The sequence below is a fragment of the Cyclopterus lumpus genome, chromosome 16, assembly GCF_009769545.1.
Source record: "Cyclopterus lumpus isolate fCycLum1 chromosome 16, fCycLum1.pri, whole genome shotgun sequence".
NCBI lineage: Eukaryota > Metazoa > Chordata > Actinopteri > Perciformes > Cyclopteridae > Cyclopterus > Cyclopterus lumpus.
The window spans coordinates 15,117,072-15,405,429 of NC_046981.1; the positions used below are offsets into that span (position 1 = coordinate 15,117,072).

At 41.8% G+C, this 288,358-nt stretch overlaps 11 protein-coding genes across 21 annotated transcripts in view; 2 read left to right on the forward strand and 9 right to left on the reverse strand.

Annotated features, from left to right (window-relative positions):
• Positions 1–81,459: 81,459 nt before the first annotated feature.
• Positions 81,460–97,223, reverse strand: rragca (Ras-related GTP binding Ca). 4 transcript variants are annotated; one of them, XM_034554067.1, is made up of 9 exons: positions 96,809–97,223; positions 93,235–93,438; positions 91,892–92,091; positions 89,398–89,512; positions 86,476–86,618; positions 86,078–86,226; positions 82,878–83,628; positions 81,905–82,006; positions 81,460–81,780 (listed from the first exon to the last, which is right to left on the reverse strand). In XM_034554067.1, exons 1-7 carry the CDS (start codon positions 96,989–96,991, stop codon positions 83,474–83,476), a joined length of 1,149 nt encoding a protein of 382 aa, XP_034409958.1. In that variant the 5' UTR covers positions 96,992–97,223; the 3' UTR covers positions 81,460–81,780; positions 81,905–82,006; positions 82,878–83,473. The 4 variants fall into 4 exon arrangements, with proteins under 4 accessions (XP_034409958.1, XP_034409960.1, XP_034409959.1 ...); XM_034554069.1 differs by having other exon boundaries at positions 81,460–82,006; positions 83,255–83,628; XM_034554068.1 differs by having other exon boundaries at positions 81,460–82,006; positions 83,230–83,628.
• Positions 97,224–97,831: 608 nt separating this feature from the next.
• Positions 97,832–99,812, forward strand: LOC117745290 (c-Myc-binding protein-like). Its single transcript, XM_034553519.1, has 5 exons — positions 97,832–98,006; positions 98,486–98,558; positions 98,985–99,033; positions 99,205–99,334; positions 99,423–99,812. Exons 1-5 carry the CDS (start codon positions 97,992–97,994, stop codon positions 99,462–99,464), a joined length of 309 nt encoding a protein of 102 aa, XP_034409410.1. The 5' UTR covers positions 97,832–97,991; the 3' UTR covers positions 99,465–99,812.
• Positions 99,813–100,747: 935 nt separating this feature from the next.
• Positions 100,748–102,216, reverse strand: cx55.5 (connexin 55.5). The gene is given in 2 exon segments (XM_034553606.1): positions 100,748–101,157; positions 101,160–102,216. Coding segments are annotated over 2 exon segments (1,467 nt in total).
• A 2,535-nt stretch (positions 102,217–104,751) lies between these two features.
• rhbdl2 (rhomboid, veinlet-like 2 (Drosophila)) lies at positions 104,752–111,633 on the reverse strand. Its single transcript, XM_034553601.1, is given in 10 exon segments — positions 104,752–105,785; positions 105,788–105,838; positions 105,841–105,859; positions 106,429–106,490; positions 106,575–106,635; positions 106,836–106,936; positions 107,095–107,207; positions 108,069–108,217; positions 109,956–110,199; positions 111,197–111,633. Coding segments are annotated over 9 exon segments (891 nt in total). The 5' UTR covers positions 110,187–110,199; positions 111,197–111,633; the 3' UTR covers positions 104,752–105,681.
• A 2,304-nt stretch (positions 111,634–113,937) lies between these two features.
• Positions 113,938–123,775, reverse strand: akirin1 (akirin 1). Its single transcript, XM_034553637.1, has 5 exons — positions 123,405–123,775; positions 117,255–117,401; positions 115,482–115,610; positions 114,617–114,688; positions 113,938–114,480 (listed from the first exon to the last, which is right to left on the reverse strand). The coding sequence occupies exons 1-5, from the start codon at positions 123,607–123,609 to the stop codon at positions 114,470–114,472; spliced, it is 564 nt and encodes a 187-aa protein (XP_034409528.1). The 5' UTR covers positions 123,610–123,775; the 3' UTR covers positions 113,938–114,469.
• A 915-nt stretch (positions 123,776–124,690) lies between these two features.
• cnr2 (cannabinoid receptor 2) lies at positions 124,691–129,822 on the reverse strand. 2 transcript variants are annotated; one of them, XM_034554406.1, is made up of 4 exons: positions 129,760–129,822; positions 127,918–127,952; positions 127,621–127,715; positions 124,691–127,374 (listed from the first exon to the last, which is right to left on the reverse strand). In XM_034554406.1, exons 2-4 carry the CDS (start codon positions 127,926–127,928, stop codon positions 126,284–126,286), a joined length of 1,197 nt encoding a protein of 398 aa, XP_034410297.1. In that variant the 5' UTR covers positions 127,929–127,952; positions 129,760–129,822; the 3' UTR covers positions 124,691–126,283. The 2 variants fall into 2 exon arrangements, with proteins under 2 accessions (XP_034410297.1, XP_034410298.1); XM_034554407.1 differs by having other exon boundaries at positions 127,621–127,701; positions 129,760–129,820.
• A 7,240-nt stretch (positions 129,823–137,062) lies between these two features.
• On the forward strand, positions 137,063–140,972 carry pnrc2 (proline-rich nuclear receptor coactivator 2). 4 transcript variants are annotated; one of them, XM_034554414.1, is made up of 4 exons: positions 137,063–137,284; positions 137,625–137,666; positions 137,754–137,966; positions 138,183–140,972. In XM_034554414.1, the coding sequence occupies exon 4, from the start codon at positions 138,206–138,208 to the stop codon at positions 138,674–138,676; it is 471 nt and encodes a 156-aa protein (XP_034410305.1). In that variant the 5' UTR covers positions 137,063–137,284; positions 137,625–137,666; positions 137,754–137,966; positions 138,183–138,205; the 3' UTR covers positions 138,677–140,972. The 4 variants fall into 4 exon arrangements, with proteins under 4 accessions (XP_034410305.1, XP_034410306.1, XP_034410304.1 ...); XM_034554415.1 differs by having other exon boundaries at positions 137,628–137,666; XM_034554413.1 differs by lacking the exon at positions 137,625–137,666 and having other exon boundaries at positions 137,064–137,280.
• Positions 140,973–141,041: 69 nt separating this feature from the next.
• Positions 141,042–146,317, reverse strand: srsf10a (serine and arginine rich splicing factor 10a). Of its 2 annotated transcripts, none has more exons than XR_004611271.1 (9): positions 146,027–146,317; positions 145,737–145,909; positions 145,561–145,650; positions 144,906–145,438; positions 143,128–143,422; positions 142,787–142,893; positions 142,486–142,654; positions 141,997–142,047; positions 141,042–141,885 (listed from the first exon to the last, which is right to left on the reverse strand). XR_004611271.1 is itself a non-coding variant. In XM_034554411.1 (9 exons), the coding sequence occupies exons 4-9, from the start codon at positions 144,968–144,970 to the stop codon at positions 141,615–141,617; spliced, it is 765 nt and encodes a 254-aa protein (XP_034410302.1). In that variant the 5' UTR covers positions 144,971–145,438; positions 145,561–145,650; positions 145,737–145,909; positions 146,027–146,170; the 3' UTR covers positions 141,042–141,614. The 2 variants fall into 2 exon arrangements, 1 of the variants encoding a protein (XP_034410302.1); XM_034554411.1 differs by lacking the exon at positions 143,128–143,422 and adding an exon at positions 143,636–143,740 and having other exon boundaries at positions 142,787–142,890; positions 146,027–146,170.
• An 862-nt stretch (positions 146,318–147,179) lies between these two features.
• myom3 (myomesin 3) lies at positions 147,180–195,158 on the reverse strand. Its single transcript, XM_034554410.1, has 36 exons — positions 195,052–195,158; positions 190,573–190,677; positions 185,437–185,590; positions 184,476–184,624; positions 183,200–183,292; positions 182,631–182,719; positions 180,225–180,269; positions 178,167–178,307; positions 177,923–178,084; positions 175,591–175,732; positions 173,204–173,403; positions 171,487–171,540; positions 169,368–169,495; positions 166,262–166,445; positions 165,309–165,483; positions 165,004–165,125; positions 163,736–163,923; positions 160,303–160,429; positions 158,228–158,409; positions 157,853–157,967; positions 157,094–157,250; positions 156,492–156,598; positions 156,078–156,122; positions 155,697–155,833; positions 153,187–153,331; positions 151,631–151,690; positions 151,004–151,071; positions 150,529–150,639; positions 150,131–150,218; positions 149,855–149,893; positions 149,536–149,641; positions 148,204–148,367; positions 148,047–148,083; positions 147,853–147,875; positions 147,693–147,748; positions 147,180–147,560 (listed from the first exon to the last, which is right to left on the reverse strand). The coding sequence occupies exons 1-36, from the start codon at positions 195,156–195,158 to the stop codon at positions 147,282–147,284; spliced, it is 4,284 nt and encodes a 1,427-aa protein (XP_034410301.1). The 3' UTR covers positions 147,180–147,281.
• Positions 195,159–205,674: 10,516 nt separating this feature from the next.
• On the reverse strand, positions 205,675–213,210 carry ifnlr1 (interferon lambda receptor 1). 2 transcript variants are annotated; one of them, XM_034554457.1, is made up of 8 exons: positions 213,151–213,207; positions 212,884–213,002; positions 211,442–211,568; positions 210,023–210,192; positions 209,750–209,934; positions 209,210–209,351; positions 207,822–207,952; positions 205,675–207,438 (listed from the first exon to the last, which is right to left on the reverse strand). In XM_034554457.1, the coding sequence occupies exons 2-8, from the start codon at positions 212,930–212,932 to the stop codon at positions 206,437–206,439; spliced, it is 1,806 nt and encodes a 601-aa protein (XP_034410348.1). In that variant the 5' UTR covers positions 212,933–213,002; positions 213,151–213,207; the 3' UTR covers positions 205,675–206,436. The 2 variants fall into 2 exon arrangements, with proteins under 2 accessions (XP_034410348.1, XP_034410347.1); XM_034554456.1 differs by having other exon boundaries at positions 212,884–213,210.
• A 51,505-nt stretch (positions 213,211–264,715) lies between these two features.
• LOC117745312 (mannosyl-oligosaccharide 1,2-alpha-mannosidase IA) overlaps positions 264,716–288,358 on the reverse strand; it is a 166,546-nt gene continuing 142,903 nt past the window's right edge. Inside the window, exons 5-12 of one of the 2 annotated variants that reach the window (XM_034553549.1) lie at positions 285,487–285,581; positions 278,727–278,850; positions 278,518–278,611; positions 276,812–276,927; positions 274,471–274,690; positions 270,194–270,366; positions 267,199–267,314; positions 264,716–265,622 (exon numbers count right to left, since the gene is read on the reverse strand). In XM_034553549.1, the coding sequence (XP_034409440.1) occupies positions 265,481–265,622; positions 267,199–267,314; positions 270,194–270,366; positions 274,471–274,690; positions 276,812–276,927; positions 278,518–278,611; positions 278,727–278,850; positions 285,487–285,581 (1,080 nt within the window). In that variant the 3' untranslated portion in view covers positions 264,716–265,480. Of the gene's footprint in view, positions 265,623–267,198; positions 267,315–270,193; positions 270,367–274,470; positions 274,691–276,811; positions 276,928–278,517; positions 278,612–278,726; positions 278,854–285,486; positions 285,582–288,358 lie in introns of both variants that reach the window. The other variant, XM_034553548.1, reaches the window with a different exon arrangement.

The window sequence follows — 288,358 nt, forward strand, 5'->3', positions numbered from 1 at the left end:
GGTTCCATTTTTTTCTCCCCCTGCCCTTCCCTCCCTCCCTCAGCCCCTCCCCGCGCTCATTCTTTGCCCCTAGATTCTGATAAGCCTTGACAATGACACTGGCATCCCAAGGACATACAAACAGCTCACTGTCACTCGGTTTCTCTCTTTGTGTGCCGTGTCCACAAAATAACGCCCGAGCTAACTGCCGTACCAGTGCAATTCTCGAAAATTGACATGACAGATATTTAATTGAAATTAAATCTAATACTTAGATATCAAAAATAACGTGTGGTAAATCGTGAGGAATTGTAGCTGATCGCGCACTCACAAGCAAAGATAAAGACTCATTTTATTTTACAGTTTCAGCAATGGTATGACATCATCGATAGTGAATCCGCTGTTCGGTCTCACTTGTATTTCCCACCGACTCTCCTCATTTGTTCTTACTTGCTTCCTCTCCTCCCTCCTTATTTCGCCCCCCAGACTATTCCCTTTCTCTGCCTATTTGGCCTGACTTTTAGCACAAGGCCACACATGGAGCACTGGTGGGCTTCTTTTTTTTTTGAGGACCAAGACAAAATCCACTCCCAGATGCAGTTTGCAGATGCATGTTTGTTTTCCAATGAATAGCTGAGAAAACTCGGTGGCCTTTTGCCCAGCGTATGCACCAGCCCCCTTCCCCCCCTGCTGCTACGACCACGATACTTCCCAGCAGGTCCATCATTTCCACTCTGTCTTTCGCCCTCTTCCTCTTTTTGTATTTCTGACTGGCTCTTTGAACCGAGCATGGGGCCCGGTGCCATTGTAAGGCATGCCTTCTTCCTTCCCAAGTTTTGTCTGTATGTTCCTCAGCCCCATTGAGGGCTCCCCGGCCCTTTTCCAATGTGCAGCTCCTTTGTAGCCTTCAGAAAGGCCTTCATCTCGTACTTGTTTTCGTCAAGCTTGCCCCCCCCACCCCCCCCCCACCCCCCCACCCCTTACCCCACCGCCACCCCTTCCTTTTCACCTCTTCCTCCTCCTCCCTCCCTCCCTTCAGAAAAAAAGACAGGAAGAGAATGCAGATGTCAGACCCACCTGAGCTCATTGCTCATTCTGTTTCTCTTTTCCCACTCCCACGCGGTCTCTCTTACTTGCTCATTCTTTTTTTCCTTCTATAGACCCCCATGGCTGAAGCAGTTGCTACATCATACACCAAACACATTGACATCCTGAACCTCACAGTGGATGCTGTCCATCACAATAGAAGCATGCTTGTTTGTTGTCTCTCTCTCTCTCTCTGCTGCCTTGCTGTCTAAACCTGTACTTGTCTATGATGCTACAGCACGGAGGCAGGTAAACGGTCTTTGTCTTCAGTCTGAGCCTTCAAGTCTTTGTAAGAGCGGAGAATATAGATTCGCCTTTTGCGGATGAACTAATATTATCTGATCTGTCAGATCCACAGGAGCGTGCAGCCACTCGTGGATCATGAAATATTTCTTCACAGTTTTCTCTCTGTATGCTTAGAAAATATCCGACACTAAAGACTCAACCTCAGTCAGCGCCTGTCGACAGGCATCTACAAAAGGAGAGAGGATTCCCACAGCAGAGTCGTTACTGGAGGGCAAGCAAAACAGAAACAACCCTCTCTGCCAGGTCGATTCCCTGTTGGATTGGCACAGCCGTGCAACCACCGGGCATCCTCAAAGGCCATCAGAGTGTGGGTGTACTGCGGGACATATCCGCTGCCTGGCACCACCCACAATCCTTGGCATCTTCCGGAGAAGAGTATGGGACCGTAACTGCTCCGCCCCGGGGATCAGGGCAAGAGGGCACGCTGCCTGGTGCAGACACATGATGGGCGTCTGGCTCCTGTCACGGTGCCCACTGCCTGTGCAGGGCACGGGAGGGAAAGGGGGGCAGGTGGGGAGTAGGCCTGGCACAGGGCACCGGCAACTGGTAAAGTTGGCACAAGGGGACAGATAGCATTCTTTCACATGCCATTGTGGCATTCAGACAGGACGATGTGTTTGTTTTTTTGGCAAGAGACCGGGGTCCTGCTTCTGTTGACGTTTCAGGCGGTCCCCGGTTCCCCAAACAGCAAATGAGCCTGGAATTTAGTAGGCAGTCATTCAGCAAAGTGTTGCCATGACTTCTAATGGAGGGCAGGACAGAAGGGTCAACAAGACTTTTGTATAACAGAGCTTTAATTGAAGGGCAAAGTCAACAGAATTTCACTGCTAATTGCCATCTCTGTACCGCTATCCACCCCTACCCCCACCACCCCACCCCCTCCACCCAAAAAAAACTGCCAGTAGATAGGAGTCGTGTTTCTTAGTGAGAAAACAGGATTAATCAGAGCAGCGTGGGAAGTCTCCAAAAAATGTCATAAGGCACTTTTGAAGACCACATACACATTCAGCACACTTCTAAATGCACTATGAATTGTCCTCTTATAAATCATCACGCTGACAACACCAGAATTATTTGTATCATGTTCTTGTTGATAGGACTGATCATTTCACTACCCTCTGAATCATTCCATGTTCGTGCCATCTTTCACCACAACACCTGAGCTATCCCATGAGGCATTGCTGCTGCTGCTATAAAAGGTAAGCATTGTGCTGTCTGGGGTGTAAAATAAATAAAGGAAGTGGACAGCAAGATGAGGTGGGGGTTGCAGAATGCCAAAGATGGGTGTGAGGGGAGAGGAAGGAGGGTGTTTACTATCGAGAGAGGAGAAGAAGAGAAAGAAAGATTGTGTACAGTTGTGCGTGTGTGCGTGCGTGTGTGCGTGCGTGTGTGCGTGCGTGCATGCGTGCGTGTGTGTGTGTCAGAAAGGAAAGAAAGAGCGTGAGAGTGAGAGTGAGAATGAGAGGGAGAGCGAGAGAGAGAGAGAGAAAAAGCAAAAGAGGGAGTGTGTGTGTGTGTGGGGGTGTGTGTGTGTGTGTGTGTGTGTGTGTGCGTGTGTGTGTGCACTGGTACAGAGATGGATCACCAGCGCTTGTATCTTCTCCGCGGCCATGCCTAGCAGCACGTCAGCGGCAGCCTCCATTTACATTAGGGAGATTTAAGCTGTCTCAGGCAATGGTGACAAGTCAAGGTGTTTCACTTTAATTACACTGGGCAAGGTCACCCTCTAGCTGGCTCACCCTCACACGGGAGGGAGAGGAGGAGGACGACTACGAGGAGGTGATGGGGGGAGTTGGGTGAGCTCACGCCTGTATTTACATTCTCATTTTCAGCCCCCCCTTCTTACCCCGCCATCCTTTAATACACCACCACTGACACACCACGTAAAGTACGCACCATATGATCACACACACACACACACACAGGAGGCACACGTTAAAAATAAGGTGGCCGTGGATTTAAAGGGAGAAATATTCTCCTGATAATATAAATCAAGGCGCAGACACGCGCACTGTACACAAACAATATATTTGTCGACACTCACAAACAGAATACAAGCATACACAAAGACACACACATTCCCCGGCAAAGTCTGTTTGTTCTGAATAATCCCTAGTGACAAAATAAACGCCAGGGTGTGTGCGGTTATAGTCCTAATGGCCCATACGCCGTTGAGGTGACATAGTGTATTACACGCCCGTAATATGACACCTATTGCCTACTGTGCTTTTAGCCAGGTCTCTCTGCCGCTTTGCTCCTTACCTCTCCACTCTAGCTTGTCTGTCCCGGGGCCATGGTGTTGTACAGTGGAACTGACGGGTCGGGAGTTCAGAGAGGGCCTTTATGGCAGAGTTAACCATGTCCTGAGAGGCCCACCGAGAGGCTGGCTATGAAAGAGGAAGGAAGAGCAATCACAGTCAAGCAGGGCAAAGATGAGGAGGCCCTGATATTTAGACTTTTGTTTTCCTGTACTTTTCTTTGGTACTTCTGGTATAATTCATTAAATATCTATTATATGTAGTCCACTCCTCCTCCCCTCCCCCTCCCCCCCCCCTCATCCAAATATGTGTCTCCTTTGTAGCTTTCTGTAAGATGACATAAAGAAGAAGTGATTTCACATCCTCACTCCAGAAGACTCGCATATTGCCTGTGTGTTTTTTTTCTCCTTGGTGATAAGTAAATAAATATATTAATGAGAATCAGATATAGTTTGTATTCGTCAGGACCCTTATCAGTACTCTTATGCACGAATAGGTGGTACAAGTACTGAGTAATGAGTGCCACAGAGTACAAAAATCTATACTGATTTGTAATCTTTTCTGTTAAAAGTTGAGCATGCTTTCTCTGATTTAAAAAAACTCTTATTACGAGGAACACCGGAATAGATTTGTGCGACTTAACGGACTGGTATTGAAGATTTTTATGAATTAACAAAAGAAGAAATTGATATGTTGAATGGATTTTTTAATACAATTACAATATCTATTCTAGAAAACACTCTATAAGCCTCTGTAAGTCCACACATGCTCCTAACGCTCTACTCATTTGCGTGTATTTTCCACAGAGATTTGGTGTCAGGCTGCCAGTTAAAAGCAGCCTTACCTTTCTTATCAGCATCACAGCTTTACCCGTGAAAACTGCAGTCATTTAGAAAAAAAATAGAAGAGGTAGGAAGGTGGGAGGGAATGAGAGAAAGGAGAAGAAAAAAAAGAAGAGAGAGGGGAGGGAGAGGGTGAGAAAAAGAAGGAAGTGCCTTCGGGGGAAGTTATTAAAGAAGGTGCAAGCTGGCTGGCTTGGCAGCCGTTCAAAGGGGGTGGATCCCCCTTGCCTCTACACCCAAATGGCAGTTGCTGGCACCACCGCTAAACACACAATGCCTTGTGGCAAAACTGTGTCTTTCATTGACAGATGAGTGGGGCAAGGAAAGGAAAAAGGGAGGAGGGACCACAAAATGCTGCTATTCGCTCTCTTTAAAAAAAAAGACTTAACCTGTAAGAGGTGTTAGCCCTCTAACCGATAGTGAAAGGCAGAGCTGCACTCACACACGCACACACACACATACACACGCATGCACACGCACACACACACACGCATGCACACGCACACACATACACACACACACGCATGCACACGCACACACACACACGCGCGCACACGTGCACGCACACACGCACGCATGCACACGCATACACACGCGCGCACACACACACGCACACACACACACACGCACACACACACACACACACACGCACACAAAGAGAATGGGTTTGTACATTCATCATTACAGCTGGCTAGGGCTAGTAATAAAAAAATATTTGAAAGTATAATAAAAATATAAAAGATGCAGCATCTTTACAAAAATGTGGTTGTTTTAAATTGCACTGTTGACGATCAAATTTAAATGCAACATTCAATTTACTGAGCACATTTTTACAAAATAAAAATAAAGAAAACATGCATGCTTTGTTTTTCCTCTGCTTCTTCCAGTAGCTTTGACAGTTCCTGGCAGGCACAAGGTTAACATATTTTATTGGATACAGGCCCTTGAGCTTCAGTCAATACTGCCGGTCAATGGTTCTTATTAATAAATGTATTTCAAAGGATATATTTTATTCACTTGAATGTGAAACGTGCTGTTGAAGTGTGCGACTAAGCCAGGCAAAGTTATTAATACATGAGCATACTGTACATGAGGGACATGGGGCTTTGGTTCTGGTAAATACTTGCAACTAGAGAAATGTAAAATGTATTAGGTTGAGGGTTGATCATCTACTTTATCAGAATACAGAAAGCCAAAGAGGTACAAATGTAACTTCAACAAGCCACATGGACACACACACACACACACACACACACACACACACACCTACACAACATTACATGTCCGTAGTTTCACTGTCGCTTTCACATGACCACAAACAAACAAGTATGTAGAACACATGTGTGAACAACCGCACACACCATCAGGGCAACCTATAGATAGATTTATGCATACATACAGTATATAATCAGAAGCCTATGTGGAAGCCCTGACCCTGCAGGTCTAAAGCAAGGACAGGGAGATGCATCTAAAAAGTCTAAACTCTGAAAGGCATTAATAATAACCTGTCCAAGCATCAAGCACAGCAAGGCACAAGACGGTCAGATGGTTCAACTGTCGGCTATCTCAGACTCATTGTTGTCATCAGGGTTTCTGCCAGTGACCTCCTAAGTTGACTCCCAGCTGGGCTTAGGCATCAAGATGTTTTTTATTATTATTTTAAATATGTTTTTTTCTTTTTTAAACAAACATGTGTTATACAAGTAGCTAAACTCCTTTAAGGAATAACGTGTGTATAGGTTGGGGGTGTAACTTTAGCAAGTGTGCAGCTGAGAGAGACAGAAAGAAAGAAAGACAGAAAGAGAGAGCGATAGAGAGTGTGAGAGAGAGCGAGAGCAAGAGAGAGATAGAGAGAGCAAGAGAGAGAGAGCAAGAGCAAGAGAGAGCGAGAGCGTGTGTGAGACTAAGAACATGAGCAGTTAAGGCTATTTATCAGTATATAAATGCTACAACTCCTCAAGACACAAGCCAAGGTCCCGTGTTGCTTACCACCTCCTGATTAAAGGGAAGTTAGTGCCAACGTCTGCCCAGGCACACTTAAGGTGGGCCAGCTATTCTCATTTCTACATACACAAGCATACAGAACCAAGATGACTAGTACAAACCGCTTTCAGTCTTGCTGTAACAGAAGCGAGGAATAACACAGCTGTCCAAGCAAGAACTCTGCTAAATAAAGCATCAGGAGAGGTCACTGCTGCTACCATTACCCAACTCTTCTTCAGGGCCTGCAGATGACCACAGAGTGTCAGAAGAAGTGAACGCGCTTTCTGTCCAAGCTCATCCACAAGGGTCGATTTGTATCTGCATATTTGACATTCCTTAGTAGCGCTTTGGTTCCACATGGGGCACGAAGGCCTCCTGGGTGTGAGTCCCCTGTATGTTGTATGTATGCGTTTATTGTTTACTTTTCAATTTGGACTATATGTCATCCAATGACGTTTTTGTGTCCCAGCGAGGTGAAAAGACAAACACTCCACTGGAGAGTACACAATACCCATTTTGATAATGCAATACAACATGACACGACACCATCTGTTGTCCTGCAGGAAATTCTGTTTGTAAGGCAGCACAGTAAACATCATAGATATCATGCAGAAAAGCATGCATGACAGCAGGCCACATACAACAGACTCTTCACAATATTGCGCCATCTACTAATATTGAACGTGAAGAGGCCACAGAAGAGTATATATATATATATATATTGATGCATGCATCGTCTTAGTCCTAATTTGGGGAAACTGAACGAGGCCGCACAATGGCACACAGATTCTGCATATTCTCTCCCTGTCTGTGTGAAACAGAGACAGTTGTCAAGCCGCGGCCAACTCAGTCACACTGCCACTGAGCTCCAGACAATGACCTGAATATAATGACAGATGACACATCGGGTGTGTGGATGCAGCACAGGACGGAACCCAAACTCCATCTGTTACTCTCGCCATAGAAGAGCAAGATGCACTTTTTTTTTTCTTTCTCTTTTTTTTCAAAGAGAAACACGCCACACGCAGCACTTTTCCTTTCAATTAATAAACAATTATCTGTAGATTGTAACGTTGTGACTTGAATGGCGGACTCCTATGTTGGTTAAAAAACCATATTTCACATGAGAATCCTTCAAAGCCCTCACAAACCAATGAGGTGAACACTAAAATGCACTAAATCAAACATTGCGGTTGAACGAGACATGAGCTGCATGCACACGGCAAAGAAACACAGTGGAGGATTAACTATTAGTTCATGAATTGATGAGTTGATCGACAGAAAATCTACATATGTGTTTCCGGTTCATTCAAATTGAATATTTGCCAGTTGTCCAAATTGAATACTTTATTCTGACGACGTAACCTTTGGTTGCGGGGAAACTGAGTTGAGCATTTTACGCTTCCATCTGTCACATTATAAACTTAAAGATTCATCAATTATTACCAAAAAGGTATCTGCAGATGTATCGATAATGAAGATCACCATTCGTTGTGGCATGAACATCCATGTACTGGATGTGGAGCCCATACCTTCTTAATCCAGTCTGGATGTGACTTTCTAAAAAGGGTTTCCAAGAAGAGATCGAGAGTAAACGAATGTGTGCACATTCTTGAATTTGTGTAGGTCCTACCCTGAAAGACCTGTCATGAGTGAGGGATTTTAGCCAAATCGGCCAAGATGGGAAGCTTTTCACAGCAAGCACAGCTGCCAGTGCAGGAGGTTGGGAGGGAGGTTAACAGTGGCAGCTTTAAAAGTATTTTCTACAACACAAGCCCAATTAAAGGTCCTTTTTACACATAGCACTCTGCTAATAACATAATGGCAAGTAGAATGTCATTGAGTGGTGTAATGTACCTAAATCCTTCACTAGCATTTTTAATGCTTTCATAATTGGAGCCCACTTTGGAACATAGTGGCACACGGGAGGCAGTGGTGGGAAGGCAAAAAGAAATGATTTGTAAAGATGTCCGCGCTGGAAATAATAACTAGCCTCGGTGCTAATGTAGGGCTCTTTGCAAAAGGGGAGAAAAAAACAGGTTGCTAATTGAGTTTGCCTGAAAAAAAAGGCATTTAAAACTCATTCATTTTACAGACCTTTTTGAGGCACATTGTTTTTAGAAAGCGAAAGGGGAACACTCGCAGTGTTTCACATCCATTTGGAGGTTAATGGTCAAGTTTCTGGCTTTTAAATGTGGTAAAAACTACACTGAAAGGATTTACTTTAATTAATTGCAAAGTGTGATTTTTTTTTTTCTCTCCAAATACTCATGAACTCTTGCCATTCCAAACTTACCTATGCAAGATAAATACCAGTTGTGGTCTTGTTTGCTCGCAATTGAGAGTAATATGTTGAGTTTGCCAAAACATTTTTACCTGTATTTAAAGTTATTTTGGAATAATCAGCTCAATGAGTTCTGAAACATTGTCAATATAACTTTCTATTTCGACTTTTGCAACAGAAACATCTGACTTTGTCCTTCTAATTTCTTTCTCTTCTTTGTTTCCTCAAAGAAAGAAAAAAGGTCATTTGGATTGGACTGCCTCCGATTTGTGAGTCCATCCTGAGACTATACATTAGCTTCCACCCCAATGACCCCTAGCCCTGTCTAAACAGAGCCCTTAATGACTCATGGTTGGTGCGCACACTGCTTGGTTGTAGGGCTCCGCAGGCTGTGGCCGGGGCGAGGAGAGGACACTAGGCACCAGGATTGAGTGGACTCCACACAGACATTAGGGCCCTTGCTTCTGGGTTGTATTGCATCAATGTCAATGGGCAAAAACATGTCCTCCATCTTCAAAACCCCACCCTGAGGGAGGAGAAAAGCACCTGCGGACCCATTATCTATCAAAAGATAATGGCCAGAGTCAAATCAGTCTTTCTCTGAAAGCACTCAGCTGTTGCGCCACGGCAGGATGTGGCAAGTCGTACAAATTAGCCGAGACACCGTTGCTCGTAGATAAGCTATTGTCCTCAAACAGCATTACATCCCTTTGAGCCTTCCCTGCTTTTTCCACCGGGGAAAAAAATGGGAGGTCTCCCACAAAAATATCCCCTCTATAAAATGAAACGAGGAGACGGGAGCTTGGGGGTGAGGGAGCAGGGAAATAATTTACAGTAGCGTGATGAAGTGTCTGTTTCTCCTGGCAACAAACAACTTAACATGTGCCTTAAGAGAAAGAGTTGTCCTATAATCGTAAAAGCTTTTTTGATCATTGAACCCGCACGCCAATCAATCAGCAGAGGAAGCAGGCGCGCACACACACACACATACACACACACATACATGCGGAACAACACAGCACATGTGCAAGTATGTTGCACACAAAAGGTTAATTGCTCAGAGAGGAACCGGGGAAGGTCGAAAAATAAGTGGAGAAGATGTATAGTAGGCACATTGGCAGCAAGGTTTCACAGTGACCAGGGCTCTATGTACAGCAATGTATCCTTATCTGTTACTTCAGTGAGACTACAAGTATTTTGAGGTATAAGTTCTCATGTAACCCACCTTATTTGGAAAATAAAGTATAAATACACTGCTATATTCACTGAAAACCAGTATTTGAGTAGATCCTGCCACAGAACACTACTCGTCTCCAGGGTCCACGGGTGATTTGTGCTCACTCAAAGTAGCGGAGTGACACTTTCATTAAATACACATAGGAGAGGTTGTCGCAGGAGTTTTGACAGATGAGCCTGATGGCCCTGAGAATGGCACAGAAACCTCACCAGCTGGTAGTGGACCCGGCGCCAACTGCCCACCGAGGCTGGCAGCTTGCTTTAACATGCCAGTCGAGACCTGTGCGGGCTGAGCTCATGACCAGTATAACGCCAGAGGACATCAGCTGCCAAACCTTCACAGTCGGCTCTCAGATGGAGCAACTGAGGCGTCAAATCTAATGAGAAGGAACCAGAAAGTCATTCAATGGACAGTTTTACGAGTACTAATATAAATGAGCGGTAAAGCAATTTGGCCGTTTGTACCTTCTTTTTTCTACTTTGTTTTTTAAAGATGAAAATGAATCCAAAAAAAAGATTGCCCTGTAGATGTTGAAAATGTCGTAAATACAAATCAATTCCCTCCAGCTCGAGTCAAAATGAATAGAATCACATCTCAGTTCATCAACAATGAGGAAATAGCACTTTGAGTGACTTCCAGTCCTTTCCGAAGTGGATTGAAAGTTCACAGACTCGTTCTCCACTCTGCTGTTTTATGAAAAACATTTAACTATTGATGCTAGAAATCCCTGTTGAGAGTAAATTCCATACAACTCTTGTAACACCAACTGCCTGTTGCGTCATGATGTGTCAAAACATATAGTGGGAGCTGAAAGATATCCCGTATGATGCACGTTTGCTTGGTGGAGTTGATGAGTGCAGCCTCTCTGCTGCAGTTTTGTGACATCAATCAATCATCACTCAGTAAACTTGATGTATATAACTTATCTTAAACATGCATATGTGTTATGCATTGGAGATAATTATGAAAGTTCAGCACTCATAGACAGAAAATGGAAAACAGTTGAATTGATAACATTTTCACTTCAGGACATTTTTGAAGAAGCGAGGTAAGTATTTCAAAAACAGAGAGGACATCACTTGAGGCCGCTTTGTTATTTGAGGCCAACCTACGAAAGGGCCTAATCACCAGAATATTAGTTTTAATACACTGAACGTGTTTGGTGGAGTGGTACTACGCCTGAAAGGTCGTTTTTTCGTTTCTTTCGTCGGCATAAATCAGCATGCTAAGAGAAAGGGGGCTAATTATCAAGTAAGATTATAGTCGGATTAAAACTGGATAATAGTTTCAATTAAGAGAGCAACATCATTTTATGACTTTAGATTTCTAAAACAGAAAGATGACATTATAAGGAGCTGCAGACATCCTGCAAACAGAGACTAACGCTGACACACGCTGGCAGAGATTCCAACTGAACTCCAGCTACACATGGAAAAGACAGACAGATCAAGAATATCGAGGGGGGGGGTGCAGGAGAGAAAAGCAGAGAGAGAGACATAGAGAAAGAGAAAGAGAGATCCAGAGACTTGTCAGTCATGGCAATGAACAGTGACAAGCTAACTCTGTGGATAATGTTTCTGTCACTGAGCGCTCTAATCACAGTGTTCTTAGTCAAAACCAATCCCCTCGTATCTGTACACTTGAAAAGTGTCGGGATGTTTGTAGCAAACAGCTGAGAGAAGCGTACAAAGAGAGGGTGTCAAGGCACGCAGACCCACTCACATCTCCACCATTGTCACCCGCTGTGAGTAGCACACGGGGTAGAAAACGCCGGGGAAGAAGAGCGGAGAGGCGGATAAGAGGTAGAGAGTGTACGCCAAAGAGAATGGAGGACAAGAAACGAGAAAGATTTAGATTCAGTTTTAAAACACGCCCGGCCAGGTAGTGCCTGTCAGAACACATTGCCATCGTCTAATTGGGTCATTTTTGATACCCCCATCCCTCCACCCCCCCCCAAACACACACACACACACACACACACCCCTACCGCACGGTACCAGCGTATTGATGGGGAGGTGTCAGGGTGCCAAGAGCCTGCGAGGCCTCGCTGGCACCGAATCAAAGCAGGCACACACGCTGCCCGCAGACAATCTGGCAAGCCCGAGCACACACAGGCGCAAGAACATCCAAAAACATGGCCCCACAGCTCCCGCCTGTACCACCGGGGCGTAATTGGTACATGGGCATTCCGGCGCGTTTTCAAAGGAGGGAACTTAATCCACATGTGTACTATGAAATTGGCTATTTTGTACCCAGCCTCCCCCCCCTGTCTCTCTCTTCCTCTTTTTCTTGCCCTCCCCCAGTTTGCAACTCTACCAGCGATTTAGCACTCGGAATACGTCTTGTTTCTCTCACATCCACTCTGTCAACTATCAGCTGCCACTCTATCTCTCTCTCTCTCTCTCTCTCTCTCGCACTCTCTGTCTCTCGGAAATCGCCCCGGGTTTGACCACGACGTCTCAGGCTGTGAAGGCGGACAAGGATGCCTAATCTTTACTCGGTGCTCAGCTTGACAAGATTTCTCTCGTTGGAGTTTGTTCGCGGTTGTGTTCGCGCCTGTGTGTGTGTATGTGTGTGTGTGTGTGTGTGTGTGTGTGTGTGTGTGTGCGTGTGTGCGTGCGTGGTTGGTATGTTTGTCTGTACTGTGAGCATGCAGGTCTGGAGAGCCGAAAACAAATTTGATTTGTTCGTCATGTGCTTGCACATAAAGCTGGAGTTTGGCTTTCGAGGGCGTGAGTTGTGGATTGATGCTTACAGTTGGATGTGGGTGAGCCAAAACGAGCACATCCCACTCCTCTGCTTAGACGAAGAATCTCTAAATCTAAATACTCCCAAACAGTGCCATCCTCTCCTGTCTTGTGTCTGTACATTCCAACGTTGAAGAACACTGTCGCATCTCCTCTTCCTTTGTGTGGTGGAGTGTGCCTTCCAGCCAGCCTGGCACTGACTGGCACATGGAGTAAACCGACTCCAGCTGCTTTCTGACCGAGGGGAACTTGTTTAATTAACCACGCTCTGGTTCCAATGAAAGGGTTGGTTTCGCCCCCAGCTGTTGACCAGTCTGTGGCACCCCGGAGGCCCTGATGGGGACTGGCATATCACCCCTGGTCCGGTCCGATCCATGTTTCCCAGACAAAGATGGACTCTGCCTGTCATGCCAGGATGTATCACGTCTGAGCCCTCCTTCATAAATTAAACATGAGATCTGGAGGAGTTCTTTTAAAAAAGGAAAAAGACCCAGAGGATGTTTCTCTGCTCAGATTCACCCACGCTGCTTTTCTTTCCTTTTTTTTCTCCTCTCTATGACTCGGACTCACTCAGACATGGAAAAAAGGAAGAATGGGGAGAGGGTATAAACAGGTGCAGAGGTGAATTAGAAAACAGTGCCCTCAAAGACTTTCTCAAGTGTGTGTTTGTGAGTACTTGTGTGTGGGCAACCCATGGTGGCCTGAAAGAGCTCTTCAAAGAGCCTTCTGAGGTCGTCTGGCCGATTCCATGTGCTTTTGGGGACTCACTCATATGTACGAAATGAACTCAGCTTTTGAGCATGACTCATCCTGTTTTAAGACTATATCTTTGGTGCAGGTGGAGTGGTACATATAAAGTTTCACCTTGAAAATAATGTGGGTCTTTTCTTTTTATTTATTTATTTATTGCATATGGTAAAAACTGTCCAATAAATATCAGCATTCACTGTTATTATGTTTGGACTAAAAGTTGAACTCACAATTTTAAAGTATAATTGAACAACATTTTTTAAGTAGATCATTTCAACTGCTACTTTGCTATTGTATTTTCAATCACAGAACACTGCAACATTTTGCACGCTCAAGATTGACCCTCGGGGGTAAATATATGCAGACGCATGTAAACGCCACTTCAACAACACCGTCTCAATATCGTAACCATAATATAACTCCAGCCCCACCTTCCAGTCTGACTACAGCCATGAATCAGGGGACAGGGCGCCACCAAAGCCATCAGGCACTGGCGTTCGTGTTCGCCTGTGTTTATCCTACAAGTGTTGCGCAATCTTGGTCTGATTCAATTAGGAAGCCAACACTGACATAGTATGTTGGGTCGACATGAGATGGACCAAAAGGCCTAAAAAACTCACATAAAGAAATGTCTAACTAATTTCAAATTAAAGGCTGTGTTGTTATTCCGCCAGTCCTGTACATGTTATAATTTGTGAAATTAAATATCTAATTGTAGACTGTGATATTTTCTAATGATTTTTCCTCATTATTTCCACTTAGTTCCGTGACTCCTAAAGTGCTGAATCTCAAGAGTGCTAATTGTTCTGTCAGTGTGTTTCCACTCTCATCCTAAATAAATCAGGCTTTGCAAGACAGGTCGAATGCCAAAGTGACATTCGGAGAGATAACATCACCACCCAGTCACTGTGGAAGTCTCTCTAAATCTAGAGAGACTCCTAATTTCACCAGTGTCTGGATGACAAGTCGTGCCCTCGCCAAGCACAATTGTCACCTTTACACCTTTACAAGTTGTCATGTGTCTTGTGTCCTGGATGCCATGATAATGCACACTGGAAGGGTGTCATGTCATCCCCTCAACAAATCATGTGTGAACACAGCAAACAGGCAAAGCCTATTAACACCCAAGAGCAGATGGAAGCAATTGGTCTCTGTTTATATATATATATATATATATATATATATATATATATATATATATATATATATATATACATCTATCATTTTAATTTTTCATTGTTCTTACATCCGCACAACTCCCACAAGAGCTCTGTGATTTAAAAGATCTTTGAATCAAAGCTGGATTAGCTTTTTCTGCTCCACTCTATTGCCCAACTCATGCAGCCTCCAACCCTCACCCCCTATCCACCTCCCCGTGTCATTTTTTTTCCCTGTGAGTCCAAGGCAGAGTCCACGGGAGCCCCATTTGCTGTGACATATGGCGAACAAGGCAGGCACTGGGAGCGAGCGGCCCTGTCTGGAGCTGTGACTTAGTATCGTCCCTCAGTGCCTCTGGCAGCACAGGGACAGAGGGATGAAGGGGATGGTGGGAGAGAGAGAGGAGGTAGAGAGACAGAGGAAGGGTGGGAGTCGGGCAGAGAGGAAGGGGAGAGGGGGATTCGTGCAGGAGTTTTCGCCCTGGAGACACACTGGCAGTCCTAAGATTAGAGGGGTAATCAATCTCAGCGTGGAGCCGGCCAATCCCACCGCCCCACGGCCTGGCAACCTGGCCTCCTCAGGTGGGGGCAGGGCTGCGGGGAGTAAAGGAACACTGACAGGAGGGATGGGAGAGGAGAGAGAGAGAGAGAGAGAGATGAGGGGAAAGAATATGCTTTATTAAGAGTCATTTGTCCTTTAACAAGCCTTGGTGCTGGACAGGTGATGAAGCATAGCACCACAAACACATATGATTACTGTCATCGTTGTTTACTGGCTTAGCTGCCTCTGTCACCTCACCAGGGAAACCTTGTTTTGGGTGATCCTTACATACACACACACACACACACACACACACACATCGTGGACATAGTTAGACTGTGCTGGATCCACAGTCAGCTTCAGTCCAATTCTAGTAAAAACAAACAAACACTGAAGCCGTTTTTAGAAAAAAATATAAAGTTTAAAATAAGATACAAACTTTTGAAGACTATCCACTTAAACATCATCGAATTTTTTTCTATAGGCACATTTTAGAAAAAGAAATGCAATGAGAAGTCGCAACTTGTCACGCGTTAACGACAGTCGCCACAGTCGCCGTCATCATGTCAGCTATGTTATTTCATGCTAAAGAAAGAGGGGGAAGCACAGCGACACGCTGTCAAGAGAGCACCATGAGTGTTTTCAGGGGGGCAATCGGTGTCGGTTGGCTTTAACACCAAAGACCCGTTAAAGCACTAACAGAAGTATCACGCAAAGGAATATGATTAGGTTTAACAAACAACAAAGGCCAAGAACAAAAGTGTGCTTGTTTTTAGTTACCTTAAAAAAATCGCGTAACTTTTTGTGGTGGACGACCAATCACATTTTCATGGTTTAAAATTGAGGCCAAAACAAAAACTGAAATGTGTAAAACACGTGTGACACCAGAGAATATATACTCAAGCACTGGTCCTAAACACACTAATCAGTTTCCAATTAAGAAAATTATTTTAAAAAATAAAAAATGAAAAAGAGTGTGGTTGAACAAAAATATGTCCTATTATTGGCTCATGTATTGTCACATATTCGCCGTTTTTAAGTAAATGATTAAATGGCACAGCAAAATAAAAAAATGAAATGTATACATATTCATACAGAAACAGCATTGAGTTATAAAATAAATATTTCATTATAGTATTTAATGTGTGATCAAGGAGAGGGGTTTTAGCATGCATAGGTCCGTATAGCTTCTGATAAGTCACACTGTGGACTAGCTTGAATTACTTACAGTCACCTACTAATTACCATCAATGTCTCCGCTCTTCCATTACTGTCCTCAATACATCCTGAAAATATGAAATGAACTAGAGAAAGAGATGAAATATAACGCAGTAATGAAAAGAATGCTAAAGCTGAAAAAATAGAAGAGATTATAAAATAAAAGGAAGGAAACATCCTCACGAGGTCTTTTACAGATAAATGAAATACTTAGACCCAACTCCCCAGTGGCCTATACCATTTTATTTTATTTCTAGAGAAATAATTAGACTTTTTTTCTCTTGCAAAGTGTCTGTTTTTTGTCTTTAATCTTTAATCAGTGCCTGAGCAGCTTTGTGCTAAGATGTGTTATTCAGAGTTGCATTGCATTGTGAGGATGCAAGCGTCATGTATCAACCAGTGTAAAGGCCTCACCACTGTAAACCTCTTTATCAAACTAATGCAATATATATATGTATATATATAAATCTGTAGATCTGTAGATATATAATTATTTATTTATTTATTTCTGTAACAAAGCAGGTAGTACTGAAGTTGGAAAGCTTCTTTTAATTGGGCCAAGAGGTCTGAACTGAGTCCCATCTGTGGTGTCGTAGGGACTTAATTATAAGAAAACATGGCTACCTATCGATACCCCACAAAACCGCAGTGAGGAAGAGGGTTAAGAATAATCTGGACGCCCCGCGGGTCATCGCACACTGTAAACAACATGGATTTAACCAAAAACAAGACAGAGAAGAAACCGAACATAACAAGTTGTATGAAATCAATATGAGCCAAAGCAAGAATCAAAGCTGGTATGAGGGAAATCAAGCTAAATTGGACTTTTTGTTGTGCTTGGTTAAATATAGTGCAGCTGAAGATGAACCTCGGGAGACAACGGCAATAACAGAGTAATACTTAAGTCGAGATTGTGGGTCCATATCTAGACAAACGTCAATTCAGGTCCTTATGACCCTACAGTGGACGAAGGCACATATTTGAGGCACACTCTCATGAGCCCAAAAAGCCATTCTAAAGTGAAGATGGCCGTGAGTGCTAAGAAACTCAATGTCTAAGTGCATTGTTTGTCGGCAGTCCACAACATCGAGGGCTAGCTGCTTGGCCCATCTGTGATCTGCACTTCGAGGCACTTGCATTAATTGAGCTCATAATTGAATAGTTGTCTTCATTAGTTCCAGTCCTCTGCTCGCGAGTCTCGGATTATTGGGGAAATGTTTGTGCTAACATCTTCTCGGAAAGCTTATATAAATATATAGGAGGAGATTCTCGTCACCGTTGAGTCTTTATGTTACTGATGAGAAACAACTGTCGGTCATAGCTGACCGGTGACACAATATGTGTTCCCGTAGTAACCGTGGCTTTCAGAGACACCGGCAAGATACAAAAACAGCCACGAGGAAGCGGCTCGCTAAATGGAAACAATCGACGAAAGTCATTAATACTCTTGTGGAGATTCAGGCTGTAGCACAAAAGCTTTACCTGCAGGGAGGCTCTCCCAGCAGACGCAATGGATCTCATCATCAAATCTAAAAAATTATTCAAAAGACTTCAAGTTAATACTTCACATGTGTGATAAGAATTTGACATGTTATGCTCATACAGCTTAGAGAGACATGAACAATTATCCAAATACCTTGGAGGCACGGGCCAAGTTCTTGAGAGAAAATTCCATCCCGTTTGATTGAGAAGGGGGAAAAAAACAGGTACACAAATAAACAGCATGCATAGAGACAGGCCAGACATCAGCACTGTGATGTGCTTGGGGTCGTGCAGCATGGTAGAGAAGATAAAGGGAAATTAAAGGAAAGGTCCCTGACCCTCTCCGATAGCTCTAAATGCCTTGCAATTTTCCACGGGAGACGAAAATCCTCCTCCACAAATGAAGGGCTGCCTATGACCTCTTCCAAGAGCGCAGGAAGTTTAACAGAGGTTGACAAAAAAAAAGAAGAAAAAAAGGAAAGACTCAAAGAGAGGCAAAATGGTAATTTGACTTGCAAACAGACATTTCTAACCCCTTTAAGGTGCGTTTTAATAAATCTTCAGCAATTTGCATCTCCCAGCCAATTATGATGGCATGCGTCAGATTGTGGCAACATCTATAGAAAGTGTGACACTGTCAAACAGGCAAACAAACTGAAGCCTAAAAAGCTGGCGTCACACCAAGCATCCCCGGCTCTCACGCAAAGACTTAAGGACAGTTGTTCCCTCATTAGAGCATCATTTGGCAATAATTATCTTTAAGTGCTCTCAAACATCTTGGAGAGGTGAAACAAACTGTGCAGAGCTCCAAGAGAAAGCATGACGGGTGGCTACAAAGAGCTACAAAAGTGCTCGTCAGACAAGCACAGCATTGGCTGTCGGAGCAAGTCAACATCGCCATGGCGCCGGCACTGAATGACATATTAAACAAATTTAATCAAATTCAATTTAGGTGCAATTTCGGTAAGAGTGGGGCTGGTGATCAAGCCACACTTTAAATACCTTGCACACTCTGCCACAGACACCTCACATATGTCTTACCTTGGAGCACAGACACCTTTCTCCTCTCACCAAAACAGATTCGCCCATTTCCTGGTACCTAACAGCTTCACAAATAGGAAGTGACTCCGCCACCCTGGTGCAAACAATGCCCAAAAGTATCAAACATGTATTTTATATGAATATTCAACAAGGGAGCATAAGAACCTGAATTCCTCATTTTCACCTTTCTTTCTTTCCACCATTGCAGCTTTTTTCTTTAACTGCATAATTAATGTGTGAACAGCAACGTGTGAATTTGTTTGTGTGGCAAAATAAAGAATGGTGGGAATTTATAAAAAGAACACAGCTCCATTGCTTTGGAAGAACATTAGGGTAATCAGAGAAGTAGGAGGTGGATTTGTAAGCCATTATAGCTCAGATTACAGGCTAGGTATGTCTATATGTAATTATATATCATTTATTCATTTATAATTGTCGAAAACCACAAACATGCTGCTTCCTTCTCCAATCGATGGTTTAGTAGCTGTGATTTTGTCCAATAATTGCCACTATTTTATAGTTTGTAAGTATATATATATATATATATATATTTCTTTCTTCGAAAACAATACCTTTACTTTTTATATTTTTGGGGGAAATAAAGATAAAAGCTGAATGTGTAGTAAATGCCCCGTCCCTTATTTTGTCAGGCTCTGCACGTATAGTGTGACGTAGGCTCGGCAAGACACACACACACGCACACACACACACACACACACTGTGTCCACCCACCAACATTATCTCCTCTGCTTGTTAATGGGGACAGCTCACACAAACGCCCTAGCAGAAGTGAAAAATCTCCAGCCCCTTGCTCAGATTTGTTCCCCTGACATCAATCGTTGATCCTGTAATTTTTTGCCACCTTTCGGGGGTTTTGCCCCAGTTGTTGATGTGCTTTTAAAATGTATTTGTGCCATTTGCCTTCGAGTATACAATTGGGTATACACACATAAAAACAGAAGAGGAAAACGGGTGGTAGTGAGGGGTTTTGCAAGCTAAAGGGATTTTTTTTTTCTTCCAAAGGTACCCCGAGGAATAGATTTACTGGCCTAGAATCTGTCAAGATGTGATACATTCAGAAGTTTTGGAGAGATGAATCTAGACAAATTAATGCATTTGTGATTTCTCCCTATATGTATGTGTGTGTGTCTGTAGGAGGGAAGGAGAGAACGAGAGGGAGTTATGCTGAAGGTAAGTCAGTGGGCTGGCAGGTAAGTAGGAGACAGAGCGGAGTAATCAGGCTGCCCACAGCCCAGTGGCACAGAAATCACATGCACACACACACAGACACAAACACACACACACACGCACACATGCAAGCACACACACACATGCACGCACACACACGGCTCCAATCGTTCATTTTCCTAATGATCCGCAGAGCAGCAGGAGGCAGGAAGCCATGTTGACTGGGAGACCTCTGCTTTAACCCAAACTCAGAGCAGCATCGCTAATGATACTGTGTCAGTCGTACTCTGTGGAGTGTTTGTCAGTTTGTAAACTTTTGTTATTTGAAACATTAAACATCAAATTACTTTTAGCTTAGAGTCAGACATCGAACATTCAGATGTCTTTTCATTTGGAAATAAAACTTCAAACGTAACATGTTGAGTGTGCACTAATCTACCATACCACCAATTAAAAGTCTGTTAACCTTGGCCAACAAGAGCTCCCAGTATGTCTAACACCACTCATCCCCCGTGTCCCTCACTCCCGCTCTCTCGCTTCTCTCACGTCATTTCTGCTGACCACAAATTCTCTGTAAATATTTCTGGATGGGTAAAAAAAAATGTTCACCAACGTGTTTAAGCAAATATCAGGACGGCCGTGGAGGCGAGGTGGCCCTGGGTGGCCATTAGGATGCAGCAAGCAGCGTTTCCATGCAGACACCATCTCCACATGGAAAGGTCACCTCCCTCCCTTCGCGGGTAAATACGCAGACGTATACAAATGCGGTTGCGTGCTGAAATGGCTCACCTTAAGAAGGCATTAGGCTCTCTTCCACTGAACTTTACATCCCTCTCTTCCATTATCTTAACCAATGGCATTTCAACCTCTTCCAAAGTAGTTGAATGCTCCCAAACTACGCAAATCCATTAAAGTCTGCATCTTCAAAAGACAAGAGTGGAGTACAAAATGCAAAATGGTTCATGTTACTATGATTTTGTGAATGCCAATGTTGTATGTTTTCCTTTATAATAAGTAGACAATCTTACTTTGATAAAAAAACTAAAAAACATTTGAAAACATCAAATGTCTATTGAAGTACACAGTGTCTGCTAAGCTGTCTGTTGTCATCATTATGAAACAGCAGAGCAATAGGGAGTGACGCTGATTGAACAACAGTTCATCCTGTTCGACTTGAGCTGTGACTCAGTGCTGCTCCGTGCGCTTTTCCCCCCGTTGGAATCCGGTGTGCTGTAGGTTCACTATGAGGCCCTTAGCACCCAACCTGCCTACTGGGCCCTGCAAGCCTAACTGCTGTCAAGTTGCATCGAGCCAGGAGTCTAACCCATACTGTCAGTGCCCCGCGTCCACTACCGACACACCTGAGCTGGGGCACGCCTTCTACTCCAGCCGCAGGCACAGCGGGCCTCGAGTCAGCACTCAGTGTTGTAGTGGAGGAGGGTTAGGTCATACTAAAGGAAGCTTTGTTTTAGAAATGATGGGTTGATGACGAATGTTGAAGTCATAGAATGTTCTCCTCCGATTCTTATGTATTTTTGTCCTTTATCAAATGCTAGATCCTGACATTAGTTCACTTCTTCAGTTACGTCTACTTATATTTATTCTATTCATACAATGTTCATGGGACTGTAACTGGACTTTTGTTCAGACTTGTAATAATTATTTTTAAACTGATTTCTATTTATTTTTTACCTTGCATTTCTTATTCCTGTGTGTTTGTCTTCTACTTTCCTCCATTGTCTCCCTTGTTTCCCCCTTTTGTTGCGGGTCTTTTCATTTTTCTCTTTTGTTGTCTCATCCTCGCCATCTCTTCCCGTCCCAGGAGACGGCCATCTTTCCCCTGGCACCAGATCCCAGTGGACGCACAGGAGCCCCGCCGACGCCGCGCTAGCAGCTCTGCAGTTAGCTCCTCGTGCTGTTAGGCTCGTTTCTGCGGTGCGCTCTCCCAAAGGGAATTCCCACCAGAGACAATGGGCAGCTTACCAGGGTAAACAACAGCCTCCTCCTTGCCAGTCTGCCACAAAGGCACATACAGCAAAAGGGGAAGAAGAAGTGCAAATATAGTACAATACTGCTTGGTAGCAGAAAAACCAACCACAATGCACGGCGCCAAGTCAGACGCATCCTTTCTCAGTGCTTTAGACATTTAGAATCAATGGCAACACAATCACACTCACAATATGTAATTGTGGCTCCAGCTGCCTCTTTGATTTAGTCAAACAATTGCTTTAGTTTGCGGGGTAAATCCATAAGAACTAATTTTCAGTATCGCCAATGGGAAGAAAAAAAAAAGTCTCATCAAGAAAATGCAATGAATCAGGGTGCAGTTGGAACCCAAGTGCGGTGAAAAAACGTGAGTCTGTCTGATGTCACGATTATGTCAATGCGTTTGTGAGAGAGGCTGATGTGAAAGGATGGTTTTGTCTTGAAATTCATATCCACTTACTGCCAGGGCAGGGCTGTGTACCTCTCCAAGTAATGGGTGTTTACAATATAAAAGAAGAGGAAAAATAGCCACTTTTCTTTGCTCAGACATGAAATCCTCTTATGAAATTAGGCTGATAAAAGGGCCTTGTGACGTCGGACATTTTTCCAACCTTGCCTGTGAGCATTATTAATGGCATCCTTGTGGCATGTCATCTTTCTGCATCTACAACTCCAGCTCCTTACAACAACAAGCAGAGGGCCGGGCCTGCTCGGCGCTTTGTGGAGTCACCATGCAGCCCTGTCAAGTTCCCCGAAGCAGGTATAACCTGGGAAGAGCCACAAAACACACTTTGCTGTGCGCGTAATGGCCAAGGGTTAATTTTGGTTGGTTCCTGGTTTGCCTTCAGAGGGGGAAGAGGGGAAGAAAGTGAAGCGGCGTTGAAACAAATAGCAGCGTCGGGAGAGACGTGTGGCCTTCGCTTAAACAGAGCCATAAATCAGCAGACTGACATGGAGAGAGGGCGGGAGAGAGAGAGAGAGAGAGAGACAGAGCAAAACCAAAAGTGAGACGACAACAGCATAACATTACCAATGTTTAGCCCCAACAACCTACAGGATAAACTCTTCTTATGACCTGTGTACTTCTTTTGTACTGTATAAATGTTCTCTCTTTTCTTCTATGTTCTTAAGACGCATGTCTCAATTTATAGTTCCCACTCTAGTGAGGTTGTGTGCGATTGTTAGCCTTCATTCATGAGGCCATGTTCACCCGTACCCTTTACCTTTATGTATTTTCAAACATATAGCTGCAGCATTGTGTTTTAGATGCTCAAACACAATATAATATAGAAACCACCTTGTACACGTGTTCCTATATTATATTGATATTTTTCATACTATTGCATTACCGCTTAAGTGTGAATGTGTCTGAACGCACAAATGTGTGTGTGTGCGTTCTGTGAAGTTCAGCATCAGCCTACACACAGGCGAGGATTAACAAGCCTCTTTGGTGTTCCAAAGTGGAATGGGGTGAAAATGCATGCGGATTACATATAGCGAGCATCATCTTGCAGTTATGCTTTTAATGACGTCCTGTGTGTTTAAACCTGCACGCGTGAAAGGGCCCACATTGCGTAAGGCTCCAGCTTGCCAGGCCACGAGGCTTGCCAAAAAACGCTAATACATTCAGAGTTTTTCCGTAAACCCAGGTAGGGGCACAATCTCAGAGATATCTTATGCACGGCCGTGTGTGTTCAAGCTGCGACCCACCCTGTGTCACTCATTTTGTCCTGACTTGTGAGGGATTACCGCAGTGTGGGCTTGTGCTGAGGTGGCGAAATAGAAAAAAGGGATAAGGAGAGGAGAGGAAGCTATACCAGGCTGAATCTGTCTCTGCTTTACATACAGGCCGAGTCGCAGTTCTGTCGGACCCTGCTGAGGGAGACATTAATGTATGTTATCCATTGACATCGGAGTGTATAGAGAGATGAGAATGGAGAGATGCAGCACAGGTTTTATAGAAATTACATAGTAGATCTGCTTTTGGTAAAGCTGGATAAATCAAATAGGGTAACCAAGGGTTTTCCAACTGCATGCTTTGAAAGAGAGCTTGATAGTGCCTTTTGCAGCCACAGAGTCACAGGGAAAAAAAAGGAGATTTGGCGCATTTGTGTGATATACTGTAGCAAAGCATGCAATTGCCCCCTGGATTTCCACAGTTTAGGCGCAAAGTATGTGCAAATTATTTCATTCACCTGACACCAAAGAACAGCGGTCGCCTGGCACTTTCAGAGAAAATTAAATTAAGCGCCCAGAAAATGTTCGTGAAAAAACTTGGAGGGATATTGAATGGATTTATGGCTTTAAATCTGATGGAGCTTGATACTAATGCGGTATAAATCCTCGCCTTTCATTATAGTATTATATGAAATGCATTGGAATGGAGCGATGGATCCTATTTGACATTCCGTTACCAGAGCAGTTGCTTCACACTTAAGCCCTTTAAAGCTAATACATAAATGTAACATTACATATAGCCACAGCTCTCAAAAGCAGTTTTTTCTTCTTCTTCTTCCTCTTCCGACTGAATCAGCAAACACGTGAGATGATTCTCCAAAATGGTTTAATTACTCAAACAGATTGAGGAGCGTAATGATGTTTTGCCTCTCCAATGGCAACAATGCTGCTAATCGGCTCAGCTATTATTCTTTTTTACAATATGTAAATGTCACACACTGTAATCGACTGGGCTCACGGAACGATTTGGAGGCAAGAACTGTGCGGGGAACGTTTTTACAGAATTTTCATTTTGACATCAAGACCAAAGAAAGGATGTTACATGTTGTCTGTTTTTCATTTAAAGAACTTCAGTTTTTGGAAGGATCCGGTGAGACTCTCTTTCTTTCTTACTTGTAGCAGACTTATCCACACACACACACACAGACACACAGACACAAACTGACCTACATGGTCTAAATTATGTACCCAAAAAAATAAAAAATATTGATTATAAACCTCCCTCGAGAAGTTTTTTTGGCTGGCTTTCAACAGACAAATAAGACGTCACTCAAAGACGAACACAAAGATGTATCCTTTTTCTTCAGCGCAGGTCATCATTGAAGCATCCGATTCCTATCTAGTCCACAGTGGGCCACTGAAGGAGGTCTGGGCCCTTGCTGGTCTGCTTGTACTGCAGGTGGTGGGTGTCGAGATGGGGTCCATTTGGTCCAGTGTCATTTGGTGTGGGGGGACGGCGCAGATGCATTGTGCCCTATGGCGTGGCTGTGGCAGCAGCACGTATGGGCCCCATTGTGCTGCGATTATGTAGGACGAGCACGCCGCCTGCTAATCCGCCTGTGGGAGGGTGCATGCCTGTGAATTATTGCACTTTGGGAGAGAGAAAAAAGACGGGAGATGAGGAGCACAGGAAGAAGAAGAAGAAGAAGAGGAGGAAGAGGAGGAGGAGCGAGAGACAGAGAGAGAGAAGCCCCCTTGGCTGTGATTATGAAATGGTCTGTCACAGATTAAGGCTACAGGGATGCAGGCAAAGATGAGCCAGAGCCTCCCACAGAGACTCTGGCTAGTCAGGCTGCTTCATTGAGCTTACCTGAGGTGATACACGCCTCGCATCCACCGATGGATGTGCGGCGTGCACACATACGCACACGCATGCTGGGGAAAGAGAGGGAGGGAGGGAAGGATAGGAGAAAATGAGAGGGAGGGAGCGATTGAGAACGAGAGGAGAAAGCGTGAAAACAAACATGCTCCAAATAGGCTTGCAATTGAAAGAGAAGGGAAGAAAGAGGAAGAGAGGGAGAGAGAGCTGTGCCCAAGGAAAAACACAAGAAAATAAAAGGGAAACGGGAGAGGGAGCTTGAGAAGCCTGCCAGCCACAAAAGCCAGTGACTAAAATAAGACCTGCGTGGCTATTGTCTGTTTCCAGGAGGGCTTTGGTGATAAAAAAATGTTTTAAAAGCCCACGCTATTTGTCTTTCTCTTGCATTGCCCTCCTCGAGAGCATAGATACCTGGAGATGTTTGTTTTTTTTAAACTAGAGATAGAGGAGAGAGTATGTCAGGAGTGAGTTCACAGTGAAGGACTGGGTGTCTTTTGCAGGTTTGTATAATTATACCGGGAGTCTTTAACCTAAGTATCTATTATCTTCACGCCTGGCAGCTTGAGAGGTGTGCAGCGTTGTGAAAAGGGTAAGAAATACTCAACTCTTCACTGATTGATTGACAACTACAGCTCGCGCAGTTCCGTCCAATCACACGCTCCACTGTCAGGTTGATTCTTCCCCACCCGGCTTCGAGAGGGGAAAAAAAGCCGCTACCAGAGTTTGTTACGGCAGAAACATCCACGTTTGATTGGCAGGCCGGCCCTCTTTCAGGACAGACGGAGCCAATCAGCCTAATTAGACCAATGGTATTTCCAGGTTTTGTATCTACAAGGCTGGGATTTGTGAGTTATAGGATTTAAGTTTCAGCCTTTTGTTTCAGGATTCACTGGGGCTTGCAAGTCTCCTTCAATGAAAGTCAGACAGGAAGTAGATATGGGAGCATGACAAGCATCGGTAGGAGTTTCATACAGGTGGAAGCAGCTGTTTTTTTTTTCTTCCTCCAGGTGTGGTGGTAAGTCATCAATGTGTTGGGAAGAATGAAAAGAAGAGAAAACTTATCCCAGGTCCACGTTGCCCTGAATAAATAATGTGTGTGGTTTGATACTGAAGGCGTCAGTATGGTTCACATGAAGCGCTTGTCAGATCATCGAACAGCCTCTCAAACGTTTTCCCTTCTCATCTTTCAGACATCGGAAATGTGGTGGGCTTCGTCCGACAATTTATGGATTTTTTCAGAAATCCGACAAGCACAACCATTTCACACAGTGATTGGCCGAATGTGTGATCCACATTTGCACAATAATCACATCTCATACCTTCCTAGGAATGCGTTTCCATCCACCGGTGTTTATGCAACTTATCAGCGTGCACATAAGAATCTAGAAAGTCTAGATATCACAAAAAGGGTTTCACGTGTGTCTAAGGGAGAAAGCTGTAATAAATCAATAAAAGTAATAAAAGCAAAATGTGACAAAGGAATGGAACCTGAGGAGAGAGTTAAGTTCCTCACATTAATACATTAAACAAACATCAGTATCATCAGACATCGTCATCTGGTTGGGGCTTCTTCTTCTGCAGTAGCTTAACACCACCAGCTGATCATTTTAATGTGTCCAACTCCTTATATTTGCATCACAGTAGTGGATGAAAACTTACATTTATTTGCATTTCTTTTGCAGATTTGAGGCCATTCAGATTTAATGCAATCACACTTTGCATGTAAGACTTTGTCCCATCCCACTCTGCCTGTGCTAGCAGGTCATGTGCCCATTCACGATAAAGTACTGTGAATAAAAGCATCATCAATTTACTAAAATGGCCAAAACATAAATACAGGAGTACTGTATGTTTTGACCGGGTAACCTTGGAAAGTAAAAAGCCACTGTTAACATTTCTATAATAACATGGTCTCTTATGGGGATGTAGGAGAAGCAAAACATGAATTTGCATATTCAGAGTGTTTTATTAGTACTCCCAAAGAGTCTGCTGCTTACCGTCTTTGTATAGAGACTCAAGGACACAGGGCAGTACTTTAAGCAGAATAACAACCATGTGACCCTATTGTGACCATACTGCTGCATACATGCTACTCCTTACCCAACGGACCACATTAGATGAGCGAGGATAACCCTTTAAAAGTGGTGAGTTATTACAACATCTCAGCCTGACACGCCTGTGACAACCCGAGCTGATGCCAGATAATTGCCCTCATGCTCGCCACTTAATGAACATAATTACCACATTCTTCGGTGTTCACCCCGTGATTAATTGTTACAACATTTCTTTGTTGAGTTCCCGACAAATTACCCCCACGTACCACCATTGCCATTTTCACATCAGGCAATCATAAAGTACGCAAGCAGGCACTCATAAAGGCAGCCCAGAGCCACTTGAGAGCCATGTTGGGATTATTGAAGGAGGCAGAGGAAGTTAAGGACTCACCAATCAGTCAGTTATAATCATTGGGGAAAGGTTTTTGAAGCCGTCATTCCTCCAGGAGAGGAGAAGAGGGGATCTCATGAGAGCTGTAGGGAGCTGCGTGCGCACACACACACACACACACACACACACACACACACACACACACACACACACTCATTGCTTTACTCAGTCGGACACACAAATATATGAAAGGGAGGATCTGAATAACTACAAATGACTCAGAAATCATTGGCGCGCATGAAAAAAAATCACTTTGAGCTCCGTGACACCTGTGAACTTAAACGAAAACATGTCCATACACGTCAAACGGAACGGAAGTTCTAATCCGAGTCTTGAGCTCGTGTTTGGGGGCAATTAGCTCGGGCATATTTCACAGACGACCTAATTGAGAAGCTGTCACCAAGTTAAGCAAGGCTCGTCCTAAGAGGGTTTGCTTAATAAGCCATGGCCTAATGCAATAAGGTGCCTATTCCCAATCAGCCATGACAAAGTCTAATTTATGCTAGGCCAAATGAGCAAGAGGAGCGGGGGTCAAGGGGGGGGCCGAGTAATGATCGTGACCGCTTGAAAGTGTGATTTAAAAAGAGGTTTGGAGAGACGAGAGCTGTCCCAGCCGAAACACAGCCCTTTGCGCGGTGTGAGTAAGATGAAGTGCGCGTTCAGCGCGGCCTCCTGCTGAGAGGAGCGTGCGCCGTGTTTTTTGGGGCCATGCGCCTCCCTCCGTTCACTTGTCCTCGTGAATGTACACACACAAACACAGTTTCACGTTCAGACACACACAGACACATGTATACAGTACACGCAACCCGCAGCGCTCCTGCGTGATTGATTCGGCGAAGTGTCAGATCGCTCACTGTGACAAATCGCTGGCTGACAGCCCAACACACACACAAAAAAGCCCACACCCTAACACCTAACCTGTGAGGGGGACTGGGGCACAGGGAGGGGGCTGACCTAGCAGCAGGCCTCCACAGCTGTCTCCATCAGACCTCCCTTTTCTCTCTTTCTCTTTCACTAGCCTCTTTCTCCCTCCATCCCATTCCCCTTTTCTTTATCCCCCCCTCCCTGCTCGGCCTTCTCACTTTTACCTTTTTACATCCCTTCCTACTTCTGTATCCTCATCAGTATCTCTGTAAGGTATTCTGTCCCTCCCTCTATCTCTCTCTCTCCCTCTCCTTCTCGGGGAGTGATAGATTCCCTCTCAGTTCATTTATCCTGGAAGCGGAGGAGACGGCAGTGTGATGTGATCCATCTCGCCGGCGATGGAGGGAGCGCGGCGTCCCTGATCACAGGCCCTATCAATCTCACTCATAGGGGCCGGATCAGCGCTGCTGTCAGACAGCAGACACACATGGCCCGTTTGCCTGCCTAGGACTTCCTACTGTACCTAGCGCACTAGCACTCACTGGGGATGTGACTGTAGCTGAGATAGGGAGACCCACAGAGGGGATGCTGTGGTTTCAGAGCTCCAGAGAGGGAGATATACGTTAGTTCTGCTCAGATGCTGCTGGCAGGACTTGAACAGGAGTGAAATGAGTTGAAGCCATGATTGGAAAGATACCATGTGTTTCTAGCAATGCTGTGACAGCGGTTTGTACTGAATATGTCAAATGTTATAGTTGTGTTAAAAAAAAGACATGTTTTTTGTAGTCAGTTAACTGCTGTAATAATTACTCAATTTGTCACAATTGTTATATATTCATAATCATCACGCAAAATTGCCAAACGTGCTTGTTTCATCTTCTCAGATATAAAAAAGTGCTACTGTTCAAAATTTTTGGCCGTTTAACGAAATATATATTGCAACAGAAAGTTTGAATTCCTGTACCCGGTCCGCAGGTTCATTATCTCCGGCAGCCGTGAGCCTGTGGAGAGGTTATGTGTTCTGTCTTGTGTGCGTCCATGCTTCTCTGACTGAGTGAGTGTCCACGGCTAATCTTGCATGCTGTTGCGGCAAACTGTACAATATTTTGGGTCACCAGTTATGGATGCATGCTGGAGGACCACTCATGGTTGCAGTGACTTACACTTTGTCAAAACACCCTTTATTGTTTGATATACTGCCACTGACTGCTTACTCCTCGCCCACCACTCTTAACCACACCCGCCTGTAGGGGCTACCGGTGATAACACAGTTGAGTCCATCTACACTTCTAGGTTCATGTCTATAGCATCCACACAACTTCGGCATTTTACAACCCCTAAAATAAGAGAAACTTGAAAATGCTGCTGACCTTGTTGTTTATGCAAGCAGCTGTTTTACATTTTACAATGCTACTCCTGGAAGCAAGCTCTTGTTGGAGCGATTTGTGAGCAGCATGTCCAGCGGCGTCATCAGCCCTACGATGCAGACATTTGAATGCACAGTTTCAGGCACAGGGCCATGAATATAAAAAGGAGGATGTAATCAATGCTTATTTTGTTTTGCAAAACCATTGTGAAGTTCAGAAAGAAACCGTAAAAGAACAAAGCTTAAGCGCTGCTCTCCTGTACAAGAGGGGCTTTTAAGCCACCCGGCAAAGCAATGAGTGTGATAACAGACTGTTTGATTACGTTTTACAGCACTAGTTAAGTCATGTGACTCATTAAGTCACAAAATACAGCGGTGGTCGTTGGAGACACACCTGTCGGAGATCTGCACTCTACTGGGTTTAAATAAAACAGTTTCAGACCTTCATCAGGTATAAAACTCACAATATGAAACAACAACATCGACACACTCGAGCCGCTACATCAGCCAATGAGAAGATGAGTCAAATCACAAACACCAAATCAATTTATTTGAAAACCCCTAAAATGAGTCGAATAATGAATCATAAGATCTAAAGAATACAATAGAAAAATAGAAAAAACTGGATGGGTAATGAAATTAAAAAAAAATATACAACATTTTCAATCACAATATATCTCAATAGCGATATATATTAGATTACATTTCATTTAGCTGACGCTTTTATCCAAAGCGACTTACAATAAGTGCATTAAACCATGAGTCCAAACTCAGAACAACAAGAATCGAGAAAGTACAATGTCTTCAATAAAGTTAAACTACAAAGTGCTATCAGTAAGAGACATTTAAGTGCTACTAAAGTGCTACTACGGCGCTACCTTCCATATTCAAGGTATAGTCGAAAAAGATGTGTTTTTAGTTTGTAGAGACTTCCTACTGTCCTGATGTCAATGGGGAGCTTGTTCCACCAATGAGGAGCCAGCACAGCAAACAGTCGTGACTTTGTTGAGTGTTTAGATCGAAGTGACGGAGCTACAAGCCGATTGGCAGAAGCCGAGCGAAGTGAACGGGCTGGGGTGTACGGTTTGACCATGTCCTGGGTGTGAGGTTAGACCATGTCCTGGGTGTGAGGTTAGACCATGTCCTGGGTGTGAGGTTTGACCATGTCCTGGGTGTGAGGTTAGACCATGTCCTGGATGTGAGGTTAGACCATGTCCTGGATGTGAGGTTAGACCATGTCCTGGGTGTGAGGTTAAACCATGTCCTGGATGTAGACTGGACCCGATCTGTTCGCAGCACGGTACACAAGTACCAATGTTTTGAAGCGGATGCTGCAGCCACCGGTAACCAGTGAAGGTCGCGGAGGAGCGGAGTAGTGTAGGTAAACTTCGGGAGGTTGAAGACCAGTCGAGCTTCTGCATTCTGGATGAGCTGTAGAGGTCGAATGACATTAGCAGGTAGACCTGCCAGGAGGGAGTTACAGTAGTCTAGCCATGAGATGACCAGAGCCTGGACCAGAACCTGGACCAGAACCTGGACCAGAGCCTGGACGAGAACCTGTGCCGCCTTCTGAGTCAGAAGGGGTTGTATTCTCCTGATGTTGTACAGCATGTACCTACAGGAGCGTGTTGTTGCGGTAATGTTGGCAGTCAGGGAGAGTTGACTGTCGAGTGTCACACCGAGGTTCCTGGCAGTCGGAGTCGGAGCCAGCACTGAGTTGTTGAAGTTAATAGTCAGGTCGTGGGTGGGAGAGCCCAAACAGTTCAGTCTTGTCTGGGTTAATTTTCAGGTGGTGTGCGGACACCACGGGCTACCTGTGTTTGAGATTGGGGAAACGAGAATATCAGTTGGGTGTCATCAGCGTAGCTGTGGTAGGAGAAGCCATGCAAGCGAATTACAGAGCCGAGAGAGTTGGTGTACAGAGAGAAGAGAAGAGGACCAAGGACTGAACCCTGAGGGACCCCAGTAGTCAGAGGACAAGGCTCAGACACAGATCCTCTCCAGGTTACCCGGTAAGTGCGGTTGGTGAGGTAGGATGAGAAGAGTGAGAGCGCGGTGCCTGAGATACCCAGGTCCTGGAGGGAGGACAAGAGGATCTGGTGGTTCACTGTGTCAAAGGCAGCGGAAAGGTCTAGAAGGATGAGGACAGAGGAGAGAGAGGCTGCTCTAGCAGTGTGAAGCTGCTCAGAGACAGCAAGGAGGGCAGTCTCTGTTGAGTGGCCTGTCTTAAATCCAGACTGGTGGGGGTCAAGAAGGTTGTTGCTATGGAGATAGGAGAAGACTTGATTAAAGATAGCTCGCTCTAGAGTTTTGGAAAGGAAGAGGAGGAGAGAGACAGGTCTGTAGTTGTTGACTTCAGATGGGTCGAGAGTGGGTTTCTTCAGGAGAGGGTTAACTCTTGCCTCCTTCAGAGAGTTAGGGAAACAGCCGGTTGAGAGGGAGGTGTTAATAAGATGGGTGAGAAAGGGAAGGTCGGGAGCAATAGACTGGAGAATGTGAGACGGGATGGGGTCAAGATATAGCATGTTTTCTTTGTAATTTAATAAAGAAATAGTTTATATGAAATAACAATGGTTGATGATAATTAAAATACTTTTTCAAAAAGTAATTTACTAATGAAAATAATCAGCTTTTTAAAATGCAGAGTGAACCATTCACCCACCATGCAAGTCATATCGCAAGGGAACTGCAAACATTTTGAGTTTTGGCGAATATTGGCAATATGAGGATTCGTATTTGAGCGGCAGCATTTCAATCCATGTCTGACCATATTTCCCGACACACTTGCCATATGCTGTATCAAAACGCATCAAACTCTACTTGACACTCAAGTACACAAAATCACCATCGGCCTGACACAAACCCCCCTTTACACACACTCCCCTTTACATACTCTGACACCCCTCAAAAAACACTTCCCTGCTGACGTGTAACACTCTCATGCACTCATCCACGGACACTTCATAACCTGACATGCATCACCCTGACACGCACACACATGCACGCATCCACACACATCAAAAGCAGTGGGCTGTAAAGCGCTGTCCCTATCCACCCCAGACAGCGTCGACCAATCAAATTAGGCCAGATCAAAACATGCCATTCAAAGCCAGGGCTGGGGTGGGGGGCGTTCAGGGGAGCTCAGCCGACGCTCTGACCTTGGGAGCAATTAGCATGACCAGAGAGGGAGAGAGAGAGAGAGAGAGGGGGGGGGCTGAGCAGAATAAAGAAGGAGGTAATGCAAAGCACCCCCACCTTACTAGATCTGCAAATAGGGGATGGAGCCCTCTGAGGGCCCACTCAGCACAAGGCCCTGGTCTTAGCAACCTCCTCCTCCTTCTCCTCCTTCGCAGTCTCTTCAACCGAGCTCCCTTAACTCCCCCGCCGCCTCCCGGAGTTCCCCAGTGCGAGCCTTGGGCCCAGGTCTCCCCCTGAGGAAGCCGAGGCCTCATCTCTGTGTCTTCTTCAGACTTGCTCTCATTAGACTCTGCGTGTCAGATTTGATTTTGTAGGTCATTAGGTAAGGTCGCTGTGTGTTTGAGGTACGACACTGTGCGGTGGATTTTTACATATTGCAGAGTTCCGTCACTCCCTTTCAAACAGGGGTTGAATAAGATCAATAATGTCATTGAACAACCTCGGCAAACACGTATGCACACACCTTCTCCACAACAGCTTGCAGTGAATCAGTATGTTCAATCACAGTATCAATGTTCTATATTTGATAATATAAAGTGCAGTGATCTCCCCCCCCATCACTCACTTACAACTCCTCCGTTTCAAAGGCAGCAGAATTTAAATGCAAACATTCGTCGTCTGTAACCATGTATTCCACTAGCGTAGGAGAGGCGCTCGTGACACTAACCCGATCCCTACAACACCCCCCATCTACCTGGGAATCTAATTTCAATTGACTGCCAGACAGAGGAGGTTTGAGGTTAGAACCATACAGTAGAAAGGCTGGGCAGAGCTGCCTAACTGAGGTGCGCAGGTTCAAATTGTTTTCTATAAGCCACCTCTACAGGGGATTTGTGTTTATCCCTGGCCATTGATTTGTTGCTGGGGTTCATTGGGTAGGAGGGAGAGAAGGGTAACGAAGGCAGACCAAAGAGGGGAATCCAAGAGAGACCGAAAAAGGGTCTATCGTCCTTCCCTTGGAGCTCCGCGGAGAGGGGAGTTGAGGGAGGGTGAGAAGGACACTTGGTTGGAGATGCCGTGTTCATTTTTTTTTTATAGATTTCTCAGCACAATTTTTTTATTATATTGTATGTGGTAGGTTTTAGCACATATTACATCTAAAACTAGTATGTGATTCCTTTAAATTAATTTAAAAACAGAACATTAAGCACTGAAGTCATTTATTAAGTAAAAACACCACATTTTTGTTGATATGATCTTCTCTGATTTTACAATTTGCTGCTATTCTCTGTTTTATTGTTATTGAAAAAAATATATATAAAATATATTTCCTTCTCCTACTTTTGTGGTACACAAAAGTAGCAATTTGAAGTCTCTTAAACGACGTATGGCAATTTATTCTCTAATTAGTCAATTAATCATAAAATGTCTAACACGACAATCAATAATGAAAACGGTAATTAATCGCAGCCCTGATTGGGTCGACAGTGTACGTTCTGTGTTTATGTTCAGGTGCAGTCTGTTTCAGAGCTGCATGTTTGAGAGTTAAGCTCAGTTTCATTTCAAGTTCAAGAAGTTGATGGACAAGACTTCCAATGACATGACGCACTAGCTCATATTCAGCCAGTCCTCTCTGCCATAAGAACATTACTGTCTTGTTTTTAATTTATTTTTTCGGGCTTCTCTTGCTCTGGCTGATCTGTCTTTCACCTACGAACCTCCCACACAGGTTTAAACCGGTCTGGCTTTTTACACAATATGCATACACATGTACACATGCAAATGTCATTCTTTCATCACGTTATGCTAAACACTTTGGCATCAATCCGACATTGTGGTATTATTTTCTTCTTTTCTTTTCGGTCTATTGTAGTTTCGTCTTTCTGTTACAATAGGACATTCCTGATAGGGGGGGATTCCACTTCCTCGCATTGTTCTACCAAGCTCTTGTCATTCCGCGTCTATTGTTCTCGTCTTATAATGTCGCCCCATGACTCGTCTGTTTGAGATTCACTTAGTGGCTTAATTACCGCTGAGCGTCGTTAATGCAAACGATAGACAAATGGAAAACAAATACAATCAACACACTGTCTTATTAACCAGGTTGTCTGATCCTCCCCAACAACTCTCGTGCGAGACAATACCGTGTCTCCATGTGTGTTCTGTACACCACAATGTGCCGATGGAGACACTGTGAAGCAAATGTAAATACGGGTTTGCATACGCACACAATACAACATTGGTTTGTAATTGGAAAAAGGTGAGGGGGTATGGAGACGACGACGCAAATAACTATTGGGTCCATTACTTAGTTTGAACAAAGTAAACAGAAGAGCAGCCAAATGCAAAATCAAGGCGCTTCATATAATACTGTATCTTTGTATTGGTGTTTACGTTAATACAAAATAATAACCAAACTTTATCGATACAGTTCCTTAGGTACAATATTAGAATGTTAGCTAATCAAGAAAGAAAATAAATAGACGAAAGGTCAAATAAAATGCATTAAACGTAGTGCACAGAAATGAGATGACAGATGACCACGGTCTGATTAACTTTGTCGATACTGAAAGGAAAAGGTACAAGTTCACATTTACATTTATTTTGATGACACAATTAGTCTCAATATTAATCTGCCAGTTATTTCATGTATTAATGTATCCAATATTTGGTCTATGAAATGGTTAAAAAAAGAGTAAAATCAAAATGCACTTCACGATTTCCTATAAAGCCAAAGTTGACATTCAAATTGCTTGTTTTGTCTAACCAAACAACCGCAGGCATTTAGTTTATTATCTAACATAGTTAGATAGTTAGATAGTGTATCATCTAACACTCTAAAATCCAACATATATACACATTTGATACACAAGTGAGTTTGTTGAAATTGTAGCTTGAAACAGGACCAAGACTATTAGTTGATTATCAGAATAGTTCTGTCCGACTAAGAAATTAAATGATTGCTTTCTCTCTAACTTCAACTACACTAAATTCCATATATTGCACAAAACGCATAAGTTCATTTGAGCTTAATATCAAATCTAAAATAAGTTCCTTAGCAAAAAAGCAACTGTAGCATCACCACAGATGAAGTCTACATAGCAACGTTTGTACTTCAAAACCCCGACTGCTTACAAGTTACAGTGGTGAACCATCTATGGATGTGTTTTGGTGTATGCTTGATCACTCATGCATGCTGTGGATTTCATCAAGGAGTGTGTATTCATTGGTGTTTGTTCAGTTTGGGGAGCACGCCTCAGCTTGACAGTCATCTTGAGGGGCATGCTTGCTATACCCATAAACAAGACGGGTCCAAATTAGCCACTCGGAAAGCCTGTGGCCTTGAGTGGTGCTGTCCTACCCCCCAGCTACATTATTGAGCAATGCTAATGATCCAGGCTCTACTCATTTACTCCCTCCTCAACACCATTTCGCTGGCTCTCGCATCAGATTTAGCCTGGCTGACTTTGCAGCGAGCTTCATCATTTTAGATTTCAACCCTTCCCTTCTCCGGAAAAAATAAAAACATATACCTAGTGGGAGCGGGACTCTCACTCTGACTCTTGCAGACTGACTCTCTCTCTCTCAAGGTTTTGGTAAGCAATGCTGCTCCTCCAGATTTTAATAAGCAGTGGATCAGGGGGGTGGGGGGGTTGTGTACATGCATGGCTGTTTGTATGTGTGCCAGTTTGAACTGTGAGCCGGTAACGAGACATACGCCCCCTCTACCACCACCACAACCACCACAACCACCAACACAACCGCCGCCGCTCCACTGTTTACTCTTGCAAATCCTGAACGAGGCCGCGGTGCTCCGAAGAGAGCTTTGCCCCTGTTAATTGGTCATTAAAAGTAGTGGTTTGTGGGCCTCACTAAATCTTTAAACAGGCCATGAAATAATAAAAGGGGAGGTTTGTCACCGCTGTTAGCTCCCCAGAGCAGGCAGCGAGGGAGAGGGGAAAGAGAAAGAGGAGCAGGACTCGGCTTTTGATCATTATCTGTGGAATTAACATGACTGATAATAATTGCTCTGTTCATTTCGGGCCTTGTAAATACATCGTGGATGTGAGCTGCACACCGGCACATGAAAGGAGGTTGTCATTGATGTGTGAGGGGGTAGAAAAGAGGTGGGCTAGAGGGGAAGATTGTGGCAGTAATCATGATTAGTGTGAAAAATACAAAGTCTTGTCAGACACAGGTTGATACAACGATAGCTTGTTGTTCCTCGTACTGAACCTGCAGTGCCGCACATGTTTGACAATGTTGGATGTGTGCAGTTGCATTGTTGTGCTCCGCTCTGTGAGAGGAAATGCTACTGAGGACGCTGAGGAACCAGCGATGAGCATCGCACACCGACTGACTAATGATATCAAAGCTTTAAAAGATGACTCCACCAGGATGGAGACAACAGGTGTCGAAGAAAACACACACACACACACAGACCATATTGTGTATTGTACCCTCCTAAGCCCTGTGAGAGGAATGATTCTGTTATACTTGCATGGCTTCTCATATATTGATTTGGACCAGGAGGAGGCCCCTCCCGTAGGGGCCCCATTCCTCGTCTCCATACCCGGGTCCTATTGTGCCTGCGTGTGCATGTGTGCAAAATACCAGCAGTTGGTGTGTCAACATAGGCATTGTGTGTGTGTGTGTGTGTGTGTGTGTGTGTGTGTGTGTGTGTGTGTGTGTGTGTGTGTGTGTGTGTGTGTGTGTGTGCGTGAGAGAGGGAGAGAAAGAGTTAAATAAAGAGATGATCCAGGGGTGTGGATCTCCCTAACACCTATAGGAGTAACAACCTATCCCCTCGCACACACAAAAAACATGTGCACATACATGAACACGTGCACACGTAAACGTACCTCATTGTTGGGGTATCGGTTCAAGACTTCAATAATCATGCAGTGGACTGTGAAGGGACAGCCATGACCCAGACTGCCCATGGCGTGGCGTTCATGTGTGTCTGTGTGCAAGCACGAGGAAGGATCCATACAATCCTGCGAGCTCACACCAACTAAAACACACAAACATCGTCTCTCACACACACACACACACACACACACACACACACACAGATAAAAAGAGCCTGATCGCTGACCTATATGACCTTTCCCTCCTCGCTACCCTCCTTCTGTCTGTGAGTTGGTCTGTGTGTGTGTGTGTGTGTGTGTGTGTGTGTGTGTGTGTGTGTGTGTGTGTGTGTGTGTGTCCTATACAGACCGTTTTCCTCCCCTAACCCCACACCCCCAGTCCCTCCCCTCTCCTCACTCTTCCACCCAAACCTCCCATTGTTTCCTCTCCTCCTCTCCATTGTCTCAGCTGAGAATGGAGGGATGAGCAGCCGGTGAAGAAGGATGCTGATTCAGAGAACTGTCGACAGAAAGGTTCATCATACAGGCTGAAGCACAATAAAAAAATAAAAATAAATGGTTTGCTGATGTGTTCTTTTGCAAACACTAAAATTGAGACTAAGACTTAAGATTCATCTGGGAGAACTATTTGCTCTTTTTTTCCTTCTCCTTTTTAATTGAAAACAAATTTAACTTTATTTAATCAGAAATTAGCATAACTATGTTGCCATTTTATTTAACGCACAGAGACCTTGAGTCATTTTCGTGTTTTTACCTCAAGTTTTACATTGACAAGTGACAAAACCGCTCAGTGTATTTTCTGCCCAATCATACAAATTGTCCTCCTGTTTTCATCGTAGCAACTACAATACTGTGTTTTCTGAATGTCATCCATCATGCTTAACCTTCCTTTTATTGCAGAACATTGGAAATGCATCTCACTTAAAAGGTAACAAAGCTTAAATGTGTCTTATTGCTACTTTGACTGCTGTATTTCAAGAGAAATGAACATGTGCAGGTAAAACCTGATTCTACACAGAAGATACATTTGACCTATGAAGTAATATTGGGGAAATGGGCCTGTAAATGCACATGGCAGCTAACTGGGTTTTGCCTGCCATCTTCAGGCGGTTGTGAGTATTACCCTACCAACACAGGATTTACAAGCCCTAAAGCTAAACATGGTGATTGTTCCTTCATGAAAATTAGATATCCCCAGCCCTAATCTCTTCTAATTTCATTCAAGGATTTGTAGAAGCCATAACCCTAAGACTTACATTACACGTAATCATTAACTGTAGCATCTGTTTACGTAAATGCTCATCATCAGTTCCAATTCTTACGGATTTATGCACATTGTAATCATTTGCCTCAAAAGCATGAATGGTTTATGCGTGTGAAATGAACAGCAGGAGAGTCACCATATGAATATATGGCAAGCCGAAGGCAAAATAATCATTGTGGTTTAAACCACCAGAGATATTCACAGAAATAATGTCTCAATTCCCAGGTACCATTCCAACCAAGGCAGCCAAGTTTACTTTTTGAACGACTCTGGACATATTTTTTATGTACAAATCTATCCGGAGCATAAGGTACAGTGAGGAGATGTGTGCTTCAAATCATGCTCCAACCCCTCTGGGAGTTGTGGTATTAAATAAGACCTACCTTTGGAGCATTAGTGGAATTCAATATGTGCAATGTAATTATTCTGCTCAATAAGCCACTGGAGGAGGATATTCCATTTACTACATGCTCTAAAGCAGGTAGATTCAGATGCTGTTTTATGTTCACACAATATAGGCAAACATGCTACTGGTTAAAATGGGAGAAAATATCAAACATACATAAACGGGTTTCATGTTAGTTTACAATTAAGATGGAGAGACCATTTATGAATCTTAGAGCTGTTGGTGAAGAGGGAGGATATGATAAGTGGGAAATCAACTTATGGTTAAAATCATCTATCAAACAAAACTGAAAAGTATGTGCTGGTTCCAACAGATCTGCTGCTTTCCTCTGTTTATTAACATTGTAAATATGGGGCTGGGAAATAATGCAATTTGATGATGTATCGTCTCAATGGAAACATATTGTGAGAAAATCAAATATCAAGATATCGTGACACATAATTGCTTTTTCTACTTTGATTTAGCATATACTAATGTGAATTTCTCAGAAATGGCTAATTACAAAATCATCTGTATACATGACATCTATTCATCTGTCCATCCGGGGAGAGGGATCCTCCTCTGTTGCTCTCCTGAAGGTTTCTTCCCTTTTTTCCCTGTCAAAGGTTATTTTTGGGAGTTTTTCCTGATCCGATGTGAGGTCAAAGGTCAGGGATGTCGTATGTGTACAGATTGTAAAGCCCTCTGAGGCAAATTTGTAATTTGTGATATTGGGCTATACAAAATAAACTGAATTGAATTGAATTGAATGTGGTAGTTTCATATAGAATATGTATTTATTGGATAACGAAAAAACATGCTATATTGTGATACATATTATTATCAAGCTATAAAATGACCTATATCGAGACACAAGCCCTGATTATAAGAATATTGTGAGTTTTTGACTGTTTTTCGGCCAAAACATGCAAAATTAAGACTTCACCTTGGGCTCCATGAAATTGAGTTGGGCACTATTAAGCAACATTTGATAGACTAAACCATTCATTGAATGATGAAAAAGAAAAACTGCAGACTAATCAATAATGAAAAGTCATACAGGGTAGTTTATCAGGCTAGTAATATTAGCAACATCACCATCACACAGAGAAAAGAACATGTGTCGAAGCATATCTAAGTCATTTTAATACAACATAAAGGCTATGCCAGTGAATGACAATGCAAACAAGCACTACAGTGCTGAAGCCTGTCTGCAGTATTCAAAACATAAAGAGCGCAAGTTTGAAAAGAGAAAGAGGGGGAGGGGAGGGGGGGGGGTATGCGTTTCATGCTGTCCCAGTTGCCTAAAGTGATTCTCTCAATAATGTATTAGAGCACTTGTTTATTATTTACTGTTTACACTGCTCAACTCATGCTGCTTTTGTGGAGTGACATTCTCACAGAGAGTCTGCGCAGAGCAGGCGAAACAAGACGCGGCGCAGACAGACGAGCAGGCGGGCGGGCAGCCAACCAAGCCGGGCAGCCACGCGCTCCACGCCACGCTCAGTTGATGCAAAGGCACTGGACTGAGAAATAAAAGACATCTCGGTTCATAGGAGCCGTTGTACACGCATCCTAAGGTTGTCAAAGAGAAAAAACACAAACACACGCACACGCACGCACACACACATACACACGCGCACAGAGGGGGTTGGAAAAGGGTGGGAGTGGGTGGGTTACTGATATTAATATTTATGTAGACACCTAACTGGCCACCACCCCACTCATCTGTTTCTTCATTTTCATTTCATTTTATTTCAAAGTGGTCCTTTGTGTGAATTAAAAGATGGCTAGAGCAAGGGCGTGTATATGCTGCATGATAGCAGGTGCACACTGTGTGAAAGTGTTGTGTTCTGCTTGTCATGAGACATACAAGTGTTAGCCTCAGACGAAAGAAAAAATGACAGAAAACTGCTTTTCTAAGGTAATCCTATATAAAAAAGTAAGAAAATCCCCTACCTCTACTAAATGATTGAGAATTATTTAAATTCTTCTTAATGCAGGAGGGCTTTATAGCTGAAAGTAACAGGATTTAAAGGCCAAAACTGAGATCCATTGTTAAAAATAATGTTCACCACACCACCAAAATAAACAATAAAAAACCTAATTGAAACCTGCTTTCACTCCATTAAAAAGTTATTGATGTTTTCAGATCCTTCTTAAGGTCTGTTTAAATCAGTAATAATTTCAAATTTAGCAGTAAAACATGGCAACATTCACTATTGTGATCTGTTAAAAAAAAAAAAAAACATTCACATTCTGCAATTTTACTTGTGAAAATGCCTTTAATTAAAGGATCTAAAAATGATCCAGGAGGTATACTAATAATACTATAGGAAAGAAAGAAGAAACATGTTTCAATGATGACCTGCCTCTTGGATTAAATGTGTATCTTGATGTTAAATATAAAATAGAAATGATCCTCTAATTATCCGCTCATACACGCGCAGCAGACTTAGCAGCACATGGGATGTGTTTACTGGAGGAAGAAGCACACCGATATGAGTCTGGTAATTACAAATAAAAAAAGTCTATCTCTGGTCATAGCGGGCGATAATTACATCCTCTTGTGTAGGCATTAAAGTAAATCAGTTCCCAGGCCAATTTCTTAGAAAAATGTAGAGGTAGACTCTGGTGCACACACACATGCATACACAACAAACACTTACTGTACCCCAAAAACAAAAACAACCACAAACACACACACACAGACACACACACACACACACACACACACACACACACACACACACACACACACACATGCAGCAGTTTCAAAGTCATAAAACGAGGGGACTTCAAATGCAGCTATTTGTTTGGGGCCTGTTGTCGTGGGAATAGGCAGTGCGACTGTGCTGGTTCATTAGAATTCCTTTCAAGTTGTCGAGTGCGGCCTCCCTATGTTCCTCTCCCCATATTCCCTGACCCCGACGCATCTCCGTGGGGCTGAGGTAGGGCGGGGCACAGCAGGGAGGGGAGGGGGAGGTAGGGTTGGGAAGTAAAGCACAGTACATCACACTGCAAACACACACACTTATGAATGTGCACGTTCAGTGGGCCGCCACACTGCAGACACACACGGGAAAGAGTGCTTGAACTGGATGTGAAGTCACCAGAACTCACACAAAGAGAAGGAGCGAGAAAAAAACACACACACTTGCTGCTGCTGCTGCTGCTGCTGGTGCAGCAGACACACTATTTCTGAATGCAGATAAACAAATACACACACATACCCAGAGCTCTCCTCCCTAACGGTGTCACCTCGCTGCATCACCCTCTCAGGGATGCATGGGGGAGGTTCGCCTCAGCAGGCGCAGCTCAACACTCGGTCACAGGAGAGACTGCGATGTTGTGTTTTTGCCACCGGAGATGGTGCCAGGGAAATTGTTTGTGTAACGCACCTGGATCTTTTCTGGCACACTAATAATTGCTCCCCTCATCTGCTGCAAGAGCAGCTAAATGTTGCCTCGAAAGTCTTCAAAACGAAGATGAATTTAGAAGTGTCTCCGTTAAAGGATGATTGAAAGTGAGTGAGTGGCATTCGGGATAACGAGCAACTAAACCTCCTGACATCCAGGCATTATAAAGATGCTCTTGAAAAAAAATTAGAAATGCATGAGAAAAATGTGTCAATAGCTGATTTTAACATCACATTAATGACCGATCTAAAGACGTTAACACTTATTTATTTATTAAAAAAAACTAAATATATTGCCAGATACATTCATTTAATATTAAAAAAATTAAACTAAGAATTTCCTAATAATAATAATATTTATTTTTGAGACATACAGACTTGGATATAACAATTGTTATAGTCTGTACACTTTTTCTGTAATGGAATTGTATAGTGTTCTTTATGATCCTAAACCATTACTGGACTATTTTGTGGTAAACTATGATAATGATCAGAAAGCTTTAACAATGATCAACAAGCAGAAAGCACAAACATGATTGAAGACAATGAACAGCAGTATCTTTAAAACTGCTGGTTTTAAATTCTCCAGCAAGATGAGTCAGCGTTTCTGTTGAAATATTTAATGAAGCATTATGAATTTCAACTGCAAAGTAGCCGATGTTGATTCATTTCAGCGTTGTCGAGAGTGAAAATGGCGTGCGGTCTGGTCTGTATGAGGGTTTCTTTCTTTCTTTTTTTCTCTGAGTTGGAGTGAGGTCACTTTGGCAGGCTGGGCTCCCGGACGAGACCCCAGCGGGCGCCAGACTGCAGGGAGAGCGACGCGGAGCTGCTGCCCGTCACAGCCCACTGGTCGCCTGACGGGCCCAAAGGCCTGCCAGACTGACACCACCCCCGGCCGGCAGGAGGCAGAGAGGGGGCTGGGGGAGGGGGCCAGGCAAGGGGTGTACGGAGGTGGAGGTTGGCATGGGGGACAATCAGTATCCAATGCATTTGTCTATTTCATATAGGGTCGAGGTGGAGAGGACACCGAGTGGAGGCACGGTCAACGGTGTGGCACTGTGCCCGCTGATGGTGTATGAGGTTGTTTCAGGGTGTACAGAGAGAGGAGGGGGGGCACTCAATAGACGGCAATTACTCAGCATATAATAGACAGATAGATAGCAGTTCACACAATACGCAGTTGAGTGAGAGAGGAGAAAGAAAAAAGTATTTTCTGCGAGAGAAAAGGAAGAATGAGATAGGGGAGAGAAGAAAAGAAGAAGAAGAACAAAAGATAAAAGAGAGTGAGACTAGTTGTGTGTGTCCCAGCATGTGTCTGAGGCTGGCGTGGAGGAGGCAGGAGGGTAACACTCACAGAGTCTCTCAGGCGTGTCCGCAGCATGAGCCTAGTACCTCTACTACATTCAAGAACACACACACACACACACACACCTGCTGTCTCTAACACACCTGCGCACACACACACGCACAGCGGCTGTACATGCTTGCAGTTCATCGCACCAAGACACTCAAACTTTTACCCCGGCAATTATAAAGTTCATGCAAAGTCACGCTGGGCATGTACATGTTCCCTCAGTTGTTCCAGTAGGACAGAGACATCCCTCTAAATGCTTTTCTCCTACTCGTTGTTTTCCTCCCCTCCAACATCTCCCCTTCGCTCTGTATTAATAAGATGTCTTCTTTCACAGAGGAGAGAAAGCACAAAGACAGCTCTATTGTCTGCGTGTATCTCTGTGATATTTTCCGAAGCCGTCCTGTGCTTATGTAAACATGACAGTTTTTACATTCAGAGAAGTGCTTATGCTCAGACACTGAGCCAAGTTTGCGGCGCTCACTGCTTTTAAGATACAGTAGCTCTCGTACTGTGGGATAGGGTATCACACACAGCCAAGCGCAACATATACTGTATATTTATATGAAATGTGTAAATGCATGAGTCGAACACTTACCTTGAAGATATTCAAATTAAAAACACACTTTTCACGTACACCCTTGGAAGTACACATTATAAACACACACACACACTGAGAGCCAGCAGACATCATCCTCGCACATGGAATAAAGCAGTAACTGATGAGGGGAGCAAATTGAATCTTGTCAAAGAAGGCTTTGCTTTCTACGGTGGCGTGTACGCTGTAACTTTGCAATTAAACAGTAAATGGATCAATGTTTGTATATGTTTGTGTGTGCATGTGCGTGTTTGGGGGCCCTCGGGGGCCCGTCCTAATGAGCGATCTGTGTGCATTTCTAACAAGAGCTCGGTGCAGCGCCCACGGCACTGTCATCCTGGGCCGCAGCTGACCTTGCTCTGCTGCTAGGCTGTGTCGTTTGCTATATTTATGGCACCACCACCATCTTGCTGTGTGTGTGTGAGTGTGTGCGTGTGTGTTTGTGTGTGTGTGTGTGTGTGTGTGTGGGTGTGTGTACATTCACCAGTGTGTGCATTCCAGGAGGGCGGGAGTGCAGGGGGGCTCAGTCAGGAAGCAAATACTGTGTATATCAGCATAATGAATCAAGTGAGAGAGAGAGAGAGAGAGAGAGAGAGAGAGAGAGAGAGAGAGAGGGAGGGTGGAAGGGATGAAGAAAGCCATTTTCCCTCTGCTGTTTTCTCCCCTCTCTGCAACCAGCCCCTGTGGTGTCTATCCCATCTATTCTGCATTTGCCTCCCCCCTGCACCCCGCCCCCTTGTATTTCTTTGCTTGGCCTGATCAGAAAGCTGCTCCCTCCTTCAGCACCACATTGAGACCCTGCAAGTTGGACTGAGCACAACACTCAAGATGCCCTCTGCTTTAACAGCGCCTCCGTCCCCTGCTCCATACAGTATCAACGCTCCCAACGAGAACGGGAGCGTGGAGCGTTTGCACAATGCACACAGTCCGATGAGTCACGTCGAGCCACACTGGGCATTCTTGTACGCAGCTATACGAGTTTGGCACCAACCAAGCCGGCTGAATCGCCAATAGACTAATAAGATGTGCATGGAATCAACTGGATCCCCTGTTCGTTTCTGGGCAGGGGAGACAAGCTGGTGCACACTCACATACACAAAACACACACACACACGCACGGCCTCAATATGCAAAGCTCCCCTGTGCTGGGTTAAGGGATAGGGGCGTGCTGCTGTGAATACTCATCTGAGCCTGGCAGAGGGAGAGAGCTGTGTCTATCCCCCCATAACCTCGGGGCGAGGGGCAGGGGAGGGCGCTCCATTTGCGCGGGACACACAGACACAATTTGAAAACACACACGTCCGAAAACACACTTTCACACACAGAGACACAAACAGACCAGTCAGACACATACATGCTCATACGCCAATACACCCACACACACACACACACATAACATAACCCATGCGTGCACACATTCACATATGCGGGCGATAAGCGAAGGAGCACTACGGGGAGGGGGCGCCGTGACCAAAAGTAAAGTTTTAATTCGGTCCTCGGGGACACTGCTTACTCATCCAACTCCCCCAAGGACCGACTTCCTCTGAAATCTATTCAAATCACATCTCTCCTCCGTCTTTTATTGCATTTCTCATATCCCCCCATCACAAAGTGACAAATCACCACACACTTCACAGAGCCAACATCACTTTCTCTGCATTTTGGGGGACAGATAGATTTGGGGGATTTTTACTTTTAAAGTGATTAGAGAGACTCACTTCCTACCGGTTTTCCCATTATTATGTTCCATGAGGATTACTGTACATGAGTTGTCATGTTAGGAGTCCAGGATACCTCCACCTGACAAAAACATGCAGCTGAAAATACCTGGAATCGTTTTGAGGAGGAGGGATTATTTATCCGACAACATTGTAACTGAGCCTCCACCAGTACTACACACACAGATGGGCATCATTTTTAAGTCTCACCACCCCTGTCGAAGAAGCTCACACACTTCCTGTCTCCCTCTCAAATACACACCAAGCACTGATTCCGTCGCACACTCCCTCCCAAACATAAAAACACAGAAGACACTCTACTACTCAAGTCCCACACTTCCTGCCACTGTTTTCTCCTCCATTCTTAATAAAGCAGGTGATGAGAGCGTTGAGGTCTAATTAGTTTATGCAGACGTATGAAGCTGGTGGGACTGGCAGCATTGTTATTATTTCCCTACCAGCCCACATCCGACACACACACACACACACACACACACACACACACCAACAACAACCGTGACACTTACAACGTCGCCTGCCGCATCTCCAACCACGCTCATCGAAGATGGTTAAGGGGGGTGAAATGGTGGAGCGGGTTAGGCTGGATGAGAAAGGGGGTGTCAGAATGAGGAGAGCCGGTGTGCGAGCGTGAGAAGAGAGGGAGAGAAGCGCCACTTGATATATTCGTAATGTTCCTTAATATTTTCATTTTGATGTAATTTGTGGCCCCGGTTTTTTAAATATCCGCTCTGTAATAATGTTTAATTTCAAGGGTCAGTCTGCCAAGGAGTATATTAAAGCTGATAAAACTCATTTTCCACAGGCCCAATATCGCGCCCAGATCAGGTTAGGAGGCCAGCCTCCCTGAATATTTCATCTTTTATCATGCCGATAATGGGAAGATGACAGAGGCGCATTATTACAATGAGAGAATTGCTCATTTTCCTGACGGGGAGGGCTGCCTGGCTGCTTGGCGGCCTGCTTCCCTGACTGCCTGCATGAATGACTGGCTGGGGCTGCCGAAAGCCGAGGGCTCCACAGAGTGTTTGTCGCAATAAAATAAATTCTTCCCTGGGAGAGGAGAGGAGAGGTGACGAGTGGCGAGGAGGAGAGGAGGCGCAGGGAGGGGATGGAGGTAGAGAGAATGAGAGAGAGGTAGGAAAGAAAGTGAGAGAGAGAAAAGCAACTTTCTTCAACCACCTCACTTATTTGATTGCGATGAATAATAAATGTGTGGGCTTGCAGTTGGGGGGTGAGCGATGGAGCTACCCCGCACTGTGTGTGTGCGTGTGTGTGTGTGGTGATGTGGTGATGTGGCAGGGTAGGGGGCTAGGTGATAATCACAGATTTGAAGAGGGTCCCCATTCCGAATTAACCCATTTAATTGAGCCATTAGGAAAGAACAAAGCCGGGGCTATGTGGCGAGACGGGGGTACAGCGTGGGGGGGTTCCAGCCCATCATCAGCCTTGGGAATGTAACCTGCCCCGCACGCAAATGACTAACTGGACCATCTCTGGAGGCAGAGCAGCTTAATAAATGGACCCAATCAAGGCTGTTCTGGGGACCACCTGTGTCCCGTACAGGTCAGAACCATTAGACCCACATTAGAGGGCCATGATAGACGCAGGCGCCACTCCAGCCACCCCAATAATGAGGATAATAAGAGTCCCATAATGGCATATTTATGGGCTGGCTTGGAAAAGAAGAGACTGGCTGCAGAGTTTGGGGTTTATTCAGAATGGCAGGAAAGGAACGGGGAGGACTCTGAGTCAGAGACAGGTGACTGTGTGAGACGGTATTGCTTAAAGCAATGTACAATATCATAGGCTGCTATTTCAATTACCAACATGACTTAATCCTACCTATAAAAAAAGCCTGTAATAAAAGAAGCAGCAAACGAGTAAACCAGGAGTGATCAGAATAAAATTAGTCACAAGAGACCTAGTTATGATACATTTCCATTTCCACTGGCTGCGCTGTGTAAAAAGATCTGTCACACACCAGGTGGGCCCAACTTGGCATTTAATATGTTAATCTGTAATCTTCCTCTTCATTCAACTATTTTCCTACGGGCACCGCATAGAAGAAATGTTCTCCCTTTCTGTATTTCTCTCATTTTGACACTCAATGCTGGGAACTACGGATGGGAATGATAAACCAATTAGTCATTTAAACATCCTGGTTGACCTCAAAAACACTTTTACAGTCTTTGTTTTAAAAAGCACTTATGAAATGAGTTATGTCTCCAACTTAGCAAAGTTGTCTCTGTGTGTGTGTGTGTGTGTGTGTGTGTGTGTGTGTGTGCGTGTGTGTGTGTGTGCGTGTGTGTGTGTGCGTGTGTGTGTGCGTGTGTGTGCGTGTGTGTGTGTGTGTGTGTGCCTGTGCATGTGCGTGTGCGCGTGCGAGCCTGTTCCCAACGAAAACAATGAAACAAAGTAACCCTCTTGGTTGGCACGGCATGACTCAACTCTTAAGGAGCTTTGTAATTAAACCTTTACGCTTTTTGCAAGCAAAACAGTTAGTTACATGAAAGAGTGAGAACATAATATATATATTTTGAATTTCCCTGACTGATAATCTCCTGATTATCAGCAACATATTGAGTCTCTCTCTCTCTCTCTCTCTCTCTCTCTCTCTCTAGCACACACTGTGAGTGACGTTGATCCTCGCCCTCAGTCCAAAAGTCAAAATGTATTGAAAAAGAAATCATAGATGTAACCATTTCCAAAACTCAGTAAGTTTTTATTGCACAAAGGATTCTGCCTGGATCCATATTTGTTGGCATTTAGACTGTCAAAAACAACGTTTGGTCGCTGTGGTCAAACCAAGTGTCTCCCGCTTGCCGCAGCCCGAGTCAACAGGGCTGTCTAGCAATCTAATGGCACCATAAATTACATTCATAGAACCACAATAACACAAAATCCTATTTTTTTAGGGTGAAAGGGGACGGCAAACTGGTTGTTATTAAGGATTGAAAATTCACTCGTGCTGATTAACGAGGCTCAGCAGGCGAACACGCCGCTCCACTAAACATCTCTAAGTAGGGAGCAGATTCCAGAGAATTTCTTCTTTTTTTTAATAACATCTTAGTTCTAACAGTGAGTTAAAATCGCCTAAATATCAGCGAAGGAAAAAACAACCGTCGATCACCCCTTCAATCGGCAATATACTCTCCGATCGCCATTTGGCACAGGCCTATACTCCCAAGTGCTTTTGCAGTTCATATATTTACGGCTTGCAAAGAGCCACAAGCTCGGGCTCAGGTGTGCTTCCATTAGCGTCGTTAGGTATCATCATCATCTCCATTATTGGGAGGGACAGCGCTACTTGGTCGCTGTTCTGTTCCGAAAAGATCCGCCACCATCACTGGGTGCGTGTCATCCTCCGGCAGCACGCGTGTCTTTCCATTGACTTTATATGCATTTGCGCCGTTCGAGTGGAAATGCATATGGTGTGTGAGGGAGTGTTCAAATGATGAGCCTGTCTGCTGTTCTTACAGGAGACTGCTACTGGAGATTTAGGTTTGTTCTGCCTCTTTTCCTCACAGTGTTAAAAAGGGCACTGGCAGGTGTGGGAAAGGTGGCATGCACTTCAGAGCAATGAATTATGTATTATGTTGAATTGAAGTTAGTGGACTCGGTATGATGATGACGTCCTGGCAAATGAATGGTTTATCGCTGCTACACAGCACAGAGTTCAAAGGGGGAACGGCTGGGGGGGGGGCAGCTCTACCATTTGGCAACAACAGTTTGGACAAAATAATCTCTTTACAAGTTTAACAGCTTGTCAGTGATGTCAAACCAGTGTCTTAGCTCTTAGTAGAAAAGCCTTCAAAGAATGGGCAACCTATCCCGAGCCCCACCCATCCATCCTTTGCCACCCTCCCAAAAAGGTGCCAGACACTTTGGTGCCTCCCTGTGGAGAGGAAGTGGAAGCGGTGAGTACCCCAAAGGGCAACGGAGGTCACCGCTGACCAGCGTGACTGCCAATGACCCCAGGGAAGGGTGGGATGAAGTCAATGTGTCTGGACCCCCTCCCCAATCATAATTCTTTTTTAATAAAAATAAAAATCTGTTACCGTGTCGGGAGGGGTGAGTGGGAGGTGGCGGGGGTTAGGGGGAGTGGGTGATGGTGATGGTGGGTACCAGACTGGGGCACCTCGGGGGACTTTTGGGGAGGAAGAGCCATGCACCATGTCTCCTGCTACCAACCGTAGTTCCCTCATTTGATTGTGAAGCCATGAATAATGCATAGCGGATGGGACTGAAGGAGGGGGAAGGATGGAGGGGTGGATAGGGGGGGCTTCAACCTTAAAGGGGCCCTGCCACAGTGGGAGTCATTACCGATGAACAACCACACTGATGAGCCACGGAGAGAGAGAGAGAGAGAGAGTAAAGAGAGGAAGAGGGAGAGAGATGTGAAATGAGTAGAGGAGAAAAACAAACAAGATATAAAAAAAGAAAGAAGGACGCCCATGAAACCAGGCTTCTCAAACATTTCAAGCATGCCGCTTATTGAGTGTTTTTCCCTCCTCTGTTTTCATCACTCTGTAGATGTTTTGTTGTTGTTTTCATCTGTTCATTCATCTATTCATAATTCAGGAAATACTCAACATCTTTTTCCCCCCGTTTGTTTGTATTTGTTGCCTAGCTTCTTTGTAATAAGTTCTATGTAGAGTAAATGTACAGTAAAAACTTTAAATACTGTGGCGCCAACTGCAGTCTAATGCAAAGCGCCCACTGGGCAACAGAGATATTGATGATTGGTTAAAAAGCTTTAAGAAGTGATCAATTCTTTGATCAAGAATACATCTGGGAAACCTATCCATGTGGGTGTTTACAGTTTTGAGAAAATGGGTGACCTTTTCAAGAAATGTGTCTTAGCAATGGACTCACACTGTAGCTCCGTACCCCACCGGCGTGTGTAGGTGTGTGTGTGTGTGTGTGTGTGTGTGTGTGTGTGTGTGTGTGTGTGTGTGTGTGTGTGTAAACTGTTCCAATGTTGAGACAGACGTTACAACTTATGTGACAGAAAGAAGAAATGGGAATAATAGAGCCAGAAATAATCAATTAAGATATGAATTGATTGACTAAGATACCAATTATACAGTATGGTTTGTCAACAGTGAGGGCATATTTTAGTGTTTAGTGTATGTTACTCACATCGACAAAAAAATGAATCAGTTACAACTATTGATAAGCAATCATCAATTGATTGATCATCAAAGTCTAAAATCTAAGATCCAGCTTCTCAAATGTCAGACTTTTTGCTTTTGTCCATTTTGTATCATTGTAAATTCTCTGAAAACTTGTGCATGCTAATTGAAAAGTAATGAATACATTTGTTTGTATGCATGTATTGGTAATGAACATAATTGTTAGTTGCAGCCCTATAATATTTCTGAACATAATTAATAATTTGAACTAAATACACGTTTGCACACACATACCACACCGGCTCACACCAAAACAAAAAACAAAGAGGCTCATACTTGCAAATCCATAGAAACACAATTTATTTCCGCATATGCAAGCTGGTGGGTGGGAGAGGGAAATGAGCAGAGCCATCCAGTATTGCTGCTGCTAGCAATGTGTGTGTGTGTGTGCGTGTGTGTGTGTGTGTGCGCGCGTGTGTGTGTGTGTGTGCGTGTGTGTGTGTGTGTGTGTGCATGTGTGTGTGTGTGTGTGTGTGTGTGTGTGTGTGTGCTTGAGAGCCATTCCTGCGGCAGCAGCTAAGGCGCTGTAGCAGGACTAGGTGTTATCACTCATTCTGATTCCGTATTACAGCATGACGGATGGGCCCCCGCGGGCCGGTGAGCGTCGCCGCGCGCTTATTACCGCAGCTCTTAAGTGGGAGTTGATTTAGCTTAAATAGGTTGTTTCATAAGGAGAAGACACCAGCGCTGTCACCACTGCTCTGCTCCCCGCTACAGCAAACTGCCACTCTAATTGAATAATGCCTCCTCTACATACCTATTAGGGTGCTTAGGTACATAGTGTGCCCCAATAATTGCTTATACAACCTGGCTAATTTGGCCTTCACCCCCTGCACACATGCAAACTCTCACACACAACCCTCCTGATATTCATGTTGCTAATATAATCCCCAGTATGTGTGTGCTCTATGTGGGTGCAGTATTGTACACTATTGAATGGTTGAACGTCGTCACTTTTGCTCCAGCGTATTAGCAAAAACAAAACAAATAGGCCTATATTTGAGTCATAATTTCCGGATTTGATACCGCATATCTAATTCGATATTCCTTCAACCTGAATTCAATCTGGGTGCCGAAAAGCTATAAAAGTGCAAATAGACCGACACTATAAAGGATTAGTGTTTCATTACCATATCACATGGAAATATTTGAGCATGCATGTTCCAATAATACAAGTGCCATGGTGTTTTCGCGTGGAGGTGGTTACGATGGGAGGAGGTTGGGATAAAGGCATTACGATTGACGAAACGTTGATCCGTTTCCCTGTCTCTGTTGGCTTTAAGAGATTATTGCTGATGCAACAGTGCGGTGGCATGTGAATTGTGCGCCACTGTGGAGTGGAACCTGTGCCAACTCTCTGGAAGTGAACAAGGGGCCCTGGATTCTTGCCAGCAACAACATCCTCCCGGGGAAGCCGAAGTTGGCCGTCAATCATGTGCCGTCAAATGGAAACGCACCAATTTCTCACTAGCCCACCACTTCACTCGGTTTGTCAGACAGACGCACGGATATTCATACACATGCAAACACACAGACACAGAGAGGCACTAAAAGTGAAGGAAAAAACTAAAGGGGGGAGTACTTTCAGGGGGAAGTTTGATCAGCTCCCAGAATGTCTAGATTAAAGCTCCTGAGCAGCCGCACTAAATCTGACTGTGAATTCAAGACCTCATGAACAGCATGGGAATTTCACCAGCTCAGCCTCAGGTCAGAAATGATCGGGTTAGAATATCGTTTTGCTCACTGGACAGAATTCTAAATATATGGAGTTGGTATCTGCTAAACATGCTGTAAAAGCACTTAAAAAAAACATATTCTGTGAGTCCCAGTGATCTGATTCAAATGAACTTAAATTCAGAGTTAAGTCTGCATTGTATCTATACACCAGGTATATTTGTATCACTTTCTGGTTCTATTGGTCATGTTTCAGACCAAATGTATTCTATTCTCATGTGTCTTTGTCCAGCAAAAAGGACTTTAATTCCAACTGCAGAGTGACTAACTACTCTGCTAGAAGTAGCAAAGGCCAAACATAAATCAACAAGTATGGCAAAAGGAACTTTTCTGTTCTTTGTCTCATATGGACCGATGATGAGCCAGCCTGACATAATTGGAAGAAATAAAACATCTCTCATCTCATAATTTCCAGCATAAAAGCAACTGTGTCATTGCCCTTTTCTTGCAATCGTTAGACCCATTAAGATGTTATTCTGTAAAAATGGATTTAGTCTGAGCTAGCTTTATTTCTATACTTTGAATGCCCAACTGCACATTCCTGTTGCAATAGTTTGTATTTTGTTGGGTCTTAAGGCCCAAATGCACCTTATCTATGCACCAAATAATAAAGAAACATAAAATGACAAAAGTACTGAATGTCAACCAAAAATGTGTTGCCCGAATTTGAGAATAGACTGAAGTTAAGGTAAGGTTACCGATAATTAAAATAGATGGGAATAATTACAAATCCAGATTCAAAATGAGGCTTATATGCTAGTGACAACAAGCATGCACACAACCCACCCCCCCCCCCCCCCACACACACACACACATGAAAACGTTATAAAAAACAAAACACACAAATGTCATCAAAAAGATGCAGAAAAGCTGGTTCAGGCGTTTGTTACTTCCAGACTAGATTACTGCAACTCCTTATTATCAGGCTGCCCTAATAAGTCTCTTAAATCCCTCCAGTTGATCCAGAATGCTGCAGCTCGTGTACTCACAAAAACTAAGAAAAGAGATCACATGACTCCTGTACATCTCTCCATTGCACCTTATTAACTCTGCTTCCTCCCCGGAGTCGTTGTGACTTCACGTCTCATAGGGTCCATTGGACCTGGAGGTGTCTGATGCCTGGTGAGGCGCCCCCCCCCGCCCCCCTCTCTACCTCCTTCTGTTTCATGGATTGGAGTTCCATTCATACATTGTCATATTCATGTAATGTGTTTATGTAACTTTGTAAATGCTGTTCATTCTGTACACATGACATCTATTGCTTCTGTCCATCCGGGGAGAGGGATCCTCCTCTGTTTCTCTCCTGAAGGTTTCTTCCCTTTTTTCCCTGTCAAAGGTTATTTTTGGGGAGTTTTTCCTGATCTGATGTGAGGTCAAAGGTCAGGGATGTCGTATGTGTACAGATTGTAAAGCCCTCTGAGGCAAATTTGTAATTTGTGATATTGGGCTATACAAAATAAACTGAATTGAATTGAAAAAAAAAAATCACACAAACACACTCCCATGTGTACAGATTCACTCTCACACATACAAACATTTACAGAGTATACATTTGTAGAACCTATGTGCACACATGCCCACACATGCACAGCCCTGTGGGTGCTTTGGTGTGCCACGCCGCTCTCTTTCCCATGCGTGCTTGCTGTGCCCTCTGGTTGGCGGTGATTGATGACGGCCATGGCGAGGCAGATCATTTGGGTGGCCCCCTCTACACAGGACGTAAATCAAATCAGCTTCGCTAATGATTCTCAGACGCTCATCTGGCAGCCGCGGCCAGAACCCTATCGGGTCTTGCACGGAGGGACAAAAGAAACATCAATAAGTCCCGGAATGATTTTATTTGACCGTCCGTTTCAGGGATTGATGTCCATTTTCTTAAAGATTCCTAAGTGAAAGACAGCCACCTCTGTCTGGGAAAAAAGAAATCAAGATCTCATCATCTGTGCTGCATCGCAAGTGGGAAATTGATGCATGTGAAGCTGTATGGATATGCATCTATTTAGAAGTGATGCAAGGTGGTGTAATGTAGCTGAATAGGTAAAAGATTGCTTCACTGGAATATCCAAGATCAGCTCTGCCAGTTAGAGAATCTATAAAAAAAAACTACAAAACAATCAAACAGGTAGCGGTGGTGAAGAGAACCGAAACTCCAGAATTGAAATCCACCCACCAGACGTGTCTGTGGGTCCAATCCTGTTGCCGGCGGCGATGTGATGGATAACCCTGGCAGGTGAGACGACCTCATCCCTCAGGCCTCCGGGGGTGACCCATTACAACTTTTCATTAAAACGTCTGTCCGATGTACAGCCTTGATTTGTCCATAATTTATGACGCCATTACAAGCTAATTAGTGCCAGGATCCCTCTGCCCTGCTCGGCATGCCAGGCCCTTGGCAGTTAGGGGAGGGCACACACACTGCTGGCTTTGGCTGAACAAGTACTAGCAAAGGCTACTCTTACCAGTCTGGGCTTCATTTCCCTTTTAAACTGTGGTTGTAAAGGTCGGTAAATACAGGAGACTGACAGTCAGAAACATTATACAAGTCGCAGTAGAAGTGGTGTTAAGCTGTGATTGTTTGGTACCTTTATTACCTACCTTTTAAACCATTATTTGTGCAAAAATGTTTTTCCAGTATAAAAAAACAAATATGTAACACGGCCACAATTTCTGTTGATAAGTTTGGAGTGTCATTCTAAATAAAGTAATAACTAATTACTGCTGCATGTGTGCATTTGCTCTACGTTTGGAACTCAAAAGCTTGTGTCAGCTCGTTGCAGGTTGAATCACTGTTAATCAGGGATTGTGAGAGCAACAACGTATGTGTGATTAATAACCTTCCTTTAAAAATAAATATTTAAAGCTAGATTCCTTTATCTTTACAGTTATCTGACCCCATCAGAGGCCTTGTAATTCTTAATGTGCACCATCTGCATACAGAACAAATGTTTAACAGTAGCCTAGCAGAGCAGAGAGTGACTGTCCTCGGCAGCTTGTCTATAAGATTGGAGGGGAGGGGGGTCTCATCAAAGCCAGTGCACCCATGCATGAAAGTCAATCCACTGCTTGTGTGTGTTTTATTTATTCATTAGTGACACGCGGCTTGAAAAGGAAGAAGAAAAAAAGACAAGAAAGTTCCATTCAAATAGGCATGGCATCCCTGGAGCGGCATTGTAAGAAAGAGAGAAACAAGGGGGGGGCGTGCATGCGTGCGTGCGTGCGTGCGTGCGTGCGTGCGTGCGTGCGTGCGTGCGTGCGTGCGTGGAAAACAGGGTGCTGGATGAAAGAGAGATGGGGGAAGAGTGGGATGACTTCTTTTAATTTGGGGAACCCCTCGGGGGAAATCGAGCCTGTGAACACACAATTACGACAGTCGTCAGTGAAGCGCGCACGTGAGGAAGTCGGGCGTCGAGCGTAAAAAGAAAAATAACAGGATGGAGAAGGAGGATATGATATGAAGCATTATTATCTCCATGTGCTTCATTTCGGAAATGATGATTGTAACTAATACACAGATAATCTATTACAAATAACTGTTTTGGGGGAAGGGCAAGACCATCATCATTGGCCAATTATCATCTGATTATGGGTGTTAAGTGGCCTCATATTAGGGTCAGCGCCCCTCATTTCAAGGGAGAGATTAATTGTTAACCTCTGTAATAGCGATACACAGAAACTGTTTAACACACCCCAGGGGTTTCTCTCACACCTCGCACACACAAACTGTGTCAGCGCATTGGCCAGAAGTTCAAATGGTTTGAAAAAAAAGATGAAAAAAAAAGAAAGAAACGCTGCAGAGTTTCAGTTTGATAATACATTTAATTCATCCAACAGATCAGATGCAATAATGTGTGATCGGAAGTGTCATATATTCCATCAAGCCAGCTGTGATATGTAGATGAAATCATATTTAGTTGTGTATGGCCCCTTACAGCTCGGCCACCACGTAATACTTTTGGCCAGTGATATTCTGTGACATGATCGCACTGGCCAACAGTCAATTCCTCTGAGAAAGCCTCTCTTTTGGTACAGAAGTGCCACTGTAGGTGTAATGGTTAGTCAGTCAACAAAAATGTTACAATAATAATCCTTCCAGAAGTTTGATAATTGTTTCATAGTTATTTATGAAGCAGACATGTGGAACAGTCTCTGGGCACAGCTTCTCCAATGTGAGTTTTTTCTGTTTTTCTCTGTTTTATACATTATAAATGTAATATCTATACGTTTTAGTGTTGGTGGGGAAAAAAAGACATTTGAAGAATACATTTTTGGAGGAAACTTCGATTTTATAAATGATACATTGACATGAAAAAATAATAATCAATGGATTCATTTATAATAAAATTAATCAGTGGTCAGCCAAGATGTCATTCTTGGTATTTATTTCTTCATGAAACTGAACCACCTCTTACTATATTTTCCTCTCTAAAATGACTCTAAAATTGCAATAAAAACTTTTCATGAAAAGAAAATGTACTCTCACAAACATTTGACATCTACCTGGGATTTAAATGCTCATCAAATTCTACTGATGTGCGCTGCATTGACACAATGTAAGAATGGAGTTAGTGTAGGGCTAATTTATTGATACTGTAACTAAATGGCCACCAAAGAGGAAAATACATTAATTCCCCCTCAACAAAAAAAGTTGCATTCAGCCTTTAATCTGACAAAATTTAGAGAGACATATTGTCGATAACAAAAGCAGATCAAATCAACTCCTTGGATTGGGAATTCAATATTGCTGAACACATGACTAAGGTAAAATTCTGATTGGACTAAACCAGAATGTTATTAAACCAATCACATCTTTGACTCATGGCGAGTCCAATAAACTTGCATGAAGTCTGAGATTTGAAGTCTGAGATTTGAAGTCTGAGATTTGGCCGCGTCTTTAAAAGTAGATTCCCTTTCAAAACGTTGTCAGCGACGAAAATGGAAAATCCTCCGAGGACGTAATGCGCGGCTCACTTCCCCTCGACAGTCCACATGAAGAGACAACAGACTTAGTGAAGTGTGTTTTTCAATAACCTTTTCTTTTGAGTCAGGTAAAACCAAATCCATTTAGCTTGTAGATAACAGTCAATCTTATATGAATGGCTCTCCTAAGTCAACCTGGGGTATATCATTTTGCGATATCGCTTTTTGCAAATAACTTTCCATTCCTTTCTGGCCTATATTAAGTTTTTCAGGAAATTCTCTTTGTGGTATATTGCATCTGGCTGAGTGGCCTTTATTGTGCTGGCTCTCAGGTGGGCTGTTATATGGGAAGGCCGGACCCTGGGGTCCTGTGTCGCCTCTGGCTTATATTGCGACAGACACCAAAGTGACGATGCCCCCCAATAGCCTGACTCCCTCACTCAGCGAATCCTCTAAGTGAGTTACCTGTCTAGGAGGGTGGCTCAGATAGAATGAAACACTCACTTGTCACTTTTATTAACCCTCTTATTTCCCCTTTTCAGCCCCAACACTCTCCCCCCTCAACCCCACAACCTCCCACTAGCGCTCTATCCCTCTCTTCCCACCTGACAAAATCCCCATCTTTCTTTTCTTTTCGCCCCTACATTAACCCGCAATTCTCCCTATCACACGCCCTGAAGCCAAAATCATCTCCGTTTTGCATAATGCTCCATTTAAAGTGATCGCGGTGACATGAGCAGGAGGACACTCGGAGTGAGATGGAGAGAATGGGGAAGCGATGAAGCTTTGTCCTCTCTTTCTAACTCACTCTCTACCCCTCTGCCTTCGCAGCAGGCTGTGACCCCTGGTGGCAGTTATTATCCACAAGGTCGCAGTCGGTCCCTTGTCCCATGAGCAGGACACAACCCCTTCCTAATGTAGCCTCCCTGGCCTGCTCCTGAGAAGCCATATACTCACTACAGCACCCCTGCTCTTCAGCGCACACACACACACACACACACACACCTACACACACACACACACACCTACACACACACACACACACACACACACACACAAACACCGCAAACTTGTTCTCATCGAGTGTGCTTCCTGCAGGCAGGAGAAGATGTGATGTAAGGTTGTGGGTCTCTTATGTTGTCAATGTAACACTGACTCATGACATTATACTTTAAAAAAAATGTTTTACCACTGTTGGGTTGTCAACATGGAATATAATTAATCAATTGATTAAATGTATTATTCAAGTAGCCTTATTTATCGAGTAAAAAGGCCAAAACATTTTGAAGAATTTGCTGCTTATTAAAAAGTTTTCTATGAATGAAAAAGGAATATTTTTTGAGTTGTTATTGTTATTTGGACAAAACCAGCTAAATTAAGACGTAAAATCTGGGAATTTATGATGGTCATTCATCACTATTTTGAAAATAAAAGATGAATCAGTTAAACTAAAAGATTTACAGATGAATTGATCATGAAAATAATCATTAGCTTGTTCGAATTATATGCTAAGATTCTATGACATTCAATTAGATAACATATTAAAAATAATGTACACAGCTCTTGAGGCTGCTTTGGCTCACATACTAATACATACTTAAATCTACTTAAGTACTTAATAATAATACATTTAAAGTATTTGTAGGACAGGTATCTCATAAAAAAGAGTTGTTTCAACATGGGGGATGTACAACAATTCTGAGAGGCCACATGATGATTAGCGGAATAAGAAAAAAAGAAATACATACTTCAATACTGCAATATTTGTTTTTTTCTGAAGTACGGGATGGTGTGTCTTTATGGCATCACATTTTAAGGGGAAGTCACTCTTCGGTTAAACTGCTGTTGGTAGCACCTGCACATACTGTCAGCACATGACTGTCCATTTTGACTTGATCTAATTGTGCTGAATTGATCATGAATATGATTCAATATGTAAGTTTCTCTGAATGAGAACATCTGACAGATGTCATAAATGTGGATGTAAATATTAGCAAGATAATGAATGGACAAGCTTTTCATCAGGCTGCAGCATTTTGTAAATCTAAAAGAAAGAAATCCCTGTTGACCCAAAAATCAACTCATCCTAGCTGTCAACATCCATTTGTTGATTAATATATCAGATATTACCAAAAAATAGAGCCAGCAACCCCAAACAGAGACTTTTAGAAGATTTCAGACAGAAAACAATGACAGAAACAAGCTCTGTCGACATCTCCATCTATCTTTCCTCATGTGACACATTCTTAAATATTCCAATCGAGAAGTGGGCAACCTCATGAATTCAAATGGGCGATGCCCGGAATGCCAATGGTTTCAGTCTTCCCTGCTGCTACCAATTTATATTTTCCATATGGGTCCTTAAACGGCGAATGGAAGTCAGTCTGTGCCCTCCTATCCCTGCTTGCCTCCCCCCTGGGGACAAAGGCGGTCAAAAGTCAAGGAAATTCTGATTCCTCAGCACAGCACACCAAGGGCACCTAAACACAAACCAAACAAGCTCCCACAATGCCTCACTGTTGGCAAACTTGGGTTCCCTCCCTCAGAGATCTGCTAGTATTCTAAATGGTAATTATCACACACATACACACACACACACACACACACACACACACACACACTTGCAGGCGTGCATCCACACTACCTGGACTGTACAGATGAAATGCAAAAGACAAAGAGGAGAAAGGGAGGAGTTCAGGCAGAGACAGAAGACAAAATGAGGTGTAGTAAGAAGAAGAAAAATGGAGGAAGTGTAGCAATTTAAACCAGAAAAAAAGAGAAAACATAGAGGAAAAAGTATATGTAAATGTGGAGTCAGAGAGTTCAGGAGGAGAGAGGAGGTATAATGTGCTGAGCTGACCTGGGGGCCGCAAGGCTGAGTGTCCAGGGGCCAGTGGGGGACGGTGGCCAGATCTCAGTGGTTATCATTATGTTGAGGGGGAGGTGCTCTCTGTCCTTCTCTCCATCCCTCCCCCTCCTTTATCTCAGACTCCATTTCTCTCCCAGGGCAAAGGTGAGGTGGCCTGGGGAGCGGCGGAAGGTGAAGGGTAACGCGGGGCGAGTGCGGGGTCAGCGGCTGTCGTTAGCGCTGCAGCTTGACCTGCTCACCTACAACTTCAAGTTTTACTCCCCACGTTTCTTCTGGGTTGTGTTTTTTTGTGTTTTTTACTCCTTCAAACGCTTCTTTTTTTTTGGTCACCCTCTGTCTCGTTCTCTCACCGCTGCCAGACCAAGCTGGGATAGATGAAACGTCCCCGTCTGAATCTTAATACATCAAATGTTTCATTGAGGGAACTCGCTGGGTGAAGTTTGACAAAAAGTCTCAAATAGAATATAAAACACAGAAGTGTTCTTTTCTAAGCAATTCTGACAAAGGAAGAGTATGCATTTAATCAAATTAATTTGGAGGGGCAATGTTATGCATGTTTATTTATGCATCCATGTCTACCATAAAGAGAATAAATAGGCCTGTACAAATGAGGTATAGTTTTATCTGTGGACATAATATATAATGTGTTCTTGCTGCAGGAGTTCAGTATCACTGCTGAAATGATTAAAGATAAAACTGTCATTTCGGTGCCATTTTATTACATCTCATCGAGGTTTGTAGTACTAAATGATCCAAGAGATTTTATAATGGTTTAAAATAATTTGAAAAAGGGGCAGAAGAGACTGGATAAAGAGTTCAAGTGGGAGATGAGAAGGTAGAAGGACCCTTACACCTTAGATGTAGGAGATCAAAAACAGACGACTAAAACACATGGCACTTTCCACAGATTAGAAATCATCTCAGTTTACAAAAGCCTCGCTCCACACAAAGGTGTTCTTTTCACAGAGACGAGGCCGTGGGCGCAAAGGAGAGCCCCCGGCCTTTTCATTGTCAAGCTCTTTCTTTTCTTTTCTTTGCCGCCAACAACACCGCCCTCTTTATCAGTGCAATTACAGCACAAACAGACTCATCATTGGCCCAACTGTCCTCCCCTATCGCCTCCATTTCCACAAGCAACCTAATTAGTCCTAAAGAGAGAAAAGCCGATGAGCGGAGGAGAGGAGAGAGGCAGCGAGAGAAAAGACCAGCTATCATGTCCATTTGTGTGGGTTCGGAACAGCAATTGTATGTGTTTGTGTGCGTCTGTGTACGGGTGTGTTTTTCCCTTTCTTTTTGTTTGTGGTTGTTGTCCTCACTCTTTCTATCTCCTTTTTTTTCCAGAGAAAGAAAGCCTTCAAAGGAGCGATTGTGCAGAGCGGCTGAAGTGGTCTGTTGGTAAGCGGACAGCAGAGCAACACAACAAACATGGCTGGCACTAATCAGGGCCCCGGCTAATGTAAACAATGTCATTTTTTGCCCTTAATGAGCCAATTTTCCGCAGATACGAGAGGGCTAACAATTGGGGCAGCGCCTTTGATGTGATTCATCTGAAGGTTTGTTTGTGATCGCTTGGCACTTTTTGTTGGAAGCCCTGCGCCCAGCTGCTTTCATCTACCCCTGAAAAGGGAGAGCAACGGCTCACTTGGGTACAGAGGGAGGGGGCAAATAAAAATAATAATTTTCTTTTCTTTCCTTTTTTTTTAAAAGACAACCACCCTCCCACTTTTATTATAAACTAGTCCTAATCAGCTGACCGGCCCCCTCCTTCTTGTCTCCCTCCCCTTTAGCCTCTCTCACACACACACACACACACACACACACTCCTGTGAACATGGATACATATACAAGAGCGAAGGAGCATCGTTCATGTGTGATGAAAAAAAGCCGGGTGTCTATAGCGATCAAATAGCGAACTCATTAAAAGGCGCCCCGGTGTGCGCGCGGTGGACACTGACAGGGCCTTCATTAACATGGTGCTGACAAAAGGTGAGGCAGACCAAAGAGGCAGCCGGCGGGCCAGGTGTGTGTGCCGCGGCGCCTTTCAAGATGGCACCATAGCCAGAGGCGGGTGGGCGGCCTGGCAAGCACACTAGATCAAATGGCATACTGACCAAGAACAAGCTCTGATGAGAGGGAGAGAAATAAAGAGAGACAAACGGAGATAAAGAGTTTTTCAGTGTTTACTAAATCCTTCCCATCTGCAGTATGTTCAAGCCAAGATAATCTGGCCAACCTGCCAAGCAATTCATGAAGCAGATCAGAGCGCACATCTTTTCATGAAGTTCCTGGACAGGGAAAACGTGTCTTGCTCTGATGATCATAATAAAGTGAACTCTTCAAAGTTCAGTACAAGGCCACAATAACACACAAATAACAACAAACTAAACAGGAAAGAGGAAAGAGGGATATTGATGTAATGAAGGTAGTCAAAGGTAGTGACCAAAGGCAATACATCGCCCATGTCGAGGCCTGTTCCAATCAATCACCGGAACTGAAGTGAAGTCAACTCCAGGCTAGTCAGTCAGCCAGGCCCCTATTGCATCCACATATATACATACAAACACACACACACACACACACACTTCTGCCTGCCTTTCTGGCCATGAGTCAGGGGCCCTCTGGGGCCAAGCGCGCGCACACACACACACACACACACACGTTGCACCTGCTGGGCCCTGCAGTTACCAGCTGTCAAATCCACGTGCTCTGTGCCGTCTGTTTAATGTGTGTGTGTGTGTGTGTGTGTGTGTGTGTGTGTGTGTGTGTGTGTGTGTGTGTGTGTGTGTGTAAAGGGTTGCAGCAAAGTTACACGCCTCAGCTGGGTCGTGGACAGAGAGGAAGAAAGTGATGAGGGACCTTCAAGGACATTTACCTGCATTCAACAAATGTTCTAACAAAAGTGAACTACAAACCGTCTCATGTTTTTAAATAACAATTAATTAGACTAGACATTTTTCTAAAAAATCAGTGAGTCCTTAAATCGAGTCAGAGCTGTGGAGATAAATATGTTTTTTACACCATCTGAGACTAACATAAAAGGAAAGTTCCCAACGATCAGGGTTAAATAGCATTAAAATGCCCCTTTACCCAAAATCAGCCCTTCACATACTGATCAATCATTCAGTCGCATCATTAATTTATCAATTTGATCGTTATAATATGGTCAACAATACTGAATTGTTAAAGTTATTCACCAAGTATGTTAAACACTCGCTGGTTCTACTTCTCAAATGCGAAGATTTCTCTGACTTTGAAATCATTTGAATTAAGGTGATGTAGATTTTTTTACCATTTCCAGGCATTTTAGAGACAAAATACTTTGATAATTGATGAATTAGTTAGTTGAAGCCCTGCATCAGGGCAAGAAAAATTGCCCCAGCTGTGAAAGTGCAAATTAAAAAGTGGTGCACCCAGTAACGGTGGCTGGAGAAAGAACCATAAATCACTAAAATGGATAGATTTGGTGGAAAAATACGCATTACAGTGTTTACCTCTAGGGCATGACCTTAATCCTAAACTCTCTCCCCACCTCTGTAAGGGACAGAGAGATAGGAAACCCAGCTCAGGCAACAATGAATAACATGTCTGTTTTTGGGGGGGGGGGGGGAATCAATAATGTGTTGTGATGTGAAACTGATTCCCCACTGGATTTCGCTGTGCTCTGTGCAAGCCTATTCTGTGTGGCCCTGAGGTAAATAGTGTACTTTGTTACAGTGTGTAGCAGTAAGCCTTGGAGACCTGTGCAGCGATTAAGCCGTATTGGAGCACATTAGCCCAGGCCATGTCATGGCAGGCTGAAACAAGCCTGCCATGGAGGGGAAAAGGATGAAGACACCAGAGGGAAAGGAGAGGAAAAATGGGATCAGAAGACAATGAAAGGAAAACAGAAAGAAAGAAAATATGACAGAGAGAAAAAAAAAGTCAGGACGTTTGTGTGACTGCATCGTCATACACGACTCCTCCACAGATGGATTCTCGTGTCCGGAGTAAGACAAGACGTGTTGCAAAACTGAGACACATCACGGTGTCACTGCTGACGGCAAAGAGAAAGACAGCGGGGATGGAGAGCAGGAGCGACGGAAGGGTGGAGCTATGGATAAAGAGAGGAAAACAGAGACAGGACAGGGGTGGAGAGAGTGACAAATTCCCATCTGATGGCTATTTACAGGCTATTCCCCCTCACCGGGGAAACCCAACTTTCTCATTTCCTCCTCTGTATTTATTCTTCTCCTTTCCTCTGTGGTGAATTTGTCACTTTTGCATAATGGTGCTCCACACCGGCGTGGACTGCTGTGAGGCGCAGGCTGGAAGTGAGATGGCGAGATGAGGCAGCCCAAGGTATGATGGAGAAAGTAGGGGCGGTAATGGAAGAGAGGACAGAGGAGTTGACGGCTGCGATTCCTTCCTCAAATCGCTGAGGAGGGGGGAACAAAATGAAAAATCTCTGACCATCTTCCTAAACCCCCCCACCCCCTCTCTTGTTCTGTCCCCCTTTGCCCTCCTCACCCACCTCTCCCCTCCATCCTTCCCTCTTGTACGCCACCCCCTCCTCTCTTTCACTCTCTCCTCTCTCCCCTCTGCCCAACCCTTCAACCCCCCCTCCTTGTCTCTCCAGGAGGCAGTTGTCAATCAAGCGCATCTCCCACAATCCCTCTGGAGCTCATTGTGCCCGCGGTCGCTGGCGGAGGCAGGCGTTGTGAGGCGGCAGTGAGCCGCAGATGGAGGGAGCGCTGTCAATCATTGTCACTAATTATTAATTTCTGTCACTCAGGCCCCCGTGGCAGCCACATAGCGGGAGCCTCTCACTTGCTGTCTCTCCCTCCTTTTCCTCCTCCATCCTCATCCTCCTCCTCCTCTCCGCTCATTCAGCGAGTCGGTCTGCATCCCCGTCCCTCCCGTGTTCAGCCCCTTTCTACCTCCCTAGTCCCTCGTTAAAGCCTCTGCTTCTCCTTCGCATTTGCCACTTTCTTTTCGGGTCGCCTGTTGTTTCCATTTCAACTTTCTCCCTCTCTCACCCTGCTGTCCGCTCTCTCTCCACTCCCCCTCTGCTCTTTCTCTCTCCCTCTCTCTCTCCCTCCCTCTCCCTCCCTCTCTCCCAGGGTGAGTTGATTTGGTATGCCACCCCGGCCACAAAAAGTTCAACCTTTCATTATGTGGTGCACGTGCACTAAGAACTGCCCCCTCTCCCCTCACCAGGTCAGTCCCCTTGACTCTCTGCTCCTTTTTAATTGTATTCAACCTCCCCCCCCCCCCCCCCCCCCCCCCCCCCCACACACACACACACACACACACACACACACACATGCCCCTCCCTCTCCCAATACACCATGTCAACCTCCTCTAATTCCTCAAGAAACCACCCAAAAAATAAAAAAGATCTGCATGTCTTTTTTTCTATCTTTCTTTCTTTCTCTTTAAAGCTCTTTAAAGACTCAGCGGGTTTTTGCTGAGGTTCTTGATTTAATTTGGTGAACTTGGTGTTGTCAATTTGCACACAGGAGCTTCCGCCTGTGATGTCACTGTGATGGCGGCTAATGAGGGAGGCCTGACCCGCATGTAGTGCGACTAAGAACGGGGCCAGACCACTCTGCTAAGGGTTCTGATCCACCCTCACCTCATTACCAAAGGTGGTGGGCTGGGAGGAAAAAAAGAGAGAGAGAGAGAGAGAGAGATTGAGAGTTGGTGATTAGGAGTTAGGGTGCAAACACACACACATTCAAATATATTCAAGTAAACACCGCTTGCACACAGGCCCACATCTAAATATTGCCATGCGATGTACGCTAACATAAATGCATGCACTGACTCACACTGTGCTATACACACACCGTGACATCACACGCACTCCGGTGCATTCAACCGAAACGCGCACCCCCTTTCACCGTACTGTATTTATAGAATAAATAAAGAGATTAATCATATTATATGCCCACACAAACATTTTCAGTCACACACATGCGTAAACGTAAACACAGAAATAAAGTGCCTCTCCACCTCTTATCACATACCTGCTGATTAACACACACACACACACACAATAGGAAATATGCATTAAATAACACAAGCACACTCTGCAGTCACAGTTACACTCTACAAGCACACACACACACACACACACACACACACACATTCGCTCCCTTACCCCCATCTCACAAGCAGACACACATATGAATGATATCCGGTGTACCCGCTCTCGATAACACCCACTATATACATCTTCTCTGCTGCCTCCTCCAGGATTACGGTTCACGAGTCGCGACAGACCTGTGCTGCTCTAATGAGGGGCCGAGGAAGAGGCCAGCTGGACACCACTGATCCTTTACCTCCCTTCTCCCTCTATCACTCCATCTATACCTCTATCCATCCACACACACACACACACACACACAATCCCTCTGCTCCCCAAAACCCCCTGTCCTGCTCTATACAGCCATTAGCACCCCTCTACCCCTAACCTTCTGTCTCGGTGCACCCACCACCTCCTCCCACCTCCCTGTCTGCCTCTTTCCTTCAGTCTCCTGTCTTTCATGTCGCTCTCTTTTCCTCGGCACCTGTCACTTTTCCTTTCACATTTCCCTGTCTTCCCGTCTCTTGTTTGTTTTTTTCACTCTCTTTCTCCATCTCCTCTTTCTCATCTCCTCTTACCTGTCACTGTCTTTCTCATCCCATCTGATTGTCTCTTTACTCCCTTCATCTATCCATGTCCCTCTCTCTCTCTCTTTCTCCCCCCTCTCTCTGTCACCATCCTCCTTTCTCTCCCTTCCTCAATGCGTGTGTGTTTGTGTTGTATGTGTGTGTATTGTATGTGTGTGTGTGTGTGTGTGTGTGTCAGCATTCAGCACCTCAGTGGAGACAGGGTTTATTGGGGTAATGCATTTATCACTGCTGCAAGCCAGGGCCTCACCTCCTTCTTTGAGCCAGTGAGTAATGAAAATAGGATCAGTTCTGACAACACTCTGCAACACACACAAAGACTCACACAAATGCACTCCTGCGCACACAAAACACAAAACGTACCAATGCAACCCAAACCCCCCAAAATAGCCAGACCCAAGTGATTGTTATGCGAGCACACACACACACACACACACACACACACACACACAGTACCTCTTTCACATGACATGGCTTTCTTCTAATGAGATGGCCTTTTGTTTTTTTCTATTATTTAATATGATTTATTATTTTTCTTTGATAAATTGAAGTTAAAACCGTTGCGTTGTAGTGAATTAGTTTAGTTTGTGCAGCTAATTAACCGTGTTTAATTACACCGAAATGAGATGCACACAAGCTGGAAACTGAAAGAGAAATAGTTATGATGTAAATTCCAATACAGAGTCCATTTAATACGTAGTTATAAGATGAGTTGCATTATCTTTTCTCACTACCAAGAAGTGTTTTGTTGTTTACTTCATTATCTCTTTGGAGGAAAGAACAAAACATTATAATATGAAAGCTGATACCTATGGAATTTTTCCAATCGAGGTTAAAAGATGCTTAACATTTAAACATATTTAAAGTGATCTCATCATCAACTAAGAACCAAATCAATGTGAGTTGAGAAATGTAATCAAATCTGACTTTTCTCAAAAAACAACATGGACATCAATAAGCTGCAACTTGTGTCTTAATAAAATAACTATAGACTTGTCTATCCACATACTGTATTTGATTGCATTGCAGAACATACATACATAATCTGCATATATGCAGGCTTAGAAAACAAAAGATTCTAATTCATAAAATCATTGTAAAAATGTGTACAAAATATGACTTCTCAAACTGGGAAACATGATTTAAAGAAATATCGATGCTTATGTGCTTTTAATTGTGCTATGCCTCAAATTAATGAATTTTTGATTTGTTGTGTTGTTGTTGTTATTGGACTGCTTATGTTGCAAAATAAGCATTACTTAGTGACCTCAACCCAAATCCGGATGCCCAATTGGCCTCAATAGCCACCGAGCAACAATATTACACACCTTGTTTTTGTTCTGACTAAATTAAAAAATAGAAAATTCCAGTGGGATTGAAAGGCAACATGTCCAACTATTTCAGCCATGGTTTTCTCAGGAGAAAGAAAACAGGTAAGGATCAAGTGTTAATGGCCAGGGGTGCCTGTCTTATCCCATTTGGTCTGGCAGTGTCGGGAAAGTGGGGGAGGTCTTCACCAGTTTAAAACGATACCATCACCACAGGTATTCCAGCTAGGCTCTGATTGGCCTTGACAGAACAAAACATCGCCGCAGCAAACGACTCAAGCACCTCCCACTACATCAGACTCAAGAGGACAAGGTCAGAGCAGCAGCAACATAAAGTTTAATCTGAGAAAACAAACTTCTCTTCAAAGTGCACACTTAAACGGAGTGTATCGTATCCGAGGAGAGCGTCGCTAACACACCAAGTGGTGCGTGGAGAGCCCAAGTCAAAAGACTGCTGACTAATGTGCCGAAATGGCTGGAAATACTCTGTGGTATTGCAGATGGCAGAGGTATTTGTTATTCATATGGCCCTCAAGGTGCATCCACAAGGCTTGCGTGAAAGTGTGTGTCTGCATGTGCATATGTGGATGTCTGTGTGTGCGTACGCTTTTCCGTGCGTGCGTGTGTGTGTGTCTTGTGCTTCATCCACAGTGCTGAGGATGCCATTAATGCGTGCTGCTGATCGCCCTCCCACATTTAAATAACAATAGTGCAGTCAGAGAAAGCATCGGTGTGAATCCAACCCGCAAAACACCCGGGAGCTGCAGTCCCCACTCCTGCTGTGTGTGTGTATGTGTGTGTGTGTGTGTGTGTGTGTGTGTGTGTGTGCGTGTGTGCGTGTGTGTGTGTGTGATTTCGGTGCACTTGAGCTCAAACATCCACATGAGTCTGAGAAAAGTTAGAGAGACAGGAAGGAGAGCAAGGACAACAACAAGAGAGGAAAGCAGGCTGCAGCAGTGTCTAAAATACACATAGACGTGTTGTGCAGAGCTCTCTTGAAGAGAAACTGCAGGTCCATGGAGCTGCACCATTAGCATGCACTAGTGGCCCTGGATCCCTCAGTGGTTGAGCTACATGTCCTTTAAATTAGATATGGCACTGGGCCAGAGATGGACAGAATACTGACTGTCAGGTTTCAGTCTCATTTTTTTACCTCAGAAGTAATAGACATTTCAAGCATTCCTCTTATTGTTGCTTCATTAAAGTCATTACAGCGGCACTATTACAGGCACAGCAAGTGACAGCAGAGCTTTCGCTCAGCACTTCTGTCATTATAAAATCATTTGGGCAGCACATCGTGAGCATCACCGAGCCAACACCAGCGTACACACAGTGGGTTCCCACAAATGCAATATCACAGACGATGTGATCAAGGAACGGGAACCTCACATTGCTTTCAATCTAGGGACCCACAGTTATTTTAGTCCTCACTAAACACTTCAAGCAAGCAGCCCCGTTTATAATTTCAGCACAATAAACAAATCCATGCATGCATTTATCTTTTTTTCCCAATACCCGCTCATCCTGTGCAGAAGTGGCGAGACACTATTCCAGCTCACATTGGGCAATACAGCTCTCCAGTCTATAAACAACCATTCAGAATTACACCTACTGGAAACCTAGAGCTTACCCTGAACCTAACCCACACTTCTTTGGATTGTGGGAAGAAACCAGACCACCAATGCAGACACAGGGAGAACAAATATTACTACAATTTCAATATATTCATAAAAGCACAGACCTAAAAATAACCCAATATCCAAGTAGCTGGTGCACATCCACAAGCACCTTTTCCACAGCGGACAAAGTCTGAATAGCACATGTTTTCTGATGACATTAACAATGGCGTCATTCTATTGAAGTGTCCCAGTGAGCCCAGAGAGACACCACTAGGACCCTGAAACCAAAGCAGCTAAAGGCGTTACTTACAAAGGTGACGTGGCACAAACACAGCATCCTCCTACACATTGATACGCAATGAAATTGATACAACACCAACACAACAAATATTGCACAATAAATAAAGTCTAAGTAAACCTTTTTGAAGGTACTCACCAAAATGCATCATGTCGCCTCTTAAAAGTGCTATTGGTGGGTTTTCTGTAGACCTGAGTGATGGATAACTTTGGCATCAGATAATAATAAAAAGTCTCCCTTGTAACTAAGTTCTTCAGCTAGTTAGCAAGTCGTAACTTTAACTCTGACTTTATCCACTCCACAAAATGTATTTCTTATCTCATTAGCGCAAACATTAGCGCACAAAACAATAGAACCGTTCGCGCAGGCGCTGTACTGTCCTCCCCGGGAGTTAACTGTCCAAAACAAAAGTTTAATAAAGTGTCTCGGGCAACAGTTGAAAATACATGTGACGCTCCGCAGCAACAGTCTCGGAGCGTTTCTGCCATAATGTTAAGTGAAAAGGAGAAGAAGAAAAGAAATAAACACACGTCAAAACCGGTGGGCTGAGGACCCATTCAAGTGTAACGGTTACATTAAATAATGTGACGGTGACAGATCGTGTCCAAGATGGCGCAGGATTTGCTTGTGTTGTAGTGCAACACCTGGTGGCTCGAAGATAGTTGAGGTTTTCTCATCATCTTTTCTGTCCATATTCCAAGCCACATGGGTATCCACTGTAGGCCTATTGGTCTGTAAACTGTAAAGCATTTTAATTAATATTAAAAACGGCACTACTACTAGTTAAGTTAGCATTCAACAAGACAACCAACTAGTCTTAACCACTGACACTGTCAAAACATAATGTAGGCAGAGATTCATTTATTGTGAGTGTTTTGTTCATTCAGTGCAGAATTAAGCTATCGGATTGTCAACAATTATGTTTTCTAATATATACTAGTTTACAACTGTAAAAGTCGAACACCTTCATTTTGCATTTTATGTGTGTGACCCTAAAGTGTATCCTACCTCATTATTGCATTTACATAACATCTCAATCAGGAACCTCGTTCTTATTATGAACAGCAATTGCACCTGAGCCCCAGATGTTATGATGTAGGCCTACTTTTATTTTTAAGGACGTACCTATGCATCCAGTATTGAACACAATGTGTATCCTCAAATCTAAAATGCTCCGACACTCAACTCTCTCTCCTTTGACTTTAACTGCTTTCTCTCTTAATAATCAGAGAAACCCTTCTGCAATAGCATCTCTCCATTCACTTTGTCATCTTCTTCGATCCATCTAACACCTTTCTGGACCGCAAGCACACGCACACACACACACACACACACACACACACTCACACACACACACGCACACACACGCACACACTCAAACAGGTATCACAGCTGCAGGATTCAGTGTCTTTCTCCTCACCTCTCTGTCACACAAAAAATGTTGGCTGTCACAGAACACCTACTCGCTGGCATTACGCACACAGAAATAAACAAGCTAACATACTATATGCATTCATGAGCATATGCACACACACTGACTGATCCCATTCAGATCTGATCAAGAAGAAATCACTGGGAAATAAAAGATACAAAGATAAAGCACTTAAATTCTCAGATGTCCCTTTGAAGGCTGTCAGCAAATAAATTAATACTTATAAACATCTCTCCACATGCATCTTCTTTTATTCCTCCACAAATTGATGCCCAACCATCACAAGACAAGAAGAGGAGCGAAGTAAAGAGAGGAGGGAAGCAAAGTATAAGTGGGATGCCGCGGGTGGAGAGAGTTGTGAGAGACTTTTGGGAAGACGGAAAAAAGACGGAGACAAAAAGAGTGAGAGGCTGAGTCTAATAAGAACCAAGAGACGGCGTGCTGATGTCTTGTGGTGCCATTTGAATACAGGGCAGCAGCAGCTGGAGTCTGTGTCGAACAGCTCTGCACTTCACACAGCATCAGCATCAGGAGAGCATAGTGCTGGTAGTACTCTGCTGGAGTCTTACGCTGCTTCACACACTCCCACAGACCAGCCTGTGTGTGTGTGTGTGTGTGTGCGTGTGTGCGTGGATGTGGGAATGACTTGGAGCTCCATGGTTCTCATTACTCAGCCACTGTAATGTGCTCGGCTTTCTAACTTACCATACTGGGGCTGGTGTTCCCACTGTTGGCTTACAGAAAAGGAGAGGGCCGGCCTCACCTCTGTTCTGAATGCATTAGCACACATCACATTTTCAATCTGGACCTCAGCACAGGTTCCCTGCTAGTCTCCTGAATAGTAACAGGGTGTATGTGTGTGTGTGTGTGTGTGTGGCAGAGTTTTAAAATGCCCATACTCCTGTTCGGTGCTGATAAGTTGTGTTATGGGAAACTGCCGGGGCGGACAGCATGGGTCATTAGCATGACTGCAAGATTGAGAGGGAGAGAAGAAGGAGGCACCGAAGGAAGGAAAGAAGGAATGGAGGGTGAAGAGAAAGAGAGAAATTACAGCCAAGTTTCCAAAGTTTTCGAGGGAAACAAGAAAGTGTGCAGGCGTAAGTGCAAAGATCCTCCGACCTTTCACGTCCACACTTGACGAGATCCTCTTCAGCCTAACTGAGTTCTCTGTCACCTCCAGGTGATTCCCTGAGGTGCATCAAGGTAAACTAACAAGGTACTTTACTTGAGTATTTCATCCCCTTCCTGCTGCTTTATACTTCTACTCCACTACATTTCTATTGTTATTGTGTTTCACAGTCAAAGTTGGTTGCTTTAAACCATGACCACGACCTGACCTTAACAAAGTGCTTATTGGAACCCAAACCATTTACCGTGCTTTGAGTTGAACTGGAGTATAAATGTATCCAATATTCTCCGACAAAATCAAAGACTGCAAAAACGTAAAAATAATTTTAAAAAAAGAATACATATTTGTGTTGCAAAACTTTTTTCACCCCTCTGATTTATCTTGTGACCCTTTAAAGGGACCTGCGCCCTAGTTTGGGAACCACTTGATTTAATTACTACAACTATGAACATATATATTTATATAAAGTAGTTCAAACTAGCACCACTTTATCCAACTACAACAATAAATGGTGACATGCTCATTAATGTATTATTTAATAACAGTAGTATACAGTATTTAATATCAGTCACAGTGGTCACTTTTCTGTATTAATGATACTTTGACTTTTTATATTTTGTTTTTCTACTGTTGCTTAAAGGATCTGAGTATTATACACAGATGTCCAGTGGTATCCCACCTAATTGTATCCATTTTATTGAGTGTATTACATCTGAAACACAAATCTTTTCTTTTATGGTTCAGGGACCTGGGGATCCTTGTCTCTAATGTTCTGTTGCATTACAATTGCCCTCAGTCTCTAAGCATCAGTCCACTCCATCATCTTTAAGTCCACTTGTGACAAAAATTCTCAGAGGCCTTTTAGATAGCCATTACAACACTATTCTCCTGCCTGGCGCCGTTCAACACCACGGCGCCTGTTTATTGTTTTAATAGCAGCACCTTCAGTATTCTTTGTGCTGTAGTTGCTCCCTTTAGGAACAACAAATCAAGAAAAATAAAACTTGGATGGCTAAAGGACATGCCTAGGCTGTAAAGAGAAGACATAAAAAAGCCAAACACCAATAGAAAGGCCAATAAAGTCTGCGTGACCTACAGTGTTGTGAAGGACTTATTGCGGAAATATCATAAACTGGTTACGGAGAGGTTCACTTCTCAAATTTCATTCTGAAGAACCGTCTCCTTTTCAGTGTTATTGACTCAGTTGTTGACCCCTCTTCTACTCATGAAATTAAAGAATCCTTTGAAAAGAGTGTGAAGATGTTATATGTTCTTTATGTTATTTGACCAAAGAAGTACTACAGATCTGACAGGGACATACACTGCAGACCGGTGAGGAGCCACAGGAAACACCTTGAATAAATGAGTAAAGAACCAACTCATCAATAGCTTCCATACTGGATGTGATGGGTCACTGAATGGTTTGATGAGAATGGAAATGATGTGAATCTGCTGTGGCCTTCGAAGTCACCAGATCTCAACCCAACCCCTCAGCGCTCAACTCCTCAAAACACCAAATGAGGGTATGTCTTTTAGAAGAAGGGTGTTCATCTTTCCAGCAGAGCGAGGGGTGGAGTCGGGGGAACCTTCAGTTTCCTCGTCGTCCCCTTGCCTCGAATCATCATTAGTTTTCCCTCCAGTTTTAAAAATGTTCTTTTCTCAATCTTTTCTTTTGCTGGTGTTGACAGCAAGTTACAGGCCTGCCTCCAAACTGGCTTAGAGTAAATAAGGAAAGTTTTATTTAAATGTGCACATATCCAATTAACGCCATTGGACTGTCCTCTGTGATAGGCAACCTCTCTGTGGAAGTGAGGATTTTGACTAGTCTTTTTTTTTGGTCAATCTTTAAAATGCTTATTGAAGCACTTTAAGTGTGTGTTTTTGTAAAAGTAAAGCTCATTAGGCTTGATCTAAGAAAAAAAAAGCAGAATTCTTCACCGCCACTAAGAAAAAGATTTGAACAAATATAGTTGTGTCATGTGGGGTGCCATCAGAAGTAGTACAGTGACCTGTTTCGAGCGCCATAAAAACTAATACTTTACACTCCAACCTCTCACGCGAATGTGTCACCACGACGTCACAACTGTCTGGTTTGTTCTCGAACACTAATGAGCAAGAGAGAGAGAGAGAGAGAGAGAGAGAGAGTACCCTGATTAGTCTGGCAGCATCAGTGTCAGACACTCAGCGGGGCATCCACAGCACACTGTGTGTGTCTTGTGTGTGTGTGCGTGTGTGTGTGTGTGTGTGTGTGTGTGTGTGTGTGTGTCTGTGTGTGTGTGTGTGTGTGTGTGTGTGTGTGTGTGTGTGTGTGTGTGTTATTTGTATACTCAAGCATTTGTACGACTGCCAGTCTATGCCCTCTCCTTTATTCTTTTATTTTAATTTCACCCCCCTCGCCATTCCTCTCTTTCTCACTTTCTTTCGTCTTTTCTCTCTCTCTCTCTCTCTCTCTGGTTCTCTAAGCTCCAAAAAGTCTGATCCCTGCATTCGCTCAGTCTGGCAAATGACTGCAGGGGCTGACGATCCACTGTCAGCACGCGCCGCCACAGTCAATAACGCTGTCCCATGTCACCGCACTACACTGGCTAAAGCTCACATTTCTTATCCCTCCCAAAAACTGCTGCTTAGCAGCCCTTCTCTGCCTTTGCCAATCCTGCTAAACGCATCGCCATATCCCCCCTCACACCCCACACCCCCCGCCTCCCCCTCCTACAGAAACCCCACCCTGACACGTGTGTGCTTCTCCAAATGACCAGAACATCCTTGAACGCTGCATATCTTAAGGTCAAAAGAAGCGCCCGTGTGAAATTTGCTACCAAATGCCTTTCACGACGCCTCCGAATTCCGAGCAAGTGATGGGTGACTGATCTGGCTGTCTGACTGTAACGAGACAGGGTCATGTAGGCTGGACTCAAATACACACCCCAATTGCATGCACGCGCGTATACACGCATGCATGCACGGGGCGCAGAGGAGCTCAGACAAGTGTTACAGAGGAATTGTAGTCTCCACTATAATCCACTTCTCCTCTATCGTGTTCCATTAACCTCACAGTGTGCACACACGTTCCCTCTCTTAGCCCACACAGGCCCACCATACACACACACACACACACACACATACATGCACGATCGTGCACGTCTGTCAGTGTCAGGGGCCTATGCCGTCCAGCTCCATTGTATCTGCATGAGGCTGAGATAATGGCATCTGTCGCTGCTCCTTTTGTCAGCCCCGGCCCGGCCCCTGCTCACTGCTGGTCCCCATTAGCTGGCTGCTGGCCCGCTGGCCTCTCCGCTCCACGCTCTGCTGCCTGACCGAGAAAATGCAGGAGACGCCTGTCCCTTCCTCTAACTCCTACTTTCGTTATCCTTCCACCTCCCCTGTCCCTCTCCAGCTCCTCCCTCTGCTGCAGATTAAGAGTAGTCAGGTAGTTTGGTCAACGGGAAAGGTGGGAATTAAAAGGAGGTTTGGGTTTGCAACAGAAGCATCACACTGTAGTTTCTGTTGTTTTATTTGTTTGTTCGTGTTTCAGCTGAATGGGAACATGCAGAAGGATTATTTGATATCCCTTGAAAGCCACTGCTTTTAAACTCTGCCGTTTTACAACACAGGTATTAAACGTTGCAAATGAATCAACAGACTTTAGAGCTGCAACCAGTTACCTTCACTGTCGATAACCTGACAATGAATCGATTGATCATTTGGCCTGGAACAAAGGAATGCGTGGCATTTATGATTGAAAATATGACTTCAATGATTCATCGGTATAGTTGACGGTTACTTTTCCGTCAACCAACTAATCCCATCAACTCGAACAGACTTTAATCAATTAACTAAATATGTTAAAATAAGCCATTTTTAACAGGAGATGGGTAGTAAATTGAAATGTGTCGCGGAAATTCCCCTTATTCCCCATGGAAATAGAAGAATATATCAAAATAACTCGGAAACTCAAAGAGGTGTGGCACATAATGTGCCATTATCTACGTTCCTATACTTTTAAAAAAAACTGCCATAACGTAACCGTTGTTGTGACTATGATTTAAGTTTTACAACCCATATCTTTACCGTTGGGCATATTGTGGACAAGTTACTTTTGTAAATATCACAGCCACAGACTTATAATCAAAGTACGTTATCGTTGCATTATGTCCTTTCATTAATAACTGGAACCTCAAAACTGTCTCATTTTGTCCAGAAGTGGGAGAAGAACATTAAATACATGTACTTGCCAGAGACACGCTGCTGAGAGCCACGTGCATGCCACATAATTACACTCTCTGAAGCTGCGTTACCTTACAATATAACAAATGAAGCCTGTATTACATCCGTCACCTATCAGAGACGTCTCACTTAGTCTCATCATTTTTCCCCTCGTCTCTCATAAGCACGGCTAATAAAATGTAAAGATGGGAGATAGCACGCGGCTGACTGAGTTTTTTTTATTAAGAACGTAATGGCAATATCATTGTTGTAATGATACTAAGACATCCAAGACGAAGGGCGGGCCGGCGAGCGGAAGTGAGCGTGACATCACAGGCAAAAGTATGTTCTGCTGGCTTTATTTCATTATTGGTTAAGCTTCCGTATTAGGGACAGGGGGCGAAGCAGCGTTGCTTTGATAAAGCAAAGCAATTTCAGCAGCTGCTACGCTGCCAAATTACAGTTGTACATCATGCAGCTCTCTCTCTCTCTCTCTCTCTCTCTCCCTCTCTCTCTCCCCCCCCCCCCCCTCTCTCTCTCCCTCTCTCCCTCTCTCTCTCCCCCCCCTCTTTCTCTCTCTCTCTCCCCCCTCTCTCTCTCTCTCTCTTTCTCCCCCCCTCTCTCTCTCTCTCTCCCCCCTCTCTCTCTCTCTCTCTTTCTCCCCCCCTCTCTCTCTCTCTTTCTCCCCCCCCCTCTTTCTCTCTCTCTCTCTCTCTCCCTCCTCTGCTTCCTCAACTTCTCCAGCTCTCTCTCCCCCCCTCTCTCTTACTCTCTCTCTCTTTCTCCCCCCCCCCCTCTTTCTCTCTCTCTCTCTCTCTCTCCCTCCTCTGCTTCCTCAACTTCTCCAGCTCTCTCTCTCCCCCTCTCTCTTACTCTCTCTCCCCCCCCCCCCTCTCTCTCTCTCTCCCTCCTCTGCTTCCTCAACTTCTCCAGCTCTCTCTCCCCCCCCCCCCCCCTCTCTCTCTCTCTCCCTCCTCTGCTTCCTCAACTTCTCCAGCTCTCTCATCCCCCCCCCCCCCCCCCCCCCCCCCCCCCCCCCCCTCTCTCTCTCTCCCTCCTCTGCTTCCTCAACTTCTCCAGCTCTCTCTAGCTGTATGTGATGCTGATCTCCATGTTGCCCGCACTGTGGAGCAGAAAGGCCGAGGGAAGAGTGAGGGACCAGCCGGCGAACCAGCAGACAACAGCCCCATCTAGAGAGGGGATTACGTCACTCTGTTGTTCAGCGGATATCAGAGGATCCAGGTGCTCATGTATAGTTTGTGTTGGGTTATGATTTCTCCAGATTTCTTCATTAAAATGTGACTCAACTCATGTTGCAAGTTTTATTTGATGTTATTGTTATTTAAGTCACGTTCAATTCGCTGAGGGTCGTTGATGAGATTGCCGTGGCCACGCTGAACACACAGATGCTCTGGATATACCGGCTTCCACCGAATGACATATTTGATCCAGCATTAGTTTGTCTAGATTATGGACTATGAAGACACTTTGCACACTTTGCTGATACTCGTGCAATAACAGTTTTGTTAAGCCGGTAGCGCTCAAAACAAAGTGTAAATCCTGATTTACTTTTTATTGCAACTTCAGGGACGTTTTCGTCTCAATACACTTAATAGTTAGTATTTATGTTGCTGTATATTATTTGGCACTTTTTATGCTTCATTTGTATATCGTATAATCTACTGCTCCTGCAAACAAATACTACAGTATATATATATATATATATATATATATATATATATATATATATATATATATATATATGTTTGTATCTGTTATTTTACTTTCCCCGAGTGTAAACCACATCAACATTAAAAGAACAATTAAGATTTGAGTAGAGTAAGTCCATTAAAGGCCCAGTGCATCGGTCTATCCATCCTGTCCAAATGAGTCCAAATGACCTTCAAAACATCATAAACACGACCTCTCCCCTGCCCCGAACACGGAGGGATTCACAGATCAACAAACCATCAGGCTGACAGGTCTAACCTATCTGCCATTAGGCCGTCAAGATATCACACTTTGCTTTAATTCACCATCTTTCAGAGTGTCACACTTTATATTCCTTGGCATGGGAAGTCTACATGCGGATGCATAATTTATCTCAAATTAGCGCCTATTTGAGTAAGCATCAAAGCAAGGCGGCTAAGGTTGGAGGAGAGCTTAAGGAACCGCAGGGAAACCCATGGCCGGGATTAATGCGGGACATTTTTATAAGAAATTACTGGCTTAATGAAGTGGATAAAAAAGCTGTCAGTGTTTTATTGCATTTAAATTGTGTGGAAGTGGTGTTTAGCTGTCTCGCCTACTCCCCACATAATGGCTCGTGACAGTAGCTGTGAGGCTTATTTAACTTAACTGGTGAATAACTTGCATGCTGAAGCTATTCAGAACCAGAAAGGAGATGTGTTTTGCCCCTCCTCCCTTCTCACTCATAATTCCATGAGAACATCAGCCAACTCAAGAAAACAGACAATTAGATATTGTATTTACTTTTTTGAGCATTTCAGCTAAAGTTTTTATTTTGTTTTCAAGGTCTTTCAGACTTTTAACATATAGGAAATATCCAGGAAACACAACCTTTCTTCTCAACAAACTGGATGCGAGCTGCAGCCGATGTTACATCAATACTGAATAATCCAATTTACTCCCTTGCTATGATCATACTGCTCCCTATGGTTATAGAAGCTGCTGACATGAATAGTCGTACTTTAACGTGTAACGCACCATACAGACATGGTGCGTGCTCACTGTAAAGGATGAAAACAGTTACTGGGCTTGGAGAGGAGACCAAAACATAGAACAAGTCACTAGAGTAATCCTACAGCGCCATCTTGTGTTTGCTTGTAGGTCTGCACTAGATTCAGGGCCGTGAAGGAGCATTCGTTTGTTTCACCTAGTCATTGAAAAACAAATGATTTTGATTTTGGGACATTTTAAGAAATGCACCCAGGTAGCGGTTAGACAATATGTATCCTACAATAACAAACAGTAACAAAACCAAAATTTAAATTTTCATTTATTTAACATAGTATAGCATCACAATACATGAAAATCAATCATCCATCACAGTTCTGATGTGCAAGTGTTTATTTTCTGCTCAATGATAATGACCGTGTTGAGAACATCGAGTCGGTTTCAAGGAGCAAAGTCACAGAGTTACAAAAATATCTTTGCTGAGTAAAATCCCAAAACGCCTTCAAATCTGGAACGCCAACGTTTAGCGTTTTACTCAGCAAACTTATAAAGAAAACTCGTCATTGCGGCTTGGCGAGTCGGGTTCCTGTTCTTTAGAAGCAGCCAGAGTTCCCACATCTCACCACTGAAATAAAACACAGGCATGAACATATTGCATCTCATTGTAATGGCAAAAGTAAAAGAAATTTGGTCTTCTTCCCTCCTTGTAAATATGCATTTAATTGTCTTGGTTAGCTTCACTTTCTCACCTTTGAATGCAATGAGCAGTGTAAAGGTTGACAACACGTCCACGGATGCATGCTTGGAATGGGTACATTTTGTTCTTGAGGATCCGGCTGAACAGCGCCAAACTAAATACACAACATGGGTTAATCATTATGGGCAGGACTGAAACTGTAGGTGGGGAAAACATGCACGTTCAAACCGGTTCATATGATCATCATCATCCCAAAATGTCTCAGACGGACGATGTGGAGTACGAACCCCTGCACCAGTCCTGCATCTCAACCGAATACTTGTCTTTCACATATGGCAACAAATAAGGCTTTCATCATGACAAGTTCTCATCGTTTCACTGTTGACTGAGCCATTCAATCATTTTGGCAGTGCTTTTGCAAAGACAAGTTTCCAAATTTCCTACTAAACTTATTAAATTTTTTCTTACAAACTATCACAAAACTTAATCAAAAGTTTAATTTTAATAGTGAAGTTACTTTCACTGATTGAAAAGGGGTTTAATTACGCTGAGCTTCGGTTATTGAGAAGGACATTAACTCTTTCTGTAAAGGTCCTAGTCTGGGGGAACACACACACACACACACACACACACACACACACACACACACACACACACACACACACACACACACACACACACACACACACACACACACACACACACACACACACACACACACACACACACACACACACACACACACACACACACACACACACACACACACACACACACACCACACACACACACACACACACACACACACACACACACACACACACACACACACACACACACACACACACACACACACACACACACACACACACACACACACACACACACACACACACACACACACCACACACACACACACACACACACACACACACACACTCACACACACTCACACACTCACACACTCACACACTCACACACTCACACACTCACACACTCACACACTCACACACTCTTCACGCTACCTGAATGGTGTGTGAGTGGTGCTGAGAGAACACTTGCACTGCAGACAAGCTTCATCTACATAAGGCCATTTCTGAACATGTTGGGGACGAGCAGTTCACATCCACCATCATTTGTTTTTTACAGTCAGCACAGAAGTGGTCGGGTTGGGTTCATCATGAGACAGATTCCTGCAAACTGACATCACCGTTTGTCCGTGAGCAAGAGGCGACAACACGGGTTTGTTTTCCCTCCTCACATTGTTCGTGGAGAGGGAGGAGCAGCTTATTATCACGGCCTTTGACCGCGTTAGGAAAGAGAGATACTGAACCTTTTCCTGTCCAGGTGCAGTTTTGCGCTCTTTGACTTCCTTACCGCCAACATGGTGCCGTGTATTCACCTAAAAACGAATGCTTGAATTTCCCTTTCCATCTTAGCCGGATCCCACTGCGCTCCAGTGCCGTCTCACAGTACTTTGGGTGCTGGGGGGGCAAAGGGATTGAGATTGGCGTGAGCCCCAGTTTAGTAGTCTCTCCTCTACAGGCTCTCTGGCCAGTCTCCATCTTTCCTTCCAGTCTTTTTTTTCTTTTTTTTTTCTTTTTTAATGTAGCATCAGTGTTTAGACAGTGTTGCGCGGCGTGCCGTTCAGGGCGACGGCCTTAGTGCAGGGTGAGCCCACCACCTGGGAGCCAGATGGACGCTGGGTGGAAACGCCCACCTCAAATACTTCATGAATGGCCTTCCGGAAACAGTGGAAATTGTAGTCTATTAATCCTAAAGAGGCAACAAAGAGGCACAGATTGTGTTAGGACATGTACGAGTCTTGCATTGTTACAAAAAAAAAAAGTGCATTATTATTTGGTGTATTTTCACTGTCAATATGGTGTCATGTTTGGCTATTATTATTATTATTATTATTATTATGCATCCAACATCAACAGATTCCCCATAAACTACATTTTCCTTTACAATATTCCCCAATTATTTTAAAAAGTGTAACATAACCCAATGTATTACCTATCCAAAACATTTTTAACATTAACATTTTAAAGCCGATGATTTTACTCCATGTGGAGACTGAAAGATGCCGATTTAACTTTAGGGTCACATTTGAGATGTTGAGCTATAGTTTGTGGTCAGGGCCCTATTCCTCGTACGTGGTTCAACTAAGTTGATTAAATGTCCTATTAGCCAGCTTAAATTAACCCGATGATTGACATCAGGCTATCCCGGTTTCTCAAAGGCTGCTCCGCGCTCAAATAATCTGGTTAATTCGATCCAGACGTCAGTACTCAGGATAGTTGCGCGTGTCCGTCCGACTTCAAAAAGGGGGAAGCGTCGATCACCAAATCCATGATTTTCTAACAGCACAAAGGCAAATAAACTCAAAGGAAGAGCCTCCCTTTTCTCCGCTGAGGAGCAGGAGATGATCATGAACGTATTTGAGGAATTCCAGACCATAATCATGGAACATCTAACACCGCCACCGCTGTGAGGGCTAGACAAGAAGCATGGCAACATATCAGACAAGTTAAATGCGTAAGGCTGCGTTTACATGAATATTCACAACGCTTTACTCGTGTGAGTTTACTCGCCCGACTATTTGTGGTTTATTCATTCGCGCTGGGGAGGGGGCGTGGCTTATCTCTGTGGGTTTACTCCGTGGAAACTGTTATAATTTCAGCCATCCACCATGGGCTCACACAGCTCGGTAACTTTCACCGACTACGTCTGAATAACTGGATGAAAATCTGCTTCATTTGCATCCATTCTCGTCTGTGCATTGACTTGCATGGAATCTACTCGCAACGCTTTTGGTGTGAACGCAGCATAAGTGTTGGGAAAATGTATTGACTAATTTTAAGTCCCTCATCACCCCAATCAATACAATTATATTTCTTTAAATATGCCTGCTGGTAGTCGACTTAATGGCATGCATCATCCAATGAGCTCTAAAAGAATGATCTCAACTCTAGTAGATAAAAACAAGCCCAGAGTGTGTGTGTGTGTGTGTGTATATATATAATATATATATATATATATATATATATATATATATATACACATACATACACACACGTGGAGATGACCATATAGAACTAGGAATTTGAATATGTGTGTGCAAATCTGAATATTGTTGCCTACAGCAGGCAATTGCAAGGTCCATGACCCCTATTGTCAAAGACATGATTGTTGTCATAACAATCTACTCATTAATGCTGTGAAAGCCTTTTCGATTGACAAAATCTGCCTTGTTTGGGCGATTTGATGGCTCGAGAAGGTCTGTAAATAAATGATTCCTTGTGGGCAGAATAGATAGTGCTCGTATAGGAAGTCATCATGGCGTGATAAGAACTCTCTCCCTATGAAATATTAATCCAACTAATATCACTCATTCATCAATGGGATCTCTGAGGAAGGGAGCTGCAAGCTTATCCAGCTAACTTAAGTTAGCCTGCGCTGGAGCAGGTTCAAGTTGTTGGATGTGTTGATATGGTGATTTTGCCAAACTTGCTTCGTGGAACCGAAAAGCCTGACTTTTGTAATCTTATCCTGAAAATTATCTCAGTTAGCCAGGTACGAGGAATGTAGCCCTGGTCTTTCAATTCAATTCAGTTTATTTTGTATAGCCCAATATCACAAATTACAAATTTGCCTCAAGAGTATTGTCTTGCATTGTAACAAAAACACCTTAAAACAAGTCATAAAGAAAAACACAACAAACAACCAAAAACTGAGCATCTCCTCGAACACAACACTCAGTCAAATAAAAACAGAACTTAAATGCAGTATCGTTTACAAAGTCAAACAGGAGCTCCGGCCTTTTAACAGATTAAGATCAGTTTCCTTTGTGGCTTTTGAAGAAGCTTCAAAATAAACTTGACAATCTCATCAGGATCTCGCAGCAGGAACATCTAATAAAATAAACCAAGGGATAAAATTCTGGATATCTCAGCCACTGCTGCATTTATTATTGCACTATTCTTTTGAAAGTCCCCGAACTTGGGTGCATTATTAAACTGCTGCATTTTCCCTTTAATGTATTTGCAACACTTTCTACTGTTTAGGCTTCCTTGTTTAGACTTCATACCCTCTGTAAACAATACAAACTCACTGCAATGCTTGCATAACGTGGAAGAAAATATGAACGCGCTACACTCAAAAGCCACATCACAATTAGCCTAATTAAGCCAAATGAGCTGCAGGGGGATCAGAGGTTTACCTTTGCGCTCAAAGCTTTCCTCCCGCAAGATGCAGACAAGCGCCAGGAACTTGGTGACCTCTTTCAGGTACAGCACAGTTGTGTTGTTGAGCTTAATGATGGCCATGGACTCCTTGTCGTAGGCACTGCCGCTGCCGTCCTCCCTCAGACTGTTGTGGCAAAACACAAAAACTTAAATACAATGCTTGTTTGTGGATGTGGATTAAGAAGCCAAATAAACACATAAATTAAAGTTCTGCTTCAGACAAAGTATCCACAGGTTGTGAACTCTATATCCTACAACATTAAGAAAAGCATGTTCTTTTAGCATTTAATATGTAAATCAATACAGAGTTAATTCAAACTAATCTTTCGATACTCTCTCCCCCCCCCCCCCCCCAAGTCTAAATCACACTCACCCGTAGATGCAGGAGACGTCGATGACCACGTCAATCATATCACAGCACAGTTCATAGGACTGCATGTCGACAGGAGAGCTGTCTGTGGCGATGTAGATCTTACTGACCACATCAAACAGAAAGGCCTTCTCTATCCCAGAATTCTGTCATTGGCAAAGACGACAGAGAGGAAGAGAAAAAGAATGATGAAGAGACAAAAAGATGGCATTAGGAAAATTATTATACAGTTCAGACATTGAACATTTCATATTTAGACAGAAGGGGAAGGCGATATGATGACAAAATGCTTTGAGAGATTATTCATTTGGCAAACTGTCAACATATTTTTACAAGGGCAACCAACTAACACGTTTTTCTTTAATCATTTTGTATTAAAATGTGAGACACTTGGTCGAGTCAACAATTCAAAAAACAAATGAATAATTAATATAATGATAGAAACAAAAATCTTTGCCGCTTATTATTCTGACATGTCTTATTGATAAAGCACTATATATATATCTTTATTCTGTTTATACTGTGGTAGGTACATTTAATATTTCTGGATGTACAGTCTTTAGGTTAAGATATGTTTATTGATTTTGCATCAACGAGATGAAGTAGCATCATTTGGTATCTTATTTTCTCAATTAGACCGTGCTGGTTCATATTTGACCTATAAAAGCTTTTCTAAAATTAAATTAACACACACATATTGAAATGTAATACACTAGTACAATAATTTAAATTCCAGATACCATGATAGTGAATGCTATTTATATAACCCACTCTTATAGGACAAACAAAAAAAAAACAAAAAAAGGTGGTACAAAAGTTAGCTTCATTTTTATTCAGTTAACTCCACAAAGTTTTAAAATACAGAGTTTTACGCCATGTTTTAAATGTAACTTTAATCATTCAGTGATGACAGGATGTGTGCTAACAGATGTCATATACACAACCAAAATCCAATGTTACAAAGCTGAATCTTGCAAGCAAAGGCAGGATTCAATTAAATGCTCTTTGAAGTATTTTTTATGAAATGTAACTTTAAAAAATAAATATTAAAAAAGGGAGTTGGAGCTTTTTCCTTCACAAGGAGATATTTTTTTGACTCAAAGAATCTGAAATGCTGGATACCAGAACAGTTTGAACATTTTGTAATCATCACCCCTTGATATGCTGCTATAGGCTTATAGGCTGCTGGGGGACGTTTTAGGATACACTGAGCACCTATCTCCTCTTCTCTCTCTACTTATGGATAGGGTTGCAAAGGGGCGGAAAGTTTCCGGTAAATTTCCGGAAAGTTTCCACGGGAATTTTGCCTCGGGAATTTTGGGAATTTTGAAAAAAAAAAAGTTGCTTTGCAAAAGCATATGCATAAATGTAGTTGAGAACAAGACTATCCACGCCTAGTTCAGTTGGACCCTGAATGCAGCTGGTTGGGAACATTGTCGGGAAACATAAACGTAAACAGAAAACGTTCTGTTGTTTTTGAACGTCTTTGTCATCAGTGTCCTGAACGTTTCAGGCCCTTTGCCTGGCAAGTGTGAGAGCACCGAGTTGAGTTGAGGCCAAGAGCGGTATTGCAGACAGATAGAGATTTCAATAATAGCTGCAACATATTGAAAAAAATAACTGAAGTAGTTCATTTTTTGGAGCTTAGTTCAAAATGTTGAATTATGAACTGAACTAGTTCATGTAGAAAGTGAACTTTCCCAACACTGTTTGTCATATAGCATATTGATTACTTGGTAAACTGAAGCCATGTTCATTTTAATACCAAGTGTATTTGTATACAGTAGACTAACTTTTTACAGCAGTGAGGAGGACGTTGATGAGGTCCAGGAAGAAAGCATTTAGACCTGAAAGGATTCAGGGAAAAACACTTTAAAAAAAAATTGTGTTGGGGGATGGTGATCATAGGGAATACACCTTTTTTATTCAACGTTCATGTTTTTGTTGTTCGATGAAAGAATAAAGTTCTACTCACAAAATGTCAAAAATGTCATTTTTAAAAGTTGTATTATAAATGTTTGCATGCATGTCTGCTTATGACAACGTACATACAGTTAAATTACCCCAAAATGTCCAGTTTATTCCCGTTAATTCCCATATATTCCCGTTTATTACCGTTAATTCCCGTGGAAAGTTTCCAACTTTGAATATTCCCAGAATTTTGCAACCCTGCTTATGGATGAATTTACATCTCTCCATTGCACCTTATTAACTCTGCTTCCTCCCCGGAGTCGTGACTTCACGTCTCATAGGGTCCATTGGACCTGGAGGTGTCTGATGAGCCGGCCTCCCGCGTTGGCCCTGCTGATGCGCCGCCCCCCCCTCCTCTCTACCTCCTTCTGTTTCATGGATTGGAGTTCCATTCATACATTGTCATATTCATGTAATGTGTTTATGTAACTCTGTATCGCTGTTCATTCTGTACACATGACATATATTGCATCTATCCATCCGGGGAGAGGGATCCTCCTCTGTTGCTCTCCTGAAGGTTTCTTCTCTTTTTTCCCTGTGAAAGGTTATTTTTGGGGAGTTTTTCCTGATCTGATGTGAGGTCAAAGGTCAGGGATGTCGTATGTGTACAGATTGTAAAGCCCTCTGAGGCAAATTTGTAATTTGTGATATTGGGCTATATAATATAAACTGAATTGAATCATGCGAGGCAGGGCTCCTTGTTTGGCGTAATTGACAGCAATAATATTCAAAATGTATCATTGAGAATGTGTGCAGAAAACGTGTGCAGCATCCACAGACCAGCGTCGCAATCAACCACTATAAAGGGCATTGCAGGAACCGCTCACCAAAAAGTGGCATCAGGGCTGGCAGTGACTCACATAATGCAGGCTGTCACACATTAATCATGGTGGCCAATGACAAAGTCACAAGAAGCTTGATTTACAAAGCCTTGGCTGCTCCAAGTTTACTTACCGAAATGAAGATGTTGAGGAGGTTCTCCAGAGTGGGGAGCTGCGGGATGAGCTTCTGCACCACTTTGCTGAAGGCCTCAAAGATGGAGTGGTCATAAATACTCGTCAAGTAAAAGCTGAAAGACAAAAAGAAAAAAAAAAGGAAGTGAATGAGCAGTTTCTAGTAGGCTACACGCCTCACTTCCTTAGAACACACATGATGATGGCAGGTAAAAATACAGATAGTCACAACGAGATCACGTGACCCTGGAGTGTAGAAAAGAGCTGTAAAGCAGATTGAGACATAAAAACACAGGAACAAAAAAAAAAAAAAAAGTCTTTATACACCAAACTGGACACACATGACTTGAGTTTTGTTACTGAGATATAAAAATAAAGGAGGCGCATTACAGGGAAGAAGCACCAGAGAGCCACAAAGCAGAGCCATAAAAATAATAAAAAGGCCCTCTCAGCGTCGCCATATATCCAGGACCGCTCCGGCTGTCGAACCAGAATAAACAACAATGTCACCTCGCATAAAACACAGTGCAGCGTGTGCCAGCACAGACGTCAACAGTAAAGCTGCTGCAGAGATGACCGCAAACAGCCAGGGCGGCCTGCAATTAATGAGGACATTTGTTTTGTTTGTTTGGGCCTGCAAAAAAAAATCTATTGATTAATCTAACATACTATTAATCGATGAATCATTTTGTCTTTGAAATGTGAAAGAAAGAAAACAACGTGTCGATTGTTGAATCTACAGTTCTACATTTCAGCTCAACCTTAAATATGTCAGACGTTGGGAGCTCTGGTTTCTGAAGCATGGACCATTGTTTCTTCATTAGGAGGTCAGAGAGGAATCTCACAGCTGAAAGTTTGTAGGACATCAGCTGCTGTGCATCAACACTACTGAGATCACAGAACCAACCAATAAGCTCCTCCCCTGAACTACTGTGTCACAAACAAATTACTTTTCACAGTGTCACATAATGTTAGAACCATCCGGATTAAAAACCCTCTAGGATTAAATTACAAGTCATACGTCTGCAATAACACAGATGTTGTACTACAAGTGCAACATCTGAATCTGGGAGTGCAGCCCTGTTTTTACTTTCAAACTTAACACAAGTGTAATGCAGCGGGAGGTATGACTGACTGGTTGTTAACACCTACATGTGTTGTGGAAGCACAACGTTGTTTTAACACAAAGAATTGCTCCAGACAGATAATGAATTAATACGTTGAATACAGCAGCTCTAGTTACAAATAACCTAACATGAGCTACATTAGAGAGATAACTCCTAAAAAATTAGGATAAATTGTTTTAAAAGAAGTTAGACTATTGTAACGTGCAAATAAAACATCCAACACAAATTCCCCACCGTCTTAACAACACGTGGGGAATGAAGAATTAAGAAATAAGTATGAAAAACCCTGCGTGCCTTCACACATGTTCTCATTTGGCTGGCATGGAAATGCTTTTGAGGGGATTTGATGTTTCTGATTATTGGCAGTACCAACCTGTTACGGCTCATTTCAAAGCTGCAACAACGTTTTTTATCAAATTTGGGTAAATCCACTCTGCAGAACAAAGTCTAAATTAAAACATTTAATACAATGTGTGATTTGTTTTGATTTGTGGGTAATAATTAGGTATCAAAGGTTGATTGTTGATTACATTTTGTGACAGTGGCCTCTGATTTTGGTGAGGCGGATATATTCTGATGAACTGAAGGATTGAAAGTTCCTTAATGACTTAGAAAAAAAAGCTGTTATTTCTTAAGATAAATAACCCATTAAAACCCCTCTGGATTATCCGACAAATGAATTGTCACAAAGATAAGAGACAATTCTTCTTAGCTGATGAAAACTTGAAATTTTGGAGAGATGTTTGGTGTTCATAGGACAACGACACTGTTCATGCATTCAATCATTCATCACTTTGACCGTGTTTATTAGATCTACCTCTTTGTTGCAGGGAGTTCGTACATGTGTTTTTAAGGCACTATTTTAAAATGAATAGTAATACGCAGGTCGGACAACCCGATGCCAAATGTGCTAATGTGTATTTTCATATTGGATTAAGCCATTGTGTGTTATAGGTGTGCTATCCAACTTAATTTAAATATAATGTTATCATAGTCGTATATTGATGGACTCTGGTGTTACTAGGAGAAAGACACAGGGCCTATTTGCATGAATTTTATAGCCATGCATCAATGAGAACTGATAGCAAAAACTAAAACTAAACATGCACAGCTAACAAGTGCGACAGTGTGTGTGTGTGTGTGTGTGTGTGTGTGTGTGTGTGTCCTCAGCAAACCCTCCCTGGCTTTTGATAAGAGTGATGTGTGCACCGCCCGCCAGCGTCATCTTACAACGATATGAACCATAAAGCACAATATTTCACCATAAATGTAAATGACTGTACCAACATGTGATTGCATAGAGAGCAGGGATAAATTAGGTATTTGTCAGCCTTGTACAGGCGTAGAAGTAAAATACATTTTTTTTACCTGAGATGCAGCTTTTCTAAGCTGGCGTCTGCCAGATCATCGTTGGCTCTCTGATGGATGTCTCTCTGGGTTTCGATCTTGTGATCGTCGGAGAGGCCGTCCACTTTGTGGATAAACACCTCAAAGTTGATCTCTGGATTGACTCGGTAGGCCCGAGACACAGTGAGGTGAAGCCTGCCCAAGGCCTCCACATAATCATCCTAAGAGGACGAAAGCAACGTATTATACACATATTCAATCTGCACATCTTTTCAGAAAGATAATCATGAAACTGGGTACAAAACAATACAAACATGGATCACAATTATCTTCTATGGCTACATTAATGCACACAATCACCGTAAAATGAATCACCGTTATTTCGGCTATACCGTCAGATGAGTTCAAGCATTTGACAACACCACAATTAAAGCTTCTTTAAACGTTTAGATACCTCAACATTTACAATGAAATATCGCAGAATTGCAAGCAACCATCTTTTGCTTGGGATAAACCTTGAAAATGGCTATTTAAAATATGTTAGGGCAGTGATACAATACCTAATTGCAATTACAGCTAATTCCATTCAGTCAATACGAAGAGGAAAATCAACACACAGCATACCACAAGTCCTTCCTTCCTGTGCTGTCAGGCTGCACAACCAGCTGAGCTCACAGTAGACCACAACACACTTCATTCACTCCAACCTGTGCAATATTAATATCAATACACTGTGGAAATAGCCATATTTATTCTGCCTGTGTGTATATATTATTGTATATATTATTCAATTACCGTACTGGTTTTATTGACCGTTAACTCCCTATTGTTATATTTGATCTTACCATGTCTTGTGCGCACTTTACCCCTTTGCTGCTGTAATCCTTTACATTTCCCCACTGTGGATCTAATAAAGGATTATCTTATCTTATCACACACACACACAGTCTAGAAAAGCATTACAGGGACGACACCTGTAGGTGTACACTGATCAGCTTTGGACCAGGTTTGAGGAAATGTACTGCTGCATTATATTCAAGAAAAAAACAAGTTTCCTCAGATATCATTGTGTGACCAACTGCTGAAACTAATTGAACCTGATGCACCTACTCGAGTACAAACAAACCCTGCAATTATATAATCCGTGGCTGACATCGCAGCTGAGATTACTTCTTGAAAGCACTTAGAGCACTGGCATAAAAGACATGGTGCGTAATTGTCTCTTATCCCGGCTATTCTGGCTGTCTGTCAGAGTTTATTCTCGAGGGCTTCAACTTCAACTTACAGCACAAAAAAAGTTTCCAGACGGTAAAACACCCCGTTTATAACCATGGAACAGTCACAGCTTTTTTTCTGTTCCTCACCTGAGCATCGATGACAAATATCAAAGCGCCGGTTCCTCTGAAGATCATCTCGTAGTCGAAGGTGGGGTCGAAGAAGTCAACCTGACCCGGGAAGTCCCAAATCTGGAAATTGACAAAGGAGCTGCTGGAGATGTCGTCCTTGTAGATCTTGTTGGTGCTCTCCAGGAACAAAGTCTCATTGGGAGACATTTTGTGGAACACAACCTGAAATCAGAAGTGTTAATGTTTAAGTACAATAAATGCAGACGATTTGTGTGGAATTTTTAAATAACTTTAAAGTTTTATTTTCTGAATTTGACAGAGATGTGTTCCAAAATGTGGTCGTCATCTACGTAAAGACAACAACAATCCCTGGTGCTCTTGGATGGATGGTTCTGTAATAATAATAATAATAATAATAATAATAATAATAATAATAAACACACACACACACACGTTCCCTTTACTAGTTACAGAGAAAGTGATGTGTTGTAAATTATTGTCCAGCGATATGGATATATCTTGCAAAACTGCCTCAAAATAATGTTTCATGAGAGCGAATACCCTGGCAGGATTGTATTTTGGCTGATGCGATAATTTAAGCAATAAGACATCATCCGGAATTCACATGAAGAGCAAGGGGAAAGAGGGCACAACATTGCAGATAGGGCTGCAACTAACGATTTTAATAAATCGATTAATCTGTCGATTATTTGTTCGATTAATCGATGAATTGGATAAAAAAACTAAAAAGCATTAATTTCCAACCCTTTATTCAACAGAACTGTGACAGAAAATGCACAGGTAACAGGTACCGTAGATTCAGGACTATAGAGCGCACCTATCTATAGGCCGCACCTGCTAATTTTTAAAAGAAAAAAGAAATTGTACATAAATAAGACGCACTTGTCTAAACCGCAGGAAAAGGGGGCGTGGCTTGTCTCCGTAAAAACTGTTATTTCCGCCGTTCACCACGGAATAAATAACCACTAGTTCTGCTTTATACTTGTTGAGGACATCCCATAAACGTCGGAACATCTAACCCCCTGGTGTTTGGGTTCATAACATCACCCGTAGGCTCACAGCTCGGGGAGTTTCACCGACTCCGTCTCGATAACTTCTGCTTCCAGCGCTGCAGCATGCAGGCGGGCAGGAAGGGGGCGTGGCTTGTCTCTGTAGAACCATTAGTTCTCGCACAACGTTACACGTCTCTCCGATGGTCTTTGCTCTACCTGCTTTTTTTTTTGTTGCTCCGCTCCACTCCCAACTCAACTTTTTTTTTTTTTTTATACTCAAACACCTCCGCGTCTTATTGGGTGGCGTAATAATCGCGCGACACAACAAATCAATAATGCAATTCGTTGCCAATTATTTTAATAATCGATTTTATCGATTCGTTGTTGCAGCCCTAATTGCAGACTCACTCTGATGCAACACATTTTCAGCTGCCTGTTCTCAAGCAGCTGCAGCTACATGAAGTTAATGTCTGTTCAGGCTCTTGCTTTACTGAATCCTGTGCTTATAGTTAGGGCTGAATCAGGTTTGCCCTGGTCCAGCCCCTTGATATGCTGCTATAGGCTTATAGGCTGCTGGGGGATGTTTTAGGATACACTGAGCACCTCTCTCCTCTTCTCTCTCTCCTTATGGATGAATTTACATCTCTCCATTGCACATTATTAACTCTGCTTCCTCCCCGGAGTCGTTGTGACTTCACGTCTCATAGGGTCCATTGGACCTGGAGGTGTCTGATGCTGGTGAGCCGGCCTCCCGCGTTGGCCCTGCTGATGCCCCGCCCCCTCCTCTCTACCTCCTTCTGTTTCATGGATTGGAGTTCCATTCATACATTGTCATATTCATGTAATGTGTTTATGTAACTTTGTAATGCTGTTCATTCTGTACACATGACATATATTGCTTCTGTCCATCCGGGGAGAGGGATCCTCCTCTGTTGCTCTCCTGAAGGTTTCTTCCCTTTTTTCCCTGTCAAAGGTTATTTTTGGGGAGTTTTTCCTGATCCGATGTGAGGTCCTGGGACAGGGGTGTCCTATGTGTACAGATTGTGGATCATTTGTAATATTGGGCTATACAAAATAAACTGAAATTAATTGTTAGTAGGGTAGAAGAGAAGTTGCTCTCTACCACTGCCATTTTGAGTCAGTGTGTGGGCCACTGAGGTCAAAGAAGCAGCAAAAAGCCAAATCACATGTTTTTCAGCCTAGACTGGAGGCTTACAGGAGAACATTAATCCAAGACTTGACGGAGTGTGGATTATAGCAAACAGTGCAACTGTTCACTTCGGTACGGAAATCTGCCAATCTTTACGTTCATTCCTTCAGGCGATGTCTGCGGGACAGGATCCCGGCAAGTCACGCTATATCAGGCCTGATTCTACTTCCCCCATTTTAACATAAATAATCAAATGTGCATCTCATCAATTATTCAACCGCAGTGCCCATCTGAAAGAGTAGACTTGAAGAAGTCGAGACAGCCAACCTTGCCGTAGGATGTACAACACAAAGGAAAAGGCTTTCAAATCAAGGAGGGATTACCCACTGGGTAACAACTCCGCGAGGTTGTGATCATTTGATTAATTACACCTTTGTTCTGGAAGTTATTCCACTAAAGTACAATATTGACTAAGGCATGTCTTGTCGAGGGACAGTGTCAAAATCTCACTTTAAAAGCATTTGTGCTTTAGGTTATATTGTGCTTGCATAAACTTGATTAAGTTCTAGTCATAGTGAATCTCTAACAAACAAACACAATTGAAATATGATTCCAGTATATAACTATATACTGTATATAAAGATTTCAATGATGTTGGTTTATTGTAGAGGTGTGGACAATCTCACCTGAAACATAGATCATGGCTGCTCATGTCATAACAAAATATGGAGGCCATTAGTTTAAGAATGAGATATCGGGGAAAGAGATGTTGATAGCTGGGTGAGGATCAGGGTGACTTTCCACCACAGCTAAAGAGAGTACTGGTTGCTCTGGACTTGTGATGCCCTCATGGGTGCATATTGCACATGGGGCAGTTTGGTGTTGGGAGCTTAAGGACCCTGTAACTTATTAATCCAGCTTTAAATTAAAAACATTAGTGGGAAGAAAGACAATCTGAAAGACCATGTTGGCCTGGAGGTAGTTCTCCTGGTGCACTGATTTAAAACCAAGTGTAAGGACTTGCAGACCGGTAGGAGTGGTCAGGTTGCAGTCATGTGAGGAGCTACACGTCAGTCCTCGCCCAGCGCCTCACAGCTAGGTGGGACTGAGATACATTTGTCAAAATGTTCGACAAGTTGTTAAGCAAACAGTCACGTGCCTTCATGTCCATGTGTCAGTGAAGATGCACGCGGGCGTCACCTGTCCACCTGGTTAATAATCCACTGCTGTGGCTACACTCGCGTCAGCTAACTTAACACTGGAGGCTGCGGGTTCAGGTCTTTTAATGCCAGGTTATTCCCCTCTCGTGAAGCCAGACGTGCTGAACTGGCTCGTTAGATATTCTGGCTCACGTGCCGTTTACTTGTGTGAAGCAGCAGCAGGGGGCAGCTAACAATGGGTAACAGTTAACACGTCTCCCCCTCCCTACCTTCTGGATGGACGATTTTCCACTTCTCCTCAAACCCATGAGCAGGATTCTGGGTTTGCTGTCGGACGGCGCCGGGCTGTCCTCGATGTCGGCCTCCTCTTCGCCGTAACCAAAATCTTTGGGGAAGGAGTCCGCCACCCCGTAGCTGTCTGCCAGCTGTTCCACCTCGTACTGAATCGACATTTTGACCTAACGACGGTCTCGTCCCCCCCTCTTTTCCTCTCACTCCCCCACCCCCCCCCCCACCCCGTTTTACTTGTCGGTCGCCAACGCCCGTGTTTGTTTCAGGACGGTCGGTAAGCGCCACAAACGGTCGCCACACAATGAATATAGTTTGTCAATAAAGCTCAGGATACTTGGAAACACCGAGTGTGATCCCACACATTTCGGATTTCCTCTCCAGTGAAAAAAAAAAAACTAGCCCCTTTGTTGCCACCCCTTAATTCTGATTGGTTGTCTGAATTCATATGCAAAAAGATTGGTCGGCAGCTCCTGTCACTCTGCTGAGGTTGGTCGCTGTCACCTGACTCGTACTCAGACCTGTTTTGTGACCTATCACCCGAATAATACGCAAATGCACACTCTTAACAAAAACGAAGACATTTAAGTCTTCGTTTTTACTTCACTTTAAATTTTTACTTCACTTTAAATTTCATTTGTGGTAAAATAAGTGAGCATTTCAAGAAGGTTGTTAAACAATGAGCCGACTAGAAAGTGGGCGCTGGTGTTCTGCAATATGACCAGCGGATGGCGGCAGAAATCAACTAAAGTGAAGACTTTCAATGTCTTTCTACAATGTCGGAATTAATAGTGGCCATAATATGTTAAATAATCGAGTATCCGTTGTAGCCTATTTGTAACACAACAAACAAAACAAAAACAGTAGTGCATTCCTGTGCCTTTCTTTTATTTGCATCATAAGTAATGTAAACAGCAGCAACAAAACAAATGTTGCCAACTGCCAATGACGGTTTTTGCTCTCGCCAATCAATACGTCGGATACAAACTTTTTTACGAGGGACTCCTGAAGGCAGCATCTACAGCAGACCGGTTGCATAAACGAAACTTAATTCTGCTGCCCCCGAGAGTTTTCCTGCGTTTCACAATTAAGGTTAGCGGCGATAAGTGGGACCCCAAAAACAGTAACTATAAGAAGAAAGCCAGCTTTAAAGACGACATCATTATGGCACATTATAGAGTAAGTGTGTTTACTGTTGTCGCTTTGTCTTTACACTTAGTGAACAGCTTCTTGTCTAACGTTACTAACGTTAGCGGCCAGCTAGCTAAACTAACATGGGCTCGCTCGGCATCAAGGTGCTCATTAGGGAGTCCATGCCCCACCTGTGACGACTCGTGTTGTGGCCTTGGGGTCGTAAATGTTTGTTGGTGCGCCTTTAGTCAAGATAATATTTTTTTTAAACACTGAAAACTACTTTTTTTTTGTCATAACATGTTCTCCTGCCGGTCACAGTTTGACCATTTTATGTCTGACGTTAGTCACGTTTACTGTTAACTTTGAAAATTACTAACAAGCAGGACATTCAAGCAAATTAAGTCATTTAAACATATTAAACCTTTTTTTTTAAATCTACTTTTCTTTGGTAAATTCTAGTTAACTAGACCTGACAGTTAACCGTTTTGATGGTAATAAAATGAATGACCTTTCTCTTCCTTCAGACTCCAGACCCCAAACGGGAACACTTTAGGAGATACTTGGAGAAAGCTGGTGTTGTTGACAGTCTGACCAGTGGTATGGCACTTCTTCTCCATCAGGTCTAGAGCTCTGTGAGCATGGCCACTGTTCACAAACTTCACGTTTGTAATGAGAAGCAAATGAGGCAACCCAGGAGAGTTCAAGACAATGTTACAACTGAAACAGCTATATTTATACAAATGGTTGACACAGATCTTCATCTGGCTGGACTGTACTGAAAATACTAATGAATATCAAAATATCAACACCAAATTATCATAAAATGGCAGTTTTTTGGTCTGAGTAAAAAGGGTTAAGTATTGTTTGAAAAAAAGATTGAAATATCAGTTTCAACACCGTAGCAGTGTTGCAGGGCTGATAACAAAACACTACCTTTTTTGTAATACTCACTTGACCTCATTTTACATTTGATATCCAGCCCTATTTATGCAATTGTATTTAACTCTCTTTGTTTTTGTTCAGTTTTAGTGTCTTTGTATGAACAACCTGACAAGCCCAGCAATGCTCTGGAGTATCCTTCTACACACACAAGCTGAACCATTTGGTTGCAGAAATTTCCTCTCGGGCTCATAGTTGGTCGTGAGTTGAGCCTCGGGACTGAATGAATTCCCGCACCGACAACTCCGAACCAAGATATAGAGAAATGTTCAGAAGTAGATTCTTTAACAAACTCCTTTTCCAGATTTGTGAAGCAGCATCTAAATTCTGGGGGTCAGGCTATAACAGACACAGAGGCTCTACAGCAAGAGGTGATCGACTTGAGGCAGAGGTGTGCACAGCTGGCAGACGAAAACAAAGACCTCAAATCAAGGGTGCGTTTTGGCTGCTTCTCATCGTAAGTTATGTGTAATTTTAGGCAACACACCTAACATGGATGCGCTTTCTCCTCCGTCTCTCCAGCTGCAGCGTTATGAACCTGAAGATGGAGCCACAGCTGACTAGACCACAGCAGCACTTTGGCTTAATCAATGTAGATTTTGTTAATTTTGCTTTCGCTTTCATGACACAACAACACTAATAGGTGAAGGCAGATCATTTTTAGGTGCCTGTTTTTGTAAATCTTCTTTTCTACTGTTTCTTAGAATTTTACTTATCCTGTACATGTATGTATATAAGTTTGTTCCTTGTTTGTTTAATCTTTAGCTTAGCTTTACGGAGAAATTGCCCTTTTTTATATGGCTGAAAAAGTCAGATCTTAAAGAAATACTTTACCCTAAATAAAGTATTCCTTTAAGACATTCCTTTTTTTGAGTGGTCTATGGAAAAAAATAATAAATGCTATTTTTTCTTTTACTTTCATAGTTATTAAACAAACGTGCTTTGTTCAGAGCATCGTGACAGTGTGACAAAGACACACTCGTACTTAATTTACAAGGAGCTGGTTACCAGTAAGATATAGCACTTCTCGTAATGTTATCATTGTTGTATCGCTGATTAAACTAATTTCAAAAAACAATATCAGTTGGGCCTTTTATTAGTGAATTTCGGATAAATCTTCTCAGGAAACAAACAAGTTTAGAAATGAGAGTGATAATATTATGGAGACAAATGAAGACATTGGAGATGAGAGATCATCTGGTTTTCTACCAGGTTTAATCAGATTGAATAATTCAGTCAACACTATCAACAGTAATCCAATAGCTTTCTTGTAATTGAGGTCAATGCTGCTAATGTTATCTGCTTATTGATATGCTTGGGGAAACTTGACTAGTGAAGACTACACCCTGCTAGTGCCCTAAAACACAGAGATGAAATTGAACTACAAACTTCAGACTAAACCATCTTGCAATGTTTATATGTCACACTTCAATGAAAAAGACCATTTCTGACATATATTCCATCTATATTTGACAGTGCAGGCCTGATCTTGTATTGGACCACTAAGATGGTCAGTTGTCATGCTAATTGGGTAGCGGTGCATGCAGTCAGTCACAATAGAATACAGGTTTGTTCCAAAAAGAGTTGAAACATATATAAAACATACTATACAAGGTCCTCTGTTGTTTATTAATGTAAGATGTCACCCAAAGCATTTATAGATGTCAGTTCCATTACTCCAATGGGGTATTAAAGCAAGCCATATTAATTAGACTGACAGAAAAACAGAAATAGGAGCAAACTCTCACCAGATTGGAGGCAGTTTAGTGTAAAATCCTTAATGTAGATCTGGCGGTCCAGTCAATACACTTGTGACACGGATTGCTGTCGGGAAACGGTTTGAAAGTTTAGATTTGCAGGTCTGCTGCTCGTCTGCTGCTTGCATTACTGGCCATTGATGTTTTGCAGTTGAAGGAAGGGGGTCTGGGGTTGTGCCCGGACCCTGAGCTGGAGTCGTCCAGTGACTCCGGGGTGGACGGCCGGCTCTGATGTTTCCCATCTGACTTTGTCTGAGCGGAGGGACGTCCACGGCTGGCGTTTGCACCCCCACATGAATCCGTATCGGAGCTTTTACTCTCCAACACTGTGGAGCACTTAATGGCGACTTGAGCCCTGCACGGCCTCTTCGATGCACTCACTGGCAGCGTCGCGGAGGTGTCCACTGCCTTCTGTGTGCATTTCGGAGAGTCTGGACTCCCTCTTCCAGTGCCACCATCCTCTTTACTGTCTAGGGGGGGGGGTGCAACAAATGACTCGGGGAGTCGCAGCATGGGAAGCAGGGTTTGTTGGTAGTCAAGGTGCAGTTGCAATGCGGGGGGCTTTGAGCTGAACATCTGGAATCAGACATATTTTGCTGAGTTGTCAGCTTGCTCTGAAGAGGTAGAAAAGTTGAAGGTTTGATAAGGTTTGGGTACATCGCTGTGCCCTGCAACCTCTCCAGCAGGAGGTTGTAGCCACTTGGTGCAGAGGCCATTGTAGCCCTTCGGGGTGCACTGGTGCATGTTTGCACGATGGATTCTTTTTTGCACTTGTTGGCATAGTAGTTGTCAAGTTCATCCCTCTCGTCCCTCAAGTGAGGGTAGAAGTCCAATATGCCCTTTTTGATCTTCTTGTAACCCAGGTGCGTGATCTCCAAGATGTTCAGGAAGAGGGATATTGCTGCGATGCATTGCATGAACACCATGAAGACACTTTTCTCTGTCGGCCTGGAAACGTAGCAGTCCACAGCGTTGGGACAAGGGTCTCGCTCACACTTGAAGAGGGGGTAGAGGTGAAAGCCGTAAAGGAGGTACTGGCCTGTCATGAAGGCCACTTCTACAATCGAGCGAGTGAAGACGTGAGCCACGTAGGTACGCAGCAGAGAGCCCCTCAGAGGAGCTTTGTTCAGCTTCCCCTGGTCGAGCTGTTTCATTTCCCGTTCCATCCTCTTCCTGGCTTCTGCCAACTCCACATCGACCAGCTCCAGCTCCTTCCGCAGCAGAGCCTTCTTCTTCTGCCGGGCCTTCTCCAGCGCCCGCAGCCTGTAGAGGGCGTGGCCCATGTAAACCAGCGAGGGGGAAGACACAAAGATGACCTGCAGCACCCAGTAGCGGATGAGGGAGATGGGGAAAGCGTGGTCGTAGCAGACATTTCTGCATCCGGGCTGCTCAGTGTTGCATATGAAGTCGGCCTGCTCATCGTTCCACACGTCCTCAGCCGCCACGCCGAGGACCAGCATACGGAAGATGAACAGGATGGTGAGCCAGATCTTGCCGACCATCGTGGAATGGATGTGCACCTCCTCCAAAATCCCCCCGAGGAAGTTCCAGTCCCCCATCTTCACTATGCCATTGTGACTGATAGAAAGTTAGTGACAGAGAGAGATGAAATAAGTGCAGGAGAAAATCTGCTGAAACCGTTTAAAATTGTCGTAAAAAGTTAATAGTACAATGGAACAGTACAGTCAACCTTTGAGAAAATAAGTTTTTTAAGATAGACAGCAAAGGCATGTTGGCAAAAGAAGCAATCTTTTCAGATTAACACAATATGAAAGAACATTTGTATTAAAAGAGCAAAAGACCAAACAAATGAAAAACTAGTTAAAATATTCATTTAAAATTCCCAGCAACAAAGGAAGTATCAAGAAATTACAATACCTTTTAATTGTAAAAAATGAAACATTAGCTTGGAGAAGCTTGTGAAGCAAAAATTGCACAATGTCACATATTTGTAAAATATTTTTAAAAAATCTATGTAAAGTAGACGTGTTCATCCAGCATCCCCTGCATCATATCAGCCAGGGTGGAGTTCTGTGCACTCGCCGTTTCTGTTTACCTTGCAGCGGCGTGGACAGACTGCCGGTGGTGACTTAAATCTCCTCGGGTCATGCAGCCGTGACGCGGTCACCACAAAGTTTGAACTTGTTACCACCCTCCACACGAGTCCCTGTACATCATGCAAAGTGCCCCCCCCCCCCCCCCCCCCCCCCCCCCCCCCCCCCCCCCCCCCCCCCCCCCCCCCCCCCCAGTGTTGCTCGAAACAAAGAGGGAACAACTGAGCGGTTGCTGGAAGGTTGCCAACACTACTCTGACCAGAGAAAGTCAATAACGACAGCTTCACCCATGCATTTAAATCATGGCCTCACAATGATGAGTAATGATGTTGACCTCAATATTTGCAGATCAGGGATGGGGTTTTCTTTGTCTTTTTTTCCCCTTTCCAACAGAAATACGGCATGCATTCAACAGCAGAGATCATAACTCACTGAACATGTTATTTTGGTTCACATGACTTGTATATTAGGTGTGGGCGTAAATAACCAACCTGTCAAGACTGTGTTGTTGGAGTTGTATTTGCAAACAAAGAAGAAGAACAGTCCCTCTGTTTGGGATCCCCCACATTATCAATACCAGTCACTTATTTAACCAGGCCTTGTACAATCAATAGTTTTCTACTATAGCAAAGTAATCAATGTGTCTGATTTCATACCCTGCTCTGGATTTAAATATGTTCTCATGCACTTGACACCTTATTTTTATCCCCATTTACAAGAAATCTATCACAATGGATTAGTGTGCTTGCCAACCGCAGCACACGCCGTCCAATTCTAAATACCTTTAAATGCCTCTGTGTGATTAAATATGCTTATTATCTGAGGTCAGTCTTGATATCACAGCTTCTCAGCCCCACGACATGAAATGTTTGTTGAACGTTTCCCTTCTGACCTAAACCTCTCACTCTGGCCAGCAGATCAGGATCGATTCAAACCAGTCTGGTACAAAACACATTAAGGGTGCAGGAGGGTCATACTGGATATCGTATTGGGAAAATCCAAATGTTATTTCCCCTTTTTCAATCAGAAAAATGTACTTCAACCCCAGGCTGTGGATACAGTGATCTATATACATTATATATATATATATATCCATCCATCCATCCATTTTCAATACCGCTTATCCTCATTAGGGTCGCGGGGGCGCTGGAGCCTATCCCAGCTGACATAGGGCGAAGGCAGGGGGACACCCTGGACAGGCCGCCAGTCCATCGATATATATTATATATATACACTAAATGTTTATACATATATGTGTATATATACACATATAGTATACACAGTATATACACATATTTATTTATTAGGTATTATATACTATATACATTAGGTGTAGTATATATCATAGTATATATGTCTTAAATAATGCTCATAAACCAATATGATTTATAAGATTGTCACTTTACCTTAAACTAAGTGACAAGATGTTCACACGTTGACGACATCGCATCTGTTGTCTTTAGGACGGGTGGGCCTGACCAAACCCAATTAAGAAACTCTTAAAAGAAAGATCAACTCTTTAATGTGAAGCGCCACATTTTCAATAAGAAATGCAAAAACACTTCAGCCATGATAGCTTAGCAGCAAACATTTCATTAGGATCCGAGAGCTTGAAATCCTGATGTGGGCAGCAGTGTTGTCCAGTGACAACAGATGTTTCGATTGCTGCACTATGGGACAACATACACTTTCCCACTGTTTCGGGGTCAAGGCAAACAAGCACATGATAATATATATATATATAATAGATATTGATGCACTAAGTTATATTGATGAGCTGTGTTTGGAAACTATAGAACTCTCCACATAGTGTAGAAAGCAGTCACCGACATTCAGGTACAATCACAACATGTAAGGGAGACTCTGCAGCATCAAACAGCCGGCTGCTGTGCACACGTTACCTGCTTATTGCCAATGAATTGGACAACCAAGGGAAATGTAGTCTTCAATGTTAATTATGTATATATTCATCAGATGAAATCAGTCATCAGTTGCTGCCAAAGATTCAATTTGACAAAACTTGTTTTATTTTTTTAAGACATTAAGCTGTGGAAATGTAAAACCTAGTTTGGTCTTTGGTCCTAGTTTACCTGTGATTTTACATAAGGTACATTTTCCAACATGAGCTCTATTTCTGAATTACAAACTGCACCCGATGCCCTTCTCACACCAGTAGTAGACCAGTAATATTAGAGTTTTCATTTTTAAACTTATGAAACAGAAAAAATGTACCAAGACTGAACAAAGAATGTTTCCCTAAAGTGAAGTTGGGGTATCGCCCGACATCAACCACTGTGTTATTCCAATAAAGTAGACTGCAGTAAAACAAGACAAAGTGTTGTACTTCCAAGGTTTAAAAACAATCAGCATGACGGGAAAATAAATCAACAGGTTTACAAAATGAGGTCACGTCATGTCAACAGGAAGTGGCTGAAACAATAACGTGGCATTAAGCCACGGCTCGAGACTTCCTGAGAAACACATTTCATGAAGACTGAAAGTCCAAAAGAGAGAATCCTTGATGATTCAACAGAAAATATACAACAGAAAATTGTAATTCAGTTAACAGTTTGAGAAAAAAAAAAGATTCTATGAAAGAAAAATGACATGAAATCGGGACCATTGTGTTCTTTAATTCCCTGATGAAGGTCAAAGAGGTCTAGAAACTCACATACATTAAAACATGAATAACATTAAAATGCTCATTTAATTCAGATTTAAATGACTCGCTAATTTAAGGCACGTTTTGCGCCACATCGTCTAAAGATAGAAAATATGCCTTCTGCAATGTTACACATGAACAGCAGGAGGCACCCTTCTCCTTGAACTCACAAATTCAGCTCCAAAATAAGACAATCGGATAGTAAATAAAAAATACCCTGTGCACTTTGACAAAAGTCACTGAAAAGCAACTTTTCACTGAACCCTTCAGTAGATCAGTAAAATACAGCTTAACATTTAAAAATGGTCCTATGATGCCGGGCTCAGGAAGATGTTGAAGACCACAGCAAAGACCACAAACAACACGTATACACCTATACACAGCCAGAAACGTGGGTCTTTCATTAGCCTCTATTGTAGGCACTGAAGAAGACGTAGCCGCTGGTCATCCCGGCTGCGATCCCTCAAAATGAGCCACAAAAGACACCTAGATGGGGAGATGATGAAGTGAGCTTTCAGTTATCCTGGAGGAATTACCCAAATGAAATAGAACACAGACCGCCGGCTCCCGTCATCCGACCTCAAACCCAAAATACTTGCAGAACCATTAACCAGATTAACAGCCAAAAGAAAGCAAAAAGACACAAAGGAAAAGGAAGGGAGATAACAACATGGAGGAGGTAACAAGGAATCAGCTTTTTAGAGTCTGCTAATCAGTTAGAAAGACAAACAAGCCTCATCCAACAGGAAGAAGATACTTAAGCAGTGTAGTTGCTGAAACTATGGAGTCAAAGGACAAGAGTCACCATTTATCAACGTGGCTTACTGGGTCTGAAGCAGTTTGTATGAAAAGCGTCTTAGTCTTTGTTCATTAGTTCGTGCCAACAGAGAGGCATTTATCTGGAAGAATAATCAAGTCCCAGCAAGAGCTACTAATGCCGCCTGTGGCCACAAGCAAGATACATCCATCACCACACACTGACAGCTTGGGGGAGGTTAGCCGGTTTGAAAAGGGCACGCTCGAGTCCTCCACTGTACAGGGGCAGGAAAACATACCTTCAAACCAGCCTCGTCTGAGATAAATCTTCTGTAGAAGGCAAATCCAAAATCGGTGCCAACTAGCGAAAGAAACCAGTATTCAATATTATGAAAGTGTGATCACTGCAGTTAGACAACATATCAAAACACGCAGGAGAACATACCAAATATCACTATTGCGAGGATACGAAATACTCCGAGAAGAGGAATCATCTCTCGGAAATTCTGTGAAATGAATCAGACATTTGAGTGAGCTACTACTGTACACTGTGCACATTATGCTATCAGCCAACCTTTTGTCAATGAAATCTGTCATCTGGTCTTTTCTTTGAAAATGTTTAGGTTCAAAATATACATGAAATGATCAAATTATCTTAATATGTCATTTGTAACATTGGGCTGTAACGTAAACACTTTGAACTCACCACCACTGCGTTCATAAAATAGCCTCCTATGAGGGCATAAACACCCCCAGAAGCTCCCACCAAAGCACTGAAAGGATCAAAGATGGAGCTGGCCAACGAGCCTGCGGGGAAACGGAGAGTATCAGTGTTAGACGCCAGGCTGCATTCAAACGCAGAGGAAGTCCAGCTCGCTCAAGCTGCTTGTGCAACGACAGAGCCACATCTGAACAAATAAATGTATACTAAATTAATACAAAAAAACAGGTGATTTTCTTTTTACCTGCCAGGACGCCTGCCATATAAACCATTCCCACTTCAAATCCTTTGTGGACCAGTTCCAGCGGGATGCCCAGCAGCAGCTGCATCAACAGGTTTCCCACGATGTGCTCGATACTAGAGGCAGGCGAAGAAGAGAAGGATGTACTTCATCGTGGACACAATATCAGAAACACCTGTAGCCCAGCGGTAAAGTTGACATTAAAAACAATGTTGGGCTTTTAGAGGGTAAGACTGGTGTTTTTCTATAGCTTTGATATTGATAACAAATCCCACAGGTCCCAAAAACAAATCCCAAACGTATAAGAACAGTTGGGCACTGCAGGTTTTAACAGATGTAACTCACAGGGCAAATATCTGGGAATCAGATCCCATTTGGTGCATTTGTGTATTTCTAGCAGCAGGATGGCGTGTGTGGGTTGTGCTCGTGTTCATTGTAAGAAAGGAACGTGTCATCTTGTGCAACAGTGCGGCTCATTGTCGTGTTTTTAATAGTTTTGGGACAACAAAGAGGGTCCACAGCACAGATGAATTGCTCATGATTTGGGGTTTTCCTGTCGTCTTGCTTCTTATGTGCACATGATTGTTTTTTCAGACTGTGCGCTTGCTACATCACTCGGCTCTGGCCGTGTTTTGACAGATGTGCCAGCAACTCGGCCTCCATGAAAAGCTAATAGCACTCTGCTCCTCGCCTTTGTAACTGTGAATATGAGGTAATGTGGGAACAGGTGTCAAAATCATGACGACATATACCAAACACAGGAACGCTGTAATAAGTAAAGAGGTGTCACTCAAACACGACATCCGAATTGAATCAACACCTGACAGCATAGCAAAAAGAAAAACTCTGCAGAGATTATGAGCTTCGTGGCCATGATACTGTAAAGTGTCTGTGGGTTGTTTTTTTGTCCATACCCCAATGTGACTCAAGCGTTCATGGTGTAATTAAGGTATCTGAAAAGGCCTGGCCCTGCTTACCCGGCGTGGACAAACATGTAGGAGATAAAGCGCCATGCTTCCTCCCTCTCTCCAGGCTTGTATGTTAGGGGGCTTTTCCAGATGCCTTCATCCAGGGTCACCCACTGTTTCTGAGGCTTCCACACAGCGTAGTAGATGAACACTGCCAGCTGACGAAGAGCAGAAAGTGTACGCACAAGTTAGTCTGAAAGAACAAGATGCTTTCCAATCAAGTCAAACTTTACAGTTGGCAGCAGCAGTAAGATGGGGGACAAAGCTAAATCCCAAACAGCTGAGAAAATAAGGAGGGGAAGGAGGATCAAGAATTACAGATGTTGAAGTGTGTTTAACCGACCGCAGAAGATCCCCCAGTGGGATCGTGCATAGCAGCTCATACGTCTGAATCTGCCAGCATCGGTGGGAATAAAAAGCGATGGCATGCTGAAAAAGAACGCTGCAGCTCAGTCGATCCCCTCTGGGTAAATAAAGTGCCTCCGCCTTCCCCCCCCAAAAGAAAGTTTTCAGACATTCAAAAGCAGTGACATTGGACATCTGTGAGCGGAGAATGAGCTGTTCATCCTCAAGTATGAATAGGCAAGTGTTCAAAAAACACTCATTGATAAGAAACAGAGTGATGCAAAAGCCAAACAGACTTTACCAGCAGTTTTGTTCCAGGATTTTAAATGATTTATGTGTATGGTTTATCCACTAGTAGTAATAATGTAAAGTCAATATACAAATCAATTCAATTAAAAATATTAAATTTGTGTTTTCAAAAAACATAAAAACACACAAACATTTGTATCATGTGCACAAAGACTATTTAAAAATTAGACAAAATATAGGTGACTATTTACTTCAAGTTCCATTACTCAACATTAATAAGCACAATATAGAAACTTAATAAATAGTTTATAAACACACAATGTAGTTGTAAGCAGCTAGAAGGAAGTGTTAATCATCAAAAGTTGTCAAAAATGTAGTTTTACTATTGTCATTCATTATCTGTTTTATTTGTTGCTAACAAATACAATAATAAACACATATCTGCTTACAACTACTACCATGTATTATTCTTAGTTACTGCTAAATACTCCCCCCCCCCCCACATGCTATTTTAACAAATCACCCACTGATCCTCCACATTCCACACTTTATTTACCTGAATCTAAAAAGTCAAAAAGACACAGTGTGCGTTCTGTGTGCACTCAGGAATCCCACCAGTGAGGATCAGCTGCAGCAGGTCTTACCTAAAGCTACGGCTCCATGCCCCACAATGCCTACGGCCTGCTAGTGTGCACTTTATGAATCAGGACATTCAGAAGAAGAAAATGAACGCTCATCAATATATGGATATTTTGATATGAGACTAAATATTGTCTTCTATTTTGGATATCGTAATATGGCATAAGTGTCAACTTTTCCTGGTTTTAAGGGTTGCATTACAGTAACACATTATGTAATTTTCTGAACTTACCAGACAGTTCTCTCTGTTCTATTATTAGCTTATTATTATTATTAGATCCTCATCACTGGTGATCGTTCATCAGAAATCTCATTATGTAAATATTTCGTGAAAGCACCAGTGATCAACAATATTGTCACACTATCGATATTGAGATATTTGGTCAAAACTAGAGAGATATTTGATTATCTCCATAGCGCCCGGCCACTCATTGCTGTTTTTCTAAATGCCACACTTCAAAAACAATATCCCAGCTGGGCTTCTACGACTTCACCTCCATATCTGCTCCACGACATACAATCACAGCCAATCTATACAATTAACGCCCCGGCAGCATATAACACAAATGTAGGCTGCGTGTGGAATTAGATCACAGAATCCATACTGATGGTCCCAGTGCTCATGTGATACGTGTGTGGTGAACATCCAGGGCACACAGCTACCTCTGCAATACTGATGAGGATGATGAAGATGGGGGGCGGGCAGCAGTTGGCCCGTTCAAGGTACTTGCTCCGGGAGTCTTCTGGAAGCATCCATTTGGAGACAGACCGCTGGAACTTCTCGCAACATCCCATCTGTCTGTCACCATCGGGCCAGTCGGCTGCACTCCCGAGCCGCCGCCCGTCTCGGTCCACCGGGAGCGGCTCCTGCTGCTCGAGGTCGATGGCCTCCATCCCTGCTCCAGCCCTACACAGAAGATGAAACAGTACGGCATCCTCCAAATTAACCACATAGATGAGTCAACACCTCTCTTGTACAGCTTCAACAAAAACATTAGAACCTTCATGAAGGTAGGACATACGGCAAGGCCAGTTTTAGCTTGGGGTACTTGATAAACCAGCTAATAAATTATTGAGATGTAAAATGACATTTACTGTGATAGAGGATTTTATCCATATTGCCCACCCTTATTAGTACTTGAAGTCAAGAAAAGTAAATCATTATAAATTAATACAAATCTATATTTCCAGTACTTCTGTCCTACGAATAGACATAACTGATCACTACAGCTGCAACTAACAAGTATTTTAAATAGGATTAATCATTCTATGTATAAAGAAAACCCAGAAAATAATGAAAAATGCCATTCAGAATTCCCAGTGTTGTCTTCATGAGTCTTGTTTTGTCCAAAACCCAATGCAAAAAAGAAAAGCAAAACAGAAAAATATTTTATTTTATTATGAAAATAATAAAACTATGACATGTTCTGCTGTCTGACTGGTTGAGTAATTGACTAATTGTTGCAACTCCACTGACAAAGTAAAATACAACTACACATCTGTACTTTCAGACCCCAGTCACAGAAATGTACTAAAAGGTGTACATGATCTTTAAAATGCTCACTAAATGTCACTATCAAATAGATGCATTTCAAGTGTAAGGAAATGGTATTACTTCCTAATTTAAGACCTGATTATTTAAATACTATTAATATTCGTGTGAAATCGGACTAGACAGAAGCAGATAGATACAGTAGCAGTACACTGACGGTGGCCTGTAATAGTCAGTCCGCCAATTAGCGTTTCCTGTTTACAGGGCGTTGCTGGTGATAATAGTGATGTTGTGGGTGACACCAAAACGAATCCTGACAACTGAATGTAAAGTGTAGTCACACTTTAGCCACATGTTACGTTTCCTGTCATTTGGTTTGAATGAATTAGACTTAACGTTGGCCTTTACTCACCGACAATGTCAACAGGAAGAGTGCAGATGGCTCCAAGCGGTCCCGAACGAAAAAATATAGATTCGACCAAACTAATTAAAAAAAACTAAATGTTCGTTGAAGAGTGAATAAGTTGACATGCATTACTAGAGTTTAAACAATAGCGTGTTCAACACCGTTCCTCCATGATAGCAGCGGAGTCACTTCTCCGTCAGCCCGTCCGTCTCACTGAAGAAGAAGCAAAGCCACTTGGAGATAATTATAGACCTTTCTTTGCTTCTTCCTGCAAGAAGCTTCCGTCCTCATTGCAGACGATCCTTGATACGTGATGCCTTTGTTTCAGCTCCACTCCAGGTGAGTTCACGGAAACACGGCGAAGTCTGCAACCCGCGCGCGATCAGCAACCTACCTGTTTCCCCGTGCCACACCTGGGATCGGTGACGTCACAGATACGTTATCCAGATCAGCTCTCCTCCCCCACCTCTCCACTCACACAGCCCGGCGCGCGCGCACACACACACACGCACACGGAGCCCGGCACACACGCACACACACACAATGCGACCATCTTTGATCCACGCTGTCATATATTCAAATAGTATGCAGCCTGATTAAGTGAAGTGTGTAGCCTGATTCAGTGAAGTGTGCAGCCTGATTAAGTGAAGTGTGTAGCCTGATTCAGTGAAGTGTGTAGCGTGATTCAGTGAAGTGTGCAGCCTGATTCAGTGAAGTGTGCAGCCTGATTCAGTGAAGTGTGCAGCCTGATTCAGTGAAGTGTGCAGCCTGATTAAGTGAAGTGTGTAGCCTGATTCAGTGAAGTGTGCAGCCTGATTCAGTGAAGTGTGTAGCCTGATTAAGTGAAGTGTGTAGCCTGATTCAGTGAAGTGTGTAGCCTGATTAAGTGAAGTGTGTAGCCTGATTCAGTGAAGTGTGTAGCCTGATTCAGTGAAGTTTGTAGCCTGATTAAGTGAAGTGTGTAGCCTGATTCAGTGAAGTTTGTAGCCTGATTCAGTGAAGTGTGTAGCCTGATTCAGTGAAGTTTGTAGCCTGATTAAGTGAAGTGTGTAGCCTGATTCAGTGAAGTTTGTAGCCTGATTAAGTGAAGTGTGTAGCCTGATTCAGTGAAGTTTGTAGCCTGATTAAGTGAAGTGTGCAGCCTGATTAAGTGAAGTGTGTAGCCTGATTCAGTGAAGTGTGTAGCCTGATTCAGTGAAGTGTGTAGCCTGATTCAGTGAAGTGTGTAGCCTGACTGATTCAGTGGTGTGTAGCCTGATTAAGTGAAGTGTGTAGCCTGATTAAGTGAAGTGTGTAGCCTGATTCAGTGAAGTGTGTAGCCTGATTAAGTGAAGTGTGTAGCCTGATTCAGTGAAGTGTGTAGCCTGATTCAGTGAAGTGTGTAGCCTGACTGATTCAGTGGTGTGTAGCCTGATTAAGTGAAGTGTGTAGCCTGATTAAGTGAAGTGTGTAGCCTGATTCAGTGAAGTGTGTAGCCTGATTCAGTGAAGTGTGTAGCCTGATTAAGTGAAGTGTGTAGCCTGATTCAGTGAAGTGTGTAGCCTGACTGATTCAGTGGTGTGTAGCCTGATTAAGTGAAGTGTGTAGCCTGATTAAGTGAAGTGTGTAGCCTGATTCAGTGAAGTGTGTAGCCTGATTCAGTGAAGTGTGTAGCCTGATTCAGTGAAGTGTGTAGCCTGATTAAGTGAAGTGTGTAGCCTGATTCAGTGAAGTGTGTAGCCTGATTAAGTGAAGTGTGTAGCCTGATTCAGTGAAGTGTGTAGCCTGATTCAGTGAAGTGTGTAGCCTGATTCAGTGAAGTGTGTAGCCTGATTAAGTGAAGTGTGTAGCCTGATTCAGTGAAGTGTGTAGCCTGATTCAGTGAAGTGTGTAGCCTGATTAAGTGAAGTGTGTAGCCTGATTCAGTGAAGTGTGTAGCCTGACTGATTCAGTGGTGTGTAGCCTGATTAAGTGAAGTGTGTAGCCTGATTAAGTGAAGTGTGTAGCCTGACTGATTCAGTGGTGTGTAGCCTGATTAAGTGAAGTGTGTAGCCTGATTAAGTGAAGTTTATTTTATAATGTTGCTTTGCCTTGAATGAACCACAAGGTGGAAGTAGAGTCCACAATGAAGAACAAAGGAAGCGTTTTAAATGTCTCAACTGGAGATTTCTAGTAATAAATGCTGCTTTTTATATGCAGACTCCCATTTATTAATCATGTTATTGTAATTTCTTAAATACATAAATTTAAATTAAAAAAACAAAACGCAGATATAACTCGCAATCGTGGCTGAGAATCCCTTTGAGAAAACATTTAGTCTTTTCTTTTGATCCTTACATGTCCAGAACAGCTACTATATGGACCTCATGGTTAACAATTGTTCTCGTCCAATTACTTGACTTACTCTAATTATTATTTTGTGGACAATAAAATACAATAATTATTATTATTTTTGTTTTTTAAAGTCCAGTCTTCCAAACAAAAAATAATCACATTTACAATGATTTAAACAGAGAGAAAAAATAAACCAAGTTTGGCACAAAGTGGATCACAAAAGCACCGGCTTCAGCTCTCGGGGAGATCGTCTTGATTAAATGTAATTGTTCAGCCAACGTGGAAGAGAAGACTTTTAAGTGCTCGGGGAAAATGGAAACATTGTTGATTGAAAATAATCAACAATTCAACTGGGCAATCTTCATCTGCTGAGAAGAACTACCCATATCACTAAAGATACATCCTGGCTTCAAGAAAACGTCCTAGACAACAGATTTTAATCACAGAACTTTTATTTTTTTCAAAAGGGAGAAAAATCCACATTCTCAGGTAATGAGTTGTGAGGGAGAGGGGGGGGGGGCAAGAAAAGGGGGGGGCACTGTGAGAAGCAGGAGCCATTAAATACAGCTGCTGGAAGATTATACAGAATTATCACAAGAGCCAAAAAGCTTTTTTCTACAGCGCCGGCAAAAGATTTGACACAGATCTGCTTTAGTCAGGATTTCGAGAAAGCGCATATGAACAATTTTTAAAAAAAGAGGGGCAAAAAAGGGCTTCATACATAGTTTATCTTTCATATTCTTCGAACTTTTGGCCAGCAGTAATAGTTTTAAAGTAAGAAACCAACATGTGGATTAAAATGAGGATAAACAAATGGCACCCAAACAGTTTAAGATGGGGGAGGGGGAGATTGGATAGGGAAATAAAATGAAAATCAACTGGGGAGGCAGAGAGGAGTGGGGCGGGGGAGGGCAGTAGAAGAGCAGCCGTCCAGTGAGAGGAAGCTGGGATCTCATCACGGTGAGTTCAAGAGACATCTGAAACGCATAAAATGATCGATACTCGAGTCAGAGACGATAAATCAGGTAAACTTTTTTTTTAACTCAGAACACACATTAATACAAAGAAATGTATATTTTGACAGTGAAGAAATTGGTGGTTTAGGAAACTTACAACTAGCAGGCCGGGCTCCGTATCTTCGCATTATCTGGTCTTGTGTGAATTTCACAAAAGATTCATATTGTTCTGGAAAAAGAAGAAGATTAAAACAGTGAGGAGTGCTATCGATACAAACAACATCTTTGCCTAAAACTGAACAGGAAAACGGCTAGATCTCTTCTTCTGTGGCTGGGGTCGAATAGTCAAATAATTACCTCCTAATGTCTATTCCTCAGTATTTTTCCAAGGAAAGATGGGAAGGAGAAGTCATGAGGAGTTAGGAAAAGACAACCGCGGTGTTTAGAGAATCAGACTCCTTTTACTAAACTACGTAGTTATGAGGCGACGGCAGGCGCATGTTAGTGACATCGGTCTGCAGCAGTAAAACTACAATGTTCAGGAGATGGACTACAAAAAAGGACATCTTAGATACTTCGTCCATGTTCTTATAGTGTTGTGCAGACGACATGAAGAACCCGGGTCAAAGTATTACTTCATTAACAACATAAGCAACCTGGTTCAAATACTTTATTAACGACAAGGTTGGAATATAAAAGAAAGGAGAATAAAAGTGAAACCAAGGGATTGTGCAACGCTACTAAATACGATCTCCCACTAACAGTGTCTCATATCACTCTTTGTTGTTATGGTTTATAGGCATATTATAAGAATATGCAGAAAATAGTTTATGAAATACCTTATTTACATGATCTGCGGCCATGATCATTTGTTCTTGTGAACGGCCGAATGACACGTCACTTTAGATTTTGCCGCCAGAAAGAATTGTGGGGCCGCACGCACGCACATGAAAAGGGAGATCTGCTTTTTCATATACGTTTTGTATTCAGCATTAACAAAAGCAACGTTTTATACATTTTACCTGCGAGTTTTGTGTTAAGAATCTGTTCGTACTCCTCCCGGATCTTCTCCTCGTGGTCTTTAAGCAGCCGCTCACACAGGTAGCTCACCTGCTTCAGTGTAAACGAGGGCTGGTCCTTCCTTGAGGCGCCTGAGAAACACAAGATCAGATCGGCTATGAAAGGGCTGATCCACTCGCATCGATGGCGCAGCGATAAGTCACTCAGACAGAAATGTCCTCTCTCCAGAAATAGGTGCTTGGCCAGGTGCACATTTACAGCTTGCGCTCCGTCGTCCCTCTCCTCTGCCAGCCAACAGGGTCATGCAGCACTAACGTGGGCCCTCCCTCTCTGTCTCCCGCCCTGTCTCTCTCTCTCTCTCTCTCTCTCTCTCCCCAATGTCTCTTTCACGGTGCAACTGGAGCCAGCTTTAGCTCGGTGATCCTTTACCCAGTGGTCTTTGAGGTCCGCTGTAAGCCGTTTAGACTAGAATGTTTGTAAATCACGGGAGAGTATGGCAGAGCGAGGATGAAGGTTTAATGGCCGTCTCGGAGACAGAAAGAGGCCGGGTTAGTAACAGTGCAGTCAGTGTGATCTATGAGACCATCCTGCAGAGTGATGAGGAGCCACGCTGGAGCCTGAAGACCTGGGGCGTGGATTACATCTCGCACCCAAACTGCCAAAATTGTGCTCAACTGCAACGCGACTGCTGCAGCACAAATTAGTTTTCCGAAGAGGAGGAAAAAGCAAAGGCACCATGTTCGTCCATATAAATGATCAACCATTAGACTTTTTGACGGGCACAAGCGCAAACAAAAGATGGGCTGAAACAAACTGAAGCCATCACAATCTACACGCATTTCAGATGCCAGTGGAGCCACTAATTTATACAAGTTGTTTTTTTCAGTACATAACTAAAGTAGAGCATAAAATTATGCCTGTATGGACAAATTGAAAAAAGAAAGAAATTGATTTGGACATTTACCCATAAGACATCTGGATTTATTAATGTGTTCACAAAGAAAAGATTGTATCATATCTTTGAGTTTTGAGCTCACAGTAAGTTAGTCCATGACACTATCATTTATCAGTAGAAGCATGAAAGTACAATTTACTTGTAGTTCCATCTGAAACACGTCCCAAAAAATACAACAGTATTCTCAGAGAACGAAAGCAGACTTGTGAGGAATTTAAACAGGATATGACTGAACTCAGATGAGAGACATCTCCATTTCAGGAGAGGGCTGGATTTGGCACAAACAACTATACATCTTTCACAAACTCACATCTGGAATCACAATTCCTCTGCCCTTGTGATTGTTTTGATGAGCAGCAGTAGCCTGCCTTTAGACTCGAGTTGGTCATGCAGGTCCAGCCAAGGGTCTTTTGGCAGGCCTTGCAGAACGAATGACCTTATCATTCTTAACTGTTACAAAGATTAGGCTAAAAAAGGTTGCCAGTCTGTTTTTTGATGGTTTTCTGCTGTCACTTCAAGGACTTGCTAACCAGAACAAAACAAAAGCAGACATGTTATTTAAATCCCCTGTGTAGCAAAAGTACAATACCCTCCTACAGCTCTCAGCAAAGCTAAAATTATCTAAACAGTGACTAAAATGTTACGGTACTCAAAAGCATAAAGAGAGGAGTTTCTATAATTGGACTGTTAGACCGAGATAACTGCTCTCACAAAAACACACATGTTAAAGCATGTTAGTTTGAATTGGGGAAAACATCCATACAAATGGTCTTTGGAGTAGTGTGTGTGTGTGTCCACGGTCAACCCTAAATTCTCCTACCTGGTGGGGAGCTGGGAGCGTTGATGGAGGAACTGGGGCTGGGGGAATCACTAGAGCTACAGGCCTCAGTCTGGTTGAAGGCCCCTTCCAGCTGCCGCCGCCTCTGGATCCGGCTGTACTCCTGACGGAGGTTCTGGAAGATCTGCTCTGTAGGGAGCAAACAGAAACAAGGACACAGCCTGTTTAAACCAGGACAGAGGACGCCCAAAAATGAAGGTTGCACATATTATTTTCAACCCTTTGGCAGTTATGAGTGGTGCTCCCAATGGGCTTCCAAAGCAAATGCAATCCAGACTCTCTCACTTTGTTGCTTGGATGTCAGCACAAGTCTCATGACTGAAACATTTTCCTTTTGTGATGAAATGACCATAAACTGTGTATAATGTGACATTTAAGTCTCTATTTTGAACGTGAAACGGAATTAGGAATCTATCCAGTAGTAGCAGTTGTCCCATTTGTTTTGGTTATAGTGATTCATTACAGGAATTAATCATATTTTCATTAGTTTGGTCTTTGACACATGTTCTTTTCAATACTGTGCCCACCACAACCACATTCAAACAACATTGAATGTATTCCAGCATTAATAAGGACCATTACAGGACGGCGTAATCATCCACAGGGCTCTTAAGATGAACTAAAGCCATGTTCACTTCCTCTAGCACCCAACATGGGTTCCAAAAAACAACCAACAAGTAGAGGTGTTGACAGGCTGACATTAGTGACATACCCACTACAGCTGTGACAAACAAACAAACACAGCCGACTTAAAAGACACACTTTCTGATCTTGTGACTATAACTTTCACTTCTCTTCCAAAAATTATTTATGACGTCGGCATCACCACAGCTGGTGAGAAGGCTTCAACACAAATCAGCGTTAGTTACTAAGCTGTAACAAAGTAAAAACCTCTCATTCTATTTAGTGGTTATATAGATGCTTGAGGTTTTGGTGGATGGACAAAATAAACGGATTAGTGTGAAAACATCTCGGTGACTGCGATGCAAACAATATAAAACAGGACATTCATTACGCGTCTCACTATAATCATGGTAATCAGCACTTCTCGCGTTTCAGGCCAGCTGTGTACTGTTTAAGCGGTAGGCCTGATAAATCCATATGAAAATCACCAAATTCAGTTTTCCTGAACAAGTAAATAAGTACTCAAGATCATCTGCAATTACAAGTAGTATGTACAGAAAACTTAAAATATCATATCCTTTATTTTTCTGACTGAATCTGAAGTTCTACAATGTACAGAAACCACAACAATGGTTTTGATAGAGCATTGTGCATTTAGGGACGTAATTAAAGATGGTTTCTTTCCAAACTGCCTGCATTGTCACAATCATTTAATCTACGGAGAGTAAGCAAACTGGAAAGTGGCACCTGAGCCCACATCTAAAAGCACAACATGACAGCATAGAGGCTCTCTGAAAATTGTTTTTGCACACTGCAACAACCACTTGTATTATTTGTTACGCTGCCATATTGCCTGTGATGACACACTAATCTCCATTTCACTCCAAGTGTACTGCTGGCTGACTGCTGTTGCCTTAATGGAAACTCCAAATTCCGAGATTTGTGTTGACTCTTGTGACAGTCTGCAATTCAGTTTGTTACATTGACAGAATCAAACCATATAAATATCAAGCATACATGTCAACAAAAGTGTAAATCTGGTTGTTTCTTGCATTACTCAAATTTGAAAATAACACAAAAGGTTAATTGTTAACAGAAATTAGTTATTAGCCTAACTTAATTTATAGTTAAACATGTATCACAGGTATAGACATTAATAAAATAAAAGGTAAAACCGGTATTGTAGGTACACATGCAGAAATATGCGATGTGTCAAAAAAGTAGCTCCCCTCCCCCTTATCTCAAATATATGCTCCTTGGGATAAAACCTACGCTGCAGCTGCTGTTACAGCTTAACACAGCCAGCACACACACATCTAATTATAAGCTTAACGTTATGGGAAAAATGAGATAAACACCATGGCCTCAAATGGAGCCGATAACCAAATGTTTAGGCAGGACTTTATCTCACTCAATTCATACGGGAAGTGAAGTCTCTATACATGTTGAGCCTCTATCTGGAGAACCCTGCCTCATTTATCTTGGGTGGGGAGGGCTAGAGGCCATGTTGCCACTTCAGCCTGCTCATCAGTCAGCTTGTTTGGTTGGGGAGGAAAGCCACGTCATGTGTAGCCATGCACTTTTGAACTGGTGCCTTTGCGGATACCCTCTCTGCTGTATGTGGCCTCCGAAACCTTCCAAAATTAACAATACAGGACCCTAATCTGACAGGCTGTTTATTTAAATATCACAGGACTTTTTATTTGTAATAAAGCCAAGTACCCAACCCATGGAGCTGTAACAATGACTTAACCAATTAGTAGACAGAAAATGGATTTGTCATTTTGATAATCAATTTAAATGCATCCCATTTCTTGAGGACAAATGTCAAATATTCATAGTTTCACAAGTGAGGATTTGACATTAATCCCGAATGCATCGGTCCAATTAAATAACACTACTCCTTGGTCTATTAGCCTAACAAGTGAAAACCCTCTCCTGCTGCCTGTCACTTCCAGCTCTGCCAACTACTAGTAGCTCAATTGTGGGCATTGCTTGGCAACAATGACCCTGCCACAACCAGGCCAAGCAATCAATCACAGAGACTTCCGGGAGCCAGGGGACACAGTGAAGAAAGCCTCGGCTAAAAGGCTTAGGCACAGGCCAAACAGTGAATACGACATGAGATCGGCGAGATAGATTGGATGTGGTGGTGGGGAGGAAACAAAGCTGACTCATTTCATTTCACCCTCCACTGTGAAAGAATTGTGGGGGGAGGTAGGTTTCGAATGTCCCCACTGCCAGGAAGTAGCTTGTGATGTATAATGGGTCAGTTGAAGTTGCCCCCTTCTGCAGTAAAGAATTTAGGAGACCAAAAAAAGACAGACATGGGAAAAATCGCAAAACAATGAATTGTTTTTAAAGGAATAAATCTCACATTACATTGTAAAAGGATAGCAAGCCCGATGTGCAGTAGATCGCTTCCCTACCACTTCTAGTGTAGTGGCTGCGTGGACAAGTCTGGACAGATCAGCGAGGACACAACTAATTGCCAGTACTCGGGCATCCGCACAGAGCCGACATGCACACCCTCTGATCACACTGACCAGAGCGTACTCACAAGGTATAACTTCGTAGTAGTCAAATACTAAATACATCAACGCATTTGGAACACAAAGCAAAACACTAAAGTATGACTTTTTAACGGTTAAAAAAAAAAAAAACATCTTCCGAACAAAGAGCTGACCAGACGGCCATCTTTAGCCCAAGATATACGAGCAGTCTGACCAAGGTTTCAGGCCTGAACTATGACCCACCCGCTCTTCTACCCAAACTGTAGCCGGGTAGTACCAGTCCAGCCTTTAAGATTACAACGAGTCTCAGGAAAACACCAGCCCCATCTGTCATCTGGGGGAAATTGTAATCAAAGCACCAGACTAGACTAGTAGCATAAGAATGAGACCGAGGAGAACGGAGTGAGTGATCATATCTACATTATGAAACGATTATCTAAAGATACATTGACAGGGTTTGGATCCCGGCACACACAGCCTTGCTCACCACAAACCTGAATAGCTGGAAAGAGCCGGGTGGGAGGGATGACAGCTGACCTTTCGCTAAATACAAAACTGCTTTCACTTGGCAAACCGCAGCAGAAAGGGCATGCTTGCGACACCCGTCCCATAAGGGGACTTCTTCTGGGTGAAGGTGAGTGTAATACCTGGTATCTGGAGCTTATGTCTGCAGCAGACAAATCTACATTACTTCACCCTTGCAGCTGCAGTTCAGCTTGACAGACCAAATCTGAAAGAACTGGAATACACAAGAAGCCTGTTGAATAAGGTTCACGCTAAATAAGCAACGGCAGAAGAGTCAACCTGGAAAAAAACAGATAAGATTCATTTTCTGTACGAACATAAACATAACTACACTAGCAAGGCAACCATAATAAGCAAGTCGGACTGTATAAATGATGTGAGCAATAACAGGGGCATGCAAATGGGTCTTCACCTCCAGGCATCTGCAAATGTAAGGAACTGCCCTCTCCCTTCTCAGAAACAAAACACCTCTTAATCACTAGAAATATTTTGCTTACCAGAATGACGATTACACAGTACACCAGAAGCCGAAACCCATCCCTTTCACAGGAAGCCAGCTGTGAAGCCATCTCCATCATCACCTACATATCTGTGTGTGTGTGTATGTGTGTGTCAATGCCCTCAGCAAACCCTCCCTGGCTTTTGCTAAGAGTGATGTGTGCACCGCCCGCCAGCGTCATCTTACAACGATATGCACCATAAAGCACAATTTTTCTTACAGTGCAAAAAAAACAGGAACAACAGAGACCACAATCTGGCCTTTGTCTTAATGTGCAGAATGTGCACAAACACACAAGTTTGTGTGCCCTTGTTGGATTATTGTTACAATTTAAAAAATCATCAATAATAGCTCACATTTCACTTTGGGGGGAACAAGTTAATATTCACCTCCCCTACGAGGTAAATCGTCCATGAAGAACGTCAACTGAAACCTAGGTCAAGATGCACAGAAATATAGAGGAATAACGTAACAATCGACCAGCCTTAGTTATTTATGTTACGTCAATCTATGACATTTTAAAAAAGAAATCAGGCGATGTAACCCCCAGTTAACAGGTTTAACAGAGGTTAAGTGTCTCAACACAAAGCCACCGAGTAAACATGAATCACTGAACACCATCAAAGAAAACTTATTCTCCATGCAGTGCCATGCCAATAAAAACTGGTTATGAGGAATGTATTTGTGCATTTTAGATCTGTTCACTTTGAATACTTAGTGACAAGATGGAAGGCAGTTGCACTTCCTCGCATCAGGGGGGATAAATAGCTCCCTAAGTAACCCTGCGCTTTATAATATGATGGGCTATGGGAAATAGATTTCTAACCACTGGGGAGCACATGACGACAATCTACGAGTTAACAGCATGGCTTAGCACAGGTAGTATAGCAGTCTCCATCTTGTAATCCTCTCTCATTTCACAGCAATGAAGTGATAAAATAAATTCAATGACGTCAAGCTTTTTTTTTTTGTAATTAACATTCAAAAAGCGTAAGGATTAGGCCTCACTTATCGTGCTGCCCAATCTGAGTGCCTGGCACATGCAATAAGCCTCCCTGGATCGCAGTGCAGACATCTAAGTAATTATCTTGTGTCTACTAGTGTGCCCCACGCCCGTCCAATGCTCACAGTGGAGCTCTTCAAGTCAAAAGGGAGAGTTGATGACAGACATAAAAGGAAATGAACAATGTCCTGCAGGCCTTAGGAGGAATAGAAATGGCTGTGGTGCATAATGGTAACCCCCAACTCAAGACAAGTGTGGCAATGAAGCCAAGGAACATTACCCAGGCAGCTCCTAATTAACAGCCTGCCATGATGTGCCTGCTGCTGTGATGCCATTTGTCTTGTCAGGAGAGCCAAAAGGCTCGACTGTCACCCATGTGTTAAAGTACAGGCATGGTCTTTTGTTTCAACCGCTTTCCAGTTTTCAAATACATGTTTAATTTAATATAATCACCGGATTTATTCCACATAGTCCATAATATAGCTACAGATTGTACAGGCAAGTCTTAATAAGGGGGTAGTCATACAGCTATAATTCAATGTGTTCCTTTCTAGAATGTGTTACGATATTTGATTCAACGTTAGCTATGCAAATAACTTTGAGGGTAATATGTTCAATGGCAACTCTTAGCCACTGTAAGCTAATTCAGCAAACTATGCAACAGTACAATGAGCTGGCAATGTGCCACCGACGAATGCCGACAGAGGCCCCGCTCTACTTCTGTGAATCCACTGATTGATTATGCTTCGTAACACATTATCCGTGTCGGTAACTTGGCGACGACGTCCCCGTTCTTCCCGACGTTAGCCTCGCTAAGCTAACGTTTAGCGTTAGCCTCCAACCCCCATTCAGATGAACTGACGTTAGCTCGCTATCCCTTCTAGTCCACTCCACCCAAACCCCCTCCCCCATGACACCCACCCTGAAACGCAGGGGGAAAACCCGTAAAATCCGCTTAAATTTCCTACCTGGAGTGAGCCTGTGTTCGCCTCCCATGGCCGGAGGAGACATCGAGTGCGTTGGGCTGTCGACCGGAGGACGGAGGTTGCATCTTTGCGGGGACGGAGTGCCAGGAGTCCCCGGTAGTGGATTGCACCTTCTCCGCTTGGGAGACTGGGGACTGAGGAGGGCCTCAAACTCCATCGACCGCTTTAATGTTGCCCCGCAAGCCATGTTAGCTAAAGAAAACTGTGAAAAGTAAGTTGGAGAAAAAACGACCCGCAAAAATGGGAGTTTGTCGCTCGTGGTTTGTACGTTAAACGTTGCTCGAATTTCTTGAGCCTTTCTTCCTCTCCACAACAACGGATTTTCTTCTCTGAGTAGTAAGCCAACTGCCGACCCTGCCTGCTGAATTTTTAAAACGTCACAATGGCAGACCGTACCATTGAGGAATAAAGGGGCGTTCTCCAATATTTACAAAAGATTTTATTGTACATTTTACTGATTTGAATTGTCATTCTTACCCAAACGTATTTTGTTCAATTGTCCTAGTAATACATATTTGAATCAATTATAATTTGTTTAATTTGTAGCTGTCTTTATGCTACGGTTTCTTGCTGCTCAACCCTATTGCTGTTGTAGATAGCTTTAGTTTCCGTTGAACTCAAATTGAAGGTTCACGAGACGTCTGGTGGTGGAGGTCAGGTAAATCAAGTAGATTAAAAATTAACTCCAGACTGATTTTTGCTCTTTAATCTCCTTCATATTCATTTATTTATTTGCTGTCCCGAAGTAACCAGCTTCACATTGTATTTTCAATTTTTTTTATTTGCAAACTTAACACAGTGGCTGCATGGCGATAATGACTTAGAATAGAGTCTCTAATACAGCAAAAGTTATCGTTCTGTGACCAATAATATGAACTGTGTTTGTATGTACAAAGCATGTGTATAGTTTGTGGGATATAGATTACTTTCTGTTCTAATCTCGCTTTTTTTAATACATTGTTCCATGTCACACCTATTGTGTATAACATGCATCAAGACAGTTACACACTCACCAGTGTCTTGTTTTGAGTAGCAATGTCCAGAACTGAGTCACCCATCAATTTATAAATTATGCTGTCTCCACCACTGGGTGTGCATCTTAATGTGACAGTTTGTTTTATGTGCAATAAGCTTCCCTTTTACAGGAGTATCTTTACTTTTTAAATGCATAATCAATTATTGTAAGTTAATTCAAACTAAACAAAGTCTTATGCAGTCATTATTGTTATCACATAACCTATGCAAAAAAACTAAACATGCAGCCAGGATAATGTGATGCAGTATTTATTTAAGCTTTAATTATGTTAAATGGAAATGTTAGGAAAAAATCAGCAATATCATTTAAAGTAGCATTTTAGCATCTCTTTGTAAAAGCTGTAAACGACAATGAGCAATCATATTCTTCATTTTTATACAAAGGACAAATGTATATCCTACTGTTATCTTTAGTTATGTCTTGTTATTAGGGTTTACAAAATTAATATCCACACATTGCAAAATTCTTGATCATGTTGGAGACTGTATTTTTAAATTCTCTTGAATTGTATACTGAAAGGTGTTGTAATTGGTCTATAACTTCATTCATACTGTGTACATGGGGTAGGCCTATACACAATAATACAAATGTGGCGTATAACACATCTTATCACGCATCTCTAAAACTGTTTTTACAAAAGACATTACTTTTATGAAGAGCTTTGTAGATCCAATGATGAACTAGAAACTGTATGTATATGACCTGTGATCATCCACTCTGTGAACAGTGTGTATAAAAATGCTGTGTACTCATTTTGTTCCCACTTCTCCCACCTCTGGATGTTCTGGCTTGGCAGACTCCCAGTATTCAGCTTGTCACCTCTGGCAGCAAATACCCACCCAGGAGATTGATACAAAGACAGTCACTTATAAATCATTGCAAACATAAGGCTGCTGACTTGTTGCCACTTGACAATGATTAAGGATGACAGATGATTACGATTTATGTATCAAAATAGAGTATGGTCGAGTATCATCTTTTATCATTTGATATAGTGGTTGAAACACGTGTTCGGTGTAGTATGTGCACCTGTGAGTTTAAGTGTAATGTCATACAGTATGTGCTTTGCTGCAGCTGTTGTCACAATTGCAAAGAGTGTTCTAGGGTTTGTGCTCGTTCTCCTCCTGGCATGTGCTCCATTTACCCCGGCACACTGCTTGGATTCACATGTGCGGACATTGTGTGAAATCCTCCTGTGCATGGGGCTTTTGTGGAATCCTGGCATTCATGTGCAGATGGGAGAGGCGACCCACAGCGTCCTCTGTCCCTGCACGCTCAGGGACAAATACTCAACAAAAAAAACAAGCATACCAACAATAAATCCACCTTCCTACCACGTGGTGAACCCAACAGTTAAGTCAGCACTTCAGTTCACAGGACACAGTATGTCAAAGGAGTTAGAGCAATAAAGCACTGACATTGGAGATGAAGGAGTCAAAGGTTAGCTGGCCACATGACATCATCTCACTCCAGTCCAACATACAATAAACCTTTTGTCTGACCTGAACCAATGCCCAGAGATGATACGCTTTATTTCCATCTATGGTTTTAACTGTATTTGGAAAGGTTAATGGTTTCTCCGTACGAGCTGTCTTTCTTCCCAGTGTACCTCATAACTGCAAGTAAAAGACATTATGTAGCATGTTTCAGAAATTATTTGGATCACTTAAAGGCCTACTAACAATATAAAAATATAAAAATGATCACTAATAATTTGTTGGGAATGAATCCAGCTCATATTTGATTCTTTATCTACAGTGATAATCTTCTGCGATGTCAAACACGTCTATTCTATCTATCTGTACAACCACTCCTCAGTTTTAACTCATTTTCTAATGTTCGGCTGTGGATTGTTCATCATCTCTGGGACTGAGTTAGGTTGTGTAGTCCTGGTGCTGGGCGTCTCATCCTCAGAGATGGCAGTACAGTTGTTTTCTTCTGTGGAGGGCAATCCTGGGGTTAAAGCCTCTCTACATTTTCTACATTTTCGAATCTCACACAGCCTTTGAAGCAACTGCAGTAGAGCGACTCTTAGCTCTCGACAGCGCAGCGCATATAGCAGTGGGTTGACTGCAGAGTTGACCAGGCAGAGGGTGCTGCAAAAGGCGAACGCTCTCTGTTGGGCGGGAGTCAGGAGCACAGAGACATCAGCTAACATGAAGGAGAGTGCAGGAAGCCAGCAGCCCACCATTATGAGTAGGATCAGGCCAAAGGTACGTGCTAGCCGAATATCCATCCTCATGTGGGCATGGCCTGTCCCTGCTCCTCCCTGAAGGCTGGTCATAGAGGACTCATGGCGGTGGGCCTTCCACAGGATGAGAGCATAAGCACACAGAATGAGAGCCAGAAGCACTAGTGTGAAGCTGGTCCAGCAAGCCAGATAGCCCCGGCTGACGTAGGGAAACAGGTGTGAGCAGCGTGGTTCAAACTGTGTGGGACACCTCCAGCCAATCAGCGGCAAGAAGGAGATGAAAATGGTGGCACTCCAGAGGATCAGCAGACTCAGCACGGCTCGCCGGCGAGTCAGCAGCACCTTATAGCTGGAGGCCTGCTGGATGCAAAGGTAGCGGTCCAGAGCGGTCAGCAGCAGACTCCCCACCGAGCAAGTAAAGGCCATGGTGACACCACCTAATTTGAAGAGGTAGGCTGTGGGGCCGTCACAACGGCGAAAGAGATGAAAGTCCAGGAAGCTGGTGGTGAAGAAGCAGCTGGCGAAGACATCCGCCAAAGCAAGGCTGGCAATGAACAGATACGAAGGCCGCTGTCGCAGGGAGGCTGTTGAGGCGATCACTCCCAACACAAGAGCGTTTTCCAGCAGTGTGATAGGACCTGCCAGGAAACAGATGGAGCCGATGGCTGTCTCCTCGGCCTTGGTGAGAACCATGTAGAATTCCAGTTTCTCACAAGAACTGTTAACTGTGAGAAAATCACAGGTTTATAGCAGGACAGATTTTATCGGGCAAGTGTACTGAAACTACAACAATTATGAACACACCCTTAAAGCACTCTGAGATTCTTTTTGAATGAAAAGTGCTTTATAAATAAATTGCATTACTATTATTATTATTAAAGTACATTTGCCTGAAAACCAACATTATTTGAATGAATTTCAGATTCTAAAGAAGCAAGGCAATGCATTTTATTTTTATTGAGGCTACATACATATCGGTGATGAGGCGTTCTCTTTGGCTTCTGTGGGTCCTAAAGAAGTTGGGGCCTCCCATTGATCCATTTCAACTGTTACTGGAGGGCCAAGACTATTGAAGTTAGAAAATATACGAAAAATATAAAATAAATGGCAGTACATATTTTTTAAGTAAAAAGACAACATTTTTCCCTTTTTTCCATATTATCTTAACTTCTAAAGAACATACAAGACCAAACACACAAAGCAAGTTCCACACATCTACAGGAAAAAAATATTAAAGATACATGTGTATTATTTGATTGATAACACACCTTATTTTCATGAAGTGACTGAAGCAGGCAACTTTCTGTGGAGAAACAAATAAAGTATGAAAATATGATGTATTTTTCTCTTTTTGTCTCTCTTGGTGCTTAAAGGGAACATTAACATCAGTGAGTCAAGACAGAAAGTCACTTAGAGGTCAGGGTAAAAAGACAATTACCATTACAGTATCTGCTGATTCTCATATTAAAAAGATAATTGTAAGGAGCCAGGGTTTAAATCGCAAACCATAAATCAATGAACAAGTTTTGTTTAAAAATCCCCAAAAAGCAAAAAAGGTTTCACCTTTGTCTATAATATGTAGAAGTGTTTATTACAACCAGTGTGCTCATAGTGTGTTAAGCAACTTGTTTTAAGAGCTTGTGTGCACATAACATTCAAACCTGTCCCTGTCTTTTTTTTTGGCTCACATAATCTTATTATAATTTCGAGAAAGAAAGACATCTCTACGGATGACATCAAAACCAGGCAGCTCACACCAAAACAATCTACGTAGATTGATAAATAGCACTACAAGTAAAATAAATATATCTATTTGGGATTTTTTTTTTATTTTAAATTTCCCTTTAAGTGATTTTTTTAATGAACTGAGCTAGAGCAGATGATTAATATAATATTTTTTTTCGACAATCACTTTGGCATGGATTTCACTGAGTGCATTTCGTTATCTAAAGACAAACATAATAGCAAACACATGTTTCTGGCCTATTATCTCTATCTAACAGGATGAAGACTGCCCCCTTTTGGAATTAAAGGGGATTGTATTGTAACAAAAAAGTGAATCAGTGGGTGAAGGTCAAAGCAGAGATGAATAATCTCCTGTTAAGTGCATCACCTGTGTGCAATCAATAGATTAAACATGTGGGAAGCCGATGTGAGAGGATTTGATAAAAGTAAATAATGCTGTGATAAACAGAGAGTGGCCACCTAATTGCACCATAACCCTGTGAGGCTTAAATTATAGAGGATCCATTTTATAGGCCAAAACATGCCCCCCCCCCCCCATGAATGGAAATGACTAAGCTTGAAGAAAAGGCTGGGAAACAGTGAGTAAATAACACAAAAAGAAACATTCAAATTGCTAAAGGAAAGTAGTTTTATATGATGCAGTATAAAACTAAAGTGAACATGTTTAACCCAATCAGGCCTTCAAGCCATCGTTTTCCCTTTAGTCTATTTCCAGTGAACATTACATTGATTTCACCACAAATGTAAGACCGCCTTCTAAAAGCATAACAAATATATAAGAGCAGAAGTGGTGGAAGTAAATGACTTTGCAGGAAGGCCCTTATTGACTTGAGGGACAATATTTCACAATTCCACTGTGGGCCATATGGGTGAAAGCACTTGTGGATATTACACCACCTCAGTCTCTTTTCTCCGTTGTGTTGAATCTTGATTGAGTGTTTTGACTACATGTTTGCCTCTTCAAGAAAACAGCAATAGTCATGTTCAGGAAACTTCATTCCTAATTGAAGAAAACATGCAGGCGTCCATTTTAATCGCATCACTGTCGACATGCACACTGAAATAATGTGGCAATAACCCCTTGAGTCACTGTTGCACCGTGCCACATTGTTTCAAAATATAACAAGCCCTTCTGGCACAAGCAGATAAATGAAATAACAGCAGAAAAAAAGAGAATCTATGTAAAATAAAAGTAGCAGATCTGCTGACATGTAATGAATACCGGACCATAAAAAACAAACAAAATCAATTTCATTTCACAGAGATTTATATTATCACAACGCCAGTTTAAATGCATTCTAGGAAATTAAGACATAATACTTAAAGTCGCTGGATTTTAAACCTGTAATAAAATAAGAGCTCACCTTGTGTGGCGTTTTCTGCCCTATTTTAGGTGATCTGAATTAGGTTCCTCAGCAGCATGATCGCACAGACCTACAAACCTGAATGGTGGCAAAGTGCATGACTGAGGGGAGAAGATAAGGAGGAAGGCTGTGATGACATGAGGGGAGGGAGGGAGGGAGAGAGAGAGAGAGAGAGAGAACCAGATGGAATGAGATGAAAGAGCCCAAATGATGAATTAGCTGCAGTCTGTGATGAAACTGAGAATGGGAGTAAAGTCCAATTGTGTATGTATATACAGTATATATATATATATATATATGTTTGATTAGAAGTATTAGAAAAGTCTAGGTTAAAGGGACAAGATCAAACATTCATACAGTAATAGAGACCCACTGTTATCACACACTTCTAGAGTGATGTCTTTGCAGCAGACAGGGTCATGATGGACCCATGGGAGAAGAGCACTTAAGCAGGTGTGAAAGACATGCCGTTAATAAAAAAGAAAAGAAAACACCTCATACCCCCTTTATGAAAAAAAATGAATAAAGTGACCTCAACAATATTTTTGTGGCTGTGAATCCATTACCTTGAGTTTAGATTATTGTAGCAAACTATACTGTTCATTACCAAGGATATGTTGAATTATTTCCATGCCGCAACTATTTTTACTTCCATCTCTTTTGCTCTTACTTTCCACTCATCTTCATTAGAGTATACATCACATGCTTCATCACATGATGGTTTATGATATTTCTATATTTCTTGAAGGATTACAACCTTAATTGGCTGCATTCTTTGGACCAAAAGCACAAAGAAGATAATAATAATAATAATAATAATAATAATAATAATAATAATAATAATAATAAAAAGGAGATTTAATTGATGTCTGCTTTGTTAATTTAATTAAATGTGTGCATTAGAAAGGTCAATGTAATACAGTTGTTTTGTTCGTGGTGACACACACATTTGACTGCTTCAGTTGGTGGATTATTGTTTACATCCAATCCGAAGTGAGTGCTGAGGTGTGAAAACACAGCCTTCATTGCAAATTTGCGAGGATTTAGATTGTTCTTTCCCATTACATTACTGACTAATGCCCAGGGAAGTCCGTGTGGGTCAGGGTGCAATACCACGTGCAGTACAGCAGGGGGCAATGCTAAGCAGTCATCAACTAGTGGACATAATGAAACTTTGCTCAGTTTTTAATCTTTATCATTCTACATAGATACATAATTCAAACTAAACCAGCACTTTACCAATTAATGCTGTTTAATTTGGTGTACACCCCTCTGGTGAAAATAAAGTACATTGGTAGCTCAATAACAATTCAATCAGATCACAAACCTGAGGCATTCTGAAATGAATTGGCATCCTATATTAGAAAAGTATGCTAAATTAAACAGAAAATGGCACTCACAAAAGACTAGACAAGAAAATAGGTCAGAAAGAGAGATGTTTTTGATGTCACGTTTATAAATAGACAGCATTCAAGTAAATTATGGTTAATAATAAGGCGGTGATATCTGGTGCACTGTGTCCTCTCCTCCACTGAACTGATCAATGCAGCCGGCCAGAAGGCAGGAAATGTGATTAGGAGCAGACAGCACAGCTTCAATAAGATTTCTTCTCAGTCACTGTCCGGCCAGGTGCAGCTCAAGAGCACAGACCACAGGATAGAAGAAAGCCTGAAATGTTTAATTATCAGTTGGATTACATCATCCTGTTTTACAACTTCCTTTTTACAAACCTTGGACACAAACATCAGGACTCACTTTGCTATTTCAGTTTGATTTAGGTTTAATCCAATAATCCAATTTATTCTCCTCATTTCCAGATTGCCTGACCTTCAGACAGCTTGCTGATGTGAACAAATGAGCAGATCCAACTAAAATCAAATTACTTCACGGTAAATGCTTTAATAACACTGAATTACTTTATTTGGTTCTTGGAATGATATAATGCAATTGTAAAATGCTTGTATTTGGAAATTAAAAGGGGGATTGAAAACTGAAAAAGTAAGTAGATACATCGAAAATTAAAAGACTTAATAACTATAACACTTCTCAAAGTTGACATTTTAAACATTTACCATACCATTTAAAATACTTCCTCTATATTCCTTTTCCTTTTGGCCTTTCCCATTTGCCATTAACAATACTCATGTAAACTGAAACATACTCAGGGTTGTAGGATTAAAAAAAGAAATCTGAGGACAATTCAATTCAATTCAATTCAGTTTATTTTGTATAGCCCCAAATCACAAATTACAAATTTGCCTCAGAGGGCTGTATACGATATCCCTGTCCCAGGACCTCACATCGGATCAGGAAAAACTCCCCAAAAAACTGAAAAAAAACTTTCATGGGGAGCAACAGAGGAGGATCCCTCTCCCCGGATGGACAGAAGCAATAGATGTCATGTGTACAGATGAACAGCGTTACAGATTTACAGCACATTCAATGAGTATGACAGAAATGTAGGAATAATGATTTCCATAATCCATGAACCAGAAGGAGGAAGAGGGGGTGGGGGCATCAGCAGGGCCATGGCAGGAGAGGCCGGCCCATCAGGCAGGAGGCATCGCGAAAGACTCTGGACCAATAAGGCCAGTCCCTTGAGGCAGGAGGCACAAAGAAGGAGGCAGGGCCATTGGGAGAGTAGCCCCGCATTTAGTGAGCGCTCTCTAGTGGGGAAATATGGTACCAGCTTTTAAATGTGATTCTTGATTTTACAGGGAGCCAGTGCAGAACAACTAATACAGGAGTAATGTGATCTATTTTCTTAGTTTTTGTGAGTAGACAAGCTGCAGCATTCTGGATCAACTGGAGGGACTTTGATTTTTGAAATGTTACGTAGATGAAAAAATGCAGTCCTTGAGATTTGCTTAACGTGGGAGTTAAAGGACAAGTCCTGATCAAAGATAACGCTGAGATTCTTTACAGCGGTGTTGGATGCCAGGACAATGCCATCTACAGAAACCACATCACCAGATAATTGATCTCTGAGGTGTTCAGGGCCCAGTAAAATAACTTCAGTTTTGTCTGAGTTTAACATCAGGAAGTTGCAGATCATCCATGTTTTATGTCTTTAAGACATGCTTGAATTTTAGCGAGCTGGTTGGTCTCCTCTGGCTTGATCGATAGATATAATTGAGTATCGTCTGCATAAAAATTAAAGTTTATGGAGTGTTTTCTGATAATGTTGCCAAAAGGAAGCATATCTAAGGTAAATAAAATTGGTCCTAGAACAGAACCTTGTGGAACTCCGTGATTAACGTTGGTGGTCATCAAGGCTTCATCGTTTACAAATTCAAATTGAGATCGATCTGATAAATAGGATTTAAAACAACTTAGTGCAGTACCTGAAATGTTCAAATAAACTATTATGATGTAGAAAGTCACACAACTGATTTGAGATTGACTTTGACTTTCTCAAGGATCTTAGAGGTGAAGGGAAGGTTAGAGATCGGTCTGTAGTCGGCCGACACCTCAAATCAAGAGAGGGTTTCTTAAGAAGAGGTTTAATTACAGCTACTTTGAAGGAATGTGGTACATGGCCTGTTAGCAAAGACACATTAACAATATCCAGCAGAGAGGTGCCAATTAAAGGCAACACGTCTTTAAGCAGCCTCGTTGGGATGGGGTCTAAGAGACAGGTAGACAGTTTAGAAGTAGAAACCATTGAGGACAATTGGTCTAGGTTAATGGGAGAAAAGCTATCCAAATATACACCAGGGCATACAGCCGTTTCCAAGGCCACTCATCTTGAGGACAGATCGGCAGTGGTTGAGGGCAAGAGATCATCAATCTTGCCTCTAATAGTTAAAATCTTTTCATTGAAGAAGTTCATGAAGTCGGGCTGCACAGTGGTGTAGTGGCTAGCACTGTCGCCTCACAGCAAGAGGGCCGGGGGTTCAATTCCCAGTCGGAGCGGTCCTTCTGTGTGGAGTTTGCATGTTCTCCCCGTGGCAGTGTGGGTTCTCTCCGGGCTCTCCGGCTTCCTCCCACAGTCCAAAGACATGCTGCAGGTTAATTGATCTCTAAATGTCCCATAGGTGTGAATGTGAGAGTGAATGGTTGTATGTCCCTACATGTGCCCTCGATGGACTGGCGGCCTGTCCAGGGTGTCCCCTGCCTTCGCCCTATGTCAGCTGGGATAGGCTGGGATAGGAGGATAAGCGGTATTGAAAATGGATGGATGGATGGAAGTTCATGAAGTCATTACTACTGAGGTCTATAGGAATACACAGCTCCACAGAGCTGTGACTCTCTGTCAGCCTGGCTACAGTGCTAAAGAGAACCCTGGGGTTGTTCTTATTTTTCTCTATTACTGATTAGTAAGAGGCTGCTCTGGCATTACGGAGAGCCTTTTTATATGTTTTAAGACTATCTCGCCAAACTAAGCGTGATTCTTCCAGATTGGTGGAACGCCATGTGCTTTCGAGCTTTCGTGATGTTTGCTTTCGTGAAGTTTGCTTTAGGTCGCGGGTCTGAGGGTTCTACCAGGGAGCAAACCTCCTTTGCCTCACTGTCTTTTTCTTCAGAGGGTCTATCGAGTCTAGTGTCATTCTCAGTGAGCCTGTAGCACTATCAACAATATGATCAATCTGGGACGGACTAAAGTTAGCACATTCATTCATTCATTTAAAAAGTCAAATCTCAATGAGACAACATTACATTGTACTTTCAATAAAATGTCTCATGAGGAAATTGCAGGAAATGTCACCTTATTTTTACTCAACACAAATGTTTAAATGCGTTGTCATAGTGAAATTTAATGTAAATACATTTTAAAAAATACTGTAATCATAAATAAAATACCAACCATGTACGATTTGAACTGTGGAATATGAATTCCTCCCAGGTTCAGAAAATAAAGTCAAATCCCCAGAAAAAATACAGACTTGACCTCAGTGGTATCTACAACCCATGTGTTGATATACAATAAGAAACAGCAACTAATATGTTCCACTGGTCCTGTGTTTGACCCACCCTTCCTTCACAGAACAATTGTGGAAACAAGTGTGTTGGGTTGTTTAAAAATGGCAGTGAGCAATGCCAGAAGACATTTAGATTTAAAATACATCTGAAGGATATCTCAGCACCTAAAAAAAATCTAAATGTTAAGAGAGGATCCAACAAACGTACCAATGTGATGCCAAACAAGATTCTCCATAGCTGGAAAGCCTGCTTGAAAGAGGGTGGAACGGAAAATAAACACATTATAGAAACCTCACAATACTCTCAATTGTAGTGTGTATGTGTATTTTGTCTTTTAATCATTGTTTTTTTGCCATGTGGTCATATCCATAGGAAATACAGTATAGGTGGGTATGTTGCTAAATCTCTGTTTTGTAGAGACAGAGATGTAAGTACATGTTGTGTCTGTCCCTTGACTCAACTGTACGTAGATGTTCAATAATTGTGACGGTTCTTTTGAATGAGTGCATTCATGCTCCTTTGTGTCTCTGAGCCTTCACTGAACTCGACTGGAAAAATACATTAAAAAAGAAAAGAAAAGAGATTTCACTTATGTGCTGCTAACATTAAAAAAGATCTTGGATGTGGGAAACACTTATTGCTGATTGATGTGAAACTGGTTCTGCTTCTGTTTTTACACGTAACTTTGTGTGGGTGGTTTCACACCTCATTTCCGGCTCTTCAGATTCATGTGAGACCATTTATGCCCAATAACTACTGTAAATGGCCTATGAAACAGAGATAATGAGACTCTGTCTATGCTGTGTGAGAAGTAAACAACAACTGTTGTACACCCTTGTTGCTTTGAATATATCTGTCCCAGGATGGCCTACTGTACATTCACTATGTCTATGACATGTTCACGCGACCAGGGGCGTTTGTATAAAGCCTTTACAACCAGTTAAAAGTGGAGAAATGTTCACCTCCTATGATGACGACCTACAGAAGACTCCCCATGACCTACTTTCCTTCGTTGACTATTGATGGGAACAGCCCACTTACAAAGGTTGCTTTACTTTGGGGAGTGTCCTTCGATGGCCTGCAGCCGTATGCACCGGCTGACGTCAAATGTGTTGCACAACTGTTTTGACGCTTCAGACAAGGTAGAGGGGGGAGCAATTTTAACTGTGGATTTAATGAATTTATAACGGCAGTTGTTTGGTATTCTTCAAACTTGGACCTGCAGACTCTCATAAAACCAGCTGTGAGGGCATTGCCTCACCCACGACGACCATTGTCCTTGTAAAGGCTAAGAGAAGTGTAATGACTGCATTTTAAGTTAGTGTTATAAGTATATATACAACTATATATATCAAGGATACTAACAGGGAACTCCAGGCCAAATTATAAGCTTTATACAATTATTTTAAACCAATAACTGTGTATACAGCCTTGTATGCTCTGAAATGTTCTCGCTTGCTACACTAATCTTTTTTTAGCAACCTCACACACATCTGTAGGATACTGGAGTCTACTCATTGTTACCATTTGAGGTGTCTTGGCTCACATGTGGCTCGATTTACAACATGATGAGTGTGAAGTTTATTTGATGCTCATTTCATGGGTAGTGTAGTTTAACTCTGAGTTGGGCCTTTGTGAAGCTCACACTGGATTATGGCACAAAAGTTGGAACAACATAAAGTAGGCCTACATTGTTTATTCGCCCGTACCAATATCTTAACATGGATAGGGACCAAAACAGGGACATCTCACATGTCCTTTTCATATATGTTCTCGCTGTAATTGGACATTGATAAGAAGGCTAATTGATCCGTTTCAATAAAATGGTCAAGGTTTTGTCTCAACCAGAAGACTGAGAGGTGGGGGATGGGCAGCTCCCAGACAAGAGCTGTTGTGTAGGCTATCATTACAGCCTGTTGCAGCTGTTTCACAGCACACCAGTTAACCCACGCAAACAAGAACTGTGGAACAACAAATCCGTTTTCACACAGCAGAAAAAAGTTTGTATAATATATCTAAACTCTGGACGTTTTTGCCTTGTTATTTGAACGAGGGATTGCCATTACATAATACGAACAATAATATATGTGTATAATGCGACCCCAAACCTTTATTATTACGTTGTATGTAACCAGATTTCTTTTACGTAAGATAGTGTGACACGGTGCTTTTAAAGCGTTGGTTTCGTTGTTATTTTCCTCACTTCTCTCAGGAAATACCCGAGGTCCAACAAAGGAAGCGAGAGGAGTGTTGGGAATTGACGTCACCGGTCTGGCAACAGGCGTGAATGCGTCTGGCTGTCTCTCCGGCGATTGGCTGCTCGGTTCCAACTCGGCACGCGATTGGTCGGATCCGGGTTAGAGACAGCTACATATCTCCGCTGTGGATTCCATTTTGTTGCCATTCAGACGGAGTCGTGAGAGAGTGAAACGGCGTCGTACGGCCACTGTTCAACAACAAATAAGCTTCGAAGGCGACGGGGACTTTGTAGGAACTATAGCTCGCTGTGCTTCCTCACATAGTCCGCCGAGGGACCGCAAAAGGCTTATCGCATATTTTCTTGGGACGAAGGGCTCTTCAACAACCAAGCCTGAGGAAGTAGGTAAGAGAAGCAGAGTCGTCGCCATATTGAGCTTCACCGTTCCTTTGTTTTGGTTCGCGTCTAAAACAGTGTGGCAGAGACTGTAAACGCCGTCATTTAACCAACCTGCCGTCGCCGTTATTAATATAAATCCACGCCCATCGAGATAATCGTGATTTAAAAATAAAAATAAATATTTTTTGTAACCTAGGAATTCCACACAAAGCGACTTGGCAGGAACAAAGCGACAAACAAGTGTGACAACACTGTCGCAGTTCGCTTCTGTAGCCCTCTCCAACACGTACATGTGTGTACTCCTGTAATGTAGGGTCGCTGTCGTTTAACCTATTTATTTTATCAGCAGTCGCTGCGATGACGCACTCTGAAAATACACGTCCCACTGGTAAATAACACAAAACGACAGAAGAGCGAGCGTTAAAGTAAAACACACCGTTTAACTGACATTTCCTTCTTCCCCCTCCCGAAAAAGGTCTTTTTGGAGTATCGTGTGCCGAGGTGAATTGATGTTCAGCTCGGCTCTACGGGAAAACAACGCTCATTGGCACATGACAACTTCAGACCTTGCTGGACACAGAAGTACAGCGAGAAGTAGACAGATAACTACTTCGAGGACCTGGGGCCCGATTGCTGGTGAACGATTGAAGAGAGATCTCTGGTGCACCAACTTTCTGACAACAAAGAGGTGAGCTGGGGTTGTTTTTGCTCCGGGCTGTGGGGGAGGGGCGTCGCAGGCCGCCTGGCGTCTCTGCACGTAACCCTTGTTTTCATTGAGACGTTGCAAGTTTGCGCCTGCTGTGTGGACGGATTAGGCATTACCCTGCTCAATAAGAACGAGCGGATCATGATTACGGTTTCCAAGCACAGTAACCATTTATATATATATATATTCATCACACAGGTGACACATAGTGCAGAAGCAGTATGGGAGGTGGAGAGAGATACAACATTCCAGTGTCCCACCCTGAGCGCCCTTTGCCCAAGAAGAACCACCAGCTGGGCCGGGCCAAGCAGAGGAGCCGTGACCAGAACGGAGCAGCAGCATCGGCAGGGGGGGCGGGCGGCCTTCACCACCACAGCCACCGCCGGAGCGACAAGGTCGCCACCTACCACAGGTTTCCAGAGGCGCGGCAGGCCGTGTCTGCAGAAAAGAACCCTTCTGTCCGCTTTGCCACCAACTATGATCAGAACTGGGAGGGTGTGGTGTCTCACCTCAACACTCTCCTTGCCACGCAGGGGAGTCCGAGCTACGCAGGGCCCAAGTTCAGCGAGCCACCCTTGCCCAGTGTGTTGCCCAAGCCCCCGAGCCACTGGGTGTCCTTCCCAATGGGCGCCTGTGACAACCGGGAGATGATGGCCTTCCAGCTCAAGAGTCTCCTCAAGGTGCAGGCCTGAGAGGGGGTACCCACACATCGAAAAGCCCCATGTACGAACTGGGACTCTCTTGAGGGCACCCACCCACCAGGAACACCTCAGTGCTGTAATACTTTTAGCTGTTTTTAAGATTGACCTCTGTGTTCGGAGGCATTTCCAGCAACTTTTTTGCTGCGAAATGTGAATTCAACACAATATTAAGCTTATGTTTCTAGATATTACAGCCTTGGAGCCTTGCTGGTCGGTAACGCCTTTTTTAGTGGTCAGTTTCTGTGACTAATGACAAACTGGATATCCCTTCTACTTCTTTGTTTTGTTCTTTTTAATGTTGGCTATCGAAGCAGATTGAGTGTTCTGTTTCCCCCGCAAACAACGGTTATAGTATCGGTCAGGTAAATTCCCACCACTTTTACGGTCCATTTCTGTGGACAGGCATGCTTTTTCAGTTGCATAAGTTTTATGATGAGCCTTTAGGGTCACTTCTAAAGCGTCAGGTGCTAAAGCAAACTCGCATTTGTAGCAACTTTTTTTGTGTCTAGGGCCAACTTTCTTTTCTTGTGTACAACAATCCTTGTTTGTGATGGAAAGGACACTCAAACTGCAATTCTGCAGGGAAAAAAGCTTTCTTACTGGATACGCTGTACAGTACAGTTCAAAAGTATAACCTCAAACTGAAGGGTAATAAGAGACCATGGCACACCGGCCTTGGACTGTCAACTCCTGTACCTTTTTTTATTGCGCTGTGCGCACATGCACTATAGGAGTTGAGCTCGTCTGAGGCCGATCACTCTATCATAGCATTATTTTGTACAAGTCCTTTTATTGTGGTTGAAAGATATAAGAAGTGCTGTGTAACCAAAGCAATGTTTTTGCTGTATGTTCTTTTCGTTTTTTGGACATTCTCTACGTGGTCGGCATTGTTGTCGTTGCCACTTAACCCATACGAGCCTGTGTGGAAAATGAGTCACTTCTAACTTCATCTGTCTCAATAAGCACTGTTATTGCTCCTCAGTCTCTGCCTTTTCAGGACAGCGCTGCAGCTTAACAACGTGGAAGAGGGCCAGGCTTAGTAGTGAGGGCTGTTGAGTTTCACTTTCTAAGTCATGTGACATGGTCCTGTTAAACTGTATGCATTCCTAAGCAAGGTAGTGCGGAGGAGGAGGGTTTCTGAAGTGGTGGCCCCAAAGTACTCAACATGAAGCGAGGTTGGTGTTTGTTTACAAAATAGGTTTTCGTAGTTGACCATCCCATAATCGACAGACACTTTCTGCCTCTGTGTTTATCCTCTTGCACTGCAATCTGACAAGTTTTTAATAAGTTACAGGCCAGGATGCTATTGAAATGATGGAGGCGTAATTGACTATCTCCCTATGGATTCTCTATTTTTATTTTAGTTTGACTCATTTCTCTAGAGACTTTTTTTGCTTTCCCCTTGCAGAATTGGAGCTGTTTATTGCCAGCCTAAAGATGACAAAACAAAGTATGAGAGCTTGTGTTAGAGCCATGTAAATAATGAAATGTATAAAGTACTTGTAGCATATGTACATTTGCAGGCCGAGTTTGAGGCCTGTCTGACAAAAGTATTTTTAGTAATAACACTGAATGTATAAGACATGCTAAGGACGTGTCTTGACTTCAATGTCTTGACTTCAATACTGAAGAATATTTTTGTTAAAAGCTGCAAATAGCATTTCTCAGTACCCCTACACTGTTATCTTTCCAGAGATATTGCACATATTTTTTATTGTTTTGTATTATGCAGTGTAGGGTGAAAGATGCTTAGTGCGAATTAAGTAAAACTGCAAAACACCAATTGGATCCTAGAGGAGACTTGCCTATGTATGAATTAGTTCTGAATGTTCTTACATTATGTAAGTGATGTTTTTTAATCTCGAGTTGACCTGTTTGTGCCTAAGTTGAAATCCATGCTGAAACTGATTATGTTCATTTGGTGGTAACGCCACAAGTTGACTAATGTTTTTCATCAGAACCATCTTCAATTGTCCACTGTTCTTCCGCCAGCTGACAATTGAACTTGGCCTAATGCTGTTAAGTTCTTACTATTGGTTGTTCATGTAAAAAAAAAAAAAAAAATTTGCCCATGAGTTGTGCATGGCAGTCTCCTTACTCTAAATTTGAAATGTGTAATGAATTGGCTGTTAATTTGTCCCCCTGAAAAAAGTCACCGCCTATGGAAAGAAAATGCCCCACTTTGTATCAATTGGTTTTTAAAAAAAAAGCAAATGTTTAAAGAATGCACTCTGTGAAACAATTGACATTTTACAAAAAGAAATAAATCCCTTTCCCTTCCCCCCTACTTTTCTGTATGCTTGAGTATCTTCAACACTTGTTTTTATTATCTATTATAAGTCTTAGTCACAGAATATTTGTTTTTTAAATCTTTATTTTCGATGCATACCAAGTACAACTAGAACAGTACTAAGGAACACTTGAACTATTCAACTGTTTCACTCACTGAACAAGTACATGAAAAATGACTGCAGTTCACCATATTGTCACATAGCATACTGGACAACAGCAACTAACTGCATTCAATACATCAGCCAATACTAATTAGAGCTACTGCAGTTTAAAGTTTAACTGCTGTATAAATAGCTCGGGCAGCGTAGTTGGTAAATACTGATAAGTCTGGGCCTGAAGTAAAATGCAATGTTTATTCATGTTTAGTTCATACAGCCAAAATGATGGGCATATTAAACAACGAAAATATGGGGAAGTACAAAAATATTATTGGCAATGCCAAACTAACACGTTTTCTCCTTTAGCAACCAACATTAGGGGTCCAAAAAAAAAATCAACCCTTTTCACTAAAAAAATATCAGCTTGTCTCCCCCTTTGGCAACATACTCCATCATGTGAAGATTAACAAATGCTAACGGCCTAATACTCTAGTAATAACTGAACAGAGACAGATTAACGGGGCCTGGGGGGAGCAGAGTCAGTGGCCTCCAGACTTGCGTCCAGCCCAGGACCTGGAGCGAGAACGTGAGCGGGACATGGATCTAGAGTAGGAGCGGGATGGAGATCGTCCCACAGGCTGTTTCTGGGAACTGGCAGTGTGGTGGTAGTCCTCACCCGGGGTGTGGGACCTGGACTGGCTCTTTTTACCTTTGGGCATAGGTCTGGAGGGTGGAGGGGAGCGGGATGCAGAGTGGCTACGTGAGCCTGGTTGACGTGTCCTGTGGTGCTCACGAGGAGGACCTCTGTACCTGGTGGGATGAACATCACTTATCAATGACTGTGGACCTGACTGGATTGTAAAGTTGCAGTACAATGGCCCTTGCTTATTTTACAAACTACTAGATGAGAAATTAGACTACTTGTCATTTTCATGGCTTCTGCTCCGTCTGTGTCGACTGTAGGACCGAGATCTGGAGAGAGAACAAAACAAACCGTTTTTTCAGGGTGTAACTGATTCTATAAAAGACTGGGTGCAGCCCCAAGGTATCAGAACATTGAATTACTGTAATTAGGCTGTGCAGCTTACTGCTTTTTTACTGACCCAACAGGTTTATACCACCTCCAGGTAAGCTAAATTAGTCAGGATAAATATTGAACTTTTAAATCATTTAGCATAAAGCTTTCAGATTTTATATCTGTAAATTTTTTTCAGATCTTTCTGGAATTTTGACGCCAACCTTTGATGCTACAGTAAAGTATTGAGGTTTGATAGCCGGCTCTAATTACGACACCTTTTAGGACAGGGCTGTCGCTCTGACGAAGTAGGTCATAAAGTGAAAAACATTTAAACTATTGGAAATGATTAAAGTTACTGGGAGTGCAATAAAGCAGAAGTTGCCAGAACTCACTCTCTTGGGCTTTCAGACCTCCGTGGACGGCGCTCATGGGAGGGGCTCCGTGACCTGCGGCGCTCATGGCTGCGGCTCCTGGACCGTCTTCGCCGGCTATCCCGATCATCGTCGTGGCGGGAGGAACTGCGAGGGGAATGGCGCTCTTTGGTCTTCATCTGGTTTGGAGCTTTGAGGAAAAAAATAAAAATACACCAGAACATTTGTTGCTTATAAACTCAGTAGGTCCCATACAATGTGGAATGAGGTGTTACACAAGTTAAATGTATGCTTCTGGGATAGAAATGAAAATATGTCATACTCTTTCTGTCCCCCTGGGCAAACTGGATCTCAATCTGACGGCCACAGACCCATTTATGGTCCAGGTTGTGAAGAGCGTCCTCTGCATCCCGGACATCTTCAAACGTGCTGTATTGTTAAGGCCTTTTATTTCGATATTTGGAAAGTTGGGACAGAAGACTGCACACATGTACATAAAAAAAAAAAAAAAAAAGGAGGCTACAACACAGGGTGACAGCTCCAGTCTATTAAACACAGCTTCTGGACTTAGATCAAACATAAAACTGAATCATTGGCCCCATTTGTGATCTCAAATTGTGAAGACAAGAAAAATATTAATGGTGATCAGATTCGGTAGGATACAAAACATTTGGCTTGTTACCTTTAACCTTCAGCTTGATCTTTATTGTCTTGGCAGAAGAACTTGAGGTTTCCTGCTTGTCTTTGCCCAATAAACACTTTGCTTTTCCTTCCTTTGGTAGACAAATGGAAGCCTGGGCGCTTTCTTTTTTCCTCTTTGTATCTTCGTGCTTTTGCTCTTTATTTTCCAAATTCCACTATTGCTTGTCGCCTGGGTGTCTCTTGTGCTTGAATCTACTCTACAACCGCCTTTCAACTTTCTTTGGTGCGGGATCTCCAGAACTGTATCTTTACCATTCTAAGGCAACAACAGAAGAAATATTGGTTAGAAATAAGTGTAAATCAATTATTAGAAACAAATAATTCTCAGAAAATTCAATTACATTAAAAAAAACACACATTGCCATTGATATCAGTGGTCCCTGAATCAACAGCAACCAAACAGTCAGATATAATGCTTTACAATCCCTCTGTTAAAACACAATTTCCAAAATAAAAGAATAAAGGATATTGAATGTAAGCAAATCCTCTTCCCCGGCGTGTATAGAAGTCAAGTGGAATGTAGACGTCTACTATAGGCCCATAACGACCAAACTCACGTCGAATATCCTCTGGCCTAAAGTGTCATGACATAAGCACATTTATTCTGCTGGCTGTCATATGAACTTAGCTGGAGCTCAGTGTGCAAGATATACACAGGAGCTGGTGCCAGCACCGCATATGACAAAAGTTATTTGTAGACAAATCAAATTACTCTCCCACTTCAAAAAGGAAGTTCTGTATGAAAAAATAAAAACAGTCAGTCAAAGTCACACATCCACTATAAAAGCTAGAAATTGCATGAATTGTTCATTAACAAAAAAAGGTGGCAAAGTCACAGGGGTCAGAACATGACCACAGCATGTCAGACTTTATTACAGTAACATCTCAAAATGACTGATAATTTAACAGAAATACATATGAGGGGGGGGGGCAGTGTTTACATTTATTAAACTTTCCAGTCCAAGGGAAATTATGTACATCATTTGATGGGAACTAAAACAACTTTGCAAAGCAAGGTCTGTATTCCCCACGTATTCTGTTCTTGAACTTGGCAAGTTAACATGATTCTCAGGGACAAATATCTCAACACCAAATGGAACATGATGATCAAACTATCTGCATGGCTAGATACCTTTTAGAGTTAGTGAGAAAGTGTAATAGTTTAATCAAGCATTTCGCTTTCTCTTCATTTCGTTCCCCACATTTAAACTGGACTGTAACGTGAGCTCCACGTATTATTCGTGTCTGCAGGTCTATTTTCTGCGAACGTTACTTAATGTAACGTCACAATAAAGTCTCGCTGCTCCGTACGTTTGAAGAGAGGGTTTGCCGCTTGTGGACAAAAAAATAAATAAGACGAAAATAGTGAAAACCGAGCTCTACAACGCTCGCGTTACGTGAACGTATTCCACACGAAACACCACCGACTGGCATCGTAGTCGCGCTAGATTAGCTAGCTAGGTTAGTTAAATTACTCATTTATGTCCATAAAATAAAAAGCGACTGGCTTGTTCGGGCAGTGCGCGACGTTAGCTGCGACGACACACTCAGTTTCATTATATTATCTGATTTAAGCACTTCTGTTAGCAATACTCGGTTAAAATAAAACCACCACACCTTTTTTGTGTCCATCCCTAATTTGGGCTCACTCTTTCCGTTGACGCGAGTTGGCCATTTTGGCTATGTTTGCTACCTAACTAGCATTATGTTAGCTTGAAGGGATTAAAACGAGAACATACCTGGAGTCGTCGGCGATGTTTCTAACGAAGAGAGACGTGTTAGGCGGCCTCAGGTACCTCGCCATTTTTTTAACGGCCCGTTGCTATGATTCTGTGGCCGGGAATTTGTTTACTACGGCAATTTCTTTTCCACAAGCCCTGATGCTTTTAACGCGACGGCGACTGCGTGGTCTAAGTGTTCCCTTTGAGTGCGCATGCGCACAGATGTACAGCCACGAAGGCACATGCATACATGCACGCACGCACGCACACGCACGCACACACACACACACACGCATACATGCACGCACGCACACACAAACACACACACTTAACCTAACTTATCCAATGATTCTATTGTTTTATTTTTGATTATTCCATAAAAATATACATTTTCTAAATAAGGATTTTGGAAGTAGGCAAAAAGAGTCAACTTATGCAAAAAACACTTATGAAGGAAGTTTTTTTAATTTAAATATAAATTTGTTTCTTCACTGACAAGTTTACATCTTTTTGCTCCTCCTGATGAGAGTTGTTGAGCCCATGGTCAAAGTCTGAAAGGGGACAAAGGAAAAGGAAACACACGTTTAATGTGTGGCCAGGAGACACATAATACATGTTAGTTTACGATACATCAAGGTGAAATAGAATGAGTGAGTTCTTGTAAGGTACGCACCTCTACCATCTCTCCTCCCTTGATCTCTTGGATGTGGCAGAATTTGCCGGTGTTGCAGACCAGTTTGCCACCCTCCAGATTGACAATGCACTGCAAGTAAGATGAGGAGACCGTTCATATCGTATACAGAAACTGTGGTGTGACATAAAAATGAGCGGTAAACTCAAAATACAAACCTTGAGCTTCTTGCCGTCCATGGTGGTGATATCAGCCTCTTTCCCAATGGTAAAGGTGTTGGTCACAGTCTGTCCAGGTGTCTTGGAGGTGACAATAAAGTCATTACCTTTCTGTTTGATCTCAGTAATGGGCTTGATGTCCTTGGCCATCTTGATAACCTCCTCTGGGAGTTCTGGCAAGCAAAGCGTATGTGTTTTTGTTAATTCCTGCTCAGTGCAATTGACACTCATTCTTCAGCTTCCAAACATAATAGATGTTTTTAGTTTCTGAAACTGGTTTGTTTTCTCACCCATGGCCTTGAGGAACTCCTCGTAGTTCTCCTGGGAGTAGACCTGCCATGTTCCGTTGAAGTCCATGTTCTCAAGAAGATCTGGGTTCTCCTTCACCAAGGCGGGCTGGAGGCTGAGACAGCTGTGTGAAGCTCAACACAATGTGGAGGATGTGACTGTTGTGCTGCACCTTCTTATACTGGAAAGCAAGTGTCTAATGAGTAACAAACCCCTCTGGAGTAATCACTGCTGTTTGAACAACCTGGAGTTCACGTACTCCTGTCCACCAAAGAGGAATTTAGATGGTCATTGTTGCCCTGTGTGATCAAAAGTCTCACTGATAAGAAATATGGACAGACGTTTTGTTTTGTATTTCAGAATTAAAATCACAATTATTGACATGATCTTCATTAACATGTGTTCACAGAGCCCCCGAGCGGAGTTTGAGCATGGGAACCTGCAGGATCAAAACAAGAACATTATTTATTTAATACACTATTAGACATGCTGACATGTATTTTATTTTGCTGAACATTAATAGATGCATGTCTGCAACTTTTCCTCATCGTGTCGTTTGACCTTTAACATGAGTCTACCTGACTGAGGACCAGCAGGTCAATGACACTACGGACTGTTTGCTTTTAACAAAACTTGATCTCTGCTTGCAAAATCTCATAGAAAGAAAGCTGCAGACCACATTTGCTTTAATACAATATCAGGTATTTTACTGATTAAGAATCTGAAGAGGAAATGTAGTATCTGTTAGTGCGCTTGAAAATAAATAAATAAATAAAAGATAATCACTTGAAATTGCTTTATTCACAACACAGAGACACAAACACCTGATTTACCAACCGCTCCACCGACCAGGAGGTATTTTTTATTGTGACAGATTTTTAGTGAACCCTTAAAACAAGACACTTACATAATAACGGTTAAAGAATAAAATGTAATGTGACAGGAGCACAAGTAGAGAGGAGTCAAAGTCGGCCAACTGGCTCTCACAGCAAGCTAATGTGAGCCAACATCTAGTTGCTTATAATTTAATAGATGATTAATGGTGCATGATTAATGGTGCATTGTACTGCTTTTGAATTCAACTTGTTATTTGAGGGATTGGAGCAATTTCCTCTAAATAAATCAGCTAAATACTTTTGATAAACACAACGTTGCTATATCTCCATCGATGTCAATGTCCTAACACAAGAACAAACCAGCATCATCCAACATCCATTGATCCATCCACCTTCAATTTCATCTTTCTCTTAATTCACCTCAGGCATAAAAACCCATCTCCACAGCGTGTGTTGGAGGCTTCTCCCCGTGCTTGTAGACGCTCACGGTCACATCCACAGTTTCAGAGCCATACTTGTTACGCACAAAGATGCAGTATTTTCCGGAATCTGCCACGTTGACATCGTTGATGGTGATGGTGCTGCACTTGGGCTCCTTAGTGATGGCAAACTGGTTCTGGTTAGCAATCTCCTTGTCGTTCCGGAGCCACGTGATCTCTGGGGCTGGTTCGCCGTCGATGAAGCACGTCAGGCACAAAGACTGGAGAGAGGACGAGGAGCAGTCAAGAAAATATGACGTGCAAAAATGACACTGTTAGGCCTCCAAACGCACAAAATGATGACGGTAATACCGCTTTGTAGCACAATTGAGCATGAAATGACAATGCCGTACCTTGCCTTCCATGATGGCTACCACATCCGGAAGGCCCTTTGTCACTTTGGCCCGATCTGAAACAAAACAAGTGGCAATAAGTCTCTGCTGACATGCACTGTGGACTCTTAACTTTTGTTGCAAAACATATCTCTGTATTCACACATAACCTGTGACTCACTTTTCTCATCAATGGCCGCTTGCCTGAGGGACAAAACACAAAGAGTCAAATCAATATGACATCGCACAGCACCAGGCAACGGTATTCTGTGCTGAGATGGTCTCTCCAACCGCTTGGTGTTTCCTGTTAGTGCCACTGCAAGCCGTGCTGGACGCACCATCTCACCATGTAGCATCATGTCGTGCAGCACTTACTTCAACCTCTGGTGCTCCAGCAAGGCATCGGCAAACACTGTAGAACATAAAAACAATCAAGATCTTCGTTTATCTGATCGGCTATAAAAAAATAATTTTTCTTGATCTGACATTGTCTTTTAGATCCTTTCAAGCAAACTTGTCATTTCCAACCCACCTTGTCCAGACAGGTCCAGATACCGCTTGTGTGTCTCTTTGCCGTCGAACATCTCCAAAGTGTATTTGCCTTTATCATTCTCTGTTGGGTTACAGATTTCAATCCAGACTTTCTCCATATTGCTGCCAGGCTTCGTCCTGGCCTCCTGGCCAATCTTCTTCTCCCTGCACGGAAGGAAGCAAATACATTCCTCTGTACGTAAGCTTTACATAATCGAGACTTACAGATTCTTATCAAAACATGTCATGGACATCCTGCTTTCTTAGCACATCTTATCACATGTCAGAGGAAAGTAATCAGGGATGAACGTTTATAAACTCAGAAAGAGTGAAAACAAAAACAGTTGTATTTACATGTTTCAATTCAGACTGGAGTCATATACAAAACTCATTTTATTGAAGACTAAAAGAACGTGTCAGTCTGATTAACACTGATTGTTTTCTTTTGTGTCCCTAAAGTCCCCAGCAGGTGGTGCTAGAAGCCTTACTATGGAAACCGATTTCACCCTGAGTCATAATCCTTATGTCATAATTTATAATTTATTTTAAATAATTTAAAATGTATCAAATTTAATGTCAACGAATCTTTCAATTAGATAAAAGGCACAAGCACGACGGACCAGCTGAAAGACACAGTTTGACAGTCAGTCCAGTGAACAGCTTTCTCTCTTTCTTAATTATTTTATGGATTGTTAATCATTTTATTCATCTATACTAACTGAAACTGATATATTTGGCCTGTTCGAAGCGTTTTGGCCTAGCCTCACAGAATGATTTGTATTGATCGTTTATAACAGATAATAAGATGGATGAACCAGTGTCAAGATGTGCCTGGCGCTGCCACATGACAAGATTTAAATCCTGAACTCTTTAAGCGGTCAGTAGTTGAACTTTGATACGCATTTTAGAGGCTGAACTTTAGTAAATGAGCCCTAGACGTTGCCACCATCAAGATAAATGTCACAGCACATTAATATGCCTTTGAACATTAATGGGATTTGTGCGTGTGCATGTGCAGCAGCAGTCAAGCAAGTATGTGTGTCTATATGGTCTGCCACTGTGGTTGTGATGATTACCTCCAGTAATAGTCCACTTTGGTGGCTAGTAAACAACGTGAGCGCACTGCGAGATGGTTCTGAAGACAAAATGAACTTCAAACTACTTTCCATTTGCTTTTCTGTGCAGGTGTTTCTGCACACGATGATTTTCAACATTTCTATTCAGGTCTCTGAAAGAACTTAAGGTGTGTCTGGACTACTTCCTCATTGCTAGGCTGGGAGGAGACACACACTAAAGGTGTTAGGTCAGAGAGGAGCTCTGCGTGCGGACTCACTTAAAGTGCCAGCTGGTCTTCAAGTGGCTGATGTAGTATTTGAGTGAGCAGTAGAGCCTGAAACCCACAGCAGTGCTCTGGATCTCCAGTGGGCTGGCAGACAATGCTGCAGAGGTGGGCAGAGAGACGGCAGAGCTCCTGGTTATTTAATGCCACAGTTTGCATACATTTCACCACATCCATATTTAGAAATGACACACAGGACAAATAATTAACATGGCTTTCAGATGTATCATCCTCATCCCAAACACAGCAAATCTGCTGTACATTTTATTAGCACATTTCACAAAGGTAGCGCTTCCAACCATGAATAACTCACCACACTGTTTACTCAGCTGCTGGAGAAGCTTGCCATACTCTGTAAATGAAAAGAACAATGTCTTTTATATTGCTTTTGGAGCACGATAAATACTAAACGCAAGATTAGTGTGAGATAGCTGAATACTGAGGACACATAATGAGATATGGAGGGGGGAAAACAGATATTAATCGCCTCACTTTCATTGTGGATGGAAAGTTGAAATGCACACAGGAACAAACGGGGACTGCTGTTTGTGAACACTTGCTCGCTGGTGACAACGTCACACCGTCTCACCGTCATCCAGCAACTCTAATGTGCTGACGTCCTCTCCTCTCCCATCTGACACTACCGCTCTGAATGAACCGGCCTCTTTCTTGGTAACCTGAGGAGAAAAAAAACATCCACTGCATTAAAATTAAACTTATTCATAGCTCCTCTGATGAAATATTGATGACTCTGGAGAACAACCAAACACTTTAATTCATCTTTTAACATGAACCTTATATACACTCCAAGGTGAACCTGGGAACACTTAAATACATTACAAAATAAGAGAAATCCTATAATGCTGGTCTTGTTTTGTTTCACTACACAGCTGCACATTTCTAAATGCTGGTTCACATTTGCCGGAGCTCTTAACCCCCCTCCCCACCTCTAGGAGTCTGAAAATAGAGCAGAATCACTTTGGATACCTGCGGGATGGTGAGTGTGCTGACCCCTGATGCCTGGTCGTAGACAACTCGGGTCACCGCCACGCCTTCTTTAAACCACTTGAGTGACGTGTCCTTGTTTGTATTTGTCACCTGTGTGTGGAGAAATAAAAGTCCACAAAAAGGGATTTGTAATAATCTTTATCACTGTAAAGGTTTGTCATTTTGGGGAATACGCTTCTTTGCCGTCTTGCAAAAAGTAAATGAGAAGATTGACATGATGCAAAAAGGACGATGGAAGTCACCCAAAATGTCAAAATACTCTTTTGACAAGTGATATTAAAAGTAGGACATTGTTGTTGGGAACTGAGCAACATACAAAGTATGCAAATGTAACAATATAAATAAGTAATAATGAAAGATGAAATATTTCCGGGCTTTTAATAACGTTAGGTTAATTCTCTTATTGCCATTAGCAAATCTATTTTCTAAAAAAAAGAAAGAAAAAAAAGAGTACCTTGCACTTTATAATCAGTTCACATTCCTCATTTACACTCCACAGCAAATATTCCTGGAAGTACGGTCCTTGGGAACAGAGAGAACAGAACATGGTTATCCCACTAGAAACACCAGACAAACATTTATTCAGAGCAACCACTGAAATACAATTGCATCATTATATGGCAAATTATGGCAATTACTGACAGTGACAGCTGCCTGAAATCAGAGTGGTGCGATAATTCATAACAGCATGCAGTTAATAAAACACGGCCCGCTTTAATAGCTATTTTGCATCGTGCATTTCTGCACATAGACAACATGTGCGATGTGGACTCTGAGAGTCACGGGTACTTTGAACAGCAGACAGTTTGGAAGGCAGTCTGTTTGCACAAGCGGGCACTGGGGCATTGGCCTCCCGACACAAAAGAGTTGTACAGCTGCTCCTTATCACATCGCAGAGCTCGGGATTAAAACACAGAGTTCAGTAGCACGGGAGGCTTCCTTTCTTTCTGGATGCAACTCTTTAATCTCAAGAGGGTCGGACACGACAAAGCAGCTATGTCACTACACAGAAACTATTGCAACCATGAGATGTAACGGTATTTACTATAAAGTATGTTAGTGATGTTGGGAGACTTCTCACCAGATTTCCTCCGATGGTCACGCCGTTTTTTATCAGCCAGGGCCAGCGTCTGATGAAACTCTGACCGAGACACAAACCATATCATGAGTATGACACAGTAGAATCACAGAGGTCATGTGGGCAGAAGGGATGACGACCTGTTGCTGCAAAAGGTTTTCTACTTCCAACTTCATTTTCAACTATTCAGCCAATCGTCGGAGGTGAGGAAGCTGACTTTTGAGTGAAAGTTACCAAAAATAGATAGTTGAAATAAATCTGAATAAAAACAGATACAAAATAATACATACAAATAATGAATTGAGAACAGGTCGTTGGTTTACAACATTTATTTCACTAATGTAACCTCATGCAGCATTTAAGTGTATGATAACTTTTTTTGTTTTAATCATAACTGAATCCCTTTGTATTCATATTTACGATGAATCTGTTCCTTGGGGCTCCTGGTGGTCAAGTGATTAAGATGCATCAAATGTAATTGGAACACTACGAGTCCTAAATTAGGCTAATCCCTTTCTGTTTTTACTGATCTTCACTAAAAAAATACTTCATCATTAAAACAACTGACACACACAAGAGTTATTGCATTTGCCTTCTGCAATAAGACACCAACCAGCTTAGTTCACGGTAATCACAACAACTATTTTCACAAAGATTGATTTTTGATTTATATAAAACAATTATATAAAAAAATATACTGATAAACACTGAATTTTCCTTATTTTACTAAAATAATTGAGCCCTAGATGTCTCTCCCAGGGCCGTAACTTGAATAAAAAAGAATATACACCAAAACGCCTTGATTATTGTGTTTTTTTAAATATTTAATTTGATTATTTAAGAGGAATTATTTAAGACCTAAACGATTAAAACGCTTCGCTACTCTGCCAGGAATAAAAATGTGGTGGGGGAAATTCTGAATGATTTATTCCTATGTCCTAAAGCAGAAGCTTTCAAAGGGCCTCCCCAGCGGGGCTCCAAACAGTTTTTAGAGGAGGCTCAGTGAATAAAAGTGGAAAAATATTACATTAGTTATCAAAAGAAGATCACATAGAATATATTAAATGTGTGGGATTTGGTGAAATATATAGTTCAGAGATACAGTACATTTGGGGAATTTTACAGTTTGCCTGTCAGAAACAAATATGAGTTTTTGATGTATTTGGTGGAGTATGACGTTATGTCAAACAGCAATATGAGGTTATCTTGACTCCGTTATTAAGTGTCTATGGGATCCAATAACATACTTATGATCCCAAAGGTTAATTGAGCAAAACTAAGGGGAGCCAAAGGCTGCAATTCCTAAAATGGCCACTTGAGGATGGCTCCAAACGCAGGCGATCCCCATAGATCACCATGTTAAAATGCCCAACTTAACAGCAGAAAGAAACAACAGCCTGCTACAAAAAAGTGTTTGGTCTCTATTGTCTTTATCACTTTCAGGAAGTTATGTCTGTTCTGTTATAATGTCATTTGTGCTTATTTTTCATCATGATGTGTACAGAAAAAACAACAACAACCAATATGACAGCTTAGTGACACCGGAGTAAAAGACTCACTCTGATCCACAAAGACCAAAGTGAATTGGTTCTTGGCGCGGCCGTCCTTCAGCTGAGCTGTGTACGAGCCCTCGTCCTCCTGAGAGAGCTGGTCAAACAGTATCTCCACCTGACCTTTGGCCTTGTCGAAGTTGATCTTACGGTGCTGCAGGAGAGCAAACACGCATTGTGTGCACATCAGGTCACGTGCAGACAGATGATCCCGGATGGCAGGTGGACACGCCACTTGGACGGGTAGTCATGCAGAGAGAATACATGTGAATCAATGAAAAGGGAGTGAAACGAAAAAAATGCCCGGCGTAGATGAAGTATTACTCTTTTCAAACACGCGCTCTCACACTCTCACTCACTCTCTCTCACTCTCACACACTCACACACACACTCACACACTCACACACTCACACACTCACACACTCACACACTCACACACTCACACACACACACACACACACACACACACACACACACACTCACACACTCACACACTCACACACTCACACACTCACACACTCACACACTCACACACACACACACACACACACACACACACACACACACACACACACACTCACACACTCACACACTCTCACACACACACGCACACACACACACACACACACACACAAACAAACAAAACAAACACCCTCGTTTTCATGACTTATATGTTCATCGAGATAAGTGTCTGCCCTGCATGTTGATGGGCCTCAGTGGTGGAAGGGATTTGTGATGTATGGCAGCCTGAGGGCCCTAATCAGCCAAATGATTTTTGAATTCGCAAACCTCAGCTGTGATCAATTAGAAATAATGGGTAATCAGTACCGTTCAGATGGAGCTCAAATAATGGAATAAATGAAAATGCAACAGAAGGGATGAACGCAAGCTGCTGAATACGAAGCAGTCGCCCGACTCGCACAAACAGTCACACAAAAAGCGCAATAATTACACTGTGCTGTATTTGCTTTCCCCTCTGTGGACACGTCAGTACAAGGTTCAATAACCTCAACATGGCACATGTGAGTGGCGAGGAGGTTTGTTCAATTTCAGTTATTGTTCCTTGATGATTGCAGTTTAGGTTATATGATCTCATTCCAATTGAACTTTAAAGTGAAATCGCTCCGTTGCTATTGTTCACATTCGTCCTTGCTGTAGCAGTCCATTATCTTGTCAATAACAAAGTGAGAATGTTTATGATTTTTGTTGTAAATAGCGATGGCTTTCACTGAGTCGTTTTATGAAAGTAAATTAATCTGGAGGACATTTCTGAGTTATGTGATGAGGGATTGTTGAAAATGGATATGGATTATAGAATTTGCTCACACTTCTCCCTCAAAATTATTGGCATAAATTATTGTTTGGTGAGTAGGGTTGCAAAATTCCGGGAATATTCCACGAGAATTAACAGGAATAAACTGGGAATGTTGGGGTAATTTAACTGTATGTACCTTGTCATAAGCAGACATGCATGCAAACATGTATAATACAACTTTGAAAAATGACATTTTTTAACTTTATTCTTTCATCGAACAACAAAAACATGAACGTTGAATAAAAAAGGTGTATTCCCTATGATCACCATCCCCCAACCCACTTTTTTTTTTTTTTTGTGTTTTTCCCTGAATCTAAATGTTTTCTTCCTGGACCTCATCAACGTCCTCCTCACGGCTGTAAAGTTAGTCTACTGTATACAAATAAACTTGGTATTAAAATGAACATGAACAAGTAATCAACATGCTAGGTAATGACAAACAGTGTTGGGAAAGTTCACTTTCTACATGAACTAGTTCAGTTCATAGTTCACACATTTTAAAATGAACTAGTTCAGTTCATAATTCAAAATGTTGAACTAAGTTCACAGATCCAAAAAATGAACTAGTTCAGTTATTTTTTTCAATATGTTGCAGCTATAATTGAAATCTCTATCTGTCTGCAATACCGCTCTTGGCCTCTACTCAACTCGGCGCTCTCACACTTGCCAGACAAAGGGCTGAAACGTTCAGACACTGATGACAAAGACGTTCAAAAACAACAGAACGTTTTCTGTTTACGTTTATGTTTCTGTCAGACAATGTTCCCAACCAGCTGCATTCAGGGTCCAGCTGAGCTAGGCGTGCATAGTCTTGTTCTCAACTACACTTAAGTCCCCTGTTATATGCTTTTGCAAAAAAACTTAGGCACATTTTTCTTTTTTCAAAATTCCCGAGCCAAAATTCCCGTGGAAACTTTCCGGAAACTTACCGGAAACTTTCCGCCCCTTTGCAACCCTATTGGTGAGTCCAGATGGGCTCCACATATTTCTCCTTGAACCTGGCAACTATGGATTTGTCAACTTGATGAGCAGCAGGCTGACAAGTAAAGCACTCGGCCATGTGCTCATCAAAGTAGAGTAACAACTAGTAACCTTTCCAGAATATAAACACATGCCGGCTGAATCATGTTATCACATCTCTGCCACCCTGAATAGGATCAGCGGTTAGAGGTAATGGATGGATGCATATCACAGCCCTTCTTACCGGCGCGCTGGTGATTTCTCGGTCATTGAAGACGAGACGGAGCTCAGCGTCGTCACTCAGACTCTCAGTCTGAAGCCAAAGACGTACGTTGCCTTGCTCAGAAACCTCCACCTGCCAGTCCGACTTCAGGGCTATCACTGCAAAAAAACAACAAAATAAACAGAGCATTCGGGCCTTCAAGCTGAAGGAGTTTAGATGATCATTTAATCAACGTCGAGAACGTAATGTGTGCGTTTTGCTTTGTCTTTTCAACATGAATGTACTGTATTTTCAAGTCAAAATAACAGTGCATCAATACCAAAAAAATCATGTAGGCTTATCACATTTTATGGGGAGAATAACCTTTTTCAAAGTATGATTTATATTGTCTTTTGTACATACGTGGATTTCTGACTTGCCAGCTGAGTTCTTTGAGTCGTTCAAGGTCTGCAAAGAAGCCAAACGGTAGCTGAAGGTTAATTCAACTTTGAACAGGACTAACAATTCTTAGCCCGTAGCCCTATTGTCAAAGAACAACGGGTCCCATGGCTCTGTTTTCAAGCTGAAAGCTGATTGAGAACATATGCTCAGTTGGACCGTTGACCTTGTGGAATAGGTCTTGAGGTGCATAATTATTTGCTTGAGAGAAAGCGTGACAACCCTTCAAATTAAAAGTCCTGCTATTCGTGCTGCCGTCAGCTCAATAAACACAGGAGGCGACCGATGTGGAATTAATCGTTCTTGTCGTTGTGCCTGAGGTGAAGTTTTGAACTGTACAAGACAAGTTTCTTAACCTTCTGCTCTCTCTCAGCTTACCTTCAGCTGTGAAGTCGTAGCTGGACGACTGGTTTGAGTTGTCGCTCATCTCAACTGTGTAGAGACCCAGATCCTCCTCAGAGGGGTCTGTGAAGGTGAGCACCGACCTGAAGTTGAAAAAACAAACAGATCAGCACCTTCTTGTTTATCTGTCCACCCTGCAGCACCCGCGGGTGATGGTGATGATGATGGAGCTGCTTAGTGCCGTCAGCCGTCGTTAACTGTGTGCTCTCTGTCCCGATAGTGTCTTCCCGATGTCTTTCAGCTCGCTATTGTTTTACATGATATCAACGAGGGGAACAGTGGGCAGACAGACTTCCCCTTAAGCTAAGAGAAGAGATAATTAAAGGAGACTGACCTTTAATGGTAATCCCAGTGAGAAAAGCTTTAAAACTATTTGCTTTACACAGCAAATGTAATTGGCCTGGACCAAACCTAATCCCTCTCTCTCTGTATTTAAATCCTGTTATATTATTATATTATCTATCCAAAGTCGCAGGTTAAACAGCATTCCTCACAAATTGAATAAGCCAGTCTAAATATCACCTCTCGTTCCAGCAGACTGCCGCAGACTGCTTGGATATAAACAAGCGCAGACGTACCCGTCCTTCTTGGCGTCTGCCCGGGCCCTGCTGGCATCGATGGGCTCTGTGTAGTTCTTGTTCCACAGACACTTGCTCTCGTCGTCAGTGTCATCAGCCTCGTAGCCCAGAAAGATGAAACCATCGTCGTCCACTCCAATCTCGACATTTTTGGCATCTGAAGGTGAACGAGTCGGTTAGTACGGCGGCGGCGTGCTGCAGACACTATCAGCAAATTTAGAGCTGGCAAAAATTATACTTTGATTTATCCTCTACACATGGTGCACATGCTGTATATTTCATTGTTCTTCAGAAATAAAAAATGAGCACATTTGTATGAAAATACAAAAAAATATTTTTTTTATTTCTAATTTGCATTTTTCACCACTTAATTTCTTTCCCTGCAAGTGCTTGAAAGTCAAATAATAAATAATATAGTGCGTTCCAATGGGTTAAAACATTTACTGCCAGATTAAAGAGAACCGATGTTGGCATGAAAAGATGCATTTAAAGGAATAATTCAAAACTTTGGGAAATCTGCTTTCTTGCAGAGAGCAAGATGAAACAATCGATATCTCTCTCAAGTCTCTCAAACCAAATGCACGTGAACTAATCCTTTGAAAGGCATTTGACATGTTTTATCCGTACATCCATGAAGGTCCCTGAAAGTGTGTGGAGGATTTCCCTATTATCATATCTTAGATCCAGAAACCTCCAACAAGACTTAAAAATATATATATATATATCAAAATTTAAATGACTGGAATCGTGCTGGCTGACCTGTTTGGGACTCGACTGTCACTGGCTCACTGGACAGGGAGGCACAGCCCACTCCAGCCTCATTGACAGCCAACACACGGAGACGGTAGGTCTGACCCGCCTGAAGATCAGACACCTGGATGTCATAAAAAAACACATGAAATATTTGCAGCTCATTGTCATAATGTATCATGACTATTTAAACATTTGGAGCCACAGAAACACAGGAGGAATGAAATGTGGTGTTGGATTTTGGGAGTAAAAATAATGATCATATACTCTCGTACTCGATACAATACAGCAATAGTTCACCCCATCAGATAATGGATGAATCCCAAAGATAAATTGATGTTATCTTTAACTGTAGCTCGTAAACATTCTTACAGCTCCAGTCACCTTGTGATGTGTGTCATAGATCGGCTTTTCATTCAAAGCAGTCCAGTCGTCTGATTGGTCCCCCTGGCTGATTTCCAGGAAATAGCCAGTGACAGGGCTCCATCCCTCGTACAGCGGAGCCGCCCACAGCAGCACCAGGGAGCCGTCCCTCACCTCCCTGAACTGCACGTCATAGGGACAACCTGAGGGAGAGGAGACATGCTGTATATCAGAGCCCATGCTTCGGTACAGGGGAGCTTCAAGTGCAACAAAAGGAAAACAGTGTGGCCAAAAAACTGGAATAAAATAAAAATAAATACAAATTAAATAAAAAAACAAGGAAATATATTGCCTCGGTGGCCGTATAAAATGCAACCAAACAGGACTTTCTGGAAAGTCAGAACAAAACAAATCAGAAACTACAGTAAAGTCAAAAGTCAAAACGAGTACAGTGACTTTACTTAATCTATCCCCACTGACTCCATGCCGCACTTGGTAGTTCATTTGCTTAATGATTTCACTTTTAAATTATTAACGGCACAGAGGAAAGCCCATTTGCCAAGATGAATGCCCTGTGCTTTAAAAGTGGCATGTGTGAGAGAGCCTGCCTCCATTTTCAATATTAATGTCACAAGAAGCTTATCGGAGCGGGGCCATAACTGCTGAACCACCACATAGTGACTTTGAGTGTGTGTGTGTGTGCACATACAGTTTGTGTGTTTGTAATATTAATGCAATGGGTGTGCTTTTACCTTTTAAAATCCTATCTATGCCCCACCAACATTTTATTGATGAAAATCTAAAGATTGTTTTCTGTCCACAGTCCAAATACGAGAAGAGAGAAGTTGATATTTCCATCAGAGCCTCCTTCAGACTTTCTTATTTCATGGACTTTTTTTGCTGGTGGATGGTTTTTCATGTTCATATATTTTAATTACGGTTAATATTCGACAGTAAAGACACATGAATACAACATCTATCAAAACGAAGCCCAGAAACAACAGTTTCTTGTTTGCAAAGGTGCAAATTCATATTTTATATTAAGGAAACTATTTTAATTATTGTTACTGCATCAACAATACAGCGGAGGAGAAAATTACTTATCACTGTCTTTCAGGCGCTAGATCGATTTAAATGTAACTATAAATTAAAAAAAGACATCTATACTATTCATAAAAAGTAACAAAAAGTATAAATATCTGTCTTTGTTCGCCACTTTTTCAGAGCAGCTGATGGGGGAGTCAGAGTCTTGCTCAAAGGCACTGAAGCAGCGCAGACATGCAACACTGAAGGACAAGTCGTACATATGCAGCACATCATTTCCAATTTCTACCTCCACATTAATAGCGTAATATGCAAATAGACCATTTAAAAAAAATCGATTTTGTTGTGAGAAGACTGTTTGCACTTTTTAATGGTTTGATTAAATGAAAAGAACATGTTGGCGAGTGGTAATGGGTCCTCCAGTTGATGGATGGTCTTTGTATCTATCTAATCTCCCTTCCCCAGCCCGGGTCAATACACTTTCAGTTTTGTGAACTAACAGCCTTTAGAAGAAACTGCAGGTCAGGATGTTAATGGCTGAGGCTCAAATTCTGAAAGCTGTGAAATAATTGGATAATTTAAAAAAACAGATTAATTTCATACATCTCACATTCATCTTTTTTTTTGACTTGTAGAAGCAAGAGTTGGAAGCTAATCCTGCACAAACATGCAATCTACACAAGTGTGATGTGGAAAACTGAAACCTTCAGTGCATCTACACTGAGAATGGAGCCGTCAGAGGAGAACATCTTGAGTTCAAGTTTTATAAAGGCAAAATTTTGCATGTTCAGAGATTCTAGATTTCTCAATGAGGCACGGTTAAATGTCGTTTTCTAACATGGACATTTGGAAAAGATACACAAATTATTCAAAGAAGACTATTTTATGTGTCTTACAACATGTTAGGAGAAGATATTTAAATAATCCGACAAGCATTAAGATATTGTGCAGGAAGGTTTTCACTTGTCACCTGTCACACACTCTTCTCAGTCCTCTCTGGAGTTACACTCTGTGTATGGACCGATCTGAAGGAGGTGACATTTTGTCCTCACCTGGCTCTGGCATGGTCCACTTCTCACACAGGAAAGCTTCACTGGCCTCAGAGGGCTTCCCCACGCCGGCCATGTTGGCAGCAAACACACGGAATTGGTATAAGTTTCCACTCGTCAGGTTGCAAACCTGTGGATTCACATCAGGCACAGAACAACTGACTCACTTTGAGAATGTTGGTAGTATCCTTCAGCCAAGGTTACTTTTTATTACGTTAAAATGGGACAAATGGTTTGAAAAAACACACACATATGTTACATCTCTCAGCTCAAATAAGCCAAAGATCTTTAGTTGATTGCTGGTTTTCTTTCTCTGACTTCTGAAGTTAGAAGATTTAAAAGTATTCAGAAGGAAAAGAAAAAAAGAAACTGAAATATTCTGGCGCACTTATATTTTCACATGAAGTGTCTATTTCATTTTTATGTTTTTAAGTTTGTTAACTCAAAAGCCTTGAAGAGAAGACACAATTAACTATCTATCGGATTTCTCGGGTACAATACAGTGCTTGTTTTATCAGAGATTTGTAGATTATAAATTGGTTACATTGTTTGTTTTTTGTGGCATTGTTTAAAAATATATGTGTCCATAAAACCTTCATTCCAACATATATACAAAATTGTCTCACACTTTTTTTCTCGAGGAAAACACGGATCAGTCGGCACGTCACACAGGACCAAAGGTCCCCGGTTGTACAGTTACACCCCTCCAGACTCAAGCAGGCATTTTACAAGGTATTAGCTCTGCTGCTGCCACCGTGTTTTTTTGCAGCGCCCCCGGTGCACTCTGGCTTTGGGAAGAGAAGGGATTCAGCCTCATTGATCAGCTTATTGATCTTCCTATTCACAGCCACTTAGACTGTAAGGCCCTTATCGCCACCGTGAATGGTTGTGAACTGTGCTAATAATCAATGCTGCTAATTGACACAACCAGAGGAAGCACAGTAATGGCAATCGCTATCTAACCCCCCCCCCCCCCCCCCCCCCACACCTATATATACCAGTCCCTTCATTATCTGTAGATCCTTCTCTAACCACATTTAGATAGAACGACAACCTCCTTATCAGATTGATATACAGTTCACCCTGAGGAATGCAGAGGTGAACAAGTTGTCTGCCAAAATAAGTGGAGGAGAGTAGAGCTTTCATCCACTAGATGGCGAACAGGCTCCACTTGAGTCCTTTGGCATATATATTTCTGTCATCTTCCAGTGGGAAACATCAGCAGGTTCGGCCGTTGGGAGACTGAAACCATGAGCTGTGCTTCATCATGACAAACTCACTCACAATACAGCAAACCTGATATTTTATTATATGTATATTTAGCGATTGGAAGTAACTCGGTACATTTACCGTAGTACTGTTCTGCAATTTTGACTTTACTTGCATATGTCCATTCAATGCTTCTCCTTCTTCTTTTTTTTTTTACAAAAAAAATAAAAAAGGATTTTATTCTATATATTTATTATAAAACATGTGATAAGCTTAGAAACTGTGACGGTGGTTCCCAGCATATTTGGCTTGTAATTGGGTCCTCGTCATGTTTCAGGTGTCTATGAGTTGTTAGCAGTTCCAAAGATTTCCATTCTATTTCTCTTAATAACTTAAATTATGACTTGGTTACCTTGTTGTGAGCAGTTATAACGTGCTTACAACAAGGTCATGATTTCTGGAAAGTTGTTGTTTGCCATAACGTCCCATTGTATATTGGAGAGAAGGCAGACGTTCCTATGGCGATACCTCCAAAACAACCAAAACAATGTAGATTGATAAATAGTGAAAAATATGTATTTTAGGTTAACTGTCCTAGTTCATTCTGCTGATAATACTTCTGTATTTTCCCGAGGAGGTTTTTAAATGAAGGACTTTCACTTGCAATTAGGTATTTTTACAGTGTTTTGTTGGTATTTGACTTAAGTAAGTAATCGGTGTACGGATGGTTTGTGGAATTTAAATCCAAGGAGAGAAAAATAAAATATTTTATTTGGTGACATCCTGAAGTCATTTACATTTTATGCACACCTTCAACCTGAAATAGAATCAACATCCAAATTATGATCTAAATTGCAACTGGGAGGTCAGCAGCCGGATTTAAAAATAATAACATAAAACAGCTAAAGTGTGAAGTGGAGACGGCACATTGCTCATTTGCCCCAAAAGTGGGAGCTGCATGTTCTCACCAGAGGGTTCCTTCTTCGGGTTCTCCAATCCTCAAGACTCTGCACTTCACAACATGTGCGGCTAATCTTCCCATACAGTCATTTTCTTTCTAATTGGCTTTGTCTTTGTTTTCCCCAGGAGCTAAAAACAACCACTCACATACAACACATTTGAACAATGTCTAATTACGGAGCACCTGTAATCTCCCCAAGACAGGTTAAAGATTGAACTTTTCTCCAGGTCTCCATGGACACTGCTTGTTGCCTGGTGACACAGCCAATGTGGATGAGGGAGCTTTAGCCAGTATTTCCATTACTTTGATGCCACTGCTAAATGGAGAGGTAACTTGTATTTGTATAATTATAATAAAAGGAAGCCCTTATCATAAGTGACAAGAGATATCTTTCTTGATTGGGAGGATGATTGTTTCTCCTTCATCAAATGCTGATAAAGTAATTATTTGTTGTTGTACTCTGTCGTGCATTACGGACACTGCAAGTTCACATGTGCATTATGTAAAACAGCTTTCGAGATTGCTTCATGCATATGATGTGAAAGGAGCAAAAGTATACACTCAGAAACAAGAGTCTCCAGGCTCTGAGAGACAGTACTTAGCACGCTGTGACCTACATGTGAAAGTTACATACATGCTCACAATGACAGTGATAACATGTTAATGCTTAGCAGGTATAATCCTTTTAATGTTCACAATCATAATTTAGCGTGTTAGCATGGTAAATTGCTATTTAGAACAAAAAATGTACAGCTGAGGATGATGGAAATGTCATTAGCTTTGCAAGTATTTGGTCATAAACCAAATGATATACTGTGAAACCCCATTTTATTCATTCTCTATTTGAATTCATCTTTATCTAATATAGCAAGGATACTCCCATTGCGTTTTTTAATCTCTTCTACAAGGGAGGCCAAGATGGCAGCAAAAAAACACACAAAATAGCAGACAACAGACAATAGCAGATAACAAAATGTCTCTGTAGCTCCTTCTGCTACTAATTATGTTTGGCGTCAGTAAAGAACATAGATAAGAGGCAGTGGAATATGGCCTGATACAGAAATGTGTAACAATGTCTCATGGTCGTTTAGGGAGGACAAAGATATTTTAAAAAAGCCCAAGAAATGTGGTGCTACAGGATCATCAAAATCAGTATAGGATCACTGCTCTGGGCACCACGAATGTTTGTCCAAAAGTTCATCCATCCAACAATTGTTGAGATTCAGTCTGGAGCAGCGAGTGTACTGACTGACTGATACTACTGACCTTGAACTGCCTCTCTTTGGCAGGCTCGACGTTGACCTCCCTCCACGTTTCCATGCTCTTGTCCATCTGGTCCAGGTAGTATCCACGCACAGGGTCTCCCCCGTGACAGACGGGGGCCCTCCAGCCCAACACCATCTCCGAACCAGTGCACAGCAGCAGGGCGATGGCAGAGGGAGCAGAGGGAACGGCTGGATCGAGCAGAGGGGATTAAAACAGAAGCAAACGTTATATGTGACAGGGGGGAGAACCTCAGAAGGCACCTATTCTTGTTAAATGGACCGAGAAATGCTAATAACTCCCAGGCCAACTACAAATTCATAACCAAACGCTCATATTGAGCATTTCTGTATGAGAAGGAAATAAATATTCATCTCATACTCTGTTTGATAAAAATGTATTCCTCCCAAAGATTTGGACTACAGCCATTTATCCTCAGGTAATGGCTGAGTGGCAGAGTAGATGTGAGGATATTCTGGTGAGTGAGTGGCAAGCAAAATAAGTCATCGCTGCACTTTACTGCGGGCTGCAGAGAGCACTATCTGAGACTGCCACACAGGAAGTACGAAGCTCTTCAACAGGTATACGTCTCCACACAGCTGCAGTACAAACCGACCACAATTACAGCGAGCATGGCATGTTGTTGGAGCACAATCTCAGTGGGCTATGATGACATTAAAGAGTGTTGTTTGACATTACATGCTGTATGAGTTGAATAAAAGATTGGAAAGAATACATCTTAACTCAAAAGCTACAATGAAAAAGGTAAATGCAAAAAGAGTTATATAACACGCACACATTTCCAACTTTGGAGACAAAACATGCATGCAAAGCTCCTGAGGCTATGAAAGAAAACTACAAAGCATGAATAAGTCTGGAAGCGCTTGTGAAATTGCTTTAAGAAGGAGTCAATAATCTGATAGTTTAAAAGTAGGCCAAGGCATTTAGTGTGCAAAAGTACAATAATTTGATATCACATGCAAAGAAAAGATGTGTTTTGGTCTAAAATCTAACCTTTCAATTACACAGGAAATGTCTCTACGGTGAAATAAAACACGTATCTACTTGTTGTGTTAGTGTTGGGTAGCTCTAAGAATAACACATATGCACAAAACCTTTAACAAAAATATATTTAAATAAATTTTAATCTTACCTGTTGTAAAAAAAAAACTATGCAAGAGTTGCTCGATAAGTAAACAAGTTGGTAAAGACTTAAAATATCCCTGAGTTGTGTCTTGAAGGACATGTTGTGACCTCGCCAGTGCACTTACAAATGGCCGCTTTGACGAGAATGGGGCGAGACTCATCCGAGTAGCTGCTGTTTCCTGCTCGGCTCACCGACTTCACCCTGAACACATATTCCGTTCGGTTCTTGAGGCCATGAACTGTAAATCTGAGAAGATGAGACACGTTCAGAGGTGGCGAATAAACCACATCATCTTTAGCTCCATGTAATCACCTTGTTGCATCCAGACCGGTTTATTTAGGTTCAAACTATTCTTTATTCTTCTCTTCAGGCAGAAACATGAGGACAAAACATTCAGAGACAATGTCTCAACTTTTCTGTCCCTGCTACCTGGTTTTGGGAACAGGCTTGTTGTTGACAGTCTTCCAGTCTTGTTTGCCACTCTCGCTGCAGTACACGTAGTAACCCAGGACGTCGTCCTTGGCTTCGGGCTCCTGCCACTGGAGCAGCACCGAGGTGTCCGTGTCTCTGATGGCCAGGACGGAGTGAGGTGGAGCTGGCACCTCTGATGGGTATCACAAACTTAAATCATCAAATGGAAGTTCAACAAAAGAAAATTCAATCAACTCTCCTTTTGATTTTCACATAGAAAGTGTTCTCCAGAGATGCACAGATATTGGAGAGTTATTATCTCAAGTTCTACACTTAAGTACAACTTTGAGGTACTTGAACTTAAGTATTTCTATTTTACTTTATGGTATTACACCATTTTTTTTTTAGGGATAAATATTGCTCCTAACTATCACCTACTTTTCAGATTATTATATAGAATATGATCAACAAACCAAATATGATACATTCTTAGAGATAAAAACCTGCCATCAGTATACAGAATAGTTCAAATGAGCACCAACATTAGATTGCTGCTCATATATTAATTATTACATCATTATGATTTAGTATAATGTAACACTCTAAAAGGGGGCAATGCTGTATCATGAGTCAATTTACTTTCAGCAAATTTCAATTTGTATTTTTCACACTGAGTGCAATATTACTACTTCTTTTAACTTCAGTATGGAATCTGAGTACTTCTTCCAGCTTCCATTGAGTTGCAGGCTATGAAACATACCGTATCACTAAACAAATCACGATTATTATTATTATTATTATTATCAAACCCGAGGTAAACTGCAAATTGTGATCCTGACGCAAGTGTGCAGCTACACAAGCGGGCAGATGAGTTACGATGATCTATGTTCGCATAACTACAAAATCCAATTGACCGTCACAACCGGCAGAGCAATTGATGCTTACAGTATCGTACGTAGCACATTTCTCACCTTGTGGCTTCGCCAAGGAGATCGGGGCACTCGGCTCAGAGGGGTCACTGACTCCGTACTTATTGATGGAGCGCACTCGGAAGCAGTACTGCTTGCCCTTGGCCAGGTCAAACACTGGGAACCTGGGAGAGTTTACCTCCATGTCCAGACTGGCCAGCTCCCAGCTGCTCTTCCCTGCCAGGGACTGATCCCCCCACAAAACAAAGACAACTTGAAAGCACCATCTACATCTATCTCAAGGACATGTTAATTATTCAGTCTCTTTCAGACATGCTGGAGGATTCAACCTGCTAGGACTGGCAAAAAAAATGTATAATCTTTACTGTGTGGTTGCAAAGATCTGGATTCAGAGCATTAATATATCTGCAAACAACTATTTGCGAAGTAAAGATATAGTGGAGTAATATCTACCTGAGCATAGATTGTCCCTCTGTGTGTGTTGTTATCTGAGCCTCTCATTGCTTTTTTGACATAGCGGGACGGGCCACAAGTGCTTTTAGTGCATGTTTGTGCTTGTGAGCATGCTAACTTTAGCATGCTAACTTTAGCTCACAGCCATCGCTCTATACTGCTCTCATACAGACGTAACAGCTGTTAACGTCTCAGTGGAAGCGTAGCGCCCACCCTTCGGTTCTCCTTCAGATAAACACTGTTAGCTCCGTCTGCAATGTTGTCCTAGTTTGCACTGTTAGAGCTGTTCGCACCATTCGGGGGTTCAGCCGACGCCATGTTTGAGAGCCATTGGAAATGTTTGCCCCTTTAACTGGTGATTATTGCAGACAAGAGCAACAATAAATAAAGATCAGCTGGTGTGATTGGCAGAGGTGTGGATTTTAAGTTTCAGAAAGGCAAACGAAAGTGCAGATGATCTTAAACAAATCCCAAGATGAAGCCAAAAAGACAGATGGACATGCAGATAAACTACTGGCTTATATTGACATCTTTCTTAATCTTTATCAATTAATCGTTTCAGCTAATGATGCTAAATGACATTAACCTTCTCTAGTCTGAGTTTACTTTTCTGTTATCCTCCTCAGAGTTACCATTATTTCCTTCTCTAGCTCCATGTTTGAAGAAGAAATACTAACAAAAGGGTACATTAAGGAGATCAGGGATTATAAAGTGCTTGCTCAAGGGCGAATGGGATATTTGAATGTTCACCTCATTACATAAGCAGAAGTGAAGCAGCAGACTTTAGTAATTTCAGCGGCCTTTGACAGATTTGACAGTTTTATTACCACGGCAACTTACAAAAGTCCAATAAAAAAAAATCTATTTCCTGTGTCAGTTTTCCAATTATTGGAGCTATGGAAGCTGTTGGGTGTGTGGGTTGATATTGGAGAGCTGAAGCCCTTTATTGTTATAATGAACAGGTCGGTGCCTTTGAGAAAAGGTTTGTTATTTTGGCGTCCTTTTGAACACTGAATTTAAAAAAATCTCACTATTTAAGCTGTTTCTTTTATAGGCATATAATCACGATTTATTTGAATTTATTTGAAACCAAACCTTTAGATCACAGATCCAGGTAGTTTTTAAATCACCAGTTAGAATATATGCAAGCAAGAACATTAAACCAATGGCAAAGTGCAAGGCACAAAAGAGGAACATCGAGGTCTGCTCGCTTTTAATGAGTCCACAAATTCCCACTTAAACTGGCACAGTAGTAGAAGTGTGTATGTTTCTTGTGTCTCTTTAATTAGTGCTACGGTCAGGAGCCTGCTGTTAATTTGGCTCACACTCCAGCAACGGACTGCCTAAACCCAGCAAGACAATGGAGGAACTGATGATGCAAGAAAATGTATCCTTGTGCTCAGCGGATGAATCTTACTATTTACAAAGGGGGTTAGAGTTTGAATATATTCATACTTCTTGTGTGGATCTTGTGTGTACGAGATAGCATGTCTGTATCTGCTCGCTTGAAAACCGCTTTGTAGGTGTGTTTGTGCTTTTTCTTGTTTTCTATTCCCTGAAATGTTACACATTGTACCTTTTAAGGGGCTCCTGATGGCAAATAGCCAGCAAACTGGTGCCTATTTGGTTTCATCCAGCATATATGGAGCAACACATTCATTCATTTAAAGTCATGTGTCTGGGAACCTGGACAAAGTAAATCCAATATTTAATCTACTTTTAGCTCTGTTTTACTCTCCACTAACGCATTTCACATTTTACAGGTTAAATGCTCCATAATGTTCAGCAGCTAGTCGCTCACTGTGACTGTCTTTGGTTTGGTATTTGGCAGGTAGGTGACAGCTGTCTGCTGTTGCTGCTGGAAAAGATGATGATGATGAGCAGTGAGACTACATTTATATAAAGTTGTGGTAAAACCAGAACAATGAGCTGAAAGATGCTAAAAACAACATCCATATGATTTTGGTGAAAGGTATGTTGGTTTGTTACTACAAAACCACAAAACACCAAACCATCTGACCTATTTCTGATTTTAATTTACTGCCCCCTAAACAACAAATCATGTATATGTTGCATAACCTCTGCCCAGTTATATTACGTTCTCAGACTGATTTCGCACCTTCAAGGCCGCTATTGGTCTGTTTATTTAAATATGCTATGAAGATGAACTTTCTGAGACCCAAAACGTGAGAGGGATAACCAAGTAGTCCGCCTTTACTTTGCAGTAATGCAGTTGTTATTATAACTGTCGCTGAAGGTTCTTCTCAATCATTCAGCTCGTGTGATGGTGGGATGTCTTGCAGTCAAAAATTACTTAAAATAAAGATATTTAAATATATAAATATATAAGTTCTCCTTGACAACACAGCTCAAAGATAGCAGCCTACTCTCTAAATGTCAGATGTCTTTGCTTCCTGGAATTTACCAGCTTTCAAAACCCTCAATGCTCTCCCAAACTTCATAAAACAATAATATTACAATCAACTTATGTCAGAAAAAAAAGAATGACCTAATTGCAGCCAGTTTTCTGCAAGTTGTCCTTTAGGAAGACCGAGATTAGGTGAAAGGTAAAGGGACAATTATAGAGTAACTGTAATATGAACATTTGTGTGTGCGTGCGTGTGTGTGTGCGTGTGTGTGCATGTGTGTGTGTGTACGTGCGTGTACGTGCGTGTCTGTGTGTGTGTAGACAGACCCGCTCCACGTAGAAGGTGAGTGGCTCACTGCCTCTGGGTTCAGGCTCGGTCCAGCTCAGCACCACGTAGGTTTCGCTCACCTCGCAGGCGTGGACATTGGTGGGAGGGAAAGGAGCTTTGACCCGACCTGCAGAGCAGAGGAGGAGGAAGAGGAGGAGGAAGATGAGGAGGTGGACAAGGAAAAGTTAGAACAAGGTCAGTGAGAATGTGGAGTCCAAAAAGTGCTGGCTGTTTTTTTATATCAAAATATTAGCATCAGGAAATGTAATGCTTTCTCTGTTGGATTTGGCAGGCACACGATGGGTGGAATTTACTTTACTGCCCCAAATTTCAGCTCCATTCCTAAAATATATGCATATAAAATACAGTCAAATGGCTTGAGTCAGCACACTTTCAAAAACTCTCCAAAAGATTCAAGGACGATGGAAGCGTTCTGATTTAGTCTTTTGTGCCCCTCTGTCTCTTTATAAGTCTTTGTTTGTATCCCTTGAAGAGTTACAGAGCTGCAGTCTGGATCAGAGAGGAACTTCAGAGCAAAGAGAGTGCAATGAAATGAAAGATCTGATCTGGTAGAAGAAGGGGTAGAAGTAGCAAGCCTGTGTGTGTGCGTGTGTCGGGGTGTGTGTGTGTGTGTGTGTGTGTGTGTGTGTGTGTGCAGCCTGTAATATTTTCCTCTGTAGTAGCTCTGTAGTCAGCACATTGAATTTGAAATGAAACCACGACTATGAGGTGAAAGTGCTGATGTGTCATTTTGGGCTTGAGGTGGATGTTCACATCCATGTTGGGTGGACAGTGTAGCTCTTTTAATGTTTGCACACAGCGTGACAATGATCCTAAACATGCAGCACATTAAATATAAAGAGATATTTAGGGCCGAATAGGGGAAACTGGTTCACGACAGGTGCCTTTAAACCCGGAGTGTAACCTGAAATAACACCAAATAATTGTAAAAACCAATCAATATTGGAATATTGTTTTAAAATAATGTTTCTTTTTGACTCCTTAAAGTTGTATTTCAAATTTTACACACTATTTTATTCAAAGGAATAGTACAAAGCTGGAGCTAGAACACGATTAGCTTAGCTTTGCATGAAGTCAAGCTAGCGGTTTTCCAGAATATTAAACGATTCAGGAAATCAATTGATTTGTGGCACACTTTTTAAATAAAATACTTAATCTTTGTTCGAGTAAAGTCACGAGTCATTGGCGTTCAAGTAAAGTCACGAGTCAAGTAAAGTTCAAGTAAAGTCACGAGTCAAGTAAAGTTCAAGTAAAGTCACGAGTCAAGTAAAGTTCAAGTAAAGTCACGAGTCAAGTAAAGTTCAAGTAAAGTCACGAGTCAAGTAAAGTTCAAGTAAAGTCACGTGTCAAGTAAAGTTCAAGTAAAGTCACGAGTCATTGGCGTTACAATCCAACTCGAGTTGTGAGTCTTTATGGCTTAAGTCAAGTCAAAATCCATTAAATGTGTGACCCGTCTCTAATCCAAGTCATGTGACTCGAGTCGACACTTCCGCTATTTGATGGATTAAAAAATCATTTAAAATGTGTATTTGCTTGAATGTAACTTTCTCTTTCCGTCATCTGATTACTTTGATAAACGCTGCACACAAACACACTTCTCTTTCTTTCACACACACTTTCTGACAAGCTACTTTCTGCTCCATTAAAGAACAGGGTGTAAACAAATATGAATCCACTGTCCTTGCTATATTTATTTTTTGGTTGCCTCGTCGAAAACATCTTCCTCCTCCTCTCCCTTTATCTCTGTCTTTGAGTTACATTGTCAAGGTTAGCAGCCCTCTTCACAGGCATTCACCCTACCTCGGGTCCATTATGTGCATTTAGAAGGACACCACCAAGGACTGTTCATTCTTTTCACTTCTGCAAATGGGGGAAACACTCATTGCCTCAGCCATACCATTACTGCAGCTCTTTGTTAAGTATAATATGAAGATGCATTAAGCCACGAGCACGAGGCAGCCTAAAGGCGAGGAGGCGGCGCCCTGTGTGCAAGGAAAATATAGATGCTATTTTCAAATCACAGGTGAAAATGTTCAATGTTCATGATCTTTTTATGACTTAATTATACACGGTGAAATAAAAATGCGGCATTCTCACCTTCGAGTTCATTTTTGGTAATGGTGACCGTCCTCCCTCTGTCTACTTTGACCACTGAGAAACGGGGGAGACGGAGAGGGAGATGAGGGAACATATCAGTGTAATGAAGTTATACGAGTGCCCGTGATAACACTATTAGTGTTAATGTTAGAGGAGCAGTCACCGGTGAGAGAGCGAGAGACAGACACAGAGAAATTAGAGGGAGCGACATGGAAGGATGGACAGCCGGCTGGAGGCAAGTCAACCTTCTGTCTGTCCTTCATCTGTGGTTAATGATCCACAGCATCGGACCAGAGCCCATCTGTCCTCCCTCGAACACGAACACACACACACACGAACACACACACACACACACACACACACGTCTCTCTCGACCATCCCTCCACTGTATGACGTATTCAACACAACCTTAAACACCTCAAAAGTAGCCTTTTAAGAAACAAAGTGTTACAGTACAGGATGCCGCGAAAAAAGCTGTTGCAGTGACATCTGCACGAAACCTTCCAGTGTTATAAAATGAGAATCCACATCTGCACACATCTGTTTTCTCTGGTGGTGCTGAAAGTGTGCAGGTGTAAACACAGCAACTGAGGCAGATGAGGTGTTTGAACAGCAGGATTGAGTGGTGACAAATTAAAGTGAAAAACCTGTGTGTGAGCTGTGAGTGTGAACATTATTTGAATTGTGTGTTGTGATCCTCACAGTTGCAGATCTCCCCTCTACTTATGGAAGGTTTTGTAGGAGTGACGCCGTGATAGCGACACCGTACACCAGTTATGATATAGCGACCTTTCAATCATGAGGTAGCCATGCCCTTAAGTATGCCCTGCATTATCATCTATTTTACTCTAAATGGCAACATCATTTAGAAAATGGATATCATGCTGCATTGAAGAATACTTGAAACTAGCGATTAAGACCATAAACTCATATTTGCACATTTTCCTCAGGTAAGAAATCAAGTGAGAACAAGTGTCATTTTCTGATAGACTTCTACACACCCATACTTCTATACAACCAGAGTCCTTTTTCCAACCAGAGAGTTGCCCCCTGATAGCTATTAGAGAGAATGCAAGTTTAGGGCACTTCCTCATTGGCTTCACTGGTCCAGAGCCAGGAAAACATGGAGTAATGTGGACTGACAAGTACTGATTGGACAGTTTGGGGCGACTGCATTATGCATCGTCAGCTGAGGTGATCAGGTGATCAGAATTTTGGGATCAACAGCGGGCCATGGTGCACCTTTGTTTATTTATCCTCTGAAACCAGCTCACAGATAAATAATTGAGTACAATCATTAATAATATAAACTGCATCTTGTAATGTAACATAACAGGGGGCACAGTTGTGTGACCGTTACTCATTTCACTCCCTTTTTATAAAGGATCTGGTACACGGCGTGGGACGCAAGCTCTACACGCCTCTGTTTTTAATAGCTTGTCTGATTGAAAGGTCTACGTGGTTGCTCGATGATAAAGCATAAATTCCAAGACCAGCATACTGATTTAACAATGATTAACTTATTAATTTATGCTCAAGTCACATAACTGCAATCACTAAATCTTGGGGTTGTTCTGTTTTTGCTTTCTCACCACTAATTAACTTTGTCTAAACCAAACAGGTCATATAGTTTTTTTCTTTAAATTTGTCACCAATTTGTGTTCATCTACCTGTGGTGACTATCAGTGTGATACTCTATGAGTGTGTGATGTGGTACCTGTGGTCCTGCTGTGTTCCAGGGGGTCTGCAGTGAGGACGGGCTCGGTAGCCTTGGAGGGGCGCCCTGCTCCCGCCTGGTTAACAGCACGAACTCTGAACTGGTACGGAGTTCCTTCCTTGAGCCCAAACATCGGGTAGTAGCACATTTTCTGAATATGCACATTGCAGCGCACCCAATGACCTTCATTGATGTCACATCTGAGAGAGAGAGAGAGAGAGAGAGAGAGAGAGAGAGAGAGAGAGAGAGAGAGAGAGGCATTTAAATAAGAGGTAAACAAAGAACAAAACACATAATAGTATATTCAGTGTCACATTATGGAAACAATTTTAAAGCATTGTAGGCGACACAACAACACATCTAAGTCAGTAAGTATCCAACCCAGACCCACAATTGTGACCAGACAGCGACATATAAAAATAAGGGGCCTCCAAACACAGCGAAAAACAACCTTTTTAAAGTAGAACGCAAGCTCAGATTATACAACATCCATAACAAACTGTTGCAACTTGAAAAAAAAAAACAAAGACAGGAAAGAGTGCAGTTTTATAGGGAACTAGGTGTCTTACGTTGTCCTCTCCTCACCCAAAAAGACACACACATACAGTGTGTACAAACACGTACAGGACAATCCTGTTTGATTGGTGTTAGTGATAAGTGCAGCGCCTGTTCTCCTGCGGGAGTCTTTCACTCTGTTAACATAGAGTTGAGGGCTGATACTTATCATGTACACCATTCATCTCATGTGAACACTGCCAAATAGATACAACCTCACTGCTGGCCACCACCACCAGCGGCATCTTTATCTGCCCTAATCTAATTTCCACAACAGCGGCATGCATGTTCAGCAGGATGGATGTACTGTATGTCTTTTGATGATTTGCAATACAGGACATGGCGGCGAACACTTTAGAACACTTTTTATGGAGATTAAATCAGTGTGAGTTCACTGTGTGAGATACATTTTTACTGGCAATGGAAAATCAAATGCAGTCAAAAGACTTTTCATCAATACTCTAAATATTTGTTTCTACTGAAGCACATGTGAAAAAGAAGAAAATCAGCCATATGTAAAGAAAAACAGATTTTACTGCAAGTTTATTATTATGAACAGATAACAATAATTGAAAAACCAATAAACCAGTAATAAATAGATTTGTTATCTTGACAATCTGCTATTTTAAATATGAAAAATACAGAGTATCAAATAAAGAACAATAATGAAGTTGAAAGGTAAAAAAAAATATTTTAACAAATTAATAGTTATTTTTTTACAATTGTTACAATCTTCAATCAAAAATGCTTAATAACCTCTAGTTCCTGTTGGTCACACCCACATCAGCTCATTCTGTACACCTGTCTGTCACACCTACCTCATCAGCTCATTCTGTACACCTGTCTGTCACACCTACCTCATCAGCTCATTCTGTACACCTGTCTGTCACACCCACCTCATCAGCTCATTCTGTACACCTGTCTGTCACACCCACCTCGTCAGCTCATTCTGTACACCTGTCGGTCACACCCACCTCGTCAGCTCATTCTGTACACCTGTCGGTCACACCCACCTCGTCAGCTCATTCTGTACACCTGTCGGTCACACCCACCTCATCAACTCATTCTGTACACCTGTCGGTCACACCCACCTCATCAACTCATTCTGTACACCTGTCGGTCACACCCACCTCATCAACTCATTCTGTACACCTGTCGGTCACACCCACCTCGTCAGCTCTATTGCAGTCACCTGGCCACTCTGCTGCACCGACTCCATTCAGTATATAAGCCCGAGTGTCACTCACAGTCACAGCCAGATCGTTCTCCGTGACCTTGGGTCACCGCTCCCTCCAGTACGACCCTGGCTGCTTGGACTTCTCCACTTTACCTTCTGCCCTGGTAACCACCATCATATTCTGTCCCCGACCCCAGGTTTCCTGCCTTCTTCCTTGTCTGTTCCCCTTGTGTGTTCTGCAGGAATAAACCTGCTTTCAACCCACCATTTGTTGTATTGCGTTTGGGTCCTTCCACCACCCGTTACAAAAATGTGATTATTTTCATGTCAGCTAGGGCATTCATTGTGCACAATGTTCATACATTTTATACACCAAATGTTTAGTTGGGTAATGGAGAAAATAATCGTCAGATTTGATTGATCATAAATCTGATCATTAGTTGCTAATTATGATTCAATTGCTGAAGTCTTGTAATTCATTTTTGAGATGTCACAGAAGCTGACGCTGGTTAATAGATGTTTTGTGCTATTGAAAGTGTGCAGTCACACTTCATGTTCAAAATCCTGTGAGCTTGTGAAAGCTTCCCAACGAGCTCGCTAATCAAACTTCATTGTCAGAGAAGTGAAGTAAACCCAGAGATGCAGGCTCACTCACCTTTCCACATAATAACCTTCAACAGGTGAGGCTCCATCAGCACTGGGTGGCTGCCAGGTAAGGAAGACATAGTCCTTGTTGATGTCGGTTACCTGGACAGCCAGAGGGGAAGCCGGGCCTCCCACCACTGCAGCTGATGCATCTGCCGGATGTGAGGGAGAGAGTCAGTTACAGAAGGAAGACTGGCGCCACAGAAGAAATACATATAAGCAAAGTAAAGAATCTAAACAAATAGGAGATGGATATGAATTGAAAGTCTGCAAAAAGAAACAAGTGGCAGTTGGAAAAGTGATGAGAAACCTGGAAGGGAGGAACAATGCTATATTGGTATTAAGGAGTTGTAGCTTATGGCTTCCACATATTATTTGAAAGGAGACGGCTAAGGCTGGAGGAAGTAACATATTAACATATGTTACTCAACATATTCTATACAATCACAACCAGTGGATGTGAGGCCACGAGAGAAGGCAGAAAAATTAAATGAGAAAATTATGCTAAGCGGATTGAGGAGACTGGATGTGTTTCTGAACCTCTTCTTGAGGCTGGGAATAGATGCCTTTTTCAACAAAGTACTCAAGCCAACATCAAGCTCATCTTTTCCCTGTTTTTAATTTACATCCTCACCCTCCCTTTTCCTCCTTCCCTCGTTTGTTTTTGAACGCCTGTACTGCCTATTTGTAATGCAAATATGATGGATGAATGAAGGAGAAAACCCACAGGCAGGAAGGTTTCCTGATTCACTAATTAGTACCTCCAGCTCTTGTAAAGAAGCTGCTTAATAAGAGAGAGAGACCTGAGCCAAGGTTTTAAAGGAGCTTTGCATGAAGATTAATTTGACATTAAAGTGTCGGCTTACGTGTGTGTGTGTTCGAATGAGTGAGATTTGTACATACGTGCACACCAAGTTCATGAATGATTCAGTGCACATTATACTGTGATTGTGTCTGTTTAAGGTGCAACACATACATGAGTAAGCACTGGTATTATATTCAAAGACGCCAAGCCTCTTTGAAGAGCTGCCAAGATACATTTCAAATGTTTGAGTCAAGTGAGGGGAGGGGAGGTGGGGGGGGTTCTCTGGTGTATCTGCATGCGGCGCACAATGTAGGAGAGAAAATAGCAGCCTTTGAAGAAAATATAGTTCCCATATAAGCCCTCTCCAGCAGAACAGCTTGATTGATGGTGCAATTGCCCTGTTTGAATCAGGGGAGTTTGCTGACAGGAAAAGAAAGTAGACCTAGAATCTGGTGAATGTAAATAGCATTTTGAGTGAAGGTTACAATCAAAACACCATCATTTATCCAGTTTGGGACAACAAATGACAAGTCCACCCACTAAAAACACAGGTATTTTGGTATGCAGGGTCTCGAGGTCACTCCAAAGCATATGTAAGGTTTTGCAAACAGTAAATGGATCACTTCAGAGTGAAGCATATCATTTGAATTGTGGGTTTGCAGGCGGTTTAGAGACAGCAGTCAGCATTTGAGGGGTTTCTGATGTGATCTGGTGTGACAGCTATTTAAAGGCCTGCTCGGGACATATGTAATCTTTATACAGAACATCTTTAAAGGAGTTGTTTGATATTTCAGGATGTCTGTCAGGACACGACTCCAAAACCTCAATTTATATAACGTATAAGCACAACTTGTTTTTACACATTTTGACAGATGATATATAAATGAGTTGCACTGTTGTTTATTATAATGTCAATTTGTGAGCATTATAGGACCTGGTAGGAAACTTCTGGTCCCTTTGGGCTGAGCCAGGCTAGACACCCCATTTCCAGTATTTGTGCTATCCCAACCTAACTGGCACTAGCTTAGTGTTTACGGTTTGAGACTGGAAAGTGTGGGGGGCGGGGGAGAGGGGACAAGATGTAGCACAGGACCACGGCTCAGATTCAAACACCTATCGCTGCAGGGCTCAGCGTTGTTACAAGGAGTGCCCGCTCTAAATTGTTAGCTACCTGCGGCCCCACTATCAACCCTCAAATCAAAACAGAGCTTGGTAAATTAGCATTTAGCAAAAAATAGATCCACTTCTAGCCTCCTCCAGGGCGTTTGACCATCTCATTGTCTTCATGATAGCCCTGGAAAAAGCTTGTGAGCAGAACTTGTGTTCACATTATTTTTGCCAAACTAACTAAGGTTAAAGATTGAAACTTTACCCTCAACACGCTCAACATTTCATTGTGAAACGCAATGAATACAGATTTTATTATAAATAACAACAACCTGATCATAATTACACATTTGTAAATGAATTGCATGACATAGGATCAAAGAAACAGGAACAGTATTTGCACAAAAAAACTTCCCTGTGGGTTCCTCACCTTCGACGTAGACAAAAGCACTGTGCTCCTGCATTTCATCCCAGGTCCTCAGTCGGGCAGTGTAAACACCTTCGTGCTTCTTGTGTGCAGCCTTTAAAGTGACGGAGGCCTTGTCGTCGACTGTCTTGATGTCCACATTGCTAGACGGATACAGCTGGATGCCTAGAGAATGAAAATAACAGTGACTGACGAACCTCAAGCACACATTTAGGTTGTCATTTGACTCATCTTGAACAGCACCTACCATCTCTGAACCAGGTGACGTCCTGCCGGAAGGGCAGCAAAGCGGAGGTGAAGGTCACCTGCAGGGTGAGGCTGTCACCCTCGGTCACCCATGTTGGGGGGAAGGTGTTTCCAAATTGGGCTTCTTGCCCACGATTGAAGGCTACGGGAGAGGGAGTGAGACGGTCAGAGATAAAAGGGAAAGATGAAAGTGTAAAAGTAGAAAGACGAGGAGTAACTATGAGGAAACGGTAGCCAAATCAGGAAGGCAGAAGAAAAGGAAAAAGGTTTGTGGATGAAAAAGGAAGCGGAGAGAAGAACTTTTCATCAATATGCATTTGCTTTCTCACTGGTGCTGGGCAAAGATAACATTAATATTGAAATGTAGGTTGACTCTAGATACAGCCTTACTTATATTAAAAGTGCAAAGACCTCCTTTGCTCCTCAGGGAGCAGAGGATGTGCAGTAGTTGTGAGCAGGTATACAAATATGTATTCCTGAAAATAACAAATAAAAGCTCACTCCATCATCTCCCCAGTTTATGAAACCTGATCAAAAAAGTTCTCATGTCTCTGTTTTGTGGTCTGTGCTCAGTTTTACATTATTCTCTGCAAGCCAGCAGTAACACACTCCATTTCCCTCAGTTTCTCTCACTAGTGGCAGAGAATGAAAACTGAACAAAGCACCCTGGAGGGTCGCAGGCCTGTGAGCCCCATAAAAAAATGCCCAACACTTGCATTCTCTCTCTTGGTAAAATACATGAGATATATATATATATATATATATATATATATATATATATATATATATATATGCTACACAGCATCACACCTTATGCATGAATGGCTTTTTTTCTCGCTGTCTTGCAAATATACCGTTGGCTCTGAAAAAGAATATGTAGGTGAGTGCAATACATTCCACACATACAAATTTGGCATCATTTTGAATGAAGCTTCATCAGCTTGTAATGGCTGTGGGCCTCTGGTTCTACGTGAATGTGCTGAAGAATTGCTTGCAGACATTTTTATGTAACTGCTACTTGATTATCTCATATTAAGCAGATCACACTTTACAACATGAATCACTCAGTAAAGAAAAGCACAACCCTGGTGAATTTATCATAATCATCACTGCGCTGAGGGAAGGTTTGAATGATGGGAAATAAAGATGAAGCACACACCTGTGATATTCTGGACTTCTAAGCAGAACTAGATCATTATAAGAAACATGTCACAGACTCTCAGATGCATCCCTGAGAATAGGATCTGACGAGACCTCGTGGCTCACATACCTCTCACTTTCACATCGTATTGCTTCAGTGCTTTGACAAGTGAGAGAATGGCAGCAGAAGGAATCACTGTCACATCTTCAGCTTTTTCTGTCCTTGTCTGTTGTTTCCTCCAGGAGATGCTTCACTGTCCTTTGTCTCTGCACTCTTATATAGAGGGGCTCTGTGTATTATGGCTCAGTAAGTTTCTTTATAAAAGTCGGGCTGGACAATGGAGTGGAATCACATGAAATCATATATCGAGATATCATGATACTAAATTACTGATGTCTAAATTAATAATAACAAGTAGTTTTCACAGAAAATCTGATGGTCTTGCTCTCATGAACAGCTATGATCCGATATGAGCATATGTGCAGGTACATGTCATGATCCCCACACATGGTGGGGACTAATCTAGGCCAAAGAGAGCCACAGGCCAAAATAAGATGCTCCACAGCTTGGAGCCAAACGGAATAAATCTCCTGTCCCTGAAATGAAATACGCTGTCGCTTTTTTTGCTCATTTGGAAGCAAGTCTTTAATTTCCCTGCAGCCACTGTAGTCTTACATGCATCCCGTGGCACGTACGCCCACACAGAAACACGAACTCCCATGACAAACAAACACCGTCAACGCACCGCTCCCTTTCAATGCATCCATATCTGTAACAGGAGGTGCAGCACGGAGTGGTGCGTCACAGTCTTCAAAGCTACCTCAGCCCTCGCTCACCGGTGGAGGGGAAGAACTTCAAAGGGTGGTGGAGAAAAAAAGAAAGGGGACACTTGTTCAGACCCCCTGGCGTGAAACTTACCGGGGGTCCGCCAGTGCTCTGAACCTGCCACGGCTCCGTGATGTGCTGCATCGCAGGACGGATTGGAGAGCGGCCGCGATGGTCAGAGATGGAGACAGAAACAGAGACGGATGTAGTGAAAACGAGATGCAGCAGATATATCAAACCTGGCAACGCCACATTTATGCAAGTCATATTGAATATTCCTTTTAACCTATTTTTAACAAGAAAGCGTGTGAAATATAGACGACAAGGAGGAGACTTGAAGTGCATCGTTAAAGCCCTGACCATCTAAATGATCTGCAGCATTAGGGAGCTTCACTGCCAGGCAGCGAGCGGCTCATTTAAAAGATGTAAAGATAACTCATTAATGTAAATGCTTCTGCTATAATGCTGTAAGGCCACAATGAGATGTTTGCCCATCAGTCACCACGACATCCACTGCCCTCTATATAATTCATAATGCACGAGTTTTGCAATGAGATCTGTTCTTCTCATCATTGAGTCTGCTGTGGATTCTCATTAAAATTAAAGAAATTATAGAAACTGTTATACTGTAATGGGGATTTAAAAAATAGCATCCAAACTAAATCATTCTCTTTGGGCTTACTTAGAAAAAAAGGAAAACATATCTGACCCGGAAAATGACAAGATTGGCGGTACTAGGAGGATGGGGATATCTGATACAATTAGGCAAAGCCGGTGTCAGCACCCTGGGGGCATTAATAAAGTGAACAATGTAAATGCTCATGCAATAACCCGACCAATATTGGACTTCTGAGGTTGTTAAATTATTGATATTTGAAAAATGTGATAACAATAATATAATTACATTTCAAACTTGAACCCATTACATCAAATGTTCCTGATAATTCAATTTGATTATGACAGTTGACAACTGACCTATGTAGCCTAATGAGCAAGACATTTTAAATTTCATTTCTAAGTTACCTCAATTACCTATCTTTGACATTTCTGTACTGCAATTATGGTTATTCATTGATCAGCATATATAATATAAATATATTTGGCCAATTTATCCGTTTGGCTTCTATCATGAGTATTAACCTTGATGAAGGCTGACAAAATAATCAATGTTACAATGAAGTACTCACATTTTGTCTCCAATATTTTGAAATTGTTTACCTGAGGTTGTAAAACCATGCAGATTGTACTGCTTCCCGTTAACCGCAGGTCACCTTAAGGCTTTACATCGACAACCAGACTCTTAATTCACGAGGTAAAAACCCTCACCCTGTACTAGGAAAAAGACTGGTTGGAATGAACTGTCGAGACATATTCTGAATATTGTTTCTGCTGGCTTTTGACTCGACATCCTCGAGCTTCACGAACAGGCGGCTCAGCTCAGGGCCTTGGCGAGAGACCTCATGACCTCCAAGGGCAGGAAACCACTGCCGGGTAACACTGGCTGACTACGACTTGAGAGTAAGCTTTATTCATTATTTTGTAAAACTCTGGCTTACTTCTCGGCTGTTGGAATTTGGTCCACGTTGTTGTTCTCAGCTGAATTGTGAATGACAGCGAGTAGTATTACTCACACGCTGCTGTGGGCTTGTTGCACATTCAGTCAGTGCTCTTGTTCGTCCTGCTGCTCAGTTCTTCCTTCAGCACCTCGTCTCTAAACCTTTTCTTCTAAACCTTCTCTTGGTCTGGCTTATTTGTTTCACTGAGATGTTACACTGAGTTTGAAAAAATTATATTCAAATTGGCTATAATGCAATGTTAAGTCTGCATGTGTAAATAAATAAATTTCTTGTATGAAATTAAGTTAAATTAAATTGACCCTTGTTAAAAATGTTGTGTTATTTCTTGATTATGTTATGTAGATTTACAAATATCAATATGTGCTGAAAGAAATCCCAATTTGCACTTTTAATGTGATCCAGGTGTTTTTAATAAATATTCTTTTGTTTTTTTAAATGCACAAAACATGGCTAACACTTTTTTTCTTCCAGCTAATCATCCATTGATCATTTCACAAATAGGAACGTATATTCTTTATGACCTCAAATTCATTACTGTTCATGTAAAAAAAGAAGATCAAGGCTAAGCTGTGTTGTCTGGTTACGCTTGACAATATGTCAAGCTTACACAACCAAAACACTAGGGGGCATTGCCATCAATATATTGAGTTTTTGAGTAGTGTATGGGGGAGTTTTAATGGACCAGCTGTTGCCAAGGGCAGTTGCTCAGTAATAAAGATGACCAGTGTATGTTTTGAAAAAACATTAATTTCCCTGCACTTATGCTCTTTGGACTGGTTATATGTCCTTCAATATCACTGATATTCACGTAACCAGTTTAGAGCCTGCAACAGAATTCTTGTTTATCAGTCTTTGCATTGTAACCCATCGTTGTATTATACATAAGCAGGCTGGAGCTGATATGAAACAGAAAACTACTCACAGTTCACCAGAAGTGTTCCAAATGTCCGAGCTTCACCCAGAGGACTCTTGGCTATCACTTTGTACTCGCCAGCATCATCAGGTGAGCACCTGAGGATATAAACACGTCTGTACCCACAGCTGGAATACAAGTATTTTAGCAGTATTGTGATTGCTGTCAAATTAATCCCAAAAACAACACGTGGTGCTTTACGATCAGACCACTACACTTAATGGTCTCTCTTCATGAAGTTAGTTAATGGGGCATACTTACAATTTAGCACCTTAAAGGAGCTGCATTTAGCACTCTGAACATGAATATAGCAGCAAACAGAGACAGTGAAGTAATGTCTACCTGAGCAGAGAGTGATGCTGTTAACTTTGAGCCGTCGGCAAGTTAAGAGCCGTTGAGAGGAATTAAAAATGCTACCACCCTCGGATCTTGAACCTTGTAATTTTTAATTAAATTCTAAATTAATCAATAGCAAGGTTGTGCTATCCATACACACCCCAGCATACTCACCCCCTACCTCACTCTCTTCCTGCACAGAGCTTTGCATCCTTAATTAGGGGTTTGAGCAAGTGACCTACCTTCTGATCTCCAGTGAGTTAAGACCACATTTTTGTTGAAGACTGTAATTCCATGGCTGGTCAGACATTCTCAGTGGCACACTATCCTTAAACCTGTGGTAGGAAGTTAGAAAATTGATCTGTGTGTTAAAAGTGTATATATATTTTTAATATCAAAGACAAAGTGACTATGGGCTTCACTTATGGTACATGATCCTGCCCTCTGATTACGTATGCACGCCTTTAACTAGTCAAATGTTAGTTTGGCTGGATCCATAACAGCCAGAGGGACCCGTTGATCTCTCATGCTGTCTTGTGCTGGGCAATGTTGAGGGCAGGCTGTTGCAGCTCACTGGGCTCGATGGGCCCCATATGGGATGGTGAGACCCACCGGCTTCAAGTCTTCTTGATCTCAGCCTAGGTTCATGAATACTGAGCGCACGCAGTCTATTCATCAGCTAGTCTCACAGCAGCTCAAGTATCAAGGTCGACAGGTTGGAACGTTGCCTGAATTAACTCAGGTAATTCATATTTATACAAAGGGACATATTTAAGTCAGGGTTCGTAAATCTAGTGTCATGACCTGTTTTTTGAAAGCAACTCGTGGACTTTGAGTCTTACTTTGTATTCCATCATTTGCATGTCCAGGTTATAACCTAACCTACCTCGTTACCTCTACACTATTCCTCGAATGATCACATGACACATTGAGCAGTATTTCTGTGTGCCATATCATGGATGAGCCATGAATTAATAACACAATGCAGGACTGCAACTAACTATGTTTTCTATAAGTCTATAAAACGTCAGAAAATGGTGTTGTAATGTAAAGTCGAATTTCTCACAACCAAAAGTGGCATTTTGTTTTATTTGTTTGCAAGTCAAAAATAGAAATTTAGTTAATTTGCAGTGATATTAAACTGAAAAAGCAGGAACATTTCAGAATCAAGAAGTGATAAATTACTTAAATGGTCATTTATTAGATTAGATCATCATAATAATTAATTAGATTTTTGTAGATTGACCGAGTGATTAATCCACTGATCGTGTCAGCTCCAACACAATGTTAAAGTAAGATGTATCAGAAGTGCACATTAGTATACATCCTATGTAGTGGTCCACTGAAAGCTATAACTTTGGACTATGACACTTTTTCTCCTCCAACTCTTGAGAAACAAAATTGAAATGACACCGGTACGCAGTGCGACCCGAGCATTAGACTTTAACAGAAACTGCTCCAAAGAAAATCACCAGAGGCCAACACAAAATGGAGTGCAGCAGAGATAGAAGTTGTTACCATGTGACCTTTGGGGGTGGACAGCCCTGGACGATACAGGAGAGTGTGACCGTCATGCCCTCCCAGACAGTGTGAGCCCTCAGGGGGATTGGAAAGTCTGGGGCCTTCTGACTCAGATGCTCCAGGTACTTCATGTGGGCAGATGCCTTCTTTTTTTGCCTGCAGCACAGATGAATCCAGCAAAATAATAAATAAATAGATTTAGCAAATAAGAGGTAAAGTACTGTAATGTACTGATGATTATATTATGTGTCTAGAGAAACAAATAAAAAACACAAAAATAAAACTTAAACTGTAAATAGTCTGGATAATGTGATGCTGGAGAAACATTTTCCTAAACAATAAGTGAAAAAACACACGTTTATCTACCAATCACCAAAAGACAACAATATTTGAATCTGTGATAAATCAAAGTTGATTAAAACTAGGTCACGGATGTGACCTTGTGTTTCCACAATGCTGTGTTTTTTTTTTCAGCCCACCTCGAAGAAGTTCTAGACAGACTCACTCACATTGAGCGCAGAATGCAAAAAGTCATGAATTCAAGTCTCCATCACAAGTCTCCATTACATGTTAATGTTTACTAATATATGTTGACTTGTTAAAAGTTTCAATAGTTTCAATTACCAAACAGCATTACATTTTTCCATAAAGGGCCAGTTGGCTCACATATGATTAACCAGATGCATTAATCTGACAGACCAGAAGCTGATAGAATTGCAAGGAATCATGCAAGTTATATATTTATTTATTCATATTTATATTTAAATCACTACATATCACTGGGACCTAACAACTGCATTTTTTCTTTCCAATACAATAGTTTGTCTGCTGCTGTGAAGCCAGCTAACTACTAAACTTTGATGTTGCATGGTTAAGGCCATGATGAATAATATAAATAGTAGTGTGTTGACAAATCTGAGTAAGGCATTCCTTGTCCTTCCTTAGACCAAAACTTGACTTTCACCTGCTTGCGAATGGCCATTGTGTCGACGCGTCTGCGCAAAGCATGCTGGTTCCTGATCACGTCCAGCTCCACCTTCTCAGCCTCGTTCCCAAACATGGTCCACTCGTCTCTGTGATACTCTTCAGCAAGAGTTTCCTTCAGGATGTCCCTGGTCGAGCACAGCACATATTTCATTGAAACATATTCAGATGCAGAAAATATAGATTGTTGATGACTTGTTGTAGTTTACAACACAGCAACATTCAAATGACCAATTAATATTACGGATGAACAATTGTAAATGTTAATATGCACATTTGATATTTCCAGCTGCACAAAAATATTTTCAACCAAGACTAGACGGTAATTCAATTCAATTCAATTCAGTTTATTTTGTATAGCCCAATATCACAAATTACAAATTTGCCTCAGAGGGCTTTACAATCTGTACACATACGACATCCCTGACCTTTGACCTCACATCGGATCAGGAAAAACTCCCCAAAAATAACCTTTGACAGGGAAAAAAGGGAAGAAACCTTCAGGAGAGCAACAGAGGAGGATCCCTCTCCCCGGATGGACATAAGCAATAGATGTCATGTGGACAGAATGAACAGCATTTACAAAGTTACATAAACACATTACATGAATATGACAATGTATGACGTAAGTAATTTTCCTCATCTGAACATGTTGAATAGGTCGTCAAAGCAATTAGAACCTCGATTTGAAACGACTTGAAAACAACAGCAATTTCACATTAATTTCTTTTGCCATGTAAACGTTTATTTTTGTCCCAGTCCATTTGCACACACATGCTAGTTTTATGGCATTTGGCAGTTTGCGGTTTGAAAGGCTCAGTGATGAGGTTGGTGGTTTTGCTTCTCCATTTACTTGTGGTTCCTAGAGTCCTAAAAAGTAGGATGGGAGCAAGAGCCTTCAGTTATCAAGCTCCTCTTTTATGGAACCAGCTTCCACTTTCAGTCCTGGAGGCAGACACAGTCACCTCATTCAAGAATAGACTTAAGACTTTCCTGTTTTATAGTGCTTATAGTTAGGGCTGAATCAGGTTTGCCCTGGTCCAGCCCCTTGATATGCTGCTATAGGCTTATAGGCTGCTGGGGGATGTTTTAGGATACACTGAGCACCTCTCTCCTCTTCTCTCTCTCCTTATGGATGAATTTACATATCTCCATTGCACCTTATTAACTCTGCTTCCTCCCCGGAGTCTTTGTGACTTCACGTCTCATAGGGTCCATTGGACCTGGAGGTGTCTGATGCCTGGTGAGCCGGCCTCCTGCCTCGGCCTGGCTGATGCGCCCCCATGGATTGTTGAGGTCCATTCATATATTCTGTCATCTATTGCTTCTGTCCATCCTGATAGAGGGATCCTCCTCTGTTGCTCTCCTGATGGTGTCTTCCCTTTTCCCCCTGTGAAAGGGTTTTTTCTATTTCTTGGAAATTTTTCCTGATCCGATGTGAGGTCAAAGGTCAGGGATGTCCTATGTGTACAGATTGTAAAGCCCTCTGAGGCAAATTTGTGATATTGGGCTATACAAAATAAACTGAATTGAATTGAATTTAAACCTACGTGTCATTTCTCACACACGTTTTAATTTGTAACATTTTTGTAACATTTTTTTTAGAAGTCGATCTTTTATGAGCCCCGCCACTGCGGCTGATTCACATCACTGTGAAGAGACTTGTTGCCGGTATTCTAAAAATCTCTCACATGATGACATGTGCCTCTTCATGACTCCATCAAGTGTGGACAGTTCAAATTTAGTGCTGACCTGCACTCTGAGCTTATTGTAAAGGCTGTCAAACACAACCAGAAGACCCTTTGGTCGTCTTTTGTATATATACACACATGTGAACGGTAGCTGTGAATACCAAATAGCTTATGTCTTTGAATTTTCTTTTGTGTACATCCATATGCATGGTCATTTAAATGCACTCCAACACGCACAATCATGAATTTTGCCTCCTTTATAAATGCAGAGTTTTATCACTCCTCGCTCATTGCCAGAGGGGGGAGGGTATCCTGAACCATCTTTTGATTGACGGCACCCAGGGCCTAATTATTCAAACACGTACTACACACACTTATTCCCACAACAAACAGAGAGCAGAAATACAAAGCTGAGCTTTGACGGCCACTAGTGCATGAATGGCCCAACAAGTGCTTGCAATAATTCAATGAAATGCCCAAACAGCATGAATAAATATGCAAATAAATATGTGCATGCGTAGATGCATATGCAGACAACGAGCACACTCGCCCTCCAAGGCCTTTGGAAAGATGGTTTTGACTTTTCGTTGTTTATTAAAGTACATGCCTGACAGTATTTCTAATCTCTTTGGGTTCTGAGATTTTAAGCCTTGAGGGAATGAACCACTGCAACACACAAAGTCAGTGTGTAAGAGAAGTCTTATGGTTTAATTATTGCTCCAAATAGGAATTTTTATTTTGCTTATTTGTGCGAACAACAGCAAACCCCTCCTACCAAGGAAAACCAGGCGTTTATGAGTCAGCTGCATAATTTACACGTTACCCCCTTACCACGAGGAGATTATAGGGGAGAAACCATTACGTGAGTCAAATGGAAATGTGCAATTGGAGCCACACTTGCCAACACAAGATCGAGCGCATTCATTTACACACAAATCAAAACAAATGTCATGCTCCAGCATCTTTCAACACTCGGGCCCTTCCAGAAATCGCGCACCAATCCCCGAAAGCTTTCAACTCCGTCCTTCCTCTCTCATCCTGGGAGGAGTCAATCATCTCCAGCATTACTAGGTTTCCAGCCTCCATCCTAAAATATCCATCCTCATCATCTTCGTCTTAGAGCTTCTGAGGGGGGAAATGATTGATGATGAGATGGAGGGTTGTGGTGGTGGCTGGGGAGAGGGCACCTAAGGAGATGCCAAGTTGGCAGGGCCACATTGCCGCAGCTGAGGCTCATCGCTTTCCATGTGTTTTGTCTTTCAAGAGGGTGCAATAAGAATGACTTCCCCCCCTTCTCACTCTCCCTCCTTGACAGCTCTATATTATAATATTAGCCATCTGCTTCTTTAATACTCACTGGGACCTTTATCCGTCCATCTAATTACTGTTGCCAGCCAGAGCTTCCTTACATGGCGAGATTATTATTATTATTAATTTATTTTTAGTGTTGATAAAGAAGTCTACATACATTAGAGATGTCAAATTATTTTTTGACACAGCAAGTCCAATTTAATTTCTGGACGGATTAGAGAACTAATGCTCTGAATGTGAAAGGGCTGTTGAGAGTACCAATGCAGATGGGCTACGTGACCCAGACAGGACAAGGTGCCCTACAGAAGAAAAGGGGTTATGGGTAAAGCCAATCGTGTCACGAGAGGCAACAATTCCCTCGGTGACCTAAGCCTCCCTATTCTAGTACCTATTTTTAGATATGTGACACACTCTTCGTGGCAGCGAAGCAGTAATTCTGTCCTCCAACATAATTCTCATATGATAAGACACTTGAAAAGTAAATGACGGCTCATCCATGTCATCAACAAAATCCTCTCAGATTCAGATTCACTAATAAGTTAAAGACTTTCTGTCCTGGCAGACTTTCTAGCTCCAGCTTCCAAATATGTGCTCACTTTTCTCTAGACATTTTTCGGTCACCCCGTTACTTAACATACCATTTATATATCCTGGATTATCAAATTGTTTTTAGAGTTTGATGTTTGTTTTAAGGGCTACAATGAATCATTATTTAATTAGCCTTTAATCTGCTACTAATTTATTTATTACAATTGATCTGTTAATTTAATTGGTCTGTAAAATATAAAATAGTGAACAAACGTAACTACAGCCCAAAGTGGTCTTTAAATTCAGCCCAAAATCCAAAGATATGTGAGGAGCAGCAAACTGTCACATTTGAAAAAGTAAGACCAGAAAATGACTTAAGACTTAAGAATAACTTAACAATTAGTATCTCATCAAAATGATGCAGTTCAACCATTAGGCTGACCAACTCTTTCCTCCAATAGGATGTGAGGCTCCTTCCTCTTCCCCATCAATTAAAAAAACAAAGGTTCCCACTGTATGACTCAGTTGACATCTGTGAGGCAGCACATGATGGGAGAAGTCCCCAGCTGGCCTTTTACAGACGGATTAAAGTCAAGAACTTGCCCAGAAATCCGATGTGTATCGAGACCCTCAGTTGGAATATGAGCTCATGTGCAGTCAATGGCTTGCAGCGCAAAGCACCAGTGAAACTTCACCCACTCCACTTTCTCACATAAAGTGGAGAGAGAGAGCATGTGGTGGTGACTACTGATGGAGAGGCAGGATGTCATGACAAGCACATCACATCATTCAGGAAGGAAGTCTGCTGGAGAAATGTGGAGTCTTTCTTACTTTTTATTGCAGGAATGTAGCTTATACATTGTAGTTATTAGATATATAGTTATTAATAGATACTGGTGGTGCTAACAGGTGGGGGTTACCAACACCGAGATAGGTCTTGTGTATTAAGTATTGTGTATTTTAATGAATCGTTAGCAGGTAAAATAAAGTGGAGCTTTTCTTTGATTTTGTCCGCCTCAGCCACACTGCTGCTGCATTATAAATATAAGTATCAGCTCGGGCCCAGTATCCCCAGATAACCTACATTAAAGGACCTTATTACCATCATATTAGTCTTGTTAAAGGAGCTGAAGGAGCTTTGTACTGTGTGCGCTGTGAGCGCTGTTAGCTATTAGCCGCTGTCGACCATGTTGAAAACTGTAGAGAGAGAATCTAAAAGGGTTCCCAATCACCTCTTAAGGGTGACCGATACTGTGAGACGTAAGACATTTGTCAACCCTCAGATTTTTCCATGCTGCTTACAAGCAACAAAGCAACAATCTACCCCGTTTAACTTATCATGGTGTGCAACTCCATTGTCTGCTTTATGGCAATATGAACATTTTCATGATTATTGCATCAATGTGACGTGAAACAGACACCCGTGCCTGATTATTTAACACTTGAACATTTTCTTAATTGATGCTCCGGTATAATTACACACTATAGTGGAGGCTTTTATTCACATCAACTACCCCTCAAGTCTCGTTCATAATCAACAAAAACATCTGCCATGTATTTGGCCGGATCTTATAGCTCACCATGTCCTGTGGTGGGGAAAGTTGTCCATGTTCAGGATCTCCTTGACGGACATCAGGTCAGCGGAGATGATGGGATAGAAATCAGAGTAGGAAGCTTCTTCATCACTGTTACATTCAGAGAAGGTTGGATAATGGAAAAATAAAGCAGAGCCGGATTAACACAATATATCTTGCACATCATCAAATGACACAGGTGAAAGATATGTTGTCGTGTCATCCTTCACTGTTATTTATTCTGTTGATGGAAGGATTAAGTGTTCATATTACCATGCCTATTCCTTTTGTCATGGTTTACGGCACATTATCCAATCTCAAGTTCATCAGACCATTATTCTCCTCTGCCACTAGAAAGCAGCAGTGGTTCTCTTTTTCTCTGTCTGAACCGCAGAGGTGGCCAAACATCAGAGAGCTCCGGTTAATGTAAGCAAAGATACACAAGGGTTTGTTTTAATCAAGCACTCCAGGGATTATGTTTGAAAATGGAAACTCTTATCTAAAGTTTTTATTTATTTTTTGTCGTCTGCTCTCTTTCTGTTGTGAATAGCATCAACATTGACAAACCAAGATCAAACAGAGCAACGTAAACTGTCAAGAAAGGAGAATCCTTGAAAGACATAACCCACTTTAAAGTACAACGTCAACATAGTGTTTCGCACTGATACCCTCGTCAGCCTGTGGCTCATGGGTAAGACACCAACGGTGGTTCATTGTGTGGCGCAGCAGATGTGTACTGCTAAGAAGGAGATGCCGCAGTGTTTCCAAAAAATACATTACAATGGAATTTAAAGATTCCGAATGTGTTGTAATTTCAACCATCTTCTCCTGACAAACGAGAGATGAGAGCGCTAAGGAGGCATCCGTTACGATGGCCGTGCTGGGTACAGACTTGTGCTGGGTTAACTGTGTGTAGTCTCTTTGGCTTATTTTCTATCAGAAGTGCACGGTGCAATGTTTTTTAATACTTTAAAGTATTGTATCTGATTGATCTACTAGCTGCATTGATGGGGTGCAAAGCCTAATCCAGCTGCCCGAGCTGCTGTGTGAGCTGCTTTCTGGCGAGTGAGAAATGTTATGGCCACCATCAGCTGCTTCTGCTTAGTGTTCCTCTTTTACTCACTGGTGTACAAACACACGTGCTATTGTCCACAGGGAGCCTATATAATCAGGAGGAACATGAGCTGCTGATGTGCACACACAGGCAAATGATGACAATGTGGTGTTTATGAGCCAAAGGGTTTTGGATGCGAGCCAAGAGGTCGCTCACGGTACAATGGCAATTTTAACTGTTCCGTGTCATCGTGCAATTATTTGCAATGTTCCGTTTTTAACCCACAATGTGTCCGTGTCAACTGGTGGTAGAGCCGGGTTGTGTTCCACCTGATGAACTGCAACACAAACTAAACATGATGAACCAAATGCACGCCGCGGTCGCTGGACACGTACAGGAAAGTGGTTCTAAATCCAAAGGGCTGACAGCTGCTGCCTCGTTCTGTAGGACCTTTAAATTAGTCTCTTCATCATAGTCACACAGACACACACACATACAGACAACAGGCCCACGCATGTAAGACAATACTAAAGCAGGAGCTCTCCATTTAGAGCACCAACAATAAACTGAGCTGACCTTATCTATGTGCACCCCCATAAACAGGAGAGGGGAATTTATTGTTCACGATAAGGTCACTTGAGGCAATGAAAGGCATTTCTGTAACAAGAGAGGCATTATTTTCTGATCTCCCTTAATCCACAGATGACTGTTGCTCTCTTAACAAGAGTTATTATAACCACACGGAGAGGATATTTTAACTGTGCATTCTTTCCTTACACGTGTTATTAATAGATTATTATTTTATGTTTACAGCATGCTTAAAGGCCTAATGTTGAGGTACAGTACACTGCAGTACAACACAGCTGCATTGAAGGATAAATTAAAATCTCAAAGTTGCCATAGCTGTATATTTACCCCTAGGTGTGTATTACTACACAACCCCCAACTACTGTTGCTGTTAACCTCTAAGCAAATGGCAATGCAAATTGATGTGACTTCTCGTTTTCTGTTGTTTTTAAGCAGGGACATTTCCCCATTTCACAACATCCAGAGGATAACTTCTGCTTTTGGAGTCTTATTTTTCTCTTTGCCTTTTGTTTTAGGTTCCCTTTGTTTCTGAGAGGCTCGGGCTGTTGAATAATAAAGTGCAGAGCCTAAGGGCGGTATCGCTCAAGTACAGCCCACAGATATACACACACAAGGACACACACACTCACAGCATGGCTACAAACAGGAACATGCACACACATGTGCACCCACGCAAACAAACATGTCTGGGTTGATGCTGTTGCTGTGTGCAGGAGAATGGAAGTTCTGCTTTTATGTGTTTTATAAACATCAGGCTTCCTCAAAATATTAACTTAGTTTAACGAGGAATGAAGAAAAGCTCTGAGAGGCACTGGATGATCTGCCCTCATTGTTGTATGCACGTCAACAACCTGTACTAATAATCTTTAACCTATTGTCCAAACGAGAACTAAATTTATTGGGCAAAACTGACCCAGAGGCCACTTTGTTCAATCTAACATGAAGATACATTTGAGTGTCCTCTCAATGAGGATGTTCTAGTTTAAATAGAGAGATGAACTTTAAAATCGGCTGAACTAAGCCTGATGGGATAATTGCTTTTTTTTTTCACCATCCTTAATGAGAAAGAATTAGTCTATTTCCTTTTATTCTGCAATGGAGATTGCAAACCCACAAGTCAGCCAAATGTGATAACTCCTCGCAGCAGTGGGGGCTTTTTTTAAATGAAGGCTCAGGCAGGTTCAGAAGTGATTCCTATCACGATTCACTGACATAATCTGGGAGCACTGGTGTACTTGCTCTGTGAATCTCCCTTTCATGTCTATCGTCACAGTGCACATTGACATGTAGTAGTGTGGAGTGTATGCAGGTGAAGAAAGAGACACAGATCTCCCAGTGTCATGGAAAAAATGGTTTTATATTACTGATATTTTACTTGAGTAATAATCCCAAATCGTATTAAAGCTGGTAAAGTCAGTGGATTGAACAGCAGCAAATGGATTCTCTTACCGACACATTTTGAGCTACAATGTGACATTACAAGAAACAGAATACCTCTCGGTGAAACTCATCTCAAGGTTCATTTAGTCGCTGTCCTGGAGCTCTCAATGATACCACATCATCTGCATCAGCAGCCCAATTGTCATTGAATTGTAGAAGTTAAAATTAAAATTAAAATTCTAACACTTTAAGAATGTCTTAAAAGTTCATTCTTCACCTTGAAATTTCTTTGTCAACAGTCATGAATTAGCTCTGAGCATCATATCTCAGATGTCACTGGAGCCAGTTCATGTAACACATAAGTAAGCTAATGCAGCTGCCTGTTTCTTATTTTAATTTGTTAAGCCATTGTTTTATCCCTTATTTTGAGTGTTGTGTATTCTTTCAAATGTTTGCACTATTGCAGTCCCATTTGCTGCTGTTCATATTTGTCTTTCAAGCCGCGCTGGTTGACTGGAACACCTCCCATTCGGCTAATATTTATGGTACAGTAACGCTACTATCCACAAAGTCACTGAACTGCAACTGTACACAAAGTTGTCTTCATTTATTCAATAACCAGCTCCACTAAGTAGTGTGTGTGTATCTTTACTCCTGAAACAGGCTGAAAACTCTGCATAATAAAATGTCAGCAGAGAAACACTGAAATATAACAGTGTAGAAGTGTGATTGTGAATACAGTATGTGAATGTGTTGCGCTTGCAGCTACCACCAGTGGTCCACTTGAGAGAATGTTTCTTTGAAAAAGAAAAAGATCTGCTCTTATCAATCAGGTCAACTTTGAGAATCATGATACTAGCCAAATGTACTTACTTTAATAATTATAAAGGTATGTATAAGTGGTAAAAATAGGCTTATGTCCTCCCCACATAGTTTACATTTACAGCGACCATTGCATTTGCATTGCTGTAGTTGTAATTGGAAGCCCAGAGTTTTAAAAGTGTTGCTTAAAAGATAAAGCAAACAATATTGTATATTTCCATTATTGTAAACACATCTTATGAAAAGTGAGCTATTTTCAGGACTTTCACCATAGTTTGCATTGTTAGCACCGTTAGCTACAAGCAGCTGGCTCAGGCGTCGCCATGTTGAGAGCCGTTGAGAGTCAATCGAAATGCTTCCAATCTCGTAGTATGTAGGTTTGAAACTATCTTCACCTGATGCAGCTGCAAGGGTAAATACTGCTGATGCATCACTATTGAACATCTGATAATGCCTTAATAATATATTAGATAGGGGGGAAAGTATTATTTTTATTCTTTAAATACCTTTTGTTAATAATACTGCTGTACTTTTATTAAGCAATGTTTTCTTTTTAATGCAGAGTATTTTTGTTGTAGTGGTACTTTCACTGTGATCTGAACACCTCTGCCACTACTGAAGTCAGGAGAGCATGTTTGCACCTGGAAGTGAAGGTCCTCTTCTTGATCTGGGATGACAGCTGCATGCTGTGAGACATCTGGGACGACTGCTCCTCCTGCTCTCGCTGCATCACCATCTTGGTGTCCATGGTAACCAACTGCCACCTGTGGAGAGAGCAGAGGCTAGAAGTGAGGATGCAGGGGGATCAGAGTCAATGGGAGTCAGTCAAACACTAAAGGCGGGGTAGCCAACTAAAAGCTGTACGTTTCATTTGGCAACTCATACAGATGAGTTGCCAAATGAATGGACACTTTACACATTTAGTCACTTTAGCCTTGGCAAGAGACAACTATCTTTATTGTGCGTTGTATTCATATGGGGCTTTATAGTAACATGTATATTAATTTGCTCAGTTGAGGTGGTAGAGTAATGACTTCTCCACATTGTGGTGGTGCTGCAGGATTGTGAATCGGTCTCCAGCCTCATGAGAATTACAGTTGAGCCCAAAGGGTGGTCTAAGTGTATGCAAAATATTCACTTTGCCATTTATTTCTTGAATAGGTCAAAAGATAAGCCTTCTGATATTTTGAACTATCTTGGACTAGCTACCTAAAGACCAGACAGAACAGAGTGCTATTAATAACATTATGTTTCTGAATTATTATCTGCTGAAAGTAGATCCTTGTTCATGCAATGCTTAATCAGCAACTTTTGATTATTTTGATTATTGTTTATTCTGCAGTTTATCTTCACGATTAATTGTTTATGGATTGGCCCTTAAAATGTCAGAAAATAATTAAAAAGGCAGACCAAGGTGACATCTTGTTTTGTCCGAGCCCCCAGTCCAACACTAAAATATTTTTTTTACTTTTACAGCAGACGACAAAAAAGAGCAAATATAATTTTTTGGGCATCAGTAATATTTTGGCTGGAGTATACGGTGTATATTTTTGCATTAATTGACTTATCGAGTCATAATGTGATTTACTTTTATGTAAGCAGACATTTTATGCACGCAATTAGTTTTCACAAAAAAAGTCGAGTGTGGTATTAGGTAGGTGTGTTTTTGTCCTGTGTTACATGAATCATCCCTTTGTGGGCCGCTGAGCCACTAATAATTCATCAGCTGAGGTCCGCCATGCTGCTGCCCTCGCCCTGCCCATCATTAATCACGCGGCTGCTCTGGGGAAGTGAATGCAGAACGCACCCAACAAACAAAATCAGGTTGTGCCTGAGTGATAGCTTCATTCACCCGCTCCCAGTTGCAACCTCCCCGTGTTAGCGCCATAAACAAGCGTAATGTGTTATTTCTTCTCATCTCCCTCAATTACATAATGGAAAACCACAGCGAGCTAGCTAACAGGCTAACAGACTACTGCTGATTCCCATGTGGCTTTTTCTTTTGCGGTTCACTGTAGTGCAAGGAGAGAGGTTTGTTTGAACAGTGTTAATGGAAGGTCGACCTCTGGCACATTAAAATTGATCAGTCTCCGTGGGTAGGCCTGAATCCTGGCCCCTGCAGGGAGCAAAAGCGGCAGGCGAAGCAGTGCTCTTTTTCTGCAGTGCAGTTTTCAATCTCGGGAGTGAACTGATAGCTCAGTTTCTAGGTCTCTGATAATGAAAAAAAATTTAAATGAAAATATCAACAGCTGAACAAGAGGGTAAATGATTTAATATTGTACTTGTTGAAGACGAAGGCGCTGTCTGAACACGACAGGAACTTACTGTTTGCCATCAGAGAGTAAATAAAAGTTACATCCACGAGGCCGTTAAAGGACGAGACCAATAAGAAGTTAAACCAGCTGGAGAAGCAAGCAAAGACTCAAGAGAAACAACCAGAGAATAGAATTCCTTGTGATAATACAAAGAAAGAAGAAGAATTAACAGCATCATACAGATGCATTTGACTCAGACTTAGTGTTGTGGTTGTATGATTCCTCGAGGGTTATCATGTACTCTAATGTGTCGGTAACACGTCTTAACTGATGAAAAAAAAAGAAAAAAAGCTGGATGCCATTTGTGAATAGATGAAGACTGAGGAAAATAAATCCCACTCACGCTTTCTTTAAAGAAACAGGTGAAGTCCTCTGAGTGTCAAAGATCTGTAGGACGGATATATCCCACTTCCCTTTCCGTTTGCCTGTCTGTCTCTCTCCTTGAAGATCGTGCGTAGTCTTGCTGTCTGACCTCTCAGTAGTACCTCTCACTATCCGCGTCTCCCTCAATGCCTCCCGTCACTATACCTCTCTTGATGAAGCGATGGGGGTGACCCTGAACACAAAGTGTCCTTCAGTGCCAAGAATGTGGACAACATAATGCTCTCTCATTCTTAAGTTGGTAAATATAGACCAATGACACCTTCCCTACACACACACACACACACACACCACAGACCCAGTCTGATCGATTTACAGACAGCTCTGAGGACAAGCGGCTAAGAGATAACATGATAGCTCCCTCTGCAATTCGAGAGGCTGGACCAAATGACCCGAGCAGCTGAAAGTAGCAGCTGGAACGACCTCATGAGAACAATTGGCTGCGGCGGAATTAGGAATGCCTCTTTCATAAATGTCACTAAAATAAATGCGTATATGTTTTTCAGCCTCTCAGTAACATCCCGTACAAAAGATTAGAAATTAAAGGCTGGGAAACGCCTTTAAGAGAGAGGAGATGGAAGGTCTGGGGTGAGACAGGGAAGACAAAAGAGAGATCTGAATGGAAACAAAGGGAAAAGAAGCGATCAGCTGTTCAGGGAGAGAGGAATTCAGACCATTTGATTCCTCCTTATTTAAAAAAATCTGACCTTGACCTTGAAAATGCAGGAGGTTAACAATGGTTGCGAAACGACCTGGCACCCCCCCACCTGATTCTGCTGTTATACTCCATCTTTCATTGTACTTCTATTTCTTTTGTTCACTTATCTCTTCCTTTCACTCTGTCACTTCTCCTATATTTCCTTGCTCCTACATATCATATAAGGCCATTTGTTTAGAAGTATAAACACATTGTGGATGTAACTTCTTATTCTGGCTAGCAGTCTGGGGATGGCAGATCACTTTAAATGTGTTTACAGAGAATAAATCACTTTCCTGATCCCCTGACTTTGCATGTCGTCCCTTCATCGGGTCAACATTTTTATTTATCCAGTATTTTCTGACCAAACTAATGACATTTACATCAGTCTCTTTTACTCAGTTTCGAGTAACACGCATGCAAGATAAAAGATACATGAAGTATCCCATTATATTTGATACTGTGCCTTATATTACTGCTTCACTATACATTGATGCAAGATCATTCTCAGTGACCAGTATTGGTATCATTAGTTCTCCTTCACTTTGTTCTTGCCTCTCATCTCCTTTCACAGTGATCTTTGATTAGTTCCTGGAACTTGTCCACGGTTCTGTCTCATTAAACACTGTGTCTGGCAGAGTTGACGAGGGTTTATTAGAGCTGCGTGTGTTTGGATGATATCTAGTGCCTCTGAAAAGTTTTATTTTATTGGCTCTGCTAACAAGAACTTGAAGAAAGCCCAGTAGTTTGTGTGCGTGCTAAACAAAATTTGAAGGAAGCCCAAGATTTCTTCTTCTACTTGTTATTTGGGCTTTCGGAGTGGAACATACAGGATTTAAAACAAACATTAAAAACAGACAAAACCATAAGTCAAGTCAACCGGTATACCCAACATTAGTATACATGTATGAGGTAAAGGCAGGATTTCAAACTAATTTAGGTCAGTTTAAATATAGAGAACAAAAAAATGTATTAAAACAATTTGCATTATAAAAATATAACAACGATAGTGTTTTTGTGAATCCAGGTACATTTAATGGGAAGTTAATGAAGTGGTAGATAAAGGGTCGCCAGATCTGCTAGAATTGGTCCTCACTCCCTCTCAATGACAATTATTTGTATTTACAAATGCAGGTACTGTATGACATTTTCCATAACGGCAGAGTGTGCTGGAGCCTTTGCCTGCCTCCAGCTTAGTAATATCCTTCTGCGTGCTGGAGGGGTTACACATGTTGTCATGTTATATTGAAAGCTCCAATCCTTTGAGTTCAAAGACAGAAATTAGAATTATCTGTGTTGTCATTGTGGTCCGATTTAGTGTGTGAGTGTGTGTGTGTGTGTGTGTGCGTGTACTCGTGGAGCTGACTCACAGGAACTGAAAGCACACAGAGGCTTCGAGGAAAGAAGGCACCACTCAAGGCCACAGCATTGTATGGAAGGATGGGGGGTTATTTATAAGCCTGGAGCGGCTACACCTGCCCCTGGAATATCAGCACACAATACAAGCTGCGTTTGCCAGGCCTTCTCTTCTCCTCATACATCAGCAGTGACTGTCAGCCTAAGAATAACTACACGGTAAGGTTATCATGATACCGGGATTCAATACTAGGATTACAAAAGACACTCGGTAAAAAGAGATTAAAAAAAAGCCTCAGGTTCACAGAATAGGATCATCTTTTTATTTTGGGGTAATTAACAACCCACACACAGTGATGGCCTCCTCTCTTTCACAACTGTGGTGAAGAACACCAGGAGCTCAGTTTTCATTAAAACAACTGCATGACAAATTAATGAGAGGACACAAGGCCGAATGTGACAGCATTGAGAAGGCTATTTTTAAAAACACAGTCCAGCGCGGTGCTTTCTCCACATACAACACACCGAAGGTATGTGTTCTTCACAGAGTGTAATATTTTGACTTAACCTGTCTTTGCTCTGCGTGTGTGTGTGTGTGTGTGTGTGTGGCAGCCCCACCCTCATTCGGTGAAGTCCAGAGCAGAGGATAATAATGATGTGTGAAATCTTGGCAGCGGTGCTAACGTTCGTTCTGGACTTGAGTGTCTAACTGTAATTTGCTTCCTGAAGTGTCAGCGACAGGTCCCTCACTGGGCGTCGTGACATCCACTCTCACACTTTGCCTCTGCCTCCAGTCACATGGTGCGTTTGTTGCCGGGTTGAAAGCCGTAATAGTCACAGGATAAGGACCAGTTCATTTCTTCCTAGTTTCATCTTTTCAGCCTTGGGTTGAAAATCAGATTGTAGATCTTTTTTTTATTTTTATTTATAGCTTCAGCTTCCAAGTCCGCCATGAACATCTCATGTCCCGTGCCATCTTCTATTTCTTACCGTGCTTAAAGTAGAAAGTGGGGCCGCTGCTGTGTTTTATTAAAAGTGCAGATTTTTACCACTTTTACTAAGTTTCTGAAGAACCGCCATGCTAAGAAACTAAACCTGTGCAGCCTCTGTCTGTTTAGTGCCTGATTTATTTAGACCACTTAGGCTAAATCAATTTGGTTGCACTCACAACACCTGAAGCATAAAAATGTGTAATGAATTTGTACCAGTACAAGGTGAAACGTATAGCAAGCCGACAGGGAATACATATTTGCCGCACACTGAGAACCTCTTGTAGTGTTTTATCAATCATTAATTCCTATTCAAAATTCACGAGTGCTCTGTGCTTTTACGTGCATTAATTCTGAATAAAAGCCAGAGGGAGAGTGACTGTCTGGCAAATATTTATTCCCTGATGGGTGTTCTTGCATTTTATCTGCACCTCACAGATGTCAAGGATACCATATCCATAATGTATGGGTCACTGTGGAGGGAACAGACTGTGATATGCCATTGACATGTAAATCATGTTGGAGAGACTCACATCTGAAATATTATATTCATTGCATTGAATCAAGTTGTTTGCAGTACCTCAAACGGCAGTTTAATCTGTTTAAATCCCCACACACCTTATTTGTAATAACAATTTCGATGCTAGTATTAATGTGTTTTTTTTCTTCAGTTTGCGGCTCATATTAACAGTAAATGTGGCATGACATGAGCCAGAGGCCAGGATATAAAGGGATATCAATTATTTAATAGTGTAGACTTGGCATGACTGTTTTTGATGTGGGGTTTCTTTGTGTTTTGACAAGCAATAATTTTACAAAACCCCAATTTTGTTATTGAATGAATCTATTTATTTTAAGTATATCCTCCTTGAGCTACTCTTAGTTCTTTTTGTATTATGTATGTCGAAAAAGTGAGGTATCACTCTAACACTATTAGCAAGCTCAGGCTGGACACTCGAAACGCACTTTTCATCTTCTCCCCTTCCCGTGATCGTGCCCAGAAAAGACCTTAATGGACACCAACGTCTCCTGGATGATCCGTCATTTCCTGGCCAGCCTTGACAGCTGTTTTCATGCCTTTTTCTAATCAAGGACCCATTAAGAGCTCATTAGAATGCAAGCGAGGAGAGGGAGTGGACGACATGATTGCATCCAATTACATGCAGACTTCAATTCATCAAGTGATTTGGTCTGGAGAGAGGTAGGTGCCTTTTCAATGGGGAAGGCAGGAACAGGGCTGCTTGCTGTGATTCCCTTATGTCACATCAAAGTGGAAAAGTAAAATGAGGTTTCTAGATATATATATATATATATATATATATATATATATATATATATATATATATATATATATATAAGCAGATCAATTATGCTTAATGAAGTCTGGTTCCACCCTTTGAATAGTCGCCTCTATCTCAGATTAATTTAAGGGTCCAAATGTCTGTTCATTTTCAAATTCTTCACCAGTTGGAGAAACAGATGACCAATAAAATGATAGCTAATGAGATTAAGAATGGGGACATTATTGTCCTACTAACTGCTTTACAGATTGTAAAGCACTTTGAAGCTAAATTGTGTTGTTGGACTATATAAATATAATTGACTTGACTTGATTCACAACACAACTCTTAAATGGACAAGTCTCCTTCATTATCATCTTGTTTAGGATGACCCTGACTATGACCATGTCAAACTTTGGTATACAATTTAACACTCATTCTACCACCTACCATCACACCAAATTCCATTCTCAAATTCAACATTAAAAGTTTCTTTAAACTAATGAAAGTAAATTAGAAAATAGTCATAAAGTAACTCCAGGGTCCCAAAAGAAAATCATGAGCAGTCAGGCGTGAATACATTTCACTGGAGCCATCAGAAATGACAATGATATTGTTTTTAAATGGCTACCACCAAGACAGGGTGACTTTTGGATAATGGTGTTACAACAAAGACGCCCAAACTGAGCCAAAAATGTTTTCAGAGAGGTTATCATTTCTTCAGAGGAGATCTTTATTTGCTTTTTGTCACCATGCTGGTACTTTGCCTCGAATGTGGATGGGGAATATAATAAGTGTGTGTACGGTGTCCTGTTTACACTCCAAACAGCCTGTTTGGAGTTTAAACCTCAAAGGAGCCATTTAACGTTAATGGTAATCTCTACCAATACAAGGGCATATATTAAGCTCCAAGGACACATTGCGTCCTTCTTTTTATTTTGAAGAAAGAAAGAATCAAAGTAGACACATGTGGATTTTGACCCAGCCTTTAACTTTGTGTCAAACCTGCTTGCGTCCATTTGTGCTCTGCAGGACAAGAAAGGACTTAAGTGGCCATCATTACTTTAATTACACGCTCTGCTGTAATCGAAATTCTATTTGTGCAGAAGCATTGGGTTCGTCTGAACGACTACTCCCCATTCAAAGTTCTATCATGCCTGTGGTACTCAAGAGGGCTCTGCAATCTCCCATTCAATCTTCTTGGGACTTGGAGAGTTGAAAGACGGGAGAGACAGCCTCCTGGCAGAGAGAAAGAAAAGAACCCATCAAAGCTGTGTTTAATTTCTCTCTTTTTTAGACACGTGTCCCAAAGAAGAGCAAGATAATAAGATAGAGGAAAAGAGCGTGATGAAAAACTGAATAATATGCCCTCGGCCATTTATTTTCCAAACATAGGATTTCACCTCCTTTTCACCTTTTCACATCCTGTTTGATTCTACTGAAGGTAGTTCAACATTTTTTGACTGGATCTAACCCAATTTATTTGTCTATGTACCTCCCACTTACTCCTACTCACAATAGCCATTTCACATATTCATTTCATCACTGTGCTTTTTGTGTCAGTTGCAGCAGTAAACTTTCCTGGTGCGTTGCCAGTTCCAGCTCTCTGCTCATGTTAAATCATCCTTTACAATTCCATCTTTTCCCTCTGCTTCTCTATCAGCCCCATTCTCACTACAAGCACAGAGCCCACTCACATGGCAAGGGCAGCACAGCTGACTTGATCCCCAACAGTAGAACAGATGCATCGTGTTCATTGACATGCTGGTGCTCTGATGTAGAGAGGGTCACAGAATGCCTAAGGGCTATGAAATTTCATGTGCTGGTTCATACTTTTGGTTCTGCTTGCACGGAACACGATGTATTAGCAGCACCCAGAACAACATTCACTAATGTCGCTATTTTCTGCTGTGTTCCTGATCCTGTAAAAGACACTGAACAAAGAAGCCCTCATAAACTAGCTGGAGAAACCTTGTAGACCGGGCTTTATCTTTGACATGGCAGCAGACTGCGTGAACAGTTAAATGTATTTCTATCTAATCATCAAGCTCTGGAGGAATGGAAATGAATGAACCATTAGACAATATTACTTCATGCATTCATATAGCAGTCAAAGCTATGGGCTGCTGTGTTATGCATGTGCAATGAATTTATATGAGGCAACCTGCCCATAAATCTGAGCTTTGGATATGTTTATAATGTAAATTGCGTCACAGGATGTATTGATTCAATTCTGCCGTCGTTTTTCATGGTGTGGATTTGTTAGCGTTAGCTAATATCCAGTAAATGGTGCTGTATGTGTACTCTGAGATGTATGAAACGGTTCCTTTTGTCACAGCAAATTATTTTTTTTGTTCTTGTGACTGAGGCACATGAGCCCTTGTTTTGCCTTGAAAACATATTTAATATAGAAAAAAGAAATGTCAGGATCAAGTTGTATTTATTTTTATTTATTTTTGCCCTGGCATGAGTCTTAGGCCTACTGTGTCTGCCAAGACCAAGTTCAAACCATAGGATCGTGTTGGGACATCTATTGTGAACAACATTTAAATATGATGACTATTTTAAGGTAACAACTAATCTGTGTAGCTTGCATTGTAATTATGATTAGTTCCTTAATGTAGATCCTCTAAAATTAGACATAATGTGTTACTTCTTCCCTGTATATACAGATCAGGCTGTTACTGTAAAATATTCCATTAGAGTATGGTGGCATAACCAATCACACAATGGGTATTAAACCAGATAAACCACTGAAGGCTTATGTTGGAAGTCCCATGGGTGCAGATGGGTGCCCCTTTCTCTCTCTGTATGGGACAGTCAAATGGGAGGATCACTTCCTCTTCTCGCTCAATTTGACATTTTAGGTAAATCCCCCTCAAGGTTACAAAAGCTGCTCTTTTTTAATTAGATTAAATTACTTTCCTTGAGATTCTGCAAACATACATTTTAGAAGGGAAGCAGTGCGCTGTTAAATAACTACGTCCTATTTGACTAGTGCGTTGTGGCTTTTAACATCTAAAACCGAGGGGGACCTGAAATGTGTTTAAAATGTTGTTACTAACTATTACATATATGATCCTGGACATTCAAAATGTCTGACTGACATCCACCGTCCCTGGTTTTTTGTCTTCTCTTTCCTTGAAAACACACACTGCTGCGCAACAGGCTGTTGAGTTGAACTTTGGATTCTTTGTTTTATTCACTTCACCAACTACTTTATTGTTTAAGAAGGGGAACATGGTCGGTATGTAGCAAGAATCTTTGCCTTTCTACATTAGGGTACACACGTTTATTATTATGGCATATTTTATTTACCTCACCAAGAGACGGAAGTAGTGATTAAGACTGTTATTGTTTTTCAGCGAGATCCGGTCTCAATAAATTTAAATACTCAAAATACTTCTACAACTATCCGCCACCAAACAGTTTCAGTTTTTGAAAAAAGGTTCTTTAATATAATTTTTGGGAATTTCAATAAAATAAGGCAGATTTTCCGACATACATATAGTAGAAATTCACTATCTACACAGAATAAAACAAAGTTACATTAATTAATTTACATTCATTCAGGGACACTTTTGTCGTCAATGCAATCTTTTATTACTTTACAACTGTGTGTTAATGATTGTGCTCAGGCTATTAAAAAGCTAGCCGTTATCAGCGTGGCTTAGGTTGCACCGTGGCCACACCTTATTATATGTTCTTACACACTGTATATTTCCCCCTGAAAGAACTGCAAACAATGACGACTACAAAATGAGTTCATGAACTTTGTATCAGAAAAGTACAAAATATATATTATGCCACAGATGCAAACCCTGAAAATACTGAAATATTTTGGTGAGTTTAAAAATAGGACTATTCTTTATTTCCAGTGGAGATTCAGTCATTTTATTCCCATTTTAAACAGTTTAAAGGGGACAATAGGCGTCCTATTGTGTCTAATGCTAACGTTCAGCCACAAAGCAATCACATTTGACTTCATATCTAATCTTTAAGGCCACATTGTAATTTAAAAGTGACCAGATTGAGTTTGTGTATTTAGAGAGTGTAATAAATTGCAATAATGTGTCACCATGGTGATGGCACACAAATTCACATGCTGACTATGACTCTGTGATTGCAGCTGTGTTGAAAAAGAAAACACTTAGAAACTGATTTGAGTGGAATTGTAAGTAGATCTAAACTTCATTTCAAATCCTTTACAATAAAACACATGTCGGGTGGGTTTTTCCTCATTATGTAAACAAAACAGACATTAGCTGTCTGAACACAGCTTTATACATAGAAATGTTAAGAGTAAGCGTAACTTTATACTTTACATTGTAGTTGTTATATTTCCCTCTCTCATATGCACAATAAACACATGGCAGGAACAATTTAACATCTTTTAAAATAGAAATTCTGTTTAACAAAGTAGAGCTGCAACTATTAGTTGATGAAAAAAATACTTGCCAACTATTTTGGTAATCGATTAATTGTTATAGTAGAACATGCTTTTTCTCAAATGTAGACATTACCTGCTTTTCTTCGTTTCATACAGTATCAAACTGGTTCTCTTCGGGATTTGGATTGACAAAACAAGACAATGAAAGATATTGCCTTACAGTTTTCACTATTTTCAGACATTTTATAAACCAACCAATTAATCAATAAATTAAGAAAATAATATTGTTGGTTGCAGTCCTAAAAAAAAGACGCCTTCCAATGTGGCCAACACAATTGATGACTATCAAAACGGATTATATTATTAATATTTTACAAATGTGAATTAATAAATAAATACAATAAACAGAAATAACAAAGCATAATGTATTACTTCGATTTGATTTGTATGTAAAGTTCCAGATGTGGTTGTCTTAGTTCGGAATAAAAGTATGTTTAAGGAGAGTTAAAACATCTGTCTCTGCATCATACAGCAGGCAGACAGAAACATTCAGTTCAGTATTGTTACTAAAGCACCCATCAGTGCTTTCTGCACTACATTAACTTCCTGCATTGCAAATTATTCTTGAATTTGTACCACCCAACCTCCGAGAAGAATTTGCCTTGTCTCCTCTTCTCCTCTGTCTTCATCTTCCTCACCTTGCTCCTCCTTTTTGTGACCCGTCCATGTCCGCGGATAATCTGTCTTTCTGTATTCACAACTGTCTTCGGATGCAGTTTCAAAAAGGATCTCAGGCAACCCGTTTTGTTTGTAACCTGATTCAAGCAAGGCATCACTAGATGGTGGGTTCTTCCATCCCTGGTGGAAATAAGGAGCAACTGGTTGCGATGGGGAATAATGGGTGTTGCAGTAGGTCTGGGTTGGTGTGGTGACAGTGCTGTCATCACACCCTGAGTCTGACAACTCTGATCCGTCGTGGCTCTTCAAGGATGCCAATGATGGCCGCTCCGTCTTGGAGTCCATAAGGTCAGATAAAAGGGGTTTCCTCTCTGGGTTAAGGGGCGGCACTGTGTCATCTGTGCTGCTCTGTAACTGAAAAATGAGTGAAGGCAACACAAGTTGTCCATTGGTATCCCGCACGGTTTGCAAAAGCAGTGGCTTGGCTGGATTGCTCTCACAAGGGTCCGGATGAGGTAGCGGTTGTACTCCATGTGAGCTCAGCTTTGGACGCGCTCCAGCTTTATCCAAGCTTTCTCTACTGGAGGACATTGGTAGGTTACTGGTTCCTCTGTTGTCATTGGTAGCCTGCTGAATGTCTTCATTAGGTTCATGGACAGCTACAACACTGTAGATTTCGGAGGACTGGGCACTTGTGTCCTCTGGATTCGGGGTCAGGCTGTGTTCCCCTGTGCCAAAAGAGGAGCCAGTGCCATCTTGCCAGGCTTGGCAGAGGATGTCCTGGGGGGAATAACCTCCAGACACAACTGAGGGCAAATTAGGCTTCATCCTGATCGTTGCGTAAACTGTTTGGTCACTTTTAATGCAGACCTCCGCTTTGGAAATGATGACATTCCTGTCTGGAGACTGCAGTACTCTGGTTGGAGTGCTGAAGGGGGTTACCTGTTTTGAAGATAAGGAATACAGACTCATCAGTAAATAATGGCTTGTTATATAATATATAAATATATCAAAAAAGATATGTATATGTGTGTGTATATATATATATATATATATATATATATATATATATATATATATATATATATATATATATATATATATGATAAATAATGAAAATGGCAAATTAAATAATACACATGGAAGATACTTGTAATGTCTTGAAAAAAACATTACATTTGTCTTCACTGAAACTGAAACAACTTCTTGCTGTGACACATCTTTCCCCTGAACATGGGTACAGTCATTAGTGCCAGAGGGTGTAATTTGCCTGTAAGGAAACATTTCCTTGTCGACGCTCCAAATGACACTGCAGATAATCTTACCAATAGCTGTGGAATGCTCTTTTCCTTTCCACCCCTCGTGTATTTGCACATGCACACAACTGAAGTTGTGATTACGGCCGTCAGAAGAGCAGCGCTAACAAGAAGCCATGGCAAAAGCGTCAGAGGATCACCTGAGGGACCAGAGAGTTGCCGTCATTTACCAATACGGGAAAACACAACACAGCTGTAACATGAGATACCCTCAAGCGCCAAGTACAAAGTTCCAATGTTGACACACAAGTTTCAGCATGTTCTCAGTGTCACTGTGGCACACCTTTGTGATGTAGGGATGTTGATGTACCAGTATATCTAAGTACTTCCCAAAAGTATGTTGCTTAACAGGAACCTCTCAGCAGAAACCTACAGATGGGGATGTCCCCTCTTCAGGCATATGAGAGCTATGGCTTTGAAAGTTGGAATTGCTTCTGCACCTGTGTAATAATATCAAAGTATAATGCTGCCTGTAGTTGTTTAAACTAGTTAGTGCCAGTGTTAGCAGTAGAGATTACACAATAAGGCAAACTAAGGGGAGAAGAACGTCACCTTTGCAAACAGACTACCGCTAATCTAATCTGCTGTCTCATCAGTATGCCCGCAACAGAAGAGGGAGGGGTTACTGCCAAGAGAGCGTTTTCCTTGAAAAAAGCTCTCCATTTATTTTTTTTACTATCATTCAAGAGTTAAAAGATCATTTTTAGAGGTTTGGATCATAGAATGAACAACATCGTCATTGTGGCCAATATCAATAATTTCAGCTTCATTGCAAACCCAGAGTCTGCCTGGTTTTTGACTAGTGAGTTTGCCTTTTATACTGTGACAGTGAGGATTTGTGCAGAAGCCGGCATCTAAAAAGGGGCCTGATTTATGACAAACTGTCTTGATATATTTCCAAACACTTGTTTCCGAGTGGCTGCAATCACTTGAGGAGATGAGCTCAAAGTACCATGAGTCAAACATAAAAAAAGTAACATTTTCAAGGATAAGTCGTGCATTTTCTCCACAGCAGCTGGGTCCTCGATAGCTTCCCAGTGAGATGCTAAGTGCCACACTGTTGCCTCAAGTAAAAATAGCGTTTAGTAAATATGATGAGTGTAAATCTGCTCCCTTCAAGTAATGTAAATAAAGTCAATTATTAACGTTATCCATTCAAAATGTTCAAGTGATTTTCACATCACATAGAAAGAGCCTATCGTGGATACAATGTATGAAAACACACATGTATTAACAAATAAATCATCCACACCTAAACTTTTTATCAAATATTGGGAATACTATTTGCCAAATGCATATCTTAGCAATTAACGCCCAATATTAATGTGCTGGTAAGTATATTGTGCGCTTTTACCAAGAGTGCGTGAGAGAATAATTGTATTCATCATTGTCCTCACCTGGCAGTGTGACACAGAAGGAGGCCTGCTCACCCTTTGGGCGACCCCACTCAGTGGAAGGACTGTACGCCACGTGGCCGCAGTACTCGGTTTGGTTGTTCTTCAAGCTGATGACGAACTGTCCGGTTGTGGATTCATGAACCTGAAGACAGAAAGAGACATTTGGATGGTAACTGATTTATTCCATTGCTGGTTTTATGGGTCAGTTAATCCTGAAACATATCAGAATAAATCAGAAGACAGGGAAACCTGCGGGCAGAATGATAACAGGAGCAACTCCACAACATCACAGTTTAAAGACCAAATCCCTTTATCCCATTGGACGTAAATCACATAGATCATTTAATTTGTCCCAATAATAATACAAAATCACAATTGCATGTTAATTGAAAAAATAGACCTGTTCTCGACAGCATTTGAACATTTTAACTTGTTTTAGATCATTGGGTTTACGCATTGTATTATATATGTGATTGCTTTTATGATCATATGACTGACTGAATATTTGTTCAGAATATCATATTGCTTAAATGGACTCACCTGTGCAGCCCACGTTGGGTGGGTGATTTTTAAGATATAATTGATTACAGTTTTGGAAGGCCCTTTTTTGCTGCTGGTGATGATGTCAGCAATGGAGACTCCGTTTGGGCCCAAGGGCAGGGTCACATTGACATACAAGGACGACACCCTTGGGTACGTAGACAAGGTGGGCGGACCAAAAACAGCTGTGGAGGCAAAGAAAGTTGAATGAATCAATGTCATCTGGCTTGGTGGGAAGTAAAGAATTGCATGGATGAGGGCGGATGTTCTTACTTTGTGCAATGGGCTTTAACCTGAGGGTGCTGCCACATGAGCGACCGTTACAGTACACTTTAGCCCAGTACTGAACATCATGAACTGATGGGGTTTCTGCAGTCAGGTCACAGGACAGAGCGGTAATGTTCTGACACTCCTCTTTTATCCGGAATTGCTCCGTGGCATCACTATAAAAAAGTGCAGTAGAGTGATCAAACTGTGATACTGGAACCACTCCAACATGGCTGTTACCAGAACAAAAAACATGTGCTGTGGGAGTTACATTAACCGTTTGATAGTGTTTCTCATTGACTAGTTTACATAAATCACAGACTTCCAAAAGATAAATATTATTATATATTTTTCTTTCTTATACTTTGGGATTGAATTCTGGCAGTTCTGTGTAGTTCATGGCTGCAGTGAAACAAACACACAAAGGATCATCCTGACAATGCAAAATCAGCCATTTGTCACTGGAACACAGTTCCTTTTTATGGGAGACAAACAACAGTATTTTGTGGTAACGAGGAACCGATATTAAGGGATTAAGTTAAACCAGTCTTCCTCTGCAGCTGATTTGATGCTGGAAGTCGCTCCAGCAGTTCCAGGTGACGGTGGATGGGAGAAAAGTCAAGGGGTGCCACTTGACATTTGTCTTGGAGACTGTGTCATGATTAAGACGAGCACCAGATGACATTTCCACTTTGTTGAGATCTTTCTCAGAGTCTGAGCGGATTGAAGAAAGATACAACATTATCATAATTGTAGCTTGGAAGCCATTAAAACGTTGTCTGCAAGCATCTTATGACGATGCTTATGCTTGAGAACGGACCCTATAGCTTTTCTTTATTGTTGCGTCTAAGTCGTTGGTAGTTTAGTTGAATCCATCGCAGCATGCTAGTTTTCGAACAATACATTTATAGAGCCACTAGCCATTTCTATAAGAGAGGAAGGGATTAGAGGCTGCAAATGAAAGCCAGAAATGCACCTGGTAGTTGCCTCCCCACAAGATACAAATCCTAGATATCAAAGGATAAGGCTGGCTATTTTTGGTATTTTCAACAAATCCCCAAACTGACAATGACTTTACGAAATTGTCTCTCTCTCTTTCAACCCCACATCATTCCTACTGTAGAAAATCTCAATCAATCTATCAATCAATCAGTCAATTTCAATACAGCCTGAGATGTTGCTATAATGAAAAATACTGTAAAATGCAACATGGGTTTTGAGTTTGATCCAATGTGTTTTTACCAGTTTACAAAATGCTCATTTTACAATAGGACACTGACACAATGAGCAAACCGGGCCTTTACTCTGCAAACACATTTTTCCTGCTCTGACCCACTTCTCCATACGGATCTCTTCATGGAGGCACCAAGCTACATGGAAGAAAAGGAGTAATTATAATCACTCATCCGTCATCTTGGCTCTTACCTCCAGTACTGTACGCTATAGAGGACCTTTTCCCCAGGGAAGGCCGGCTTCATGAGGTCCCAGTGGAGTACGTTGTAAAAGTTCCTTGAGACAAAATACGCTGTTTGGTTGCCAGTCGAAAGAGAAGCTATAAGAAAAGTGGGCACGAGAGCAAAGTCTGTAAATCATTTTATGGCGAATGCGAATATCCATGTTCTCATGAGCCTGGTTTCATTTTCATGATGACTGTACAATTCCTAAATCCAAATATATAATATAATGCAGTTTTAGTTTTAATACCTTTGGCTAAATTACAAGTAATTAAGGATACTATTCTCTACTGCAGTGGTTCTCAACCTTTTTTCAGTGATGTACCCTTTGTGAATTTTTTTTTCAGCCAAGTACCCCCTAACCAAAAATGCTTTTGGAATGCAGATAAAGATACACAGCACTGTGCCATCAGTGTATGAATTAATATAGAATATATATAATTAAGTTTATGACCTTACACTTACTGAATATTTATTAAAATAACTATTTTAAAGGATTTTTGTTTAATTTATGCTAATTTGTAATATATATATATATATATAAAATAAAATGTCACGTACCCCCTGGAGTGCCTTCAAGTACCCCCATTTGAGAACCACCTATCTACTGTAACAAGAGCCGTATACAGCCTTCTGCACTCAGAGGTTACGTCTCCCTTTTAATTACTGTATGTTGCAGCAGCACTTTTCAATCACAGTGCTGCATACTGTAAAACAACATTCAAGCCCCCATTTCCCCGGCTTCCCCCGCTATATGAAGTCTTACAGCACAGCTGCTAAGGGCCCGGGCAATACAGCACACAGTCACTGGAGCCAGGACCACAAGGAGATTATGTCAAATGGACTTTGCTTCTGCTGCATGGTGACTAAAACTAAAAGCTGCGTTTGTTCTTTGATACAAGAAAATAATTGCCCCCCTTCTTGTGCTGGCATACAGGAAAGTCATCCTGTATTTAAGTAAATACATGTTCCCATGTAGACCACAAAGACATCCTCGGAGCGAGTGATTTACCAAATCAGGGGCATGTTACAATGGTAATGTTATTGCCCACGCTGTGTATTGACGATGTGAAAATTACACACAGAGTAGTTCATCTACAATTAGCATTACTATAGGCTGCACACTCTTATGGACAATATTATATCAGCTAGACTCTAACATATAATTGCATTTTCTGTCGATCATTATCATTTAAAACGACCGAAGTCCTCCTTGTGTTCTGGGACTCTCCTTCATTTCCAAAGAGAGGGAATCATCTGTCAAAAACATTACCAGGCTTTATTACATTGGTGTTATTTATTTCTCCTTTTGGGGCTGCTTTGTAAAAAAAAAAGACCCATTAAATGTTTGACTGCCTGTTACCAACATCTGTAAATCAAAACATAAAACCTTATTAGCTCCTCTGTACTTACCATAGCAGAACAGGAGGAGAATGATGACCTTCATAGACCACATCTTCATCAGGCAAGTAGATCACAAAAAGAAAAGCAAAGTCTGGGACTCTGAAGCTGCCGCCGCTAAGTTGTGAAATCTAAACAAGAGCAACATACACACCACAAAAATAAAAATCTAAACTAAATCAAAACAAAAACCCTCTAATCTCTAAAATCCCTCAAAACAAAACCAGAGTGGATGTCAAAAGGGTTGAAAAATATTAACGCTGTATTGGGTTTTAGTACATTTTTCCGGCCTCCGCTTCTCCACCATCTCTAATGTGTCCTGGGAAAGAAGTGGCTTTACTCAGGTGCGCAGGTGTACTTTGGCACATGCTGTCACCTTGTTCCTGTTTTTCAGTTTACTGCATGTCCCGCCCATTTGCATTCTGTCTCCAGACTCTCTCTACTTCCTTTTTCCTCCCTTCTCCACCTTTAGTCTCTCTCTCTCTCTCTCCAGCTCTCTCTCTCTCTCTCTCTCTCTGAGCTTGTTTTTCAGGTTATTTCTGGTTTGTAGAGTTTACGGGAAATGAAAAAAACATTCAAACTGCAAAGGACTGAAAGTCTGAGGCAAATTTGTAATTTGTGATATTGGGCTATACAAAATAAACTGAATTGAATTGAATTGAATTGAAAGTGAAAGAACATGTTTATACACATGTGTGATGCGTTAGTTATTAGTTATGTTGGATTTACAAATGTACAGTTTTTCTCGATTGCTAAGACACATTTCTTGAAACGGTCTCCCATTTTCTCAAAACTGTAAACACTAAACCTGATCTTCGAGCACTATTTACAAAACCTCTGAATCCTCTTGCAAAATGAAACTTTCGCCTCAAAACAGATTTACCTGTGCTCAAAATCAAACACTGCTCTCAAATCGTAAACAAAGTGATCACTATACACTATCAAGCAGTCAGTAAACAATACAACAATAAATAGAAAACACATTGTTCAAAACATATAGTTTTCAGGGAGAAGTACATTTTTAATCTTAAAACAAATTTCATATGAACGAAAACAGTAGCTCAAAATTGCTCTTTGCAATTTCTTTAGTTCTTCCTCCTCCTCGTACCCCTATTGTTACAGTACTGTACCTGCAGCTCACAAACGTGTCCTTTCTCTGTGATACTGTGATTCTTGTTCTTTGTTGATATGAACCTGCAACCAGTCAACATCTATTGAGCAGTCAGTACTGTTACTGTAACAAATAGAAAGCACGATGTTCAAGGCCATACAATGTGTTTATTGTACATTACACAGCCTACAATGCACTGTAGGCCTACTACAGTATACAATACTACAGTAAAAGGGACACAAATCAAAGGAGTCAACATGTCATCTATGTGCTTCCTCTTGTCTTTGGCTGGTCAGGCCAGAGCACTTATATTGGTCGTGTCACATCATTTGAAACAAGTGAAATCAATTTGGAGTGATTGTGTTTAATCAATGACATGTTTTCTCTATTTGTATTTGACTGTTGCCACTTGTGTTTACCGGTGTGGATGACATGTGCATTAGAGTGCAGAATGTGTTTTGACACTGAGAATGTGTTTTTTTGCTGAAAAGTCTAAGTGAGATCTGCAAATTGTGTTTTACCGTGTGAAATAGTTTCAGGTATTGACAACAGACTGCACAGTCAGCTCAATGAGTTCAGGAAACTGAGAGCTTTGTTCAGCCAATGGGTTTTAGTGTTTTAGCAATTGAGAAAAACGGTAAGGTGTGTAGTTTTAAGGCCATTGTGTACCTGATGTTGGCTCATAGACAATATTATGATACAGTTTTGGTAACCAGCAGATGAACAGCCGAATGAATAAATGTATGAAAAGGCATGTCATTTATGTTCCTGTGTTGCAAAGTAATGACTAGGTGGGAGATGTGTCCTTGTTATGCCCTGTTGTAAACCTAATATGCACTCTAAATATGAGTTATTATGTTATAATTGGCTTGTGTACACACACACACAATCAAAGGCCTGTCTAATGGGTGTGTCATATCATAACATGTGAACTTTGCTTAAGTACAATGTTGATTTTCTTTTTCATCCTATTCAAAGTTAATGTCAATTTTAGAAGCCTGTTTATTAAGAATCATAAATGTTATTCTAGCTTATTGTTGCGTAGCTGGCTAATATACTGCACCAACATTTTGAAATGAAAAATACTTGCTGGGTGTCTTGTCAGTTATGAATATTAGATTAAAACAATATATGCTATATATTTCAAATCTGGAAAAAAACTAATATAAACAACACGCCGTATGTGAAAACAATAAACATGCATTGTTCAATTAGTAAAACACAGCTCAGTGATAACGTGTCAAGTAACATTATGTCATGCTGCTTGTCATCCAAAGACACAACAACAAAAACCTTTTGTAAAAACTTTTTTTTACAATTGCAACATTGAAAACAAGTACAGTACAGAGACAGTGCAGTAGGTTTTGTTTGTACAGGTTGGACATTTATCCATCAAAAAAGTACTTCACCAAGGTCAGAGGTGAACAGGACCTTCTAATGTGTCACCAAGAGACAGGTGCATCCATGACAGCAAGCTTCAGCGTTGAGCCTCTGAAGAATGCCTCATAGATGATTCATTGATTCCCACGTCAGACGTTTTTGTCTTGGCCTATCCAAAAATACACCTTGAATGGATGACTGTTTCATTTAATTTCGTAAGGGCGAGTATGCACTTAGAGCTGTCACTGGAACGCTTCCTGTGAATGGAATGCAGCTATTATCAATAGACCTGTATTATACACCTGTGGCAGGTGTCAACACCTGCCGCACAAATGTGTCGCGTGAACAGAAACTCGGTTTAAAGAGTGGATTTACGTCTTCATGAAGTGACGCATTTGAGAATGTTTGAACCCTGCGTGACCTTAAGTGTTTTTTACCCAGAACACAGTAGCCTTGAAGTCATAAGACCTCATCAGAACGCAGGCATGCCTTTGGTTCGGGTTGCATCTGTTCATTTGTGATATCAGACTTGGAGAAGCAATGGTGACTTTGGTTTTCCCTTTCCCTATTTCCTCTTATTGACGTACTGTATGAGCAGATTGAAAAATGTAGCCCTCCTTTTTCTCTCCTTTTTCCCTCCTTGCATCTTACATTATAAATAACATGTGACTCAGTAGAAGTTGATTTAGCGGACTTTAAATTCCGTGTTAAATCTACTTGTGATGGTTTTAAGCAATAATCTATGGTCATAATTAGGGTGCAGCTATTCTAGTGTTGATGAACAGTGTGGCCTTAATTACCCTTCTACAGCGAGATCTTTTTAAATATACTCGACTGAAACTATTAAAAACACAAAAGAAGCCATCAATCTAATCTCAAACAGGATGACGGACTTTCAATGGAGGAAGTTCTTGTTAAATTTGTCACATAACGACAAGATTTACTCAAATTGCATTCACAAGAACGACACGTAAAGCACAGATTGATTTGTTGCATCAAAGCAGAGACAATCTACTTTACTAATCTCGCTTTAATCCTTATTGATTTCAAGTATTTTCCAAATACTGCATGTGCTGCTCTTTGTGTACACAATCTGTCTTATCATCAGCTATTTTCAGTTGGTTATGGTCAGTGACACCTTATTATAGGCAACAGCATCCTGTCAGTGATTTGTTCCGATGGTTGGTTTTAATTAGGCCGTTGTGTGACTACTCTTCTGTAACCGCTGTCATCACAATATGCCACCTGGCTGCTAAATAATAAAGGCCCTGCCTCATGTGTGAACCTTATGGAACCCATTGACCTGTTTTAGACGTGGGGAGTTGAGTATGTGATGTGCTTGGTCTTCAGTTGGCTAAACTTGAACAAGTTTTTAGAAACCAAAATGGACACTGTGAGAGTCTCCTGTCTTGTCTTTTGAAAGATAGGGCTTGATTTGGGGGTTTCTTTCATTTTGGACTCATTAACACTATAACCATGAATGTTTGAAGGCAACATTCGTCTTTATGAAAGTGGCTCATGAAAAACCTTACGAGTTAACTTTGTCTGCAAGCAAAACACAGCAATCAATGAATTCTCTCCTTTGCCGCACAGTTTGACACCATCTCCGGTATGGCATCTGTTTTTTCACTCCACGCTTCAGTGAACTTTATTGAGGTAGAGCCATTCCCTTTCCCCCATCACCAAATTCATTTACAGAGGTGGCATTCGTCAGCGAAAGAAAGGCTTTGATGTCGCTGAACACAAACCGAAGGAGATGTGATGCACTTCTGTGGGCTCTTGCACTTCAAGGACATCATCAATAAATCATCCTTTGCACTGTCGCAGCAAATCAAATGTATCTTGCGTCTCTCACCTCACCGGCCTCTTTGAGTCACAAAGACTGAGCCACACCTTTGATCTTTGATCTTATTCAGTAAACACAGGTTGGACTGGGCAGATCCTGGCTGTGGTCTAGATCAGGTGAGGAGAGACCAAGTTTCTGTTCAGCTGAACCATTTTGAAGAATCCATCTTTCCCATTTTTACAATTGACATTTGATTTTGGAGCAGTTTGGAACATGCTTCTTCCTGATGTCATCTCCTCGATAACAGCCAAAGAAAAAGCTATTTAAACAATTGGGGAAAAGAAGAAGATTGAAATGATGGGTAGAAAATGAGCCGCCTTTTTGTATCAGCAGTGTCTTTTGTGTATCGTGTGACAAACCCAGTGACACGTTTACCGCAGGCATTGAGGACACAGGCGACTCGAAGAAAGACAGTGACAAAGAAAAGGCCTGTTCCATGCAGCGTTTAGGGTTATCACTGAGCGGCTGACAGGTCACAAACAGACAAGAAGGAAAACAGAGAGACCGGCAAACAGGCGAGCTGCCAAGTTTACAGACAGGCAGAATGAGAACAAGATAAAAATACAGTTCTAAAGATAGGCTGAAAACACACGAGCGGCACTACGCAGGAAGGTAAACAGATCACGTCCCTTAAAGACTAGCTCGTGCATTTAAATCAAGGGGATACTCTTTGACAACATATTGATATGCTCCCATTAAAAGCACATCAGAGACTGCACAACCAGCGTATCCGTAAACAAAATTAGATAAGATTGCATTGTTGTTGCGTCCGCATTAATGTCCAGTTAAATACACAAAGCTCCTCCAGTATTTATGGCTCGTTGGAGACATATTACATAGAATCCAAACATTTTGATTAACCACAGCAGAGCGATGAGGAGGTATGCATAATGAGGCAAGAGTGTGAAAGATCTGAACTTCAAAGTATAGCACACAATAACTTGATTCTTCTAAACGACACGGTCACTAATGGCAACATAATGGTGTTGTGAGATGTGCCCTGTTCATAAATTAATCAGGATGGATTTTTTTGTTCTACGTTAAACTCGTCGACAATGTGTCTTGAGGCTTAGACCCTTGGTCTCATCAGTAATGTGATTTGTGTCGCGCATGCCTGGCCTCATGCCATGGCATTATCCAAACCCATCAATTAAGGCGAGATCATTATAGTTTTAGCAGGGGGTGGAGGTGTTTGTGAGGGCAGCGAGTCAAAAGGGGGAAACTGAAACAGCATTAATATTCAGATGAGGAGGGAATGCATCGATGAAATGTAAAGGCCATGTCTCCAACACGGGACTGTTGACCTGAGTTTTTCATATGAATTGTTCCTTAATGCCTTAAATCTACACATCTAGAATGGCAAAGATTAAATTTCAATTCAGTTTTCAATTCAGTTTATTTTGTATAGCCCAATATCACAAATTACAAATTTGCCTCAGAGGGCTTTACAATCTGTACACATACGATAATCCTGAAGATCAGATAGTCCAACACTGTCTCTGCAATGAGGAATATTAAAAAGCATAAGAAACATTAAACACACCTCTGGTTAACAGTCGTATCAGTTCTATGTCCCTGCCGATGGAAGCCAAGCCACATTATGTCGTTACACAACTAAACCAGGGGTTCCCAATCATTGTCGCTTGTGTAACCCTTAAAACAAAGCAATGTCTGCATTCTCTACCATTATTTATTTAACCTTTATTTAGCCAGGCAAAACAGATTAAGAACACATTCTTATTTTCAAATGTGGCCTGACAAGAGGCGAAACCTCTGGAGAGAAAGGAGAGGAAAATAAATAAATAAATAACAGGGTTAAAAAGTGCCAAGGAGCAGACAACATGCTAACAGCCTGAGAAACAGCTGCATTCGTATTTCAGCAAGTCCGTGATCTTGGCTTTAAAGGCCGACTTGGAGACGTAGGACTGTAGTTGCAAGGATGTCTGTAGTTCATTCCAGGTTGTAGCTGCAGCAACATTAAATGAAGAACAATTGAGACCTGTTCAACCAAAGATACGTCTTGTTTTTCTTGTATCTTTTGAATAATTTTAAAAAAGGCCTGAAATAAAAAGGGTTGGAGGAAACTATCCTGTTAATCCACTCAAGTTTAACCTGCGATCTCAAAGCACACAGGATGGAGACCACTCAACCTCTTGACACTTAACTTAATAGTCAGGAGGCAAAAAAAATAAAACATGTTTTTCTAGCGACATTTCACTCTTGCAAAATGTTGTTAAACTGGTCTCCCAGAGGGAGGTCAGAGCAGTGACAAGTCCCTGTCACTAGAGCATGCTGCGACCAAAAGTAAACAATAACTTGACAGGACCATGACTGGCTGTGCTTGGCTTGCCTGAGCAGCTAAATATGTGTTGTAACTATCATACGATGACAAAAACAACAGCTCACAGAAAGTGGAGGAGCCCAGTGCAGTGTGTGTGAGAGGAACTGGGCCTCTAGAGGACCAACTAAAACAGAGCCTTGCAAAATGTTATTTTTTATGTAAAAAATAGGAATAATAGGTAAAATAAGTAAAACAAATTAATTACAAAAATAATTTTAAACCTGAAAAGTGGTGCGTGCATGCATGTATGTATTTCCTTTGTTCCTTTGTGGACCCTTTAAAAACAACTTCAAAAGTAATTAGTAAAATACCCGCGTGCTATCTTAAGTGTCTCATGATTTGTCACATAATCTAACAGAGCACCATTAAATCAATTTTTACCAAATGGAAAGAATACGGCACCCCAACAAGCCTGCCAGGACCAATACTCACGGACCAGGCAAAAAAAAAGAAGCAGCAAAGAAGCCAAACACAACCCTGAAGGAGCTGGATGCCCATCTCTCTGTGGAGTGTATGTCTTAAAGTGGTCCAATATGCAGATACTCCCATCTCCGCCATGGAGCTTTCAGCTCCCTTAGGGTTGTCTTTGGTCTCTTTGTTGCCTCTTTGATTAATGTGCCTGGTACCTATTGGAGTATTGGTCCTCTCTTCAGCAGGTTTGTTGTGGTGCCATATTCTTTCCATTTTGTTATGGTGGATTTAATGGTACATCATGTGATGGATCACGAGGAACTGCACAGTATGTGACTTCGGAAGGTGATTGGTTGCACCAGAATTTATTTAGAGGCTTCATAACAAAGGGGGTGATACATATACACACACAACATTTTAGTTTTCTTCATTTTTTGAAAATAAGTTAGCTTTTTCTTTACACTTCACCAATTTTGACTATTTTGTGTTGGTCCACGACATCAAATTCAAATAAAAATTAATGTTAAATTCCAGGTTGTAATGCAACAAAAATGCTAAGCGCGATGAATACTTATTTGTAAGGCACTGTGCAAACTGTCCATTCAATTGCAAGGTAGCATTATTACATCAGTGCTATAATTCTCAGAAGTCCTTTCTTGATTTTTTTGCCAATGAAACAACAATTCAACTTCCAACAAAGGTGAAGAATTAGACCTGTGGAGCTCTGGATCACAGATCTTGAATCAGGCCATTGTACAAGGCTAAGGGAGGCAATAAGTAGTCGTCAAAATGTAAGTAGATGGTCATAAATACAGACACAATGAAGGCAACACCTGTAAGTTATCACCTGTGACTAGTAGTGATGACTAGCAGAAAAATAACTCGGTAATGACAGCTGGTGGACAGGTGAGGAATAGCAGCTCTAAAACATCTTGAGGGGTTTCTATTACTGTGGGGAACTATGACAGAGTAGCTGTCTCCATGACAACCTGTCTTTTCAACTTTAACACATTAAAAATGAGTCTGAAACAAGAGTCTGAAAGCATTTCACAAAGACACATAGATGTACTTATCTTTCAAACTGACTGGTCAAAGGGTAATGCAACAATGTATTAGGGAAATGTTGGTCACACTTTAGTAAAATGATACTACTGGCTCAACAGATGCGAGCATAAGCCTTTTTATGTTGCTTGTTAATACTATCTTGTAATGAGAGCACATTTCTCTGGCTCAGCTGAATATAAATATAAATCCATGAGTCCATGTTAGAGCCAACTTTAATGTGTTAAGGCCTCGAGTAAATCATTGATTATTAGAGTACAGACAGCCAATATCCAGTGAACTTAGCTCTGAGGGTTTTAATGCCAGTCTTGTCATTTTTAACTCAACATTAGTGAGTGATGTGGATCTGCAGCAGCCACCTTGGAGAGCTCGAGACAATACAGGCTAGTGACAGCGTTTACCACAGGCCCCATGCGTCATCCTGGTCTGGCAACCACTATCCATCATTCTTCCCAGGGAGGCAGGCATATTGGACATTTCATGTGTGGATAAAAGACAAAATACATCACAACAGAATAATGCGTAAATGAATGCAAATCCCCTGTGGGCTTCTCTACGGATTCACAAATCAAAGCGTGACAATTTAAAGGAACAAACAAGCCTCTAGCCCATAGCCTGTGTAATATTTTACTGATTTGCCCTTCACCTTGGGAATTGAATTATACCGGGGGCATAAATGTGACCTCCAAAGGGCATAATCGTGTCCTCCACGTCGCAATTCCATTTTTCCTTATTAATGCACTTCAGAGAGGACTATGGATTCACATGGTCGACTTTTTCTCTTTCTCAAGAGTCAACGTTGTCTTTTGTTATACAAGTCGATATTTAATTGGATATGTTTTTCAAAACACCTTGCAAAGCTATACATAATATAAAATAATATAACACACTAAGGAACATGTCTTTAAATCATAATTCTTCTGAACAAACACTGCTGGGGAAATGTAACAATATATACTCATATTATTGACTTGTAGTGTAAACTTTGTTGAACACATGCTCACTCTCAACTTGTCAAATACCAATGCTTGGTCAGCGGCCCTGAGCTTCAAACTATGATGCTCTAGGTAAAAGTCCTGGGTTTGTTTCACCCGTACACCTCCCCTCTCTTCCGCCCGCATGGACCATAATTCTCTTTATACCCAATCAGTTGCTCTGACCCTCAATTAAGTGGGTCTTAGTTAGTTAAAAATGATGTGCGTTGGTATCAGATGCCGAAGGACACTGACCAATTGTCGGTATTAGTATTGGTAGTTGGGAGTGAGACCAGGTTGCATTGTTCGGCACCACCCAAAGCCTGACATCAGAGAGGTGGAGCACCAAACTCCAGCACTAACGTTACCACACGAGCTGGCTGACCAACGCTCTGTTCAGGTGAAGAAGATAACTTGTGTCCATCAGTTCCTATCAAAAGACCTGCAGACAGCGGTGCTAGTGTGTCACATAATGTTAGTAACAGCAGCTCTCCTCCACTACTTTTGACTGTTGACCTTTTATGACATTTAGCAATGATGTAGTATATGTTGTATATCACACTTTTATTCCATAATTCAAGGTTGAAGATTAATGCAATTCACTTTATCAAATGAAAAAGGTGCACACACTTTTCTCTTTCTGTTTGATTTGCCATTGATCTTCATCAAGATCAGTTAGTTACATAGCTGCCAGTTAAAATTCAGTGAATTAAAAGCAGAGAATGAGAGTAAGAGTTCACGAGAGTAAGAGACTGAAATGAGGCCTCCTTTTTCTATTTCCTGAATAAAGAATCCATGTTGAATGAAATTCCAAACAAATCGCAACAAGATTCGTACCCCGAGCTGAAAGCTTGTTTTACCACCGTGACAATCCGATGTGGACCATTTCTCAGTGGCGGAAAGCCATCCAAACTTTATCTGTGCTCACAACATTGAGCTTGCTTACTCACTGCAGAGCAGTATGAATAAAAGCATCAATGACATGCCTATAATATAAACCTAATGTTGGTGTGTCTGCATCCGTCAACGTTACAGCCATCTGTGATGCATTTACTATCTTGATAATACAATGCAAAGTTACTTGAACAAAATGAATTGACTGTTGCAGCTTCTCCTTTTGCCATTTTCCTTCTTCAAGCTAGGTTTATCACTGTGACCAAAACAAATTGGACAACACTGAGGTTGAGTCGTGCTACACAGACCTTTTATTTCCACAACGTCAGCTTTATGATTGTGGGTAGTTTGTATGAGTCAACTAAATTTCTCGCAGCTGTTCACATCGTTGCCACAGACCAGGCAGGCTGTGGTTTGTTTCCTCCACTCAACACCAGCCCTGAGAGTCCTCGTTTCAACTTTTGGTTGTTTTCGAAGAGAGCTCCCATGTCCTTGTCCTCAGAGCATCCTATCCTCAATTAAACTACGCTCACTAAGCCGTTCAGCACCAGGATTATTCTGCATGGTAGTGACATTTTGTGTGTGGCCATACTCCCGTGGGTTCCTCTCACATTTAGAAAGCTGCTTACTCATTCTGACAGCATGGAAGTGTTAAGCCCAAGCACATAACACCACCCTTCAAAATCAGTCAACATCGAAATGAAATTAAACGAAAGATACACAATAGAACAAAAGGTTCTGACTTGCCATTGAGAGAACATGGTTAAATTAAAGTATTTCTTTTTTAAACCGGCGACATTGGCCACACATTTAAACTGGGATTAAGAAAGCGAGACTGAGATGACGAACAGCGAGATGGAATGATGAGAAATGTAGAGAAAATGTCTAATAAAAATGCAAACACGAATGCCAGATGTAATCAAAGGTGTAGTAAATAGCACCACTAGTACCAGAATATAGCTCAGTGCATTATAATAGGGATGAACTAAAACAAATGCAACTCTTAATGTAGTCTGACTTGGTCTGAGGAGCCATGTCTTTTATTTGACATCACTAGGAAGTGAAGAGGAGTTTTGTGATGGAGGACAATATTATTAAGATGTAATGTCAGTTTCACTTCTATTTTGTTTATTCAAGTCAAAATTGTTACATCGGCAGGAAATCAACCTGAACAGGTTGATATACTACCAGAGTCTGGAAAAAAACGTGGAGCAAAACACATACACTTACACAGCAGTGGGATTTGTGTGACAACATACAGCTGTGAAGAATATGCCACTTATTATTATGTAATTATGTAAAACGTCACAACAAAGTGAAGATAAACTACTCATTAGTCATTTATAAAAATGATTTTAAAGCTGTGTGGTTATGACTCATTCCTCCACCTTAGAGAGTAATATTCTTATTAGAATACACTGGTCCATAAATACACAGTAAATGTCAAAGTCTGTATCGTTAAGTTCCTGGCCCCGCTGTTATTGTCTGCATGACGAATGTGTTCTATGCTAAAATGCAGCGCTCGGTTGACAATTCTTTAAATACTAAAGTGCAAAAATATTGAGTCACCTTCTGTTCAGCATAGTGTTTGAATACCGTTTATGACGCGTGGGAACCATAAATCCTTTGTGCAGCGCAAAGCCGTGTTGTAGCGCTCGAGACCGGTCTTTGCTTGGAGTCCCCCCCCCCCCCCCAGGCCCTATCATATACACAAAAGTCCTACACCCAATGACTTCATGTTTTTTAAAATTATTATTCTAATGCCACAGAGTATTGAGCCATATGATGTTTTGTAGAACATTTATGTTTAGTGTCCGGTTAATCCTTTCATTGTTCAAGGAAAAAGTAAAACTACCTTATGGATAAAAGATTTTTATATTTTCTCTGAAATGTTTCTTCGAGCAGGTGCATCTTATTGCAGAGTAACCGCCTCCTGGAAAGGTCACTATAGCAATCTTTCTGTGAAAAATGTGTTCATATTTTATGCAATGTTGAAATGTCTAATTTTGAAATTACTTCACTTCCATTAATATGTAAACATAATCTTTGACCTCCGTATTATCTTTCTTAAATTATGCACTTTAATCAAATTACTTATACTGCGTTTCCCAATTGTTACCACAGATCAATAAATTAAATATTATCTTCATGTTATTGGTAGTGCTTAGTCAAATATGCTAGAAATTAAATTGGAAAGCTGGGGATTTATTATTAATTGATATTATAGTCAGTGGTTTAGCAGAATATTTATCTTTTTTCCCTCTTTATTATATACCTGATGTTTTCATCAATCTTGTGTCTTTCGTCTCTTTCAGACCTCTGACCTTTCACCTTTCTCTATCACGCACACACTGATAGACACACATCATTTTTTCCACTTTAGGCCCCATTGGCTCTTCCCTTCCCCTCCTCCTTTCCCCCAAATACTCTTATGTTGCTCTTCTCTAAAGATTTGATTAATTCATGTGTGAGAAGAGACTCCGAGCACACATTAGCAAAGGAGTCACCAGGAGTTCACTTTGAAGAGAAGAAAGAATACATATCCATGACCTCCAGCCATGATGAGTGGTTGGCTGGGACAAGTCTGTACAGGGGTGTCTTTGGGTTTTATTTTTATGTGTCTGATCAAGCAATCTTACAAAAGAAATATTTCAAAACCATCCTCAATAAAGCTCATAGAAGTACATAGAAGGTACTTAAAATGACCTTGGATGCAAGTTACTCAAATATCCATCCATCCATCCATCCATTATCACCCGCTTATCCGGGGTCGGGTCGCGGTGGCAGCAGGTTCAGCAGGCCGACCCAGGCTTCCCTCTCACCCGCAGCACTTTCCAGCTCATTCTGGGGGATCCCGAGGCGTTCCAAGGCCAGCCGGGAGATATAATCCCTCCAGCGTGTCCTCGGTCTTCCCCGGGGCCTCCTACCAGTTGGACGTGCCCGGAAAACCTCTAATGGGAGGCGTCCAGGAGGCATCCTGACTAGATGCCCGAACCACCTCAGCTGACTCCTTTCGACACGAAGGAGCAGCGACTCGACCCCAAACTCCCCCCTGATGTCCGAGCTCCTTACCCTATCTCTAAGGCTGAGCCCGGCCACCCTACGGAGGAAGCTCATTTCGGCCGCTTGTATCCGAGATCTCGTTCTTTCGGTCACGACCCAGAGTTCGTGACCATAGGTGAGGGTTGGAACGTAGACCGACCAGTAAATGGAGAGCTTTGCCTTGTTACTCAAATATGTTGTGCGCAATTGGACCAAACCCCATAATGGGATCTGAGGCCTCTACAGAAGAGGTTATTACGTGAACTCTACTAATAAAGCACTTTTCAAAAGAGAACTAAGAAGAAAGAAAAATGAACAGTACAAAAGGACAAAGATAAAAACAAAGTATCATGTATCACTCCCCTTGACCCATTTTCTTTCTTGTTTTCTTTCTTGTAACCACCACATTTAGACAGCTTGAAAAAAAATGTTAAAGTATATTTACACGGTAGTGTGCCTTTTGATACTGTTGATTGAAAGGTGCTCCCTCACCAGAGGATAATTAGTAAAACCTGCTCAGAAATAAATCAAGAAATGTCAGAGTAAATTATCTAGCAACAAAAAACAGAGTGGTATAATCTGCAAGTAAATACTCCATCGAGTGCTGCACTTTTTTAATTCCCCCCAGTTAATTAATCGAGGATAATCACACTCTCTTCATAGAGGAAACCAGTTGAATGCAGGATGGTTGTAAACATGTAATCAGTCTCTTCTTCTCTCCATTTGACACCGACTCAACGGTGTGAGGCAACAGAAGCTATATTCTTAACAAAAAATAATTTATTAAATTGTGATTTCAGTCAACTGTGGTTTCGTAAATTGTCACTGTCAGGACAGTGATTATGCAGAAGACCTCCCCAAGAAGTCAGATGAGCACTCACAGATATCAAAGATTTACAGTATCTGTAGCCAGTCCCCCAACTTCTTGGTTCTGATGGGAAGACTTTAAATAAGACGCTATTCCATTAACCTTCTGGGTCGAGCAAAGGGCAGAATTGTTTAAGCTCTCTTGCTTTTTTCTTCTTCCTTTTTAACCCCAAGGTTTTAGATAATTTAATTCATTACATAAACATTTTAGGGATAATACGTGAATATTTATTTCTTCTGTTTCCTAGGTGACCTTGGCACAAAATTGGTTTGAAGATGCTTTTTTCGGTGGTTCAACGCATAATAAGTCACCAAGAGTACGGCAGGTGTTTCAGCTAAATGCTGAACAATTCAATGCAAATTTGGACTTCATCCTCCACAAGAGCTCAAAGCCATACAAATAGGAAATGGCTTGCTCAAGGTTATCTGCCACTCTTCACAGAGCCATTCCCTCCCATGCTCTGTTCTTAAATATTCATATTGCCTCAGAATTTGGCAAGGATGTCTGTTCCCATTTCTGAATGTCAAAGAAGCATCATTGTAATCTTTGTCTCTTCTCTTTTTAAAAGCAGAATGCTCTCAAGAATCATACCTTGTGCAAAGCAATCACATCACATGTTGAGGGTAAACAAGATAAAACGTTGAGAATTGACTGTCACAGACATTTAGCTTTCAGTGTATTCTCAAACACTTACGAGAAAGGTTTTATAAAACCTTTTTCACAAGCAAAACATCCAGTGCATCAATGAATGGAAAATGTGCTTGTGTCATTATCGGCACATGATTCATCAAATTGTTGGACAAACAGATTCTAGTTGTTTAAAAAAAGAAGTATAACCCTATCCTCACATCATATATTAAAAGGCACTATTCAATTAAATTAAATTCAGTTTATTTTGTATAGCCTTAAATCACAAATTACAAATTTGCCTCAGAGGGCTTTACAATCTGTGCTTTCCGACATCCCTGACCTTTGACCTCACATCGAATCAGGAAAAACTCCCCAAAAATAACCTTTGACAGGGAAAAAAGGGAAGAAACCTTCAGGAGAGCAACAGAGGAGGATCCCTCTCCCCGGATGGACAGAAGCAATAGATGTCATGTGTACAGAATGAACAGCATTATAGAGTTACATAAACACATGAATATGACAATGTATGAATGGAACTCCAATCCATGAAACAGAAGGAGGTAGAGAGGAGGGGGGGCGGGGCATCAGCAGGGCCAACGCGGGAGGCCGGCTCACCAGCATCAGACACCTCCAGGTCCAATGGACCCTATGAGACGTGAAGTCACAAAGACTCCGGGGAGGAAGCAGAGTTAATAAGGTGCAATGGAGAGATGTAAATTCATCCATAAGGAGAGAGAGAAGAGGAGAGAGGTGCTCAGTGTATCCTAAAACATCCCCCAGCAGCCTATAAGCCTATAGCAGCATATCAAGGGGCTGGACCAGGGCAAACCTGATTCAGCCCTAACTATAAGCACTATTAAAGAGGAAAGTCTTAAGTCTATTCTTGAATGAGGTGACTGTGTCTGCCTCCCGGACTGAAAGCGGAAGCTGGTTCCATAAAAGAGGAGCTTGATAACTGAAGGCTCTGGCTCCCATCCTACTTTTTAGGACTCTAGGAACCACAAGTAGTCCCGCATTTAGTGAGCGCAGCTAGTCTCCTTAAGATATGATGGTGCATCACCAATCAAGGCTTTGTAGTTGAGGAGAAGAATTTTAAATGTGATTCTTGATTTTACAGGGAGCCAGTGCAGAGCAGCTAATACAGGAGTAATGACTACAAAGAATATCTGATGTTGCTTATATATTTTTCTTTTTTTGCCCAGCATTTGGTGTTAAATATGCTGAATTGAGATACAATGTCTGACAAACAACAGTCTCCAGCTAAATATGCAACATGGAAAAATAACTCCAAGGGGATTTTTGGTGATCACTATCAGTGTTTTCGGCTGCTGTTTTGTAAAACAAACAATTACAACTGACAGTTCAATAAGAGATGATGGAATAAGGCTGCCATCATGTATCCAAACCCAGCCAGATTCAACTTGCTGTCCTTATGTGACCCAGAACGTCCCTGTGACAAATTTGTGGACAGAGAAACGGTGTAAACAAGTTGCCAGACTTGTTTTTTATTATTATTATTATTTAATGGTTGAGAATCCACAGGGCCATAATTCCTCTGGAGCTCTGTCTCCTCTCCTTGGAAAAAAGGCGAAAACTTAGATAAGATGTGACAGGCTGATAGCTGCTCGATGTGGCTGCTTTGGGAAGCAAGACAGGCTCTGTTTGTCTGATGAGAAATGCTCTGGAGGAAGACAGACGGGGCTGGGAGGCAGTGAAGGGGGAGAGAAGGTAAGAAGGAGGGCCCTGCAAATGAAAATGAAACAGCAAAGTGCTGGATGGTCTAGTGTGACCTTTTACGAATAGATTTTTGTAAACTTCTTTTTTTTCTGGAGAAATGAAGGGTAATGACCGTGGCATTCTGATTACAGTGTGTGGGTGTGTGTGTGTGGGGGGGGGGTATTCGTGGTGATGGATCTTGCTCATATGCACACACATAAATACTCATGGAAACACATGCTTGCCCACAAACTCCAACAATAAATGTCGTGCATGCGGACCAATTTACAAAGGAAAGGTCAGAGCTGACACTGATTTGAAACCCTTTCGCAATGAAAAATACACAACATTACCAAAGGATGAAGGCAAAAAGGAAGCTGGGATGGTAGCGGAAAGAATTATGCCACAGCTTCAGGCATAAATGAATGAGCTGAGGACCAGAGTCTGTTCTCCTTCAATATTTTATTAAGTTTCTGTGTATTTATGGTTAGTGACTTGTGTCAGTCATTTTTTCAGCCATAAATCTCATCTCTGGGAGTGAGACTGTAACACAGCAGTGAAATAGAGAGTGCTTCGTCTAGCTGACATGAGACAGACAGCTGTTGGCTAAAAGCAGCACTGAGGCCGTATGGAGATGCAAATGAACTTGACAGTACACGGAAGACGGCTGTCAATCCACCCGAAACGTCCTCCGGTCTCCATCTTTATGATAGACTAATAATTACCATTTTCTGCATCCATGGGATTATTATGAATTAGTCCATAGAAGGCTTCACAGAATGGATGGCAGTGGATGTATAGGTACCCTCAGGTATTAACTCGTCAAATGCCACTTGTCTGGTGGTATTGAAAAGCCATCATTCTGTACCTCCATTCTGTATGTAGCTGTGTGAAATAACTGTTACACATGTATAATAGAGAAATAAATATGTCTCAATGCTGTCCAATGAACTGAATATGTTTTAAGTGTATGCTCATCCTCAACAATGCCACTTTTTGATTCACTAAATACATTTTAGAAGTCAGTTCCAGTATCTGCCAGAGCATATATACCTTTATAAATGTTTTAATCAAAATTGCATGAATAACTTTGGACATTTCGATATCACACACTGCTGTTATTATACATACATGTATTCTGCTGCTGTACAGATTGACCATAGTTATGTTTTAATATGCCGTAATGATACAAAGATCTGTTACCATTAAGGACTTCTTGTCCACGTTAGCTTAAATGCTGCGGTCCACAGTTAACTATTGGCCTTGGAAATAGCTGAATTTGAACATCTACAATTTCATGACAACTGGGCAAACTCATTGTTTCAGAAGGAGATGCTTTTATATGCTGAAGTATTTAGAGCTGCAGCCAACATTTCTTTTTTGGGGTTGTTTTTTATTATATTCTCAATTAATTGGTCAATGTTCAGTCTATAAAAGGTCAAACGATAGCAATGTCTCGGTTTTATCCAACGAAAAATCTGAAATCCAAAAGTATTCAGTTTAATAATGTAAAAAACGAATAATAATTATACAATTAATCAATAGCTGCCCGGTTATTTCCTGTTGATTATTTCCTTAATTGATCAACATCAATCAATCATATGCTGAAACCCTATTGGAGTGAAGTTAATGAGCCTCATCAACAACACAAATTCCACAGTTGATATCTAATTATTTGATTGACATTTTTTTCAAGGTAGATAAGACACCGAATCCTGAAAGCATGTCCACGTGAGTGTTCTGTGTGCCAGACTGAATATGAATGAGCAAAATATGATGACAGAGCTCAAGCTGCTGATGAATCATCCTCAGTAGTCTGCACTAACTTTCTCTTTCTCCTGACAGATCATCAGACTAGTTGTGAATAATTAACGTAAGGGGCGGTTTGGTGTGTGTCCTAGATAGCATTTGCTTTGCTGACACCTGCTGGTGCATATGTTACAAAAGCAATTAGATGCACGGTCCTCCAAGGAACCTCTGGCACTCTCTCATCCCCAATCCAAAACATTTGCTCCTCTCCTGCTGTTTCAAGACCCTAACCTCCCAGTGACAGAAACCCCCGCGCTCCGCTGCCTTTCGTTGTTATCTGATTAGCTGGAGCCACCGACCAGGATTCATTTCACTGCTGTCTCTCCTAATTTCATTCCAGGCTGTTTCCCAAACAATGCCTTGAATCTCAAATTCTCCTCACACGTCTCCCGGTAACAACACAGAAGGATGGGATGCCGTATCTGTACCTCCAACAGGCCAATGACTTCATTTAACTTAATGATACCAGTGTTGCCATGAAGTGAGAAAGAAATATTGTCTTTAATTAATGTGCCAATGAGACATTCATTATCGGATTTCATCCCCTTTTCATAACGTGGCCTTTTCAGTACAAAGTCATTTGTTTGTGTTTGTTATTTCTTCCGACATTTTTTCAGCTGCAGTAATATTTGTATGTAATTTATGTCTGTCACATGAATAAAGTATCAATCAGGACTTGTGCTCAGCAACACAGCAAAAAAAGAAATAGAAATAATAATCAAATTAAAGTTACCATTTCTGTTAAGCTTAATGGTGACCAAAAAAATTTAAATATTCAATATTGTCATATGCTGAACAGAATGTAAAGGCTTATGAGGCAAAAATTGTGATTTGTGATATTTAGCAATGCAAATAAAATGAATTATGTTTTAATTCCTATTTTCTTTATGCCTATGGACATATTGTCTTTTGCTATTGAAAATAATATTCAGTGCCTGTCCTAGCGCAGGGGTCTTTTTGCTGCTGTTATGCACACCATACATGCTGGATGCTTAAAAGTTGTACTTAACATGTAGCTTGTTTTTAATTTTAAGTATTCTGGTCCCATTCGGAACTGAATCATCCAGTAAAGTAAAGTGTTCCTATTCTAGAACGAGGGCTGTCTGTTCCTAAAAGACTGCCATATGTGTGTTTATGAATAGCTTTGTTCAGTGAGGTGATTTGGTAATTGAAGAAATGTTTCAATAGCAATCAGTTGACATATTGTTTATATAGCCAAAGCCTAAGAATCAAATCAGTTGAAATAAGTTTTATTTAACAGCAACAACCGTCTGCTACTAAAGTCCAGTGATGGTGGCTCGTCATTATATTTTTTTAATGTGATTTCTAATATATAAATACCATACATTTCACATCTCAGACAGTAATATCCCGTTTGAAAGACATTTCTCTCTGAAAGCCAGCTTTAATAATATTTTTTATATAAAATGTCAAGATGTGAAACCTCTGAGAAACCCCATCAAGTGCATCTAAACAAATCAAATTGATGATAAGATCAGTGCACTGTAGTCTAATCCCCGTAGGGTAATAAACACGATTTATTTTCTATCCTTAGTTGGCCCAGAAACAACTGACTATAAACGTCCGACCCCAGACAAACCCCTTGGTTGGAAATAAGCTCTAATTTGGGTTGTAAGTATAAATCACAAGGTCTTTGAAGAGTCCTTTTTGTTAAGATCTAATAATCGGGCCCAATAGGGAAGTGTCCATGTGGATTGGGTAGAATGCCTCACACTGAGCCAGAGCCTATGAGACTTTAGAGAGATGACTCAGAATTGTTGCTAATAAAGCCCTCCGTGTGTGTGTGTGTGTGTGTGTGTCTGTGTGACTGAGCTCTCATCTAATGCTTGATTTATTCTTTTGCATTTTACCTTTTGGTGGAATATACAATTGTCGAGTCGGAGGCACGATCGCCTGAAATAGAAACACAATATAACTTGAAAGAGTGGGAAGAAGGAAACCACACAACTACAATCAACCAAACAGCAGCATGCCCAGTTCACGTTGATTCGTCTGTGGGATTCTAATGAGCGGGAGTGGGCTTGATGGCTCAATCAGTGCAAGTTAATTACAGTCTCAGTTGGGAAGAGGCAGAGACAGAGAACATCACCTCAGTGCAGATTGTGGAGCAAGAAGAAGAGAACAAGACTATGTGATGTGGTGTTGAAAGAAACAGCATGCACAAACAAAGCTCCTCATTATACTAATGTTGCTCTCCTGAAGGTTTCTTCCCTTTTTTCCCTGTCAAAGGTTATTTTTGGGGAGTTTTTCCTGATCCGATGTGAGGTCAAAGGTCAGGGATGTCGTATGTGTACAGATTGTAAAGCCCTCTGAGGATTACTGAGTAATTTGTGATATTGGGCTATACAAAATAAACTGAATTGAATTGAATTGAATTGAATTCACTATTTGCTACTGTGGGGCATAACTGGCAAGTCTCACAAAGGGAAAAACAGAATCAAAAGCACCCACAATGGGGATGGTCAATAAACAAGCCCTCCGTGTGACCAATGAGGAAGTAATTAAATTGTGTTGACAAAGTCGGCCTGGTCAAAGAGACGACTGAAAAGCCAGCAAAGTCACTTTTATCTGTGTGATGTGAGTTAAGAGAAAGCATGTGGGGGGGGGGGGGGGGGGGGGGGGGTTGATTAGTCCTCGTTGGTGGAAGTTGCTATAAAAAAAAGAAAGGTCTTTGATTCTCCTCTCATATTTGTTCTCATTTTCTTCATGGCTCAAAAGAGCAGGAACCATCGCATGTGAAAAATAAAAGGTTTGAAGCAAACAATTCAAAGGGTTAGATCAACTGTGTCAACAGTGCATGCAGCTTGTTGAGCCGTGTTTCCACCGCCTGCTGTTTATCTGTGTTTCCACTGCCTGCTCTCCAGTATAGGCTTGTATTAGGCCAGTATAGGATTCTCAGCTGATCGCCGTAACAACGACACAGGAAACTGTGGCATCTTAAACAGGAACCAAATAGAGGCACGTCTGCACTTCATTGGACGGTGCAATGTACGTAGTGTGGAAGGCATAGTTTTGCGAGCTGCCATTTAAAAAAAAAGTGAGTGAGTGGTGGAGTGAGTTAAAAATTGCAGCTGCTATTTACTGTCACTTTGCTTCGGGCCTCGATCGAGTTGGAACCAAGAATGTAGTGGTTCGATTGCACAACCTTTACTCATGGAACTGTGAAAACAACTGTTTAATGTGTAAGGAACTGAACTGTTTGGAGGAAACTTGGCTTTAAATTCCCACTTGGGTGTGGATATTTGGGAAGATTACCAACAAGTAAAGGTGTGCTTTTAATTAGTTGTGTAAACTGTGTTTCTTTGCTCATTTCCCCTGAAACCAAGAAATAGTGTGATGTATTGGACGGGCGTCAAAAAATCTTACGTTAATATGTGTTTGATTATACCCAATAAAACCACTTTGGCCTGATTTCATTCTTGTATCAACATATAGAAATTAATAAAAGAGCACCAGATGGTTCCGTAATTTGATTAAGAGCCTGTCAAAGCTCTACTCTGTGATAGGGATTATGTTGAGTTGTATTGGCACCACCTTTTTCTTGTATAATTTATTTCACCAGCATAGTTTTCAAGAAGACAATATAATTCCGTGTATAATTTGTGAGTTAACCAACAGCAAGCCTCATTAACACTATTAACTAATACTTCTGTGATTTGTCGCTTGATTATTAACTCTGTTTTGTCTCTTGAACAATTGGAAAAAGATGCGGACAAATGATTACTATTGTGCTGATGTTTGGTTTCTAAGCATATAAAAGCAAATCGATAAAAAAATCTAATACATTTCTGTTTTGGCAATCTCCATTCTGAAACAATGTAAACATAAAAATGTCCACAGGGTTTGTAATTGCATCACAACCATACATAAAAACAACAGGTTCCACATTTACTGTATTGGTTCTATTTCTGTAACCAAATGCATACCGCTTGAAATCCCTGAAGACCAGTGTCAGAGTGATTTGATGGAGCCCCACTGAGGCCTTTTGGGGGAGCTCTGCTGCTTTAAAGTCCTCCTTCATAAGGAGGATTTCACCACCATCAGTGCACTCTGAATCCACAGCTGGGGCCGCTACTATGTCAAGACGGCACCACTCAGAGCTGCAGGGCACAACTTGAGCATTGCGCAGTATTGATCTTTGTTGCCACATACTGCGAGACAAAGTAGTTCAACCAGACTTGGAGTTGTCTCCACACTGCCCCCCCCCCCCTCTCTGTCTTATCAGATGTCCTTGTGTGGAAATGGAGGTTTTGAGAGAAACAAACTTTTCTCAATTACAGAGAGTTTGGTATTAGACGTATTAGAACTTCTAGGTGTTAATGAAAAGTCGAACAATGTGACCTGCTAATTACAGATGTTCCGCTAAGATAATGGAACGCTATTAAGCCTGATGCCCAGTGTGCGCGTTTTCAGTGCCGTTAGATTTCCTTCATCGTTTTTAAAGCACTTATGGACTTAACTACACATGTTATATAATACACAGCCTATTAATATACGGATGTTGGTGTCAATGTGTGGTAATGTGTGTGTGTACGGCTCCAGTAGTATGCACGTCATGCAGGGACTCACTTAAACGCACACGTTTCTCTGCTTCCATGAAGCTACTGACTCATGCTGGGGTTTGACTAACCAGGAGGACTGGATGCTCTGCAATTGGTTGGCATCAACAAGGCTGTTCTGGGCTCATTAAATCCCCAGATGGTGAGGGCACAGCAGCAACAGAGAGAGTGAATAGTATTATTACCCAGCAGGGTGAACTGTGGACCAAATGGTGTCCTGATCTGGCTCAGGACCACCAAACCACCTCGAACCACCTCCAGCTGCGAGCTCATCTGCTAAATAGTTTATCTCACTGGATAAGCTTCTTTTTTTTCTACTAATATGTGGAGTCAAAAAACAACATTTGCTTTGAGGTGTGCAATTTGCACTAGCTTGGTGGTGGGAACAGGTTTGCAGATTCTAAGCACTTTGGCGGTTGATGATACATACACACACACACACACAAACACACCAGAGCTCTAGTTTAAAAAGTATATTTTTATATTTAGAAGAAGCAGCAGCATGAATGCCACAAACTGTCCTGGTGCTCGTCCGCTCTTTCTCCCCTCGCACCACACCAGGTCCTGCTTTTCTCTGCCTACCCGCTCCTCTCCGCAGCAGCGTACTTATCAATCTCGGTCCAATCTGCCACTTGTGCTATTATAACAACTATATAATACTAACAAAACACACAACAACACTTAACACACATATTTGTATTACTACTACATCCTCATCACTGAGGAAGGATTCATAGTGGTGAGTTGAGGTGTTATGGCGTAGCTTTGGAGGCGACACACAGCAGCCTCAGAAATGCAACATCAACGTCAGGGCTACGGTGGCCAGGGAGATGCCACGTGAAGAGCTCCTCACCTCTGGTTGCTTGTGTTTTCTTCTACAACTTTCCATTGCAGGTAGAGATTGTCCAGAGTGATGATAACATAAGGAAATTGAAAAAAAGGCAACTTTCTGCGATTGCCACTCTGTAAAAGTGAATTAAATAACAATAACACAACTAGAAACCATCTTGCGACACCAAAGAGGGCCAGGGGCGTAAAGTGTCAGGGCCAGATGCCTTGGCACCGCTACACATATAAAACTATATTATCTGAATCAAGTATAAGATTCTTGATTCAAGACTCCTCCTATGAATCGCCACCTTAACGTGGTGAAGGAGTTTGAGTGGCTCAGTGATCCTGGGAGCTATGTTGTCCGGGGCATCAGCCCCTGGTAGGGTCTCCCAAAAGGCAAACAGGTCTCGGGGGAGAGCCCAGACTAAGAGCGGTTCAATAAAACCCTGATGAATAGCAGCCCACGGACTGAAGCTACCTTGCCCGGACAAGGGAAACCGGGGCACCCTCCCGGAGCCAGACCCAGGAGGGGAGCTCGTCGGCGAGCGTCTGGTGGCCGGGCTTTTGCCCATGGGGCCCGGTCGTGCTCAGCCCGAAAAAACACCATGGAGCAGCAGTCACCCTGTGGACCCACCACCCCCAGGGAGAATTATCGGGGTCGGGTGCTATGTAGACCGGGCGGCGGGGCAGGCGGGAGACCTGGGCGGGCCGATCACCGGCGGCATAGACTAGCTCTAGGTACGTGGAACGTCACCTCACTAGCGCGGAAAGAGCCGGAGCTGGTGCAGGAGGTGGAGCGGTACCAGCTAGATATAGTTGGGCTCACCTCCATGCACAGCATGGGCTCTGGAACCAAGCTCCTGGAGAAGGGTTGGACTTTGTCCTTTTCTGGAGTTGCCCAGGGTGAGAGGCGCCGGGCGGAAGTGGGGATACTCATGAGCCCCCGGCTGAGCGCCGCTGTGTTGGAGTTTTCCCCGGGGAACGAGAGGGTCGCCTCCCTGCGTCTACGGGTTGCGGGGAGTAAGGCTCTGACTGTTGTTTGTGCTTATGCATCGAACAGCATTTCGGAGTATCCGGCCTTCTTGGAGTCACTGGGAGGGGTCCTGGAAAGGGCACCGCCTGCCGACTCCATAGTTCTCCTGGGAGACTTCAACGCTCACGTGGGCAATGACAGAGAAACCTGGCGGGGCGTGATTGGGAGGAACGGCTTGCCCGATCTGAACCCGAATGGTGTTTTGTTGTTGGACTTCTGTGCTAGCCACAGTTTGTCCATAACGAACACCATGTTCGAACACAAGGTGGCTCATAAGTGTACCTGGTACCAGAACACCTTAGGCCGGAGATCAATGATCGACTTTGTGATCGTATCATCTGATCTGCGGCCGTATGTCTTGGACACTCGGGTGAAGAGAGGAGCAGAGCTGTCAACTGATCACCACCTGGTGGTGAGTTGGATCAGATGGCGGGGGAGTCGGCTAGAAAGACCTGGCAAGCCCAAACGTGTAGTGAGGGTGAACTGGGAACGTCTGGCAGAGGATCCTGTCCGGGAGGTCTTCAACTCCCACCTCCGGAAGAACTTCTCACAAATCCAGAGGGAGGCTGGGGACATGGAATCCGAGTGGACCTTGTTCAAAGCCTCTATCGTGGACGCGGCTGCTTGGGGCTGTGGCCGGAAGGTCATCGGTGCCTGTCGTGGCGCCAACCCGAGAATTCGGTGGTGGACACCGGGGGTGAGGGAAGCCGTCAAACTGAAGAAGGAGGCCTTTCGGGCCTGGCTGGCCCAGGGGTCTCCTGAAGCAGCTGACGGGTACCGGCGGGCCAGAAGGGCTGCAGCTGCGATGGTCGCGGAAGCTAAAACTCGGGGAGTTCGGGGAGGCCATGGAGAAGGACTTTCGGTTGGCCTCAAGGAAGTTCTGGCAAACCATCCGACGGCTCAGGAAGGGAAAGCAGGGTCTACCCCAGGCTGTTCTCAGCAGGGGGGGGGGAACTGCTGACCTGGACTGGGGACATCGTCGGGGGGTGGAAAGAGCACTTTGAGGAACTCCTAAACCCGGCCAACATGTCCCCCGGAGAGGGGGCAGCGCCGGAAGACTTTGGGGTGGTTTCACCCATATCCCTGGCAGAGGTCGCTAAGGTAGTCAAAAAGCTCCTTGGTGGCAAGGCGCCAGGGGTGGATGAGATCCGCCCTGAGATGCTGAAAGCGCTGGACATTGTTGGGCTGTCTTGGTTGACACGCCTTTTCAGTGTCGCATGGGGGTCGGGAACAGTGCCCATGGACTGGCAGACCGGGGTGGTGGTTCCCATCTTCAAGAAGGGGGACCGGAGAGTGTGCTCGAACTATCGTGGTATCACACTGCTCAGCCTCCCGGGAAAATCTTATGCCAGCGTGCTGGAGAGGAGGCTCCGACCGCTTGTCGAACCTCTGATTAAAGATGAACAGTGCGGATTCCGTCCCGGTTGTGGAACAGTGGACCAGCTCTTTACCCTCGCAAGATTACTGGAGGGGTCCTGGGAGTTTGCCCAACCAGTTTACATGTGCTTTGTAGACCTGGAGAAGGCTTTCGACCGGGTCCCTCAGGGGTTTTTGTGGGGGGTGCTGCGGGAGTATGGGGTGCCGGACCCGTTGGCACGGGCCATCCGGTCTCTGTACGCCTGCAGTAGGAGCTGTGTTCGTCTCCTCGGTAGTAAGTCAGAAACGTTCCCGGTGGGTGTTGGCCTCCGCCAGGGCTGCACTTTATCACCGGTCCTGTTCGTGACCTTCACGGACAGGATATCAAGGCGCAGCCAGGGGGCGGAGAGGATCCGGTTCGGGAGTCTCGGGATCGCCTCTCTGCTGTTTGCGGATGATGTGGTCCTGTTTGCCTTCTCGGACCGTGACCTCCAGCATTCACTGGGGCGTTTTTCAGCCGAGTGCGAAGCGGCAGGGCTGAGAGTTAGCACCTCCAAATCTGAGGCCATGGTGCTCTGCCGGAAACCGGCGGATTGCTCCCTCCAGGTGGGGGCAAACTGCCTACCCCAAGCGAAGGAGTTCAAGTATCTCGGAGTCTTGTTCACGAGTGAGGGTAAGGTGGAGCGGGAGATCGACAGGCGGATCGGTGCTCCTTCGTGTCGAAAGGAGTCAGCTGAGGTGGTTCGGGCATCTAGTCAGGATGCCTCCTGGACGCCTCCCATTAGAGGTTTTCCGGGCACGTCCAACTGGTAGGAGGCCCCGGGGAAGACCGAGGACACGCTGGAGGGATTATATCTCCCGGCTGGCCTTGGAACGCCTCGGGATCCCCCAGAATAAGCTGGAAAGTGTTGCGGGTGAGAGGGAAGCCTGGGTCGGCCTGCTGAACCTGCTGCCATCGCGACCCGACCCCGGATAAGCGGGTGATAATGGATGGAAGTATAAACCCGACTGTAGGATCGGGCGGTCAAAACAACAATATATAAAATTCCTGAATAATAAAAGGATTTAGAATAATACATTGATCAACCATGGTGCTTTAAATGAATTCATGTCAAGTGAATTACCACAATAGAAAGATAAAAATCCTCTTTGCCAGGCAAGGAGGATACTTTTATATTGCAGCAAAAATACCTCGACATAATTTATAGTAACCTACAGAAAAGGTTACAAGCTGGCCTGTGAAGGCCTCACAAAAGCACTTCAGGCAGTTCAACAAGTGCAACATCAGTGCATGCAACTGCCGGTGCTTGATTAATAAAGCAATAAATAATAGTTCTTAACAAATTGGCTCAGTACTATAGCCCTCATCATAAATCTAATTTTAACCATAAATCCCCGTCATATTGATCTCGTACATCGCACAGATGTCCTCACCTCAGAAGTGTAACACTCAAAATGGTCATTGCGAAGATAGAGGAAGAGAAACACACACAACACACACACATGACTGGAGTTGTGTCAACAGTCTGACTGATGTAGCGACTGATCCCAGTGCTTAAAAAACAGAGAGCTGTTCCAACAGTGCAGATGGCTTTGTTGGCGGGGGACAAAATATCATCCAGAAACCCTGCCGCTTCTCACAGCCCAACGCACCTCCCACCTAACACCACCCTTGCATGGAACAGATAATGGAGTTGTTCTCGATCAATAGAGCATAAACTATGAACATGACAATGTTCTGTCTGTTTTCAGAAGGAACAATTAAAAATTAAATAAATTCACAGTCGCAGGTATTTGACGTTTGTCTCTCAAAGAGTTTAATCAGCACATGAAAGCTACGCTAAAGTCATAAATCATGTTTGCATGTTTGGTCTGAGCAAAAGCTCATCAGCAAGGTCCTGTTTGTTAAATGCATCCAACTCATCACAACTCTCCTCCAAAGATAATCGGAGTGGCTTTTGTTTTTGGGAGGAAAACAGCAGAAGGCGTCTGAAAAGCTACTTTTACAGGAGAGACTCATAAAGCAGAGAGAAAAATGTGGCTCTCATTATCTGTGGCAAGCATGACAGCTAGGGGGGAAGTGAGAGGTTTATGAGTAATAGGATGAAGAATAGAGCTGTGGGCCCTGCCTCTGTGATCAGTCTATATTTGCCAGGCTTTAGATAGTCCATTTTTTTGCATCTTACTATATCACCATTCCACATGGGCTCTCTAGCCTTTTTAACGGACTCAGATACCCAGAGGAAATTTGTTTCTTAGAGATATATCTAATCAATCACATGAAAATACAGTGATTTCTCATTCTTCTCGCTCTCCCACTTGTGTAACTATCGGTGTGCAAAATGCAACAGGGTGCCCCGTGGCCTCTCGGGGGCACACATCATCATTGATCCTCCAATCACATCAAAGAATGGCAATAACCCATACCTCTTGCTTTGTTCTATGAATACAACATATTATGTATTAATGCTGTGAATCTAACTTTGGTTATGAAGTAAATATATGTGTTACTAGAACGGTTGATTGTGTTCGTACCATAATTTGCTAATACAATGACCTTTGAACTTAACCACCAGACCACGTCGACGAACAATTAAATGAGATGATGCAGGACTGTTTCATATACAGTATCTAAAAAACTTTCATTATTAGAAAACTGTTATTTATGGGCACAAGACTAAACGATTGCAAATAACACTCATTTCGAAGATTAGAAAACATGTGACACATAGATCAGCATTTAAGCATCAGAATTAAGATTTATCCCTCAGTAAATAAATAATTCACATGTATAAGCATGCCCCAAATATACAGTATATTGCACATTATTTATAGATACATCTATTACAGCTGCAATGCATACTAAATAATTCCTGGATCCAAAAAGCATTACTGTAGTTTAATTTGGGATCCCATTCAAATTATATCCCAGTGCTGCTGCATCTTCATATTATATAACATGAATATTCATTCATGTTAGATAAATAATGTAATAGTAACAAAGGAGTAGGACATTAGGAGTTTTTCTGAGCTGTGAAAGATAAAAATCGATCCAAGCTGACACTGTTTTTTTAAATTTGTATTACTTCGTATATAATCGTATATGGGACCCACTCTAGACTAAACCTCTACAATAACTGACATATCTCACGCTTCATGTACTGGAGAAGAGTGTATTGTGCTGCTCTGCCTTCCTTTTCCTCGGTTCATTCCTTAGTTTGTTTAGTCCGATTATTTTGACGTTGCAAAACTTTTGTAGTCTGCTAAACTGTCATTGTGTGTTTCTCTGTGACACTTTAGGGCCCTCAACTGATGTTACATTACATGTCATTTAGCTGACGCTTTTATCCAAAGCGATTTACAATCATACACTGTAGAACAGCTAAAGGGAGCAATTCAGGGTTAAGTGTCTTGCTCAAGGACACATCGACTAGGGTGGGGATTGAACCACCAACCCCCTGATTGAAAGACGGACCTGCTAACCACTGACCCACAGTCTATGTTAGTGCTTTAAAAATCCCATTGGTCGACTTAAATGCGGTTGTATTTTAAAGATCATCATTATTCATTTGGAGTGGTATTAAGCTGATGTTAAACTCAGACAAAACTGAAGTTATTTTACTGGCCCTGAACACCTCAGGGATCAATTATCTGGTGATGTGGTTTCTGTAGATGGCATTTCCCTGGCGTCCAACACCACTGTAAAGAATCTCTAGTTATCTTTGACCGAGACTTGTCCTTTAACTCCACGTTAAGCAAATCTCAAGGATTGCATTTTTTCATCGACGTAACATTTCAAAAATCAGGCACATCTTGTCTCAAAAAGATGCAGAAAAGCTGGTTCACGCGTTTGTTACTTCCAGACTAGATTACTGCAACTCCTTATTATCAGGCTGCTCTAATAAGTCTCTTAAATCCCTCCAGTTGATCCAGAATGCTGCAGCTCGTGTACTCACAAAAACTAAGAAAAGAGATCAAATTACTCCTGTATTAGCTGCTCTGCACTGGCTCCCTGTAAAATCAAGAATCACATTTAAAATTCTTCTCCTCACCTACAAAGCCTTGATTGGTGATGCACCATCATATCTTAAGGAGCTTGTAGTACCATATTGCCCCACTAGAGAGCTGCGCTCACTAAATGCGGGGCTACTTGTGGTTCCTAGAGTCCTAAAAAGTAGGATGGGAGCAAGAGCCTTCAGCTATCAAGCTCCTCTTTTATGGAACCAGCTTCCACTTTCAGTCCGGGAGGCAGACACAGTCACCTCATTTAAGAATAGACTTAAGACTTTCCTGTTTGACAGTGCTTATAGTTAGGGCTGAATCAGGTTTGCCCTGGTCCAGCCCCTTGATATGCTGCTATAGGCTTATAGGCTGCTGGGGGATGTTTTAGGATACACTGAGCACCTATCTCATCTTCTCTCTCTCCTTATGGATGAATTTACATCTCTCCATTGCACCTTATTAACTCTGCTTCCTCCCCGGAGTCGTTGTGACTTCACGTCTCATAGGGTCCATTGGACCTGGAGGTGTCTGATGCCTGGTGAGCCGGCCTCCCGCGTTGGCCCTGCTGATGCGGCCCGCCCCCTCCTCTCTACCTCCTTCTGTTTCATGGATTGGAGTTCCATTCATACATTGTCATATTCATGTAATGTGTTTATGTAACTTTGTAATGCTGTTCATTCTGTACACATGACATCTATTGCTTCTGTCCATCCGGGGAGAGGGATCCTCCTCTGTTGCTCTCCTGAAGGTTTCTTCCCTTTTTTCCCTGTTATTTTTGGGGAGTTTTTCCTGATTCGATGTGAGGTTTTGGGACAGTGATGTCATATGTGTACAGATTGTAAAGCCCTCTGAGGCAAATTTGTAATTTGTGATATTGGGCTATACAAAATAAACTGAATTGAATTGAATTAACTCAGAATCTGGTGCTGATAAAATGTGTCTTGAGCTACTGGGTGTCCTTGATTAGCTCAAGGAGTGGCCGTGTCTGTTTTGGGTTTTGGTTTGTACCTTTGACGAGGAAGCATTGTCAGGATCTGTAGTTTGTTTTGTGTTTCCTGTTTAATTTTGAAGTCCTTGTCTCTCGTGTCCTCTTATTCCCTGCACTTCCTGTCCCCGTGATTGTCTGCCATGTCCCTGATTGTTTCCTCCTGTGTCCAATCACCTGCACCAGCCCTCTGTATTTAAGTCCTGTTTGTGTCTTTCCCCTTTGTCAGTTCGTCCTGTTTAGGATCACCATAGATCACGGGGATGAGGTAGAACTTTGGATTTTTGCTGCAAGCAAATAAAGTTTCCTTTTGTTCCTTATTTGTCGGCGTTTGGGTCCTATTCTTGCCCTTCTCCTGTGACAGAATGAACTGACCAAAAATGGACCCAGCCTTCAAATTCTCTTGTCCCTCTCGTGGTGGATCACGCCGCTGTTCAGGTGGACCTCGAGGCCGTGGAGGGAGATCTTCTGGGTACGAGGTGGACCCAGCTCCTAACCCCTTTGCACGCACCCGCTTGGCTTATGGGGGCCCTCGTAGCCTCCAGAAGTGTAACAGCAACCCCCATAGGGTCTCGGCACTGGAGTCATGGGTGGGGTCCCGCTTGGCTTATGGGAGGCCTCGTAGCCTCCAGAAAGGGAACTGCAACCCCCATAGGGTCTCGGCACCAGAGTCATGGCTGGAGACCTACTTGGCTTATGAGCGGCCTCGTAGCTCCGGGGACCGAGTTCACACAGTCCCGGTCTCGGAGTCGGGGGTCCTAACCTCCGGACCGCGTCGGTGGAAGTTCCCGGCTGCCGCCCTCGTGCCACAGAACACTCCGGTTCCCGCTGTCGCCCCGGTGCTGCAGCCCACGCCGCCGCCTGCTGCCACCTCCGTGCTCCGACCGACCTCTGCTTCCTGTGACCTGTCGGCGCTCCGACCGACCCCTGCTTCCTGTGACCTGTTGGCATTCAGGCCGACCTCTGCTGCCCCTGCCTGGTCGGCAGACAAACTTCGGGACATAATGGAGACCCTTTGAGCCATTACTGCGCGTTTGGAGCAGCTTCATGAGCAGCCCATGCCGGTTCCCGCTGCCGACTCCACGCCGCAGTCCAAGCCGGTTCCCGCTGCCGACTCCACGCCGCAGTCCACACCAGTTTCCGCTGCCGCCTCCACGCCAGTCCACGCTGCCGTCACCATGCCGCAGTCCACGCCGCTGCTGATGCTATGCAGCAGTCCACGCCGGTCCCTGCTGGCGCCTCCGTGCCGCAGCCCATACCGCTTCCCTCTGCTGCGTCCACGCCGCTGCCCGGTGCTGATGCTGCGCCGCAGTCCACGCCGGTGCCTGCTGGTGCCTCCGTGCCACAGTCCCGGCCGATCCCGGGGCCCGGCCGACTCCGGTTCCCCCGTGTCCCCCGTAATATTCTTATTACGTTCATGATATAATTCAAAAATAACACTTTAGTTCATCAACTCCGACTATATATGTCTGTCTGTCCTATCTATCTATCTGGCTGATAGACACCTGATTAATAATCAGGGTCTGCAGGGAAAGTTCTCCTTTTATCTTGCCAGGAGGCCTTAGATGGTCGTTCTTTGAGCAGCAGAGACCCCCTGAACAGGCAGCGATGTTGTTGCATGAGCTCGTATGAAAGGCTGTGAGCACCTTTGAAGCTGCCCACGAAGTGGAAACCTGCCACTGAGCTCTGCAGACAACACTGGCAGCATTCTTTTGCTTCTCATTTCTGATGCGCAAAAAATAATAGGTGTTTGCACAAAAAAGGCGGAGTTCTTCAACGTGTGTTTTGCTGCGCATGCATGTGCAAACTCAGTGTGCGAATGGATGTAAGAACTTCATGAACGAGTGAGGAGACCATTCATGTGACAAGAGAAAACAACATCTTATCCCTTGAAACTCCTGAATGAATAATGGCCCTAACCTCTGAAATGTACTTTCATGCAGAACTTCAGCTGCACACAGAGGAAAACTGAGAAGGTATTGCTAATATATTCAATGGCAGTGGTGGAAAGTAAACTTATGCAAGTACTGGATTTAAGTGAAATGTTGAGGCACTTTGGTTAATAAAATTGTCTGCTGCTTTATACTTCTAATCCAACACAATACACAAAGAAATATAATCAACAAATACAATCTGATGCATTATTTATAGATTAAGCTAAGCTCCAATAAGAGGAGGGAAGCTTAAAAGCTTGGAGTGCATGAAGTAAATAAAAATCACCCGTTATCAGTTTGCAACATAAAAATGCTGTGCACACTATTGCAGCAATAATTATAACACAATAATATAGTGCACATTATTCTGAAACTGATCATTTTTCATCATGAGTTTTTTTACTTTTGATTCTTTTAGGTATGTTTTTAAGTCAAATTTCAAATGCAGGACTTTTACTTGTAACACTGTGTGGCTAATTTTACTTTTTCCACCACTGTTCAGCCTTGCAATTTAAAGTTATGTTCAATAAAAATAGAGATGAATTGCACTGTAATACTAATTACAATATGATAAGACGATTGAAAAATGGTACTGTAGCATTAGAGTAAAATGTAGAATTGCAGTATAGTGCAACTCACTCTAATTAATATATTAACATTGATTTCTGCCTCATTACCCAGCCCTGCTTATTTGTATCCTCACTTCTCTGACTTGAATCTCCTCCCTAAGCAGCATTAGGAGAACTGAAATTGACTTAATCATGGAAGAGCTCAATCGATTTATAGGTCACACAAGAGGTTGTGGGAAATATGAAATAAGAACAATGAAATGCACCTATGATGTATCCCCTCGCATGTGGAAATTACATTTTGTGAAAAACAGTTCATCAAACTCGGGAAGATGCAGCGAGGCAGACGGAGAGAAAATGGTTTCGACAAGAAAAATGAAACACTTTGTTATGCAATAACTCCCCGAATGCTTCGGATATCCCACGTTGATCATTTGTTGGATTCATTTATTTGGAAAAATGTGAAACGTTCTTTAGTGTCAGTAGATTTTTACGAAATGTTTTACCCTTTGATATGCTAAATGGTGTTGGAATAATCAAGAAAGATTACCCAATGATGACATATTCACAAGACCCCCCCCCCCCCAAAAAAACATTACATTGTTTTATCTTCTGTATATCTCATAATAATAATAATAATAATGCATTTAATTTATATAGCGCTTTTCATAATACTCAAAGACACTTAAGACATTAAGGTTATAACATTCAACTGATTACGGTGTCAGTTTGCTGTGAGACAGTCTAACATCATTTATTGTGTTTATTGACAGTGAATGAAGGATATACCTGAGATAAGCACTCAAAAATATGATTAAGTCCTGTGTCGTGCTTCAAGTCGATGTCGGGACATTACTCACAGAGACTCCACCGCTTAATCACACGTTCTTTATTCACCTCTTAATTGAGAGGAATGCCGTTCTTAATCTGACAAGCTGTCTTCTGCTGAGACGTCACTGCTGACTGTGATATGCTCTAAATTCTGAATGACACTGCAAACACCTGGCGACGCAGCTTTTTAATGGAAACTGGCAGCTCATCTGCTGCTTCCCAAGGCCTCGCTGCTGAAGTACTTCTGCACTCCTGTCGTGAGAGGAAACTGCACCAGACAAGTTGCACCGATTAGCAAAGACGGATGAGTGAACTTTGTTCCAAGGGATCGACTATAGAAATGCCGTCTTGTTTGTTATAATTGACAACATTGGTGGAGACAGCGTTACAAATGTCGCGGGACTTTAAATATTGAAAATCCATCGTGCAGTGTTTACCAAAAAAGGTGTACTCAAAGCCGAAGAAATAGCTTTAATATACGTTAGCGTCGCAATAGTAATTGATATGAATACATATATGTCTAGTTAGTAAAATTGTAATTTTAATTATAAATAATATTTACTTATTTTGAAAGTAGTGCTAAAAAAAACCTTTACATTGAAAGTTTATTCACACTCAAGTTGCTTCCACTTTTATTCACAGGCTGATGTTGGGGGAAGAAAAGGTGAAGTACACATTGTGTGCTCAGATATCGCCACAACAACAACAACAACAACAACAACAACAGACTGAGCTTGTACCCTCCTTGTTCTTATCAGGTGCCTTAAAGCTTCGAGGCTGTTCCTACAAAGCAAACACAAATTAACTATCAGAGGAGCGGATACATTAATCTGCTGAACATCGTCTCCGGCAGGCATTCGCAATCCATCTGTTATGACAGCTTACGTTGCTAATTACGCTGCCTATTGCATTTTAATGTCAACACAGCCATAATTCTAAGGCGTGTCATTCCCAAAAAAAACGGTTCTCACTTTATTTACGAGAGTTTGACCACTGAGTCTTTGCAGGGTGTGATTATTTGCTCCCAACAGTCAAAGCACAAACTGCACACGACAGCGCTGGCTAGTTATCAACATGCATTGGCGCGCTGATAGTTTAATAAGTCTCATAGCCTTGAACACGTTCCAAATCAACCAGAAACGCCAATAGATTTGATATAGACTCTCCTACAGGCGTTCCTGTTTTTAATCCAGTTGAATCATTTTTGACTCTGCAGAAGCGTCTTCACCTAAATGCGTGACACATGGTGATCACCTGGGTTCATGTAATACTCATACAATACTCTACATCCTTCCATTGAATGTATACACAATGCAGCTGCACTCTCTCAAATCTGAATGCACCTTATCTCCTAAGTGCAAAGATATAGAAGAAGCCTTGACCTTCTGTCAAATGGAAACGCATCATGTTGCCTCAGGTGGATTCAAGCCTTCAACAATAAGTTGTTTAATTAAATAATCACTCGTCAGTTGATAGAATGTAAGTCAAACTATTTTGGTGTCATAATTACGGATTTCTACTTAAATGTGAAGACTTTTAACTTAATTCTCTTCCATCATAAATTAAATATCTTTGGACTGTAATGATTTGAAAGCATCACATTGGGCTGTAAGAAGTTGTGATGGAAGTTTTTCACTATTTTCCAATGTTTTGTACACTATTATTCAACTAGAAAATCAATCTCATTTATTTACAAACACATTGTTATTTTCAGCCCTAGTTTCTGTGTATAATGTAGGACAAACAGGCATACAAGTATGAGGGAGCAAAAAGATCAGAAGAAGCAAGAAGGGGGAAGTAGAATATACTTACAGAAAGAGATGGAGGCAAAAATCAAAAGGAAAAAAACACAATCCAGCTGCTCCTCGTGGGCCTTTTTGTTCTCCTCCCTTGATGCTGAAGTTTGGGTGTTGGTAATATATTGTATATCTCTATGTTTTCATAGAAGTCACATGTCCTGAGAAAATCAGAGGTTTGTAATAATTATCTGATTGTAGATTACCCAGGCATTGCTCATTAAATTATTATCATGCAGTATGCATGTGCATGACAAGTCTTTTTGCGAACTAGCTGCTCAAAGAGTTTTCTATAGTTATAAATTGCTGTTGTGGTGGTGACCTTTTGGTTTAAGGTATATTTATTTGTCTGATGTGAACATAGATCCCAAAGTTGAAACTCTTTAATGAAAGATTACATAGTTGTACTGAGAGAGAAAGAAAATCTAGCATTTGAGGAATTAGCGGGGGCGTGGCTTAGCGTAAGGTCAATTTGAATGTTTTCACTGTTATCAGACATTTTATAAAACAAACTATTGATTAAGAAAATAACCGGCTGATTAATTGATAATTAGATTAGTTATTAGTTGCAGCCCTTAAAACAACAACACACTAACAGCAAAAAAACAACAAACAGCAGCAACCAACCAAACAAACAGCCCACAAAAACAAACGCACAGCAGGACCATTTCTATGAAACCATATTATCTACCAGTATTACTTAGTTTCTATTCATGACTTACCATCCATCCATCCATCCATTTTCAATACCGCATATCCTCATTAGGGTCGCTGGAGCCTATCCCAGCTGACATAGGGCGAAGGCAGTCATAAATAAAAACTATTCATTCACTTCTTTACGTGAAGAATTATTATTGTCACAGTTCAGCTTCCATTTTCTCCTGTCACTCTGTCTCTCACACACTTAATCTGTTAATTCAGTACACCTGTCGGTCACACCTACCTCATCAACTCATTCTGTACACCTGTCTGTCACACCCACCTCGTCAGCTCATTCTGTACACCTGTCTGTCACACCCACCTCGTCAGCTCATTCTGTACACCTGTCTGTCACACCCACCTCGTCAGCTCATTCTGTACACCTGTCTGTCACACCCACCTCGTCAGCTCATTCTGTACACCTGTCTGTCACACCCACCTCATCAGCTCATTCTGTACACCTGTCTGTCACACCCACCTCGTCAGCTCATTCTGTACACCTGTCGGTCACACCCACCTCGTCAGCTCATTCTGTACACCTGTCTGTCACACCCACCTCATCAGCTCATTCTGTACACCTGTCGGTCACACCCACCTCGTCAGCTCTATTGCAGTCACCTGGCCACTCTGCTGCACCGACTCCATTCAGTATATAAGCCCGAGTGTCACTCACAGTCACAGCCAGATTGTTCTCCGTGACCTTGGGTCACCGCTCCCTCCAGTACGACCCTGGCTGCTTGGACTTCTCCACTTTACCTTCTGCCCTGGTAACCACCATCATATTCTGTCCCCGACCCCAGGTTTCCTGCCTTCTTCCTTGTCTGTTCCCCTTGTGTGTTCTGCAGGAATAAACCTGCTTTCAACCCACCATTTGTTGTATTGCGTTTGGGTCCTTCCACCACCCGTTACACTTGTAAAATGTTATAGGTCAAATTACTAGCTATTAATAATATCCAGTTACACAGCTACAGGGGACAAACCGGTGAAATAAAAACGATGACATAGGACAGGAAACATGAGAGAAGCGATTTGGGAGATAATTAAGGAGCGTACCAAAGGAGGAAGCCCAGTCTACCTGCACTGATGTTTTTAAACCACACTATTAATCATGTAATCCTTACAAACACCAGTGGGTATTGAAGTATTGGTCCTTGATGTAACACCTAAACACCCGTTGGGATGATTATAGTGGAGCGGATACTCAATCCTTCATTCCTGATCATGTTTTCATCTCGGTAAGTTGGGTCTCTATTATTGTATTGCCCTAACTCTATTTACTGAGCAAGTACTCTTACAGGGCCACAATCTCCACAGAACCACATGTGATTGATGACGTGGCGAGGTTAAAACTGCCATCAATCTGAAGAAAATAATATCAAGCAAACATTAACTTTGAAATGAACTGCCCGATCCACCCTTTTGTCTTCCAGTGGACTGAACTGCCTCACTGTTCATCCACATGTTCAGATGGGAGCCTGACGACAGCGGTGTGTCTGCATCCTGTTCATCACACACGTTTGTTCATCCGATGTCACTGATCGGCTCATGATAGATGGCAGAGGTATAAAGCAATGTTCTGTGTATCAAGTGAGCGTTGGACAGATAAATGGTCAAAGAAAACATACTGTATTTAAATCACACTTTATGAGAGTGTTCGCTGGCTATTTGTAGACATAATGACTGCATTTTGATCCGCCTGATTTAATGCACATTTTAAATGTGTGCATAAAAAATGCTGGAAAAACACATCGAAGTGCAATGGAAACAGATTTAAGTGAATACATCATGAATTACATGAACCATGTGACCTGATAATTGTTGTTAATGAGAAATATGATTATTGCTCCTTTCAACAGTTTTAGTTTTGCAGTTGATACATTTGATCCCAGTTTTCTTGTCATTTTAATATTCTTATTACGTTCATGATATAATTCAAAAATAACACTTTAGTTCATCAATATGTTTTATGCTGTTATACAATTTAAATAAAATTTGGAATTTACAATAATAGGCTTGATGATAACCTCTATTGATGTTTTTACATTTTATTCTTTAAAAGATGAAGGCATGCTCCACACTTTAATTCGGACCCAAGTGATAATGAAGTATTCATCAAGTAGTCGCAAATCAGTTGTGTGACTTTCTACATCAGAATAGTTTATTTGAGGAGTTTCAGTCAGGATTTAGAAAACACCACAGAGACAGCACTGGTGAAAATTACTAATGACCTCCTAATTGCATCAGATAAAGGACTCATTTCCGTACTGGTATTATTAGACCTTAGTGCTGCGTTCGACACCATTGATCATGACATCCTATTACAGAGACTGGATCAGTCGATTGGCATTTCAGGTACCGCACTAAGTTGGTTTAAATCCTATTTATCAAATCGATCTCAATTTGTATTTGTAAACGATGAAGCCTCAATGACCACCAACGTTAATCACGGAGTTCCACAAGGTTCTGTGCTTGGACCAATTTTATTTACCTTTTATATATGCTTCCTTTGGGCAACATTATCAGGAAACACTCCATAAACTTTCATTACTATGCAGATGATACTCAATTATATCTATCGATCAAACCAGAGGAGACCAACCAGCTCGCTAAAATTCAAGAATGTCTTAAAGACATAAAAACATGGATGACCTGCAACTTCCTGATGTTAAACTCAGACAAAACTGAAGTTATTTTACTGGGCCCTGAACACCTCAGAGATCAATTATCTGGTGATGTGGTTTCTGTAGATGGCATTTCCCTGGCATCCAACACCACTGTAAAGAATCTCTAGTTATCTTTGACCGAGACTTGTCCTTTAACTCCACGTTAAGCAAATCACAAGGATTGCATTTTTTCATCTACGTAACATTTCAAAAATCAGGCACATCTTGTCTCAAAAAGATGCAGAAAAGGACTCTACTTCCAGATTAGATTACTGCAACTCCTTATTATCAGGCTGCTCTAATAAGTCTCTTAAATCCCTCCAGTTGATCCAGAATGCTGCAGCTCGTGTACTCACAAAAACTAAGAAAAGAGATCACATGACTCCTGTATTAGCTGCTCCGCACTGGCTCCCTGTAAAATCAAGAATCACATTTAAAATTCTTCTCCTCACCTACAAAGCCTTGATTGGTGATGCACCATCATATCTTAAGGAGCTTGTAGTACCATATTGCCCCACTAGAGAGCTGCGCTCACTAAATGCGGGGCTACTTGTGGTTCTTAGAGTCCTAAAAAGTAGGATGGGAGCAAGAGCCTTCAGCTATCAAGCTCCTCTTTTATGGAACCAGCTTCCACTTTCAGTCCGGGAGGCAGACACAGTCACCTCATTTAAGAATAGACTTAAGACGTTCCTGTTTGATAGTGCTTATAGTTAGGGCTGAATCAGGTTTGCCCTGGTCCAGCCCCTTGATATGCTGCTATAGGCTTATAGGCTGCTGGGGGATGTTTTAGGATACACTGAGCACCTATCTCCTCTTCTCTCTCTCCTTATGGATGAATTTACATCTCACCATTGCACCTTATTAACGCTGCTTCCTCCCCAGAGTCTTTGTGACTTCACGTCTCATAGGGTCCATTGGACCTGGAGGTGTCTGATGCCTGGTGAGCCGGTCTCGCGTTGGCCCTGCTGATCGCCCCGCCCCCCCTCCTCTCTACCTTATTTTTGGGGAGTTTATCCTGATCCAAAGTGAGGTCCTGGGACAGGGATGTCGTATGTGTACAGATTGTAAAGCCCTCTGAGGCAAATTTGTAATTTGTGATATTAGGCTATACAAAATAAACTGAATTGAATCACCCAAGATGATGTACAGTTAAACATACCTTTCAAGATGCTTCGTCGGTGAGCCAACCGTGCGTAAGAGCTACTTGCTGTATAGTTACACATAACTGAGTCACTTCATTAGTTAAATTGCTAGATGCCTATCACCTGGGAACAGTATTAAAATTACATTTGTTTATCAAGATACAATTAAGTGTCTCCAAGGCAGCATCTCATCAAAATAAAAACGCCATGTGTTGCATCTTTAGCTCCATTAGCCGGCTAACAGCGGCATGTCATGAAACCCGATAGAGCCCACCAACGAAATTGTGCACATTGTGAGCTGAGTAGCCGAGAATGTAACACATGAAAACACAAGCTCAGCTAAAATGGTAAACAAGATGTGAATAGATGTAAAACTAATGGTGAGCAGTCAGACATTTGCTGATGTTCTAATGTGTTATATTAAAGAACTTGCACACCACTGCCACTTCTGTACGAGTTTATCTACTACTACTACAATGTGAATGCAGTTTTTTTTAATCCTACTTAATTTAAGGATACCATCAACGGTTATTGTAAATAGAACATCCATCCATCCATCCATCCATCCATTTTCAATACCGCTTATCCTCATTAGGGTCGCGGGGGCGCTGGAGCCTATCCCAGCTGACATAGGGCGAAGGCAGGGGACACCCTGGACAGGCCGCCAGTCCATCGAGGGCACATGTAGGGACATACAACCATTCACTCTCACATTCACACCTAAAATAAAGTAAATAGAACAATTAAGTTAAATTTAAACAGGCTTAAAAGTAATCACAGTTCTTAATTATGTTTTCAGTCACTCAGAACATTTAGGATTTTTCTTAAGCCTGAAGTTAAAATTATGAGGCCATTATCTCAATTTAAATATTTATGGAAGTCTTTTTTCAAAATTGAGAACAGGCTTTTGGCCAATATTAAATCAAACACTCTATAAAGATTAGAGACACACAGTGGGTACTGAAGCAGTGGGAGACATCATGGTCAGCAGTAAAATGGAGCATATAATTGCTTAATTGGCAGTGTTTGCAGGACTTTTGCAGAATATTGGTATATTTATCTAAGCATTCTGCCTTGCTTTGGTGGTCTAGGTCTGTTTAACCAGTGCTAGTTGAAATCTAGGCTGTTACTTACATGTCAGCAGATACCCACTACACTTTTAACAGGGCAGCAGCATCCGATTGTATGCGTGAATTGTGTTACATGAATTATAGGACGGTGGGAAATATTTTCTCGATGTGGGATCTCATTTGGGCCCCCTTAATGTCTATACCTTTGCTGATGATAGCCCTTGGAGAAAAGTCAGGGGACTACCAACGTCAGTAGACTTCATTTTCTGAAGACCATGGATGTACAACACACTTTCATGGCGGACAATCAAATAGTTAAAGATATTTTAGCCTGTAGAGTCCCGACAAACCAACACTGACATCCCTAAAGCACGGCTAAAAGTCGGAGTTCCTACTTTGATGTTCACTATGAGCCTTGAGCAAGACACTGAACCCTCGGGCACTTCACTGCAGCCCACTGCTCCTTAATAACTAAGAATTTCCCCACGGTGGGATAAATGAAGTGTACATTATTATTATTATTATTGTTATATAATTGTGTTATGAACTGCAGGACTGCACTTAATTTGCTTTGTGGTGGAGTAGTCCAATATAAGATCGTAAGTGTGATTACTCAAAGTCACTGTGCTCATTTGATTGCTCCCGTGTGACAGATCCAGAGCCTCTGTAATAAACAGGAGTTATTATTTATGGAAATGACTTCATGGGCAATTAGCAAGATGTGAGCGTGGGCTGATAGTCATCAAAATAATGTTATTTTCTGATTCAGAGTAAACAATAATATGTTTGCCTTTCTTCAGAAAAGAATGAACTTGAAGTGTCATTGCAGGCTCTCTGCAGACCACATGGGTAATTAGACTTGTGTATTGTATATTTTAAAAAATATCGGCGGTCTCTGTAGATATTATGTGCAACTGCACATCCATTTCTGAGCTCCATGCCTGGAATATTAATCAAGTACTTCACAGCTAATCAACAAAATGTTGGCTAAAGGGTGGGAAATATGACAGATAAAGGGAAATCTTTATTTAAATGTAGATATTTCATAGACACGTATTGCTGCATTATTGGAAAACACAACGACTCATATGTGCTGGCTGTCCCAAAATGATATCATTGTTCCTGTAATAGATCCAAAAGACTGCAAACTGCATATTGAGCAAACAGGACATAATTATTTACACAGTAATCTACCAGGAAGGGTCACCACGAGTCAGTGAGGCATGTCTCACAGATTAGATCATCCTCCACTAGCATGTTATTTCATATTTAAATGTGCTTTAGTCACATTGGACAGAAAGCCTCTAATGGGCATATTAATAATTAAATATATGGAGAGTTATCAACCCTCTAACATTTGTTTTAAAAGAAACAGCCAGCTGGCCGCCTGTCACTGACTGAACATGTTTTAAACATACTGGAGGACTTCAATCGTATCCAGTGTGGAGACTAACAGAGCCAAGTAGTCACTGCAGTCTGATTCTGATAATTACCATCTGCTTTTGCAAGAGGAGTTTGGCTAAGATTAGAATCCCACTTCAATATCGCTGTAAATGTCTACTTGCAATTTTTTGCCGGGTTTGAAGGTTTTCATACCGTCCAGTTTTAAATGTGTACTGTGTTCCAGGTCTGATTATCAGACACTCCTTTTCTCCTCGTTCCTTATCTTGAACGGTTTAAACTGTAGTTTCCTTTTTGACAGAAAACGGTGTTGGTCATTTTGAATTCAGTTAATTATAATGGTTCAAGTGATGGTTCCAGTTTTTATGGCATTAAAGTATCAAAACAGTAACTTTTGTCATTGTTATTTTATCTGCCAATTATATTCACGATAAATTCATAAATGGAGTGTAACAAAAACAAAAAGGCCAAACAGGCCCTACATCCAAGGTGACAAACAGTCCAACACATAAAACCACTTCAGCATCATCCACCTAACATGTCTGTCCATCTATATACCCAATATGTTTCATTTTGCCAATTTACCTCTAAATATAATGAAAAGAATAAGTGTCACACAAAACAATATATTGTGCATGTTATATTTGCATTAATCCTAACATGTTTAATTGAATCCCAAATGTCTCTGCATGAATACTCACATTAAGAACAATGCAAATATGTTAATTAAAACGAAAAACAAGAAATTTGAGTTCCATTAGTTACCAGCTGTGTAGTGTGCTACAGCCACACAAATCCAGAGATCAGCCATAACAAGTTTAAAAATCATGGAAAGTAATTAAACTGCAGCTGTGATTTCATATCTGGAGTAGGATAAACTCCCGTTTACACTCAGGCTGTTATGATAATGATCAGATGATTATGTTAACATTAAAAAGCTATAATGCCTGTTTTGTGAATACCCAAGATAAGTTAATTATGTTGCTGTATTTTACAGTGCTGATGATAAAGCCTATGAGAATGCTCAGCTCACGTCAGGGTGTGAAATGGAAGCACACTCCAGTCATTTGGTAGCTCTAATTAATAAACTATATTCAATTGCAAAAGTAACAAAGCAGATAAGCAGTCAATCCAGGTTGAATGTATCGGTCCACAGCCAATACATATTATTATGTTCAGTGTAAAGAGGGAATAATTAGACAAAAGTACACTACTAGATCTGTTAACATGCTAGCAGTACGAGTAAAACGAATATTTTATGAGTCAATCAACATCATTTTTTTGTGAAAATAAATAAATAATTTGAGACGTTTTAAAAGCAAATATGCCAAACGTTAAATGTCAGACTTTGCTCCTGTTTTTCTATTATTGTAAAATTAAGTTTTATTGTGGTTTTGGACTGTTGGTTGGGCAAAACAAGCTATTTCAATATGTCACTTTGGCCTCTGGTAAATTGATGGGTATTTAAAAAAAAAAAAAGATATTGAGGCTAACATTTCATACCCTAAATGTATTGATTTAGGCTATGAATAAGAATCCATTATAATTGAATCTGATGTTTTGTAAATCAAATGATGAATCAATTAATCAAGAAAAAGATGTGCTGGGTAATCGGGGATGATAGTAATATTAAGTTGCAGCCCATGACATACATTTAAAGCTATATTTTATAATAACGTCTTACCTGAGAACAATATACAGTAGCACTGCTACAGTACCTCCGCTGCTGCTACTGTAATGGTGTTCTATTAAAGCTGTACTGGTTGTAATGGTTTTACAACTGGTTACAGTTCTACAACTAAGCCTCCCGAGTTGTTGTTGTTTTTCTGGGAAGAGCAGCCTATTAACGCCACAAACCTCAAAATATCTCTGGTGGATTCTGTTCATCGGCTTAAGAAACAAATCTACGCCTAATTAGATGTCTTAGATGTTCTTTTTTGATGGAAAAAGGGACCACAGAAAAGGAGAGTCTTTGGAGAAGCATGGCGACGGGATTAATGTAAATGTATTTGTGTAAATATATTTCTTTCATCCTCCCGCCACAGCAGTGAGGGAGTGGAGGCAGCTTGGAGGCTCAGCTTGGGGTTGGCGTGACGCCCGATGCCTGTTGGCCGCACTGGGCATACCCAGTATGGTCCTGGCACTGCCCACCAGGCCTTGTCGTTTCTGGAGGAATTTGGGCCCCCTGTGGCGGTAAAGAGGAACAAATCCGTCCTTAACAGCTGTCTTTATGAACCACCGTTGGGGACGCAGCTCTTCCAGTGTCCAACTGTAAAACACTGTCGTTTTGAGCCACTCCCAGGTGTGACTGTAAGGTTAGGCAATAAAAAAGAGAAACGCTGTTAAATAAAGGTCAAAATCATGAAGTACAGAGGAAGAGACATCATTTGTAGAAGAGCTAGCTGAGACCAAACTCCTAAATCTCAGCCTCAGTGGTCCTGGATGACGGTCCAGTTTTTATTTTAACGGATAAGTTTGGGAACTTATTTATGGTCTGATTCAACTCTCTGAACCTGAAATTAGTTTCAATGTGTTTTTTGCTCCTGTCACGTCTTTTTGTCTATGGCTTTGATTTTCACAGCAATATATAAGTCCTGCATCTCTATGGAAAGAGCACACGCGTGGCTAGAAGGAGAAAGAACTCAGACATGTCTTTTTTGTTAAAATTGTTGAATTGCTTTGATAAATTCTTTGACAAAATGTGGAACACAATATAGGCAACATTGTTCCAAGTGCCCACAAGTGGAGGCTCTATACATGCTATATATTTTTTTTATTTTTAGAATAAAATGATGTGTTCCATTGGAAAAATTAAAAATCTGACCATAATTGTTTAACGGTTAGGAAGATTTTAATGCCTGACTGGACTCCTATGAGGTGCATGTGGAGTGGCTTTGCTGCACCCTCTGTACATTATCCAGCTTCAGAGTTCAGACTCTCAAGAAACAATTTAAATGACACTGATAACAGGCTGATTTGCATTTTCTTGGCACTGCAAGGTAAAGGTACGGATAAACACAATACATAACTAAGTGTTCTTTTGTCAAAGAACATCCATGATTTTCTTTGGTTCAAACTATATTTCTGACACAAGGAAAAGGAAAATGCCAGAGCACAAACAACAGATAACAAAAATATAAGCCAGCTTTTCTTTGTCTTCTCCAGTGACAAAAACAGTGCAGCGACAGGTTCAGTCTCCTTATCCTATATCGTAAAACCACTTCGACCTTTGGAGGAAATGAAAGAGTTTGCCTCCAAGTCCCTTTGATCTATTCCGGGACAACAATGTCTTCTTACGAAGCGCTCAAAACAAACACAAACACACCTGACATGTCACTTTCTGACAAGGGAAATATAAACTTTTTAAAGAATAGTTCAGTGAGTTGGATGTATAACGCCTGCAATTAGTTTTTCATAATAATTCAAGTCGTGAACATTTCATTTATTGGAATGAGGCCTTTCAAATTAAGACTTCAATTTAAACTCCTGTTCCTTCTTTTGTTCTTTTCCTACCTCTCGGGTCTTGTCAGCACAATTTCATGGTTTGTTAACCATGGTTATTTTCTCTCAGGCTCGCTGGTAAAAAGGAAGGAGGAGGAGACAATATGGAATGTTTTGCAAAATCGGTCTTGTTACTCTGTATAACTGATGGTGAAGTACTTGCTCTTAATTGTGTAAGAAAAGTTTATTGCTGAACAATTTCACACCTCCCCCATTGTGATTTCAATACTTGAGCTGTCAAAAAACTAAAGCTTTACAGTGAACTCACTCTACAGTAGACCAAGTATAGAGAGATGTGAATTAATTTGTTCTTAACAATGAGGGGAATATTGAATTATTTCATTATTCGGGGACTCATTAATGAATTCCATTTGTATGTTTTCAGGGAAATGACTTAGCCTTGAAGTTGCTTTGGAACAAACTAAAGTAGCTCTCTTAGATGCAGACAAATTGTTTTGGGGGTAGAAACCGTGAAAAGCAGAACAGATGATGTGTTTGTTAGTGGAGAGATACGGTACGCGGCATGACTTCCAGACAGTGTTTCCCAAATAGTTTACACACAGGAAAGTGAGTGGGTCGGCTTAATATTCTTCTCTTTCTTTGATTGTTTGAGAAAGTAGTGTTTAATGCATTTGATGAGCAAAAAGATTAATGATTGGATAATCCAGATAATGTGGAAACCCATGCTTCTTTGTTATAATTATAATTATAATGATTAACGCCATTCTGATTTCGAGAAATTATGCTATGTTGTCATTTAATATTCATATTCAATTATACATTCCAATAAGATAACTGGTAGGAATGCAAAAAGCTTATCTTTCCATTCATTAATTTATTGGACATTTTTATAATTTTTTGGTATAAATACTGTGAACAAGGCTGCAATATATGTGTGGCTGAGTGCTGTTATGTCAAGCATTATCTTGTCTTTTCAATATAACTTTTGTGATCCTATCATGCCAGAGTGCATGATAGGATCTGCTCTGAGATTGGAACTTGCTCCCATTGGGATCCGATCAGCCAGCTAAAGAGAGGAGGAAAACCAGGTTTGGAGCACAGCTGAGATGCTTAGTCTGAGTAGTCTTAGGGTTCTCCCGATGAAAACCCAACATGTCCTGATTTGACTGCTTAAAAAACCCCAAAACCTTTAAAATAACAAAATAACGGGGGACTTTAATGGTTAAAATGTGTCTATAATCGAATTAGCAGAACTTCGTTGGCAGATATTCTCCAATAACACAAGTCTGCTAACAGTGCAGTGAGGAAAAATGACAGGGGACTTTAATTGTGAAGAACTTATAGGGAATGAAATGTGTTCATTCACCGGTTTACAGCTGCTTCTTTGACCACAACATATATCTGATCACTATCTGAGGGGACAGGGTGCATCGAAGCATCAACTGTGGACTCCACAAACACGGCTCAGGCCCAATCTGGCGCATCCGATTTCAAAAGTTGCAATTGAAAAGTGTAACCAGAGCCAACCTTGGAGTGTGTGTTTCTGAACATAAATGTACCCATGTGTGCACTAAACAGATGCCTCAGCCTTCAGACAGGGTACTGTGTGCGTGATGGAACATCCCGTTCTGCTCTGCATTGCTAACACTTGAAGGTTCGCCAGGACGGCCTCATCTGCTGCCACAACATCTCGTTAGAACCCAAAAGGCCACACAACTGCATAATTAGCTGCTAATACTTCTGCAAATAACACAGACAGCTTGTGGGTCAGAAGTAGGAGGGCTGAGAATTGACAGGTGGACAGCATGCATGTATCTACGAGCAGATTATACTTAAAATGTTGGTTTGTTGTATATTGGGCAGCTTCGTGCTTGAGGCCTTCTTCGTGAAGGTCACATTGGAGGTTTCTAGACAAAGTAAGCAAGAGTTGATGGAGCTGCTTTACTGGTACAATGTTCATTTATTGTCATTGTACAACAGGTCTTTTGCAGTAAAGTTAAGTTGTGTTTGTCCGATTGTGTTCAAGAAAATACAATACTTTAATTAATGGTGGAGGGTTGAGGATGAATTTAGTCAGTCCAGCAACTAATCTTCTGTAACCAAGTCGGACGGCAGCAGGGTGAACACCCTGTGGTTGGGATGCATTTTGCATTTTAATATCCTTTGCGCTCTCTGCTCTCTCTCTCTTGTCACCAATATCCCTGAGGCTCTTTAGATTGGTACCAAATATATTTTGGGCAGTTTTGGTCCCCTGCTGTAGAGCCCTCCTCTCCTGGGTTGGGCACATCGCATGCAGGTTTGTAATGTTTCCAATCAGGATGCTTCTATTGCTTCACTGCAAAGGTTGTTGTCTTCTTAAGTTTCCTGAAGAAACACAGCCGTTTATGAGCTTTTTTCACTAGGATGGAGATGTGTGGTGAAAAAAAAACTTCCACTTCAAGATTACAAGAGAGTAACGTTAAGTTTTCTAAACTTCCCATTTGAGTTGTGGACCATTTACAAGAACACCACCAGTGGCAGAAGGCCTTACTAGAAATAACCAGGTTGTCTATGGCAATATAATCCCCCCAACAATATTGGTGGTAGTAAAGTTTTGTATTTTATTTCAAAATGTGGAAATAAAATACCACTCAATACTACTGAAATATATTAGTTTGCATACTAAAGGTAGTTTTGAGGGAGCTGTTAATGAACAACATGCAATGCAACATGAGCAACTTCTAGCTGGGAAAAGAGGCCAAGAGTGATTAGACGGCGCCTGAAGGTCTTATGACATTTTTCACACTGTCCCATCTAATTGCCAGTACCTTTCCAAAGATGTAGCGTGAACTCTGTAAATATACCTTAAACACTATTATGTTAGTATAAAACAATAACATATTATAATGTATTGTAACTGCCAAAGCGGTACACTTAGATGAAGTGTAAATATGAGATGGAATGTGAATTGAGTTGGTACTTCAACGACCATCTATGATTTAAAAAAGTCCAACAGATCTACTTGAACTGTTTTTATTTGAAGAAAAATAAATATGGCAAGTTTATGACAATAATAATTAACAACACTTGATACTGAGTGATACATATCTGTATTTTAAAGCCCCCATGCGGATGTTGCCGTCTCAACAGTGTGATTGTTCTGCAGTGGCCCATCCTCTCTGTCAACTCAGTGTTCAAAGGCATTGAGGAGCCTCATGAGTGGAGTCATTTAACCCAGAATCCTGATTTAAGCTAATACTAATTGTTATGTTTCCCACTGTCATGAATATTAAATTGTCAATGCTGCCTAGTCTGTGACACACCACTTACTGCTCTCTGCAGATATTTACAGCTTTGAAGATGCCAGGAATTGTTAGATCAACCTCTCTTGTACAGTATGTGAAACATCTCACCGTCTCACCGAGGTACGACGTTGACTTAAATATAGACTTTTACTGTGGTTTTGACCCATCTTACACATTGTCTTTTTGATATTTGTCTTCATTGCATTGGACGTTAAAATAGTGGAAAATAGTACTGTAATGTAACTATTTTTGATCCTATGAGCCCCATGAATGAAATGCCATTCTTCTCAATTGTAATGCGATGACAGCAGAGTTTCTGGTAAGGAATATAGTACCATATTTATTGTAAGTCAAACCAGGTTAATATATTTAGTCACAAAGAAGTAAACTTATAGTATGTCATAATCTAAGTCAGAAAAGGACTATAGAATGTTTAAAATGTTTTAAATAAAAAGTAAGAGTATATCCAAAGAATCATGAAAAAGTGATGTTATAGTGAGTCGTCATAAAAGTCACAGTAAAGAATGTCCAAAAAAAAAGTTTGCAGAAAGAAATATAAAAAGACATGACGGTGGTTGTAAAACAAAATCATAGTATAATATAATAGGTCATATAAAGGTCATGACAATGTATCGGACAACCCTTCATCAAAGTGCATTGGACTAGCTCCGGTATTCTTCGGCTGGCTGGAATACAATGTTTTAAACGTTGTTCCTTTGTCCTCCGACCACTGGGCAGTGCCACAGTCGTCCTCCAGCTGCCCTGGTTGGGACAGCTGGAGGACGACTGTGGCAGGAGAGACCCCCCCCCCCCCCCCCCCCCCCCCCCCCCGACTGAGGGTCTTGTCAAGTCAGACCAGACGGCGGTCCCACAGACACAGACGTGGCCCACACAGACGTGGCCCACTTCAGCCCTAATTATCACACCTTTGGACTGCAGCAGAGCGTGCAGGCCTACATGTCGCTAACATTTGCCCTTAGAATTTAAACATAAACACATTTATATTAGTCCTTCTTTTAGGGTGATGGCAAGATTCTTGTAACTAGATTCATGACATTTGACTGTTGAATGTCAATACTGTCAAGAATGAATGCTGATTATATCGAAAGCAAATGCAAAATCACTTCAAGCTATCGCACTGAATTAGGATTCAGATGACAGCAGCTATTCAAATCTTTTGGGGAGGAAGGTATTACATTTAGCTTTGTTGGGCTGACACCACGAGAGAGGTGCAATGGCTCAACCTCATTAGTCATTTTCTCCTTGTGATTGCTGGAACTTTCCACAACCCTGAGACATCCCCCTTCAATTAAATCTGTAATGAGCAAATACCGAAACAAACATAAGCAGCAAATAAGTCGTTTTTTGTGAGTCACTAACTCAATGTAGCTACCTGCTGTAAAATATTTTTTTAAAAGGGCATAGTTTATTTATTTTTGGCTGTCAAAAAAAAAAACACACACACAACTAGGATTGTTTTAAATGTACAAAGTTGCACAGGTATTTTTTATCAGTATTTGAAAATATCCAACAATGAAAGTTAAATCAAACAGTAAGAATAAGTAATAATAATTAATATCAGCGATAACTAGACTTAAAAGTCAGAATATCTTAGTTTTTTTTTTTTTTTTTTACTGAAACACCTGAGGGAAGCAAATCAAAAGAGAATCCAGAAAAAAAATAACCACTGAAGTAAAAAAAAAAAAAAAGAAAGAAAAGGTCACAAATTAAAATCAAGCTCATACAGGGGTCATTCACTTCATCTGTATGTACAGCACATTCGCTCCACAACTGCAGGACAGCAGTGATGAATAGAACAGTGATGAAAATGAGATCTGTCCACTCGTGGGCTCACAGCCTTTAACATCAGTATTGGCAGCTGTATGGATTCATATATAAAGGCAGGGTGAAGCAGAATAACTACAACAGAAACAGGAAAACCTATTTGGAGCTGGAGCAAATGTGTTCTTTCCCCTTAATGCATATTCATGCATTAAGGGGAAAGAACACATTTGCAGCCACAGAACGGACAGGACTCCATTTGTTACTTTGATTTGAAAGGCTGAGAGGGCTGAGAAAGCGTTATCCTATTCACAAAACAAACCCAAACGGAAACTCAACCCAACATTATTCTTTTTTTAATTGTCCCTGGATGCATTGTGGCATACACTGCCACTTTCCTGACACCTCCGAACTTTTAAGAAATTCATTCAAGCTTGTTTCAGTAAGAAACATGACATCAACATTAGTTTGGAGGTGAATTTGAGAATCACATGTTTGTGTTTGCCTGTACATTAATCAATATTCATTACAAATCAAGCCTAGTTTTTACTTTCAGTCAAAACTCACGAAAAACACATTACTGGAAAGAGGGAAATAAAAATGCAAAGAAACCTTTGGTCAAAGAGTGTACTCACAAAGGAAAAGATGCAATGACAATAAAAGGAAAACATTCATCACTTAAGATTAACGAAACAACAAACTTAAAGAGCAAAACTCAAGTGGTCTTCAATACGTTTCTCTCTCTTTCTAACAATATGACCCATAAGTAACAACTCCTCCCACTACATTTGGGTCTGCAAGTTATACTGGTTTCCTCACGGAGGAAAGAAGGAAAGAAAAAGGTGCTCTTTTCATTAAAGTCATGTGTGTCTTGATTGTTCACAAAAATAAAATTGCCAGCAGGGAGTAACCCCCGGCGAAAAGGATATACAATCACAGCGTAAAACGACGGCGTCCTTTACTGGAAAGGAATTGAGAGTCCATAACGCGCTCCTGAAAAGACTCTGAACCGACATCGAATTGGTGTTTGCCATGTTGGTGCGACTCTGTGTGTACACATGAACTGTGCAAATGCGCCTGTCTCGGTTGTTGGTCGCGTTCAGCCTCATTCGGAGACCGTCTTGCCCAGCGTCGCTTCGTCCTGCATGCAGCTCTTGCGGATGATGGGCAGCGGATGGGCTTCTGTATTAAAGACCCAGTCCTCCAGTGGGAGAAGGTCGTCATCAGAGAAGAGCAGGTACAGATACCTGGGAGGAAAACAATTTAACAGTTTGATTTAATCCAAACATTGGCTTGTTTACTTCTGCTTTCTGTGGTTCCTACAAATCCATCAGAGTGACACGTCTTCACTCTTGAGGATTGCATCCCTTGTTTAAAGTGTCATTCATATAACATCAATAGTTTAAGCTCATCAACCGCATTATTGTGAATAGGACCTTCGGTAAATGGGTCAAGTACATGTCCATGTCTTTGGCATGTATATTCACAACCAAGTTTCTAACCAGCTTGTTTTACTTTTATATATGCAGGCAGAGTATTGCTGTGAGATGAAAGGAAAGATAACGAAATGTAGCTTTACATCCTCGTGTTAAAAATTCTTTGTCTCCAGAAATTCAGACTTAACTAAAACCAGTTAAAAGCCTCTTAACTTATAAATTAGTCAGTTTCCGTTCTGAATATTTCTAGATTTAGAGTTGTGGTGTAAGAAAAAAGCGTCCCTCTCACGACAGGAAGCAGTGTCGTGTACCACTAATACACTTCAAATAAGTGAGCCATATGGTTTGAAGTAGAGGGGAAACATAATTACTGTTCCGCTGCATGAATATGTGTATCAGTGTAATTACTCTGACCAATTTCTTGTGTAACATGATTACTCTGACCATACTGCCCCGTGTTAAAAAAGCTGACAAACAACCTTTCGCAACAGGATTGTTCTGAAAAAACAAAAGAACTCTTCTCAAGATAAATTCTTATTTATCCATTACAGCCGTCTTTCCTGTATCTTCACATTTAAAGCCCAATATATTCTGTGACATATTTCATCATTAGATTGAAGATGACGATACAATTCTAACGATACCATCCCTCCCATTTGTTTTAGCCAGCCTCTTAATTTTGCTCTCAAAGTACACCAGATTGGTGCATTGAACTTTAAAATGTACAGATTTAAGGGTGTCAATATAAATCGCTGAAAGAAAACAAGACCGGGTGACGTCATCACTATTTAATTTGAATAAATCTTAGTGGTTGTGTCTGTTGCAACGAGGGAGGGGGGGACCCTGTGCTGTTGACAGAGGAGCCGTGCACTGCGAGTGGTGTGAATGGTTGTCTGTCTCTATATGTGCCCAGTGATAAACTGGTGACCAGTCCAGGGTGAACCTTTCCTTCATCCAATGACAGCTGGGATTGGCTCCAGCCTCCTCCCATGACCCTGAATAAGATAAGCGGTTCGGAGAAAGGAATATTTGAATATATTTCTTGTATAAGTCACTCTCAGGAAGACGGAAAGCATTTCTAATAGTCTTTACGACAACAATAATACCACTTGAAAAGTTTACAATTAAAGTACAAAAGTATTTGCATCAAAATGAACTGAAAGTACCAAAAGTAAAAGTAACCATTATGCAGAATGGCCTATTGTGTGTGTGATGGGACTCCCCCGCAGCTGACTCCTAAACACTGAATTGGATAACAGATAAAAAGGTAAAGATCAATTCCCAACAATAAGAATTGGACCCTATTATTACTTTCTATATCTGTGATGGTTCATGCATCCATATCGTAAAAAATAACCGCCATTTGTCGTGAGGAAACGGGACTTACTTGAGTGTCTCTGAGAGGAAGAAGCTCTGCTGCATGTTATCGTGGCTGGCTGTCATGGAGTAAACGTCACGGATCCCGGAGAAGCCAGACTCCACTCTGCAGTGTTGCTCCAGGGCCTGACAGGAAGAGGGCGAACAGCTTCAAAAACATTTTCTTTTTCTTTTTCAGGACAAGGTAAAGACCACTTGTTGCAACTTGATTGTAGAAACTGAATCAATACTACTTCATCCATGTATTCATGTATATTTATTCACCAACTTAATCATCTCTCACAGAATTGTCTTCTCTCTTCTGCACTGTGGGAGGAGCATCTATCCTACCAACTGGAAACCCTACAAATAAAACACTGTTCCTCTGATATATTATAGTGCAGAGAGAGAAAATCCTTTACGCCGAAGCAGTGTGTCAGTGTACACCTAATAAAAGAGTAAATTAGAAAATGATGGAATGTGTCGAGCCCTTCAGCCGGCTGCACAATTGGAGCCCAAGCAATGCTAAATCTGACAAGGGCTAATGGTGAGTGGCCGAGCTAGCCAAGCGGATTAGCACATTATTACCCCTACTACAAAGGGCTGGCTTATATGTGCTAATTAACAAAGACCCCGGTGTGTTAATGCTTGATGTTCATGAAGGGAAGCGGTGTGCACCACTTTCAACCTTTGTGCCTGATAATTAGGGGTCCGTCAAAGTCGTCAGCCTGATCTCTCCACTTCTGTGCACACTAAATTAATGCTAAATCTATCATGCCAGCCCGATACAGTTTATTCCAGCTAATGTCCTGTCTATTGCCACATTAATAACGGTGCTCCCTACACAACCTTCGCCTCCTGCCAGTGGGATTGCTTGATCTACAAGCTAATGTATAGTGCCGCACAATATCAAGGAAGCTGTCTGGGGGTAATTGAGGGTGTTAAAGGGGCTTGACATAATAGGTGAGTACAATTTATAAAATCAGAGTCCAAGCTACTCCTGAGAGAAAAGTCTAGGGTATATCCCACTTAAAAATACGGTGGAATTGTGAAATGAGTCTTTTTACCACACTGGTCTGAACATAAGACAATATGTGTTTCTGGTTGTTACATCTGAAGACACAGGTCCATGTCTTGACTATTCTGATATTGTTAGCATGCACATTTCTAGTTGTGTAGATATACCAAAAAAAAAGGTCTTCTATTTGGGCTAAATTAGATTACGAATTAACATGACTAAGAAAGACGAATGTGGGGTTTACGTTCTTTTACCTAAAAATAGATTTTTAGAGAAGACGACTTATCTTTGGACTAAGAGTATCTTAGGAAAGCTTTACTAACAGTACTAGTGTGATACAATGTTTTTGTTAAAATTATATATACAGGACTGTCTCAGAAAATTAGAATATTGTGATAAAGTTCTTTATTTTCTGTAATGCAATTAAAAAAACAAAAATGTCATGCATTCTGGATTCATTACAAATCAACTGAAATATTGCAAGCCTTTTATTCTTTTAATATTGCTGATTATGGCTTGCAGCTTAAGAAAACTCAAATATCCTATCTCTAAATATTAGAATATTTCCTCAGACCAAGTAAAAAAAAAAAGATTTATAACAGCAAAACAAAATCAAACATTTGAAAATGTCCATTAATGCACTCAGTACTTGTTGGGAATCCTTTTGCACGGATTACTGCATCAATGCGGCGGCATGGAGGCAATCAGCCTGTGGCATTGCTGAGGTGTTATGGATGCCCAGGATGCTTCAATAGCGGCCTTTAGCTCATTTGCATTGTTGGGTCTGGTGTCTTTCAGCTTCCTCTTCACAATACTCCACAAATTCTCTATGGGGTTCAGGTCAGGGGAATTGGCAGGCCAATCGAGGACAGTAATGCCATGGTCAGTACACCAGTTACTGGTGGTTCTGGCACTGTGGGCAGGTGCCAGATCATGCTGGAAAATGAAATCCTCATCTCCATAGAGCTTTTCAGCAGACGGAAGCATGTAGTGCTCTAAAATCTCTTGGTACACAGCTGCATTTACTGTGGACTTGATGAAACACAGTGGACCAACACCAGCAGCTGACATGGCTCCCCAAACCATCACTGACTGTGGGAACTTCACACTGGATTTCAAGCAACTTGGATGTTGCTCCTCTCCAGCCTTTCTCCAGACTCTGGCGCCTTGACTTCCAAATGAAATACAACACTTGCTTTCGTCTGAAAAGAGGACTTTGGACCACTCTGCAACTGTCCGGTGCTTCTTTTCCATAGCCCAAGTCAGACGCTTCTTCCGTTGTCTTGAGTTCAGAAGTGGCTTGACCGTGGGAATACGGCTATTGTAGCCCATTTCCCGGACACGTCTGTGAACAGTGGCTTTTGATACCTGGACTCCAGCTTCAGTCCACTGTCTTTGAAGCTCCCCCAAATTCTGGAAGTGACTCTTCTTCACAATGCTGTTAAGGCTGCGGTCATCCCTCTTGGTTGTGCAGCGTTTCCTGCCACATTTCCCCCTTCCAACAGACTTTTTGTGGATGTGCTTTGACACTGCACAAGCTTGCTCTTTGAGAAATGTCTTTTTGTGTCTTACCCTCCTGATGGAGGGTGTCAATGATGGTCCTCTGGACAGCAGTCAGATCAGCAGTCTTCCCCATACTTGTGATTTTGTTTACTGAACCAAGCTGAGTGTTTTTCAAGGCTCAGGAAACCCTTGCAGGTGTTTCGAGTAAATTAGACGATTCAAGTGATTAGTTGAATACCCTACTAGTATACTTTTTCATGATATTCTAATATTTAGAGATATTTGAGTTTTCTTAAGCTGTAAGCCATAATCAGCAATATTAAAAGAATAAAAGGCTTGCAATATTTCAGTTGATTTGTAATGAATCCAGAATGCATGACATTTTTGTTTTTTTAATTGCATTACAGAAAATAAAGAACTTTATCACAATATTCTAATTTTCTGAGAGAGTCCTGTATATAACATTTCCGAAAATGTCATTTTGGAAAAGTATGGTGAATCTCACCTCAACAGCTTCCCAACCCCACTCTCTGTACTTGGGGTCGTGGGTCAGTCTCCACATATACATGTAGCTCTCGATGACCTCCGGTCGTAGGATGTAATATCGGTCGCTCAGCCTGGTTGCGGTTGCTTCTCCTCCGCCGTCAAATCTGAACGCCTCAGGTCCGAGCTTGGTGGCTGACGGATGCAACGAAAAATAAACAGAACTATTTTATTTAGGGGAACTTTTCCCGCAGATCGTTAATCTGCAAAAAATTCGAGCACACTCAATGTTTTTCTTTCTTTTTTGCAGGAGAACAAAACATCCCAGTGCACAAAGACCATTCAATTATTGTTAGTTTCACAAAAAAGGCTCAAGGTTAAACAAATAGGACCTCTCCAGCTTTCCAGACGGTCTGTTGGATTCTCTCTGTCTTCCTTCCTTCTTACTCTTCTCTTTTCCATTCTTCCTTTATATTTATATCACAATTCAACACTGCATGGCAAATATATTCTATTCATGATACCGCACAAAGGAATCTATTCTTGCCATGGTCAGGACAGGAGCATCGGCATAGCAACGTCTCAGAAACATGTTTGAAGTGGAAAGGTAGATTATGGCGAGAATTACATTTTCTTTCTGCTTATTGATTTGCTGAGATATTTTTTTCTTTCTCTAGCTTATCATTTGGGATTTTAGCCAAGTGCTGTGTAGCGGCGTGGCAAATTGGTCCGTGTTGGAGCAAGCAGGTTCTCTGAGGGTTTGCCCGTGTCTGCATCTGATTGGACCACACAGTCATCCTGAATAAGAGGTCAGTGGGAGAGGCAGCAGGGCCACCTGGTCAACTGGTGGAATTGGACAAGAGGAACAAGAAGAATTGGAAAAACATGAAACAGTTACTGTTCTACATGAACCCACAGTCTTAACTGTAAACATATTACTGTATATTGTGGTAGATTTGGAGGAAATTAGGGAAAACAAGCAAACACCAGTTGGTGGCTGAAAAAACTCAGTAAGCAGGAAACATTTCGTTTAGACAATTGAAAATCACAAATATGTCTCATAGGGCTTTACAATGTGCTTTGACCCTCCATTCAGATAGGAAAAAGAACATTAGGAGGAGCAACAGAGCAGGGATCCCTCTTCCAGGACGGACATCTGTACAATATGTGATGTAAATACAGAGTAGACAGAAGTAGCATTAGCATGATTACTCTATGGAGCCGACAGCGTTTCATGGTGTGAATTCTCAAACTGTTCCTGGTGTCTTTATTCACCTCATCCACATAAAGACATAAACCTCGATTTAAAACAAGCCTATTTAAGACACACAGCTTTATTTACCATGAGTTATACGTACATTTGTAAAAAGGTGTTTTTATTTGCTGTTATGATTACATTTGTATTATTTTTCTTTAATCTGTTTTTAACTCATCTTTTATTGTGAAGCCCTTTGTGACATCTATTGTTGACAGGTTCTATTAGGGACGCTCCAATACCGATACCACGAAACACTGTACTCATGTACTCATAATCATAAAACTACTCTGATACGACCACATCTGCTACTATCACGGCACCGTGGCATTGACCTCTCGTCAGTTGAGCCTAATAAGCGGCCCAGCTGCAACGATAACCTGATGCACACACAGGTTCAATCCAGAATGTATCACCAGCTGCAGTGCGTTAAACAGGCCCAAACACATTGTGTGTCTCTTTGAGGTCCACCTGGAAGTCGGAACCAAGGTCCATGTTTTTGTTACATTGTACACATGCAATCTGTTTAGTTTAAATTTGAAGAACTAGATATGACCAATCTATGTCCGGTCGCTATCACCTACATGAGCTGCGTCTCTCGTCCTCTCAGTTTTTCACCCCAGAATTGTTTACGTCCGTTTACGGGCCTAACGTTTCTACTCTGCCTTTGTCAATGCATCGATACTTTTCTTAGTCAGCCACCGTACATATTCTGTATTGGGCTGTTGTCAGAGGAGTTATTATTGCTGCTCCACATGGTACCTTTAACTATTGTCTTGATTAAATGTAGCAAAATGTACACCTCCACTGCACCAACTTGGCCAACACAACAACAACAACAACAACAACAACAACTGTGCCACACCTGTCCCTCCACAGGTCAGGGCCTCTCCTCTCCGACTGAAACACTTTTCATTACATCTGATTCCTAATCCCACTTCCTGCCTCCTGACAGCCTGTAGTAATTATCTGTGCTGTTGATGCTTGTAATTGGAATGCTAATGCTAATTCAACATCAGGATCAGAGGTAACTCACAGCGCAGGCAACACAATCGATTGTTCCACAAGTTCATTGTAGGAATAATACGCCTGTGAAACACATTTTTAGAAGTTTTCTCGACCCATTTCGGGAACTGAATATCAACCTTTTACGACAAAATACATGTTGGTATGCCAGTACGTTGTATGTATGATGTATCGCTGCATCTTTTTACCAACCAGTTTCCTAACCCACCAGCTCTTTGTACATGAGTACATTTCCTCAGGCAAAATCCAGTCTGCTGAGTTCTATTAATTCCCAGCTGATCATTAATGATTACAGATCAAATAGATACATCTGTTCCTATTTTTGAACATCAGTTAGAATAAGAGATGATGGCTCTGAGTGATTCATGCCGTTCAGTCATTCAAATGTACTCACAGTAGAAAAGCACGAAGCTAAGCCTTACAATTATATTACCACCTTTTCTCTGAAACCAATAACATAGGACAACGATGCAGATATCCAGAGCAGCAGCAGGAGGAGAGTCTTCAAGGTATCACTATTTAAGACAAAGCACATGCAATAGCAAATCTGGCTTCTCTCTCTCTCTCTTTGCTGCATACAGCTAATCCAAGAGCTGCTGAGCACCATCCAGTCCCTTTTAATGAGTGAAGAGAACCCGGCTGGATGACTATGAAAGAGAAGCCTTTTGGGTCTGCACATCAAAAGTATTCAGAGTGTATCAAGGAACCTGTTATGTGATGAGTCAGGTTGTCCTCCTGGAGAAGCGAAGGCGAGTGAACACTTGAGGATGAATCCTTACAGCCCACCCAACAGTGCAGGGGGGTGAAAAAAGAAGCTTGGAATTAGCAAAGGAGATTATTGTCAGGGCCAAGACAGATGCCGGGGAGGAGAAGAGATCAAACAACAGCCTTTCCAAAAAAATGAAGTCAGGCTTGTTGCTGGCACATGACTCTCCTTTTTCATTTTCTATTGCATTGTCAATGTGCCTGTGGACTCAGTTTGAATTACTCTTCAATACTTTATCTCCATTTTCTCTCCTTGTCTCTATTCTTTTCATTCTGCCTGCTGAATTATAATAAAATGTGATTATCAGTATCTAACACACTTAGAGATACCTCCATGCCTACAGCTGTGGAGAATAACCGAGGACTTTCTTTATCGCAGCCCATTATTGAGCCTGTTGTCTCTCTGTTGAGGTGAAGCCACCGAGGGTGATTCTCATTTGGAGTCAGGGAAAAATTGAAACGCCTGAGGCCTTTTTAATTTACAATATCGCTCTCTGAATGCCACCATAACCTCGCTTAAGAGAGACAGATAAAGTGAACCGTGATCGAGCATAAGCTCATTTCTTATGAATTGGATGCAAAGAGTATATGAACACCAAGAAGAAATTACTCATGAGTTCAAATTTCGTATGATGCGAAGCATTACGTTTTAAGAAAGAAACAATATAATGTGCTTATGTGACGAAACAAATAATGAAACATTAATTTACTAACCTCTCATTGGAGTTCAGCAACCTGGCCTGAACCTGAACAGGTCCCGTGTCTTATCGGGTTCAGAATGTTTTTTTCATAAAACGTTGGGCTCGGGTTGGATCGTTTTCAAATTAATTAATTTAATAAGAAAATGATCTCTGTCTATCTGACTCAGCCAATCATCCATGGTGATGTGTGTCATGTTATGCAAGTCAATACACAGAGTTGATCCACAAACCAACAAGGTGGAAAATGCATTATTTTTAGATGCTATAATGCGAAGCAAGCATATGACCTCGTCTTTGAAGAAGAAATAAGCCGGGTACGGCTGGATTCAGGTCTTCATTTTATTTTGGTTCCATTTCTAATACTTAAAACTAAATGGTACAGCAAAAAAGTACTAAATCCTGAAACCTAAGCACGTTCAATTTGACATAGGACATTTATATCTAAAACTAAATGAGCAGTAACTGCTGCCCTTCTGCTCCTGACCTGAACTAAAGTCCAGCCTCTCAGAGCCAGAAGTGCCCCTCTTCAGCATTCCTGACATTTCCACTCACCTGAGCGAGTGTAGCTCTCGTGGCATGTGTGTGTGATCTCAGCAGCCAGGTCCAGGAAGTGTTGCCTCTTCTCCGGCGCGCCGTCGTCGGCCCCGATGCCGATCATGCCCCCGGAGAAGCAGGCCAGGTGGCCCATCTTGTGGTCCAGGATCCCTCCCCTCCACTCGGCCATGTAGGTGAGACCCCCGGGGGACTTTTGCACCAGATTGGCTTCAATCGCCTGCAGCGACACAAGGTCAGGAGTATTTAAACCAGCTTTAACTTAAGGTTACAGTATGTGTATTTTACTGAATATGATTACTATGATTCGTAGTAGTTTTGTTGATGATGCGGTGGTAGCTTGTGCCAAATGAACCCAACCAATAACAATAACGGCTGCAATGACGCTATGAACACAAAAGCTAGTTGAAGAGGTCCAGTACAGATTATTTTATAAATGATAAAAAAATGTCATTTAATTCCTGCCTTTTTGCAGCCTTGTTTCCCACCCGCACTTTATGTTTCATAAAACAGAATTAAAAAAAGAAGAATCTCACGAGATAATTTCAGAATTTTTTTTCTTTTCTTCTCTCATCCAGTTCTCTATTCCGTGCTCATTTTTGCATTTGAATACAGGATTGTGTAATTCAGCAGCAACAACCCACAAAGTGCTGGTCATTAGAAGTGTACATTTCCTCTCTAATCTGAGGTCCAATCATTCATCTGATTTTGGAACAGCTCTTTTATGATCAGGACATTAAGACATCCTCTTTTAGATGTATATGTGAAGAGCATTTGGTTTGTGGAGCGGGACATTTTTATTGTAAATTACAATCAGTACTGTAGTATTTAGTTTGTATCCTTAGCTGTACCACAGCTGTATGAGAGAAACCTTTCATGCTAAATGAGGGTTGATAAATATGAAACCGGCTGAGGACAAAACACACATGAAAGCTTATAAATATCATGTTCTCAGAAAAAAAAATATTCTTGATGGCTGATAATTTACTGCTAATTAGCTGTTGTTTGCAGTAATCATGGCATCGTCTAATTGGAAAATGTTCTCTCATTCGACACTGTTTTAATTAGTATTCCACTTTTATTTGAATGCCAAAGATAATGAGTTGTGCTCTGCCTTCACCTTAGAGCTCTGTATTAACACAGTGTATAACTTAATCTGATAGCACGGGGGTCCCTGGCCATTTAAATACCACGTCCCAGGAGAGAAGGGCAGTCTGTGATTAGCAGTTATGCCTCTGGCTTGACCCTCCGAGGAGAACTGAGGAAATCTCAATGGCAATTTTAAGTTTTTGTCTGTGATACAGTAATTGTAGCCGCATGGAACGTACTCTGACATTATCTCCATTAAGGATGGAAACAGGTGGATTTTGGTGTTTTTTTTATGCATGTGTAAAGTCTACTGTGCAGTGTTTCTTTCTGCAGGCAGTGCTACAATTTTACATCATAAATACATGAGTCACATCTGTCACGAGTACTCCCGCTGTATATAATCACGGTATGGTGCTTTGAATAAAAGCATCCATTACAGCCCCACGTCCGCTTCTGAATAGGATCCACTGAGTGTCAATAGGAGAGAGAATCATCTCAACATATAGGCATAAAAAAGGTGACAAGAGGACACTTTGCTTTGCACTATCTTGTCATTATTTCTTTAAGTGCAGTCTAGACACTTTCAGACATGCACATCGGTATGTAAATGTGATAATCACTTTTGCTTAAAAGTCCTGAGAGCACTGTTAATGGATTGTAAAACTAACAACACCGTACAAGTCAGATTTGTATGCCGTCATATTAATACAAAGACCACGCCAGCACAAGATTTAAAATGCCCAAAGGGTGATTCAAAGTCTGTCTTTTTTCACTAACCCTCTCTAATAATTATATCATTGCTGAGACATTTTATTAGGGGATTCACTCTGTGAGAAAAGGGGCGGCCCTCATCGATCAAGCTTCCAGCAGTCACGCTCACCATGGTCAGTAATTATGGCTTCAACTGCAAAATGCTTGTTAAAAATCCCTCTTTAATGATGCCTTCGTGAGGACAAAGAACACACATCTACCTGAACGTTGCAGCTCTTTTTATTCAAGTCTGAATAAAGCCATGAGGAATATTTCAGTAACTGACTATATTACTATGCCTAAATGAAGAAATACATCCACTTTCCCAGATGAATGAACTCAGACTTCCAACTATCCCCTAACACATTAAGCAACATTTCAGCAGTTTGTGTGGAGGTGTCAAGCACTTTGTTTGATTGCAGGCTCATGCAGATGACTAACTTATCATTTCATCTAATGGAGCCATGCCTAAGCGTGAAATGTGTGATTCAAACCTCCATACCTCCAGCGCGCCGTAGTACATTTTCTTTGCGTCCTCGTCCGTCTTGTCTGACATCAGATATGATTTGATCAGATACTCGTAGAAACTATCCCCGAGGCCTCCGATGGAAACGTGATCTAAGAACGGGAATAGGTCGGAAACGGATATGTATGAAAATATTCATAAGGGTCACATACAGGTCTGTGTTCAGGTTATCTGCAGCTCTTGAAAAACACTTAAAAAGCATTAAATTTGTGGTTACATCGGGCTGTTCAGTCCTTTCAGTCAGCACTGTCAGACCTGTAGCAAACACCATCACTACTGCTAGCTACAGACACTTGGAAGTTAATGGCCTCATAATGGGCATGTGTTGATTGTGAGCAAAAAACAAAATTAATGAATAACTCATTTTCATTGGTTAATACATCCATCCATTTAATGGCACTTATCCAGATTGCAATCATTTAATGAATTATCCCATTATAAATGAGTGTATATTGCTGGGAAGCACTCAATAAATATGATCAAATATCAAATAATTCTCGGCCATATCGTTATGGTTTTCCATAATACTTTCACACTGGCCAGTATGATGAGGAAACAGGTATTACATTGCTCCCTATGTGGTATTAAAAGGGTTCCAACAAGTCTTACATTTAACTTTGCAAACCCTACAGAAAAAACTATTATTTCATCCACAGTTCAGTGTTAAAATATCCAAATTAAACTGCAGTTTTGATAATTTCTCATTAATTTAGGGCTTTTATGGTTAATCCGTGGCATGCATGATCAAGTTACATGAACCCACATGCTCTCCTTTCACTGGTGGTAGAACATTTCTAATTATGTAAAACACTTTAAGCTTTTGAGTGGTAACTGTAAGTCCACGTTAAAACTCATAAAGATGAATATGATATTGCATTGGAGGCGTGCACACTGCAAGTCTTCATCCATCCACTCGTTCTCTTTGAATGCACACACAGGTTTGCTGACTCCCCCACAAGGTTAGCACAGTGCTGCTGTGTTTGTCCTTGACATAGACAGAAGAGTGTGAGCTGTGAAGCCAAGATTTATTCCCCCCCCTTTTGTTGCAATAAATATATACAGTTTTGCTTCTATACAAACTCCCCCACAACAATTAGCCTCTGCAATCATCCAGATTCCCACTGTTTCAATCCCAGAGTCGTCTTATCGCATTATTTAAAAAAAAAAAACTCCTTTTAGGTAGATCGGAAAGATCCAATTTCCTGAAGTAATTGAATTCATTATAATTTTAATAACCCAGAGCAATGGGAGTATATAGCCTTTGCTATGAGCCTGATATTAAAAATGAAAGGAAATAGACAGATGGGTGGGTGACATAGATGAGCAGCTATAAGAGCTTTGACACGTGAGGTGACTCAAGGTCCGTCAGTGGTGTGAAAGCCAAATGAAAGAGTCAGAAATGGGAAATGACATTTAATGAACTCAAAGTCGTTTACTTTAATCACACATTTGGAAAACATAATTATTGTAATACTTACTAACAAGAATGACCTTCCCTGGGCAGCTCAGAGAATGATTTTTCACAAAGGTCATGCCAACCTTTTTTATATTTATTCTAATAATGCAAGAAAGACATTGACCTTGTCCTTCATTGCAAATTAAACTCTACAACCCAAATGTACCCATAATCCTACGATAATCTCCAGAACGAAGCTCCCATACACAGCTAACACAATACTTACGTTGGACCCAGTTGCCGCTGACTGGACTGAGGAAGTTGGGGTACAGGCCGTGGGGTTTTTCAATCTTGTTCAGTAGTTTTCTGATGTTCATCACCTGCACAGACACCAGGGTACAATGACTATCAGAATACTACACTCCCAATCCATGGCCATACTTCAGTCGAATAGTCCTGCAAAATAAAACGGGTAATGAACGGTATAAATCAAACCTTCTCTGTGTAGATGGGATTCCTGGAGAGCTCCGACAGATGGACAAATTCGAGATGAAGAGTCCCGAACTCAGCCAGGATGCTGCTCCCAGCTGAGGCCCAGCCCCAACTCCAACTGGTGCCACTGCAACAATAACCAAACAAGTAGACTAAGTCTCATGGCTGTTACACACCGGTGTCTGCAAGGACCGACACTTTCGTAAGATTAGTGCATATGTGCAGTTTATTTAGAAGAATAAATCCCCAGTTAACAGGTGTTATCAGTGTCTCTTCACACTGTAGCTGCAGCTGACACTGTGTGTGTGTGTGTTCATGCCGTCAAACACACAAGAAGCAGAAGGGTGTTCATTTTCTCTAAAGGTGGGAGAAAGAGGAACCTGAGGCTACATAACAAGCTTGTTTGTCAGACTTAAAGTAGTGAGTTCCTGATTTCAACAGATTCATCACGACCATATTAGTTTTCTTTACCACTGAGTAGGCATGAGTTACTTCTTGACAGAAACCATGTTCACTCATTAAAATGTATGTAAAATATGTTGACAGTATGTACAGTTGAAAATCTAGGGCAAGAAAAGTCGTAGTTTAAATCTGAATTGAAATGAATAGAATATGCAAAAAAAACTGGTATGTAATGATATTTCCAAAAATAAAATAAAACGTAAAATATAAGCACCAAAGGTGCATGAATGCAGTCTGTACTGTAGATCTAAATGATTCATCTAAATGCAGCACAATCTTCTGGATTTCATCCTCCTACGTGTGATGTTCAAGTGAGACACTTCACGTGATCCTCCTGTGTCAGCAACAGTGTTACTTGTACTTTTAGAAGTGATTTTCTCTTGCTATTACATTGAACAATGTTACAGAAAGTCGCCCATTCAGAGTGCCTCTCTTCTTCTGTCTTTGCTTAATGTATCATAACAGACAGGTCTGATTTCTTTAACCCCTTTTTCAGATGGAAATCAATAATCTAATCTACTGCATGTATCCAGACGTGTATAATGCATCCCTTCCAAAGTGTATCGATCCATTTGAACACTCAGCTGTTGTCATTTGTGTTTTTCCGAGTTGGACCATGTATCATCCTCCTAAACCTACTCTTTTTCAACAGTGTGCAACACCAATGCTGAAACAATTAGTCGAATAAACCATTAGCATTGGACATAAAAATGAATCCTGAACAATTGAGTTCCAGCTTCTTAAATGTGAATATTTGGTTCTTTTCTGTGTATGATGTGATAGTAGCAACCTGTCAATCACAAGGTAGCCATGCCTTAAAGCATACTGTGTAATGGTCTATTTGTCTCCCATAAGGACCCACGGTGACACAGGTGTCACGCATCCTTTAAATGTTCTGGAAAGTTCCTTATACAGCTTTATCCTTGATTTTAACTCATTAAGTCCCTAAGTGACACATACGGAATATCTTTGTGGGTCATGTGACAAGGTCATGTGATTTTGAGTTCCCAGAAAAACATTTCCAAGATGGCAGCCCCAGGTTGTGACACATCTGACAGAAGAAGCTAAATTAAAAAATGTCAGAATTCTAATGCTTACATAACATGTCCTTTATTATATTGAACCTTTTGTGAACACATTTCTTGAACAAACTGGTATAAAACAAATCAGATAAATATCGTTGTGACACATACGTCACATCGGGAATTTAACCTTAAAAAAAATAAAAAAACCTGATCTGCTCAGTTAATTTAGCTGATTCAATGATATTTAGCTAATATATTTTATATTGTTCAATTGAATATAATTGATTAAATGATTAATACAATGTATGTCACGCAACCGTTTTCAGACCCTGATGGCATCTCTACACTTCACTGATAACACTGATTTGTCAAACAGGCACGAAGAGGATAAGGGACCATAATTAACTAAATGAACATCATGCTTTATTGGAGAAGACTTGAAACGTAGAGTCGTGACTTCTATACAATCAAACTTCTTTTGCAACCAGAGGAGTCGCCCCCTAATGGCCATTAGAAAGAATACAAGTTTCAGGGACTTTGGTTTTGGCTTCACTTTTCAGACCCAGAGGTTGCCGCCTGCATTAACCTCAACTTAAAATGTACCCAAATGCTGTGATTTTACTGTGTAAAGACAGCTTAAAAAGTTACCCAGAAACTATGAACATCAAGGTCAGAAACACATGAGACTATTCAGTTTTATTTCCTCAAGTCCATGTGGGTAATATCATTCTGCAAATATAATTCTCAGTTAATGTGTGGTCTCTGAGACGGTGTGCTAATGCAAGTCTGTGATTACTTGAGGCAGAATGTACCAGTAGAATGACTTTACATATCCTCTAATAGATGCTGGAGACATCCAGTAATGAATTGAACTGAATTTGTAAGAAGGGAATACGATGGAGGGAGATAAAAAGGTGGGTGGTGTGTGAGTGAAAGAGTTTGCCACTCTGATGAATGCATCCATTAAAAGTTTGGGGGATACATCATTAGTAGCTCTGGCTCAAGTCATGGCGGATTCGTCCTTTAAGAAGAATCAATCTGAGAATTAAAGGGGAGGTGCGAGGCAGCGGGTGGTGTGTGTGTGTGTGTGTTTGGAAAGGTGGAGGAGATGGGAGCACTCATTAATCTTTTCACCCTTTTTAACAAACATACGCTCACACTCTTCCAAAGCTATCAGAAAAATAATGAGGTGTAGAAAAGAAGGAAAGAAATGCAAAAATGTATAACGCATGTCATGCATATTATGTTGGGAAAATTGGCATTTGTGTGTATCTTAACAGAGGAGCTAAAATAATTCAAATGTTTGTTGATGATGAGGAACACAAAAATGTATCAATACAACTGTGATTTCTTCAATATGAAGGTTTTAAGTGCCATCAGGACCATCTTCAGCATCATAAAGAGCTTTTTAGCAATATGTGGAACTTAGACAATCTTTTCAATCTGGTGTGTGGTGAGATCTGAATCTTTTGCCCATCTGATGTATTGTACCAGCACAGACGTAATTGACACCTGCAGATGTTTTACAAATCACAATAACACATGCAGGAAAAGACTCATAGCACCAAGTAATGCACAGGAGTCCTTCACTTGTGTAAGAAAATACTCCCCATACGGAGTCAAAAGCACAGGCTGTGCAGCAGAACTGAACTCCCCTGTGTGCAGACTGCCTGCTTGTGTTGTGTTACACATTGCATATGCTCTTCTCAAGTGACACACGTGTGTGTGTGTGTGTGTGTGTGTGTGTGTGTGTGTGTGTGTGTGTGTGTGTGTGTGAATACGCTTGTTTGTGTGTCTGCACAACACGTTGCTCCATGCACCCCACATGACTGCAGTATGGGTAGCCTGGTGCCTCCGGCCCATCTGCAGTACAGGCCCATGTTGGTGATGTAGCAGGAATTAACTGTAGAAAAAGCTAATTAAATCCACCAGCAGCTGTCCAGCTTGGCTGGCAAGTGGTAGCAGGTGGATGACGGAGGTGCCAGGAAGTATTTTATAAGATTGAGCAGTGAGAGGATAGACTGGAGTAAGAAAAAAAAGATTGAATAATTGTAATATTTTCGATCCACTCACAGGACACTTCATCAAACTGAAGCAGAGGTAAATGCATGAAACGCAGGTAAATGCATTAAACGGAGGTAAATGCATGAAACGGAGGCAAATGCATGAAACGCAGGTAAATGCATGAAACGCAGGTAAATGCATGAAACCGAGGCAAAGGCATGAAACAGAGGTAAATGCATGAAACGCAGGTAAATGCATGAAACGCAGGTAAATGCATGAAACCGAGGCAAAGGCATGAAACAGAGGTAAATGCATGAAACGCAGGTAAATGCATGAAACGCAGGTAAATGCATGAAACCGAGGCAAATGCATGAAACGGAGGCAAAGGCATGAAACAGAGGTAAATGCATGAAACAGAGGTAAATGCATGAAACAGAGGTAAATGCATGAAACCGAGGCAAAGGCATGAAACAGAGGTAAATGCATGAAACAGAGGTAAATGCATGAAACGCAGGTAAATGCATGAAACGCAGGTAAATGCATGAAACCGAGGCAAAGGCATGAAACAGAGGTAAATGCATGAAACAGAGGTAAATGCATGAAACGCAGGTAAATGCATTAAACGGAGGTAAATGCATGAAACGGAGGCAAATGCATGAAACGCAGGTAAATGCATGAAACGCAGGTAAATGCATGAAACCGAGGCAAAGGCATGAAACAGAGGTAAATGCATGAAACGCAGGTAAATGCATGAAACAGAGGTAAATGCATGAAACGCAGGTAAATGCATGAAACGGAGGCAAATGCATGAAACGGAGGCAAAGGCATGAAACAGAGGTAAATGCATGAAACAGAGGTAAATGCATGAAACAGAGGTAAATGCATGAAACCGAGGCAAAGGCATGAAACAGAGGTAAATGCATGAAACAGAGGTAAATGCATGAAACGCAGGTAAATGCATGAAACGCAGGTAAATGCATGAAACCGAGGCAAAGGCATGAAACAGAGGTAAATGCATGAAACAGAGGTAAATGCATGAAACGCAGGTAAATGCATTAAACGGAGGTAAATGCATGAAACGGAGGCAAATGCATGAAACGCAGGTAAATGCATGAAACGCAGGTAAATGCATGAAACCGAGGCAAAGGCATGAAACAGAGGTAAATGCATGAAACGCAGGTAAATGCATGAAACGCAGGTAAATGCATGAAACCGAGGCATGAAACAGAGGTAAATGCATGAAACAGAGGTAAATGCATGAAACAGAGGTAAATGCATGAAACGCAGGTAAATGCATGAAACGGAGGTAAATGCATGAAACGCAGGCAAATGCATGAAACGCAGGTAAATGCATGAAACGCAGGCAAATGCATGAAACGTAGCTAAATGCATGAAACGTAGCTAAATGCATGAAACGCAGGCAAATGCATGAAACAGAGGTAAATGCATGAAACGCAGGCAAATGCATGAAACGCAGGTAAATGCATGAAACGGAGGTAAATGCATGAAACGGAGGCAAATGCATGAAACGCAGGTAAATGCATGAAACGGAGGTAAATGCATGAAACACAGGTAAATGCATGAAACGGAGGTAAATGCATGAAACGCAGGCAAATGCATGAAACGCAGGTAAATGCATGAAACGCAGGCAAATGCATGAAACGTAGCTAAATGCATTAAACGTAGCTAAATGCATGAAACGCAGGCAAATGCATGAAACAGAGGTAAATGCATGAAACGCAGGCAAATGCATGAAACGCAGGTAAATGCATGAAACGGAGGTAAATGCATGAAACGGAGGTAAATGCATGAAACAGAGGTAAATGCATGAAACGCAGGTAATGCATGAAACGCAGGTAAATGCATGAAACGGAGGCAAATGCATGAAACGCAGGTAAATGCATGAAACCGAGGCAAAGGCATGAAACGCAGGTAAATGCATGAAACCGAGGCAAAGGCATGAAACGCAGGTAAATGCATGAAACAAACGGAGGTAAATGCATGAAACGGAGGTAAATGCATGAAACGGAGGCAAATGCATGAAACGCAGGTAAATGCATGAAACCGAGGCAAAGGCATGAAACGCAGGTAAATGCATGAAACGGAGGTAAATGCATGAAACGCAGGTAATGCATGAAACGGAGGTAAATGCATGAAACGCAGGTAATGCATGAAACGCAGGTAATGCATGAAACGGAGGTAAATGCATGAAACAGAGGTAAATGCATGAAACAAACGGAGGTAAATGCATGAAACGCAGGTAATGCATGAAACAGAGGTAAATGCATGAAACGGAGGTAAATGCATGAAACAGAGGTAAATGCATGAAACGCAGGTAAATGCATGAAACTGAGGTACATGCATGAAACGCAGGCAAATGCATGAAACTGAGGTAAATGCATGAAATGCAGACAAATGCATGAAACGCAGGCAAATGCATGAAACGCAGCTAAATGCATGAAACGCAGGCAAATGCATGAAACAGAGGTAAATGCATGAAACAGAGGTAAAGTCAGTATGTCGGCTAGCGAGGATAATTTGACTGTCACTGACACTGACACAGTGCTGTTATCAGCATCACATTTTTCTGTCTCACTCTAAAATTGTTAAATCAAAAAGCGAGAGGCACATTGCCACTCTTGCTTAAGAGATGCAAACCAAAATCCAAACACAGAGATTCATGATCTGAAAATAGGAAATGTGAAAATAGCTTGATGTCGTGTTGCGTGACCGCGGCATTAACACGACCGTGTCAGTAAAGATTTTTAGATGAGAAAGGTAATGGTTCGGAACAGATTACAAATTAACAAGGCAAGCAAATATTATTCATGATTCTCCAATGTATAACACAGATTAATTCTTATCCAAATATTATTAATATTAATTTCATCTCTATTTAGCAACACGCAATTTTCGTGTAATTTCTGAAAATTCACGTGGAGCTGAATTTTGTTATGAAATGACAGAAATCAGCTTTCTTCTTTTAGAATAGGAACGTTTACTTTTATGCATCATGATGCCCCGAGGCATGAAATTCAGTGTTGTTGTATGTAACTTAACTGAGGATTCAGAGGGAGGTTGAATACACTATTGGCCTATTTCGTAGTTGTTTACATCTCTCACTCCAAACTCGGCTCACATCTCTTGAATGGAGCCCTGGCTCTGGCTGCTAGGATCAATGAACTGATTAATGCCAGCCAAAGTGATAACTTGATATCGTCTTTTATCAGGATGGAGGACTTTTGGAGGTGAAGGCTGGTGCCGAGACTCACCTCCCCAGGTTAATGACTCCTCGAGGGATTCCGGTTGGCGTGTTGAAGGCAGGCAGCAGCTTCTCTCCCAGTTCCATCACTTTACTTTTGTACATCTGGAAAGAAAATACAGAAGAAGGCAACCTGGTAAATATACATACAACACACATTCGACATGGGCAGACTTACACATATATACGTCTACATATATATATATTACAAAGAGAAAAACTCTCGTCCTCTGAGCAACGTTTAAAACAACCACACAGTCACAGGCCTGCACACATTTCCTGTCCAAAGCTAATTATGTGAAACATAAGGCCTGCTACAACAGAACTCCAGCAGGATTAAAAGCAATCTCATCGATGCAATCTACAACAGTCCATTTAAAACCGCTCTTCCTCCCCATCTCCATTTCCACTGGGCCAAGGCTCAGGCAAAGTTAATGTATCAGCTTATGAGCTGCGTTATCAGTCTCCATTAGCCGGTGGGACCAATGTTTGAAAGAAGAAGAAAAAATAAAATAAATTGAAGACAGTTGAGAAATATATTGAAACCCTGACAAAGAAAGAGACGTCTGAGGAGACAAAGGTAGCAGAGCAGAGGCGAGAGGAAAGAGGGAGATTCATCCAAGAGATGAGAAAGCCTTTGAGACGAGAGAGAGAGATCGGAGGAAGTGATTGAGAAGAGACAGACATGTTGTCCGGAGGGGAAACAGAGTCAGGACAAAGGGCAGCCAGAAGGGGAGTTAGTGAGTTCAGCAGAAATACTGAGGAAGAGAAGAGAAAACAAATCAGATTGGTAGAACCCACTGCCATTCACTATTGCACTTTACATGTGTTTACCATGTAAAGTACCTTTGAGTACCTTAAAAAAAAAGGAAAAAATAATGACTTTCTTTTCCAGAAGCAAAGTAATACTGTACATTTGCCGTTTATTTAATCATAGTAATGTGTCCTTTGCTGCAGATTGGGAAAATAATTTCTAAATATCCTCTTTTTCTACCTTCATACCTTAACTCACATCTAGTATTTGTAGACATTTCAAAAACCTTTCAAGAGTACGTAGACTATTCGGAAGTCTCTCGCTCCTGTGCTTATACATGTCTATTTCACAGCCAGTATCAAGCAGTGTCCTCTTTAAACCTACCCATGAGCCTTTGCATGACACGCTCACACATGTTATTAGATTCGAGAGTGAGCACTGTTGGATTTTCACAGCTTTTACAAAAACACTGCATCACACACTCTCACCTTGAAGACCAAGGGTTGTGAAACAGTTGCAAAGTAAATAAATTGGATGATTGAATGAATGAACAAACAACACGGGATGTTGAAAGTGCAGTTTGCAAAAGGGCCGGAGTTTCATGCCAACTGGTGAATAAGATATTCTCACAGATGCTTTGGTAAGATGTTTTCTGTTACAGGTTGAATAACAACAACTACCTGACAAATAAAGAAGCGCATTGAACAAGCTCTTCCATTGCGTTCAGGCTGTTCCCTTAAAGCAGTCTCTACCAGACTAAATAAGACACCGTGTTTAACCGAGCTAATGGACTCAGGTTTGTTGGGCTGATTCTTAAATCATTCCATTTACTAAATAGTGCATTATATTCATTTGAAATGTGTCCAATATTTGTCTCCAAACATAAAACAACAAGGAATCAATAAATATTACTTAAGTCTTGCCTGTGCAGCCAAAGCCTGATAGATATGAATCCTATTCTGTGCCACAGGCCTCCATTGTTGTCCAAAAACATATTAAAAACACACCAGTGAGCCACATCTTTGCACTGGGTGAGATGTTCCTTCATTATCATGAACACAGCCACTGTAGTTTATTTTGTGTCAACCCCACATACACCATCCAGCCACCGTAAATACCCACGAGAGCACTAGTCCTCAATAAATGCAGTATTTATGCCTATCTGAGGAACATTAAGAAGCGTGTCTGTATACTGGTTTTAATATGTATGCTGAGACATCCTGAAGGTGATAACACTTCTTCCGGTAAGCGTATTGCATCACTTCCGGTTGCCAGCTTAGCAGCTCGCAATGTTTTCTTCTCCCCCTCCCCTCCCTCTTGCTCAGAGTGTCTAATGTATAGCTATTCCTCTGCCTCCCTTAATGATAACGGTACATGCAACAAGTGTAGTTCATTTGCTGGTTGGAGGCAGTTCTAAGTGGGTTAGATGCACGGCTCCGCACCATCGAAGCTCAGACAGTTACGCTAGTTAGCCCGCCTCCCCCCATAGCCGGTGCGGAGCCTTTAGCATTAGCCTCTGTTAGCTGTCCCCCGGCAGCCCCCGAGAAGCCGGATGGCTGGGTGACTGTTCGAAGGGGTTTTAAGTCTAACCAGAAGCCCACTGAGCACCACAAACCTCTTCACGTTTCGAACCAGTTTTCCCCACTCAGCGACACACCCGCTGAGAAACCCACTCTGGTTATAGGTAGCTCCATAGTCAGAAACGTGAAGATAGGGAAGCCAGGGACCAAAGTCATATGCATCCCGGGGGCCAGAGCGGGCGACATTGAATCTTGTTTAAAACTGCTGGCTAAAGATGAGCGTAGTTACAGTAAGATTATAATACACGCCGGCGGTAATGACTCCCGACTGCGGCGGTCGGAGGTCACTAAAATTAATGTGGAATCGATGTGTACTTATGCCAAGACAATGTCGGACACCGTAGTTTTCTCTGGCCCTCTCCCCAATCTGATCAATGATGACATGTATAGCCGCATGTCGTCATTCAACCGCTGGTTGTCCAGGTGGTGCCCAGCAAACAATGTGGGCTACATAGATAACTGGCAGACTTTCTGGGGAAAGCCTGATCTGATGAGTCGAGACGGCATTCATCCCACTTGGGATGGAACGCGTCTCATTTCTGCAAACA

Excerpts from the sequence above, each read along its gene's own strand:
- rragca (XM_034554069.1), bottom strand. The coding sequence starts at position 96,991 with ATGTCGATTCAGTACGAGGTGGAACAGCTGGCAGACAGCTACGGGGTG. Across the intron at positions 89,513-91,891 it reads TTAGAAAAGCTGCATCTCAG|CTTTTACTTGACGAGTATTT; the intron begins GTAAAAAAAATG and ends TTTGTCTTTCAG. Across the intron at positions 86,619-89,397 it reads TCCTCAACATCTTCATTTCG|AATTCTGGGATAGAGAAGGC; the intron begins GTAAGTAAACTT and ends TGCCAATGACAG.
- LOC117745290 (XM_034553519.1), top strand. Across the intron at positions 98,559-98,984 it reads TGTTGACAGTCTGACCAGTG|TTTTAGTGTCTTTGTATGAA; the intron begins GTATGGCACTTC and ends GTTTTTGTTCAG. Across the intron at positions 99,335-99,422 it reads ACAAAGACCTCAAATCAAGG|CTGCAGCGTTATGAACCTGA; the intron begins GTGCGTTTTGGC and ends CCGTCTCTCCAG.
- akirin1 (XM_034553637.1), bottom strand. The coding sequence starts at position 123,609 with ATGGCTTGCGGGGCAACATTAAAGCGGTCGATGGAGTTTGAGGCCCTC. Across the intron at positions 117,402-123,404 it reads CGAACACAGGCTCACTCCAG|AGCAGATCTTCCAGAACCTC; the intron begins GTAGGAAATTTA and ends TGCTCCCTACAG. Across the intron at positions 115,611-117,254 it reads CGCTCCCAGCTCCCCACCAG|GCGCCTCAAGGAAGGACCAG; the intron begins GTAGGAGAATTT and ends TGTGTTTCTCAG.
- cnr2 (XM_034554406.1), bottom strand. Across the intron at positions 127,375-127,620 it reads GAACGCCTCATCACCGATAT|TTAACAGTTCTTGTGAGAAA; the intron begins GTATGTAGCCTC and ends ATTTTCTCACAG.
- pnrc2 (XM_034554414.1), top strand. The coding sequence starts at position 138,206 with ATGGGAGGTGGAGAGAGATACAACATTCCAGTGTCCCACCCTGAGCGC.
- srsf10a (XM_034554411.1), bottom strand. The coding sequence starts at position 144,970 with ATGGCGAGGTACCTGAGGCCGCCTAACACGTCTCTCTTCGTTAGAAAC. Across the intron at positions 143,741-144,905 it reads AACATCGCCGACGACTCCAG|GCCAGAGGATATTCGACGTG; the intron begins GTATGTTCTCGT and ends ATGACACTTTAG. Across the intron at positions 141,886-141,996 it reads AGAAGCCATGAAAATGACAA|GTACAGAGGTCCTCCTCGTG; the intron begins GTAGTCTAATTT and ends TCATCCCACCAG.
- myom3 (XM_034554410.1), bottom strand. The coding sequence starts at position 195,158 with ATGGACACCAAGATGGTGATGCAGCGAGAGCAGGAGGAGCAGTCGTCC. Across the intron at positions 182,720-183,199 it reads AACTCACTGGAGATCAGAAG|GTGCTCACCTGATGATGCTG; the intron begins GTAGGTCACTTG and ends TTATATCCTCAG. Across the intron at positions 147,561-147,692 it reads TAGCCATCATGGAAGGCAAG|TCTTTGTGCCTGACGTGCTT; the intron begins GTACGGCATTGT and ends TCCTCTCTCCAG.
- ifnlr1 (XM_034554456.1), bottom strand. The coding sequence starts at position 212,932 with ATGAAGATGTGGTCTATGAAGGTCATCATTCTCCTCCTGTTCTGCTAT. Across the intron at positions 209,935-210,022 it reads GTTAAAGCCCATTGCACAAA|CTGTTTTTGGTCCGCCCACC; the intron begins GTAAGAACATCC and ends TTGCCTCCACAG. Across the intron at positions 209,352-209,749 it reads ACCCAACGTGGGCTGCACAG|GTTCATGAATCCACAACCGG; the intron begins GTGAGTCCATTT and ends TTCTGTCTTCAG.